This window comes from Hemitrygon akajei, chromosome 23, assembly GCF_048418815.1.
Source record: "Hemitrygon akajei chromosome 23, sHemAka1.3, whole genome shotgun sequence".
Classification (NCBI taxonomy): Eukaryota; Metazoa; Chordata; class Chondrichthyes; order Myliobatiformes; family Dasyatidae; genus Hemitrygon; species Hemitrygon akajei.
Genome location: NC_133146.1, coordinates 57,619,114 through 57,907,471, shown reverse-complemented (window position 1 = coordinate 57,907,471; position 288,358 = coordinate 57,619,114). Strand labels below are relative to the sequence as shown.

Genomic DNA, 288,358 nt, shown 5'->3' with positions numbered 1-288,358 from the left:
CCAATGTCATATGCAACTTCAACATAACATTCTAACTCCCCTACTCAGTACTCTATTTTATCAAGGCCATTGTGCCAAAAACTTTCTTTGTGATCTACCTACCTATTACACCACTTTGCAAGGAATTATGGATCTGTACTCCTACATCCCTTTGTTCCTCAGAGCCCTGCAAGTCCTACCCTTGTTTGTCCCAAAGTGCAACACCTCATACTGACCTGCATTAAATTTAATCTGCCACTTTTCAGCCCATTTTTCCGGTGGCCTTGTAGAATAACTTCGACGAGCCGCAGGTTGCACCATTGCCTATCTAGACACTGTCTAGAATTACCCTACTGCATAGCCCTCTATTTTTCTAAGCTCCATGTACCTATCTAAGAGTCTCTTAAAAGACCCTATTGTATCCGTCTCTACCATCATCGCTGGCAGTGCATTCCACGCACCCACTGCTCTCAGTGTGAGAAACTTATGCCTGATATCCCCTTTGTACCTGCTTCCAAGCACCTTAGAACTATGCCCCCTCATGTTAACTATTTCAGCCCTGGGAGAAAGCCTCTGGTAATCCACATAATCAATGTCTCTCAGCATCTTATACACCTCTATCAGGTCACCTCTCATCCTCCATCACTCCAAGCAGAAAAGGCCAAGTTCACTCAACTATTCTCATAAGGCATGATCTCCAATCCTTGTAAATCTCCTCTACACTCTCTCTATAGTATCCACATCCTTCCTGTAGTGAGGTGACCAGAACTGAACACAGTACTCCAAGTGAGGTCTAACTAAGGTCTTATATAGCTGTAACATTACCTCACGGCTCTTGAATTCAATCCCACGTTTGATGAATGCCAACACACCATACACCTTTTTAACAACACTGTCAACCTGTGCAGCAACTTTGAATGTCTATGGACATGGACCCCAAGATGACTCTGATCCTCCACACTGCCAGGAGTCTTTCCATTAGTACTATATTCTGTCTTCAGGTTTGACTTATGAATGGGAGAAAATCAGAATAGTAGATATGTGGTCTATGAAGCCACTGCCATTACAACTCCTGAGCAATCTCCTGAGCAGGCTGTTTCTGGGACAATCTAACTCCCGAATAAGCATCTACTGCAGCATACGCCGTAGCATGCTGCTTTCTTGGTGAGTAGTGGGGATGTGACATCCAAGGTTTTTCATACAGAGAGTAGTGGAATGCACTACTGGCGGCGGTGGAGGAAGCAGATACAATAGGGTCTTTTAAGAGCCTCTTGGATAGGTACGTGGAGCTTAGAAAAATTGAGGGCTATGCAGTAGGGAAATTCTAGGCCGTTTCTGGAGTAGGCACAACATTGTGGCCGAAGGGCCTGTAATGAGCTGTAAATTTCCATGCTCTTTGTTCTATGAGCTGCCAATTTCGGCTGAATAGCCCCATCTGCCCAAGCAACTGGTTTTAAGGTGCCAGTCACCCACCTTTGCCCCTTCTCCTGTCAATAGAAATGGTTCTGCTGGACTTAGTAGCTAAGCTAAGTGAAGTGAGGCCAGGGGCTGGACTTGGTTATCAGGGGCTATTTGAGATGCACACCTTTGGGAGCATTCACTAGGTAGTGGGGCTTTATCCGCACTGCCTCCCCTGTCTATGACAGTCTTAAGCAACCAGTTTGTCAGGTACTGATTTTGAGATTAATTTGTAGACATTGACGACTCATATGGTGCAGCACAGAAACATAGCGGTTAGCACAACCACTTTACAATGGCCCTGATCACCATTTGGGGTTTTATTGTCTGTTAAGAGTTTGTACGTTCTCTCTGTGACCGCATGCGTTTCCTCAGGGTTCTCCAGTTTTCTCCTACGTTCTGAAGGTGAGTAAATTGTGGGCATTTTATGTTCACACTGGAAGCATGGTGACACGCAGACTGTGTAGGTCATTGACACAAGCAACTGTACGGTCTGATGCACATACGATAAACAATGCTAATCTAATCGAAAAGATCATTGTATTCAGGTACACTCCTGGCATTAGCAACACAGAAAAATTACTTTGACAGTAGCTACAATCGTAGCATTCTCAAACAAATACTGTTGAGCATTTACTTGCATTGTTTTCTGAACATGTGTCTGCAAAGATTTCTGGCCCGAGGAGGTAAAAGGTCACTCATTAATCCTCCTGACATGATCATCACCATCATCATCATTATTATTATGTGCCGTGTTGGATGTTGTGGTTGATCACGGTCTCTGTGACCACGGTTGTTCTTAACAAATTTTTCTACAAAGTGGTTTGCCACTGGGCAGAGGCTTTACAAGACGGGTGACCCCAGCCATTATCAATACTCTTCAGAGATTGCCTGCCTGGCATCAGTGGTGGCAAAACCAGGACTTATGATACATACCAACTGCTCATACAACCATCCACCAACTGCTCCCATGGCTTCTCATGACCCTGATTGAGGGTTAAGCAAGTGCTACACCTTACCCAAGGGTGACCTAGAGAGGTATCTCCACCCACCACCCAGATATGACTCTGTCAAAATATCTAAAGTCTTGGAAGCTCCTATTTCCTACACTGTGCCATCCTATGCTATTTCTCACCCTCTGTCCCATTACAACTCCCATTCGATTTAGATGAGTCTAGCCCAAGGGTTCCCAACTTTGCTTATGCCATGGACCCCTGTCATTAACTGAGGGTTCCATGGACCCCAGGTTGGGAACCCCAGGTCTAGCCCAATTCCAGTTTAAACAGACCACACACACTGGATTGTGCTGTAAAAATACTCTTGGCAGTCCTCTCTTAGCAAATGTCCTCTCCTCCACCAAATAGATGTTGAGATGCAGGAAATACACACAAAATTAATTACACGAGAAATTAAAATAAATCTGGAGCAAGATACAATATAAAGGAACAAACAGGTAATGCTTGAAGCTTTTTAATTTTCTGACACAATTGTTTCGAACATTTATCTTTGATAGTTAATTCACAGTTACAAAGGCACACCTGCAATTTTAATGCTTGACTTGGCATTACAGCTTGTGAGCTGAAAACTTGCAAAGCTCCGAAAATTGAGGAGGTTGCCAATTTCCTGGACCAGGTGACAGCAGGGATTAACAGCTAAGTAATGTACAAATATACTAAAAGAGATGTGTCATCATACAAAAATATCTTTTTGAAAATTAAATGAAGTTTAAGCTCATTATCAAGATAGACTTCCCATTTACTCTTGACTATGTTTATTATTGAGTGATTTCTAGTTCTACCTTTCCTGCTCTATTGCCCCATCACCATCACCTTCAGAATTCCCTCATTGTTTTTCCATACTGAGTTAACACATGGAACATACACACAGTGGCCACTTTATTAGTTACACTACGCTGCTGTAGTCAATTCACTTAAGGTTTGACGTCTTGTGCATTCAGAGATGATCTTCTGCACACCACTGTTGTGATGCCTGTTTACTTGAGTTACTGTTGCCTTCCTGTCAGCTTGAACCATTTGGGTCATTCTCCTCTGACCTCTCTCATTAACAAAGCAGTTTCGCCCACAGAGCTGCCGCTCACTGGATTTCTTTTTTTGTTTTTCACACCATTCTCTGTAAAACTGTAGAGCGGGGATCCATGGTCCCCTTGGTTAATGGTAGGGGTCCATGACATAATAAAGATTGGGAAAGACTGCTGTAGAGACAGTTGTGTGAGAATATTCCAGGAGATCAGCTGTTTCTGAAATACTCAAACCACCCCATCTGGCACCAACAATCATCCCACTTAGATCACTTTTTTCCCATTCTGATACTTGGTCTGAACCTCTTGACCATGTCGGCATGCCTTTATGGATTGGGTTGCTGCCATGTGATTGGCTGAATAGATATTTGTATTAACAAGCTGGTGTAACAGTGCAACAAATAAAATGAATATATTTTCATGCAGGTTTAATTTATTTTTATTTATTTGGAGATCTGGTGCAGGACAGGGTCAACCAGCCCAGCAAGCTGCTCTGCCCAGCAACTCACCAATTTAACTTTAGCCTAATCACGGGACAATTTACAATGACCAATTAGCCTACTAACCAGTACGTCTTCGGACTGTGGGAGGAAACCGGAGCATCTGGAGGAAACCCACACATGCATGAGAAAGAACGTACAAATTCCTTACAAGTGCATCAGAATTGAAGTCCAAACTCCAATGCTCCAAACTGTAACAGGGTCGCGCTATCTGTAACACTACCGTGGCGCCATGAGGTGGCCTAACAATCTGTTCCTGTGATTTGCTGCACCAAAGTAGTTGACCTTGGACAGGCAATCACTCAAAAGACCCAGACATAACATAACATTGGCATGACCGATGCACAATGGCCCAGAATTTGGTGAGGAAGAGAGGAGAGTCAATAAAGTACCATCATTAATGTGCACATTTGCAGTGAGGAGGGGACAGCATGGTTCTGGGTAATTTGTCTCTCACTAGCAGTAACAAGAGCTTATTTCATTCAGATCTCTCGTTAATGTAGATTATTGCAAGATGGTGCTAATGATCATTGGCGACGTTCTGTGCACTGCAGAAAATTGTTCAAAAAATTCTTTTAGGTACACCTCTTCTCCACCTCATGTTCTTGATATTTATTTGAAGTGGTGAATCTGTGGAAGCCGTTGCCACAGGCGACTGTGGAGGCCAAGTGTTTATGTGTACTTAAGACAGAGGTTAGTGGAGTCTTCATTAGTCAGGGCATGAAGTGACACAGGGAAAAGGCAGGAGAATGGGAATGGATCAGCCATGATCAAATAGCAGGACAGACTTGATGGGCCAAATGGCTTAATTCTGCTCCAACATCTTATGGGTTTTTTTATTTATATTATTGTTTCTTCTTTTTGCATTTGCACAGTTTGTTGTCTTCAGACTCTGGTTGAACGTCCTGGTTGGGCGGTCGTTCATTGATTCTGTTCTGGTTACTATTCTATAGATTTGTTGGGTGTGCCCACAGGACAGTGAATCCAGTTTGCATATGGTGAGATACATGTACCTCAATGATAAAGTTTAGCTTTGAACTTTAGATGACCCGGTTCTTCCCAAGTCTCCCCCTGAGCAACTGTATAAAGAGAACTTTCTACATGGGCTGTTCGCGCGCGCGCACGCACGCACGCACACACACACACACCACCCCCCCTACCCCCCACCAAGTGCTGCTTTAAGGATCACTGCCTCAATAAAAGAAGCACTTTGGCCTGTATGAAGGTTCTAGTTTTCCACTACACTGAGACATTCGTAAGGGAACACTGCTGACTGGTACATTGTAGACTGCAGGAGTATATGCCAAGGGATTCACTGAAGCTCGGTAAGGAAGAACTGCAGTCTCAGGTTGTCCTGCCATTGGACATTGAGCCTCTCAGACACTGAAATGTTGATAGGGCCTAAAGGGGGCCACATGAATGCCATTGGGTCTCTGGATACAGAATGTGCTCGCACTATCGATGCATAGAACTGATAACACTATGGATCTGTACTGACCTGGACTATCAGTGTAAAGGAACCCTTGTGCTGCATTTGATTACTTCCTGCATGCAGTTTTTGAATAAAGCTTACTTTGAACTACACGTTAAAAATAACCAAGAGCAGGAACATTCTTCCCAGTTTCCTGATCAATATTAATCTAATCATTATCACATGAATGTTCACGGGATTCTGCCGTGCACAAATGCATAATATTCGCCGTACCAAACAATGACAGGAGACCTCAGCGGGAGAGTATTTAAAGCCATTGCGTTAGGGCTGTTCCACTCTTTCGATCTTGGAGGTCCGGGTCCAGTGGTACAAACAAACAACATGAACTCAGGTCTTCCTTGGTTACGGTGACTTCGTCTGTGCCTTGTCGTTCCCTTCACTCTCCACGGATACCGTCTTCCTGGCCGTTGGATTTCACTGCAGATCTCATCCAGCCAGTCCGCCTGAGCGGACCTCACATGCTAGCTCAGACGTGTCCCTATTTCACTGGGGTACGAGGCCTGCTGGCTTCCCTCACCTAGTTTAGCCTCCATGTCAAAGCAGTATGAGACTGCTGTTGCAAGAAAACAGCTTCTTGGAGCCACTGGTGAAGGTAGTGTGTCCGGTAGGTCCCCAAGGAGAATAAGCTGCTTCAGAATGGATATGACAAGCTCTTTCACCAGAGGTGCTACTCCTTCCTGAACACCCCACACAAGCTGTAAAGTGATTGCACTAACCACGACGAATTGGTGCTGTACTTACGAGTCATCAAGGTTTACAAATTAATATCAAAATCATTGTCCGACCAACTACTTCATTAAGCTTGTCTTAGCCAGGGGAGATAGTGGGGATAAGCTCCCACTACCTATTAATGCTCCCAATGGTGTGTGTCTGAAATAGCCTCTTGACAACCAAGTCCAGTTCCTGGCCTTTACACGTGACTTTGCTGCTAAACCTGGCAGAACTGTTTCTACTGAAAGGAGAAGGGACAAAGGCAGGTTACTGATGCCTTAAAACCAGTTACTTCAGCAGATGGGACTCGTCAGCCATGGAGGAGGAGGAAATGTCTGATGGCAAACTTTGAGGTTATACCCACTCATAGGGGAGGCTTCAGGAGTAAACTCCGACTGAAAATCTGGAGCTGGAGTCCCTAAGGCAGTGCTACATTGAGTTCAATGCTGACTGGCAGCTCCTGTGATGCTGCTGGTGTCAAACTGTATCGGTCTCTGCTGTCCTTTTGGGTTATCAGGTGTGTGCAGAGGCCGAGCCTGCAGCATGGGCAACAGCTTGCTCTCCATATTGTACTGCCCAGCCTTGTGTACCACGCCACATCCATGGTCGACCCCAACCAACGATGTGACTCAATGGAACAAAACCATGTTTCCCTGATGCATCTTTCTATGACTGTGACTATACTTGACTTGTGAAAGTGGCAACACGAAAAATATTTTACTCTTGAACTCTAATCCACCCACTATCTGTTCTTCCTTGTGTATATTGTAGATCTTTAATCTGATTGGTGTAAGAGATGCACTGATTTTTCTTTTGGTCACTAGCATCCCAAAAGACCAGTTGTGCCCTGCTGCAGCTTCTCAACTTGCACCCTCTTCACTCCACCCCCTCCCCCCCACACACTATCTCCCTCAAGCAGCCTTAAGGACAAAGAACCTCTTTATGTATAAACCGAAGCTTGAACCAACACGTTAAACTGCTGGGTCATCAGTAAATCCAACTGCTAAAATGTAAACAATTCATCCATATCATTATCAAGTTGCTGTGTCATCAGAATGAATTGAATGGGTGATTATAGACACCATCCTTCGAATGACGATTAGGGACGTGCCTGTCCTGGCATGCAAAGTTGGCTCTGGTGGACTGGGTGGATGAGATCTATAGTGAGATCCAAAGGCCAGGCAGGCTGTACCACAATACTCCATCGAGAATGAAGAACATGACAAGCCTGAAAAGACTTCGCGATCATCCATTGCAACCAAGGACGACCCCAGTTTGAGACACTTGTTCATACTCTGGACCCAGACTTCTGAGCTTGAGAGAGTGGCACTGCCCCGGTGCAATGTCTTTTCCACTTTAAAAACTCTCCCACACAGGTTTCTGTCTTCGCCAGATATGATGGACAGCCACCACTTCAGCTTTTATAAATTGCTCCAAAACTAAGTGTTGTCTGTCAGTTTGTGTAGTTGAGCAGGAATCATACAGCACAGTAGTTTGCACAACTCTTTATGGTACCTGATGCACCATCAATAACTCACTCTGAGACATAAAAACGAGGTATCGGCTTTTATTGACTGGAAGAAGGAACAAGCAGTGAGTGACCACCATACTACATCCTGGAGACTGAGAGGCCGGGCTCAGACCTCCATCACCTTTATACAGGGGTCTGTGGGAGAAGCCACAGGAGCAGTCAGCAGGGGGCATGTCCAGACAGGTATATGTAGTTCCCATTACTGTCTGTGAGGAGTCTATATGTTCTCCCTGTGACTGTGTGCGTTTCGTCTGAGTCCTCCGGTTCCCTCGCACAGTCCAAAGACATATCAGTTGGTAGGTTAATTGGTCATTCTAAATTATCCTGTGATTAGGCCAGGGTTAGATTGGGTGATTGCTGGGTGGTGTGGCTCAGAGGGCTGGAAAGGCCTATTCCACACTTACTCAATAAATTAATTAATTAATTATGATTAAAAGTTTCCATTGCTGCATCGGTAGATTGTAAGTATCAAGTTTTCACCATTCTAAGAGTCAAGCAATTTTTTGAAGAGTGAACCATTAGATCATTGTGTGATTATAGCTCCATTCTGTAAGTTCAACTTCACTTCATTGTCATTCAACCATACACATGTATACTGCCAAACAAGACCAAAGAACACTGCACGGTACCTATAACTCACACACAAAACTCATGGAATAATACTACCCCAAATAAATTAACAAATAGTAAGGTGCATACACGCTACAAGTTAAAAAGTAAACAGTGTAACACTACTGGTAAGGAAGCTGGTAAGGAAGGCAGGCTCTGTCGTGGGCAAAGTACTGGAGAGTTTAACATGGGTAGCTGAGCGAAGGGCGCTGAGTAGGCTACGGTCAATTATGGATAACTCTGAACATCCTCTACATAGCACCATCCAGAGACAGAGAAGCAGTTTCAGCGACAGGTTACTATCGATACAATGCTCCTCAGACAGGATGAAGAGGTCAATACTCCCCAATGCCATTAGGCTTTACAATTCTACCGCCAGGACTTAAGAACTTTTTAAAAGCTATTATTAATGCTTTTTGAGATAGTGATTTAGATGCATATCATATTTTTTACTGAGTTAAGTATTGTATGTAATTAGTTTTGCTACAACAAGTGTATGGGACATTGGAAAAAAGTTGAATTTCCCCATGGGGATGAATAAAGTATCTATCTATCTATCTATCTATCTACTGGCGCTTCATACGTGACGAGAACGGATGATGAGATTCATACGTGATGGCAGGGGTTCAGTAGTCTCACAGCCTGCGAGAAGAAGCTGTTTCCCTTCCTAACAGTTCTTGTCCTAATGTTACAGTAGCTGCTGCCTGATGGTAGAGGGGTCAAAGAGATTGACCCCCTCCCATTAGATTGACACTTTACCACTTAAGATACCAGTTTAAGTCATTATTCACTGTAGCTTCTATTAGATCAATTTTCCTCCAATATTTCGGCCTCACCCTTAACTTTGGAACTGTTTCTGGTATGTCAAGCAGAGGTTACTATTCTTGCAAGAGCCTCAGAAACATACAGTATTGTGCAAAAGTCTTGGGCATTTATAATCGCAAGGGTGTCTAAGTTTTTGCACAGTAATGTAGTAATTTTATGTATTACACTGTACTGCTGCCACACAAAAAAACAAATTTCATGGCATATGTGAGTGATGATAAACCTGATTCTGATATGAGCATCTATTGTGGACTAAGAGTGGGAAGGGGGTAGAGAGAGGGGAATCATTGTTGGAAAAAGGGGAAAGGGAGAGGGGAGGGAGTAGGAAACACCAGAGAGACATTCTGTAATGATCAATAAGGTAGTTGTATGGAATCAAATGACTTGCCTGGTGTGTCCGGATCTGTGCTAAGCCCTGCCCCTCTGCTCTCCCCTTCTGCCATCTGTGTGGCGAACTACATATACCTGTCTGGACACGCCCCCCTGCTGACAGCTCCTGTGGCTCCTCCCACAGACCCCCTGCTGACTGCTCCTGTGGCCCCTCCCACAGACCCCCTGCTGACTGCTCCTGTGGCCCCTCCCACAGACCCCCTGCTGACTGTTCCTGTGGCTCCTCCCACAGACCCTGCTGACTGCTCCTGTGGCTCCTCCCACAGACCCCTGCTGACTGCTCCTGTGGCCCCTCCCACAGACCCCCTGCTGACTGCTCCTGTGGCTCCTCCCACAGACCCCTGCTGACTGCTCCTGTGGCTCCTCCCACTGACCCCCGCTGACTGCTCCTGTGGCCCCTCCCACAGACCCCCTGCTGACTGCTCCTGTGGCTCCTCCCACAGACCCCCGCTGACTGCTCCTGTGGCTCCTCCCACGGACCCACTGCTCCTGTGGCTCCTCCCACAGACCCCTGCTGACTCCTCCCACAGACCCCCTGCTGACTGCTCCTGTGGCTCCTCCCACAGACCCCTGCTGACTGCTCCTGTGGCTCCTCCCACAGACCCTGCTGACTGCTCCTGTGACTCCTCCCACTGACCCCCTGCTGACTGCTCCTGTGGCTCCTCCCACAGACCCCTGTATAAAGGCGACTGTGGCCTGTTGCCCTGCCTCATTCCCCAGGATGTAGTGTTGTTCATTCTTCCAGTCAATAAAAGCCGATACCTCGCTTCCTACGTCTCAGCGTGAGTTATTGATGGTGCATCAATCTGTCCCACACCCCACCCGTGGCTTTCCATCCTTGCCATTCCCAACATCCTTTGCTCCCACCAGATTTACAAACTGGCTCTCTGCTCCATGGTGGCAAATACAGTGCTGTGCAAATACTTAGGCACCCTAGTCATACACTGTATATGTGCCTAAGACTTTTACACAGTACTGTATATCAATGCCCTGCTTCATCACAGGGGAACTTAACAGTCAAGCATTAACCCCCTCTGTAACCAGCATCCATCACCATACTTACAGCAAGCTTGTTCACTAGAAACAAGAGCAATAATCCTGTTTGCTCCATGGTTAACCATGAGCTCCCACTTCTAAAGCTGGACATCTGAGTACAGACAGCTTTGTACTTCCAACTTTAGCTAGATTTACAAAGGATGATCCTCGGATCAACTGCATTATATAATTTAGAGTTAACTGCACATCACATGTTTAATTGGAAACAAAACGCCCCTGTCATCCCTTCATCCTAATCATAAAATTAAATCCTTCAAAAAGGATGCATATTGAGAAGGTATCTTTGAAGGAGATATCATCTGATGAAGTATGTTGGAGACCAGGGATTCTTAACCATTTTTATGCCATGGACCCCTTTGTCAGTCTGGTGAAGCCTGTGGACCCCTTCTCAGAATAATGTGTTTAAATATATAAAATAAAATGCATAGGATTACAAAGGAAGCCAATTATATTGAAATACAGTTATCAAAATATTTAAAAAACAAATTTGGGATACTATATGTGCTTCTTTATTAATGTATTAAGTAACAACTCTATACATTTAAAATATAAGCAAGTTAAAATTAGATTTTATTTTTAAAGACATATCTGTGTGAAGACTGTTGTTGCTTAGCTTGAATAAGGACATTAAACAGTGGGGTAGTCTTTGACAAAGCAACAAGCATGTCACATTGGACATCCATTCACTAGGCTGCCTGTTCATTGGCCAGCTATGGTGCATGGGCATCTGCAGACAGCAAGACTGCAAACATGGCCGATCTAACAGCAGATCTAATAATTACCATAATTTTGAAGTAGTCATGAGCGTGCTGTAAACGACAGTTTGAGATATTTGTAATAACTGTAAGGTGATATGAAAATATCTTTGATTTCTGTCGGTGACCAAAGTCACAGGTACTGTGGTTTGGTGCCTACATTCATAATTGAAGGAAATGCTTAATTTCAGTTGGAGATCAGTGAAAATAAAAAGTAATTTTTTTCCCATTCAAGTTCACAGGCCCCCTGGAATCTATCCACGGACCCCAGGTTAAGACTTAAAGCAACCACTCATGATAGTTCTCTAGTTGAAAGCCAGTCATAGGAGAGGGGTGCATTAATCTCAGAACATCTTGTGTATTTTGTTTATTAGAACATTGCGCCTCATGAATGATAAATCAGGCAACTGTGACATATAACTCATTTGACATAGATTAATGAAATCTGAGCTCCAATTGCCAATTTATTTACACAAAGCCACTCTACTGTTAAAATGAATGACTTGGAAATGTTTCTGAGGCACATAAGCAAGAGCCAATTTGGATAGTTGTGCTTTTGTATAGTTGTTTTGTCCTGTATTGAGTAAAACAATGCCAAATACCTTTGATAAACATTTCAAGCAAGCCCCACTTAAGTGGCACTTTCAGTGCCAGTGGAAGAGGAGAAAGCAGCTTTTGATGCTGTAGACTCTGCGTGGTTACTTTTCTGCTCCAATACCAACGAGCAGAAGGAAAAAAAAACCTGGCAAAAGTAATAATAAAACAGGAATGAGATCATTTTTCTGGGGTCTGGCTATTTTGAGCAGCCTGTAACAAGAAGTGTATTTATCTAGGTTTCTATGACCCTTTTCAGGCACTCTGTCAGTGAACTTAAATTGAGCAGCCAAGCTGGGAGAAACTTGGAGTCTGCTCCAGGCCTCGAAGGTCCTCAGGGACCAGGAAAATTATTCTTGGCAAGCCTGCCTGGCTCCAGAAGTTGATCCAGTGCCCCCCGCCCCCCGCCCCCCCCCACCACCACCACCACCACCACCTTACTGATGCAGCAGCAGACCAGGCTAAGAACGTCCTTTTAAATTAATTGTGGTCCGTGTTGATTGGCTCCTGAAGGTGGACTTCTTACTAACGCTGGAGAACAAGAGTCACTTATTCAAGGAACAAACTGAGTCTCATACCCAAACTGCAAACAGCCATTTTGGGCCTATAAGGCTCACTCACTTGAAGTTACCACCTGCTGCTCCGCACTGGATAAACAACGAAGGCTGAAGTGGTAGAAAACAAGTTGAGAGCATTATTAGATGCAAAGGAATTGAACCGCAAAAAGTAAACAATAAAAGTAAAACGCATTGGTGAGTAATGGCTAGAACTGTGTTTATTCAATTAAGTAACATATGGGGAGAGGGCCATTACTGTAATTTCAGGTCCACGAGTTAATCTGAAATATTAGCTCCACTTGGGAATGAGACAAGGTCTTGTTCCCAAATGGAGTCAAGTGCAAGAAATCTGAATCCTGATTCACGACTTCTGAATCCTATCCCTGCCTGCCTTGTCCCTATACCACATGTGAGCAGAAGTGCCTGAAGAAAGAATTACAATTTCAACACAGTTCCTCCCTCGAGGCAGCTTTCCCATGGTTCAGACTGGTTACAGATGAAGAACCAAATCCATCCATGAAAACCGTGAACAAGGTTGAGGGAATCTGTAAACTCCTCCTGGATCCTAACCCTCATTCATTGCCACTTTCCTCACTCTTACCTGTTCACTCTTCCGGCCACAGCAGAAATGGTGGCCAGAACAGTCTCCATCAAAGAAAGCCATAGAAAAAGATCTCCTTGATAAATAGTTTGATAACCAAATATTTATTATTTATTGAGATACATCGCAGATTTGGCCCTTCCAGCACAACGAGCCACATCACACAGTAACCTAACAATTTAATCCCAGCCTAATCACAGGACAATTTGCAATGGCTAATTAACCTACCAACCAGTACATCTTTGGACTGTGTGAGGAAACCGGGGCACCCAGAGGAAAACTACGCATTCGTGGAGAGAATGCATGAACTTTCTTGCAGAGATTGCTAGAGTTGAACTCTGTGATGCCCAAGCTGCAACAGCCTCATGATAACCACTACGTCTCCGTGTTCTCCAGTTTCTTCCAGTGAAAGAGAAATTTACTGAGACAGGACTAATTGGTACCTCCTTTCTAATTAAGAATCAGGGTATAACATACGTGGATGAACTCAGCAGGTCGGGCAGCATCCGTTGAAAGAAGCAGTCAACGTTTCGGGTCGAGACCCTTCGTCAGGACTTCGTCTCGACCCAAAACGTTGACTGCTTCTTTCAACGGATGCTGCCCGACCTGCTGAGTTCATCCAGCTTGTTTGTATGTCTTGATCTGAGCACAGCATCTGCAGTGTAGTTTGTGTATAATATACGTGGCTTCTCCGACACTGAGGCCAGAACTTCACAACTGTCAGGTTCATCGACACGAGGGCAGAATTAATGCTATGCATACCTGGCTAGGAATATTGAACCAAGTGCATTGATACCACTTTCTTTCTGTCACCCTGCTTGATCCAGATGTGTGTGTGAGAGCATAGTCTCAATGTTCTGTTTAACACTAAACTGGCCTACAGACAGTTTATATACATCCAGCATCCCTGTTTGCCATCTGTGACAATACCGCACTCATCCAGCAAACTCTCATTCATACCACCGTCAGCCAAACATTTTCCTTGCAAACCACAACTGGTCTGGTGTTCGACAGGCCCCTCCTGTGCCACACTAAGCCCCATTAACTAAAATTGAGGCCAATGCTTCTATACAGTATTGAGGGAGTGCTGACTTTAACGTAAGTTAAATTGGACCTGTCTGGTCTCAGACAAACATAAAGGATCCCATGGACAAGTTTGAAACAAAGATTTTCTTGGTGGCCTCCCTCAATCAAAATTCCTACTAAAAGTTCATTACTACTCATAGAAGCTCGTGTACATTAACAATGCTACAAAGGAAGGGCAGTCCAAGCTTCTGGAATAACCCATTAAAATACAAGTCTCGTTTTTTCACTCCAAAACTCAGATTACACTACTCTGCCGAGAGTTGAGGACTCTGCTCAATACATCACAGGCACATCCCTCCCAACCTCCCCTCAGGGCTGTGTACCAAATCCCCTCCTTTACTCCCTGTATTCCCATGACTGTGTCGCCACCCACAGCTCCAATCTGCTAATTAAAATTGCTGATGACACTACATTGATTGACCAAACAATAAAGAGGTGGCCTACAGAGATGAAGTCATCACCCTGACACAATGGTGTCAAGAGAACAACTTCTCCCTCAATGTTGCAAAAACAAAGGAGTTGGTTGTGGATTACAGGAGGAATGGAGACAGGCTAGACCTTATTGACATCAATGGATCTGGGGTTGAGAGGGTAAACAGCTTCAAGTTCCTCAGCATCCACATCACCAAGGACCTCACGTGGTCTGTACACACCAGCTGTGTGGTGAGAAAGGCACAACAGCACCTCCTTCACCTCAGACGGTTGAGGAAATTTGGTATGGGCTACCAGATCCTAAGAACCTTTTACAGAACACAATTGAGAGCATCCTGTCTGGCTGCATCACTGCCTGATATGTGAACTGTACTCTCTTAATCACAGGACTCTGCAGAGAGTGGTGCGGACAGCCCAGCGCATCTGTGGTTGTGAACTTCCCATGATTCAAGATATTTACAAAGACAGGTGTGTAAAAAGGGCCCATTGGATCACTGGGGACCCAAGTCACCCCAGACACAATCTATTTCAGCTGGTACCATCCAGGAAACAGTACCACAGCATAAAAGCCAGGGCCAGCAGGTTCCGGGACAGCTTCTTCCACCAGGCCATCAGACTGATTAACTCACACAGATTTGAGTGTATTTCTATATTACATTGACTGTTCTATTTATTATACATTATTATACTGTAAATTACTTTGATTGCATGTTGCACATTGAGACAGAGGCGTAACGTAAAGATTTTTACTCCTCATGTATGTGAAGGATATAAGAAATAAAGTCAATTCAATTCAATTTACCATCGGCTGCCTCAAAAGGCAACATTGGACATCAAAGATCTCCACCACCCAAGCCATGCCACCATCTCACAAATATCATTAGGCAGGAGGTGTAGAAGCCTGAACCCTTGCAAGGTTCAAGAACAGCTACTTCCTTTCAATCGTTCAGTTCCTGAAGCAACTGCAGCAACACTAATCACTAGACATCAGCAGCACTGTGACCACTTGTGGGTGGAGTTGTGCCTCTACCAAAGGAGGTGTAAGGCACTCCTTCCCTCAGAAGAAAAATTTGCCAAGTACAATCATGGTCATGGAAAGACCATGATCAGCCACGTCAATCAACATGGCACATAATACTGCTGATATCAGCAGTACAAGTGTCCTGTTATCTCCAGGGTCCAGGATATGTTCAGAAAACAGTAATAATGACGATGGCCACTTTAATCACTGCACTAAAATTGACTTTTTTTATTGTGTGCTTCCTTGATGTTTAGGTCGTTTGTCTTGAGAATACTGCAGTACCATTAAGCAAAGGGTCCATGGACCGCAGGTTAGGAACCCGTGGCTTATACTAATACTATGTTTGTGTGATGCTAGTGCAAGATTTTTATTGCACCCGTACAGACATATGCTTGTGCTACAATAATAAACTCGACTTCGGCCAGAACGATCAACATTCCCTCAGATTTTTTCGTACAACTGCACAAATCAACCATTGCTTTGAGCAAGAAAATTTGACATGGCCTGAAAACCACGTGGCAATTTGTTAAAACAACGATACAAAAGAGCGTCCCAGCTGCATGGCAAGAGAGGCCATGTGTGCGGGACCATTTCAGTTGCCGTGTGGCCACGCGCCCGTGCCGCTTAGAGGGAACAGTGACATCAACAGTACGAGCTGGTTTGCAAACTCGCGTACGTAGTTGCACTATTACTGAGGATGAATCTCAGAGCTGTACTCTTCATACATACTTCGATAATAAATATACTTTGATGGTTCCAGGATCCTAGACTTCCCATCATCTGAGCAGTCCACATAAACCTTTGCATTAATAGCCCGAGGGAAAGTGGGGTGCCTCGTGAATTTCCAATTTCCCTCTTGCCACTTTTGTTTAAAACAACTGACCACAAATGCCTGAAAATCAGCGGGAGCTTATTTAAGCAGACTAAATATTCTCCTGCCTGTGTTTCAGGACCCAGAAGCCTTGTCAAACACTTTACCATTATCTGAGGGTGATGCTAATTCACAGAATCCTCAGCTGCTGTTGAATGGAGATGTGCGAGCTTTGTGCTTTGAAGGTTTTGGTATTATATGTACACATATATTATCTCCTTCTTCCACTTGTAGCCGGCACCAACGCACCTCAGTGGTCTGCTCGATTCCTTGCCTTCAGCAATTCTGATTTACCCTAATGCTGAAATATAAAACTATGCTTCACCAGTGAGAACTGCAGATCCTGAAGGAAAGCCACTCTGCTGTGTAAAAGTTAGCCTTGTCTCTATTGATACTAACAATCAAGGCAACACACAACTCACCAGGCTGATGACACCAAAGACAAAGCACCCCACTCAATCAGTGCTCCTTCCAGCTCCTCAAACATTTCCAATGCACACCAGCTACAAGGTGCATGGGACCCAGCAGATTTCTTCAACAGCACTCCCCCAGCTGACCTCTGGAAGGAGAAGCTGAAAGATTTTACTTATTTATTAAGATACAACGTGGAATAGAACCTCTGAGCTGTGCATCCCCCGATTTAACCCTAACCTATTCACGGAACAATTTATGATGGCCAATTAACCTACCAACCACTACGTCTTTGGACTGTGGGAAGAAACCGGGGGAAACCCACAGGGTCACAGGGAGAATGTACAAACTTCTTACAAACAGCAGCGGGAATTGAACCCAAGTCGCCCATACTGAAAAGCGTTATGCTAACCTCTATGCTATCGGGCTGCCCTTGGCATGGGAACACCTTCAGCCGTGACTTTCCTTCCAAGTCACAAATCACCCACGTGGCCCTACAAAGATCCCCATCACTCAAGGCACAGAGGCAGAATCCCTACCTAAAGAGGGTGACTATGCCATATTGATTACAACAGTACAAGGCAACATTTGTACCTCCGCCAGCCAAGGATGGCAGAGGATGACAATAACTGCTGGTTATTGGCGGCGAAAGCTGTCCATCAACGCTGTGAAATTTAAAAAAAATTATACCCTTCATTTCTTCTCGATAGATAAATGAGAGTTTACGAATGAAACTTCTTAGCATTCAGGTCTTATTTCAGAATGAATTACTGAACCACTGTTTCTGTCACGGGTTATAAAATGCACCATGTGCTGGATCACTGGTAAATTTTGGATTAATGAATAATCTCCTGTTAACTGTTCTGAAGAATATGCTCTGATAAGGTCTGACTGTTACTTGTTTTCTGCTCTTTGGGATCTAGATACGTGGCAGGCATGTGCTGAGAGAGCTCCTTGGGAAAACAAGGACTTCAGAAAGTGATATAATAGATATGACCTGCACACATCTCATTAGAAGGTCAGAAGTGTGTAAACAACCCTATCAGTCCCCAAAGGCCAAGTGCCTGGTGTCTGTTACATTTAATACCAAAATCACACATCATAACATAAGGTTGATATTCTCAAGTTAAATTGAGCTTTACAGTACATTGATTGACATTGTCTACTGAACCTATTATGGACACCCTCTCTTATCAACAGATTCCATCATTCAAACATGAAAAAAAACAACTTTCTTGAAAGAATGCCATTGTCTTCCCACGTCATATCTAATCTGTGAACTGGTACAGTTGACTGGCCTGGGTGCAAGCCTTTACAATCCCTGTCCGAGTGAAATTTTCATTTGTGACTTTTGGCTTTGTAATATTATCAGAATTGGAATCAGGTCTAATATCACCAGCGTATGTCATGAAATTTGTTGTCTTTGTGGTAGCAGTACAATGCAATCCATAATAATAGAAAAAAACTTGTGAATTATGGTAAATATATTGTACTAAATATGTAGTACAAAAATAGAAATAAAAAAAGTAGTGAGGTAGTGTTCATGGTTTCAATGTCCATTCAGAAATTGGAAGGCAGAGGGGAAGAAGCTGTTCCTGAATTATTGAGTGTGCGCCTTCGGGCTCCTGTACCTCCTTGGCAATGGCACCAATAGGAACAAGGCACAACCTGGGATGATGGCAGTCCTTAATGATGGATGCCGCCTTTTTGAGGCAGTGCTCCTTGAAGATGTCCTGGATACTAAGAGGTTCGTGCCCATGATGGAGCTGACTAAGTTTACAACTCTCTGCCACTGATTCCGATCCTGTGCAGTAGATCCCCTCCCACCCCCACATCAAGCGGAGATACAGCCTGCTAGAGTGCTTTCCATGTGACATCTGTTGAAATTTGCGAGTGTCTTTGGTGACATACCAAATCTCCTCAAACTCCTCATGAAATATAGTCACTGGCAGGCCTTCTTTGTAGCTGCATCAGTATGTTGGGTCCAGGATAGATCTTCAGAGATCAGCTGCTGTTTAAACCCAGAGACCAATTTCCTGTTATTAAATGAATAAGGAAGCTGACTGCTTTAATCCTTTGTTATAATTCATTGATTCACATTTTACAAGGTCTAGGATCTACTACGTGCTCAGGATGATATTGAAGAGAGATCGAATTCCCTCTATAATGGTCCCATAGAGCACTTTTGCTCAGGCTCCAGAACCTCCCAGAACCTAACCAAAGCCAAATGTCAACGCGAAGGAAGAGTGAAACTGCTCCCACCAGCTGTATGGAGACTTGCGATAGCCACCTACAGCTCTGATTTTCAGTATGTGGAACTTGAAACCAAGTTTCTACGAGCTTCATGTCTACTTGTAACACTGCAGGGCATTGATCCCATTCCTCTCCCACTAATCTGACAACCCTCTCCCACATGCGTGTACACACACACACACACAGTTTCTATTCAGCTTTCTATCTTCACCAGAGGACACTTGCTCAAGTTCACAGTAAATTTATTATCAAAGTACATTTATGTCACCATATACTACCTTGAGATTAAATTTCTCACAGACATTCACGGGCAAAAAAATGCAATCAAATTTTTTGAAAAGCTATTTTGCCAAAGACTGATAAGCACCAATATGTTAGAAGAAGACAAATTGTGCCAATGAAAATAGTACTGAGAACGAGTTGACAAGCACCCTAAAGATTGTACAATAAGTTCAGAGCAGTGTTGAATGAAGGCATCACTGCTGGTTTGGGAAACTGATGGTTGAAAGGTATTAACTGTTCTTGAACTTGCTGGTGTGAGACCTAAGCAACACACACAAAATGCTGGAGGGACTCAGTAGGCCAGGCAGCATCTATGGGAAAGAGTAAACAATCGACGTTTTGGGCCGAGACCCTTCATCAGGACCGAGTTCCTTAATGAGTCCTGATGAAGGGTCTCAGCCCAAAGTATTGACTGATTGACTCTTTTCCATAGATGCTGCCTATCCCTCTAAGTCCTCCCAGTGTTGTATTTGTGTTGCTTTGGATCTCATCATGGTGTGGAACCTTACAATTCTGTACATCCTGCCCAGCGGTAGTAGTGAGAAGAGAGCATGGCCTTGATGGTGGGGGTCTTTGATGATGGATTCTGTTTTCTTGTGGTGCTCAGTGGTTGGGAGGAGTTTACCTGAGATGGAGTGGACTGCACCAACACATTCTATAGCCATTCCTGGGCATTGGTGTTTCCATACCAGGCTTTGGTACAAGTAGTTAGGATACATTCCCTGTGCATCTGTAGAAGTTTGTTAAAGTTTTTGGTGATGTGCTGAATGCACGCAAACTTTGAAGAAGTAGAGCCACTGTTGTGCCTTCTTTATGATGATACTTTAGGACAGATCCTCTGCTATGTTAATGCTAGAGTATTTAAAACTACTGACCCTTACCATCTCCATTCCCCTAATGAAGCTTGGATCACGGACCTCCTCCTGTAGTCAATAATCAACTCTTTGGATTTGCTGACATTGAGTGAGAGGTTGTAGTCGTGGCACCACCCAACAAGATTTTTAATCTCCCTCCGATACCTGATCGGAACATGGGGGAATGTGAGGCCGTGCAATGCTGTCTGCTTCATTTTCAGCATGCAGACAGACCTACTCCCCATCCCATCACTGCAGCTTTAGTTAATAACGACAACAGTATTGGGCAGGTCAAGGTCACAGTGGCAGGGGACAAAGAGCAGCACTCGAGGTGTGTCCAGCTGGAGCCTGTACAGAGCAAAATAAAGGGTAAACTTCACATAGCTTGTCCAAATGGTGCTGTCACTCGCATACATAATTGCAGCTTTGTGAGAGTTCCATAGTAGTGAAAATATCAATTTTATTCACTAAAATTGGATTTCAATTGAATCAATATATCTCCTTTAGAAAATAACTCTGACTGAAAATGTTGGATTAAAATGCACAAAGTATTTTGATTTAGATCTAGGTTTCATACTTTTCTGTTGAAACCATGAATATTACATTCCCTAAAGAGCCTATTAGGAAGACAAATATTACAGCACTGATTCGGAGATTGATTGTCGCTGGTTGTGCATTCTTTGTCGCAAAGTTCCCATGAATAGCGCAGACCCAGTGACAATCAACCAATCGGAAAGTTTAAGTAAATAATCAGCATAACAAGAAGTCTTTTCAAACAAGTCTCCTCCACGGAAGCCACAATGTGTTTTGTGGAAATAGCTGAAATATAATCTGAGTTTTGCTGTTGACCTTGCAACACTCTGACTAGTTCTTCCCACCCCAGTAAAAGAGAAACCACAAAGAGGCAGGCCGGAGGACTATGAGCACAGTCACAGAACGACTCAGCCATCGTTCCTTTTGCTTGGTCCGTTTTCAAAAAAACAGCAGAGAAGAAAATTATAGACAAGTCAGAAAACTATGCAGCCAGAAGTGGGGAGGAGGAGGAGCCGGGCTAAGTGAGAGAGGAGCACCGAGAGCAAAGACTGCAGCAAAATCAGTTTCTTATTTCCTACAGAGGGCCCCCTGCAGTGAAAACAACCCTACTAAAACAAAGCACTCTTTTACAGCTCAAACAATGTGATGTATGAAGCAATAGTTTCAAGATTTCTTCCTGCCACCCAGTTGCACAAACACACTCTAAAATACCCATTAACTTGTTTTTACGTAGTAATCCTGCAAGGAGATGGACTAATCATAGTAAAGTCGGACCATTGCTTTCAGTGGAAAGTGACCGCAGACTTTCACTTGCCCGTTGATCTTTTACTTGTCTCTCCATTTTTGCATTTTCTGAATTTGGGAAAACTTCTCCTTGCTGTCTTCAACAGTGTAAGCTCTTCTATCACCAGTAGCTGCCCGCAGGCCCACGGACTCCTCTTACTACTGAGAACTCTCTCCATTCCCATGAGGGTTTTGCTCAGCCCAAGCTGGCTATCGTGTTTCCTCTATTGTGACAACCGAATTATCTGCGACTCCCTCTCCCACCTTCCAGTGCTTTGCAGGCATGGAGTTTCCTGCCCAGTTCCATAAACTGTCTGTGGTCACTCGTGACTTTGTATTAAGGAGCTGGAACATCTGCAGAAACCACGGGTTTCCCCAGATTTCCTGCAGCAAAGAATTTTTCTCCTTGTTTTTCAGCCTGAGAGACTCTTCAGACCAACAGGCTGAAGCTTCCAGGGAGCAGTTACCGGAGTCGATCCAGGTGGTGGAGGTTGGGGTACTGAACATAGGTACAAGGATGGAGCTTGACATTCCATGGACTGGATATTACTGAGAAAATGCGGGATATAGATGTCTATGCCCAGGCAAATGATAATTGCTCATTTCTAACAAGAGAAAACCTGAAGATGCTGGAAATCCAGAGCAACACACAGAAAATGCTGGAGGAACTCAGCAGGCCAGGCAGCATCTATGAAAAGGAGCAAACTCAATGTTTCGGGCTGAGACCCTTCATCGGGACTGGAGAAAAAGAGATGAGGAGTCAGAGTTAGAAGGTGGAACAAGAAGAGGAAGGAACACAACGTGATAATGAAACCGGGAGGGCTGGGAGGTCAAGTGAAGTGCTGGGAATTTAATTGGTGAAAGAAATACAGGGCTGGAGAAGGGGCAATCTAAAAGGAGAGGACAGAAGGCCTTGGGCGAAAGAAAAGTAGGAGGAGCACCAGAGGGAGGTGATGGACAGGTAAGAAGATTAGGTGAGAGAGGAAAAGGGAATGGGGAATGGTGAAAGGGGATTTGAGAAATCAATGTTCATGCCATCAGGTTGGAGGCTACCCAGGCAGAATATAACTCCAAACTGAGTGTGGCCTGAGGAAGGAGATCAGTGGGAAGGGACGAATGGACAAGGAAGTTGCATAGGGAGCAATCCCTGCGGAAAGCAGAAAGTGGTGGGGGGTGGGAGAGATATGCTTGGTGGCGGCATTTCACTGGAGATGACAGAAATTGTGGAGAATTATGCCCTAGGTGCAGAGGCTGGTGGGGGTGGTAGATGAGGACAAGAGGAACCCTATCCCTAGTGTGAGGGAGGATGAGGTGAGGGCAGATGTGTGAGATGGAAGAGAAGCATTTGAGGACAGTGTTGATGGTGGAGGAAGGGAAACCCCTTTATTTGAAGGAGGAGGACATCTTCTGAATGCTGTAAGTGTCCCTGCCTCTACTGCTTTCCTTAGCAGCTCACTACGGTGTGTGTGTCAACACCTTGCCCCTCAGGTAACACCATCCAGAGACAGAGAAGCAGTTTCAGCGACAGGTTACTATCGATGCAAAGCTCCTCAGACAGGATGAAGAGGTCAATACTCCCCAATGCCATTAGGCTTTACAATTCAACCGCCAGGACTTAAGAACTTTTTAAAAGCTATTATTAATGCTTTTTGAGATAGTGATTTAGATGCATATCATATTTTTTACTGAGTTAAGTATTGTATGTAATTAGTTTTGCTACAACAAGTGTATGGGACATTGGAAAAAAAGTTGAATTTCCCCATGGGGATGAATAAAGTATCTATCTATCTATCTAAGTCTTTCTTCTCTTAATTTAAGCCCAGACCCTCTAGTTTTGGACTCCTCTACCCAGTGGAACATACTTTACCGATTCATCATATCTAATTTCCCTCAAGATTTTATAAACCTCAGCCTCCTATGCTCCAGGGGAAGACAAATCCAATACTATCCAGCCTCTCCTTTGAAAAGAACCTTTTTACTCCTGTCAACATCCTCGTAGCGTGGGTGATAGGTGATGCTGTGAAGAGGGTGAATGCTTCGGGTGGGGATAGGACGCCAATCAAACAGATTGCGCTGCCTTGCATGGTGCCAAGTTCACGGCCAGCCAGAAGCAGTAGCACACTGTAGTCTGGCCTGCCACTCAACATACATGAAGAGGAAATGCATTTTGCATCAGATCATACATCAGAACTGGCAAAGCCCATTCACAGTCATTGTAATTCTCAACCACCACCAGTCAGTATCTTTTATACAGTTGCAAGGAAAAGTTTCCTTTGCAATTACTTGTTTTTCTGCATAAATTACTCACGAAATGTGTTCTGATCTTCATCTAAGCCACAATAATAAGGATGAGTGTTCTCCTCATGTCTGGCTAGCAGCCAACAATCCTGCTCCTGATCAATCTTTGATATTATAAAATTAATCCACTTGCTTTAACTAATATTAAAACGCATTTGCTAAATGGACAATATTCCAAACATCTGATTTAGTTGCTCAAGTAAATCTTACCAAGTAAATCCAATAGAGCACCACTGTTACCTCCAACCGAGCAGCCGCGCGTTAACTGAAATGCTCCCTCGCACACAGCCTTTGTTACCGCACAGCTGGAGTTTTCTTTTATACAATGTTCATGTCATTTTGAAATTATGCTAATGTAATTTTGAAATCTATATTATCATAATTGTGAAATACTGTACACTGTAATTATGAGGTAATCCATATAATCCATAAATATTCAATATCATAAACATATCACAACCTTTACTTTGAAACATTTTAGAGTTTCAACATATTTACATTATCAATGTATCAAGTCACAACACTGTTATAAATTGTAACAACAAACACAGAATGGAAGTTGGCGGCGAATTGTTAATAAACCACCGGCCTGCTGAACGGCAATGCTGACTAAGTTTAAAAGTTTACAAACATGTAAGATTTTCTTTGTTGTATTTTATTTCATTATACCCTTCAATTAATACATAAAATCAAAAGTATGTGATCTTTCAATATTCATTCTAAATACTCAAGGTATGAATATTACCCAAAAAAAAAGCATTTAAAGTATTGTGCAGTTTTCAGGCTGTGTAAAAATTCCCTGCTCGGAGCAATGGTTGGCCTATGCAACTTTAAAAATATTAGAGGGAACTTTGAGTCCACCACATCCAGACTTCCCTTTATCACAAGGCTCTCTATACTCAGAAGCACAATATAGGTTGTCCATTTCCCTAGAATCTCCTGAGGTCATGAAAGGTGCTATATAAATGCAAGCCCTTTCTTTCTTCCATAATACTTCACATTTTTAAAAGATCAGTCTTCATAATACATGAAACTCTTGTTACATAGCATCAAACAAAGGCCTTTCTCCCACTGCAGCCCATCTATCACACTGGAGACATCCAACACAAACACAAGTGCTAACCACCAGATTTTTTTTTAAGCTGATGGCTTTTCAAGCCATGTATCAACTTGTCTGAATTTTACAAGAAAAATCAGATCTTCCCCCCATCGGCATTGAAAGCTGTCAGTATCAATTAATCAGTTCATTTGGAAGACAGGACTGAAATCTATCATACTCAAGTACATTGGTGAGCAAGACTGCAAAAAAACCCAGCCTAATCAGGCTGACAGGGAGACAATTTAAAATAAGCTTTTAGTTGCTTAGAGTTCCAGTTATTTGTGTTTTCATTTAAAACTAGTCTCCCAAACAGGTTGCGCGTAACAAACAGCTGAAACGCGCAGACAGAACTTCCGGGATTATGGCCGACTCTTGCTATATGTTAAGATCAGAGTTCTTAAGGTTCTTTAAAGTTGTTATAGTCAGGGGTGGTAATGGGGATAAGCTCCCAGTACGTAATAAATGCTCCCAAAGGCATGTGCCTCAAATAGCCTCCGACAATGAAGTCCAGCACCTGGCCTTCACGTATGGCTTCACTACTGAGCCTGGCTGACAGGAGAGGAAGCAAAGACAGGTTACAGGTGCCTTAAAACCAGTTGTCTCGGGCAGATGGGGCTCATCAGCCATGGTTGGCAGCTATACCCACTCACGGGGAAGGCTTTGGAAAAAAATCCATTGCTGGAGTCCCTAAGGCAGTCATACATTGAGTTCAACGCTGACTGGCAACTCCCGCGACGCCGCTGGTGCCAGACTGTGTCGGTCTCTGCCGTTGCTTTGGATTCACCCGCTGTGTGGAGAAGGGGAGCATGCTACATGGGCAAACGCTTGCTGTCCGTATCGCACTGCTCTGGCATGCACACTGGTCTCTGATTCCTGTAAACAGCTGGAACGCAACATCCACAGTCAACCCTGACCAATGGCGGGCCTACGAGCTCTTCAATACTGGTTGCAGCTGGGCCTGCTTTGCAGTGTATCTGGATGCTCTTGCATGGCATGCATTAACTCACTTTGTTTAGCATGTTCTCTCACCACGGTTCCCTCTAAGCTGTGCGGGTGTGCGGCCAGGCGGTAACTGAAATGCTCCCATTCACGTAGCCTTTGTTGCCATGCAGCAGGAATTGGACGCAACTAGAAAAAGTTACGAAACATTGAAGATTTTCTTTGTTGCACTGTATTTCACTAAACCCCATAATTAATAAACAAAATCAAAAGTGCGATTTTTCAGTTTTCATTCTTAATATTCATAGTTTGCATATTACCAAAACAGAACATTTAAAGTGTGCTGTTGTCAGGCCATATAAAAATTTCCTGCTTAGAACAATGGTTGGTCTGCACAGCTGGAAAACAAAATAAAGGGAATGTTGTCTGTCACTCTATCTGTGCAATTGGCAAGGTTTAAAAATAAATCAGGGAATGGGATTTGATTGATGATCTGTTAAGCTTAATTAGAAAGTAGAGATTCACTCAGTGTTACAGAGGAGTTCCAAAATAATCAAGGCCAAAAAGTAACTTCTAGGAGAGGAGGCCCAGAGCCTATGCAGTATCTACTTAAAATTTAACGAGAAAGTTTCACTTTCTCTGTTGGAGGGAAGAGCAGAATAAGAGGACAAGATATTACAATTAGACCTAGGACACTTGCGAGTGAAATCAGGATGTACAGTGAGAAACCAGAACTTGCTTCTTCAAACGGACTCGTCTGCTGCAATGATGGTAAATTTCAACATCTGCCCATATTCAATTGACCTGACTCATTCTACAGAAACAACTCTAAAGACTTTTTCAAATGATAGTTCTTTATGTGTGATAAAATGGCTGCAACACTCATTGGTTGTCTAAAATGAACGACAATTGTTTTAAGGCTTTGATTGTGGTTCTGACTGCCTTTGCCTTGCCTGGTAGAGAGAAAGAAGCATAAACTGTCCTAACTCAGGTTGCTCCGTATTTGTGAAGTGCACATCATGAGCTCAATCTTCCCTCAGCCAGATACGCTTCCCTTTCCTTCTGTACTGACAATCTGGAAAATAATGAGATCAGGGTGAACTCTGCACTTTCAGGAGCAACCAAGACAAGCAGCATGTGCTTCACCTCTCCTCAGTTCACCTAAGATCCACAAATCTAACTGTAAAGGTGCGTTTATAGTTTCTGCCTGCTCTTGCCTCGCTGAACTCGTGTCTGCTTACCTTTACTCCATTCTATCCCCCCAGTTCAGTTCCTTCCCACCTACAGTAATATCAGCAACAATTCACACTCTCTCAATCTCCCTGTCCCTGATCACCTCATTTTCACAGAAGTGTCCAAGTCCCTATACACTTCAATCTCCCATCGAAAAAGGCCTTAAAGCTCTCCACTTCTTTGTTGACAATAAACCTGACCAGTTCCACCACCATTACCTTCTGTCTAAGAGATCTGGTCCTCATCCTGAATAGTTTCTCTTACGGCTCCTCCCACTTTCTTTAGGCTCAGGGGATGGCCATGGGCACCCACACGGACCCCAGCTATGCCCGTCTCTTTGTTGGCAATGTGGAATAGTTCATGTTCCAAGCCTTCTCTGGCAATGCTCCCCAACTCTTTCTGCACCACATTGATGACTGCATTGGTGCTACTTCTCCACCCATGCAGAGCTTGTCAATTTCATCAATTTTGCCTCCAACTTCTACCCTGCCCTTAAAATTACTTGGTCCATTTCTGATACCTCTCTCCTCTTTCTTGTTCTGTCTGTCACCATCACTGGAAGCGTCTGTCTACCAAAACCTTTTATAAACCTACAGATATCTTGACTATACCTCTTCCCCATCCTTTCCCTTGTAAAAAAACGCCACCCTTGTTTCTCAGTTCTTTTGTCTCAGCAGCATCTGTTCCCAGAAATATCCTCCTCTTTCAAAGTACAGGGTTTCCCTCCTCCACCATTGATGCTGGCCTCACATTCATCTCCTCCATTCCCAACATCCACACTCACCCCATCTTCCCACCACATTAACAGGATAGAGTTCCTCTTGTTGTCACCTATTACTCTACGAGCCTCCGCATCCAACACATCATTCACTGCAACTTCTACCATCCTCAATGAGACCCTACCACCAAAGATCTTTACATCCTCCCCTCCCCACTCTCTGCCTTCCACAGGGATTGTTCCTTTTATGATTCCCTTATCTATTCATCCCTTACCACTATTCTCCTTCCTGGCTCTCATACCTTGCATCTAAACCTGGAAGGTGTATTTGGGGCCCTGAATGGAGGTAAGGGTTTAGATGCAAATCTGTTGGGGTTATCTACTGTATCCAGTGCTCTCGGTGCAGCGTCCTCAAAATTGGTGAGACCTGACTGTGGGATTGCTTTGTTAAGTATCTCAGCTCCATCCGCAAAAATAGGAATTTCCTGGTGGCCAAGCATTTCAATTCCAATTCCCATTCCTATTCCAATATGTCGCTCCTTGGCCTCCACTTCTGTCACAATGAAATCAGTCTCAGGTTGGAGGAGCAACACCTCATATTCCATCTAGCTAGCCTCCAACCTGATGACATGAACAGTAATTTCTACCAACTTCCTGTAATTTTTCTTACACTCCCCTTTCCCTTTTTTTATTTCCCCACACTGGCTTTTTACCTCCTCTCCTCACCTGTCCATCAGCTCCCCTCCTACCCCTCCTCCTTCCATTTCTCCAATGATCCACTATCCTCTCCTCTCAGACTCTTTCTTTTCCAGCCCTTTATCTTTTCCACCTATCACTTCCCACCTTCTTACTTCCCCTCCCCCACTCACCTGGCTTGGCCTATCACGTTCTCGCTTGTACTCCTTCCCCTCCCTTACCTTTTCCTGCTTCCCCCTTACTTTGCTGTCCCGATGAAGGATCTCAGCCCGAAACGTCGACTGTTTATTCATACCCATAGCAAATGATGAATAAGCATTTCTGTGTGGAGGTTTCTTCTCTACCAAAATTTCCTCATTTCCCTGATTTGAGGAAAACTAAACTCGATGGATCAAATGGCCTAATTCTGTTCCTATGTATTATGGTCTAAATGCCCATTGCACTGCAGATAGTTGAGGGTGGATCTCAACTTATTTGTTACTTGACACATCCAGTGTTTTTGCATTCCTGTGATAGCCACTGTCTCATCCATAAAATGTAAACCTAAGTGATTAACGATGTACTAATAATAAGTTGCTCCTTATCATAAAGTCATAGAAAAGTACAGCACAGAATCTAGTCCTTCAGCCCATCTAGTCTGTGCCGAACCATTTAACCTGCCTACTCCCATCAACCTGCATCGGGACCAAAGCCCTCCATGCCCCTACCATCTATGTACCTGTCCAAACTTATCTTAAATGTTGAAATCGAGCTCGCATGCATCACTTGTGCTGCCAGTTCATTCCACACTCTCACCACCCCAAGGGAAGAATATTCATTATCTCAGTTGAAAGTTTTGGTCAGGTTTTAGAAGTACCTCTTCCATTGGACTATTTAATTACCATTCAATGATCTTACAGAGCTTCGGTTTTACTCTTTAAGCCTTTCTTTGCACATTGTCTCTAGTCAAGAAAATCTCACAGCTGCAAGTTACTAGTTTTGACATTGTTGTTCAATTTATCACTGACTGCATGCTTTCTCTCATCAACTTGTCTCTCAATCAAAATTTCATTTACCCAGAAAAAAATATTTTCATAGCCACATGTGCAACTTCGATCAATCAAGCTGAAGCACCTCTGTCCTCATTTCCCATTCACTTTATTTTAATGGGTTTCCATATGTCAAGGCTCAAGATTGTTTGATGTCATTTCCTGTACACTAGTGTAAGGAGAACAAAGTAATTGTTACTCTGAATCTGATGCAACACAAAAAAAATCAAAAGATAAACAACACAATAACAAAAAAGAAAGAATAATACACAATAAATATATACTGTAAGATAGCTTACATTTACAGATTGTTTGCGTATTTTTTTCCCGTATTATGGAGAGAGAGAGAGCCTGTGGTATGTCGAATTACCGGGTGAACGAGTAGTCTTTGGGGTACTGCAAGTCTGTGTCTTTATTGATGCTTTGCTACATGCTTGAGTGCTCGGTGAGGGTGGGTGAGTGAGGGATTGTTGCTTTGCCGCTGCTTGTGTGTAGGAGGGGGAAGTTGGGGGGACTTCGGGGTTCTAATGTTTAACTGTCATTCATTCTTTGGGGCACTCCTGTTTTCATGGATGTTTGTGAAGAAAAAGAATTTCAGGATGTATATTGTATACATTTCTCTGACATTAAATGTACCTTTGAAACCTTTGAAGTGATGCTAAGCTGTACTTAAGGTGACTGACATGAAATAATAAAGTAGTGGTGGAGTTAGTGGGTGGAGGCGTTGGTCAGCCTTACTGCTTGGGGAAAGTAACTGGGAGTGATGGGCTTTATGGCCTACACTTGATCCCAGGTTGCATATGTTCATAAAATAATGATCAAATCATGTTCCTACCCCAGAAACTTGAATAACCATTGAAATACTGGAAACTATAAAGCATTGCAGCACAAAGGAATAATTATTGATTGAAATTTGAAAGGGAGGCAAAGGCGCAGAAAAAAGAAAATGGCATGAACGCCAAGAATGGATCAGTCATGAACAATGAACAGTAGGACAGGCTGGAAGGGTTGAATGGCCTGCCCCAGGCTTTATGAAGGTTTATTGTCTCTCACTCTTTCTCCTAAGCAATGCACAGAAGATTTTTAAAATAAAGTCTCTTTTATTTTTTATTTGCTCTCTATTTTCTCCCCTCGATTCATGTTTTACCATTTCTGCATTTGCTGAATCTAATTCACAATTTCCTTCCAAATTCCTGTTTCTTTCTCTGCCCTTCTGTTTAACTGATTAAGTAGAAAAAGCTTGGGTTCAGTTTTTCAGTTCCCAGATGACCCATTGACCATTCCTAAATCACCCTCCCAGCTAGATTCACCTCCAAAAAGAATGGAATTAAATATTTTGGAAGACAATCTAACTTGCCTTTCACTCAAGATGTCGACTCCAATGACACTTACGATCATTGTCACTACAATACTGGGGTGCCTATTACTAAGGCAATTTATGAACAGAGAAATGGTAAAGGGTGGTACAGACATCAGAGACCCACCTGGAGATGCAAAACACCGAAGCATTAAACTTACACATGCTCCTCACAGAGCTCTGAATGATTCAGCTAATATCAAAATGGGATTGGCAGCTAAAATAGGGAACAGAAAGTACAACCTAATGAATCATTACTTATAAATGAAGGAATTACTTGAGGCCACCAACATGCAACAGGAAACAAATGAATCATCTTAATCACTTCAACTTTTGACCCTTATTTGTAATTTATAACCCTGGTTGCATACAGAGGCTTTGTAAATAAGTCTACTTACCTGAAGACATCACAAATGCTCTGACACTCCCTACATATGCTGCCATTCAAATTTCCATGTCACCATGGGCCACTAGAGATAAACTTATTAAACAGAGCACTTCCGATTTGATTCCGCAACCTCCATTTCTAATTAGGGTGCTAAGTCCAAATCTTGCAGAGCCCTTTTGTTGGGAAAACTGCCTCATAAAGTTCCGAAGGTTCAGTCACTTGGCATGCAGGATGAGGCAGCAAATTGGATTTGGCATTGGCTTCTCGGCAGAAGTTAGAAAGTGGTAGTGGTTGGTTGCCCCTCTGACTGGAGGCCTGTGACAAGCTGTGGGTCACATGGATCATTGCTGGGTCTATTGATTTGGATGATAACGTGGATACCTGGATGAGCAAATTTACAAATGACTCCAAGGTTGAGGACGTAGTTGATAGTGAGGAAATCTAACCGTGACTGCAGCAGGATCTGGTCCTGCTGGAAAAATGGGATGAAAAATGGTAGGTGGAATTGAACGTAGGCAAGTGTGAGGTATTGCATATTGGGAGAACATTTTAGGATTAGGGTTGGTCATGCACTTTGGTGGAAGAAATAAACGGGCAGACTATTATATAAATGGGGAGAGAATTCAAGATGCAGAGATGCAAAGGGACTTGGGAGCCCTTGTGTAAGATGCCTGAAAGGTTCACCTCCAGGTTGAGTCGGTGGTGAAGGAGGGAAATGCAATGTTGGCATTTATTTCTAGAGGAATAGAATATAAGAGCAGGGATGTGATGTTGAGGCTCAATAAGGCATTCATGAGACCACACCTGGAGTATTGTGTGCAGTTTTGGGCTCCTTATTTTAGAATGGATATACTGACATTGGAGAGGGTTCAGAGAAGATACACGAGAATGATTCCAGGAATGAAAGGGTTACTGTACGAGGAATGTCTGGCAGCTCTTGGGCTGTATTCCCTGGAGTTCAGGAGAATGAGAATCATAGAAACATTCTGAATGTTAAAAGGCCTGAACAGATTAGTTATGGCAAAGTTATTTCCCATGGTGGGGGATTTTAGGACAAGAGGGCATGACTTCAGGATTGAAGGACGTCCTTTTAGAACTGAGATGCAGAGAAATTACTTTAGTCAGAGGGTGGTAAATCTGTGGAATTTGTTGCCACGAGCAGCTGTGGAGGGCAAGTCATTGGGTGCATTTAAGGCAGAGATAGACAGGTTCTTGATTAGCCAGGGCATCAAAGCAGGGGAGTGGGCATGACTGGAAGAATTGGATCAGCCCATGATTGAATGGTGGAGCAGACTCTATGGGCCAAATGGCCTACTTCTGCTCCTATATCTTATGGTAACTGAGGAGCACTGGACATAATAGGCAACCCTGGCAGATTTGCAGGTGAAGTGTTGCCTCACCTGGTAGGACATTTGTAACCCTGAATGGAGATGAGAGACGAGGTGTATGGGCAGGTGTAGCCCCTAGGCCGCTTTCAGAGATGTGCTTGGAGGGAGATTAGTGGGGAGGGACAAATGGACAAGGGAATTGCAGAGGGAGCAATCCTTGTGGAAAGCAGAGACAGGGGAGGTACAGATACATTTTGTGGCAGGGTCTTTGGAGATGTTGGAATTGGCAGAGGATAATGTGTTGACTGTGGAGGCTGATGTAGTGGTAGGTAATGGCAAGGGGGACTCTATCACTATTAAGGTGACGGGAAGATGGAGTGAGTGCAGATGTACAGGAAGTGGAGGAGATTGGGTGAGGGCAGCATCAATAGGAGAGGGAGGAAAACCCAGTTTTTTTTTTAAAAAGGAGGACAGTGTGCCAGGTACACTACAACAGAGTTCCATCTTTCCATCTACAGACTCTCACAGCTACCTGGACTATTCCTCTTCCCACCCTGTCTCTTGCAAAAAGGCTATCCCCTTCTCACAATTCCTCCATCTCTGCCGCATCTGCTCTCAGGATGAGGCTTTTCATTCCAGGACAAAGGAGATGTCTTCCTTTTTTAAACAAAGGGGCTTTCCTTCGTCCACCATCAACACTGCTCTCAAACGCATCTCTCCCATTTCCCGTACATCTGCCCTCACCCCATCCACCCACCACCCCACTCGGGATAGGGTTCCCCTTGTCCTTACCTACCACCCCACCAGCCTCCAGGTCCAACGTATAATTCTCCGTAACTTCCGCCACCTCCAACGGGATCCCACTACCAAACACATTTTTCCCTCCCCCCCTTTCTGCTTTTCGCAGGGATCGCTCCCTACGCGACTCCCTTGTCTACTCGTACCCCCCCATCCCTTCCCACCGATCTCCCTCCTGGCACTTATCCTTGTAAACGGAACAAGTGCTACACCTGCCCTTACACTTCCTCCCTCACCACCATTCAGGGCCCCAGACAGTCCTTCCAGGTGAGGCGACACTTCACCTGTGAGTCGGCTGGTGTGGTATACTGCGTCCGGTGCTCCCGGTGTGGCCTTTTATATATTGGTGAGACCCGACGCAGACTGGGAGACCGTTTCGCTGAACACCTACGCTCGGTCCGCCAGAAAAAGCAGGGTCTCCCAGTGGCCACACATTTTAATTCCACGTCCCATTCCCATTCTGATATGTCTATCCATGGCCTCCTCTATTGTCAAAATAAATCCAAACTCAGGTTGGAGGAACAACACCTTATAAACCGGCTGGGTAGCCTCCAACCTGATGGCATGAACATTGACTTCTCTAACTTCCGTTAATGCCCCTCCTCCCCTTCTTACCCCATCCCTGACATATTTAGTTGTTTGCCTGTTCTCCATCTCCCTCTGGTGCTTCCCCCCCCCCCCCCTTCATTCTCCCGAGGCCTCCCGTCCCATGATCCTTTCCCTTCTCCAGCTCTGTATCACTTTCGCCAATTGCCTTTCCAGCTCTTAGCTTCATCCCACCCCCTCCGGTCTTCTCCTATCATTTTGCATTTCCCCTCCCCCCACTACTTTCAAATCTCTTACTATCTTTCCTTTCGGTTAGTCCTGATGAAGGGTCTCGGCCCGAAACATCGACAGCGCTTCTCCCTATAGATGCTGCCTGGCCTGCTGTGTTCCACCAGCATTTTGTGTGTGTTGTTGTTGTTTGAATTTCCAGCATCTGCAGATTTCCTCGTGTTTGCTCCATCTTTCCAAGTAGGAGTCCATTTTCAGTTGTAAACTTGCAGTGATATTTTCCATACAGTTCACTTCTTTCAGGGGCTTGGCAAAATGTGGGACTTGAGTTGATTGACTGAGGACTGTGATTTTATTTAAAATTGATGTAAATCTACATTGAGGGGTGATGTGAAGTATGTAGACCATGTGTATGTTTGTATGTAATTACAGGAATGTGCTTTTTATTTCTTCTTTCTCTTGCTCCTACTCTCTTCCACCCCGGTATTGTTAACTTAGTTACAGTGAATTGTGGACTAATAGCCGATGCTTGTTTGTAGCTATGTGTTTGTTTAATGAAGTAAAAAAAATAAAGTTTTTAAAAAGGAGGACATCTCTGATGTAATCCAATTACATTCCAGCGCCATTAACAAAACTATTTACTTCCATCTTCAGCCATCTCCAAACCTGTCTCAGCTCACTTGTGGCTGAAGCTTGAATCCATGTCTTCACTGCCTCTGGATGCAATTATTTACTACACGTGTCCAAACTATAATTTTGAATACATTCAGAATTCCATACTAAATCATAGTTACCCTTGCCTACAATTGTATTGGCCTGAATACCCAACACTATTGCACTAAACAGATATAGAAGGCTCTGAGACACGAGAGACTGCAAATGCAGTCACTTGGCGCCACAAACAAACTGCTGGAGAAACTCAGCATGAGGAGGCAAATGAATGGTGCAGGTGGAGACCTTGCAGCAGGACTGAGAGTGCAGAGCAGGGGTGGCCAGTGTACAGCAGTGAGAGTGGCAGAGGCTGGCAGGGGAGAGGTGGAACTTGGCAAGGACAGGGGTGATGGGGAGATGGAGCCAGGTGGGCGAGAGGGAGAGGTGGAATTGGGAGATGGCAGTTAGTAGATGTGAGCAGAAACAGAGGAGTAGAGAGAATTAAAGGGAAAGATGGAGCTTGGTGCGGATGGGCTGCAGTCATCTCCCTTCTCCACACTGTCCTGGTGTACGATCTTGATCTGAAATGTCAGCTGTCCCTCTGCATCCACAGATGCCCTGAGTTCCGTCAGCAGTTCAGCTTTTTGCTTCAGATGCTCAAGGCTGATTGCATTCATATTCCTCACTTGCTAAAACAGAAAGAAAATATGCTCCACATTGATTTAAAAATTGGATATTGGAAGGCCAAGGTGATTTAAGCCAAACCAACCTCCGGAGAGTTCAAACTGCAATGCACAACTAAGAACATTGGGTTGTGTTGCATGCAGTAATTCCATCTAGACAAAAAACCCTTGCAGATAGACACTTACACCTCTGTGCGGGGATTTGCAATAGGGGCAAATGAGGTAACAAAGTCAATTGTGAAAAAAACGCTCTATTAGATAACACACTCAAAGTGGCAGTACATTCACAAGAACACTAAAATTTGACACCAAGGCACTCCAGAAAATACTCAGTTTCAATATATAAAGGCATCAAATGCTGACAATGTCATTACAGCCTCAAAATCTAGACCTTTTATATCAATGACATGTCAGATGATATCAAACCATAACCTAACCACTATAGCCAGGAGAGAGGCATATGGAACTGAAAATGTCACTGTTTCCAAAACTTCTTAACACTGCAGTTAAGAAGTGAGGAATATGAACACAATAAGTCTTGTGTATCTATTTGGCACAATTGTTTTGAAAACTTAGGCTTTCAAATATGGTTTAATCCCACATGAAATTACAAAATTGGTAGAAAACCAAAAAACGTATTAATCTGTCATAAACAGATTCCAAGAACATTGAACATAAAGTGAAATAGAAGCCAACGTACTTATAGTTGATGTATTAAGGCTTGTTCATTGAATCCTAGGGAACAAGGGGAGCTTCTAGAGCAAGATAAACTCACAAAGCTGTGTGAATCTAAAAACTAGACATCCATTCCAAAAATCACCCCGACACAAACCTAAATTCCAAGCACTCATTCCAGTACAGTAAAAAAAACAAACACAGATGGCTAATCATTCTTCGCAAGTGAATCTGCGACTCATGTAATAAGCTATAATCAAATTGCTCAAAATGCCAGCAAACTAATTCTGTCACATTCCCATGAACTCTTCCCACCACTCTGCCTACTTATGCTACCCGTTGGTCTCGTTTGGGTTTGCTGCCATGCTGTATGTAGTGGCTGGCACTTGACAACAACCTTTATTTCACAACATTGAGTGTTACTAACTCACTGTTCTGTCACGTTCTGTGATCTGTGTCCTTTTGGCTTGCTAGCTTGGCATAACAAAGTATTGTTTCAGATTCTTTGTCGCAATTATATGTCTCAAATATCTCTAAAATGTTACCTTGAGACTTTCCTTTCAGAAACTGGAGAGCTTTGCTCTCATATTTCCACCCTTCGATGAGTGATTTGTGAAATGCAGGGCTGCAGGAATTCATGTCCAACTTCTCTCATCACCTAGAGCACAGGGAGAGGAGGAAGGGAATGAAGACAACTCATTGTCCCTTGTCATTATCCCATTTCATGTCTCCCAAGCCTGTGTAGGTCAGATGTAATGGCAGGAATGAACATTCACTCTTACCACTCAAGTCAATCAGCTCACAACACCTCATCTCTCACCTGAACAATGGCCAGCAGGATGAAGAACTGGTCACTTTTATTAAATACAGTAGCTTGCATCTGCTCCCATGAGAAGATGTCCAAAGATTTTGGAAGCAAACAAAGGAAGATTCTGATAATTATTAGAAGAACTAAACTGTTCCAAATAACGATCACGTTAAAAGTACTTACAAATGGTTATTTTATCTGTTTCAAATAAAATTATTATTAAAGTAAACCAGATACATAAGCATCTCATTCCACAAGTAAAAAACTAATTGAAAATTGAATAAATAACAGAATTTTTTTTACAAATTAAGTCTTAGATTCTTAATATTACTGGACAATTTTTTTTCTCAAATGTGTTACTTCCTCAGAATTTTTTTGCATGATAGGCTGCTTGAAGCTGAACACAAATACAATTTCAACTACTGGTATCACATAGGCATTTGGAGAAGCAAGAAATTAACTTTTATTGAATACAATACATTTAATTGCATAACAGTACTGATGCTTTGCAATAGTTTAACTAAGCTAAAGATATTTTATTGGTGGTCTTCATTTGGATACATTGTTGGAAGCTTCTCGCTTAAGTGTCCAACATTAATCAGCCAGCATTGATTGATTCTAGTTGCCCCGATATCATTTCTCCATGACCGCAGTGTTTTGGTGAAACCTTTCACCATGCTTTTTTCTCTTTGGAGCATAGAAGAATGAGAGGGGACTTGATAGAGGTCTACAAGATTATGAGAGGCATAGATAGGGTGGATAGCCAGTGCCCGTTTCCCAGGGCACCAATAGCCAACACCAGAGGGCATATGTACAAAATTAAGGGAGGGAAGTTTTTTTTTTACACAGAGGGTTGTGAGTGCCTGGAATGACTTGCCAGGGATAGTGGTGGAGGCTAAAACATTAGGGGTATTTAAGAGCCTCTTGGACAGGCACATGGATGAAAGAAAAATAGAGGGCTATGGGGTAGTGTGGGTTTGGTACTTTTTTAAGGATTATAAGGGTCGGCACAACATGGAGGGCTGAAGGGCCTGTACTGTGCTGTAGTGTTCTATGCTCGTCACTAACAGTGGCAACATTTGCAGGGAGGCAAACCAAATGGGAATGCAGAAAATGAATCTTCAGTGACATGTGGTACTTCATGGCTTTGTATAGCAAGAGCAATCAGCAAAAAGGATTCATTAAATGGGCAGTTAGAGTAATTTAATTGTAAGTTGCATGGCCATTCCTTCGAGTGTGTTCGCTCATCAGGCTTGGGTGAGGGAGATCGTCTTGTAAGTTACTCTCTCTCTCTCTGTTCATTCCTCATCTATTAGTGCATTGTATAATGAGAATGGCTCCGGGGAAGTGTTGTGTACTGTGTGTGGGATGTGGGAAGTCCAGAAGACGTCCATTCTCTCAGATAAACACCAGGTGCACCGAGCTGCAGCTTCTGAGAGAATGCATTAAGGAACTGGAGCTGCAGTTTGATGACCTTCGACTCATAAGGGAGAACGAGGAGGTGAAAGATAGGAGCTACAGGGAGGTAGTCACCCCTAGATTGCAGGAGACAGGTAACTGGGTGACTGTCAGGAGAAAGGGAGGAATGCACAGCCGGTGCAGAGTTCACCTGTGACCATTCCCCTCAATAACAAGTACATAACTTCAGATACTATTGAGGGGGGTGACTTGCTGGGGAAAGCCACAGTGACTGAGTCTCTGGCACAGAGTCTGGTGCTGTGGCTCAGAAGACCAGAGAGGTGAAGAGGACTGAGGATTGCAGTGTTGATTGGAGATTAGTCACAGGAACAGAGGTGAGGTTTTGTGGGCACAGAAGAGACACCCAAATGGTATGTTGCCTCCCTGTTGCCAGAATCAGGGATGTCTCTGATTGTGTCCATGGTATTCTCAAGGCTAAGAGTGAGCAGCCATAAATCTTGGTACATACTGGCATGAATGACATGGGTAGACAAGGTGAGGAAGTCCTGAAGAAAGATTTTAGTGAGCTAGGTAGAAAGCTGAGAAATAGGACCACCAATGTAGTCATCTCTGGATTGCTGCCTGTGCCATGTGCCAGTGAGGGTAAGAATAGGATGATTTGGCAGGGGAATATGTGGTTGAGGAGCTGGTGAAGGGGTCAGGGGTTCGGTTCTATGGATTATTGGGGTCTCTTTTGGGGAAGGTATGACCTGTAACAAAAGGGACAGTTTACACCTGAACTTGAGGGGATCCAATATCTTTACAGGCAGGCTGGCTAGAGTTGTTCAGGTGAGTTTAAACTAATTTAGCAGGGAGATGGGAACTGGAGTGATAGTGCTGAAGATAAGGTAGTTAGTTTACAAACAGAGGAAACATGTAGTGAGACTTCTAGCAAGGAAAGGCTGATGATAGTGCAAAATTGCAGTCAACAGGACGAGTGGCAACGTAAAAGGCGGACAAAATCAAAAAGGGTGAATACAGGACTGAAGGTGATATATTTGAATGAGCGCAGTGTACAGAATAAGGTCAATGAACTTGCAGCACAGTTACAGACCGGCAAGGTTTGTAGACATCACAGAATCATGGCTGAAAGAAGAATATAGCTGGGAGCTTAATGTTCATGGATACACACTATATTGAAAGGATAGGCAGGGGAGGCAGAGGGGGTGGTGTGACATTTTTGCTAAAAAATGAAATTGAATCATTAGAAAGAGGTGAGAAAGGGTCGGAAGACATTGAATTGTTGTGCACAGAGCTAAGGAACTGTAAGGATAAAAGGACCCTGATGAGAATTGTATACAGACTCACAGACATTAGTAAGGATGTTGCCTACAAATTACAATGGGATATAGAAAATCCATGCCAAAAGGCCAATGTTACAATAGTCACGGGGGACTTTAATATGCAGGTAGATTAGGAAAATCAGGTTGGTGCTGGATTACAGGAGGGGGAATTTCGAGAGTGCCTATGAGATTGTTTTTTAGAGCAGTTGGTGGTTGAGCCCACTGGGTATCAGCTATTCTGGATTGGGTGCTCTGCAAAGAACCAGAATTGATTATAGAGCTTAAGGTAAAAGAACCCTTAGGGGTAAGTGATCATAATCTGAACAAATTAACCCTGAAATTTGAGAAGGAGAAGCTAAAGTCAGGTGTATCAGTGTTACAGTGGAGTGAAGTGAATTACGGAGGTATGAGAGAGGAGTTGGCCAGAATTGATAGGAAAAGAACACTGGCAGGGATGATGGCAGAGCAGCAATGTCTGGAATTTCTGGAAGCAATTCCGAAGGCACAGGACATATATATCCCAAAGAGGAAGAAGTATTCTAAGGGAAAGATGACACAACCATGGCTATCAAGAGAATTCAAACCCAATATAAAAGCCAATGAGGGCAAATAATAGAGCAAAATTTAGTGGGAAGTTAGAGGATTGGGAAGCTTTTAATTACCAACAGAGGGCAACTAAGAAAGTCATTAAGAACATAAAGATGGAATGAAAAAGTAAGCTAGCCAATAACATTAAAGAGGATACGAAAAGTTTCTTCAGATACATAAAGTGTAAAAGAGTGATGAGAACGGATATCAGACTGCTGAAAAATTATGCTGGAGAGTTAATAATGGGGGACAAGGAAATAGCGGATAAACTGAATAAGTATTTTGCATCAGTCTTCACTGTGGAAGACACTGACAGTATAGATGTAGTTCCAGGTGTCAGCGGTCATGAAGTCTGTGACGTTACCATTACTAGGGAGAATGTTCTTGGGAAGCTGAAAGGTCTGAAGTTAGGTAATTCACCTGGTCCAGATGGTATGCACCCCAGAGTTCTGAAAGAGGTGGCTGAAGAGATTGTGGAGCCATTGGCAATGATCTTCAAGAATCACTAGATTCTGGGATGGTTCCAGGTGACTGGAAATTTGCAAATGCTACTCCACTCTTCAAGAACAGAGAGAGACAGAAAGAAGGAAACTATAGGCCAGTTAGTCTGACCTCAGTGGAAGATGTTGGAATCGATTATTAAAATGTGGTTTGAGGGTACTGAGAGGAACGTGATAAAATAGGCAGTAGTCAGCATGGTTTCCTGAAGGAAAAATCTTGCCTGACAGACCTGTTGGAATTCTCTGAAGAAATAACAAGCAGGATAGACAAATCAGTTGCTGTTGTGTACTTGGATTTTCAGTAGACCTTTGATAAGGTCCCACAGATGAAGCTGCTTAACAAGCTACAAGCCCATGGTATTACAGGAAAGATTCTAGCATGGATAAAGCAGTGGCTGATTGGCAGGGAGCAAAGAGTGGGAGTAAAGGGAGCATTTTCTGGTTGGCTACCGGTGACTAGTGGTGTTCCACAGCGGTCTGTGTTGGGACTGATTCTTTTTACGTTATATGTCAATGATTTGGACGATGTAATTGATGACTTTGCTGCAGTTTGCAGATGATATGAAGATAGGTAGAAGGGAAGGTAGTTTTGAGGCTACAGAAGGATTTAGGCAGATTAGGAGAATGGGTAAAGAAGCAGCAGATAGAATACAGTGTTGGGAAGTGCATGGTCATGCACTTTGGTAGAAGAAATGAAAGGGTTGACTATTTTCTAAATGGAGAGAAAATACACAAAACTGAGGTGCAAAGTGACTTGGGAGTCCTTGTGCAGGATCTCCTAAAGGTTAATTTTCAGGTTGAGTCTGTGGTGAGGAATGAGGGGTGACCTCATTGAAACGTATTGAATATTGAAAGGCCTTGATAGAGTGGATATGGAGAGGATGTTTCCTATGGTGAGATTGTTGAAGACAAGATGACACACCCTCAGAATAGAGGAGTGTCCTTTTGGAATGGAGATGAGGAGAAACTTTTTTAGCCAGAGACTGGTTAATCTGTGGAATTCTTTGCCACAGGCAGCTGTGGGGGCCAAGTCTTTATGTATATTTAGGGCAGACATTGATAGCTTCTTGATTGGTCAGGGCATGAAGGGATACAGGAGGAAGGCAGAAGATTGGGGCTGAGAGGAAAAATGGATCAGCCATGTTGAAATGGTGAAGCAGACTCAATGGGCCAAATGGCCTAATTCTGCTCTAATATCTTACAGTTTTATGGTATGCTTGAAGCACATTGTCAAGCAGCTGCAGGTAGTTTGGTGGTGTGTAGTTCCAAGAAAATTTTCAACAACATCCTTGAATGCCTTCCATGCGATTTTCTCTAGTCCCATTAGAAGTTCTTAGAATTGCCTGTCATTGATGACCTGTTTGTCTTGTGGACCAAAAAAAAATGCCTTCTTTCACCTTGGTATCAGTTATTCTGGATTAAATTATGAATTGATTCAATTATGAAATAAAGGCAATTTTTTTGAAATATGGTGCATGATAGGGAAGTTTCATGGTGAGTTTCACGATCAGCAACCCAAAATCCATAAGATAAACCTAAAAGTATTCAGGAAGCAAAATCTTTGTTGACCAGCGTATCTTATTCATTTTGAGGATCATGTAGCAGACTGAGGGATTTCGATCTCAGGATTGACTTTTGCAATTATGACATTCTCTACAATATCTGTAACACCTTAAGAGCGTGAATTTAACTGCACGACCCATTAACCAATCAAATATCTGTGTCTTGCAGCTTGAACAGAGGTGGAACATCATCTTCAGGCTTCACGTTAAATGGCCACTACCCACAATCTGGATCCAGGTCACTTACAACCTGCATGCTGCCATTCCTGAAGACGCAGTCCCCTCTCTCGCAATATGGAATACGCACTGCTTGGCGCTTCAGTAACCGAGTTCGTAGTTTCATGCCTAACTCAGAGGGGTCAGTCATTGAATAAAGTCATACATGGTGAAGATAGCGACTAGTTTGCATTCTGTATGATGGTGTTAACTTCCCCCTCTTTCACATTTCCACTTTTATCCCTTTCACTTACTGTATACTAATAAACTACTTTTCAAGTTTGTGTTCTGCTATTGTTTGAGATAATACATATATCTGCCAGGCTCACTCATCTTCAGAATGTACACAGTCAGCATTATTGCCTATTTCCTCAACGTTAGTCCAAACCTGCAACTCAGCCTAAGTTTTTCAGTCAGCTGTGAAGTGCCTCACCTTGCCTCTAATCCGATGGGAGACATCTGCACAAAACCAGGCAATCAATGGTACTGTGGACTTCCACATAACCACCCACAACGTTAACTTCAGTTCTGCCTCACCCAAAAGTTTTACAATCCAGCAACAGTGATGTCACCAAGCAGGGCAAACATCCACTCACACTGAAAAATTCTCCTGGACGTTAAACCAGGAAGCAAAAAGCACAATTTTTAAACTTTTTTTTTGTAAATTGCACAATAAATATTGGACTCAGCTTAGATTAGCACCTGAGCAAAATGTCATAAGCGCCAAATTATTTTCCAAGCCATCAAAACATCTATCTTGAGGAAACTAGGTTGTTTTATCTTTCCTGTATTTAGTCATATTTATAGTTTAGGTCACCAAAAAGAATACAGATCACATTCTCCAAGGGTACCACAGTTTTAAAGCTTTACAGGTAAATAGCTGTTTTAGAAGTGATATTCTAATCAGTTCGGCAATCTTAAATGCAGATTTCCATCTTTAAAACCTCAGCCACACATGCTGTGGAGGAGTAAGACACTGCCAGCAGTAATTTCTGAACGTTTCCATTCAACAGTGCGCACACAGACTCCAAAAAACTTGCTGGGAGTTTCCTACCTACAGACAGCAAACACTGACAGTTTTAGTCATATTATCACCTGAAAATCCAGACCTCAGTGTCAAAGAGCAATTACAAGGTATTATGTTACCCACCCACACAACTAGGACAGAGGAATGTCGAACTGTTAAGTTTAATGTTCAAGTTCCAATATGTCCCAGCGAAAAAAAAAATCAACAAAGGCTTTCTGTGTAGATGCCTCCGAGCACTTCCCTATGTCACTTGAACGGCTCCGAAAAAGACACATATATTTTGGTAACTAAAACAGAAAATATTTGAGGATTCCCCGAATCAAGGGGCGAGACTGCTTGCTGTTGGCTTTATTTTTAAATTTTAAGATCAGTGCCACTCATAAGCACAGAGATTTTTCCCAAAACTGACTTTGCTTTCACCAGCCTGAAAAAAACCTTGTTGCTTTGGCTTTTGATTTGATGTTTTGTACTGGGTTTAACCAGTTTTCATTGTCGTGGCTATTTCCAAACTTCTTGCTGGAGTCTTAAAGGCTCCAAAGAGTTGATCAGGAATTGAAAGCTAGTGTGAAAGGCCAGCAAACTCCTCTTCCGTTCATTGTCAGTCACTTACTACACAAGAGCTGGCAAGACGCCACATATATCTGTACAGCTAGACAGAGGGTATTTCTCCTCGTGAAGCTAATGCACACAATAACATGCTAAGGAACAGATCAGATATTGTACAAAACTAGTTGGGCAAAGCAGTCCATTAGTCATCCTTATCTAAAGGGAACAAATATGAATGGCTTCTCCGCGCTGTCTCCAATTACAGTCTCTGTCATTTATTTAAATCCAGAAAGCTTTTTTGTAGCTCAAATAGTACCTTAAACATCCAGCTGTCCACTCCTCAATAGCACCGTGTGTAGCAATGGCCGTGTCAATCTGTCAGTCTCCATTAGTTGAAACCTTCTCCGTGTGCTATTATATTAGGTTAATAAAAAAGACAAAGCACTCAGTGACTGAATAATATTACAATAAATTATCTCATAAATCCCATTAATTGTAGAATCCTAATAGTGCTATTCCTATTAAAATAATTTATCTGAGAAAAGATCTCACAACCAATTTTACTGAAGTGACTTTAAGCTCAGAGAAGCTTGCCAATTTACCTTGGCACGAGAAAGGGACTAAATATTCACATGGTACTGGACAAGATCTTTTTGCAATAAAGGCAAAAACTGTCATAAAAAAGAGATTAACAACATATCAGATGTCATGGTAACACACACAAAATGCTGGGGGAGCTCAGCAAGCCAGACAGCATCTATAGAAAAGAGTACGGTCGACATTCTGGGCTCAGACTCTTCAGCAGGACTGGAGAAAGAAGATGAGGAATTGGAGTAAAAGGGTGGGGAGTGGAGAGGGAGAAACACAAGCTGACAGGTGAAAACAGGAGGAGGGGAGGGCTTCATCTCCTCATCTTTTTTATCCAGTGGAAGAAACACTTAGATGCTGCCTGACCTGCTGAGATCCTCCAGAAATTTGTATGTGTTACCTGGATTTCCAGCACCTACTGATTGTCTCCTGTTTGTGATCAAGGTATCCTGGTTTTCTTTACTTCAGAGCTCAATGTTCATGTTTATATTTCTTAATCACCTGGATTTAAAGTACCTTAACTCCATCCACCAAGAGAGTCACTTCAGACTGGAAAGTTAAGATGGATGAGAAAATTGGGTGCCATGGTAGCGTAGTAGTTAGCACATTGCTATTACAGGTCACGGCATTACAGACCTCGCAGTTCAATTCTGATGCTGTCTGTACATTCCCCCATGAGCTTCCTCCGGGTTCTCTGGTTTTCACCCAAAGTCCAAAGACGTTCTGGTTATTAGGTTAATTACTCATTGTAAATAGTCCTGTGATCAGGCTAGTGTTAAATAGGTCATTTGCTGGGCGCTGTGGCTCGTTGGGATGAAATGGTCTAATCCACACTGTATCTCTAAAATAAAAATTTAAATTAAAAATACATAAATGTCCCACCTCCCCCCCCCCCCCCCCCCATGTTCTGTAGCTGCAGTGTCTGACTGGCAGGAGGCAAATAGAGGGAATGAAGGGAGCCTTTTCTGGTTTGCTGCAGGTGGCTAGTAGTGTTCCACAGGGGTCTGTGTTGAAACTAATTCTTTCTATGTTATATGTCATTGATTTGGATGATGGAATTGATGGCTTCGTTGCAAAGTTTGCAGAGAATATGAAGATAGACTGTTTTGAGGAAGTAGAAAGGCTACAGAAGGACAGACAGATCAGGAGAATGGGCAAAGAAATGGCAGATGTAATATAGTGTTGGGAAGTGCATGGTCATACACTTTGGTAGAAGAAATGAAGGGTTGACTATTTTCCAAATGGGGAGAAACTACAAAAAACTGAGGTATAAAGGGACTTAGGAGTCCTTGTGCAGGATTCCCTAAAGGTTAATTTGAAGGTTGAGTCTGTGCTGAATAAGGCAAATATGATGTTAGCATTTATTTCAAGGGGACTAGCAAATAAAAACAAGGATGTAACATTGAAACTTTATAAACCACTAGTGAGGCCTCACTTAGGAGTATTGTGAGCAGTTTTGGGCCCCTTATCTTAGAAAGGATGTGCTCAAACTGGAGAGGGTGCAAAGGAGGTTCACGAAAATGAGTCCAGGATTGAATAGCTTGTCATATGAAGAATGTTTGATGGCTCTGGGCCTGGATTCACTAGAATTAGGGGTGACCTAATTGAAACGTAACAAATGCTGCAAGGCCTTGATAGAGTGGATGTGGAGAGGATGTTTCCTATGGTGGGAGAGTCTAAACCTACAGGAGACAGCCTCAGAATAGAGGGGTGTCCTTTTAGAAAGGATATGAGGAAGAATTTCTATAGTCACAGAGTGGTGAATCTGTGGAATTCATTGCCACAGACAGTTGTGGAGGCCAAGTCTTAAGTATATTTAAGGCAGAAGTTGATACATTCTTGATTGGTCAGGGCATGAAGGGATACAGAGAGAAGACAAGAGACTGGGTCTGAGAGGAAAATTGGATCAGCCTTGATGAAATGGTGGAGCAGACTTGATAAGCCAAATGGCCTAATTCTGCTCCTATATCTTGTGGTCTTATGGTCTTAATTCACTAGCTGAGGTTATAAACTGACATAATATTGTGTAGAGAGAGTCTACCCATGACTGTGCGGCTAGGCACAGCTCAAATTCCATCTATAAACTTGCTGATGATACAACCATTATTGTCAGAATTTCAAATGGTGACAAGAGGGCACAAGAGCAAGATATACCAGCTAGTTGAGTGGTGTCACAGCAACAAACTTGCACTTCACATCAGTAAGACCAAAGAACTGATTGTGGATTTCAGAAAGGGTAAAATGAAGAAACACACACAGCAATCCTCATACACGGATCAGAAGTGGAAAGAGAGAACAATTTCAAGTTCCTGGGTGTCAATATCTCTGAGGATATAACCTGGACCCAACATATTGATGCAGCTACAAAGAAGGCCTGACACCGTCTATATTTCATTAGGAGTCTGAGGAGATTTAATGTGTCACCTAAAACACTCCCAAATTTCTTCAGATGTAACAGGGAGAGCATTCTAACTGGCTGCATTACCGTCTGGTATGGGTTGAGCTGGGGGGCTACTGCACAGGATCGAAGTAAGCTGTAGAAAGTTGTAAACATAGTTAGATCCATAACTGGTAGTTGTCTCTGTGGTGTCCAAGACATTTTCAAAGAGCACTGCCTCAAAAATGTGGTGTCTATCATTAAAGATCCCCATCACCCAGATCATGCCTTGTTCTCATTGCTACCATTAGGAAGGAGGTACAGGAGCTTGAAGGCACACACTCAACCATTCAGGAACAGCTTCTGCCATCAGATTTCTGAATGGACATTGAACCCACGAACATTACCATACTACTTTTTTTATTTCCATTTTGCTCTCTTTTTGTAATTGAACAATTTTATATATACTTACCACAATTCATGTTTTTGTCTATTATCATGTATTGCATTGTACTGCTGCCACAAAGTTAACAAATTTCACCGCATATGCTGGTGATGTTAAACCTGATTCTGATTCTAAACACAAGTTTTCCTTTTGATGGTAGAATATGCAGAATTATAATAATTAATATTATGGAATAATTGACGCAGTTCAATTAAAAACAAATGGTCAATTCTGCTGTAAACGGTTTACTTGGTGTACACAGAAGCTCTGTGTGGATTCAGCACGTGACTGCGTGCTGGAACTGGTGAAGTGATCCTGCCACCTGGTCAAGAATGGTGGAGAATAATTAACCAGACAACTGAGTGTGAAGTTCCACGCCTATCTCAATCTGCACGGGACCAGAAGTGCCAATTGGGCAATCGATTTCAGCTTCCTCCTCATATCACCACAATCACGGGAAGTTAGATTTATTTGATCCCAGGTGATATCCAGAACTTATTTTATATGGGATACAGCAAAGGCAGTGGGACCAGAACTATTCCCTAACTGTGATATTAAAGGGTTCCAGAACCAGTAGGCTGGGTTCAGTTCCTGCTGCTGTCTATCAGAAATCTGCATGTTTTCCCCTGACCATGGGGGTTTCCTCTGCACGATCCAGTTTCCTCCCACATTCCAAAACGCATGGGCTTGTAGGGTAATTGTTCACACGGGTATAATTGGGTGGTGTGGGCTCTAAGGTTGAAAGGGCCTATTACCATGCTGTATCTTGAAATAATCAATAATAAATTAAGTTTGTCACTTACAGAATAATGGCCTCCAATGACACTGAACCCAGAACCAATGAGGTGTGAGACAAATGCCTTGCCGCTGTGGCACCATTCGACCATTAAAGCAAGCTCTTTTGTTTTAGGAAATATAATTTGGCATTACATTGCTCTGAACTGTGGTTTTCAATGAAGGGAAACACATTTATATCATAAATTCTGTTTACAATTAACATTCACAAAGCAAAGACGATAGGGTTTTGATTCATCTGGAGCAGATTACTTCTCCCTGGCGCTCTGATAAATTACTCTTGGATTCACTCCTGGTGGCCTCTCATGCGCCACATAATCAAACGTCCTGTAACTGGCAGAATTAGCGCAATCTATTTATTTATCATGCCTTGTCTTTCTCTGACTGGAAAGCTGTTTGCCACATCTTCAATCATTCCATGTCTTCCAAATAAACCGATTGGTGCATAGGTCGTCAATGTGCCTGAAAAGGCTATTCACAACCTTGATATATTTTAAAGCCGGGGATTCCAACTGGGGTCCACAGACCCCTTGCTTAATGGTATTAGCTTATGGCATAAAAAAGATTGGGAACCCCTGTCCTAAAGGGTTTTACCATCAGTAATCAATCGCCAGGTGGCATGGTGGCGTAACGCTTTACAGTACTAGTGACCCAGCTTCAATTCCCTCTGCTGTTTGAAAGGACTTTGTATGTTCTCCCCATGACCACATAAGTTTTCTCTGGGGCTCCAGTTTCCTCCCCAATCCAGTAGGTAGGTTAATTGGTCATTGTAAATTGTCCCATGATTAGGCTAGGGTTAACTCAGGGTTGCCAGCAGGTTCGGCTCGAAGGGCCAGAGGGGTCTATTTCATGCTGTGCCTCAATTAATAAATAAATAAAGTCGTCTTTGTTTGGAACAATACTGCCTTCTGGCTTGCAGACCCCCTCCAAACCAATCCTACGTACATACATGACCAGATATTTGTGTGTTTAGGTACACTGGGAGAAATTTCCTGCTATTTTTATATCGTGCAAGAAATTCCTTGCTTAGTCAACTCTTTCAGCATCTATTCACGTGATTGAGGCAACATTATGACCACCTTAGAGGCTGCCCGTCTACATTAATGACAGCAGTAGAGCAGCTAATCAGAAACACAAGAGAGTCTGCAGATGCTGAAAATCTAAAGCAACGCACGAAATCCTGGAGGAACTCAACAGGTCAGGCAGTATCTATGGAGAGGGATAAACAGTCAAGGTTTCGGGCGAGCCTTAACCAGGACTGGAAAGGAACAAGGACGAAGCTAGAATAAGAAAGAGAGGGGAGGGGAAGGAGTACATGCTGGAAGGTGATAGGTGAAACCGAGTGAAGGGAAGGGCAGGGGAGGGGGAGAAGTGAGAAGCTGGGAAGTGACAGATGGAAAAGGTAAGGTGCTGAAAAAGGAGGAATCTGATTGGAGAGCACACCACGGGCGAAAGAGAACGAGGAGAGGCATCAGAGGGAGGTAATGACAGCAATATGAATAGCTGGCTTGTATTTTCACCTTGGGCAGGGACATGCGTAGTGACCGACTTTTCCTGGATACAAGGGTAAGTCATGCCACCAAAAATGAAATCAAGCAACTCGAAACATACACAAAAGATTCTGCCAGTGTTGAAAATCCAAAGCAGCACGCACAAAATGCTGTCAGGCAGGTCTTGTAGCATTGATTCAGTGGAATGAATAGTTGACATTTCAGGCTGAGACCCTTCATCAGAACACTTATACTGTCTGTACATTCACTGCTGACTCACTTTCCTCAGATTTTCAGACCTGATTGATTGATCTCAGTGAGAGTGTGCCCCACCTTAGAATAATTCCCTGTGGTATATTCTCTTACATAGGCAACTCTACCTTAACTTTCCTACCTCCCATCTACACCAGGGATACTATACAGTAGCTAATTAACTGAGACTCCTTAAGATTGTTGTGGTCAGGGGTGGTAGTGGGATTAGACTCCTACTACCTATTAAATGCTCCCAATGGTGTGTGCCTCAAATAGCCTCTGACAACCCTTCATGTGTGGCTTAGCTGCTAAGCCCAGCTGAACCATTTCTATTCACAGGAGAAAGGGCAAAGGTGGGTTACGGGTGTCTTAAAACCAGTTGCTTTGGGCAGATGGGGCCTTTCAGCCCTGGTTGAGAGCTCAGAATCATAGAAAAGTACAGCACTGAAACAGGCCCTTTGGCCCATCTAGTCAATGGTGAACCATTTAAACTGCCTATTCTCATTCACCTACACCAGGTGCATAGCTCTCCATACCCCTACCATTCATGTACCTATCCAAACTTATAGAGTCAAAGAAAAGTACAAAAGTACTCATCTAGAGGGAAAACTCTGATCTGAAACCTCTGCTAACTCGTGGGGAAAGCTTTGGGAGTAAAGCCTGAGGAAAAATCTGGAAGTGGAGTCCCTAAGGAGTTCAATGCTGTCTGGAAACTCCTGCAATATTTCAGATGCCAAAGTGCATCGGTCTCTACTGTCCCTTTGGAGAGGGGGAGCCCACTGTCCATATCATACGTTCTTGGATTCCGTATCACATAGACAGCTGGGGCTCAACATTCATGCTCGACCCTGACCAACCGATGGCCTCAATTAATCTACCAACCCGCAAGTCTTTAGATGGTGAAAGGAAACTCATAGTATCAAGGAGAACTTACAAACTCCACATTAACAAAAACAGAGATCAGGATTAAACCTCAAACACTGGAGGCATGAGGCATCAGTACTAGCTTCCAAGATGAAGCTATCAGAAAATATTTGTGGAGCCAACGCAAGAAATAGAAAGGAGAAAAATATCTATATAAAAAATGAAGATACTTTAAACCTGCAAATCCGAAAACACTAGAAATAATCAGCAGGTCAGACAGCATCTGTGGAGAAGGGAACAGAGTTCATCTTTCAGGCTGGAGACCTTTCATCAGGGCACAAGGAGGATTGGATGAAGTTACTCTTCAAAAGCTGAGATTGGAAGCTTGGGTAAAGCAGCAAGATTAAGAAGTCAAAGGGGGTACTCCGCTGTGCTGAAGCCAACACCTTTCTAGCACACACGACATGCACTGCAAGCGCAGTCAGTCAACAGGCAGAGTATGCGGTGTAAACTTTTTGCAAAGGCAGGGACAGCCATGAGCAGATTTTGAAGACAAAGATGAGGACTTCAAAGTTATAAATGATTTTTGAAACAAATCAAAACAATGTGTGGAAGAAATGATTAGATTCTGAGCTGACCCGTGGTCTGCAAATATTAGGATCCAGAGGAAAAGATAACAATGGCAGAACTTTATAATTATTAGTAATAACAAATAAATTCAATTAAAATTGTACTTGGAAACAACTTCATCAAACTTCTAACAAACTAGCATCCAATGTAACATCCCCACTGCCTGTTGAAACTTTTCTGTGGTTTTATTAGACCTGAAGTCCTGGTTTGCAATCATGCAAAAGCAAATTAACTCACTGTTTCAGGAAATTTAAATAAACCAGCAGAAGGAAGGTTGGTTCACAAAACCATGCAGCTTAATATGTTAGAAAATTCTGACATCCCAAAAAAATTTTATTCAGGGAAAATGTTTGCCGGCAAAATTGTTTGAGTAGGAATTCAGAGCCCTCTCACTTCCCACCGTGACTCTGGCTGACCTGATTTGATTGAAACCATTGGATATGGAGCGAAGGTTACCACAGGAAATAGGTGGATATAATGCTGGACATATTTTATGTGACCACTGGAATCAGCTCCCTCCTAAACAATGTACATGCACTAAAAATTCCTTCCCTTAAACTCCAAGTTTTGTGCAAAGGCTGCCTGCTCTCAAGTCAATTTTATTTCTCAAACACTAAATTTCACTTTTCACATACATATGACTCCAAGTGACCGATAAGAACTTTCAGAATTAATTTGCAAAGGAGCACCATTCTGGCTTGGTATAAGATCCAGACCCAGACACATCAGGATAAATTTCTAACACAAAGTACACTGCAGATGCTGTGGTCAAATCAAGACATACAAAAAAGCTGGATGAACTCAGCTGGTCGGGCAGCATCCATTGAAAGTAGCAGTCAACATTTCGGGCCGAGACCCTTCGTCAGGACTAAAGAAGGAGGGGGCAGGGACCCTATAAAGAAGGCGGGGGGAGGGTGGAAAACCAATCAGAGGAAAGATCAAGGGGTGGGGGAGGAAAAGCAGGGAGGGGATAGGCAGGAGAGGTGAAGAAGGAATCTAAGGGGAAAGCACTATGGGTAGTAGAAGAAGGCAGAGTCATGAGAGGTGATAGGCAGCTAGAAGAGGAGACAGAGTGAAGTTTGGATTGGGGAAGGGAGAGGGAGGGAATTACCGGAAGTTGGAGAATTTGATGTTCATACCAAGGGGCTGGAGACTACCCAGACGGTATATGAGATGTTGTTCCTCCAACCGAAGTTTGGCCTCATCATGGCAGTAGAGGAGGCCATGTATGGACATATCCGAATGGGAATGTGAAGCAGAGTTGAAGTGAGTGGCAACCGGGAGATCCTGTCTGTTGTGGCGGACGGAGCGGAGGTGCTCGATGAAGTGGTCCCCCAATCTGCGTCAGGTCTCGCCAATGTAAATTTCTGTCTTTTGAGCTCCAGTCTTCCAATTGCAGATTGTTAACCAAACATTTGTAATAATGTCCAGCCATCAAAATGACTTGGGTCTCTGGATACTACCAATATGAAGGGTTGCAGCTTCTGTGGGAGGATGGAGGTGAACTCCTACCCTTCCTCCGACCACTGTAGACCAACAGACAGCGATTGTGGACACATTATAACCAAGATATTCCAGTGTTTAATAAAGGCTTCCCCCACAGTCCAGTTTATGATCTTTACAACTGATTCCATTATACTCCTGTGGCTCTGTGCCAAAAGACTAAACATTTCATCTCCAGAATTTACAGGAACCAACCCTGAAGTTGAAATCCATGGATTTGAGGAATTGTCCTTTGTTGGTCTGTCACAGTCTGCAAGTGTCATCACACATTCTGTTGCAAAAACAGCATGACCACAATATTCAGCCGAAGAACAACAATGAAACAAGATAACAATGACAAAGCAAGCCACTTTCCCAAGCTTGCACTCGTACACAGACAGGCTTCCCGTCCTAGGTCTGGCTGCCTTCCGGCCTCCAGTCCTTCACCCTGGACTCGGGGCCTCCAAACTCCTGTCCTTGACCCAGACTTGCAGACCTCTGACCTCTGCACAAGCCAAGGGCTTTGACCCTCAGGCCTGTAACTCCAGACTCACCAGTTTTGGTGTTTGATCGTCAGGGTTCTACCTCCAGACCAGAGAGATATTGGTGAAACGAGGGCAAATGGGTCTAAGCCTAGATGGGAATCTTGGTTGCCATGGGCCAGCTGGGAGACTCTTGGCTTCTCGAGTAAAACACACCAGGTCTGAATTGACAAGTATGACACAGAATCCAGAAACCAATTAAAGGCAAGCACAAGGCACTCAGGATTGAATCAGTCACCCTGCCTCAAAACAAAATAAACACCTCTGCAAGCACCTAAAAGCCAAAGCTTAATATAAAATGCTTGACCTAAAGAACAGATGCCAAGGAGCACTGGAAACACAGCAATCCTTTGAGCCTTGCTGACAAAAGCCCTTCATTTTCTCCTCCTTCAGCCTCACCTAAGCAAAGAGGCCCAAGCCTTCAGGCACTTCTCCTCCTGCTCCTGATCAGACCGCAGGGTCAGTGGGACTAATGCTAAGGCAGACAAACATGCAGCGGAGAAAAGCCAGCCATGAGCTTCACATTCAACACAACTCAAAGACCTCCTACTGTTCTCTGCGGCTTCGATCAATACAGTGAACTCCTTCAAACCAGCAATCAACATTTCTTGGTACAAGAAATGAAAGCATTAATGCTTCCAAGAATAAATATTTTATAAAAGCTCTCTATCCTGTGATAAAATGTTATATATAATCATCTGGTTCTGGAGGCAGTGGCATGGTTCATGATGCCTCTAGTCAAGCTATCCAATTAACTCCCCTCCTGTCCTCTTTGCTTTTAGATTTAAAAAGTCTTTTATTTTCAGGTACATATCCAATTCTCTTGTGATTCCCCTGTTTTGTTCACAGCAAATTAAAGTGAAATCCCTCCTCCTTCGTAATATTATTGGAAATTTCCACAAAATTCTCAAATACTTAGTCACACAGAACTCTCTTGCTTACCCGCCGATCCTCATGGAGAGTGAGCAATTTCCTGGGTGTTAATACCTCTGAGGATCTAACCTGGTCCCAACATATCAATGCAGCTATAAAGGCAGCAAGACAATGGATATATTTCATTAGGAGTTTGAGGAGATTTGGCAAGACACCAGAAACACTTGCAAATTTCTACAGATATACTATGGAAAGCATTCTGACTAGCTGCATCACCGTCTGGTGTGGGGTGGCTACTACACAGGATCGATATTAAGTTGGAGAGGGTTGTAAAATGAGTCAGCTCCATCATGGGTACCAGCCCCCATAACATCCAGGACATCTTCGAGAAGCAGTGTCTCAAAAAGCCCAGTATCTGTCATTAATGGCCCACACCACCCAGGACGAGCCCTCTTCTCATTCTTACCGTCAGGAAGGTGGTACAGGAACTGAAGGCACACATTCAACAATTTGGGAACATCTTCTTTCCCTCTGTCACCCGATTTCTGAATGGACATTGAACCCATGAACACTATCTCACTACTTTTTTATTTCTATTTTTGCACTAATTTAACTTTATTTTATATACACACACTGTAATTCACAGTATTTTGCCTATATTATCATGTATTGCATTGCACTGAAGCCGCAGTTAACCAATTTTATGACATACGTCTGTGACATTGAACCTAATTCTGAATCTAATAATATGTTATCCCATTGGCTGCCCTTTATGTAGCTTGCTTAATTTTGGAGATTATAAACTTGACAGAGAGCATCAGTTCAACACTCAGGTTGTATCTTTACCTCTTCCCCAAAACAAAATTGTAGTTTGATTCAATAAGCAAAATGGAAATCACCAATTTCAATGACAACATCATTCAACTTCTGCTCAAAAAAGTTAGTGATGCAAAAAATTTTTGTCACACAAAAACCATTAGTATTACATTCTCTCTCTGCTTTCTTTTGGTTTACACTCAATTAAGATTGAGGCAAAATGCATAATCAAAGAGGTCCAATTAACAGTGATTGTAGGAAATATCCTATCCTTCTCTACATTTATTCTGGCAATTAGGTTATAGCAACAGAAATTACCTTCCACTTTAAGGTAACAGTCAATTAATCTGGGCTGACAATGTTAATAATCACATAACAACCTGTGAAACACATGGCAAAAGAGTATGGCTGTAGAAAGTTGATCAAAATCTATATTTAACTGAAAAACAAGTCACCGAAGTGGTAAGTTTTGTGTAGTACAGCAAAGCATAAAAACTTTCCAGGCTCGTTAATTGCTTGAAATTAGAGAATCAGGATATCTTTGAGTGCTGCTCGGATTTAAGAATGGTGGTGTAATTAAAATTATAGTTAAAGAAACAAGCCAGACTCTGGCTAAGCTTTTTGATAATTAAGATTGGACAGGTTTTCCTTTCCTTGCTCATTCAACTGTCTTCAGCCAAGAGAGGACAACACAGGAAAATTACTTCAATGGTAAACGAGCCGAGCAGTGGGCAGGAACCATACCTGGTTGCTGGTTAAAAAAAAAAATGGCATCAAATCAGTAGACAGATGTGACATAGGATCAGAAAATGTTGAATCCTTGTGGGTTGAGTTAAGAAACTGCAAGGGTAAAAGGACATTGATGGCATTTATATACAGGCCTCCCAATAGTAGCTGGGAGGTGGACCACAGATTATAACAGGAAATAGAAAAGGTGTGCTCAAAGGGCAATGTTATGATAGTCATGGGAGATTTTAACATGCCGGTCAATTGGGAAAATCAGATTGGAAATGGTTCTCAAGAGAGTGAATTTGTTGAATGCCTATGAAATGGCTTTTTAGAGCAGTTGGTCGTTGAGCCTATTAGGGATCAGCTATACTGGATTGGCTGTTATTTAATGAACCGGAGGTGAGTAGGAGCTTAAGGTAAAAGAACACTTAGGAGGCAGTGATCATAATATGATTGAGTTCAACTTGAAATTTGATTGGGAGAAAGTAAAATCTGATGTAGCAGTATTTCAGTGAAGTAAAGGAAATTACTATGGTATGAGATGCTGGCAGGAATGACAACAGTGCAACAATGGTGAAAGTTTCTGGGAAAAATGAGCAAGTTGCAGGATAGATATATTTCAAAAATGAAGGAATAGTCAAATGGCATAGTACAACCGTGGCTGACAAGGGAAGTCAAAGCTGATGTAAAAGCATAACTATGAAAAATGAAAAAACATAACTATGTAACTATGAAAATGGACAAGGGAGAGCCAGTGGATGTAGTGTACCTAGACTTCCAGAAAGCTTTTGATAAAGTCCCACATAGGAGATTAGTGGGCAAAATTAGGGCACATGGTATTGGGGGCAGAGTACTGACATGGATTGAAAATTGGCTGGCTGACAGGAAACAAAGAGTAGTGATTAACGGGTCCCTTTCGGAATGGCAGGCTGTGACCAGTGGGGTACCGTAAGGTTTGGTGCTGGGACCGCAGCTGTTTACAACATACATTAATGATTTAGATGAAGGGATTAAAAGTAACATAAGCAAATTTGCTGATGACACAAAGCTGGGTGGCAGTGTGAAATGTCAGGAGGATGTTATGAGAATGCAGGGTGACTTGGACAGGTTGGGTGAGTGGGCAAATGTATGGCAGATGCAGTTTAATGTGGATAATTGTGAGGTTATCCACTTTGGTGGCAAGAACAGGAAGGCAGATTACTATCTAAATGGAGTCAAGTTAGGAAAAGGGGAAGTACAACGAGATCTAGGTGTTCTTGTACATCAGTCAATGAAAGCAAACATGCAGGTACAGCAGGCAGTGAAGAAAGCTAATGGCATGCTGGCCTTTATAACAAGAGGAATTGAGTATAGGAGTAAAGAGGTCCTTCTGCAACTGTACAGGGCCCTGGTGAGACCCCACCTGGAGTATTGTGTGCAGATTTAGTCTCCAAATATGAGGAAGGACATTCTTGCTATTGAGGGAGTGCAGCGTAGGTTCACAAGGTTAATTCCCGGAATGGCGGGACTGTCATATGTTGAAAGATTGGAGCAACTGGGCTTATATACACTGGAATTTAGAAGGATGAGAGGGGATCTGATTGAAACATATAAGATTATTAAGGGATTGGACACACTGGAGGCAGGAAGCATGTTCCTGCTGATGAGTGAGTCCAGAACTAAAGACCACAGTTTAAGAATAAGGGGTATATATAGGAGATTGTTTTGAAGGAGGTATATTAATGTCATTCGATCAATTAAAGAATAAATATAAAGTATCAAACAACACTCTTTTTTGTTACTTTCAACTAAGGGCTTATTTAAGAGAAAAGTTAGGTCAAACAATGTTATTACCGAAACCCAATGAAATAGAAACTTTAATTCAAAAAGGAAAGACTAAAAAATTTATCTCTTGTATGTATAATTTGATTCAAAAACAGGCAATTAAACAAGGAGTCCATAAGTCAAGACAAAAATGGGAAAGTGATTTGAATATTAAAATTGAAGAAAAATATTGGTCAAGACTATGTCTTGAGAGTATGACAAATACAATAAACGTCCGATTAAGATTAGTGCAATACAATTTTTTACATCAACTATATATTACACCACAAAAAATAAATAAATTGAACCCAAATTTATCTGATCAGTGTTTCCGATGTAACCAAGAAATAGGTACTTTTTTACATTCTACTTGGTCTTGTTCTAAAATTCTACCTTTTTGGACAAATTTAAGAGTTTTATTGGAACAAATTATTGGAATACAACTTCCACATAATCCAATATTACTTTTACTAGGTGATATTGAAGGGACAAAACCGATATCCAAATTGAATAAATATCAGAAAGAATTTATAAAAATTGCATTGGCAGTAGCCAAAAAAGCTATTGCAGTTACTTGGAAATCGGATACATATTTAAGTATAGATTGTTGGAAGAAAGAAATTTATGGCTGTATTCCACTTGAAAAAATTACTTATAATTTAAGAGATAAATATGAAACATTTTTGAAAATTTGGCGCCCTTATTTACAAAAGACAGGATTAAATATATAGGCGCTCCGAAGATGAAATAATTGGTTACTTGGGGAAAGAAATAAATATATATACTAAAGTTATTACGAACTCCGTGGAGCATGTGGGGATCTTCCAATATCCAGGCATTCCTTCTTTTTCTTTCTTTCTTTCTTTTTTCTTTCAATAGGGATGTTAGGGGGGAAGGGTTAAGGGGAGGGGGGATGGGTAACACATATTTTCTTTTTCACACACTTTTATTCTGTAACTATTTGAAAACACAATAAAAAAAGTTTTTAAAATTTTTTTTTAAAAATGTTAAAAAATTTTAAAAAAAAGAATAAGGGGTAGGCCATTTAGAACAGAGATGCGGAAAAACTTTTTCACCCAGAGAGTGGTGGATATGTGGAATGCTCTGCCCCAGAAGGCAGTGGAGGCCAAGTCTCTGGATGCATTCAAGAGAGAATTAGATAGAGCTCTTATAGATAGCGGGGTCAAGGGATATGGGGAGAGGGCAGGAACGGGGTACTTATTGTGTATGATCAGCCATGATCACAGTGAATGGTGGTGCTGGCTAGAAGGGCCAAATGGCCTACTCCTGCACCTACTGTCTATTGTCATAAGAGATGGCATACAACAAAGTAAAAATTAGTGGGAAGACAGAGGATTGGGAAGCTTTTAAAACCCCACAGAGAGCAACTAAAGGAATTATTAGGAGGGAAAAGATGAAATATGAAAGTAAGCTAACAAACAATAGCAAAGTGGATAGTAAAAGCTTTCTCAAGTATATAAAAAATAAGAGAGATGAGAGTAGATATAGGACCACAAGTAAATGAGGCCACAAAAATAAAAAGGAGACAGGGAGATAGCAGATGAACTAAATGAGTATTTTTCTTCACTGTGGAAGACACTAGCAATATGCCCGGTGTTGAAGGGTGTGAGTGCAGTTACTATTACAAGGGAGAAGGTGCTCAAAAAGCTGATTGACCTGAAGGTACGTAAGTCACCTGGACCAGATGACTGTATCTGTGGGTTCTGAAAAAGGTAGCAGTAGAGATTCTGGAGGCATTAGTAATGATCTTTCAAAAATCATTCATCTCTAGCATTGTGCCGAAGAACTGGAAAATTGTAAATGTCACTCCACTCTTTAGGAAAAGAGGAAGGCAGCGGGAAGGAAATTATAGACCAGTCAGCCTGACCTCAGCGGTTGGGAAGACATTGGAGTCGATTGTTAAGGGTGAGGTTACGGAGTACTTGGTGACATAGGACAAAGTCAGCATGGTTTCCTTCAGGGAAAATCTTACCTGACAAACCTGTTGGAACTCTTTGAGAAGATTACAAGTAGGGTAGATAAAGGGGATTCAGTGGATGTTGTATATCGGGACTTTCAGAAGGCCTTTGACAAGCTGCCACATGAGGCTGCTTACTAAGTCATGAGCCCATGGTATTACAGGAGAGTCACTGGCAAGGCTGATTGATAGAGGCAGTGAGTGGGAATAAAAGGATCCTTTTCTCGTTGACTGCCAGTGACTAGTTGTGCTCCGTAGCAGTCGGTGTTGGGAATGCTTCTTTTTATGCTGTATATCAATAACTTAGAGATGGAATAGATGGCTTTATTGCAGATGATATGAACATTGGTGAAGCGGCAGGGAGTGTTGAGGGAACAGGTTGGTTGTAGGAGGACTTAGATGAGGAGAAAGGGCAAGAGAGTGGCAAATGAAATACAATGTTGGAAAATGCATGACCATGCATTTTGGCAATAGAAATGAATGAGCTATTTTCTAAATGGGGAGAAAATCCAAAAATCTGAGATGCAAATTGTCTTGGGAGTCCTTGTGCAGACACCCTAAAGGTCAACTTGCAGGTAGAGTCAGTGGTGAGGAAGGCAAATGCAGTGTTAGCATTCATTTCAAGAGGTCTAGAATATAAGAGCAGGGATGTGCTGCTTTATAAGGCACCAGTGAGTCCTCACTTTGAGTATTGTGAACAGATTTGGGTTCCTCAGCTAAGGAAAGATGTGCTGGCATTAGAGAGAGTTCAGAGGAGGTTCACAAGGATGATTCTGGGAATGAAAGGGTTATCATACAAGGAACGTTTCATGGCTCAGGGTCTGTACCTGCTGGAATTTAGACGGGTGAGGGGTAATCATATTGCAACCTTTCGAATGTTGAAAGGCCTAGGCAGGTTAGATGTGGAAAAGATGTATCTGGGAATTCAGATACATAATTCCCTGAAAGTGGTGTCACAGGTAGACAGGGTTGTAAAGAAGGCTTTTGGCATCCTGGCACTCATAAATCAAAGTATTGAGAATAGGAGTTGGGATGTTATGGTGAGGTTGTACAAGACATTGGTGAGGCCAAATTTGGAGTATTGTGCACATTTCTGGTCACCTAATTATAGGAAGGATATCAGTAAGATTGAAAGAGTGCAGAGAAGAATTACTAGAATATTGCCGGGTCTTCAGGAGTTGAGTTACGGGGAAAGATTGAACAGGTTAGGATTTTATTCCTTGGAGCATAGAAGAATGAGGGGGGATTTGATAGAGGTTTACAAAATTATGAGGGGTATAGACAGAGTAAATGCGAGTAGGCTCTTTCCACTTAGATTAGGAAAGATAAATATGAGAGGACGTGGCTTTAGGGTGAAAGGGGAAAGGTTTAGGGGGAACTTCACTCAGAGAGTGGTGGGAGTGTGGAACGAGCTGCCACCTGATGAGGTAGATGCAGGCCCACTCTTAAGTTTTAAGAATAAATTGGATAGATACTTGAATGGGAGAGTTACGGACTGGGTGCAGGTCAATGGGACTAGCAGAATAAAGTTTCGGCACAGACCAGAAGGGCTGAATGGCCTGTTTTCTGTGCTGTAGTGTTCAATGGTTCATGGTGGAGGGGTTCAGGACAAGAGGGCACAGCCTCAAGATAGAAGGGCATTAATTTAAAACAGAGATGCGGAGAAATTTCTTTAGCCTGAGGGTGGTGAATTTGTGGAACTTATTACCACGGGCAGATGTGGAGGCCAGGTCGTTGGGTGTATTTAAGGCAGAGATTGATAGGTTCTTGATTGGACATGGCATCAAAGGTTACAGGGAGAAGGCTGGGAACTGGGGCTGAGGAGGGTATAAAAGGATCAGCCACGATTGGTGTAACAGACTTGGTGGACTAAATGGCCTAATTCTGTTCCTATGTCTTATGGTCTTTTACCCTAATTGTATAGAAGTGCACCAGAATTTCACTGAATTATTTGAAAAACTACTGAAGAGTTTACTGTGAGTCAGACTTCATGGACATTAGTTTTATCTCTAAGATGCCTTTAATATTTTAAAATATTAGTCGACATTCTGTATTCCACACCAAACCTCTCAAGTGTTTTTGGTAAAGGCAAAATAATCTTGTTTTAGACAATTATCTGGATCAGAATATATTTTATTGCTGTATTTGCAGATGGATATTTTGCAGTTTTACTACACAGAGCTGGGCAGTGGGGTCAGTAAGGTCGAGATAAAACTGATGGGAAACTCCACACCAACTCGTGCACAACCTTCGGAGATGTAGCAGCCATATTTGCAATTGTGATCTTATAATCTGGAGTTGATATTTCCAAAATACTATCTGACATTTTCAAATGAGTGATGAATTTGTACTAAGAATGGGTCAGTTCTGAAAATAACATTATTTAGTTGGTCCATAATATATTAACTTGGAAAAACATGCCAGTTATAAATCACTTTCTTATCTGCCTGTTACTTCCCCCTGGGTCCCCTCTTCCTTCCCTTTCCCCTATTGGCCACTCTCCTTTCCTATTAGATACCTTCTTTTCCAGCCCTCGACCTTTCCCACCCACCTGGCTTTACCTTCCAGCTAGCCTCTTTCCCTACCACCACCCCCACCTTTTTATTTAGGCATCTTCCTTCCTTCCACTTTTGCCCCGAAAAAAGGTCTTCACTTGAAGTTTACTCTATTCCATAAACGCTGCCTGACCTGCAGCATTTTGTGTGTGTTGTTTAGGCAAGAATTTCTCTTTTACCTCATTGGCCACTGATGTTCCTGAAACCCATTTAGTTGTGTTTTTTTTAAATTGAAATAAATTGAATTGACTTTATTTCTTACATCCTTTGTATATGAAGAGTAAAAATCTTTATGTTATGGCTCTGTCCAAATGTGCAATTTAAAGTAATTTAGAATAAATAGTACATACAAGATAGTCAATTAAACATGTTGTTACTGTTTATTGCTCCAAGTACAACTCAATATGAAATTACTAAGTCTACAGTATAGTCACATAAGTTGAGATAGAAAATAAATGTGGAATGCATTTACACAATGTTTCTATTGGTGGAAACATAAGACATGATTTCCTCACCTAAAATGCATAGTTTGGGGTAGAACACCAATATCGCAAAAACTTACCAGCTCATCAACCTCTTGAACGCGGAGAATAAGGGATACATTTGGGTACTGGTCAGATCTATAAGGTTGTTTTCTTTGGAGCAGCAGAGGCTGAGGGACTTGATAGGGGCATAGATTATAAGAGGTATAGAGAGTAACCAGGGAGTATGTTTCCCAGGGTAGAAATGCCTAATAGCAAAGGGCATGCACTGAAAGTGAGAGCTGGTAGGCGCAAAGGGGATGTGAGGGACAAGTTTTTTACTCAGAGAGTGGTGGATGTCAGGTATGGTGGTAGAGGCAAAAACATTAGAGACTACTCAGAGACATTTAGATAGACACATGAATGTGAGGAAAATGGAGGGATATGGGCCTTGTGTTGGTAGGAGGGATTAGTTTTTCAGAGTTTTTGATTTACTTTTTAGCTGATTCAGCGCAACGTTATGGGCTGAAAGGCTTGTTCCTGTGCTGAGCTGTTCTATGCACATTAAGAACAGTAAATAACAAAATGAGATTCCCAAATAAAATGGAATGACCTTTCGGTCAAACTAAATGTGGTCTGCACTTGCACTGCAGCTATGCTTCTGTTGTGAATCAAAATCATTCTTTACTATTGTGCATGGAGAGCAGCTACTTGTTAATGCTTCGTCCAGAGTCTGTAATCGGCTGAATCTTGGATTCCAATCCAGCCAGAATAAAAGAGTTGTGATTGCAAAGGTCCTATGTCAGTGAAGTTTGCTGCTCCAGAATTTGACAACTTTTGGCTATTGTACTCATTTTACAATACAAAGTAGTGGTTGAACATTACACATCAAGATAATAGTTGAAATATCAATGTACTTATAAAAGTCATCATCTTTTCTAATACTCTCCTGACCAGCTAATTCAGGAATAATCAGGAGTCCAGATTGGAAATAATTGGGGGCTTTGATATTGCTTACTTGGTGGGTGATGGAAACTAATGCTTCCTGACAGAAGTGAGGGGGGGGGGTGGAAGAGGGATAGTCGATGCTTTGCTGCTGCTAGTGCATGGGGGCGGGTGGAAGAGGGATAGTCGATGCTTTGCTGCTGCTAGTGCATGGGGGCGGGTAGAGAGGGCTTTGGGGTTCTAAAGTTTTTCTGTCATTCTTTGGAGCTCTCCTGTTTTTCATGGATGTCTGTGAAGAGTAAGAATTTCCGGTTGTATATTTCCTCTGATATTAAACTGAACCATTAAACCACTGAATTGAGACATTTCATAGACTTGTGGAGCTAACAAAAATGACAAGCTGGACAAGGCCATGGAGACCTTTGAAAGTACGGGTTAGAACTTTACATTTGAGAACTTGCTTAACTAGAGGCCAACTTTGAATTTGTTGAGGCTCTTTTGAGATTTAAAGTACTGTGCAAAAGTGTTAGGCACCCTAGATTTTTTTTAATATGGTTTCAGATGGTATGGCTTCCACTGAGCCCTGATCTCAACATCATTGAGGCTGTTTGGGATTACCTGGAGAGACAGAAGCAAGCAAGATAGCCAAAGTCTGCAGAGGAACTGTGGCAAGTTCTCCAAGATGGTTGGAGCAACCTAACAGCCAATTTTCTTATAAAATTGCACGAGAAGTGATGATGTTCTAAAGGCAAAGGGTGGTCACATGAAATATTTCCTGATTTATGCTCTTTGTAGTTTTTTTTGATATTTAGAAACTTTTCATTTCATTAGTTTGTAAAGTATCTCCACTTTACAGAATTTTTTTTACATGTGCTTTAGCTTCCTGCATGGTACTGTAAAATGACCTCATATTTGCATACAACACAAGCAGAGAAACCAGCCAAGAAGCAGTGGTTTAGTTGTATCAGGTTTCAATACATGGGCTGAGGTGGGGACACAATCGGTGAACTCATAGAGCTGGAAATGAGGGGTTTTAGTGGCACAGTGGATGTGGGATCTGAAATATCTCCTTGCCTCAAAGTTGAGTAATGGTTATGGCTTCATCCATTACAGGAAAAGCGCCCCCCCCCCCATTACCACTGAGCACATCTACATGAAATGCTGCAGCAGGAAAGCAGCATTCATCGTCAGCGATTTCCCCCCCACCCAGGCTATGCTCTCTTCTCACTGCTGCCATTAGGAAGGTGAACAGGACTCACACCACCAGGTTCAGGAATAGTTATTACTCCTCAGCCATCAGGCTCGTGGAACAGAAGGGATAACTTCACTTGCCTCATCACTGAACTGTTCCCACAACTAAGGACTCACTTTCAAGGACTCTTCATCTCATGTTTTCAGTATTTATTGCTTATTTGTTTTTTTTTGTATTTGCACCATCTGTTGTCTTTTGCACACTGGTTGAACACCAAAGTTGGTGCAGTCTTTCATTGAGTCTGTTATGGTTATTATTCTATGCATTTATTGAGTATGGCCACAAGAAAATGAATCTCAGGGTTGTATATGGTGACACATCTGTACTTTGATAATAAAGTTACTTTGAACTTTGAAATAATATCATTGGTAACAATTCAGCTAAATTTCGAACAACGCTTGGGAGGGAAGGGGAGCGGTGCCTACATAATGGCGTCAGCGACTGCCCTGGCATTGGGCTGCTTATGGGATCACGGACCTGCCAATTTCACCAGCACCTATGCTGTGAGCCTGCACACTGGGATCTTGTGCAGGCACTCTGACTACTTCATTTAGACATGAGAAGGCTATTAGCCTTATTTCAGTAAATAGTTTGCTTAGATTCTTCATTTTTCAAATTGAGTCCAGAATTTATTTTCCTTCATCTTTTGGGGGGGTGTTTTTCTCTGCCACAACATTCAGCCACCTTCAAAATCATGAAGCTTCAATGGCAGCCTATGCTGAGGGTGTGGATCTGCCATTGGTTACACTTTGTGTCAGGCGTTTCAGAAGGAGACATTTCTTTGTCTATCAGCAAGGATGTCTAGATCATCGTTCAAGTCTAATATTTAAGGGAATTATTCGTGTTGCCACCTGTCAGATAAAGAAGTAAAGATAAACCGTTTTGCCTGTTCAAGTGGTATGTAAATATTAGAGGCTCCAAAGTACAATTTTATAGAAGTACATCTTGTACCAGGGACCAGTCTCTATTATTTCAAACTTTACCAGGTTGTACAGCTCCCTGTCATTCATGAATCCTACTACATGCTGTATGGCTTCTGCATTTATATAAGGGGAGAAGGCAGAAGAATGGGGCTGAGAGGGTTAATAAATCAGCCGATACTGAATGGTGCAGAATATTCGATGGGCTGAATGGCCTGATTCTGCTCCAATGCCTTAGGTCTTAATAAACAGTGACTGCAATTCCATGTAAGCACAAAGACATTTCAGAGAAAGCATTACATAAAACAAGTTTTTAGCTTGAATATTCATAATATAACATGGATAGTGTTCACGGTTACCCACACCTGAAATGCAGTCATTGTCATAATGAAAGAAATCCTCCAGATCTGTCAAAAATACAATATTTTGACATATTCAGGAGGTGTTTTGGTGTTAGCCCCATATGTCTGAACACAATAAAACAACACAAAAATCACTAACTGTAGAGAAAAGTTTGCCTAAAGCAGGTAATTGAAATAAATGGATATCCCAATGATTTTCACCTGTGTATGAAAACAAGCTGAGGTGGGATCAGAGCAACAGCCGGTCTGAAGCCGGCAGTAACAACGGAAGGATTTACATCTACTTTGCATTTACTTATTTACAATTGATGTCAACCAGATGGGAAATTGCACTCATCAACCAGCCAGGTGCTAGTTAACCAGATCCATTGACCTTCCAACCAAAGAAACTCAACAGCTTGTAAATAATTTTAATTGATTTGTTTCTCCTTTCTTAAGAGCACCTCACAAGCCACAATCACACCATGATATCCTCAACTGAGCTACGAGACCGGATTAACTTCCTCCTGATTGCCTGCACTTAAAACTTAAGATAACTTTGAGAATTTGCAAATCTTACTGGTTCTGCAAACAACTTTTAATTCATGCAACTATGATTTAAAGAGCAGGGAGTTCCATTAATTAGATCTATTAAATTGGAAAGTAATGAGCTGTAGTGCACAATAGTGACCAAATCTCATAAATTTGAGAGATGTCAACAACTAAAATTGCAAGCTCACACAAATATTAACAGGCCAATGAGTCCTTTGCCAGTTTCATAAATACTCAATATAAGACCACAAGACTGTAAGGGAGCAGAATTAGATTATTTGGCCCATCGAGCCTGTTCCACCATTTCATCATGGCTGATCCATTTCCCTTTCAGCCCCAATCTCCTGCCTTCACCAGATTTCCCTTCATGCCTGACCAATCAAGAATCTATCAAACTTTGCCTTAAATATCCATGAAGACTTTGCCTCCTCAGCTGCCTGTGGCAACAAATTCCAGAGTCACCCCTCTCTGGCTAAAGAAATTCCTCATCTCCATTCTAAAAAGACACCCCTCTATTCTGAGACTGTGTCCTCTGGTCCCAGACTCCCCCACCATAGGAAACATTCTCTCCACATCCACTCTATCAAGGGCTTTCAACATTCAGAATCAGGTTTATTATCACTAGCATGTGACATGGAATTTGTTAGCTTAGCAGCAGAGTTCAATGCAATACATAATCTAACAAAGAAAAATAACTATTAAATCAAAATTTTATATTGAATAAATTTTTAAAAACATGCACAAACAGAAATACTATATATTAAAAAAGTGAGGTAGTGTCCAAAGATTCAATGTCCATTTAGGAATCAGATGGCAAAGGGGAAGAAGCTGTTCCTGAATCGCTGAGTGTCTCTCTTCAGGCTTCTGTACCTCCTACCTGATGGTAACAGTGAGAAAAGGGCATGCTCTGGGTGCTTTGCAGACTAGTACCCAAGATGGAGCTGACTAGATTTACAACCTCCTGCAGCTTCTTTTGGTCCTATACAGTAGCCCCTCCATACCAGTGATGCAGCCTGTCAGAATGTTCTCCACGATACAACTACAGTATAGAAGTTTTTGAGTGTATCCGTTGACATGCCAAATCTCTTCAAACTCTTAATGAAGTATAACCACTGCCTTGCCTTATTTATAATTACATCAATATGTTGGGACCAGATTAGATCCTCAGAGATCACGACACCAAGGAACTTGAAACTGCTCTCTCCACTTCTGATCCCTCTATGAGGATTGGTATGTATTCCTTCGTCTTACCCTTCCTGAAGTCCACAATCAGCTCTTTCGCCTGACGTTGAGTGCCAGGTTGTTGCTGCGGCACCATTCCACTAGCTTGCATATCTCACTCCTGTATGCCCTCTCGTCACTACCTGAGATTCTAGCAACAATGGTTGCATCATCAGCAAATTTATAGATGGTATCTGAGCTATGCCTAGCCACACAGCCATGTGTATACAGAGTAGAGCAGTGGGCTAAACACACAGCCGAGGTGCACCAGTGTTGATCGTCAGCGAGGAGGATATGTTATCACCAATCCGCAGATATTGTGGTCTTCCGGTTAGTAAGTCAATAGGTTCCAATGAGATCACCCCTCATTCTTCTGAATTCCAGTGAGTACAGGCCCAGAGCCATCAAATATTTCTCATGACAAGCCTTTCAATCCTGGAATCATTTTCGTGCACCTCCTTTGAACCGTCTCCAATGTTAGCACACCCCTTCTTAGATAAGGGGATATACATTCTCTGCTGCATCCGGATAATTTGCACTGCCAAAGTCCCATTTTGCATTACAATCACCTGGTACATTTTGGTGAAGATGTATTGTAATAGCAGTGTAATGTTGTGATTGATAATTGAATTTCACAATTGAATAAGAACAATTTTAAATCAAATATGTTTGATAAATCGAGCATTTTTTTTTTAGTGCTCTCTTCCAAGAGGCATTCAATATGCAGCAAACCCTCATTTACTGTGGTGAATTAAGGAATTTTTTAAAAAGGTGCAAGCTTTTAAAATAACTTTAATTAGGATTACACTCAAACTCCTGGATTGTAAAATGCACAGAGAGCAGAATTTTACAAGAAATTTCTCAGAATAACTCAAGTTCTGTTTGTACCTTGGGAACAACAAGTCTGATGTTCCTTGCAAGAAAAAGAATTCAAATTTCAAAGAGTGCAAATACATTACCAAAGTTGCAATCCACATTTCTTTGCAGCACAGTTGACAGCAAGTAATTCGCAATCTAAATTGGAGTGTTCTTAAAATTCTCTTATCTAAAGTTATGATCCATGCTTGAGCAATATTTCCCAGATACCCTCCTGTCTCCACACTTAGGATTTGGCTCATACATCTACAGCAAAGTCATTGGTACTTTGCTCTTCAAAGATCAGTGTTAGTCCCTGCGTCTGTCCAATTCAATGGTTATACAGATGCATCGTATGAAGTGGGATTAGACAGAACATTGAAGGAACTACCAGGACCACCATCTTATCAATTAGCAGAGCCACTCGTGTTTTTTTTTATATAGAAGCCATTACTGTAACCTCTGAGCACAAAAAATCTCTCTTCCTGACTGAATGCAAAGTTGCCTTTTAAATCAGATCATGTGTGATGTTGTAAACGGAAGCAAACTCTGGTGATGAGACAACCTATTTCTGGTGTGTGGAAGAAAACGTAGCTGTGTTAAGAGGGAGAAATATCCTGTGTATATATTTTGAAATATTACTTTATTGTCGCCAAACAATTGATACTAGAGTGTACAATCATCACAGTGATATTTGATTCTGCGCTTTGCGCTCCCTGGAGTACAAATTGATAGTAAATATAATAAAAATTTAAATTATAAATCATAAATAGAAAATGGAAAAGGGAAAGTAAGGTAGTGCAAAAAGGAACCGAGAGACAGATCTGGATATTTGGAAGGTACGGCTCAGATCAGGGTCAGGATCAGCAGTTTGATGTGAAGTGAAACTTTTGAAAAAAATAAATAAAATGAGTAACAGGCCCTCAGTGATAGATCTCCATTCATCATGGGCAGCACAGTAGCATAGTGGTTAGCACAACGCTTTGTAGTATCAGGGACACGGGTTCAATTCCTGCCGCTGCCCATAAGGAGTTGGTGCATTCCCATGTACTGGTCGGTAGGTTAATTGGTCATTGTACATTGTCCCACGATTGGTGACAGTGAATAGAGGGTTGCTAGGTGGGGGAGGGGGGCACAGCTTGAAGGTCCGTAAGGACCTGTTCTGTGCTGTACCTCAATAAAATACAATACACTGTTTTAACAGTTTCAAACAACACTGTACTGAAGAGATGTTTTTTTTCTTTAAACAGTCTATAATATCTCAGCAGCACCCAGTGCTGTTCCTGAACAGTTCAGTACTTCCACAAAACTACTCAAGTTATAAATCAAACAAATTTTCTCCGAATTGAAGACAGGTTTGTGAAAACCGGGGAAGTAACACTCCCACGTATTTTTTTTGTTGGCATCAATTTAAAATGTTATTTACGCCCCCACTCCCTCCCTTTTCAGCAATCATTTTCAACAAGGAACCCAAAATCCAATGAGATTAATCCAGCCATCATATTTAGTTTGAAACTGCCAGTATTCCATTCAGTCGGAGATGAGGGTCCCTACTCACCTAGCGATGCACTGAACACACTCATTTTCAAAAAGCAATCTGAAGACTGATGCAGTCAGGTCACTAAAGGAAGTTTGGTAAAAAAAAAAATCTGATCAAACATCTTTGAGGTGACATTTCAGTGTGGGAAAAATTCCTAAGTTTTAGCATATCTTTTTCTCAAAACTGGCAACTAGACTCTGCTGACAAGAAGTTACCTGTCAAGTTTACTGATTATGCAATCAGGCAGTTTTTTTTTTGTTAAGTTAGTATTTACTAAAGTAGAAATATAAAGGAGGTATTTTCAAAACACAAAGATCCAGAGAGCAATGTACTCATCAACCTGTCTGGAAAAATGATAGAAAATTTAGAATTACCAAAAGCATCACTATTATGTCATACGTTATATAGAACAAAGCATGAATGCTGTAGGAAGGTGAGATTTAATAATCAGCAACTGCAAAGATTTAATAATACATAAACAGTTAAGTCAAACTGGTCTGGAACAGGGGCTCCCAACTTTTTTAATGCCATGGACCATTAAGCAAGGGGTCTGCGAACCCCAGGTTGGGAACCCTTGGTCTAGAACATGCTGAAAAATATTACTTCAGCTGAATACATACCAACAATCAGAAAGAAGAATTAAGTGACAGGCTAGGAAGGACACAGATAACTCTATTAATAAAGACAGTCAGACATACATGTGCTGGAAACCTGAAACTAAAGCAGGAAGTGCTGGAAAGACTCAGGTCAGGCAGTAGATCTATGAATACTGTCTGACCTGCTGAGGATTTCCAGCGTTTTGCCTTTGTTTCAGAAAGCTCTTCCATCTCATTTCCAGCTTCAGCAGTGCTACAAAGCACGTGAAGAGGAACAGAAAGGGGCTGCTAAACTGTAAATGGGGGAGGTGTGGGGGGAACAGGGGTGGTACACATGGGCTGAGTGCGTGTTACAGTTTCACTATTAGAACAGGCATGTCCTATCGTCTGCCAAAACTTGATTGCAAGTTCAAGTAAAGTATGACACTGCAATAATTTATCAAATCTAAGTCTGAACAACTAGCAATAAGAAAGGCTTGGAACTGTTTACCATAATTCTACTAAGTCCATTTAAAATGAAGGTAATTTGATTATAAAATATAATTTATTATAATTAACTTGGAGAATAACAGGATCGACATATAGACAATTGGGCAACAGAAGCTGGTGAACAAGAGAAAATGCTCTCATTGTAAACATTTTAACTAAATCCCAAACCTTTATTTTTGAAATTCATAATAAAGGTGTTTTAACACAATATTATCTTCAGGGAACCCAGCACAGAGAGTGCTTTGACAATCTGATTCTTCTGCCTACCAAATGTATGTTTTACAGCATCTCAAAGTAGTGGATTTGTGAATCAGAGGAAACTCAGAATTCAATAGCTAAAGGGTAAAATCAGATACAAAGAAAGTAGGGGCAAAACAGAATCTATAAATGTTCAGCAACAGTGATGTTATCAACCAAGTTTTGGAGCAATTTAGAACACAATTTTAAAAACTCTCACTTTGAACTAATATTTGAAGCACTTGTAAGTTACAGATGAAAATTGGGATAGAATTTTGGCATAACTAGACTAAGATAATTGTAGACACAAGAGATTGAGATAATTGTAGATCCCACTTGTAGAAAATTAGCTTTTCAGAGCCAGACAGGTAATTCAGCAATAATTAACAATGCGTGATTAAAAGCTGTTACAGTTCATTCAAGAAAGTGCAATACTTCAGCGCCACGTGTATAAGTGTTGAAGCTCACAATCAAATTAGTGATGATGCACTGAATACTTCATCAAAAGTGTACCCTTGGGGAGCAGTGCATCACTGACAACAGGTCTGGATTTCAGCGTATACCCACGCCTAAATAGAAATGCCAAAATTTGCACTGTTTCAGAATTAAAATAATAAATACTACCAGCTTCGGCATCTTCATAATCAAATATTTCCAAATTAATGTCTATCTGAAGATGCCCCTTCCTTTTACATTCGAATGGTTCCATTTAATATCAGAGAATGTATACAGTGTAAAACCTGAAATTCTTACTCTTCACAGACATCTACAAAAAACAGAAGGGAACCCCAAAGAAAGAACGAGAAGGAAACATTAGAACCCCATGTCCCCCTCCCAAGCACAAGCAGCAACAAGCATCAACCTCCCCCTTTCCCCCACCCATTTCAGCAGAAAGCGTTGGCGCCCACCACCCACCAAGCAACAGCAAGGCCCCCAAAGAGAGACCATGATTTGCAGTCAACAGAAATTATTGTTGACCTGACAGCTTGACATGCCACAGGCTCGCTCTCACTAACAATGGACTGAGAGGTGTCACCCATTTCATAGCAATATCTGCACACCAAGACTTCAACAGCAAATCATGGGTCTTGCTGGAGTACATCATGCCAAATATCTGAGCTTGGAGGCGGCTAAATTTGCTGTGTAACGTCCCATTCAGGCCGCAGTCTGGTAATCCAGTTTCTTCATGTAGCTTTGACGGAGTGAACACTGACACCACAAGAATTCTCTGCACATACTAAGTTGCTTTTATTAATCCAGAACTGCATGCTACAGATACTGTACAGCATGAACATTGATTCGTTACAAAAAATGGTTTCAGAACAATAAAAATGGAAAGAAAATAAAAAGGAGCAAAAAACAGAACAGGAACATCACAGCTGTTAGGAAACATTGAGAGTATTCACAAAAGGTCATCAGCTTCTTAGTAAAATGGAAAAAAAGACAGCTATACAACTGTTTAATTTCTACTACAATGGTACCAAATGAATGAACCTTTTCATCAGTTGTATACAGCCTTTGCAACATCAACATGCCTATTTTAAAATTTACTAAATACCTACTCATAGTAGTGTACATAAAAAGTGGCAGTTTCAGTTCAGAGTAAATTTCCCCCAACGTACAGAAAATTTGGCCCATGGGTTTCATTAATTTGCACCCTTTAATGCTTTGCTTTATAAGATTTTTTGGATGATTTGCCAATAGCTACCAAACACATTGCGTTATAGCTTAAACTAGTCAGCAACATTAAAACTACATACATACCTATGTTACCTCACAGCTAAAAAGGACCAAAAATACAGCAAAAATGGGGGAGGGAAGATGTATCGACCTTTAAAAGTTTGGCACAGAATAGATACATAGGATATAGGTGAAACAACTCCAGGATCAAGGCTACTGTCCTTATGGGGCCCTATATGAGTGATTAGGTCCTTTTTTAGTATCCAAAAAAAAAATCCCCCCTCCCCCAATTGCCTTCAAGTTTTCTTTTGTACAATGGCTTTTTTCTCAACATTTTGTGCACTTTTGTATTTTTCTTTACAACGCCACTACATTATCCATTTGGTGACAGTCATGTATCACAACAGAGGAAAAAAATGTTAAATCCTTGGTAACAAATGAATCTTTTCATATATAAGATGCTTACACTAAGCAAAAAAAACCTTTATACATTGTTTGAAGAAATGAAAAATATTTAAAAGAGACAACGTACATGATACAACAAGCATTTCTAAAGCAATAAATACTACTGGTCCTATAGCGTTGTAATTTTTTCTTCTCGCAAGTTCCCCCCACCCACCCAAAAAACAACGCCATGGAACAATGCATATTAACACAGTTTTCCCCATTATTTCTGTACATTTAAACAATAACACGTAACATCACAAAAGTTGTTCCACACAATTAACAGGTGGCACTGCATTCACTGTGCCCTTAGAGATAAAATGGAAGTAAATGATTGGTTCGCAAGCTCTTATTTAATACAAATATTACAGCGTAGCCAACTCCTCCCCACAAGGGGCTTCTTTGAATCTGGTAGCAGTCTCTTACTCGTGAAGATTCCACCCAGTAAGAACCACGTGACAGTGATGAACACTACAAGGCTTTGCAATGGTTGACAAGAGGTTGGCAGGATCTCTCAAGGCTTACCCTACATATTCAAAGAGGACCTTGAAATAACAATGGGTCAAATATTGACCAATGCACTCCATAACATCTACTAACGTGTAGCCATATGGCACGAATGAAATAAAAAGAACACCAGCAACTATGCTAAAAAGCTATTCTAAAGACTTGGTTACAAGTGAAAGAGGCTGGGACTGTGTCTCTTGCAAAGCACCGTGGGAATGGACAAGTGACATGGATGAAGTCGAAGGTCGAGTCTGCGATGAAGACGAGGTCGTGGACTGGTGCAGGTTTCGGTGCTCTAATGCCCCATTCTGGCAACTAACAGCTGAAACTGTGCTGGACTTGAGCGCCGAGTTTGTCGACAAGGCAGAGGAAGATGGTGAGGAAAGGTGGGTCAAAGGATCAGGTTTCATTGTAAGTGAAAGAGGTTGCATTTGTTCAGTCTGTGGATCAGAGTCTGCGGTAGAAGGGCTTAACATGGAAGGAGAAGGGGGAGGAGAATCTAATATGCTTCCATCTGAAGAGGGTGGGCTGGCACAGCTGCCTTCACCTTGTATGTAGCGAATGCACTTTTTTTTTCTCCTAGAAACAGGGAAAGATTTATCTGTAAATAAAGGGCAAAAAGACTAATGGAATTGGTTATTTGAAAAAGAAAGTAATCTTATTCAGGCAACAAAGTTGTATCCATGACATTTAAAACTTTAATAGCTAATGCAAGTCTCAATTAAGACAGCAAAATCTACAGGGATTTACAAATTTATTTAAATATAATAAGATTAACTTTCACAAGGTGTGAAACACGCACAAAATTACAATATAATGGCTTTATCTGTTAAGAACCGCACCAAATTGAGGAAGACAGGAGAAAAATATTCAAGGAAAGAATGAAAGGAGGAAAAGGAATAAGAAATTATGGAAATTCAAAAGGGGAAAAAATAAAAATAAAAACAAGAATAACTGGTTCTGTGGCCTGCAGGCTGTGGCTGATTCTTAAATGGTCTGCAATGGAAAACAAAAGTCAACAAAGGGCTGGTTGATACAATTCATTAATAGGTTTCCTTGAATGCATCATTTTCACTCCAGCTATCTGTGAGAGGAAAGAAGGATTTTTTTTTATAGATTGTGCTTCATAACCCTGTGCCACTTTAGTCACGGACTCATTAACATTTGAGTACACTTGATTCATGTCACAAACAAGTTACAGTTCTACCATCAAGCAAAATTTGCAAACAACAACATTTATCAATAGGCCCCAGTGAATTCTCACCACAATTATTGAGGAAAATTAATGTTAGTATTCACAGTTTCAATGATCTTTTTTGTACTTCATTTTGCAAAGGAAAAAGGGGGGGGGGGGCATTAATTGTTCTTGGAAAATATGCCACTACAAACAATATTCAGACCACATTGGAACTTCACACCCATTACAAGCCTGTATCCATATCTGCAGGGCCAGGGTGGGAAGATACACTGAGACAGTTCAAGCCACAGAAGCCTGCTGGGTCAAATCTGTGGTACCACATGGACCACAAACATGCAGTTCAAGTCAAGGTTCGCCAAAACAAAGGGGCAGTGTAACAGACAGGAACATGCGAGTGAAGCGGTACATCATGCCACATTAGAACAAAAGCTGCAGATGAAAGGACCAACTTGGTGGGCTCAAAACAGAGAAAGAAATGCAACTAGGTAATTGCCAAATGAATAGGGGCCTTCGAGACCAACCCTGAACAAAATTATTGCTAGTCACCGGGCCGCAGAGCTTATTTATTTATTGCAATAAAGCTTACAATAGGCCCTTTGAGCCCCGCCGCCCAGCAATCTCCCAATCTAATCCTAGCCTAATCACAGGACAATTTACAATAACCATTTAGTCTACCAATGCTGCATGTCTTTTTGACTGTGCGAGGAAACCGGAGCACCCTGGGGAAACCCACTCGGTCACGGGGAGAACGGACAAACTCCTTAGCGGCAGCAGCGGGCATTGAACCCGGTTCGCTGGTACTGTAAAGCGTTGTGCTACAATGCCGCCCCTGTGAATTAGTCTTCAGTTAGCTCAAGCCCTTAACTGAAGATGGGAGGCTTCTGGGTTGGCGTTACCATTTCTGGAAGGTGTACTTGAAACTGGTAGTTTCATTTCCTGACACTTCACAACAGTTCATAACCTGCAGCTCCCAGTGAGTTTAGGATGTAAATATATTATAAATGGACAGCAAGACAAAGAGCAAACACAAAGGTCTGTGACTGGGCTCAGTTTGCATCAGCACGTTGCAAGCCTATTTGGACTACAAAGTTCAAATTGAAAGCAAATAATTCCTTAACATCCAGCTGTAGAGCTGGGATGGGGACAAGAATAAAGTTTGAAAACTTCAGCAACTGTTAGTCATGTAAGATTAATGTCAAGCAAGATGCCAAAAATCCTGCACAATTTCACTTCCAGTTTATTCCTTAGCCACAAATTCCTACACATCATCATTATGTGCTGTGTCGTATAACATAGGCAGTCATGGTCTTTGACCATGATTGTTCCTGGCAAATTTCTCATTGCCTTCTTCTGGACAGTGCCTTTACCAGATGGCTGACCCCAGCCATTATCAATACTCTTCAGAGATTGTCTGTCTGGTGTCAGTGGTCACATAGCCAGGACTTCTGATCTGCACCGGCTGCTCAAACGACCATCCACCACCTGCTCCCATGGCTTCACGTGACTCCGACTGGGGGACTAAGCTGGTGCTACACCTTGCCCAAGGGTGACCTGCAGGCTCATGGAAGGAAGGAGCACCTTACACCTCCTGTGGTAGAGACGCATCTCCACCCGCCACACAGAGTAGTAAACTCCTACTATGATTTATTTATTGGTTCATACATTTATTGAGGTACGGCGAGGGATAGGCCCTCGAGCCATGTTGCCCAGCAACCCCCGATTTAACCCTAGCCGAGTCACAGGACCATTTACAATGATCAATTAACCTGTCAACCGGTACTACTTTGGACTGTGGGAGGAAACAGAGCTCCTGGAGGAAACTCACGCGGTCATGGGGAGACCATTCAGGCAGCAGTGGGAACTGAACCAGATCGCTGGTACTGTAAAGCGTTGTGCTAACCACTACACTACTGTCAATTACACCAGAAATCCTTTTCACTTTCCAGGTTAAAGCAGGAATACGTGTTCTTTCATGAAAAATAAGTTTAGAAAATACTGTTAAAAAGTTTAGAAACTACTTTTCTTATTTTCGCTCATCATCTATGATTCCTCCTCAGCTAAGACAGCTACAGACCAGCTTCTCGGTCTACTCCAAATCATCCTACTGACAAGGTGCTTTTTTGTTATTTGTAAGACTAAATTCTGGTAATGTGTTCAACTCATCTTCTTTGCCGGTAAATGCACAATCTCCCAGTAAGACTGCATGAGGAATCGCATGAATGAATGTGAAACCATGGCATAAATATCTTGGGTCGGCCTGTACTGCCAGTGGGCAATGGCTCTGAAGGGAAATGCCACACTGAGCTGTACTCAGACTAGTCAGTCACGACTGATGTGGGTCTCTGCAGGTGCTGACAACCGCAATGTGCTGCAGTTCTGCATCATTACACCAATCAAACCCGACGGAGGAACAGAATCCCCATTCACTTGGATGAGAACTCCCAGTCTGTAAATTAACAGAAAATCCTAAGGGTCACTTTAAGCCATATTTTGGAATTATTTCTTAGTGTTTTGCTGCATTTCTATATCTAAAAAAGTTTAATTATTTAGTTTTTGTGGGAAAAAAAACTTCTATAAATATGTCACTAAAAATAAATATTATAGTTTTCACCAATTTTGCATCCTGGCTTAACAGGTCTAGGAGCAACCAGGACTGGAGCTTTAGCTTCCGTCATCTAAGGCCTATAAGACTCAAGAATACCATTAGCTTTCCACAAAGTTACTTCTTAGCAAGTTAGCATTGTTTTAATCCTACATTCCAGTTATAAAAACTGCCCACTGTTCAGCAACATTCGGCAAAGGGTTGGTCTGGCAGTCCGTTGCTAGTCCTTCCGTGCCCTGGCATTTGGAAGCCACTGCATGCACTAGTGTTTTGATCAATTCGTCTCCTCTGTGTGCTCTACAAATGCGGAGTCACTAACACATCCCATGGATCCTTGGCACAGCAAATTGTAATATAAACTATAATCTCTTTTGCACTTCAGTTTTTTTTGTGAAGAAATTTCAAATTAACTATCTGGTCAATCCTTGGCTGGGATATTATGAAAAATATCAAATTAATTGAAATGTTCCTGCCCATTTCCTAGAAGAATGTTGTTGAAATAATCTAAAAACTAAAACTAAAAACTATGTTGTTGAAATAATCTCCGCACTTCCTAAATTAGAGGGAATGTACAGTTAATAGAGGGAAATCTCAGACTGAAGTCTGGGTCTAGGAAGTCGCGTTGACCAGCAATTCCCAGAGCAAATTACTGGAGATGGTGGAAATCTGAAATGGAAGCAGAAAATGCAAGAAACACTCAACAACTTTGATGGGATTTGTGAAGAGTGAAACACAAGTTTCGAGCAGAGAATCTGATGAAGGATTATTGACCCAAAACTTCAGCTAGTTCTCTCTCCAAAGGAACTGGCTATAGAAAAGATTCACAAGAGTGTTGTCTGAACTGCAGGGCTTGAGTTACGAGGAGAGAATGGGAGGCAAAGGTTTAAGGTGAGAGGGGAAAGAGTCAAAGGCTACCTTAGGGCAAGTTTCCCCACACAGAAGGCAGTGGGTATAAGGAAAGAGTTGTCAGAAGAAGGGGTGAAGGCTGGTACAATTTCCACTTTTAAATGCCAATTGGGCAGGTACATGCATAGAAAAGGTCTGGAGGAACATGGGCCAAACACATACAAAGGAGACCAGTTCAAGTCAGATTGGGAAAGTTGGACTTCAAAGCCTATTTCTATACTCACTGGGTAATTTCAAAACTTTGTTTTTTTAAAAAAACAAGATCTGAAGTTTCAATCTGCAGTTTATAATAATTTGGTTAGCTTTACCTAACTGAATTTGCTTAAAAGGGTGTGAATACATTTGACCACCCCTAATTTGAGTTGTCAAATAATACGGTACTGCCTAGTAACCACTGCATTAGGACTGGGTGACAACACAGCTGGATAGAGTAGTGATTGACTATAGTGCTTCCATACAGTATCAGAGCCCACCAATACTTAGTCCCAGGATTCTTCACCCTGTCTGGAACCTCCAGACAAGTGTAGGAAATTAAATCTGGTGCAATAACTCTTTTGGGTTTTAAAAACAATTAGCTAACTGAAATAAACTGGAGTACTCAGCCCTGTAGTATCAAAAGCACAGAACCGAATGGACAATTGGTGATAAAACTGTTTCAGGAAACCCAAAGCTTTATTTAATAGCTATGTAGTCAGCATAATTCCAGGAGCTAGGCCTAAAGAATATCAAGCTAAACATACTCAAAACAATTTTTGAAGAAATTTCCTCTACTAACCCTAGGTCAGGTTGGGCATTTGTAATGAGAAAGAGACAATTTTAATATGAAGCATTCAGCAGTGTTAAAGAAAACAAACATGCATTTAAAATCATTTGAAGAACGCCTAGTATTTATTTGCTTGTTCTCTTACTGATCATGTTTTACGATTTATATTAAATTTAAGCAAATAAGTGATTTTACAATTTGGAAATTAATTTTCCAAAGAACTAACCAATACAAAAATCTGCAGAGTTCATTATAGCTAAAATGATGAAAGTCCTTTAAAGGAAGTGACCAATTTATTATTGTTAATGTACAAATCCTCCCAGTATCAATTGGCAATTGCCTGTAAGTAGCTTACGGATGTTCATCCATCACTTGGCAATTGTCCATGCTGCATCTTGCATAATATTTGCTTTTAATTTGAGCACCATTTACTAGAAACAACACATTCAAACAAAAAAGACGAACATATCAATCTACTAATCATGTAATTTAGTCAGAAGCACAATTATACTTAAATATTAATTACACTTTATGGTCATGATTATAGAATGATGGTAGTTACTCTTAACACACATGCCAACAAAGACGAGTTAAAAAGAGAAACACACAAACACGTGCACAGTCTCTACAAACCTCATTACATCAGCAGACTTTACCCATGTATGTTCAATTATTGACAATTAAATGGGGTGAGAGAGACTGCCCACACATTCTGAAGCAGCGGAAATGATACGAAAAGGAGGAAAACAGCAAGCACCAGGTGCACATGATAAACAAAAAGTTTTAACTTTGAAGAAACAAATACCTACCATGACAACATTCCCACTTCAAAGACTGCATGTGTCAGGACAAAGAAATAAGATTTAACCAAATGCGGTCAACAGGAAAGGTGTATATAAACAGGACAAAACATTCATTCCCTCTACCCAGTCAAGTCCTCAGAATTAGAGAATTGGCAATAGGAAAAGTTCGAGAAAATTCTAGAGTATGCAGATTAGCTGTGGTGGATAAGCCTTTGACCGTTTGATGCCTGAGTTTGTTTAGTTAAACCAAATTGTAAGAAAACTATGAGAGAAAAAAAAACTTAATTGCTGTTATTTAAAAAGATAGTCCAACAGATTTTGCACTCGCCTGAAAATGAAAGTTTCCTCTGAACGAGCTTGTAGCTGGTATGACGCCCAATTACTAAAAATAAATTGGCGATTAATACATAAAAATGTAAAAAGACAGTTACTGGAGTGCACATACACCTTTCTGCTTCTCGGAAACTTGTGTTGTACAATGCTGTGATAATTACTCAGGTGAGGCAACTATTATTACTCTATATTAATAAGGTAACTTCAAAAATAAATTAACTATTAGCTCTGCATGATGAAATTCCACATTTACTTATTATAATGGCCTAGTGCACTTTGTGCACTTAGAACTGCAATGAAATCATGTTCGCCCAAAAGTGGCAGAATTTTCTACATTGTACTTAAACATGTAATAACAGATCTTTAGTGCGTCGAGTGCAGTTAGTAGTTCCAGCCAGTTTACAAGTCTCCTCTTCCCTAGGTTTCACTGCACCAACCTCCGACACAAGGTCACAGGCCCATCGCAACCACCGTTTGGGAAGGGCCAGGAAGAGGGGGAGAGGGGTAAGAATGAAGGTGAACAGTGCTTGCAAGGAGACAGACCAATGCCGCTAATAAAAAGGCAACAGATAAAATAAAAAGGGGAAAAAAAACAAAATCTGCAAAAAAGCTATAGAATATTAGCACATTAGAGCACAGGAACAGTCACATGAATGCACTACAAATCCAATAAAGGGCATATTTAATTCCGGAAGGCCTAATGGGAGTATACCTGCAAGGTTTGCACCATAAATTCTGTTGGTCTAGCCCGAACAATGCCCGACACTTCTTTGGAGTATTTGCATCTGTTAGCATGAAGTAAACAAAAAAAACAGCAAATGGAGGGTTCTGCTAACTGGATGTGACATCTCAGCCAGAGCTAGTGGTTTAGCAGGCCAAGTTGGCATTCTCCCCTCATCGCATTTAAAGAAAGAAATCCAAAAAATTCACACTGCCGAGCACCAACAGGCGCAAGGGCTGGAATCAGCGTCCAATCAAAACACTGAGACAGTGAGAGCATGAAGGGGAAAGTGCCAATTTAAACCAGCAGAAACCAACCATAGCAAACCTGGGAAAATGATACACACCTGCACGGGCCGCACCAGTTATTCTGTTGATCAAGGCCAAAGCGCGCTCGGCATTTCTTAGGAGCGCTCAGATCTGAACAAATTGGAAGAAAGCGAGCAGAGGAGACAGAAAAGGAAGAAGGAGAGACAAGAAAACAAAATGGAATAAATCAATTTATCTGTTACCAGTGATCAGTAATGCCCTCTAATTTCAAACAAATGTATTAAAATAAATCACAGCTGTATTCTTTGCACCCATTTTAAAAAGCACCAACATTGTGCGGCAATACAAATTTGCATTATTTTATAGTTGATTTTAATTGGAATTCACAAAAGAAAATGAGTGGGCTGAGTAAAGAACTGGCAGGTTAGCACCAGTGAAGGATGTTAGGCTTGAATTAGGTGAAGGAGGTTAAAGTGCTTTGCAGAAGAAGCAGGAAGCGTAGGGTCAATATCACATGCATGCCTTCTGAGGGCAAATAGAGTGGGATTAGTCTGGCAGGCAAGGCTAATTATGAGGATGCATCAGAAAACAGGTACAGCCCAAATTAATATCAATACAAGACAATAAGTACAAACTACAATAAGCATTAAAATATCATTACCATAGCTAATGCAATATATATATTTTTAAAGTGTTCCATAAAAACAAGCATTAGAATATCTAAGATACATGCAATGATTACTTTATATGTCTTGTAAAGACAAACCAGCCATAAAATTAAACTATACACATACGATTATAATTAACAATGTTACAAAACAAGATTAGCAGCAGCTAGGGTTTTATGTGATTAAATATCGTTATTCTGAAATGTGAAGGGTGCCTTCTATTATGGGAGATAATTGCTGCCTACTTACCATTAGTCTCCCCTGCCTGCTTTTCCCTTTTCCTCTTCTTCCTCTTGCCCTATTAGGGAGAGAAAGCAAATGGGGAGGGGAAGAAACACAAGCTCAGTTTGTCCTTTAGATTCACAAAACCATGCCCACCAGACTCAAAACGCTACAAAAGAATAAAAAAAAACACAGTTCAATCAGCGCTGAGAAGCAGAAAACAAAATGAAGGACAGCTCTGTGGCATGCAATAGGTCCTCAAGACAGCAGAATGCCGTCAGCTTCTCTCCAGTCATTACTTGTAGCATTAAACTGACATGTATGAAGTGTACGCCACTGGGCCTGTAGAGAGGGGGAATAAAAAGGAACAGGCAAGGGTGGGGAGCGGTGAAAATGCTCAAGACTGGAACTTACGTAGTTATCTCTTGCTGACCAGCCTGGGTAGAGTTGCATGTGAAGCTGCCGTTCCTTCCTGGCTAACTCATAGTATTTTGCTTGTTCTTCTCTAGACAAAGCATGCCACTGCGGACAAACATAGTCAAGGCATGGCAGGGTTAAGGGAGAAACAGAACATAAAAAATTGTATGAATTGATCTTGAGAAATGCTGTGAAATAGGTAAAGAGCTGTATTCCACAATGAAACAGAACGCATCCAGATTAACCCATCTATAAGCATAAACATTTTAATATTAAGGATCATAAACTAGAATTTACAGCAAAACAAATCACAAAGAATTAGTTGCTCTCCACCTATGCTTAAGTTGGACACGGGAGATAAGTTAACAAAAAGAATATTAATTTGAAAATCAGGAAAAAAACTAACTCCAAATCAATTCAGAACAATGGTGAGAAAAGGTTTAGTTGCTTTACAGATCAGGAAGAATTCGTATATGAAAAAGTGATGCTTAACATGCAGAGCATCAGAGCCAGACAGATGTTTACAGTATCTTAATGAGGCTCTTCTAGTCCATTTTAAATGCTGGCATTAAACTGTTCTCTGTTAGTAACACAGATCACACTGCGTGCTGCATCCTTCAATGTTATCAGAACACTTGCTTCCAATGTTTACAGATATGCTGTATCAAACGTGTCCTACACCTTATGCAGACTGCCCCGATCTATCAGATTCTTTCTCCAAACCATTCTCGTAAACTTCTGCTGGTTGAAGATGCTTACCCGTCGGCCAAGAATCTGATTGATTGCCGCACTCTCTTTCAGCGTACACTCCGCTACCACTTTTGCTCTCATTTCCTTCATGTACAACATGAATGCGTTCAGAGGCTTCTTTATGTGTGGCTTTTTCTTTTCCTCTTCTTTTTTGGCGTCCTGATGATGTTTTCTGAGGAAACGTGTACAATTACCAACTACCTCAGTGAACTAAAGTGGTCATTTCTCTTCTGAAAACATTACACTATTAACAACGTTATTAAAATCAACAAAAAAAACCTAAATCAGCAGCGTGCATTTCATAATTTTAAATGGACCCTCGATTTTTTTTTAAGTTTCAACTTAGCTACACGTAAAAATAAAGTGAGCTTTAGACAAGTCAAGATTATTTAACTATATACCATCAATCGAGACAACATTTCCCCGGACCAGGATGTAAAGCAGAGTAGTACACGTAACGCACAATAACTCAGGAAAGTGCAAGAGTTACATCTACACATGAATTATGCATGAATAAAGTGCATTAATTAAATATTGGAGGGATGTAACAAATTAATTGGTAACACATCGAATGTGATGTGACAGAGAATACACACAAAAAAGACTTACGAGTTATTGAGGGATCCGATGTCACTCTGGGAAGACTCTTGTTTAACAGTTGGTGTGACTATAGCCGGATGGGGAATTCCCGTTGTATGTAAACTGTGGTGTGGAGGAACCATGTGTGGGGGGAACCTACCAGAGAGAAAACTGTGTAAATCAACAGAACAGAAATGAATGAACGGAAGGGATGGACACACATTTGATATACAAACAGAATCATATGCAATTATAAGCTGTCACTATCACCTCTATGTCGTTACTGACACTAAAATCACTCATTACAAAACTGGCTAAGTACTCAACATTGAAGGATGTAGAATTTTATAATACAATATTCTTGCAGTATTGCTACCAAGCTCATCAGAAATGAGCTTTATAGGGCTACTTTGTGTTATGTTTTATAACCTCAAAACATTAAATTATTTCAAGGAAACACGAGTCCAAGAAATGTGGGTGTAACTTTGTCTTTCAGCTAGGTGTGCATGTATCATATGGCCACATGATGACGTATGCAATTAATATATATTTTATACATAACCAGTAATAAATTATTTAAATAAACAAGAATTCTTAATTAAACAATATACACACACAAGATTACCCAAATATTATTGAACTAATAAACACACACATTGGAATTATTTTTACATGCAGCCAAACAATTTTTCTTAAATTTGCCCCTTTACGTTTAATCAAATTAGAATCTTGTCTTTATCAGTCTGAATTTGTACTACATCAACTTCATCCTCACCCATCACAAATTACACCAGCATAATGACTTTCCGTTTCTATAATAATGTATTCACTGCTTTGTACTAAAACAGCAAATTGATATTGGAGCAAACGTATTTGTCCGAATGCACACCATGCAAAATGTGATGGTGTTAGCTGGCGGGCACAGATTTCTTATTCCTAGAGTGAAATATTATCAGGGCGAGCAGCAAAAAAAAACACTTACTGATAGCATGCAAACATAAGATAGTACACAGGTGAAGCATTTTATAGGGCACTAGAGCTTTCAAAATCTCAAGCATATTATTCTTCATCTGATGAAGAGGCTCCATTTATTTCATTACCTGAAGAGACTTATGAGGGCTCACAAGTTAATGGACACTATAAAATGTCAATCTATCATAAGGTGATTACTTCCACACTACCTATAAAATAGTTGAAATTTGTTTTAGCTGTTGCATTATTTAATAGGTATATCTGAATGAGGATATGACAAATAACATTTCATGTTTGGTATAAATGAGTTATATAGATACAACTACATAATTCTGAAGGAATATATAAATAACATTTTCCACTGTAAAAACTGAAAATTCTAAACAGTTAATTATGAAAAAATCCTGACTGCTTTTATGGCTTCAAGCCAGAATATAATGATGTGCATAAACTTGCAGGCCATGTTACGAACAAACTCATTTTTGTTCCCCGGTGTCTCTGGGGCTTCTATCACGTTCACTCTCACTTTATTTCACTGTTGACATGTTTCTGTTAACTGCATGTCATCTGCCTGACTTCGTTTTATGTGTGAGCTGTGGGATGCTTTTGCTCCCCCTTGCAAAAAAAAACAGCCTCTTTGAGTTGCAGCCAGTTTGTCATTATTCCCCCTCCTCTCCCTGTGCAGTTGTTATCTCTCATCTTTTCCAAGCTCAATTTTCCCGAGCTTTCTGAACCACCGCAAACCCACATTATGGTTTATACATGATGCTGATCCCTTTGAAGGCGGCACATTTCAGAGCGGGCCCTAGTCAGAAGCACCTTCAGCCAATTTACGAGGCTGAGGGGGCCCGGAGCTCTAACATCTCAATCTAACAAGGTCACAGGGTGGCACAAGTGAGTGTCAGCTTTTGCTGTTTAATTGCCAGTCTATGCCTCTCTGCTGTGTTTAAAGTATAATGACCCATCACTTAATTCCAAGAAATCACTGCCCTGCTGCTGGTTGGAATAAATATCAAAAGGTGTGCTCTGGCAGGGCATGGAGACTACATTTCCTATGGATGTCATACGAATAATACAGACGTGTTCTTCCATCACCCGACTACCGCACAAATGCCTTTTGTTCTTCTCCTTCCCCCTTATATCGGAATAACTAATGTGTAGCCCTATAGGAAAAAAAACTGCTAAGTTGTTTTAACGATTGCCTTCACAAGTGTGAGCATCATGTTCTTTCACTGCTAACCTGACCCCTATTTGTGGGGAGGAGTGACCCCTATTCATGGGGAGGAGTGTTGGGGGGCTATGTGTGCGTGCGCACGCGTGCGTGTGTACACGTATGTACGTGTAAGAACGGAAGAGATACAATCCAACTCAGCATCGTAATTCAAGAAACAAACCCTATGCCTTCCTCTTTTGTTTTTGTGATGTACACCTTTTGCCCTCACTGCTACTGCCTTACCTGACAGGAACATAAATGTAACAATGGAGATTTTTGGACATTTCTAACACATCCTTTTTTCATAATGTAGGTTCCCTGGTGAAGTCTCTCGGCCCAAAACCTTGGCTGTTTATTCATTTCCACAGATGCTGCCTGACCTGCTGAGTTCCTGCAGCATTTTGTGCGTGTTTCCAGCATCTGCAGAATCTCTTGTGTTTATATTCTTTACTCTGCTATTCCACAAAAATGGGGCGACACAGTAGTGCAGTGTTTAACACAACACCTTACAGTACAGATGACTGGGGTTCAAAGTCTGTAAGGGATTTCTCTCCGTGACTGCTAGATTTCCTCCCACAGTCCAAAAACATACATTGTAAATTGTCCTGTGATTAGGCTAGGGTTAAATCCGTGGGTTGTTATGGGGTGTGGCTCGGAGGGCCAGAATGCTCTACTCCATGCTGCATCTCATTAAATAAATAGAAATATTTTTATTTAGCAATACAGTGTGGAGTAGGCACTTGCAGCTCTTCGAGCCATGCTGCCCAGCAGCTCCAACTTTATCTTGACCTGATCACCTAATTTACAATGACCAATTAACCTACCAGATACGTCTCTAGACTGTGGGAGGAAACTGGAAGACCTGGGGGAACCCAGGGAGGACGTACAGAGACTCCCTATGGAACAGTGCTGAAATTCAACTCCAAACTCTGGAACGCCCCGAGCTGTAATAGTGTCGTGCTAACCACTAAGCTACTGTGAAGCCCAGTAGTTATACTGCTGAACAACTACATTTTATATTTTGTTTAAAGGCCTTAATTTGTCCTGCCCCTATTAAATGCTCTGCTTTCACAGATAGATCCACTCGGTCTCCAGAGATGGCAACCCTTGCTAATAATCTATGCTAATTTAATTAACAACTATCATCAAAATGCATTAGCTCTTTCAGCCTATCAGAAAAGTCTAAACCTCCACCAATTAAATTAGCTGAACTCTAAATCAGATGAACAGAAAATAAACCCGTCATTAGGAGCAATTAGTGATTGCTTAAATACTGTGTCATCGAGTAGTTTGTAAATATACTTGTAGCCACTGGGAAATTAGCTGGTACCATATTAATTGGGGCTGTGTGCGCATGCAGTCAGAGCCCCTTATCAAAACAGTAGCTTTCAGAATGCTGAACAGCACCGATGTGTCACTGTTTACCACTTTCTTGTGTTACTGTTGTTTGTGTTTATTGTATGTGCGCAGACATTAACATCGTACAGAGTGATGAGACTCTGTACGCTGCAAACTTCAATATATACAGATTTTATCCACCATGGCAGCTACATCAGCTAGTTAAAATTAGACACAGATTTACAATGCCTCATTACTGTTTTATGTCTCCTTCAGTATTGCTAAATACCTATTTAAATTTTACACAGCTGGCACAATTAATCTTGTTAAAATTATTGCATTTTTCCATTACGATGGCCTCATTATTGCCACAATATAGTTTACCAATTCTATAATTATATCGAAGCTTACAGGCATAATTTGTTGTCGGTATTTAGGCTCCATACACCAGCACTGAATGTTCTCAGCTGCACAGTTTAATGATGCAAGCCTAGAAGTTTTGTGTTGATTTTTTTTGTGTTTAGGATCTAAAGAGCAGCCATGGTAAGCGATAATCAAAAGGGGTAAAGGAAACGACTGCAAGAGGGATAGATTCAATGCGAGTCCAAATACATGTTGTGGATGCTCAGTATAAAAGAAATTCAAGAATACACTGCTGCAATTACAAAGGCCCAAAAGTCCCTTGAATTTACTAATCTTTGAAAATCACACTTGTCATGAGGAAACAGTGAGTGAAAAGTTTACCGATAATGGACAATGTGCACATTCAGTAATGAGATGAGCTAGGTATTGGGTAGAACCATTTTCACTACTGCCCCCTGTATTAAGCCAGCATACTTTTAATTGTTGTTCTTCTTTCTGGCCCGTTGGGCAGCAACCTTGCAGTTTCTTTAGCATTTCTTACGTTTTTATAAGGCCGTGTTGCTAGCTTGACGCTCAACCCAGCACAAATGGAAAGCGTGCAAGGGACCAGCCAGATTCGAACCCGGACCATTCGCCTCGCAGCCTGGCGCTGAAGCCAGTACACCACTGGCCAGCTTAGGTGGTTTCAATATGGGAGTCTAATTAATATGATTTGATTTTAGCCCCAAAAGAAAGCTAAAAATACAACTAGTGAGCTGGCTGAGGGAGAGTACTCTGTACACAATTTACAGAATACTATTGGCTTTGTTGCAACAAAGCTTTGACCTTTAGTTGACGAGACAGCCAATTGATATACAGATTGTGTGAGGAATGTGATTAGAATAAGTATGTGCTTATGTATCGTGATGACAATACACCTTTAAGAGCATGCTGTCTTATTAGATCTGCTTTGAATAATTCTGCCAGTTCCACTTGCTACCTCCTTGGGTAGCTCCAGGTGTATAGGGACACAATGCATAAGGTCAGGACTAGTGTGCTACTAATCAGCTACACAGTACAGACTAATCGAGGACATGAAAAGATGGCCAAATGGATAGTTCCAAACCTAATTTAATTTCTATTCTAATCTTTCAATAATTGAATTGAGTTAGAATGCATTGGTACAGCCACCAAGGACATGCAATAGCTTTTAATAGCCAGCTTCCATTATGGAAAAGCTTCCAAAGGAAGTGAGTTGATTCTGATTAAGCTGGAAACAGCTGTGAAGTCACATGACAGCTCGCTTCCAGAACGAGAAACCAACTACGCACATTCAAAACTCCGTGCAGTTCAAAAGCTGCAATGGGTCTGGTTACATACACGACACATGTAGCCAGACACGGCATGGTGGAACGGTAGCACAGCGCTTTATGGTATCAGTGGGAATTGACCCAGGTTCAATTCCCGCTGCCGCCTGTGAGCAGTCTGGATGTTCTTCCTGCTACTGCGTGGATTTCCTCCAAGTGCTTGGATGTCCTCCCACAGTCCAAAGACCTACCTGGTGGTAGGTTAATTGGTCATTGCAAATTGTCCTGTATTAGTATGTGGGTTGCTGAGCGGCGTGGCTTAAAGGCGGGAAGGACTGTATCTCAATCCTAAATAATATTGTTTGTTCTGTTCCGTTGTGCCTCTGTGTGAAAACCACCTGAGGAGGCGGGGGTAAAACGGCAGGTACCACATCTAAGAAAGCACATCTGCTTCCTTATTTACACACTGCCTGTGCCTTAACATTAGCCAGTAAAAGTGCTTTCACACCAGTAAAAATGGCAGGAGTTAGTTAAACCGAACATACAATTAAGAGCCGACTCATGCCAAAATGAATCGTGTGATAAACTCATTGTGAAAAGTGACATTTTGTACCTGGTAGTAAGTTCATAGCTAGTCTACAATGAATTCCTCAACTCTGGGGACAAAGCAATGGCGCAGCCCAAAAATTAATGCTTTTAGTCTTAAAACTTGCCATCGCAAATCAGAAACACAACAAAACTAGGTCAGTGACTTGACTCGATTCTCAATTAGAAATATTACGTTGTTATTTCACGTTCACTTGTAATATTTTATTTTGCTGCTTTTGCAATCTGGTATGTCCTCTGCCAAAAGTGAACATTTGGGATAACTTTCCCGCTGTGGCTCCTGTCCCTACAAATTTCCTTACTGCAGCAACAGGAAACTTTTCCGGTTCGGGTTAGCTGCACATTTCTCTGAAGTGAAGTGCCATCTTAAATGCGCAAGGCCAATGCAATTGGTTTTCTCGAGACATTTAAAGTAGTCAAGACTGTTGCAGGCAGGAAACTCACTTAAGAATTTGGAAAATATTGTGATTATGAAGAGTAGTTGTGATGGTTATATTCAGTACTGTGCAAAAGCCTTAGACACATACTGTACATATAGCTAGGGTGCCTAAGACTTTTGCACAGTACTGTATGCTATATCTTTCCAGTTACCAAATAACACAATACTGTACTATTGAGCTAATATAAAGCTAAGTGCTCTATTTCTGTTTCACAACCACCTTCCTACATTCAGAACTGTACAAAAGCCTTAGGCATCCTAGTAATACATATGTACTTAAGACTTTTGCACAGTACAGTAATAATTTTATGTATTGCACTATACTGCTGCTGCAAAAAAGCAAACGTCATGACATATGTGAGTGATGATAAACTTGATTGTGATATGGGTTTCTATTGTGGACTGAGAGTGGGAAGGGGGCAGGGAGAGGGGAATCATGGTTGGGAAAAGGGGAAGTGAGGATGGAGGGAGCAGGAAGCTCCAGAGAGACATTCTACATTTATCAATAAACTGATCGTAAGGAATCAAATTACCTTGCCTGGTGTCTCAGGGCTGGGTGTGTCTGAACCCGCATCACCACCCCCCACCCCTGGCACTCCTTTTCTGCCACCTGTCCTACATCCCTCCTGCAATGCTCCATCCTCACCATTCCCAGCATCCTTTGCACCTGCTAGATTTTGAAACTTTCTCCCGCTCCACATTGACAAATACAGTACCGTGCAAAAGTCTTAGGTACCCTAGCCTAATGCATGTCCCTAAGACTTTTACACAGTACTGTATGTGACTGAGCTCACTGTCTTCTATGTCATAATTTAGAGATCAGTCTGGCTCCCTATATTGTGAATACTGCATGTTTCCACATTACTCTGCGCTATGTGTCCGAAGAAGGTATAGGTAACACCAACACTGAACCAGTAGACATTACAATTGGCTGGCTGCTTCAGATAAGCAAATGCTTAGTTTTAAAATTAAAGAGTATCTCAGACACTGGTCTTTGGGTGGCTTTTGAACAAATGGCTTCCAGAGACTAGCAGAAGATAATACTCTGTCTGAAGCCAGTGACTCTGTTGAAAATTAAGATAATAAATTTGTTAACCCCAACTACAACTGAGCAGCTACGTGTTGGTAGGCAAAAATAACTCAATATTTTAAAACTTAATTTTTACTTTCTACATTTTTTTGTGTTAGAACAATTATTTATTGATCCCACCTCTGTGCTGTTGGTAATTTGTATGGGCAAGATTATAGTTTATGAAAAAGCAGGAACAAGATCTCAAGCTGAAGTAAGAGTTTAAGGCCTATCCATTGCTACACTTCGGACTCCTGTTTCCCTGAAAGGATCATTTTAGGTCACGCCACCCAGTCTGGACATGGGAGGATACAAAATGTTGTGGTGGGTAATTGCAGAGAGTAATATTTAACTTGAATTGTGCAATGCGCTAGATAAGGTGCTACCAAGATCCAAAAGCAAATAGGCCTTCAAGGCATCCAAATGTTTACTGAGTGGAACTAATCACTGTAAATTCTATTTCCCTCCCCTCCCCTTACCCAAGTGCCCAAAGGCCAAATAGGTCCTGTTTGGACCACCAGTCTAATGAAGTGTTGGCCAATAGCTGCCGTAAATTGTCGCCTACTTTTGGATATCAAAGTCTGTGGCGTGAATGCACAACGTTAAAGTGCTTTAACATCACTGCCAATTGGCTCCATGGAAAGAGCTGTACGCCTCCAAGTGGAAGAGCAGACTTTTTTCTCAGTAATTCAATGTTAAAGTGGCCTTTAACCTGTGATGCAAGAATGAAGATTATTGCTCTCTGAACTGACTTAGTGTGGCTCTAGTAGCAATAAGTGACTCTGCCCACTGGGTATAATAAATATTAACTGCATTTTGCTGCCTGAAAGTACTAAAACATTGTCCCTCGGGCTCCAACATTGATGTAGAGTGTGTAATAATTGCAGCATGCTCTTGACACTTCCGCCTTCCCTTGGGGACAATATTTTACCACTCACAGTCTTGAAAACCAGTCAATATTTGTGTACATTATAAATGAACTGGTCTCACAATGATGCTGGAGCAAAGGCTCCATTCCAATCGCATCACTTGCAGGTTCATTCATGGCATTTAGTTACGGAATGGCATTCAGCTTGCTCGTTCACGACAAGATCAATGTAAATGCCACACGGCAAACATTCATTCAGAAAAACAGGACACAATGTGTCCTCATTCAATAAAAACAAATGGCCAACACTGATGTAAAACAAAAGAGGCTGTTGAGAAAATGGTTGGAAGGTTATTGGCTTAATAAAAAAAAATTCTGGTTGTCACCAAACCAAGAGTACCCACCTTGACATGGAAGCATTGACAGTGAGTGCAGTAGGGTAAGGGTGTCGAAATCCCCCTGTTGTGATTGGGTAAACAGGTTGACCTTGCCTGAAAAGAAAAAGGGAAAAAAATAACTGGAAACTTCTGCTGTTGTGAGCTCGCTCTCATTTGAACCAGAACAAAAAAAATGTTGTTGATTGCACAGCCAGGATCAAAGGACGTAAATAAAGAACAATTTTAATGTGCTAAATCTGATAGAACCAGCTAATTAAATTTTATAACCTCTGCTAATGTCAACAGAGACCTTCTCCCCAAGCTAAAACTAGGTGTTTTGTTGTGATAATTAAAGAAGAAGCGGCATTTGCTTTAATGGAGCCATCACAATAATTGAGGGCTACAGATCCAAAGGAAAGCAATAATGAATGTAAATTTATACCAAAATAAAATACATCAAATCAAAGAGCCGCTGTTCTGCTTTGGGCCTCTTTTGGTATTTAGAACTCAGTAAGAAAACATTAAATTAACAGTCCTTAATTTGTAGCCTTTTGTCATAGTAACCAGTGTTGACAGGAGTTGCCAAGGGAGAAGCCCAAATAAATATGTGGGTACCCAGTAGCCAATCACAGCTCATTACAATAATTGGACAACACAGTAACATACAAAATTCTACAAGAATTAAAAGGAATAAAAAGAAAAAAGAAATGGAACTGCTTACTGTGGTACTAACCATCCTAGTGGATGGGGGATTTGGCCAACGGTACCAGGTGAGAGTGGGTAGTAGGGAGAAATGTCTGACGGATGCGGGGGTCTAGGAATTCCTAGAAATAAATGCAGAAACAGAAGTTTACACTCAAAAGTGAAGGATACAAAAAAAGTTCCTAGCATAGTTATGTCTAGATATGCCATTGTCCATTTAATTTTCAGTTGCCAACTGTTAAAATTAATGCACGCCAAGCCTTCAACAACCTGGATTTTACACCTTATTGGTAATGGCTCAACATTTAAAAATAATTTTGGCAACTTTTATTAAATATTAAGATCAGAGACTATTTATATTTGTGCCTCAATAACTCAACAATTAGAATACAAAGTAAAATGCATTTACATAATTCCTATACATATTTGATATATAGTGAGTGACCAGCCCTTTTGAGTGAACTCTCACACAAATCTGAATTAAAGAGTTTTCCCATAAAACAGTGTAGTTTCATTTGACCCTTTCCATGGCATTTAGCTCTGTAGGAATTCATTCAGTACTTTTGCAAATTGTATCACAAATTTGTTCTTTTAATACCTCTTGTGTTACAAGTATGGACATGCTAGCCCCATTCTAAATCTGATCACTCTCATAAGAAGTGGCGGGGAGGGGTGGTTTCATCAGCTCCAACTCATCATACAGGATATATGCTGAGTTGGTGACAACCTAGCCAAGAAATTGGATTTCAACTTTTTTGTCATACTGTTAGGTGCTCAATTTGCCATAACATCAAAAACGTGTCAAGAGTTGCTAAATCGGGATATTTATTTATTTTTTGAGATACAGCACAGAGCAGGCTCTTCTCGCCCTTCAATCTGCACCACCCAGCAACCCCCGATTTAATCTCAGCCTAATCATGGGACAGTTTTACATTGACCAATTAACCTACCAACCTGTACATCTTTGGACTGTGGGAGGAAACCAGAGCTCCAGGAGGAAACTCACACAGTCAAAGGAAGAACATAACAATGTCTTACAGGCAGTGGTGGGAAAAAGAAATTGCTTTTGTGGTCTTCTCCCACTAGAAGCCAAATAACACATGGCCACTTAGAGGGGAGGAGGCAGAAGTCATGGATGGCAGTGGGGGGGGGGGGGTGGAGAGCTAAAACAGAGTAGTTTTGGACAGTGCCCATTCTTATTCTGTGCTGTCCAGTCAGAATTAAATTTGTGTCCCATCGGGGACTTCTGTCACAGTTCCTGACCACGTACTCGTGGTTTACAGTACACGGACAACAAAGGCCAGGTTTCTCATCAATCTGATCGCTATTAGGGAGTCTGCAGTAAGTCCTGTGTACATTATTACACACAAGATAGATGACAGGGGAGTTACACTAGGAGAGGATGAACTTCCCAGTTCAATTCCACAGAGCAATTGTTTCATTCCTAATTCACTTTCTCAGCTCCTACTTTTGTTGACTGTCTGTAACATTTGGTTTCAAAATGTGCAGAAGTCCATAACTATCCTCAAATCGGTGGGATCTTTGCTTTTCTCCCCCACAGCCTGGATTGATGCATGTTCCGTCCCCATTCATACTCTAGAAACTTCAAGTCTCACAGCCTCCATATCTTATCTGCTTGGTAGTAGGTCCTACATTCAACACAAACAGCAAGCCTTCTACGGGATTTGGTCAACCTATTCCCTTTTCCCAGTGATCTTTGTCGCTACTTTGAAAGAAAATAAAACACTCTTTCATTAGACCTTTTAATACCCTTAACTTATTAAGAGTCAACTTCTGCCCACCATTAGTACATTTATCGAGGTCATTTAATGTGTGATGCACACAAAAAAAAATACATCAGTACATCACACAATTAGCTGCAAAACTCCGCTGATGACATCTGCCCTGGAGCTGAAGGTTTCACAAACAACTACTGTCCAGGTGACCTCACAACGTGATAATTAGTTCTATTTTATAAAGCACCTCAACGAGACATCAAGAAGCAGCATCTCATCTCACAGCTGGGCACGTTCCAGTTTTCCACTCTCAAACAAATTAAATCAATTCAGATACTAGTTCCACAATTATCAACTAGACATCCTCTGGATCCACCATTCTTCTCCTCGTCTCCTACCGTCGCAAACCATCGTTCAAGTTTAATTTTGCTTACTATTTTCCTTTCCCCTCAATGCCACCTCGTACCTCCACCAGCCCCTCTACCTTATTGAGGAAAGGGCATCACTTTGAAGTGTTCAATCAGTTTCTCCCTCCACAACCCTGCCTGACATGCTATGCATTTTCAGTTTTAATCTCATATTTCTAGACAGCAATATATTGTTTTTCGAAATGCCTGACATTTGCATGGCATATAAAGAGAAAGTACTGGAAACAGACAGCAGATGAAACAGCATCATTGAAAGAGAACCAGAGTTACCACACCAGCTAAAAGACTTTTCCTGTTGATTCTTTCCAGCATCTACCATTTTTAGCTCAGATTTCTACCATCCACAATGTATTTTATTAGCATATACATTAAGTTAATTCTGTCTCTACTAGAGGCACTCCATCCCTCTGCTAGGCTGCAGGTCACCCTTGGGGCAAGGTGTAGAGACCCCTCCTCCCAATCAGGGTCATGTGAAGCCATGGGAGCAGGTGGTGCACATCGCAAGGCCTGGTTATGCGACCACTGATGCCAGGCAATGGCTGGGGTCACCCGTCCTGTAAAGACACTGCCCAGAAGACAGCAGTGGCAAACCACTTCTGTAAAAAAAAAATTTGCCAAGAGTAATCACGGTCAACGACCATGATCACCCATGACATACGACATGGCACAATGAACAATTGAACATAAAGTTGCTTTTCTGACCATTTCTCCAAGTGAAATGACTGGACGATGATAAAGAGGCAGCAGACTAAAGTTCAAAGTAAATTTTATTATCAAAGTACATACATATACAACCCACGTTTCATTTTCTTGCAAGCATACTCAATATATTACAAAAAACACAGGAGAATCAATGCAGCCAGCAGATGGACAAACAAGCTGTGCAAATACAAAAAGAAATAAAAAAATAAGTATTAAACATCAAGAACATGAGAAGAAAAGACCTTGAAAGTGAGTCCATAGGTTGATGTAACAGTTCAGTGAGGGGGAAAGTGAAGTTGTGTGAAGTTATCCGTGCTGGTCCAAGAGCCTGATGGTTGAGGGGTGGTAACTGTTCCTGAACCTGGTGGTGAGAGTCCTGAGGCTCCTGTAACTTCTTCCTGATGGCAGCCATGAGAAGACAGCATAGCCTAATGGAGGTCCTTGACGATGGATGCTGCTTTCCTGTGACAATATTTCGTGTCGATGTGCTCGATGATGAGGAGGGCTTTACCTGTGATGGACTGAGCCGTATCCACTGCAGACAGACATGTGAAATAACTGGGTAATCACACAGAGGCACCAGACTAAATGTCTCACTGTAACAGCCAGGCAATACAACCAAGTCACCAACAATTGATGTCCTGCAGAGTGTCTCACGTCTGGACTATGTAGAACGTTGAACATTAGTGAAAATGCTTCATAGTTCACAATGAAGTACAAAAAGTTGGTCAACAAAAACAACTGATTTAGACCACAAGACATTAGGCCATTCAGCCCATCAAGCCTGCTCTGCTATTCCCAGATCCCATTCAACTCTACACACCTGCCTTCTCGTCATATCCTTTGATGCCCTGACTGATCAAGAAACAATCAACTTTTGCCTTAAGTATATGCATGGACTTGGCCTCCACTGCAGTCTGTGATAGAGCATTCCACAGGTTCAACCACTTAGGCTAAAAAAAATTCCTCCTTACCTCTGCCCTAAAAGGTCACCCCTCAATTCTGAGGCTGTTACCTCTAGTTCTGGATACCCCCACCATAGGAAACATCCTCTCACATCCACCCTATCCAGTCCTTTCACCATTCGATAGATAATGTAGCGACCCAGAAGTCAGGCAAGAAAACAAGAACTACAAATTTAATAGATGAATAGCCCTATTCCAAATACCATACCATGAAGTATTTCCATAGTTAATTGCCACTACTGAATCAATTTTATCACGTTACAAAGTGATTCTCTCAAAGTCCTTCAACTCTGTTGTATTATTGAGGGCCTAAAATACCTTACTACAGTTCTGATACCAATTTCACACATTATGTACCATATAGTACCAATTTTTTAACCTCACATATTGTATGTTGTGCAGACTGCGCATTGTATACTATGAAGCAACTTGATTCACTATGAGGCTGTTTATGCCCCCAAATAAATCGCAGTGCATAAGGAAGGGGTCAACAAGAGACAATAAACCACATTTTCCCCACAAACAATTCAGCATCCTCCTCCTCTTGCCTGGTGTCATTAAGCATCACAGTTTGTAACACAATAATGTTCACCTGGGTGCAGCCAGGGCAGTCAAGGCCGCATGAGGCCAGAATAAATGTTCGAAATTCAATTCGACAGCTCCTGTGTGGTGTTAATTATTGATATGAAAACGGTGAGGGAACTTATTTATCATGCAGGCAGAAAATGGCTTAATTAGTTGCAACAAACGACTGCTTCCTTCTCTAGACTTTTCATTTAAAGGCACAATATACATTTTATAATGCCTCCACAGTAATGGTCCTAAATTTAAGGGATTTTTTTTCCTTTCTGATACCCAGCTTGGAGTTGATTTTTTTTTTAAAAGGCGCAGTAAGAAATTAGATAAGCAGCATGCATGAGCAAGGAAAATGAATGGAGGCAAGGTTGGGGGGGAAAGAAAAGCTAGCAAGCGGGAAAATGCATGGACTGAGCTGCATCATCAACTCAAGTGGCAAGGTTTTAACTCGATTAGAGCAGCTTCCTCCATGGCCCAGGGGAGCTACTGACACTTCCTGTGGTACTGAGTCACAAGCAATCACACTGAAGTTTCTAGTCTAGCCTTTCCTTCAGGGGAAGGATGGACACGTGCTGTAAGTCTGTCTGATTGTTTGTTCGCTAATTTATTGATACAGTACAGAATATGTTCCTTTGGGCCTTTGAGCCGCACTACCCAGCACCCGACAACTCCGATTTAACTCTGGCCTAGTAACAGGACAATTTACAAATGACTAACTATCCTACTAACAGGTATGTCTCCGGACCGTGGGTGGAAACTGTAGCGCCCGGAGAAAACCCACACAGGGAGGATGCACAAAGACCTCTTACAGAGTAAGACTGAACTCCGAACTCTGACTCCCTGTAACAGCGCCGCTCTAATCATGTCCCCAAAGTCCCACTGTGGGGTTGTGCTCATCGGCCACCATCGTGGCTGGTGGTAAAAGTGAAAAACGGGTGGAATGGATCAGCATCAATTGTAACACACTCCTAATTTACCCAACTGCCATCTGCATGTAGAAGGAATGACTGTTTGAGCACAGTATTCTCTGGCTGTGGACACTCATGGAACTAAAAAGGGTAAAGATGAGACAAATACAAATGAACACAAAATGGACAGTGACAGGCCGAGGAAGCCCTTTGCCATATAATGCTCTTGGCTCATATTCTCATCAAAGCTGCGGGCAGAGGTCTTATTTATCCCCTTGTGCACATAATTTAACTCCCAGGGCAGCTGAACTTATGGAGTTGTCACATAGACTTCTAAACTGATATGATTCATAGGGCAGAGAAAGGCAGGGCCCATGGTAGCACAGTGGTTAGCATGATGCTTTTCCAGCTCCGGGTGTCAGAATTTAGAGTTCAATTCTGGTATCTACTGGAAGCAAATCTGTATGTTCCTACCTATGTTCCAGTGGGCTTCCTCCGGGTGCTCTGGTTTCCTCCCAAAGTCCAAAGACGTACTGATTAGTAGGTTAAGTGGTCATTGGAAATTGTCCTGTGATTCGGCTAGGGTTAAATAAGTGGGATGCTAGGCAGCATGACTCAAAGGGCCGGAAAAAAAATTCCCTGATTTCCAAGCCAAAAACAGGGAACTGATTAACATTCCCAAATTCCCTGCTCTATCCTATACTATCATAATAAGTTACTGCACTGCCTGAAGAAGAGTTTGAGCAAGGCACCAAGTAAATTGCCAGTCTCGATTCTCCACTCCACTTGAATTAAACATTCATGTGTCCACGACCCCAATGGTTCAAATTGATTTGCCACAGTTGGTACTGGACACTGACCTTTGGCTTTAAGTCTAACAGGGACTTATTTGCAATCTGTAACTATTATAATTGAAGACCACTGCACTCAAACATGGCTTGACACGGGGCCTAAAATGCTGCACAATGATCTGGATTGGTGTCAAGTGAAGAATACAGGGGAGCTCTTCCATGGCATCTTCTTGGAAAATGGTTCAAACAAAACTAGTAATGACCTTTCTCCTCTCACGAATTAAACAGAACCGAGCAATATACTGCAGATAAGATCGAAGATCAACTTTAACAATGCAAAAATGAACAGCCACCACAAGCCTAAACAGAGGGCAAGTTGTGTGATCGGCTTAATTGTCTGTGACCAGTACAAAATATGGTCTCCTTTTAGCTGTAGGGGATTCAGTGAAAGTGCAGGTCGCTGTTGGATTACAGTATAATGCTTCATGAAGTGAGCAGCTTTGGAGTGGTGCAATTGGAGACTGCCTTAAAACTTCGCCAGTGCAATAAATTGGATTCCCCACCCCAAGAATTTTACATGTATCCCAAAATAATTAAAATCCTTTGAAGGACTTTATTTATTCATTTGAGATACAGCGAAGAATAGGCCCTTCCAGCCCTTCGAGTCATGCTGCCCAGCAATCGCCCGATTTAATACTAGCCTAATCTTAGGACAATTTACAATGACCAATTAACCTACCAACTGGTACATCTTTGGACGGCAGGAGGAAACCAGAGCACCTGGAGGAAACCTATGCGGTCAAGGGGAGAACATACAAACTCCTTACAGGCAGCGGTGGGAATTGAACCCGGTTCACTGGTACTGTAAAGCGTTGTGCTGCCTAACTTGCCTCATAGCAGTGCAAGAATCTGACCAGCTACCAGTCACTTGGCATTTCCCAGGTCATTATTGTGATTTATGTTGTGTAGGGAAAAGGCCTTATGCTAACTGGCAAGGAAATCGATTCAAATTAAGTTCTTAAAAATTAAAGTGTGTAGAAAAAAAGTAAGAGCTGGTCGAGCCTAAATCTTCATATGAAGTGAACGTGGAGTCCATTTGATCATATGGGATATGCAGACCTAATGGCCAAGACACTGAAAAGTAGTTTAACCTCACATATACGGGCTTCTTGCATTAAACTGCAACCTGAAAACAAAGTTAAAATAGCACCAAGGATCAGCAAGTAAGCAAAATGCCAATGTCACAGTACCAGAGACCTCATATGAACAATGGGTGTAATCCAAGGCAGAATGAATACTCGATATGCAGATATTTCACCCATTAAAAGAACTAATTGACACTCTTTTTCTTTCCCGTGTTAACCAAAGAGGAAAAAATGGGCCAATCTGTATCTACCTTGAGCATGAACTAACCTGGTGACCACAAGCTCAAGTTTTATAAATTGGTCACAAATTACCTGCTTAAAACCTGCCATTTCTTTCTCACGGTTCCCCTTGGCTTACGAGCAAAAGCTTGCTGATGCTCGCTTCTTTGATACTCACCTCGCCCTACCACCCATCTTTCAATCATATTCCAATCAGATGAGCACAAAACATCTCCATAAAAAGCAAACACCAAACTATATCCAGTTCTCTTCTTGGCAGCTGTCTTGATACCAAGACAGTTTGACAGCAAATGGAATTTTTTTTTTAAACTGTGCAGATGTTTGAAGTCTGAAGTAAAACCAGAAAATGCTGTGAGAACTCAGGAGGTCAGGCAATATGTGTAGAAAGAGAAAGAATGTTAACGCTTCAGGACCCAAGTCCTTATTGTTAAAAATATATCCAATCACCCAAATTCAGCCTTATCTGCCAATTATGGGCTGGTTCTGCTCGCTGCCTGTGATGTTTACTCAGTTCTGTGTTGAACTGAGGTTGAAGCTGAGGCCTGCTCCAAGTCTCATATCTATGGACTCACTTTCACTCTGAATGCTGTTTGCTTACTTTATTATTTACACAATGATTGTTTTTCTCTCTCTCTCTGTACATTGGGTGCCTGATGGTCTTTTTGTTAATGGGTTCATTGGGTTTCTTTGTTTGGTGGCTGCCTGTAAGGAGACGAATCTCAAGGTTGCATTATATATACATAATCTGAATGTTGAAACCCCCATCAAGCTCAAGTTGACTGCTGCAGTACACTCCACTGTTCTGCTCTCTGTGAACTCAAGACTATGCCTGTGTTCCAACATGCACCACTCACACATCCTCATCATACCCTCTGACCTACAGTGGCTTCCAGCTGAGAATACAAGAGTAGGCCATAAGGCCAGTTAAATTGCTTTCATTTTTGAACAAGATTATACATAATCCCCTTCTTGAAATCTATGTTGTTGATCACCCTCCTAAGCTTGATTCCATCTGTTTGATCTCAGCTTTGAATTCATTATTCTCTTTGTTTTTAGGTTGCTGCCCCCGCTCCCCCCCTATTTGTTTAGCAGAGATTCCTTCACCAATGTTGTGCCAACTGGTCTGTGGAAGCTCTCCATCTTAAATACAGATAGGCAGCAAACTATCTACCAGTCCTCTCACATTTCACCTTTCACTGAATGGACCAACTACTAAATGAATGTTCAGGTAAGGCCTGTGTTATAGCTGCCTGAGTAACAGAAATTCACCTTATAGAATTTATTTTTTAAAAACCCTTTTCTTGACATATGCACAGCTGACAAGGCTTCACATTATGGAAAATTGTGATCCAGGAAGTTTTCGAGAGCAAGGGTCATTTTTATCTGAGTATTCTCTGTTAAAAAGATTTTTTTTTACTGCATGGCTTTAAATTCATACAAAGCTTTAATTTTAGCAACCTTATCTTTATTTCTAAATCTTTCCATGTCTGCATCCCTACCCACCCTTAATCTTCTCTATCTTAGAAGATGTTTATCTTCTGAGACACCTGTAATTTCCAACTAGGTGGTCTTGGGCATCTACAAATCTAACTGTTCTCCTCCGGTTTCCATGGTCCTATGCTCCAGATCAGGGGTTCTCAACCTGGAGTCCATGGACCCTTTGCTTAACGGTATTGGACCATGTCATAAAAACATTAAGAAGAACACCTGCTCTAGATTGTGTGCAGGGGTTACCAAACTGAGGTCCACTGACCCCTTGCTTATTAGTATTGGTCCACGTCATAAAAAAGATTGGGAACCCATGTTCTAGAGCATGGAATCTAGAATTCTAGAGTATAGAGTTTCCTCCCATGAAGCTCTCCATTTCTAATCTCCCCCTTCTCATCAAAAAAAACGTATGATCAAGTTTTTAGTGACATTCATCAAATGTTATTTGAAAGAATTCCTGCAAAGTGCCTTTGATATTTGCCTGGGTTAGTGAAGAGGCATAAATCCTGACAGTCCAGTCCAATCAGGCACCACCTGCAAGAACGCCCAACTGAAGGACATTTGTAAAGCAACTCATAAAAGAAAGCAACAAATCTATACATCTATTCTGCATGTCATGACATTTTCAAGTCTCGTGTTTATAGACCTCGTGTAGGACAAAGTAGATAGATAGATAGATAGATAGATACTTTATTCATCCCCATGGGGAAATTCAACATTTTTTTCCAATGTCCCATACACTTATTGTAGCAAAACTAATTACATACAATACTTAACTCAGTAAAAATATGATATGCATCTAAAATCACCCTCTCAAAAAGCATTAATAATAGCTTTTAAAAAGTTCTTAAGTAGTTTACTTAAATACATTGAGTCCTAACCCCGGCACTTTAACATATCTTACTCCTGGCGGTTGAATTGTAAAGCATTTGTTCAATGAATTTTATATTGAAAACTGAAACTACAGTTCTCACACTTTAAAATTGGCCTTGTTTGTTTCTTTGCATTAACGGAAATATTCGCAAAATTGGCAAATTCTAGCTTCTTTGTGCTCATAACTAAATCTCCTCCATGAGATTTTTATCTCCCTCGGGAATCAGCTACATAGTTGAACAGTGCATCACAGTTTTCTCATTTTGTATTTTCAATAGCTGCCTGGGAGTTCTCCAGCCCAAAGAAGATTGACTCCTGAACATAGATGCCTGTTCAAAAGCTGCATCTTTGTGGGTAGAGCACCGACCATGTGTTCAGCTGAATTTTCATGCACTGACCACATACGACTGTAGAATAACAAATGTGGAGGGGACGTTTCTTACAGTGAGGGAATCTAGGACTAGAGCGCACAGCCTCAGAATCCATTAGAAATGGATGAGGAGGAATTTCTCTAGCCGGAGTGGTGAATCTGTGGAATTTGTTGCCATAGGTGGCTGTGGAGGACAAGTCATTGGGTATATTTAAGGCAGAGCTTGACTGATCAGGGCACAAAGGGATACAGGGAGAAGGCAGGAGATTGGGGCTGAGAGGAAAATGGATCAGCCATGATGAGCAGGCTCCATAGGCCAAATGGCCTAATTCTGCTTCTATATCTTATGATCTTAAATGGAGCAGTACAGATAGATGTGCTGCAAAGAAATGGACACTTCTGTACATTATGTCCAGCCAACATTCAATGCTAATCCCATTAGGTCTATATCCTTCTCTGCCTTGACTATTTCATAGTCTATCTAAAGGTCCATTAAACAAAGAGGTTGTATCTGATTCCACTATCGCCCACAGCAGGACATTCCAGATATCAACCCATCCCTGTGAAATGAAATTTTCCCCTTTAAACCTCCTTTCTTTCACCTTAAACCCAATGTCCTTTACTTTATCACTGGAAAAACAGTTTCTGACTATCTGTGCCCATATACCTTTATCAGGTTGGCCCTCAGCTTCCTGCACCTGGGGAAAACAAGCAAGCTATCCAATCTCTCCCCATGATTGAAATTCTCCAATTACAGAACATGAAGGAGAAGTTCCTCTGCACTCTCCCCGGCACAACCACATCCTTTCCATAGTGTGGTGACCAGAACTGTAACCAACAACCCACAGAGCCTCACCCTCACGCAGACTAACCAGTATTTGCAAAGTTGATAATGTGTCAAATTTTACAGGGCCTTGAAAAAGTATTCAGCTCTCAACTATTTGCATATTTTACACTAATTTTCTAAATTTAAAATGTATCGAAGTAGGATTTTTGAGCCAATCTACAAAACATTGTGCAACATGTCAAATCAAAAGAAAAATTCCAAAATCTGTCAACAATTTACTAAAGATTAAAAAACAAAATTGCGAGGCTGAAAACATATTTATCCCCTTTGTAATCACTAGGCTCGCTTTCCTCAGGTGCAATAGGTGCAATTTATACCAACTCACCAAATTTGTTGATATGGAAAACTGGAGGATCACCTTGTTTTGAATGAATTCATAAGAATAAATACCTCCTCTCTCTGTATGGTCCAACCGTATAGTAGATTTTCAACAGACCAAACCAAAACGAAGACAGAAGAGCATTCAAGGCAAGTCAGGGAAATGACAATAGAGAAGCACAAACCTGGAGAAGGGTGCAAGAACATCTCAAAAGCACAGAATAGATTCCTCAGAGCTCAGTGCAATCCACCATAAAAAAGTGGGAAAAGATGAAACCACTGCCACACTGCCGAGGTCAGGCTGCCCCTCAAAACGTCACTGGAGAAGAGTGGCACTTGTATGAGGGGCTACTGTGATGCCAACAGTCACTCTGGGGGAGTTACAGAACTCAGTGGGTGCAAGTGAAGATGAAGCTCATGGCTCCACAATCTCAAAGGCCTTGCACGAAAAGGGCGTTTATGGATGCGTGGCAAGGAAGCAGCCTGACTCAGAAGAATAACACACAGAAGATATTGTAAAGACACAGAAGGAGGTCTTGTGGTCAGATGAGACTGAAATGGAACTTTTTTTGCCTCTGCACTAAATGTTACGTATAGCGTATATCTAATACCACCACCATACGTAAAGTATGGTGGAGGTAGCATCATGCTATGGGATGCTTTGATAGGAAATCTGGTCAGAATTGATGGGAAGATGAATGCTATTAAATAGAGAGAGATCCTGGATCCTCTCTGCTGTCTTCTGCCAGAGAGCTTAAACTGGGGAGGAAGTTCGTCTTTCAGCAGGACAACAATCCAAAGCACACTGCAAGAACAACTATGGAATGGCTTCCAAGGAAGAAAACGGATGCCCTTGAGTGGTTCAATCAGAGACTTGAACTTAATCCAATCGAACATCTTTGGCAAGACCTCAAGACTGTTGTCCACCATCGCTCCCCAACTAACCTGGCACAGTTTGAGCAATTTTGCAAGGAGGAATGGGCCAATCTTCGTCCATCAAGTTGTGCAAAGCTAATACAGGCGTATCCAAAAAGACTACTGGCTGTAATAACTGTGAGAGGTGCTTCAACAAAGTACTGAGCAAAAGGGGGACAAATACTTCTGAGCAACTGACATTTCAGTTTTTGAATTTTTCCTTTTTCACACTACAATTTTTAAGGCTCCACTGTGAAAAAAGGAGCATGTAATTCACAAATAAAAATTCTCAGATTGATCAAAGTCCCCTCTATTGCCATTTAAGAAGAGAGGCAGGGTCTTCCCGCTGCTGCCTATTGAGTCAATTTATCTATTAACATTTCACAAAGGTGGCAATCCTCCCTTGGCGGAGAACTATTAATGGATGGCACCTGGTCAAGAAATATTCTTAAAGGCAAAAGAACTTTGTGAAATCAATAGCAATTCTGTTATGTTTTAGATAGGAGAGCTATACAATTACGATTTTAAAAAATCTGCATAAGCTAACTATAGTATCAGACAGAACATATTCCTTGCTTACATCCTTTGTGCAAGCATGGAACATTTATGAGGACCATCATCGTTATGTGCCTTGTCATATGATGTGGGTGATCATGGTCTTTCCATGACCACGATTGCTCTTGGCAAATCACTTCTGTAGAAAAATTTCCCATTGCCTTCTTCTAAGCAGTGTCTTTGCAAGACGGGTGACCCCAGCCATTATCAATACACTTCAGAGATTGTCTGCCTGGACTCAGTACTCACATAACCAGCACTTGTGATATGTACCAGCTGCTCATACAACCATACACCACCTGCACTGGGGCTAAGCAGGTGCTACACCTTGCCCAAGGCTGACCTACAGGCTAGCAGAGGGAAGGAATGCCTTACACCTCCTTTGGTGGAGACACATCTCCACCCTACCACCCAGAATCGCCCTGTACATAATACTGCCAAGATAAAAGGAGACAACTGCAGGTTCCAAGAACTCTCTCTCTCTTCTACTGGTACTTTGTGTATTTAATATTTCTGTAATGTTGAGTAATATTGTAAATACATTGTTTAATTAAGCATTCTTTGTTCATTGTTATAGTTTGTAATTCCAGAAAGTAATCAAAAAAGAAACATGGAAAGCCAGGGAAACACGTACCTAGTTTCTTTTCTCTAGTGAGGTGTGCACACATGACATGACGTATGCCATTCATGAACTGCTTACATACAACTCGTAATGAATTATGTAAACAAAGAATGCTTAATCAAACAATATTTTACAGTATTACTCGAATATTAAATACACTACAGGTACTGTTACCCAGCTGAAGATAATTATTGACATTGGGGAGCCAAATCTTCAATGCAGATAAACAGCACTGAACTATTGTGCGTGAATTTGCCAGCAAATCAACTGCAAGATTTAATCAGTCAACTGATGTACAACATTTTCCAATAAACCAACAGCACAATCTGAACTCTATTCAAAACGAGGTGCATGATGGTCAGACACGCGTCCTTTCAGTCTGATCAAGTGTAATAGCTGATTTAAACATACTAATGAAAAATACAAAACACTAACATTGTCCCACTTACAAATGATGGATCATGTACCTAATTAATGTTGTTACTTCAACGATTTGTTTTTAAGATTTTTAATGCTAACTACAAGTTGGTGAAAATTCTCAAAGATGCGTGAATGGAAATTTTAACATGCAACTTACGCTCTCATCTCAATGCTTGCTTCTCTAAATTCTGCCACGAGGAACTTTATCTTACCTGACCAGTGAAAGGGAACACCCTTAAAATGAGAGCAGTCGGTACAGAGACTGGGCAGCAAACTAATAAATGCGCCTGCAATATCAAACATTTCATCAGCCTCTTTTTTTGTGGTATCTGCTCTAAATGGGATTCATAGTTAACAACTGATGAAATATCAGTTACGTAAAACTGATAGAAACCTGTGACTTTGCTACATTCAGCAAGTCTGTCATTTAGGTGATTGATTATCGTGACAAACTTTCAGGGCTTCCCTTACAAAATTCAGACTTAGCTGTTGCTGCAAGCACTGAAAATTCCTTCAGAGCTTGTAAATTTTGTAGATATTTAAGTGTCTAGGGGAAGAAGAGAAAATGATTCTCTTTCTCTCTCCTCATCCTACCACACGCTCCCCCCTTCACCCATCCAACTCTGTTCTACACCTTCCTTTCCCATCAACATTCCGCAGCGAAGTAGCACAAAATCTACAAAAGAAGCATAACCTTGCTTTTGGATTTGAATCCCTGAAGAAAGAGGCATGACTAAATTGACCCCCCCCCCCCCCAAAGGCAAAACTGGAATTAGAAGCAAGAATCAGAGAGGCATCCAACAACAGCACTATTGCATAAATATCCCAGTACAAATGCCATAATGAAGAGCCAAATAAAACCAAATGAAGAAGAATTTTTCCATGCACTAATATATTTTATTATGTCCCAATCAATTTGAGTGATTGCTCAAATTACTGTTTTAAAAAGGCTTTGATGGTGGCATCCGTCGGTCTCGAGAGACCATGGATCTGTGCCTGGAGTTTTTTGTATGGGAGACCGGCAGTTGCCCAAGCTGCAAGCCTTCCCCTCTCCACGCCACCGATGTTGTCCGAGGGAAGGGCACTAGGACCCAAGCAGCTTGGCACCGGTGACGTCACAGAGCAATGTGTTGTTAAGTGCCTTGCTCAAGGACACAAACACGCTGCCTCAGCTGAGGCTCGAACCAGTGACCTTCAGGTTACTAGTCTGATGCCTTGCCCACTAGGCCACGTGCCAACACAAAAGGCTTTACTGTTTTAGAAAGAGTAGGCATACTTCTTAAACCATTAACTTCACCCATAAAATATATTAACAAGTTCTTTACACTTATTGTGAATTTTTCATGCTGCATCAGATAGAGATTATCAATTATTTTGTTCTCCTTTACACTGATGAACGACATTAAACAATCTTGAATCTTGAAGTGTGTATTTAGAAAATGAGCAACAGTGCAGTATGGCCAATGGCACACATTCATTTTTTTATTTTTTTTTAAAAAGACATCTTTTTTACCATTAACAAAAAACTTATGGTAGCATTAAAATCTGGAACAAAATCATATTTAAGGGAAATTTTTTTGTTCTGCTTGCCTTTGAGTAATGTATCCTAAACAAAGGCACAAAAGAAAAATTTTAAGAATGAACACAAGAATGTTTAAATTTAATAAAATTACAGTTGTCCGTTTCTGGAAATGTAGAAGCGTTCAAACAATATTTAACATCAAGTTTGAATGCAGACATAGATTCCTCCAACAGTTTCTGAACAAAGCAAAAATTTGTTTGAAAGAAAACAAAAAATGTTTCCGAAGAAAACAACAATGTCAGTGAAGATTTTTTTCTCTCGCGTGCTTGACCTACCTGTTTTGGGGTCCACATCTGCTGGTAAGTGTGGTGGAGGGTTACCTGGTGTGAAGTGTTCATTGCTGTACGTTATCAGCGGCGTTAGCGGGTGAACATGGTGAGGATGCTGCACAACAGGTACTTTGTTAGACTGTCAAGAGAAAAATAGGAAAGATAGTGTGTTAGACAAGAGTAACCATCCAATGAACCATGACGAGATTAATGGCACCAGGCTGAATCCAGAATGGCGGTGCAGGGAGATAGGGGGAGGGAACAGATATTTAACAGCCTTCTGCTAATCCTTCCACAAAAGTACTTGAACAGATTAGGTGGTGCCAAAAACCAAGAGACCTGTATGAGATGAATGGTTCTGAGTCAGATTTTATTTTAACATGTTATCAGTTAAAAGAATTAGAATAAAGGAATGCAATTTGAATGACGTATAAAGCAACCATGCCTGTTCATACTTATTAATCAGGTTTTGCTTTCTTAGCAAACATATCAGCATCAGGTTTGACATCTCAGGAAAAACGTTGTGAAATGTGTTATTTTTGCGACAGCAGTATAATGCAATACATAATATGAATAGGATGTATTGTACGAAAGTCTGAGGAACATATATATAGCAAGGGTGTCTAAGACTTTTGCGCAGTACTGTATTTGGAGTGGAGAGCGAGTTTGTAAAACTGGCCGGGGCAAAGGATGTTGGGAACGGCAAGGGTGGAGCGTCGCGTGTGCAAGCATACCCAGCCCTGACAAGGTTATTAGATTGAAAACAATTGGTTTACTGATCATTAACGAATGACTCTCTGGTGCTTCTCGCTCCCTCCCCTCTCCCTTCCCCTTTTCCCAACCAGGATTCCCTCTCACTGCCCCTTTCCCACTCTCAGCCCACAATGGAGACCCAGATCAGAATCAGATTTATCATCATTCACATATGTTATGAAATATGTTTTTCCATAAACAGCAGTAGTGCAGTGCAATACAAAAAATTATACAGTACTGTATAATATATAAATTAAATAAGTAGTGCAAGAAGAGGAAAGAAAAATATAGTGAGATAGCAAACATACTTCATTTTACCACATCACAAATAAAATCCATTAAACAGGAACCACTAAGGGAATTAAGAATCTAAAAGGTTATCCAAGGTAGAAAAATGATTAAAATTCCAGCCCTTCTACAATGATATATGACTAATAAAATAGTTGAAAAGCCCAATGTGTTTCCTCATGCCACTTAGCTAGGTTTATGAATTTCCAGGAGAATCAAAATACCCGGTCTTTCGTCTATTTTGTTTAATCCAATTGAACTTGCCTACGATACTCTTACATACTGTTACAGACAGAGTAGGTAATTTTGTACAAGATCCAATTCACCCAAAACATAAATATCACCATAAAATCACAAGAACTGTACTTCATGCAACACTGCATTAGATCAAATTAATTGTAATGAATCGAACTTAGTACAGTGCAAAATTAATTCATACACACACGTGATGATTGGAGACAGACACTATTCAGGAAAAAAAGTTAATGGCTTATAGTATCATCAAGTCTGCTTTATTAGTGGGGTGTAGAGTCTTTACATTACACGCATAATCTAATGACTGTGAGTATGTAATTCAAATTCACCCCTTTTACTACTCGGGGCTGAGAGCTGGACAACATAATTAAAGATTCAGAGTAAAAGTGACAATGTCAACACTTTATACCTTGTTTTACCAGGCCACGTCATCTGCGTATCAATAGCCAGAATATATTACTATTTCTGGGACCCCACCAAAGACACTGAGCAGCATTAACACAATACTGCATTCTATTTGAAAGGCTGAAGGGTATACATTTGAATAAAACTTTTAAGACAATTGTTAACATCAACCATAATGGCATTAAATTATTGGGTCCCGCTTTAGTTACATAGAACACCAAGTGTGCAAAATGTCATTTTCAAAGCTGCTCAGTAAGTTCCGAATGTTTTCAAGACATGACTGATGTATAGGATTTGCAGGACTAATATTGTTACGACTTGATAATGACCAGCAGCCACCACAACCTCCCTTTGCTTGGGAAAAAAGACAGATTAGCTTCCCATTGAAACAAATGACATGCAAACCCTTGAACTTCAGCATGAAGATTTCATCACGATGCCACGAGGCATTTCAGGCAGTGGAATCACAATTGCCTGCTTTTCGGCAGAAGGCTTTGTCCACTGGCATCATCAGCTTCCTGTAAATCTATGCCTTGGAAAGAATTTGATACAAAATTCTGTGAGCAAACAGCAGGAGGCTACAGATAGTTATTTACTGTCTCCAGTCTCTCATGTTTCTAATTGGCGCCTGCAACTGTACTAATGAGTAACAGGACACATGGACAATGCAGGGTAGATGGTGATTCACGTTCCTCCCCTTCATCAACAAACTTAATTTTAATTGCAATGAAACATTTACTGACAAACAAAAGTCAATTAGGGCCCTACACAATCCAACTGCAGCTCATCTCATTTGAGAGATTCTTTTCACTTTTCCCTTCAAAAAATCTACATTTAGGCTCACATTTTAGTCAGACAAGACAGCTTTAATTCATCGAGATTACACACACACAAGAAAACATTTACCTCCTTTGCAAAGATCACAGTTCTAATGTAGGTTAAAGGACTTGGATTATTTCCTAAGGTTGTGGTGAACAGGAGAAGAATTTCAGCCATCCAAGCTTCTACTACGGCACCGGGACCTGATCTGATACAACCTATAAACCAAACCACTCACTGATGAGACAGGAATTGATCCGAGTCCCTTTTGAATACCTTGCCAGAGTTCAAAAGTCAATTAGTCCAAGAGAGAAAAGTGCCTTGAGCCAAGTTCAACACATGCCTGTATTTTTTAAGCTGATAAATAATGACTCAGTTTCTTTGTTTGAGCACAAAATACCTCTCTATAGCCATGTCATTGATTCACTGTTATCATCTTAGAGTTAGATCGTCTTCCTCGGACCACCAGCATTGTTATAAATAAGAAACCTGGCAAAATAATCTACAAATCAAAGCAAGACATTTTTCATATTACTTCCGTGTTGCACCCCAGTACCTTTGCTTCTACATTGGTACCTCACAATCAGAATTTGACTGCCCACTCAACAGCACTAAGTAACCAACTTCATTCAAGACCAAAAGAATAATTGAGAGAAAGTCAGATCTAGATAGATATAGGCAATCTCCTTTTGTTTTGATTAAAAGGTGTAATATTGTGGACTTCCCATTATGGTCAGCTTCTTTTAACAGCACTAAAATTGCTGGTATGGAGGGTTCAAAGAGCATACATTTCAATATCAAGAAAGCTAATGAAGAACATAAAAGTAGAAGATTGAGGGGAGATTTGATAGAGGTGTACAAAATTATGAGGGTGCAGATGGGGTAAATGCAAGCAGGCTTTTTCCACTGAGGTTGGGTGGGACTACAACCAGAGGTCATGGGTTGAGGGTGAAAGATGAAGCGTGTAAGTGGCACATGAGGGGAAACTTCTTCACGATAGTGTGGAACAAGCTGCCAGCACAAATGGTGCATGCGAGCTCGATTTCAACAGTTAAGCGAAGTATGAATAGGTACGTGGATGGCAGGGGTATGGAGGGCTGTGGTCCTGGTGCAGGCGAATGGGAGTGGGCGGTTTAACTGGTTCAGCATGGACTAGATGGGCCAAAGGGCCTGTTTCTGTGCCATATTTTTTCTATTTCTGTAACTTTTCTATAAAAAGTTATTAAGGATTTCAAAATCTACATAAGATAGAGAGCTCCCAAAAACATTCTGAATCTTCCTGATGAGTGAGTTACTACAAAGAGGGGGGGGGGAAATAAGCGAAAAAAGTTGGGAGGAAACCAAAAAGGGAGAAACAAAAAGCAGAGAGAGAGAAAATGCACCAAGAGGAGCTGAACAGTATTGGTATTCACTTAAAGAAAATATATTTAGCACTGTACATTCAGGGGATTCCTTTTCCTGTGGGCATACTTAGCAAATTTATAGAACAGTAACTGTAAACAGGATCAGTGAACAACAAACTGTGCAAAGGCAAATATAAATAAATAGGAATAAATAACAAGCACGAAATAACAAGATAAAGAGTCCTTAAAGAGGCCACTAGTTGTGGGAACATCAAAAATAGAATGACTGTAGTTATCCCCTTTTATTCAAGACTCTGAGGGGTAGTAACGGTTCCTGAACCTGGTTGGTGTAAGTCCTGAGGCTCTTTTACCTTCTGCCAGATGGCAGCAGAAAGAAATGAGCACGGCTTGGGTGGTGGGGATCTCTGATGATGGATGCTGCTTTTCTACAGCCCAGGTCTTGGAGTTTACTGATTAGTTTTGAGGGGATGATGGTATTAAATGCTGAGCTGTAATCGATAAATAGTATGGCCCAAGTGACTTGTGCTCCCAAGTTGATCTCGGGTTTATTTGCACTTTAAAATCCATTTGCTAATAAAGAATCAGGTGTTCCACGCATCTTGTAGAGTAAACAACAACTCAAGGCAGAACAAGCTGTTAACACAAAGCGGCTCTTCAAACCCCATCATCAATCGTGCTAACAAAACAAAGATTGAAAAGTGGGCGGCAGGGTAGCTGAATTTGCTCAAGACCAAACATCCCAATTTGTGTGAGTGAATTAAAGTCCGAGCACACCAGAGATGCACGAGGACTGTGAAACTCTATCTCAAAATAAGTCTATTAATGGGATAAATCAGAGATGGAGATGCTCATCGCTGCCCTAAGCACCAGAAGAATAACAGGCAGTAAGCACGGGATAAATGTCATCGATATAAACAAAACAGAACCTTATGGGGACCATTGGCTCCCCTAAAAAAAATTTAATTTGCAATTTATAAAATGTATTTTATTTGATAATTAGGCATCTTTTTTTGCTATTTCAAAATAATAGAATGGAATGATTAATATTTCTTTACATCTTTCTAGAAATACTTTCAAACATTAATAATTCTTCAGACGAATTCAAAGTCCTCTTTAACATAACTGATTACCTGTGACTTCCAATAACAGAAGAATCAGTAATAGTAAGGAAAGATCTTAAGGCAGTTACAAGTAGAGTTAAAATGACAGGATTCAGTGAATTCTACTAACTTGTTAGTAACTGTATTGATTTTAATTCTGTTCCTTACACCACTTCCCCAAACGGACCATCAGTGCCTAAAGTAACAGCCTGATTTTTAAATAGAAACACTGAGGTGTCACTGACACAAGAGTCTTAAATCACCCATCACCAGCTGAATTCAGTAGCAAGCAATATATCTGAACTGAAAATGACTTGTGTACCTAGCAGTGCCCAAAAAGAAATCCAAAGTAAGAAAGAATTTATTTTGATAATTAATCCTCCCCAATTCCTGGAGGATTTAATTTTGTGCCTTCAAGAACAAAGTGGCAAAGTGCCAGCTAACTTTTGACTGAAACTGTTGATTGTAAAATAGGAAGGAAAATGGCAATAGACACTGAAGATTTAAAAATCATGACTTGTTACGAGACCCACTAGATAAGATAAAGCAGTCACCTCATATCACAGCTTTAAGTGGGCAGGCAATGAGAGACCATGACATTTATTTTTGGAAGAGAGCTGAGAAAGAAAGATAAAGTTATGGCCCCACTTAAATTATGACATGAACTTCAAAAACTTGTAGCTGAACTACTGACAAGACAGTAAAAATTGCAGAAAATATTGATTCTTAATCATTGTCATCATTTCACTAGAGGGATGCATACAAGTTCTTGGACAGATAAGCAGCTTCAATCACATAAACATTCTTGTTTGTACTTACCTTTAAATATTTAGAGGAATGTTTTAGCTTACAACTATTCTCTCCCTTAATGAACTGAAAGTCCAAGGACACTGACCGGTTTGGATTGCAGCATCTGCTGCAGAAAACAGGCGAGTATGGATTTGGATCAAGTGGGCAGAGGACAAGGTATGGGAGTGGCTGAGAAGCAGAATGATTCACAGAGAGGACTGATTGCGAGATTCATTTTTGTGCCTACGACTTCGGGTCAGTACTTTTATAGAGGCCAGAGACGTGGGATCCACAGTGTTGTTGGTGAGGCAGGAACTTAGAAGTAATTTTTATACATTCTCTAATAAATGACAATTCCAACTTGCAGAAACCTCAGGGGGTTGATGCTCCATGTAGACACATGACTTCTGAGGTCTCTGAAAACAGTATCAATATTGAATGGGCAATTTTAAAATTGTAAGTGTTGGCAGGCAAATTTTCGGGTAAAATGTTGATTATAGCGTTCCATCTGACGTTGTCCATTTTCACATGGAAACAACGAACCCTGTGTTACCAGCAGCTCCCTTCTGAAAGATCACAAGTACACATATAAAATTTGAATTGCTCGATACTGATTTCGCAACCTTGGCTTCCGATAGTCACAGTAGCTTTCTTCTTCCACCCCATGTTTCTCCAGGATTTCCCCTCACCCCATCACGTGTCCTTGGAGATCATACCACTTGTCTCCCTGCAGTCATTGTTTTTACTTCTACAAGTATAGCAAACAATTAGCTACATTCAGTGAGAAACCACACAAGATATCCATATCACTATTGCCGATTTAAGACTGTTATTTGGGAAAGAGGATGTTAGAATATTAGGCTGTTGCCAAGGGAGGAAGTGTAGGAAATGCCTGGGGGAAGTGGGTCTGTCCGTCAAACGGTGGTAGTAGGCAGGCTGTGAAGGAAACTCCTCCTCTTGGACCACTTTACCCAGGAAACCTCTGACCTTTCAAGTGTACTTAAGCGTCACATTCCCAATAACGTGCAGTGGGAGATGTTTCACCAGGGTGGAGCATGCATAGCATTCACAATCAGGAATGTGACAGTCAAAGACTGACTGAGCACTCATAATCTTTCCCTGCTTTAAGAAAAAGAAAGATTGGTAACCCAGGAGAAATGAAAGCTTGCCATTCACCTCTGATGTCATTAATCAAGAAGCAGGCAAAACAAACTGGAACTGCTACGACCATCATTCTAGTCTGTCCCCTCTGCTGAATGCACCCTATTGCGTTCACCACACTCCTCTGCAGCTGAAGAAAGGCTGGGTCTGAAAAGTGCATTTGTACTCAAAAGTATAATAAAAACAAAAGCAGCTATACAAGGAGGTTTGTCAGTCTGCCTTCCCTGGGCTCCAGGCTAATTCTGGCAAGTCCTTTGCTTTGCTCAAATTACTCGCCCTGAGCTTGGTATACACTGAGGCATGGCTTACTTTCGAAAAGGTACTAATCTTAATGATCTGCCACACTCGAGTCTCTTATTGCAAAAGTCTGCTCTCTATTAACTCCTTAATTGTTGCGCGGTTGTGTACCAACTGCAATTCTGAAAGGGCAGGGAGATAGTCATTAAAACAAAATCTATTAACAGTTAAATTTTCTTCAGCAACTCTCACTCAATAACTCCTCCACACAAACAAATGTTGAAAGATTTGCTAAATGACAATATTCTAATCCATGCATTCTTTCAACATTTTCTTTACATTGTCCAAACAGCAGGAAAAAAAATCCTTCACACCTGAGTAAGCATTTTCTCCCAAATCTACTTTTCCTATTCTGATTTATACAGTGGTCTGCGCCCTTTCACAGTATTATAGAGCTCATTTCTGGCCAAGGTCTTGCCCTTTGTTAGTGGGCTATTGTTCCCAAGGACAAGGCCTTCATTGACTAGTCAAACTCTCCTGCTCAGGAAGAGGCCTCTCGTCTCCTCCAACAAACGATGACAGGACCACTGACACCACAGCATACCAAGACAATACCGCACGACCAAACAGCACAAATCTGCTCCCGAATGCTCTCACGTATTTCCAAGCTATTTCAGCTGTCAAGAAAGAAAGACCACTTTCTGGCCACCCAATTGCTGCGATTGTATTAGCAAAACCAAACTAAAATCATGCTCTGGGGCCTATTATCCTCTGGAGGCATGTGGTGGAGAACTACTGCTATTAAACACATTTAAAGTTAACCGTTAATTGCTCAATTACACCACTTCCTAGCACATTCTGGTCACTAAACGATCCGAGTTTCAGTAAAACAGCCACCCTTGTGGGTTGCATTCTCAGTTAACACCCTGGCATTTTGCAAAACTTTCCCACCAAATAACTATTCAGTGAAGTCAGCCTTTCAAGGGACAAATTCATAAATCAAAACTCCTCATCCCTAGCTCAGTTCATTCCATCGCTCCCAGAATGAGCGAGAGGGAGAGAGGGAGAGGGGGGGAGAGAGAGGGGGGGAAGAGAGAGGGGGGGGGAGAAGAGAGGGGGGGGGAGAAGAGAGGGGGGGGGGAGAAGAGAGAGGGGGGGAGAAGAGAGAGGGGGGGGAGAAGAGAGAGGGGGGGAGAAGAGAGAGGGGGGGGAGAAGAGAGAGGGGGGGAGAAGAGAGAGGGGGGGAGAAGAGAGAGGGGGGAGAAGAGAGAGGGGGGAGAAGAGAGAGGGGGGAGAAGAGAGGGGGGGAGAAGAGAGGGGGGGGAGAAGGAGAGGGAGAGGGAGAGAGAGAGAGAGAGAGAGAAACTGCAGGCAATTTAACCAGTTGTACTTTAAAAATCATTGTTTGGGTCATTTCCAAATAGCCATCTAATAAACTCCCAACAAATGCAATAATTGGCAAGGAAAATTAAATCTCCATTTTTGGGTTTGAAGAAGAAGGACATGTGGACCTGCAATTAAAGATGTGAATGGGAGTTGTAAAGTGAAATATCTTTGGTTGTTGGCTAAATGACCACAGAGAACAAAAGACCGAAAGAAAATGGGGCAAATGATGAAAAAGGAAACTGACAAAACGATGGATTAACATGTCACGTTATAGTACATTAAATAATGCTTGAGAATATTTGAGTTACGCTCACTGCAGCATATATACCATTGGGCATGCAATGACTTACTGAAAGGAGTCCTTTATCGCCAATTGCTTTAAGTAATTCTACTCATTTTATACATACTATGGTCCTTTATAAATCAAAGTCATACAAAAAATAAGACACATTTTGGAGACCGATGCTTGGCAGTTCCCTCCAATACCATGTCACCCATAAACAAAACTTGCATATAATTAGAAAAAAAATGTTATAATTAGAATCAGGCCACTTGTCCATGTAAGCCCCCTTTTAGAATTTTAAATTTGTTTTTGACCATCCTTATTTATTCTATTAATATTTATCTTGAAAGAATTCCCACATTTAAGCTGCTAAATTACCTACATACTGTATTTTAATACGTGCTATTTGGTACTTAACAAGTCTAGGATAAATCTTAATTTACACATTCATTTATTCTAAGCGGCCGTCTAAAGCGCAGAAAATTTTATTTGTAGTGGATTTATTTTGACTGTTATTGGTTTATTTCCGTTTGATAACACTGAGCTTGGGGGCAGAAAGGTTGCAGCTTCCAAAGCAGTTACTGTTTCTTACAATGCACGTATGCTTATTGAGAGAGAGCCTTGAGCATCAGTCTTTTCAGCACAAGTAGAATCAATTTGCACTTACAGGAGTTCAGTCGAACATTTCACAGAGTAGGTAGCGCAATGACTGAGCCCTGTGTAGGACGTATGAGCCAGACTGGACAAGTATTTAAAGGAAAGTTAACTGACAGGCTATGATCGATTGGTGTTTCAGGTTGACAAATTCCAGCAGAACAAGACATCTGCCAGGCATGTGACCCGGCAAATAGCAGCAGCAAAGCTCAAACCCAAATATTCCTTCAGTATAAACTAAAAAAAAGCATTCGTGTGCGAGCTGGAAAAAAGTGAGCCACAGAAAGAGAGGCCATGAGACAATTTCAGATATTGTCAATAAAGGATTCTTTTTTTATTTGAAAAGGTTTTGAAGACTTATGGAAAATGACGGCAGCACCTTTGTGTCCATCGTTTTGCCTACAGCACTTGGTAACATTAATGTGGCTTCAATCAGCAAAATTACCATATTGAGTGATTAAGCAACAAATATAATTGAGCCCTCTTAATGGGAAGACCGGGACAGAGAACAAAATGTTTCCTATACCCAACTATTACCAAGAAATTTTGAGTGGCAATCAACTGCATATTGGAGGTGTCAGAAACTGAGCCATCAATTGTTCTTTAATACATTTCACCTTACAAGAAGAGATTGAGGAATTTATTTTCTTTCATTTGTCAGAAGCGCATACACTAAAGTCAAGGTGAAGCCTGCTTGGCTGGGATCGGAGGTTAAATTGGTTAAACTGTTACCACTACCATTATCAGTCAGTCAGTCTCTGAGACCTTTCAGCTTTGCAAAACTGAACTAAAATATTCCTTACAAACTACAAATCTTGCAATTAAAATAGATTGGGATTAAAACTGGCCGTCAGGTAAATGTTCCGTCTCAGGTATCAAGATAGTTTCACCATCTGTGGATGCATTTTTCTGGATTTAAAAAAATATACTCAGGTAACAGCATAAACAGCATGGATGAAATGGGAGAGGGAACAAATTGATGCCAAGACACTTTAAAATGTTGCAGGAAAATTAATACTTTACAAGGCAAATTTAGGTTTTGATTATAAACACAGTATTTGAAGTGGTTAAAATATTTTGTTCTTATCCCCACTAAAGGAAATTCATACAATCTCCAATACTGACTTTTCTCTACAATTTTGGACACCAAGTCATCATATATATTTGATGTTTAACCAATTCACATGACTGCTTAACATTTACTGTAAGTCACCCCGAGCGGACTTCACGTCTGTAATTGTTATTCAAATAATAGTCAATGCCATATATGTCGTTAATGCCATTAACCAGAATATACAAGTGCTTTGTGGCTTAATTACATTGCGAGTAGGTGGGTGCGGAAGCTCACTTAACATTTATCAGGGAAAAAATAAAAATTTCTGTCTTAAAGCGCGCTTTTATTTGTTCTGGTGGTATGTTCAAAACATCTGGCATTAATTTTGTTCACTGCCGGAGTAAGAGAGCCCCAGAGCAGTGGAATATGAAAATGAATATAAGTATTATATATACACATATACACACACAAACACAGACACAGATATATAATACATACACACGTACAAATAAATACCTTAACGTATTTACATTTTTAATACATTAGGTTTTTTATAAATCCAAAGAGAACACATTATCAAACCTACGTCAGTGTTTGATTGTGTTCTAAAATATCACTGAATGGAAGATTTTTGTTGCATGACCCCACAGAACAGTAACACATACCAAAACTGCTTAAGTGAGGCTTTCTTACAAACTCATATATACCCATCAATAATTCTCTCCTTTATTAAAATTAAATATTATCCTCTGTCTCTCAAAAATCTAAATGAGAACAGAAATATTGGGAAAACAACTTGCTGTTTCTGATTCTGCGTACACCTATTATGTCCGAGGAGCACCCCGCTTCTAATAATTTATTTAAGCTATTCTTGTTCACTTCAAACCTTCAGTAGCTGTGCAGTTCTGGAGAGGATCACAGACACTACTTTAGTTTAAAAGGGAGGAAATGACTCCATGGTATTTTAGCTACTTTCTTAGACTAGAAAATGTTAAGCACTTAAAAATGAAAATATTGTGTTTCATGATATAACTGATGTCTCTGATTATAAAGAGTTAATTAAGGAAGCCAACCCTCCCCTTCAAAATGCCATTTAGAAAGTAAAAGGAAAAAGCTCTCTGTTGCATTTGGTTTTTCTACATGATTTGCATACGGTTGCATCAAAAACAGCTTTGATAGTTGAGCCACATTAAGAAACACTTTCTGAAACTGAGTACATTTCAAATCAATTTTAAAAGTACAATTTAACTTAATTGGAAGCACGACAGTGGAATGTCAGAATGCATTCGGATCCTTAAAACGTACAATTTGCACTGAAATCTATGTGTGAAATATCTCAAACTAGATAGCCATAGAGAAAGAAAATCAGTATTGAGATGGTTAAAGCAACTTTCCTAATGCGAACCCAATGTTATGTTGCCTAGAATCGCTTTTTTTTATTGTTTCTTCTTCACAGAAGAAATTCTCATGAAAGCGGTGTTACAAAGGTCAGTTTCAAGTGTTGGATAGAAGGTCGCTACCTGAGCTGACCACCTCTTAACCACAGTGACTGGCCTTATCTGAAGCCTATCGGGTGAAATAAAATATAACCGTGCACTGTAGCATACAGTAACTTACCCAGCTGTTTAGATTGAGGTGCCAGCAACCAAACTGATGGAAAAAGGAGAGCCCAGAGGCTAATGTTCCTTCTTTATTGTTCCCTTCTTCCATTCCCAGCAAAATTGCATCCCTCGGGTACATGCTGCTTTGTCTTCTGTTGTCTCTTAACCTCTACAACTTTTTCCCCCCCTTTTCTCTCTTGCCTTGGTGCCGGCTGCGCTTTTGTTTCTTCCTGGTTTTTCTAGCGTTTTTTTTTTAAAGTACTAAAAAAAGATGTCTCAAAAGATCAAGAGCTTCCCAGTTCTGTGGCCTGGTGTTTTTAGAACCAACATCCTCATTCAAGTTTGCCGTTGGTTGCATCTTAGTCCGGGTGCAATCCTATACCTGCTGTACAGCAGGGACCAAAATTTAAGGACACAAACGATAACAGATCACTGCAACAAAATGCTCGCTTAGGAAGGAGCAAGACCGCACACACGGGTATAACCTCTTGCGCACTGTTTATTTTCCTTTCAAAGCCTACAACTCTCCTAGGATTACCAAAATGACAATGCCGCAACTCTATATGGAAAGGTATCAATAAGAGCAGGAGCGAAGAACAGCGGTTAAGGGAGCGTGATCAGCAAACTGTGGCATGCAGTCACATCTGTGGGAATGTCAAATCCCTCACGCTGAAGTTTTGGGGGTAGAGCTGTGAGAAAGCTCCATTTCTTGTCACAGTGACAATATATATATCACACACACACACACACACACACACACACACACACAAACATATAGATATATAAATACATGTAAAAACAAACACCTGTGAGGTCTTGCCATCAATCCCAGCAGTTTTTTTTAATATGGTAGAGGAGAAAAGACAACGCACTAGATCTCACTGCAGCTTCTCTTGGCTGACCTCAGCTACATACAACATACAGGAACAGCTTTTGTACTGCAAGGATTCTTCTTTGCGTTGCTTTGCATACTGCTTCCCATAGCTAATTGCAACGCCAAACAAAACCCTCTCCATCTTTAAAAAAATGTGTGTGTGTGTGTGAGAGTGTGAGGGTTGGGGTTGGGGTCTGGGGGGGGGGGTAGGCAGCTCAAATGTTCCCGTTTCTCCACAATAAAAGCAAAAAGTAATAAATGGTCCTATTAACCCTCAGCCCACCTTCTCCGTATAGGTGGAACTCCGCATTTACACCAGTCTCTGCCCCTCGATCCCATTACAGGATTGTGAAATAACCCCATGAAGTTTATTTTTTTTAAATCAAACTTCACACATACACACAAACACATTTTAAATTCAACTAGGAGGTGCCATGGGACACGATGCACCTTTCCTTGTCTATGCTGGGCAAGGAAAGCAACGAGGTATAAGAACTGGAGAAACTAAACAGGGTGCAGCTCCCCCCTCTATTTCGCGCGCCACACTAATCTGGCCTTCGCGTGCAAAGTGTCGGCCAGAAATCTTTAAGGCCTTAATACCAAAACAAAACCTTTGAATTCTCTTTATATGGTGCAATACAGGCGCTAACAAACGCAGTGAGGCTGCAGTTTGACATGTAAAAAGCCCAACAACGAAGCAGCTAATTGCATTCCCTCCCTCTATTCAGGGTGGCCACCACACTCCGGCAGTTTCCTTTGTTACACGTGCAATTTCTTAAGTAAACTGGGAGTTTGGTTGCTGATGATGGACAGTTACTAATCATTTAGGACAATGAGAATTAAGTGTGGCAGAAAGGATGGACAACTTCAACACAGCTTTCTTTGGGATTGGAGGATGTGAGAAGAAAAAAGAAGCTGGACGAAAGCTCGCCACACAGGCGACGGAAGGTGAACACTTAAAATACCAGACCTTTCCAGCTCACATATTTACCTAGCAATTACTGAGGGGTGGGAGGGGGGTAGAAGGCAGGGTGGAGCAGCCTCCTGAGTGGGGGGGGGGACGTAGAGGGAGAAATCTGTGGGAAAGAGGGGAGGCAAATTCAACCTGCCATATCAGATCAACTTCAATTATGCATCCAGTTTTTTAAAAATTAAATGCTTCCTTCCCTCAATAGTTTCAAAAAGTTTTGTATTTTTTTAAAAAATTGTGATTAAAATGAAACAGGCAGCAAAACAAATCATCGTATTTGTTTGTCCAAAATAGCACTTGTCAAAGCTCAACGGTCAGGCCTCCTTAGATTGTTCTAACTTACCATTTACACCTACTCAAATTACGATGCTTCACACTGCCCGCATTCAAGCATGCTGCCGTTGCTGTGCCGGGTCCGGTGCAAATCAGCCAGCTCTTCATGATGTGGGCAGATCCACTGGAGGGCAGCACCCTACCTGAGCCATATACAGCCAAGATGCTGCTGAGATAGGGGCAACGAAGCGACTGCATCCAACTCCAGCTTGCCAGGGAAAGATGCTCAAGTTGAGGTCTATTCAGTGAATTACCTTGCTTCGCGGGGAAAGAGATAACGAGATGGCAGCGTTCATTTGATCAGAAGAAGCCCCAAACCACCCTCAACAGTTCAGAAAAGAACAAAACATCAACTGTCGCTTGCTTACTTGGCAACATTAAAACCAGTTGCAGCCTCTCATAATGTTAAATTGAGTGGTATTTTGAAGCCACAGACAAAAAGAAAGATTTTCGCCCCTTACTCCTCCCCCACGCTGTATAGAAGCTAACCTACCTTTTATTTTTCCCACCTATCCAGCTCAGCTAAACACGCTCATCGAGAAATGACAAAAACTACACAATAATTTTCACATATTGAATCCAAGTTTACAAAAACAAAAATTAAGGTTGAATTTCTGTACACTTAATGCTTACTACTGCCGAGTGCGGCAAGCGGCTCCATAAAGCTTCTGTGCCCACTTTTGAAGCCTGCGTTACTAACACACGCAGAATGACACCGCTGAGCGCCTTTAAAGAATACTAGGGGAAAATGACTATTGATCTTCAAATGGTGATAATTGAAAAGATCAAAAGATTAAACAAAATCAAAAAATGCGCTGACTTACCATGTTATGCTTTTTTTTGTTACAACTTGGTTGAAATTTCAGTCAAACAAGCTTCATCGGAGGTGTCAAATTTTCGGCAGACTGTGATTGTATTACTTCCGCAGCCTTGCCTCACAATACTTCAGAACTTTTTACCTAGCTTTGGTTTACTTTGAAAGCTGCAGCTCAGCAAAGCAGCACAAATTATCTTGCCACCTTCTACAGCTCTGATGCTTTGGCCGCTAACTTTGGAAGGCCCTTTACGACTGCATCAAAATTAGCATTGTCAAAGCAGTTAATGAATATTAATACTGTATTTGTCATTGGAGCTGGCCTGATGCTGAACTCCGAGCCATCCATCAGGGACAAGATTAAGAACACAATTATTTCTGACTGACAGGGTCCAAATCTGCTAGATTTTTTTTGCAATCTAAAAAAAGAGACAAAAAAAAGTAACATCTTATGGGTTCCCCCTGGGGACTAACAGCCAGATTAATACACTTTTAATGAAGTGAAGGCTATTAAGTATGAAGAAAAAGCAAACAAGATGTACAAGTCGAACTTACAAATGCAGCAAGGTGGATGATAAAAATTAAAAGAATTGCATATTTTTTTCGACAGCTGTCTGAAATTTTTCTTCAGAGCTTTCTGGAATGAAGAAAGAATCTTTCTTCCCAAATCTGCATCATTTAAATAAGGAATGCACTGTTATAACCCACTTGGGATAATTGTCTGTATCCTACATCTTGACAACATCAACTCAAAGACAGGATCCTAAATAATTCCTACACAAATATTATAATCAACACTTCCTTAAAAGCAATGGGCAACCACCATATTCTCTCGCTTACATCTGCATAAACTGTATCAAAAATATTTTGCAAATGATAAAGTACCAAATTAGAATCTTTGCTAGAGTACACCGTAATCTAGTTTACAGAAAAATTACCTTGAACAATCAAAGGACAAAAAGGCATATTTCTTTTCACTGCCCAAACTCCAGGAGCAAATTTGATGCTGCCAATTTTTGTGGAAATTTGGAAGTCATAAAATCAAGAAAAAGGCAACTTGGACCAACTTGTATTTAGAGCGAAAGCACACCAACACTCCTTGCGTTTAAAGACATGGCCTACTTTCTTGTAAATCTACAAACGCACGGTAAATATCATTTGCTATTTACTCGCATTTACTTCAAGGCTTTTCCCCGTGTATTTCAGTGATTTCGCGCACAGTTTACACAATTTTTAAAAATTGCGCAATGTAAAGTGCCCATGCCGCAAATCAGGATTCATAATGGGAAAGAAGAGTTCAGATGCAGTATTAAAGAAGGAAGTCTAGACTATAGTCATTTGAATTGCAAACCTATAATGTTTAATTTTCTCAACCAGCCTTTGAGCATAATCCCGATGCACCAAAAGCAGGCAAGTATAGGACTGGTTTTATCCCTGCTCACAGGGCTCATTTTCCATTCTCTGCAATGTTAAACCTTTTAAAGCTATTTTATTTGAAAGGTGATTTAAGGTTGGGGAGGAGGAGGAGGAGGAGGAGGAGGAGGAAAATAAAAAAACACACACACACAGCAAACTGACAGATGCAATAGCTAATGCCATCTGACCAGTGAAACGATGCTTTCTGGGTCAAGCAACTATGGCTACCGAACTAATCTACTGCTCTCACTGACCACCCTACCGGCAGCCCCTAATACCATTAGCAACTGTTAGATGAGCATTCTAAATTGGAGTTTTGTCCTCTGGTGAGCCAGTCTGACCCCATTGCATCAACCCTGCAGCTCCATATGCAGATGCCAAAATCTCTTGAAAACGTTTCTTTCAGCTTTTCAGATTTTTGCCCCGCGCATGTGTCCTTTTCTCTCAAACTATTCTCTTTCCCCTCCCTGGTCTGAAATAAATTCTGCTAACATGAAGCAGTGTCCACTTCTCTGGCCAGATATGCACCACTCAATTTCAGCCACACGTCCTGAGGCATTTGGAACAATCTGTTGCATTTTTACTTGTCTTGGGGCAAATTACTTTTTTTTTAAAAACACTGAATTGTGGGGGGGGGGGGGGGGAGAACGCTTGGGATGGAGCATTAGTGACAATAGGTAATATTTGGGACAGTGTCAAATTTGAGGCTTTCAAACCAAGTTAGAGGCTGCAGACTCTGTAAGAGTGGGTGCAGAAAGCACTTTCCTGACAGAACATTTACAGCAGACAGCTCCCGCTACCTCTACTTACGCAGCACGATCACATCAGCCCTAGTATCAAATTAACTCACTGACTTTGAAAGTTATTGATCTGCTATTAAGACACTAGTGAACTTGATGAAATCAGTGCTGTAGGTGCAGAGAAGACTTCAAAGTCTCGCACAGACACATAAAACAAGTTGCTTTGATCCTTCTTACGATCCGCAGAGGGTTTAAAGCCCAGTTCTCGATGCGCTGCTTTTCACACTCGTCAGGTCTGATTTTTTATACCAATAGACAGCTTGATAATGTTAATAGTGCATATTTTAGCAAACAACTAATTCTAAACTAATATCTTAATCTGTCCAGACAAACAGCATCATTTAAACATGTCAAACAAAACCAATTTCACCTTTATTAACGCCTGCAGTACAGGAATTGGAATTTTTTTATGCTTGCAGTGCACAGAATTCTGCAGTTCCTTACATTCGCTATTTTGTCATCAAGGCGAGGATTAATTTGCGTACACACACTTAAATTCTTATGCTAAGGGTTGTCTATTAATATTTATAAAATAGTGTCACAAAAGATCACAAGTAAATTGTAGCTTATTTTGTGGATTTATTGAACAAATTAAGTGCAAGAGTCTTGAATTATTATTCAAATTTTTTTTAAATGCTAGTGGATTCTACTAAAATAACAAAACAGATTAAAGAAATATAAAATCTGTAATCACCCAAAGCACTGGTATCAGAACATCAACTATGCAATGATAAAGCACGATATGGGTATGAAAAATAAACAAGATTGAAATGGGAATTTGCTTCACCAGACTAGGGAATTATTTTTGTAATAATAAAATAATTGAAATACATAAGTCTGCATGATTAAATGACTTAGGAATTAGTCCCTAGATCACTCATTAGGAACAACAATTATTTCTTGTACACAGAACAGACCCCATGCCAACTTGAAAAATTAAGATATTGGTAAATACGGAAATTGCAATTTAAAATTTAGCATGTTTGCAAGAGGACAAATTAATTAGTTTTTTAAAAGAATATCTGTTACACTATACAAATTAATTTTTAAGGAAATTGTTAAGAGGGGACACAAATGAGAGCTTTTGTAAGCTACATTTTAAACTTATTCAGCAAAAGTAGTAATTTATTTATCTACAAAGTGCAATAACTGATAATGAGAAATAGCATGTTTCTTTAAACAAATAAAAATGATCTGCAAGGATCCACCACAATTTTGCCATCAAATTCTAGAAACGCCTCATGCAAATTCACCACAAAAAGAGTTGGTTCTCTCCTTTAGACAGTTCTCACCAAAACACTGTTCACTAATGAAATCATCTACAATACAATTCAGGAACAAATTAACTTTTTGTACTAGCTGCTGGGGTCCCACTTACAATTCTAATGAAGTCAACACTCCAATAAGATGTGTTCAGAAAGTTTCCTGGGCCACCAGCTCAGAGATCCTTTTCACCAATTAGTGCAAAGAAAAAGAAGGGGGAAAAAAACAGAGTGCCCTACTCAAAGAGCTAGGCCTTACGGCAATTCTGTCATGTCAACTGAATTGATCAACGGGACTGGTATTTCTAATGGCATCTTGTCAGGAAAAGTCAGCCATAGGGAGCCACCTGCGTTAGTCTTTGCAGACAGCTACAGAACTAGATACCCATCTCAGGCAGCATCTTTTACTAACAATTTAGGAGAACAATCCGATTGCTGCAGCAGTACAACTTGTCATTCTGCAATCATCACCTGGCTTCCTTTCTTCAAGGATGCAAAAAGCTCTTGTATAGACAGGCCAATTTATTAGAAGCATGGGACGCTACTAAACAGTGAAAACTATCCATTTCAACCAAAACCAATTAATTGTGCATATGATTATACTCATGAACTCTTACTCTGTACAGCTAAAAATAATGTAGGATAGTACAGATGTGTAGAGGACATCTTTGGCCAATTTTCCAGGTTCAATCATGCATCAGTAATTTCAGTGATTAGTTTTTGAGACCATAAGGAACCAGCAAAGAGCTCTGTCACACCCTGCTACCCAAAAGCATTTTAAGAACATGAATGGCCAGACCTACAGCAACCCTGATACATTTTCATGGAAAAATTGCTAGATACATATATTAGATCCAGTTTGTTATGCGAGTCAAAAGCACTTGGATTGTAAATCACGTATCGCAACCTTTCTTGCTCTCATCAGTCAATGAGATTCTCAGGACTCTTTCTGCAGCCTGCGGCGGTGGCTTTGCCCAGGGACATGAACCAAGAGAAAAATTTTCATCGTGTTAGCATTTCAAATGGCAGAAGTGAAAGGAAGCCCTAACTGATCACAGCCCGCGGAATTAATTGGCTAGCCTCTGAATAATGTCGGTCTTCGAATATCCTTGAGAGACGAGCACTAACCGAGGCCCCATTTTGTGCAGCGGCTTCAAATAAAAAGCGCTGAGGGGTATAAGGCTTTAGCGCATTTCCCTGAAGACCAAGGAAACAGAACCTGCAAACCTCGCCCAACTAATCCATTTGGTAATTAAATGCACGATTCCAATGAGTATTTCTTCCAACGAATTTCAAAATAGGGAGGACAAAAGACTACAACGGTTCTAAACGTACGCGCAGCATACCACGTATTAGTGCAACGAGTGCGGCTGGAAGACTTCTGCTTTAAGTGAGGAAAATTTAAAATATTCTCGGCTTTTTGCCAATTTTAAAACAAAGGACTCAAGTAGGCGCCATGTTGTTACTTGTTTCATTTTGCAGGATTAAAGTTTGAGTTTTCCTCCCCCCCCCCCCCCACCATTCATCAAAGGGTATGCAATGACCCTGCTTGATATCACTATACCCCTCTTTAAGAAGGATCTTAATCTAACCTTTTTAAGACTCATTGCTTTCAAACTCAAAACACCATTAAAAATAGGCATTGTTGGTCAGCCCTGGGAGGCTTTCGCTGACCAAGGCAGTGGACTTCTGGATAGGCAGCTGCTTACGCAACTAAATAATCAAGGGTTTGGGGGTCGGGGGGTGGGGGAAGAGGAATTGAAAAGATGAGATTAAGAATCTTCGCAAATGTTCCATCTTTCGTTATCGACTGCAGCCTAGCATGAGGCTCTAAAGAGAGGACACAAATTTGCAGCGGTCCCATTATGCGGTCTCTTCGCTCATTGTATATTCCGTCAACGAAGTCAATCTTATTAACTTCCGCTCTGGTTCACACATGACATTTTCTTCAATTTTCTTGCCAACATCAAAAACATCAATTAGCAGCTCGAAAATGGGAAAGAACAAATGACAGGGCCCGATAACGTCAACTATTTGAAACAGAGGGTAAATCTATTCTGCAGTACTGAATGCATTCATTACCAATTCATTTTCAAAGGAGACTTCCAAATAGCAAAGAAAATTAAATTTATCATCTAGAAATGTCCAGAAATTGTTTGTTTTTTAATCCTATATCTACTGTGCCATTTTCAAATACAACATGAAGAAACGTGCCCAGTTTCGGCATCAGCCACGTAACTTGGAGAGAAGTTGAATTAGGTGGGTTATGCAGGATTCAGAATGCATTAGCTTGTACGTAGAAACATGAAATAAATGCCAGCACCCTGATTTATGGCAATATTTCTGCACTTTATTGGCCTAACTTTTCTAAATTTAAGTTACAAAATCATTTCATCCATCAAAATAAGACAGAAATTATAAACTTTTTATGCTTTGTTCAGGAGACTATCACTGGATAATGGAGTTTATCTATAAGAAGAGTAATGTGGAAAACCTTACTTTGCTACAGTTAAATAAAAACTATTTCTGCTGATATCCCTACTTTATGAGAAGGCTTTTATGGTTGTATTACATCTCCTCGGGAGTGAATAAAAGCAAATTTCGTGGCTGCTGAAGACTACTGCTCGGAATTAATGTGAACAGAAAAGAGCAGCTCCACCAAATAAACAGATCACTTTCCTCTGGCCATTGATTTCTTGATCTTTTGACATTATTTACGAGCTTCCTATTCTCTTTCCTGTCTTTTTTTTTCCAATGTCACAAAGGAAAAATGTCTAAACAGCTGATGGCAGGATTATCAATTAGCTGTCAAGATTCTGCTTTCCAGCACTGAACAATACCAGCCATAATGCCGAAGATCGGTAATACTGCAAGACAATTCTAATACAGTGCTCTCCACGCTGACTGGGATAGCTGAGTGGCAAGCCTTGAATGAATTTTGTGACTTGATCATTGCTACAAATATATTGATTTATCTGGCGTAACCAAATACATATTGCAAATTATAATTAAGAATTTATATTTAATATCAGATAACGGTGACTCGCAAATACACATTTTTCAGCTCAAAATGTAGGATGGTAGCAGATAGGGTGCTCAATTCCAACCGCAAAAGCTCTTGTAAACACATTCCATTGGCATTGTATTAATTTCTTTTAGTGCATGCTGGAACCTAGCCCTGGTGTTCCTTGATATTCTCTTTGCCTCGGAGGTGGGGGCATCGCACAGTAACATGAGGAAAGCTGCACTCATTCCTACAACCGTGGTAGACATTTCCACATGAAACATAGCTCTGACTAGCAAGATGTGTAAATGAGTGTCAGGCAGAGCCAATTTATTCAGCGTTTTAAAGGTATCTTCTCCCGTGTTAGTGCTAAATTAATAAATTATTCTAAAAGACCAGTGTAATTTCTTTCAAAAGTTATTGAATTCCAACTACAGTTTAAAAATTCAGTTGTAGGAGTGTCTACAAGAGATAATAAATCAAACAAGTCATTTACTAATTTTGTTAAAAACAACATGGGATGAATCACATCTCAAATGATGTCAAAAAATTGTACCTCAACTTAAAAGTACTTAAATCATTTCAATTTATTTAAAAATTGTGTGCATGTTACTTTCCATTTGCAGAAACTTGCATTAGAATTCATTTTTTATTAACTGACAGAAGAGGCAAGATGTAAAAAAAAACATGCTCCAAGTGGCTCAAATAGATGATATTTGGATATTTTGTCATATTTAAAACCACGAGCATTACTGGATAATTTATTCTCTGCTTTAGAACTGTCTGGATGTTCCATGGTACCAAAAGAAAATTTGCATGCTCCAAATATAGAGGTTAAAGGACTTTAAACATTGCCTCAGAACACCCTGGACATATTTGGGGCAGCAGGAAGAGAGAAGGAATCTTCAAAGATTCTCCAATACTTTAGCATCCAGCAATTTTTGCTTAAAAAAATCCCAAACTGCAGAATCTTGCAGTTTACCCATTGCTGCAGAGAATTTGAAATAATCACAGCCATGCTACACTACTAAACAGTAACATTTAAGTTTCTCTTTTAACTTAAATTATTTTTAAGTTAAAAATCTGAAGATTTCTAAACCCATTTGGGTGAAGTTAAATTCTGTAATTCAACACAAAAGTCAGTACTAATTTTCAGACATTTATACCACGATTTGGAGTAATGTGACCATTTTTTTTTATTGTTGTGTAAACACTAATTCGTTCATTGACCAGAAGCAGCAAGCCGTAACCACAAGCTGCTGATTACCGGTATTTGCGGTTCTGGTTCTGCACCACGTTCTGTCCTTGAAGCTCATGCCGCACACGACTCCATTAAGCGAGAGTGTTGGTGCTCTTGATCTATTATTTACAAAGAAAACCCTCCCCTTGCTTAAGTGGCCCCTATACTTCAGCCTTCATTACAAGATCAATTTTATACTTGTAAAAACCCCAAACACAGTTTAATCAGGCTGATAGCACCTACACCCTGTCCAGTCTTGCTGCATGAGATTTATAAAACAAGCATTTCTGGCATAACACTATCAGTCTTAGCAATGTTATGTTTTTAACATCCAAAATTAAATTTAATCGATCAGCTGAGACCATATGCCACTTGGTTCTTTGATACAAGATTTATCAGTTTCCACCTACTGTACATTAAATCATCTATTTCTTGGGTTACTGCAGATTGTTATTCTACCTCTTAGGTTATGAAACAATATATAATTAAAAAACATCTATGTTGCATTTTTAAGATTTGTACAGTATGAAGATACATTTTAAGGAAATTACCGAAAGGATTCAATGAATCTTTTTTTTAAAGACTAATTTTGAGAAACGTTATTTTGCAAAACACTGTCGAACTTATTTGTGTAATATTTCATGCTTCACTAAAATATTTACATTTCAAACCTGCGAGGCAATTTAAATGCACGTTGAATTCTCGTTTTTAATCACATCGCCTCCCCAGTAAATCATAGTATATTGTAAAGTATAAGACTATGATAAGCTACAGAACCATAATCACTTGTCCCTTCGTCAATCCACTTAAAAAAATATTTCTAAACTGATGTATTATTTGATGTGAAGAGAGAATCGGACAGAAAAATACACGTTATTTGCCCATAAATTAATACCACTATAGTATCAGTTTGCACACTTCTGAAATCCCTTAAGTACACAAGGAGTTCAAGCTGCTTGTCTTAATCATTTTGGCATTTAAAAAGCAATTATTAATTCAATTTGTCTTTATTACAGCTACCAGAGGCTGATGGATAACCATCACTAGATGTGCTAGAGCACTGCATGACTGGAAATTGTACAACAATGCAATATTATAAATAGAGTTGTTAAGCAACTGATAACATTGTACACCTGAGACTCTCGTTCAGGTGTACATCATTACCTTGGGCACAGTCGGTGGAAGCATTAACAGAAAGACTGCATTGCTACTCATTCAGGCAGTAAGTAAATCAAATTCTACAAATATACTGAATGAAGTCCAAATCCAGCTCCCCAAACAAAACAAAGCTTACAAAGTACACTTCGAAAGCAAAATGAAAACTACCTTCAATATTTTTATTTAATCTATTTACTTAGTTATACAACATGCTGTAGCCCTCCCGTCCCTTTGAACCACGCCACCCCAGCAACCCCTGATTAAGCCTAACCTAATCACGTGGCAATTTACAATGATCAATGAGCGGGTGCATCTTTGGACCGTGGGAGGAAACAGAAGCATCAGGAGAAACCCACACATTCCACGGGGTGGACGTACAGAGACTCCTTACAGAACGGCGCCAGAATTGATCTCCGACATCTGGAACTCACGTCGCGCTAACTACTAATGTTACCGTGGTGCCTGACATGGGTGCAACTGGTCAAATGGCTTCCCTCCTGTGGCATTATACTTCCATGATTCCAACCAAGGCCCAACAGCCCTCATAACCTTCAATTATACACTCAGGCCAGAGCAACTGAATATGTAAGGGCGACAGCAACACTAAAATTTGTAACTCTATAACAAAACCTATTTAATAGCCAGCAGCTACTGTGAATTTCCATTCCTATTTATTAATGCCATACTGTCATAAGACATTCTTAAACAAGAAAAAGTCTGCAGATGCTGGAAATCCAAGCAACACACACAAAATGCAGCAGGCCAGGCAGCATCTATGGAAAAGAGTAAACAGTCAACGTTTTGGGCTGAGACCCTTCATCAGGACTGGACTTGACATTCTTTTTGACTTTGTGACCGAATTTCTTCAAACCATCTCTACTTCGTCCAAATATCTGTGGACATTTGAAAGCATTTACGGTTTCTGTTTACATCATTGTTACTGGTAGCTTGTTAGAGGAGCTGAAAGGTCTTTGGGACAAAAAGTAGTTTTCCTTTTCTTTTTGATGGTTTGAAATACTTCTAATTAGGATTTAATGAATGGTGAGTATCATTTTTCAAAACTCTGCATTTTAACCAACACCTCCCGTCCCCTCTTAACTTTCTCTATTCACCTTGAATAGTTCCCATTTTTTATTTAAAAAGTAAAATTGATAATGCTGTTCACCACATCACCCTTCAAATGTCTTCTGCCAATTGTTCCAAGCAAATGTGGAGGAAAGGTGAAGTCTTCAGTGTCTATACCCCATTATAAATACCCCCAATTAAGAACAAACACATCTAAATCAGTCATGAGCTAAGCTCATGGGGAGGCATGGTAGTGTAGTGGTTAGCACGTTTTACAGTACAGAAGACCTGGGTTCAATTCCTGCTACTGCCTATAAGGAGTTTGCACTTTCTCCCATGACTGCGTGGCTTTATTCCCGCGGTCCAAAGGCATACTGCTTGGTAGGTTAATTGGTCATTGTAAATTCTCCCGCGATTAGGTTTGGATTAAATCGGGGGAATGCTCGGCAGTGCAGCTCGAGGGGCCAATCCCACGCTCTATAAATAAATAAACTATTACCATCTACAAAACAACATGACTGAATTCAAAGTTAGAATTAAAGGCACACAGTTTCAACTACCATCTGAAGCAGGTATTGGCATAGGCCTTTCTGGATTCCATCACCCAGAACATTGCTACCATCAGGGACGATGTACAGGAGCCCGAAGACACAAACTCAGCATTTCAGGAATAGCTTCTTCCCCACCACCATCAGATTTCTGAATGGACATTGAACCCATGAACAATACCTCATCTCTTTTTTTGCACTACTTACTTAAATTAACTTAATATACATATATATTAAGTTTACAATTCTTACTGTAATTTACAATTTTTATTACTATGTATTGCAGAACCATAACAACAAAATTTTACAACATATGCCAGTGATATCAAACCTGATTCTGCTGTATGAACAGTGACTTAGGTCATCAAACCCCTGGGGGTGAGGGTAGTGAGGATTAGTCTATTAAATGCTTCCAGCAGCATACGACTCCAATGGCCTCTGACAACCAAGTCCAGCTCCTGGCCTTCACGTGTGGCTTAGCTACGAAGTCTGATGGAACCGTTTATACAGACAGGAGACGGGGCAAAGGTGGGTTACTGGCGCCTTAAAGCCAGTCGCTTGGGACAGAAAGGGCTCATCAACTGTGGTTGGCAGTTCATCTAGAAGGAAATGTCTGATCTCAAAGCTCCGCTGCCTTGCGGCTATCCCCACTCATGGGGAAGCCTTCAGGAGTAAACCCCGAGGAAAAATCCAGAGCTGGAGTCCCCAAGGCAGTCTTACGTCAAGTTCAATGATGAATGACAACTCCTGTGATGCTGCTGGTGCCAGACTGTATCAGTCTCTGCTGTTCCTTTTGTACTTATCAGCTGCATGGAGTGGGGGAAGCCTGCTACATGGAGAACAGCTTGCTCTCTGTATCATACTACGGCTGACTATAGACAGCTAGCACGTAACATCCCACCAACAAGGACCAAGAACCATAACTCAATCTTGTCAAACAACACTGAACGTTCTTAAAAGTGAGACTTCGGGAAGCCGCCAGCAATCAACTAGAAGTGGGCAAATCTTGTTCATTGCGATTGAGCAGCGCGGGGAAGGAACCTGGCTAATTTAGCGAAAGCCCAAAATCACCGTAGGAAAACTTGCAGTTTAACGTACCTCAATGTTATGCAGACACATAACACATACTGATCTATTCAGAAGCTATACCTTTAATATTAATGGTGATTTTTTTTTACTATTATGGTATAAAACCTGTGGTTAAATGTTAAAGAAAGAAGTAGAAAAACTACCAAATGCTTAGTAGGATATGGTGAAAGTGTACCAAATGCTCAGCAGGGCAGGAAATCTTACACGTATAAACACAAGAGATTCTGCAGATGCTGGTAATCCAGAGCAACACACACAAAATGCTGGAGGAACTCAGCAGGTCAGGGAGCATCTGTGGAAATGAATAAACAGCCAATGTTTTGGGCCCAGATCATTCTTCAGGACTGGAAAGGAAGGGGGAACAAGCCAGAATAAAAAGATGGGGGGGGGTGGGTTGAGGTGGAAGGGGAATAGCTAGGGAAAAGGGAATAGTTACAAATGAAACAAGTGAAGGTTATTCAGACCATCCGATAAATTCCAGTTCCCGGGTTCAATCACAATAATCCCATTCCCCGTCCTGTATCTCTGACAATTTGCTTTCAGTCACACATTCGTCAACACCACTTTGATAGATTTTCGCCTGCATTGCAGTGCCCAGCCCAGCAAGGAAACCAGAGCACACATGGTCAAGAAGAGATTGTGCAAACCCTACAGTCGCAATCAAGCCCAAGTCCAGAGGATGGTCAGAATATAGAACGAGCAGCCAGAGGAAGTGGTTGACATACATTAACACATTTAAAAGACACGTGAACAGGTACGTTGATAGGAAAGGTTCGGAAAGATATGGGACAAATACAGACACGAGACTAGCTTAGAGAGGAAACTGGATGCTCGAGTCCCTGGAACTGTGAGGCAGCACAATGAACTGATGTTCCGCTATGCTATCCATGTGGAGAAGTGGATTTAATTCTTACGTTAGAAAACAATCTGGGGCTGAAATGTTAACTTTTGTTTTCTCTGCATAGATGACGCTCAACCACAAAGTATTTTCAGCATTCTCCATTTTATATTAATTTCTTCTTCCAGTAAACAATTTCCACCCACCCCCATCCTCCTCTTCCTCTATTCCATTCTCTGACCTTTTACCTCCTCTCACCTGCCTTTCATATGCCCCACCTTCCCTTTCTCCTATGGTTCACCCTCATCTCCTATCAGATTCGTTCCTCCCCAGCCCTTTAGTTCCTACCCACCTGATCTCACCTATCACCTTTCTAACTAGTCCTCCTTCCCCTCCCCCCATCTTTTTGTTCTGGCATCTTCCCCCTCTCTTCTTGGTCCTGAAAGAGGGGTCTCATTCTGAAACGTCGAATTTCCATAGATGCCGAGTTCCTCCAGCATTTTGAGTGTGTTGCTTTGTTTTCCATTTTATATCAGCTTTCCAGCATCTGCAGTATTTTAGTTTTGATGAAAACGTTGTGTTGAAAAGTTACAGCGATTTGTAGGTGGCAGGGTGGAAGTAAGTCTCTACGAAAAGAGCTATATCCCTCCGCTAGCCTGCAGGTCACCTTTGGGCAAGCTGTAGCCCCCGCTTAGCTCCCCAATCAGGGCCACAAGAAGCTATTGAGAGCAGATGGTGGATGGTTGTATGAGCCGCTGGTGCATATCACAAGCCCTGGTTATGTGCCCACTGACGTCAGACGATCTCAGAGGAGTACTGATTAAGGGTGAGGTCACCCATCTGAAGGCAGCAATGATAAATCATTTCAGTAGAAAAATTTTCCAAGAACAATCATGGTTATGGAAAGACCACAATCGCCCACGTCATACGACACAAAACATAAATGAAGATGACCGTGTGATTTATGGCTTCCATGTAAAAAGTAAGATCAAGTGTGATCAATTAAAATCTCATCTAACTAGGAGCAAAACAATACAGAATACCACCAGAGAATATTTTCAAGTTAATCAGTGAATATACTAATACAGCTAATACTTCTGACAAATAAGTCTTCCTGAACCAAGTAAATGCATTGCGACAAACCACAGCTCATATCACTACCACTACAAAGGGATCATTCAGAAATACAAAGATAAAATGTAGGCCAATATTCCTTTTTCATACTCAAGATTAAAATTAATTTAAGAGACAGACTGAAATTAAAGCGTGTAGAACAAAGGCGTTTTAAGAGTGATGGAAAATTATGAGGGAGAAAGCTTCAGTTCAGAGACAACGAAAAGACGCGGAAAATCTGGATAAAAAAGGAAATACATAACCTTTCACAAGCTGAAAGATCAAAGTTCAAAGTCAATTTTATTATCGAAGTACATACACGTCATCATATAGAATCCTGAGAATCATTCTCGCACATGCATACTCAGCAAATATATAGAACCGTAACAATAACAGGATCAATGTGGTTTCAGTCAAGATGGCACCTTCGTACAACACTCCCTCAGTCGACATCTTCCAGATAGCTCATGAAAATGTCTGTTTTTCCTCTTAAAATATGTGCCTGGGACTGTTGGACCTTGTGATTTATAGATCAATTGAGTGATCTAGCACTTTGCTATCTCCGAGAAAATTCCGGGAAACGAGCACATTCTCAGACAGCCTCGAGGCGAAGAAACTTCACAATGGGATGTGAGCCGGTGTTCGACGCCAGTTCACTGATTAAAGCGTTGAGGAATATTGAGACGTTGAGACAAATGAGGATGGCAAGCAAGAGTTCAGCACTAACTACCTTCCTTTTGATCAATGCCAGGGACAGAATCTGTACAGCAGCCGATCACTGTGTGGCAGGCACGTCAGTCTCTTTGGCCCCTGTGCTGTCCCTCCCTCTCGATGAATGGCGGTGATATCGGAAGGATATGGATTGGACTAGAGCATTTATGGACTATGGACTTCTTCAGATTTATGATTTTTATATTCTTTGCCTTTTTTTTAAATCGCGCGTTCCTTTTTTGTTTTGTTGTGTGAGGGGAAAGGGTTTGGGGGTTGATGTTCTGTTAGTTTTTTTTGTCCGGGGCAGGGGCTGTTTTGGGGGGGGGGGGGTCAATGTTCTTGTTCCATTCTGTGTGAAGGGAGAAGTTCGGGGGGGGGGGGGGGGGGGTTGATGATCAGGATGCCATTCTTTTTTGTGCGGGGGCAGGGGGAGTGTTGATGTTTTTCTTTAATGACTTTCATGCTCTTTGTTTCATGGCTATCTGGAGAAGGTGAATTTCAGAGTTGTATATAGATAAAAAATGAACCTTAGAACAATGAAAGAACTACAGTGCAGAAGACAACAAACTGTACAATTGCAAATATAAATAAATAGTATTAAATAACAAGAACATGTGACAATGAGATAAAGAGCCCTTAAAGTGAGATCATTGGTTGTGGGAACTTCTCAACAGATGGACAAGTGAGTGTAGTTTATGCTCAAGAGCCTGATGCTGGGTTAAAATTGCTAATAAGCAGTTATTGCCAAAATATTATCTTTCCCTTTCAAATGCTGACTGATCCACCACACATTTTGCTCCTTAATTAGCGTATGGACAAACTAGTAATGGAAAATTAGTTTGCGGAGGGTGGCCAGATACGGTTTCTGAAGCAATTTGCGTTTATTTATAACCCAGTTATTATAAATGTTTCTTGCCTCCATTAAGTACATGGATTATCTCTTCAAGGTTTAAATTGCTGATTTAATTCCCTGATAGCATATAGAGTACAGGCACCTTGCCTGCATACCTCCTTTTGCCTTTCACAGTGGAAGTATTTTATGATTTATGAAGGCTAAAGCATTTACAACCAAGGGAAGGATCTGCTCAACAACCATAAAATCTTCACACAGGTGAAGATTTAACAGGTTTTATCATTTACTGCTTAATGTAATCATAGGAGACAAACTGCCATTATCACTGTCCGCTTGGAATTAATCAACTGCTCAGCCTAGTTGGTTCATTCTGTAATATTATATGGAATACAAGCCCATGCACTTAATACCATTCCGCAGTTACATGGCAATTCTCAGCCTGATGAAGCCCAAAGGGTGCAATTACCTTCAATTACTCCAAGTAGTTTTTATTGTGGAATTTCAGTCCATCACACCGCATGAGAAATTCAAAATGCTCACTTCATACAAATAGTGTATAATTTTCTACTTCTTTGGGGGGGGGGGTGCAAATCCCCTATAACGTTTGATTATATACAAATGTAAATGTCTGCAACTAACCACATGATTGCAAAGTGTATGAGAAAATTAAGCACGGAAGGATCAGCAATCCTCACAAAGATTGTATTTTAACAGCACGGCAGTGCACAAAAAAAATAAGGTTACTTTTAATGAATTAGGATAGTGAATAATTTGTTCGGAAAATAGAAAAATCTTTTGGCAAGGTGTCCTTTAATTGCTATTTTTAAGAGCACTGCGCTAATTACTGTTTCAGAAGCAACTGCTTATGTAACATGTGAAAGACAGTGAACACGGGCAAGGATAAGGAAATCAAATTTAAAACTTCTTCATAACAATCTAAATTGCTTTTGTCTTGCTGGCAAGGTCAAGCTTCGCAGCTCAGTGTCAGTTTGCTACCGGGATTTAATAATTACCACTATATCTTCTCTTTGGGTTCAAACATCTCAGGAGATTATTCAAATAAGTCAGCTGCAGCTTCCAGAACTGCATATTGTATTTGGTTTTTTCTCTATGTACAAAGTGATCCAGAATCAACTGGTTTGCATAGAGTTAACTGGCAACCTGTGACAACTGAACAATCCAGATTGAGACAACAGGACCAATACCTTACTCCAGAGGTTCCTGACCTGGGACCACTGGACCCCTTGGTAAATAGTAGGGGTGCATGGCATTAAAAAATGGTTGGGAACCCCTGCTTTGCTCAGTTTTTACTTTGAACGGAAAATCCTACAAACGGTAGTGGATTTGGCCCGGTACATCATGGGTAAAGCCCTCTCAACCATTGAGCACATCTCCCTACATGAAACGCTGTCATAGGAAAGCAGCAGCCATCATCAAGGACCCTCACAAGCAAGGTCATGCTCTCTTCTCGCTGCTGCCATCAGGTAGAAGGTACGAGAGGCTCAGGATTCGCACCACGATGGTTCAAGAGCAGTTACTATCACACAACCATCAGGACCTTGAATAAAAGGGGACAACTACATTCACTTGCCTTGTCATTGAAACAGTCCCAAAACCAATGATCTCACTTTAAGGACTCTATCTCATGTTCTCGTTATTTATTGCCATTTATTTATACTTGCATTTGCACAGTTTGTTGTCTTCTGCACACTGGTTGATCTTTCATTGATCCTGTTATAGTTACTAATCTCTAGATTTAATTAGTATGCCCACAAGGAAGTGGACCTCAGGGTTGCATATGGTGACATACATGGACTTTGATAATAAAATTTACTTTGAACTTTTAAGGAGTCACCAATTCAAGCCTCTACTTTCCTGTGCTTAAGACCTCTGACTGGTGCCAGCTGATAACACTAACATGGCCGCAGACACTCAACATCACAAGCAGAAGTATGTGTCTAACTGACATTCCAACCCACAGCTTAGCTACACTGAAACATGATGAAATGCATGATTCTCATTTGCCCGCCCGAGAGGGATCAATCAGATTTCCAGGCATCAGCCACAGGGTTCCTAAAACTGCACAACTACTGTTTAAAAGTTGCAAATCATGCATGCATTCAAGAAGGCCCGCATTCGAGATAACTGCCAAGTTTTCCCATCAGGTTCATCAGAATATTCAACAGAATTAGAACATCTGAAAGTTTTTGAGAAGAACAGGCCACTCGGCTCAACAAATCTTGCCAAATTCCTATTTACATGGTGTGTTGAAATATCCATCGAGCTTAGATTTGAAAGTTTCTAAGGTACTACTCACAACTACACAACTAAGTAGTTTGCTCAATGTGTCCACAACTCACTGTGTAAAGAAATGCTTCCTGATGTTAGTCTGAAATCTCCTCTTATGGCCTATGGCCCCGTGTCCTTGATGACAGATTAACTTTGAAGTAGCAGGTGGCATCCACTTTACTTGTACCCTTAATGATTTTGAACACTTCTATCATGTCTCCTCTCATTCTACGTCTCCTTAAGACTAAAATGATTTAATTCTTTCAATCTTTCTTCATGGGTCATACCTTGCAGACTTGGTCATTTAGGCCATTTTTCGTGGGAGCTGACACTCAAGCAATTAGGAATGAACTAAGTCAACCATTTGTGCTACCAAAACTCAGCACTGTTATTTATTGAGGTATAGCTCGGAACAGGATCTCATAGCCCTTCGAGCCACACCACCTAGCAATCCCCCAATTTTTAAACAAATCCATAACCGGTAGATGATTAAAGAGAGGTAACCATGAGGCAAGTCTGTATCCTATATCCTGTCGCATTAGGCAGTAATAAGATCAAGCATAATAGTTTTACAAATCATTTTATTATTTTATTAAAACAATGCAGAATAGGCATAGGCAATTCCGGTCTTTCGCGCCCAGCAACCCCCCAATTTTTATTTATTTTATATATAGTCATCCATTAGTCTTGTGAGACCATGGATTTGCGCTTTGGAAGATTTCCAGGGCACAGGCCTAGGCAGGGTTGTATGGAGACCGGCAGTTACCCAAGCTGCAAGCCTCCCCTCTCCACTCCACCGATGTTGTCCAAGGGAAAGGCAAGGGCCGATACAGCTTGGCACCGGTGTCGTCACAGCGCAATGTGTGGTTAAGTGCCCAATTTTTAATCCTTGCCTAATCGTGGAACAATTTACAATGATCAATTAGCCTATCAAACAGCACGTCTTTAGAATGTGGGAGGACACCAGAGCACCCGAAGGAAACCAACACAGTCATGGGGTGAGTGTACAAATTCCTACAGGCAGCAGCAGAAACTGAACTCAGGTTGCCTGTACTATAAAGCGCTGTGCTAGCCACCACACTACCGCGCTGCCCTACTGCCTGTCAGAGGGGCAGCACAATCAAAACAGACCACATCTTAAAAGGTTATGACAAGTTGCAGACACTCAGCTTGTTTCCTAGAGCTAAAATAGCTGAAGTGGGAATTATCGGCAGTCTTTAAAAACAGTCGAAGGATTCAAATACTTGGAAACTATTGGTGACGAGTCCAGAAGGGAAGATAGCTTTAGAATTAGAGCCAAGCAGCTTGAAACTGTAAATTAGGAAGCAAGTTTTTATGTTCATTCAAAGGTTAATGGAAATATGGAACTTGCCATGTGGATTTCAGAGTAGATAAACTTTTCCATTCATTCATTAACAGACAGGATCAGAGAAATACACAGAGATACAACTAATTGGATGGCAGAACCAGTGCAATTTGCTGAGTGGCCTTTGTCCATTTCCGTGATCATCTAAGTACAGTACTGTGCAAAAGCCCTAGGTGTGTGTGTTCATCTATCTACCTAGGTGGCCTAAGACTTCTGTCCAGTACTGTAGTAATTTTATTTATTGCACTGTACAGCTGCTGCAAAAACACAAATTTTACAACGTGTGAGGGATGACAAACCTGATTCTGATATGCGTCTCTATTGTAGACTGAGAGTGGAAAGGGGTGGGGAGAGGGGAATGGAAAAGGGAGGGAGCAGGAAGCACCAGAGAGACATTCTATAATGATCAATAAACCACTTGCTTGAATCAAATGACCTTGTCTGGCGTCTCAGGGCTCGGTTTGTCTGCACCTGCGCCAACCCCTGACCCTGACCCTCCTCCTCTACCACCTGTCCTACACCATTCCTGCAGCACTCCACCCTCACCATTCCCAATATCCCTAGCTGCTGTCAAATTTACATACTCGCTCTCCACTCCACATTGACGAATATGCAAAAGTCTGAGGCACCTATATTACTTGAGGTACTTGACACAGGAGTTGGATTTCTCCCATAAACAGCAGCAGCAATGATGACTACAGGAAAAACAATAATTCTCCATTACAGCAACAAACAATCTGCTGAAGGAACTCAAGTGGGTCGAGTAGCATCTATGGGAGAAAAGAAGTTGTGAACCATTTGGGTGAAATCCCTGCATCAGGCCGGGTCCTTCAGAAGCTTATTTGTTGCTTCAGCTTCCAGATCTACAACAAGGGTTCCCAACCTTCTTTATGCAATGGGCCCCCTACCATTAACCAAGGAGTCTGTGGACCCTAGGTTGGGAACCGCTGACAGTCTCTCCCTCCCTCTCCCTCTCCCCCTCTCTCTTTCCATGACAGAATGGAGGTTGTACGAATGAAGCAAGCTGCCTTGTCTTGTCCATACTTGGTCTGTGCAGCAGCAATCCAGCTAGTCTCATTCCCCTAAAACCTCATGTACATGCGGTGATTTTCTTAGTGGAGAAAAATCTACATTGTTTTAGCTTTTGCCAAGTCTTGATCAGATAATACAAGCTGCTCCAATAAATATCCAAACAGCTGGCATAAGAATTGGTCCAAACACAAAATATGTACCGGGGCCCAATGGTCCTCGGTGCACTGTTAAATGGAAGTACTCAAGTTAGGCAGCACTTGAGAAAATAGAAGCAGATTAAATATCAAGCAGTAGTAAATCAGGGCAACTGGATTTGCTGTGTTGTCTAGAAGACATTCCACCACTCGTCCCAGAGGCTTCCTCAGTTCTGATCCATGGTGGGTAGTTTTCTTGAGTTGTTGAAAGGTATAGCAATCACATGAGGATTATTAAGAGTCATAGAAGTAATGAGAAGGTCTTAACTTTGCATGAATGAAGATATGAACTGTTGTGGAGACACCAGGGTAAAGATGTTAGGACTACATTACATTATAAGTAGCTGAGAAGTGGTGTTGTACCCCACCCCCTCTGTTCAAGGATGGGTTTTACAGTTTGACAAAGGCGGCTTTTTAAACCTCTCTTTCAAGCTATCTGTCCTCCCTGTCCAAAATGTGCACATTGTTATCAAAGGAGTGTCCCTTGTCTTTTAGGTGTAGATATACAGCCAAGTCTTGACCTGAAGTGTTAGCTCTCCTACACTGGGCCATCCATTTGCAAATGGTTGTTTTGTCTCGCCAATATACTGTACAGTTCTCATTGCATTGGATAGCATTTCCAATATTGCTCTGTTCGTGTTTGGGCATAGGACCCTTGGAGTGGACAAGTTTCTCAACTGAAGAAGCCTCTGGGATGAGTGGTGAAATGTCTTCTAGACAACACAGCAAGTCCAGTTGTCTTGATATACAATGACCTGGATGACTGAGAACCTTCAGAGACATAAACAGATTACCGGTAAATGCTTCAAGTCAATGACAAATTGACTTTGAACAAATTGACAAATCCATCTCAAAACTGAATCGGATCCTCTCTCCATAGATGCTGCCTGACTTGCTAACATTTTTTTAAAATCGGATTTCCTGTTTTTATTTTAGATTTTCAGCATCTGAAGTTGCTCTTCAAAGTTGGATCAAGACAAAGAATAAAGTTGCAATGCAAGTAGAACGTTATGGTAATCTTTGAGTACATTTTGATGTTCTATATTAACAAATGTTATTTGCTTGATTTTCAAAGTGCTTGCCACTTCCTACAGATTCCTTATTGTAGAAGGTAAGTTGCAACTTTGTTTACAGTACCACCAACCTGGGTTCAATTCCCGTCAATAGCTGTAAGGAGTTTGTATGTTCTCCACGTGACTGTGTGGATTTCTGCAAGGTGCTCCGGTTTCTTCCCACATTCCGAAGATTTACTAGTTGGTAGTTTTATTGGGCATTGTAAATTGTACCATGATTGGGCTAGGGTTAAATCGGGGGGGGGGGGGGTGTTGTTGGGTGGTGCAGCTCAAAGGGCCAGAAAAGCCTATTCCGCGCTGTATCTTAATAAGTTTTTTAAAAAAATTGTAAAACTATTACGGCCACCTCATATTGTTTGATTTTATGACTGCCTAATACAACAGGATTACGCTTACTGATGGTACACTTAACGGTGCTGATGCTTTGCAATAGTTCAGCTAAGTTAAAAATGTTTTGTTGATGATTTTCATTTGTACTCAGTGTCTGAGCCTTCTCACTTCAGTATCCAAAAATAATCAGCCAGCATTGACGGACTCCAGATTGTCCTGATACAGCTTCTCCAAAACCACAATGTCCTGGTGAAACTTTTCACCGTGCTGATCATTGACAGCGCCAAGATTTGCAGGGAAGAAGTCCAAATGGGAATGCAGAAAATGAATCTTCAGTGACATGCTGCATTTCATGGTTTTGCATGCTTGAAGCATGTTGTCAACCAGCTCTGTAGCTGCCAAGAAAATTTTCAACAACATCCTTGAATGCCTTCCATGTGATTTTCTCCGGTCCCAGTAGGAGTTCAGTGATTGCTTGTCACCGATGACCTGCTTGATTTGTGGACCAACAAAACTGCCTTTCAAAATCTTGGCATCAGTTATTGTGACTTGAATTATGAATTGAAATAACAAATGTTGGCGATTACAAAAAGAAAAAAATGGTGCAATTGGGAAATTTCATGGTAATTTTCACGATCAGCAGCTCGGAATTCATGAGGTACATCCAAATGTATTCTGGAAACAAAATCTTGTTGTCCAGTGTTAGCTCTTCTCACACACCAAAGTACAATGGGGAAAGTTGGTTTATAGATTGGTCAGAACATAGTCTTTGGCATTTTGAAGTGAGGACTGGGTGAGAAAATGGTGCAAACTGATCTCTCCTCTCTGCAAGCTGTCAGCTTTCCAAGTCAAATAGCTTGTTTATTTCCATCCTAGCACCAAATTGGCCAAATCCACATTTTTTTTGTAAACAGCAAAGTTTTTTTTAAATTGCTACTTTTCATTCAACAGAAATAGATGGCTTCAAGGGGGGGGGTGGGGAAGACACGGACGGGAAACAAAGCTACTCAGTAATGATGGAAGTATTATTCTGAAGTAGATGCCAAGGCTATGACCGGGCTAGTACAAAGGCAGCATTGCTTTGTGTGTAATCTGTGCAATACTTAATGTGAGTGTGATTCATGTATAACACTGAGTAGCAAACTTGGGAGAAATTCTACTGTTCTGCACTTTACATTCATATTTAACGCATACCACTTATTTCAACATAAAAGGTCATTGCACCTAAATGAACTTAGTTTAGGCACAAAGCTGCTTTTGTTCCGCCCAGCCCGCATATGGAGCTAGCCGCAACCAGGCAAGTGAAGCATACCTCTGACCTTACAACAGTGATCACTTCCAATGCTTGTGAGTGAAGTTAACAGTTAGTTGGGAATGGGGTTTAACAGCAACAGAGGCACACCAAGAACCAGGGTGGAAATAGAAAACTAATTTTAGATAGATCTGGATGTGTGTAAATGGTAGGAGCCACAGAATTCAGTAGGCATGTGCGTCACACAGTGTAAATATTTTCCGGCTAGGCCAATGACCCTTTCTATGGCCATGTGTTTTTAAAGAAAATCAGGTATTGAAATGGAACATTATATGTAAAATTTTAATTGGACCCATTACTAAACAGAAGAATACAAGGAGGCATGCTTTAACTGTGAAATTCAGCCCCATTTATCAATTATATGCCGGCATGAGATAATAATCAAATATCCTAGTGAAATAATGTCTACAAACCAACATAGGAAAAATCCTTCAAAAACCTTTAAAGATAGACTAAATATTCATGAGAAGTACTTGAACTGAACTCTGCAATGGCATTTGCACAACTGCTCTGGTGCAAGTTGAAGGGTAAAGTTAAAAATTCAATTAATTTTAGGTAATACTTACCCCACTCACTGACACCAACTAAAGGATGAGTACAGAAGCACAGTGACATGGGGAAACCAAATACAAGCAACACAGGAAAGGTTACACCATTCAAAGGCACTATTACTTTATTATGAAAGACCATGACATTCATTGGAGCAACTTTATTTTCATGGAAGTCCATAATCTAGAACAAAACTACATTGGAGAAATCATCTAAACGAGGGGTTACCAGTCATCTTTATGCCATGGACCAATACCACCGTTAAGCAAGTGGTCCACGGACTCCTCATCTAGGCAAGACAAAACTACATTAGAAAAATCATCCTAGGACCTTGTAAGGAGTAATTTTTGTATGAATTATCCTCAAAGAGTAAAGTCAAGAGGCAAAATTTCTATTAAATGATGGGTCATGATTTCTCTAAAATGCAAAAATATCCAAGTCAAAGGAATTTTAAAAATGGAAAGGCTACACCAGAAGCCTGGCTTTTGGAATTTCAGGGTGACTCGCTACAGACCAAAGTATGGAAGAGCCCAACTTTGCTCAATATTCTCTGCACATTGGGTTGTACACCCCCTCAAAACCGTGCCACAACATACCAACAATTTAGGTTTCCCACAGTAACTTAAGACTCCATTCAGTTAATAATTGTAAAAAAAAAAGTAATGTTTGACTCTGAACTTTCATTTCTTTAGTATGTTTGTGCCCAATGTTGTGAAAGGCACTATCAAATGCAAGCCCTCCGATCTATTAATTGGAATTTGTAGACATTTTATATAACCAGACTAGATATCCTACACATATGCTAAAACTGTAGATAAAGCGTTGCTTGAGAGAAATGGCAGAAATCCTTGGGTATCCTCCCCCACATTAGTGGCAGGGGAGAAAAAATAATCTAAGAAATCAGCCTGAATATCATGAGGAAGGATCAGTACAAAGCATCTCACAGTTCAATGCATTATTAATCATTTTCTGTCACTATACAAGAAATGCTTAAGAAGCGAGATATAACAATGCTCCTTCAGGACTTGAGTGTTACCAATCACATCTTTAATCCCACTCCTAAAGTAATTTATGCTGGGTAAACAGAATTCTAAAGCTTTTTTTTTGTTGGTCTTAAGTAGATCTGTGGGATGATTACTTGTCATTGCTGTATTTAAGAATGATAAGCTTATTCCAAATGGGCACGCTATTTCCCAAGAAATATTGACTAGTGAAAATATTTGCATACTGTGACATCGTCATTTGTAGAAATTATCCCCCTGTTTATTACCCCCCCCCCCATTCCTCATTATTATAACCAAGACAATGGAGATTTGCAAAAGTCTGTCCTTTACACTGCGGGGAAGGTGAGGTGCAAAATTTTGGAACGAGTGGTTTTCAAACAATTACATGGAAGAAATTATTAAAATTGAGAATCAGCTATTAACATGCACCAGCTCAAACTGCAACCGATCTTTATACAAAAAATTAAAAAGGCAATCACCTATGCAATGTCTAAGTAATGAACACTGCTCTCTCTCAACAAGTCCAAACTGTAAGCTTGTAATTCAGTGTTGGTGTTTTGTTGTAGAAAGGTACAAATCTTCCCTTGAATACTTTCACAGCAGAAACAGCACAACAGTTAATATCAGAACTAGCTCTCAGAACCTTGAACTTTACAAGGGGTTCAAGAAGTTCATGGACGCTGTGACAGACAGAGATCGTTGTTGTACATCTTCTTGCCCAAAACATTCCTTCCCATCGAGAAGAGCTGCTGAAGGTTAAATCTTCTCCATTAATCAGTGATGGGTTGTCCCGCTGCCAATTAGCTGCAGATACGCAGAACTTCAAGACTTTTTTTTCATTCCAGCCACTTGCTGAGTCAATCCTAGCACAATGTTTGGTTTCTAACAATAAACTGAACTTTGGCATGAGCTGAAACTGAAGCTCCACCTCACAACCACCACTGACCATTTGGAATCTGAACACCACCTCTTCGAATGCACACCTGCTCAATGTTTGAATTTCTTCTGACAGACTTCAGTGACAAAAATATCTCAAAGGTTACAATCTGACATTTTCCATTTGGTTTAAGACCACGACAGGTCCTCAGAGCTTACTTCAACTTTGTAGGTCAGAACATTCTGACCTGATTGCCTGCTGACTTGGGAAGGGCTACTGTATTACATGGATTCTTTGAATTGTCATTTCTCCCTTAGAAGTGAAGGGAGTGAAAGCACAGTTTCAGTGATCAACTCAGGGTTCTTTCCTATCACCAAAACACTTGAGGAACTAGAGTGAGGGCTGAAGGTAGAATTAAGGTTAGGTGCAGTTTTTCAACTAGTAAAGATGTGGACCAAATAGCCTCCTGCATAAGTTTTATAAAATTTTGACAGCTCACTTTGTCTTCCATAGGAACTTTTCTTCCTTGAAGCCCAGAAAACCCCTCCTTTGATAAGATTAGCTCCATGTTAACTGTAAAGAAGATTGTAGGCTCTATCTCCTGAAAGTATTATAAAATGTCTTCTACAGGAATGGATTTGTTATACCTGCACACCCGATTCAACCATTATTAATCAACTTAACTTGCATTTCTTGCAATTCCTTTTCCAGTTACTTGTGATGGTTACAAAGAACCGAAGACCCAAAGTAGTTCCAGAAGCCACAACACTGAGGAATGTGGGCACATGGCCGGTGGAACAAAATAGACAAAATAATACTGCAGAAAAAAATACAGGAAATAAAACAGGTCAATTAAAGCCCAAATCTTTCAACTACAAACCCACCAAATATATAATGTTCCCATTAAGTGTAAGACAGACACATTGCATCACCCAACAGTTTAAAACTCATTGGTTTTCTGCACCTCATATACAAGAAATCTATAAAAGTTTTAACTTGAAATAGGTGAATTTGAGTTCTGAACACAATCACGCTATGAGCACATATTAAGTATATCAAACTGGTTCACAGAATTTACTTTAAACCTATAATCACTTATGCAACACCACAGCATACATTTTAAACACACACTGAACTAACATTGTTTGATCCAATAATTATTCAGGAATATTTGAAAGGAAATAATGCACAAAATGTAAATTAAAATTGCATATAAATTGCTTACTCAAATTAACACACAACACAAAGATTCACCCACACTCAATATGCGATACATACAAAAATGCAACCCAAGTGTTGACCATTCCAGCTAACCCAGGACTATCTATCCTAAGACCCCTAATCAGAAGCCTGAATGCATGAATATTTGCTCAGTCAAGAGAATCAGATGTTCCGACATAAATGCTTACACTGCAGGAATGGAGAAGAGTGTGCAAATCAGTGTATCACTTCTGTTTTCCACAGGAAAGACATGATTGAAATAAAGGTTAAAAAGAGATGAAAGGAAAGAACAATTGGGCTGCAGTGAAAGTTACTTTAGAAAATTATAGTTTATTTCAAAGTGTGGGATGGGTAAATAGATAACTAGAAAAATAAACTAAACAGAATTTCTTCAAATCGCTCTCATATCATCTTGAGATTTAATTAAAGCTGTCTCAAAGATGCCCTGATCTGTAATTCCACTTCACCCTTGCCACCTACGTAGTTGAAACAGAAAAGATTTTGAAAATCTTTTGACGTGAACAATTAGAATTTCTATCTGCAAATTCCAATTATCTACACCCTTCTTCACTTTGAGCTTCCTCTGTCCCCATTTTCCTCACTAGAATTTTAATTTGTGTTTTGTTTACTATCCCTTCTGAATCTTCCACTCCCTGATCCCAAATGATCTGTCCTCAGTTTCAAATGAGCCTCAGCTTCCTTCACCTCAACCTGTCTCAGTAAATTTCAAGCCAAACATAATGCCTGCCATTCCCTTCCTGCCCACTACTCTCTTGATCAGGAGTCCAGACTGCATGCCCCTTTTCTAACTTCAGAATTCCTGACCCACCAGGTTCCCTTCCTCTCGGTCTTTTATACTCATCACTATCAACTTGACATAATTATTACAATTGTTTTCACTTCACTTGCTCTTTGTTTTAGCACTTACCCCTCTGTTCACCAACTCGAGTTGATTCATTAAACCTACTGACCTAGGCAGTGTTAGGTTGCTTCAAGAACAACTCAAACTTAGTAGGCTGAATATCAACTCTTATCAAGCCTTACTTCCACTGGACCACATCCCCACCATTGATCATCAAGCGCATTGTCTCCCAAATCATGTATTCCAAATCATCTCTTTGGAATACCTTGCTCCACACCCTAGTCTCCAACCTCTATACCTTCTTGACAATTTCATCTCAAGAGATGTTTTGCAACTGATATCCACCACAAGCCCATGGACTCCCATTGCTTTTGTGACATCTCCCGCTTTCCTCTTGCTGCAAGAACTCCATTCCACTCTATTTCCAGGTGGCCAAACACTTTAATTCCAATTCCTATTCTGACATCTCAGTCCATGTGCCACGAAGCCACTTCCCAGGGTGGAGGATTGACACCGATGTTCCATCTGGGTAGCCTCCAACCTGATGGCATGAATATCAATTTCTCCTTTCGGTAAGTTTCTCCTCCCCCTCCCCTCTTCTTCTATTTCCCACTCTGGCCTCTTGCCCCTTCTCACCTCCCCGAGGGTCCCCTCCTCCTTCCTTTCTCCTATGGTCCACTCTCCTCTCCTATCAGATTCCTTCTTCTCCAGCCCTTTCCCTTTCCCACCAACCTAGCTTCTTCTATCACCTCCTAGCTATCCTTCTCCCCTCCCCTCCCCACCCCCCCTTTTATTCTGATGTCCTGTCCCATCCTTTCCACTCCTGATGAAGGGCCTATCTGCAGACTTTCTCGTGTTTATGATTTGCTTCTTGCCTTCCACACCAATGTTTCTGGAAATATCCTCTTTTACCGTCACCGCCACCAGAGTTGGCATAACTCTTAATTGGGTATCTTCAACCTCCTACATATTCTCATGTACCTCTTTCTTACAAAACACAAAAAGACTTCTTTCCCCACCGTCCACATCACTTCCCTTCGTGTTCGACCATTTACCCACTCATTTCCATTTTCAATGTGAAGCCACACTAGAACACTCTGAAGTGGGTGGCACTGTCGGCCGTTCTGATTGTTAGATTTGCCCTGCCATTCATTGATAGCATGGCTGATTGAATGCATCAACTTCATTTCTCTTCTACTCCAGTAACTTCCTTCCCCTCGCTTGTAAAGAACAGAGATACAGACCTTAAAAACACTGAAAGTTCTTCTGTTATATTAATTAAATTTCTCGGAATCAGAATCAGGTTTATTATCACCAACATGTGTCGTGACTTTTGTTAACTTAGCAGCAGCAGTTCAATACAATACATAATCTAGCAGAAGAAAAAAAATAAAAATAATAAACAAATAAAGCAATTACGTATATTGAGTAGACTTTTTAAAAACGTGCAAAAAACAGAAATATTGTTTATTTTTAAAAAGCGTCCAAAGATTCAATGTCCATTTAGGAATTGGATGGCAGAGGGGAAGAAACTGTTCCTGAATCACTGAGTGTGCGCCTTCAGGCTTCTGTACATCCTTCCTGATGGTATCAGTGAGAAAAGGGCATGCCCTGGGTCCTGGAGGTCCTTAATAATGGACACTGCCTTTCTGAGACACCGCTCCCTAAAGATGTCCAGGGTACTTTGTAAGCTAGTACCCAGGATGGAGCTGACGTGATTTACAACCTTCTGCAGCTTCTTTCAGTCCTGTGCAGTAGCCTGATGTAATAAATATTTCCAGCAACGCTTTAATTTCTGATCTCCAACACACTGGATTTTGTATCCCAAAACCCTGCGTTATTTCTTCACACCCCAATCTCAACCCTCGGCCTTCCACTTCCATCTCCTCCATGCTGCTCAGTTGCACCAGCCTCACTCGGACCACAAGAACAGGCAATTCCGTCTCTTCTGGTCTCCACCCTTCCAGATTCCTTTTGTTTAAATCCATCCCTCACTCTCTGTAATTTCCCACATGGCCTCGTGTGAGTAGCAAGTCAAACTTAAACAGTAAAGAGATTTTCATCTCCACTGACACTGCATGACCTGCTCAGCATGTCAAGCATTTTATTTTGTATTGAGCAGAAATAAAATCCAGAGATATTGGAAAGCTCCTCTGAACAATGTTTACTTCATATAAATGAATTTGCAATCCTTTATGAATCCATCGTCTACTTAACAAGGCGACTTCTTCAAACAATGGACCTGCAGTGCTTCCAGTGAAATGTAACAGTGCACTGTATATTCAACAGAATGCTTCCCTTCGTAATGGGCATCAGTGAAACACAGCTGAAGGACTATATTAGAGCACTACATTGTTGCCAATGCTCTTTAAATAGCCATAATCTAAAAGAAAAGTTAGCCAATCAAAATAATTTTAAAAGTCCATAGATTCTAAATCTAAGAAACATCTACAATAGCTCATTTATCTATTATATATGAGCACCATTTCAATGGAACTGGCCCTGGAGGCGGGTTTTCAGCATCACGTTATGCAACTCATTAAGTTAGATATTCCTAACCTTACATGACAGGCTGTTTAATGCTCCTTCCACCCACCAAACATCGAGAGGCAGCAATTATATTTCACTTCCAACATCTAGTCCGCAAATGAGCTCCAAAACTCTCCAGACAGGTTAAACATCATCTAATCATCAAATAATTTATCCCAGCTATAATCCCAAAGACTCGCTTTCAGTTGAGGCAGCGTGATGCACCAGAAAAAGCCTTCGGATTCCAGCACTCATTTAAATGACCCAATGCAAAACTCCAACCTTCGATTGTCACATCACTCTGCTGTGTTCCCAATCTCTGCACCAACATTACGAGAAGGAAAATGCTCCTCCAACCAATGATCCCCACACCTCCCATACACACAGGTGGAAATGATGCAACTCCTTCATCATCTTAACTAAGCTAGTTTTGGGGCACATTTCTCAACACTCAACCACGTCGATCAAGCGAAGAAAAAAAGCATTTGTTTTCTCCTCAGTCTTTCCTTTGACCTTCATTGCACTTATCACCTTGCGTTTAATTTACCTTTTTTTCCCTTATTTATTCAGAGGATATGAGCAGAGCTGTTACCTCCCATTGCACACCCTAAATAAGTCATTTCGAAGGGGAATTAAGAGCCAAGCATGACACTGTACATAAATGGTCACATTAAGGCCAAATAAATGTGGTAAATTACATCCCTGAAGGGAAATTAGTGAGTCAGGTGGATCTTTTCTGAAGATTCTCACTTCATTCCCTCCTCCCTATCCACCTCACCTGGCTTCACCTATCACCTGCCAGCTTGTACTCCTTCCCCTCCTCGTGCCTCCTTATCCTGGCTGCTTCTTCTTTCCATTTCCAGTCTTGGCCCAAACCCTTTATTCCTCTCCATAGATGCTGCGGAGTCCCTTCAGAATTTTGTCTGTTTCTGTCAGTGACTTGAGCGATCGTCAGCGGTCAGCTTTTCTTTTGTTGGTCCAAGGAAGGTGATATCAGTATACTTTAATTCAGAGAAATAGAGAACTGAACAATTCAACTAGAGCAGGGGCTCCCAACCTTTTTTATGCCATGGACCCCAACCGTTAAATAAGGAATCTGTGGATCCCAGGTTGGGAGCCCCCGACTAGAGGAATGTCCAGGAAACAGCCATTCAGAACCTTATGTCGATTGCTATGGACAAAGATATAGACCATACAGAACTAATGATAGCCAAATAATAAAGAAAGAGGAATAAGCACAAATCACTGTTAAGCTGAAATCAAAGCTTGTCAGGAAACTGAAAAAGGGGGAGGTGTTTAAAATGAAGATATTTCAGCTACACACTGTTGTACATTCCCACAGAGTGAGAGGGTAGGGAAACTGACGCCAGAATACTGTGGTTGACCAAAATGATGACTGGAGAAAATGAGCTAGGGAAAAAATTGAGAAAATGATAGATGCTGGTTGCTAACATAACGAGAAACAAAGTTCAGGGGGAAGTGGAGGAAATAAAACCAGCAATGAGAGCATGAGAAAATGTTGAAGCAGACGAAAATATCTTCTCGGCATGTGAACAGAAGGCAGGAGGTATGAGGGGAGTGGGTCAATCTGAAACATTTATGTAGGAAGACCATTACAGAAGTACTAAGAACTTTTATGCATCAGTTTCCACAAAGGAAGATGCTGGAGTCTTGGCAAAAGATGTACTGCAATTCTGGATGGGCTCGAAGTTCATAGGAAGTGCCAACATGGTTCACTATCCTTAGTGGATAAACCACCTGGTCTAGATGAGACCAGAAAAAATTCAGAAGGCCTACCCATAAACTTCTAAATAGCTGCAGACTTAGGAAGGGATCTAAGAATTTATAAACTTTCAAGAATTACACCTTCATTCAGAAAAGGATGTGGGAAATCCAATGTCCAATCATCTTAAACTCAGTGGGAAGTTCAACAAAGAATAATCAGGAAAAGGATGCAATCGCTTGGACACGTGCAGTGTCTTGAGAGAGTGCTTAGGTGCATTATTGACAAACTAGGTAACTAAAAACACAGGTGCTTGGATGACGGGGGGTGGGGGGGAGAATCCTAGTAATATGATGTGGCAGAGAAACAAATAAGAACGCAATTGGACGATGTGACTTCCAAAAGGCCCCTAATAAGGTGCCACAAATACAGATACGTGTAAACGCAGCAGGTAGTTAGCGTCGGAAACACTCTGCCAGGGAAATCAATGGAGGGTTAGAAAAGGAAGCTATACAAGTATTGAAAGGATTTAGAAGTTCAAGCATAGCGGCAGGTTGGGGTGGGGGGGGGGGGGGGGGCAGCTAAATTAACCGCACTTACACAGAGCTCCCTGATTGAATAACTAATTATTGGAAATAGAGTTTGAATTTCCCAACTGCCATGGCGGAATTCAGGTGCTGATCTCCGAACTTAGCTAGCAGATCCTTCAGGCGTCAATTAAATGCTGGGTTACCATAGGTTAGATAACTCCACAACCAAGTACACCTCACCACCTTCACCTGTCTGTTTTTATGGCTATGTGAGAGGTTGGGATCAAGGTCTAGTCACAAAGGATCAACGATGAACACAAAATTTACAAGATATACACATGAAACGCTGGAAGAACTCAGCAGGCCAGGCAGCACCTACGGGAATGAACAAACAGTCAATATAAAGGGCGGGGGGGGGGGGGGAGATATCAGAATAGAAAAGGTAGGGGACGGAGAAGAAGGACAAGCTAGAAGGTGTAAGATGAAGCCAAGTGGGTGGTAAAAGTCCACTCTCTGCTCCCATCAGATTCTTTCTCCAGCCTTTCACCTTTCCTGGCTTCACCAATCACCCCAGCTAGTCATCCTTCCCCTCCTCTCACCTGTTTATTCTGGTGTCTTCCCCTTCATTTCCAGTCCTCATGAAAGGCCTTGGCATGAAATGTCAACTGGTTATTCGTTTCCATAGATATTACCTGACCTACTGAGTTCCTCCATGTGTGTGTATAAGAGTGTGTGCACGCATTTTTGTTTGCTCAGGATTTCCAGCATCTGCAAAATCTATTATTGTGTTTATATACAAAGATACTGTCTCTCCCAACAACTAACTTGCTCAACAACTTGAGACTGAGATATTCAGCCAAAATGGTCTGACATCATGCTTGGTTTGACCCCACTGCTATGCAACAGTAGCTGCTGTCCATCCAAGAGGACAGGAAGGAAAGCTGAGCCTCAGCTGTCAATGCCCACTGCCGCAGATTGGCGTCTAGTCAAAGACTGGCTCCTTTACTCTGCTCTCAGTATCCTTAAGCTTACTATCAGCCATGTGAGTGGCCTGTCACTTACCGGTCAGGAGAATCACTGCCAGGATTAAGTAGTCACTACTTTCTAATCAAGACACTACAAAGGGAAGAAAACTTAACTTTATGGCTAATGCAATTGGCAGCTTAAGTTTTAAAATCTATTTATTTATTAATACAGCAATAAAGACACCATTAGCATAAGAAACTTTTTAATGTTTGGATCAATTCATTATCAAACTCTCTGCATAAGCACTGTCAATGCTTTGGTTACCTAACTGGGGTGTTACAATAGTGTAGCAGTTAGCCCAACGCTATCAGAATTCAGAGTTCAATCCCAACATCACCTGGAAGGAGTCTGTATATCCTCCATGTGGAATGTGTGGGTTTTCCCTGCCGGGTGCTCCAGTTTCCTCCCACAGTTGAAAGACGTACCAGTTAGTAAGTTAATTGATCATTGTGAGTTGTCTCGTGATTAGGCTGGGGTTAAATTGGGGGTTGCTGGGTGGTGCAGCTTGAAAGGCCAGTTCCACACTGCATCTCAATAAATATTTTTAAACCCATCTTTGTTTTATTACATTATTCTAAAAGTTCCAGGAGAATCCTTCTGTTAAGTGCGGAGAACTCTCTCAGTTCTGTACTTGTGCATACAGTACCAAAACATTTCCTGAGAACATCTGAAAAATCTATTAACACCTTTGAATAACTACAATTTTCATGAGATTCCACCGTGTGTTGGATGAAATCAACACCATACAAAGCTTAGCAAGCTATTCATCTCAAATCCATGCATATGCTTTAGGCCCGAGTGTCAACTGACAAGTACTTAAGTCAGAATTCTGCATTTGCACAAAAAAAACTTGTAATTACTTTCAGATAGAAGAAAGTCTTTCATAATGCAGAAGCATCTCTGAACAGCTTTCTTGAGTATTAGTCAACTTGTGCCAATTATAGGCTAAATTGCTGGTGTGGACCCATGTAACTCTAGACCACCCCCTTCCCAGTAATATGAATTGACAAAACAAGTCCATTTTTTAAAGGAGGATGCTGTCAATCACCAAAACAATTCTGAAATATAAATGAAGTCGTCAGAGTTCCAGCCATCCTGAGAGCTGTAACAGTCCTCTTCATGTTCTGTGGCAGCAGACTGCTTTGAAACTCCCAAGCCTTGTAAAAGGGCTTCACACAGCACAGGTGATTGCAAAGTGTTGGGCTTTGCACTTGCACTATGAGGAGATCGAAAATCACAATGCAATTTGAAGTGCGCAAAATCCTACCTTTCAATTAAAGTGGTCAGTAGCACTTGTGATAAGCAATTCTTAAGGTCCTTCTTTCGTTTGGGGAGGCATGAAAGCATAAATGCAGAGAAGGAACAAGATATCACATCTGCTAAAGCCTATCCCATTTAAAATGGCTGCATAACACTGAAGTTTTATTTAAGCTAAAATTTGTCCAGGAAAAGATTTTATGAAACCCTCAGCTCTGCTTCCTTCCTGGAGTGCTTCAAAGTTCAAACATAGACACGCATTGGATTACAACACCACCTGCACTATCACTACTCTTCTGAATTAGTTTATACAGATACATTTGAAAAATATGTAAAAGTCATTCAACTGTTACCATCTGACTCATTTCAGTGGCCCAAATCTCCATCCTGATTGTACTATTTCCCAACAGAATTGATGCTGAATATTGGAAGAACTTTAACAGCTCTTTCTTGTTACTTTCAGGCAATATTTGGGAGGCATGCAGATAATGAACAATGTGCTGAACTGTACAGAAATTTGCCCTTTAATTTTGTGTTTTATATTCCGTGATTTTGTTCACTTTTCTTAGCTGCTGTTGCTGAGATTTGTTTTGTGTGGGAGGGGGGGTTTGATGCAGTTTGTTTTGAGCGGGTTGGTTCCATGGTTCTTTTTTGTTTCATGACCGCCTGCGGGGAAGACGAATTTCAGGGCCGTAAATTGCATTCATACTTTGATACAAAATGTATTTAGAACTTTGAAGAATAAATATCTCCTTTTTCAATGTAGCACTGGAACAACAGTAATTAGATATTGTTCCAAATAACTTTGGTGCTATCCAGAAGCTCCTTTTATGTGTACTCTTCTACAGTCTCAACGAATACTTCCTTAAATTCCCATAAAGGAGTCTCTAGTCAACTGTCAATTTAAGCTCTTTTAATGGAGCCTGATCTGACAAGTACTGGTGCTGATGACATATAAATGAATGTTTGCTGAGGACCTTTGTGTTCACCCTTGACCTCTGTTCTGTAGATCACATTAAGCTTCACATTATCTTAGCATCAACTGAGAGAGCTGGATAGCAGGTCAGGACCAGGCTAAGGCAACAACGTGAAATTGGAAAGAGCATGAACTCTACAATCAGCAGGCCAAAAAAACTTTAACAAAACTTCCTGTTTTCCAAAGACAATAAAATCTTAGCAGTAGAAAAGGGATATCCACTGCCAGAATTTTAGGAAAAGTCTTGCTTGCTTGCATATGACATAATATCCAAAAAGGCACATGAGCTGATACATTGGTCAGAGAAGATATCATTCAAATACAGTACTGTGCAAGTCTTCAGCACAGGTGCCTAAAACCTTTCCACAGTACTGTACTTGTCAACATGGACTGGAGAGAGAGTTTGTAAATCTGTTGAGATCGATGAGGATGGAATGCAGTGGCAGGTGGCAAAGGAGTGCCAGGGTGGGACGGCTGCAGACACAGTCAGACTTGATACACAAGACAAGGCCATTGAATTACAAACAATTGGTTTATTGATCATTACAGAATGTCTCTGGTGCTTCCTGCTCCCGCCCTTTTCCTTTTCCTTACCATGATTCCCTCTCCCTATTCCCTTCCCACTCTCAGTCCACAATAGAGACCCATATCAGAATCAGGTTTATCATCACTCACACATGTCATGAGATGTGTTTTGGGGCAGTGTACAGTTCAATACATAAAATTACAATAGTACTTTGCAAAAGTCATGGGCATCCTATATACACACACACATATATATATCAATCCCATATGACATATAATGAGTGTTTTTAAAGAATCAAGGAAGCCAACATCACTGAAAGAGAGTTTGTCTGTGTGCAAGATGCAGAAGGATGGTTTACGTGCAAGTGCTGTGCCACGGTTAGCGCAACACTCATAGCTCCAAGAGTCCGCTGCAAGAAAGTTTGTACATTCCTTTCCATGTGTGTGTGCTTTCCTCCAGGGGCTCCGGTTTCCTCCCACATTCCAAAAACGTACTTTGATTGGTAGGTAAAAGTTAGTTAATTAGACGATGTAAATTGCCTTGTGATTAGGCCAGGGTCAAGCTGGTCGGTTGTTGGGCAGTGTAGCTCGAAGGGCCAGAAGGACCTATTCTGCGCTGTTTGTCTAAATAAAATGAATAAACAAGGGAGCCTGGTGTCTAAATAAAATGAATAAACAAGGGAGCACACAGGCACAAAGACGAGAAAGAATGCATGTGAGTGCATGTTAGAGAAAGGGTACAGGAATGCAGATTAGTATATGTGATAATGGGGGCTGTGGAACTGGTTGAGCAGGAACAGCACATTACACATCTATTATTGCAATCCTAGTTGAAGCTGATATCACTTCCAAATGAAGAATGTTTTGTGACATCAGGTACAATACAAGGCAGGTCCACACACAAGGCTTCATACTGGCAAGGGAAGTCTACACATACAGTGGCATGCAAAAGTTTGGGCATCCCTGGTCAAAATTCCTGTTACTGTGAATAGCTAAGCGAGTAAAAGATGACCTGATTTCCAAAAGGCATAAAGCTAAAGATGACACATTTCTTTAATATTTTAAGCAAGATTACTTTTTATTTCCATCTTTTACAGTTTCAAAATAACAAAAAAGGAAAAGGGCCCAAAGCAAAAGTTTGGGCACCCTGTATGGTCAGTACTTAGTAACACCCCCTTTGGCAAGTATCACAGCTTGTAAATGCTTTCTGTAGCCAGCTAAAAGTCTTCCAATTTTTGTTTGAGGGGTTTTCGCCCATTCTTCCTTGCAAAAGGCTTCCAATTCTGTGAGATTCTTGGGCCGTCTTGCATGCACTGCTCTTTTGAGGTCTATCCACAGATTTTCGATGACGTTTAAGTCAGGGGACTGTGAGGGCCATGGCAAAACCTTCAGCTTGCTCCTCGAGGTAGTCCATTGTGGAGTTTGAGGTGTGTTTAGGATCATTATCCTGTTGAAAAGGGGATGGCTTCTACATCTTCAGCTTTTTTTTTTTACAGGTGGTGTGATGTTTGCTTCCAGAATTTGCTGGTATTCAATTGAATTCATTCTTTCCTCTACCAGTGAAATGTTCCCTGTGCCACTGGCTGCAACACAAGCCCAAAACATGGTCAATCCACCCCTGTGCTTAACAGTTGGAGAGGTGTTCTTTCATTGAAATTCTGCACCCTTTTTTCTCCAAACATACCTTTGCTCATTGCGGTCAAAAAGTTCTATTTTAACTTCATCAGTCCACAGGACTTTTTTCCAAAATGCATCAGGCTTGTTTAGATGTTCCTTTGCAAACTTCTGATACTGGATTTTGTCGTGAGGATACAGGAAAGGTTTTCTTCTGATGACTCTTCCATGAAGGTCATATTTGTGCAGGTGCCGCTGCACAGTAGAACAGTGCGTCACCACTCCAGAGTCTGCTAAATCTTCCTGAAGGTCTTCTGCGGTCAAACGGGGGTTTTGATTTGCCTTTCTAGCAATCCTATGAGCAGTTCCCTCAAAGTTTTCTTGGTCTTCCAGACCTCAACTTGACCTCCACCATTCCTGTTAACTGCCATTTCTTGATTACATTACAAACTGAGGAAATAGCTACCTGAAAACGCTTTGCTATCTTCTTATAGCCTTCTGCTGCATTGTGGGCATCATTTATTTTAATTTTCAGTGTGCTAGGCAGCTGCTGGGACAAGGTTTGAGGAGTCAGGGAAATTTTGACCAGGGGTGCCCAAACTTCTGCATGCCACTGTACTCGCATGGATTCTTCTCTATTCATAACCCTTTACTAATTAAAGATCAGTGCCGCAAGGCCGAAACCTTCTTTACAGTAGCAAATGTGAAGCAGATCAACTGAATATATATATTTCTACTCTCATTTACCATTTAAACTTACTGAAATGCAACTCTACTTAAAAGGAGCATTTTAAATTTTGGAGGACATCAGCGTTTCGATGCTTTCTGCTTTGAAATACAGAAAAATAATCCATTACAAAAGGAGGCCATCAAACTTTTACGATTCTAAAATGAAAAACAAAGGAAACTTGACAAAAATGAATGTGGTGTCAAGTTTAAGTTTTAAACTTCTGAATAAGATTGGAGAAAAAAAACCCACACGTTAGGAGTTTTAGGAGCCTGTGGGAAGAGAAGGAATGAGGAGAGCAGACCAGGTGTAGGACAGGGTTCCCAAACTTTTTCTTATGTCATGGACCAATAACATTAAGCAAGGTGTCAGTGGACACCAGGCTGGGAACCCCTGGTGTAGGAGGACATCTAACAGAGTGTCAGAGAGATAAAGATCACGAGTTCACAACTGACAGGATCTGGCTACACAAGGATCATTAAAACAGATCGCTTGTCACATCTGACACTAGCAGAAGTTGAATATCTGATTTATTTTCCCATCCATTCTTGGGAAGGGTAAAAATCAGCTCCAAGACAGGAAAATCTTCAATGAGCTCAGCTTCTACAGACAGGATGCTCACAGCTCTGCGGGTTTACTCATCTCTGCGCTGAACTGAGGCCTGCTACTGGATCGGCAGCGATAATTGGCTTCACGGCTATGGACTCACTTTTGTGAATTCAGTCGCTTGCTTGCCTCTGTTGTTTGCACGCTTTTTTTTCCCCCTGCACATTAAGTGTTTGACGGCCTTGGTTTAATGGGTTCTATTGGGTTTCTTTGTTTTGTGGTTGCCTGTAAAGAGACAAATCTCAAGGTTGTATATAGCACACGTACTTTGAACTTCAAAAATGAAATGGGACACAAAATGGGATTAGAAACAGATGTAGCAATCTATTTAAGATGGAAGATTTAATTGACGAGGTTAATGGCATCTCCTAAGCCAAAACTCTTGAATGTTTTGATGAAGAGAAAGTCAGTGATCAAGAACTAGCTGCTAAATGAGACTTCTGAGAGAAGTGAAGATCAAAAATAAATCATTAACAAAATGCAAGACACATCCATTCTGCCTAATTACCTCTCAATCATCAGGTGACAGAGGAGCCATCAACAGAGCTATCAAGCTGCACTTGTTCACCAATACCCTGCTCAATGATGTCCAGTCTGGGCTTCACCTGAACCACTCCGCTCCAGAACACATCACAACCTGGATCCAAACCACGAGCTGAATTCTAGAGGCAAATGAGAAGAAATTGATTGCTCTTGACGTCCAATGCTTTTGAATGAGTATGGCAGCAGGGATTCCTGGTGTAACGGAGGTCAAGATGAAGAGGGAAGTACTCCAATAGTTGGAGATATACCTCAGACAAGAAGATATATTTGTTGGTGGTGGAAATCAATCATCCCAACCTCAGGATGTCACTGTAGGATTTCCTCAGGACAAGGCCTTAGACCCAAACATCTTGAGCTACTTCACCAATAAAATCCTTCCATCTTGAGGTCAACGGTGGAAATGATCGCAAAATGCTCAAACCCATTGCAAACTCACAAACTAAGCAGCCCACCCTGTCAACATTCAGCAAACCTAGACATCAATCAGCTGTGAGCTAATAAATGGAAAGTGACCTCTGTGCCACAACCATGTCAAGGCAATGGCCATCTCCGCCCCAAGATGCACCTGCCTTCAACATTCAATGGATTTACTATCACGGAGTTTCTCACTAATAACATCCTGGCAGCCATCACAGATATGAAACTCCTTGGTTCTTTCATCAATACCACGACTAAATCCTGGAACTTACTGTACAACATAGTGGGTTAGTAATGGCACCTGAAAAACTGCAGAAGTTGATGCCAGCAGCTCAGAAACACATTTTTGGGGGTAGTTAGGACTGAGTACATAATATCCTTGTGAGCACTAACCAAGTGTCAAAAATTAATGAATAAATTTAAAACCAAATCATAAAAATTGAACAAACCATTTGCAGTTGAAAATTTGTTCCGCATCTTAGCAATTGCTACAGCTTTCTAACAATGTAATTGAAAGCTGAAGAGGAACAGAGGAAACCAAATAGGGTACAAGCAAGCTCAGAAGAATGCGTTTTGAGGATGCTGGAATGGAAACAATTACAACTTAATGAAACACTTGTACTCCAGAAAATAAAAGAATTGATGATTTCAGGAGGAAGATTTCTCTTTAATCATTGTCACTCAGGGAAAGGTTCCTCACAAAGACTGTGGTGAACAAAACTGGAGAATGACAAACCAGAAAGTTCGCTGTTATCTTCAGAATAAGCTCACGTGTGGCATTAGCACAAATGCAAGATGCAACATAAAAGTCCATAAAAATTTGATGAAGCAATTTTAGTAAGATATCAAGTCTCTAGCACTTTATTGCTTCAATGGAAAAATATTTATGTTTATTTCCAATTAAAACTATGGTAGAGCAATGTGAATTTTTGCTAAAGACAAGAAACATTGCCTGTACAACCCAACGCTCATCCATTATCTGCTTCAAGCATTCTTGAGTCTTTCCATATTTAGTTGACATCATTCTTATTTATTTCATACAGTTAAACCCTCTTGACTCATTTAGCTTGTGAAAAAAGACGCTTTTTTCATAACAGGGTTGTAAAAGTTCCAAGATTGTAAATAATCCACCCATGACACCTTTTTGTTTCTAAATGACCTGCAATCATTTCATGTGACTTCCATCTTGAATTTCTTTGTTCATTACATGTCGTACTGTTCTTGGTATTTCCCCCCCTACAGAAGTGCTTTGCCACTGTCGCCTTCTGGGTATACGACAGATGACCCCAGCCATTATCGATACTCTTCAGAGATTGTCTGCCCAGCATCAGTGGTCGCATACCCAGGACTTGTGGTATGCACCAGCTGCTCCCAGGGCTTCACGTGACCCTGATCGAGGGGGTTAAGCAGGTGCTCCACCTTGTCCAGGAGTGACGTGCAGGCTAGTGGAGGGAAGGAGCACCTTACACCTCCTTTGGTAGAGACGCATCTCCATTCTGCCACCCATCCAACTTGAATAAGTCCTCCAAGAGTGACTACAATTGCATTGGGGAAGAAGAGCATTGGCAAAATGCAAGCTAGTCTGTTATCCAATTTTTTTCTCCTGGTACCAAACCCATGTTCATTATGAGCAGAACTGTTGTCTGGAAATGGTGTTCTAGACATCCAGTCACTTCCAAATACACTTTCACAGCATAGAAGCAGAAAATAATTTACAGTTGATTGCACTGGGCCTTCAATCATTTTACTGTGCTGTGTTTACAAAGTTATCGCGAAGTAAATAAAAAGTCTTTAACAATTAACCTGTAAAAAATGAGGTGCTCTGTTACTAAAAGCAAACAGTTTCAGGGAAAGAGCAAGATATGTTAAGCCTTTTATTAAAAAAAGAGCCTACCATCTCACATGCATCTTAATGAAACAAGCCCCTAATTGAGTCACATGCAATAAAGGCAAAGGCAAGTATTATATACAGGGCCTTGTAAAAGTATTCAGCCCCCAACCCTCTGTTCACATAAATGAGTATAACAACCAGGGCATTTGTTCAATTTAACTGAGATATTTATTTCTGAATCACATGCTCGTTTTTTCATAGTAGAGACCACAAACAAGGAAAACTATGAAGCATGCAAACTAAAAAATCAAAAACTGATACTTTATCAGTTTTAAGTACCTTTTCTCTGTACTTGTTAAACCACATCTCACAGCTATTATGGCCAGTAGTCTTTTTGGATAAGTCTCTATTAACTTTACAGAATGTGATGGAGCAAGATTTGCCCACTTCTTGTAAAATTGCTTAAGCTGTGCCAGGTTAGTTGGGGAATTGTGGCAAACTGCAATCGTGAGGTCTTGCCTGAAGTGTTCAATCAAATTATGGTCAGGACTCTGTCCTGGTCACTTAAAGACATCAACTTTATTCATTTGAAGCCACTCCATGGTTGCTCTGACTGTGCTTTGGGTCGTTGTCCTGCTGAAAGACTAACCTCCTCCCTAGTTTAAACTTTCTGACAGAGGATAGCTGGTTTTTGTCCAGGATTCAGCTTCCTATCAATCCTGACAGGATTTCCAATCCCTGCTGCTGAAAAGCAACCTCATGGTATGATGCTGCTACTTCTGCCATACTTGACAGTAGGAATGGTGTTACCTGACTGATGCGCAGTAGTAGATTTATGCCACATGTACCACTTAGTGTTGAGGCCAAAAAGTTCCACTTTAGTCTCATTCGACCACACTGCTTCCACATCTTTCCAGCATCTTCTAAGCAACGCTTATCGGCAAGAATATGCATTTTTTAAGCCACTCTTTCTTCCTTGCCACTCTTCCATAAATACCCTTTTGTGCAAGGTCTCACAGATTGTGGAGCCATGATCTTCATCTCCAGTTGCAGCCACCGACTTCTGCAGCTCCCCCAGAGCAACTGGTGGTGTCACAGTAGCCCCTCTTACAAGTGCCATTCTTCTCCAGTGAAGAAGTTTTGAGAGGCAGCCTGATCTAGACAGTGTGATAATGGTTTCATTCCCCCCCCCCCCAAGATGGACTGCACTGAGCTACATTCAGTGCCTGTGAGATGTTCTTGCACCCTCCCCCAGATTTGTGCTTCTCATTTATCATTTCCTGACTTGCCTTGAATGCTTTGGTCTTCATTTTGGTTTGGTCTGTTGAAAGCCTATCATACTGTTGGACCATACAGAGAAGGGTATTTATTCTTATGAATTCATTCAAAACAGGTGATCCTTCAATTTTCCCTATCAACAATTTTTGTGAGTTGGGAAGGTAATACTGTATATTGCACCTGAGGAAAATTAGCATTGTAATTATAAAGGGAATTACTACTTCTACAACCTCAATTTTGGTTTTTAATTTTTAGTAAATGTTGACAGATTTTGGAATTTTTCTTTTGATTTGACATGATGCACTATGTTGTGTAGATTTGCTCAAAAATCCTACTTTAATGTTTTAAATTTAGAAAATGAGTGTAAAATGTGAAAATAGTCAAAGTACCAAGTATATTATTAAAGTGTGGATATGCAAAATGGAAACTTCTAGGTTTGCAGTGGTAGGCAAGTCTCTCCCCCCCAAAAAAAAACTGTTGACAAAGCAGGCTCCTGGCACCAGTATAGTTAAACAAAAATTAGTTTGTCTTTACTCTTGTAGGGGGCCAAGCAAAATTTCCAAAGCAGCTTTAAGTTGCACAAATGTGCATGGGGTGGGGGGGGAATGCCCTACAGAGCCAGAGTTACATTAGTACCTAGAAGCAGCTCACCCAAGACTTGCAAGGACAACCGTAACTATAGTGAAAACGTATATTAACACTGACCTTTGGACGGATATTGGAGAAGGGGTTTAATTATGAGTTCTTCCCTGTTTTGTGATGTTTAAAAGAATCAGAGGGTGTTGAGTTAGAGAGAACGGGGAAAGGCATGAAAAATTTGTCAAGTTTAGAATGTCTGTGTGCCAAATCTACTTCATCACTCACCACTGAACTTTCCCAGGCCACTCCTGACAGAACGAAGGCACAGCCTGCTATGGATCATCTTACCAAGTGCCCCTTCACCACATGACCTTCCAAATTACCCACTGGCTTTGGCTTGACACTAATTGGTAGGCCCACTGAACCACGTCGAGCCAAACAAAGAGACACCTGGAGCTCTGTCAAAACATGCCGTCAGTGAAAACTGAACGTTATAAATGGACTCAGACCGACCCTGAAGCAACCTGCAGATTTGCAAAGAAAGGACAAGGAAACCTCCAAGTAAACAAAAGCACCAGAAATGGGAAATTGTAAAATTAGATGCGTTTTCAAATTTTATGGCTTGAAATTAGGTTGAATCCAAAACAAAAAGGAAAGTCAGTTTCTACTTTATGCGCTGACAAGTTCTTCTTTATTCGAGTATCTGTATGATCAACAAACAGCATATGATGAAATGGAAAGTTGTCTATAATATAGTAGCTTTGAATAGCCTTTGGAAACAACAGATCAAATTTCACTTTAGTGGAAGACTGCAGACAAGTAATTCAAAGTAGGGATTCTGGATTTCTGCTATCAGAATTTACAGATTTAAAACAAGTAGTTTAATATGTTTGCTTGTTTGGTAAGGCTTGAGTAACAATCTAAACCATCTTAATGCCACTGCAAAAACTGCACAATAACATAAAGAACAGCATCAGAACTGTAGCCCGTAAGATTATGAACACTACTGACAAGAGCCAAGTCACTGTAAGATGAGGCCTACATCATAAATCAATTTACTTCCTACATGAGCCAATGATTTTTGGGAGGGTTAGTCCAAGGTCCAGAAGGTGCATACCTTCATTAACAACTGAATCACACCGAATGTTAATGATTAACAAGAAGCCACACACACAAAATGCTGGAGGAACTCAGCGGGTCAAGCAGCATCTATGGAAAAGAGTAAACAGTCGAGGTTTCGGGCCGAGACCCTTCTTCAGGACTGGGGGGGGTGGGGGGGGTGGAGGGGGGAGGAATGCCTGAGTAAAAATGTGGGGGTAAGGGAAAGAGGCCAGCTAGTGAAGAGTCAGAGGCAGCAGAGAAGACAGAGAGGGAGCAGTGGGAAAGGGTTTCACTGAACTCTAGAAGGGAAGACCTTGCTAAAAATCCATTCCAAATCGCCACTGATCCTCAACATGAAATTTATTTGGATAGTAAAACTGGAATTGATTTGAAGCCAGCATCTTCAAAAGCATTAAGAATTTAATATGGGGTTCGGCCAACAGCTGACTGAATAATTGCTACAGAGAGCATTAGGCCTTGCCTTCAGTTCCTATCTGCAATGCCTGCCAAATCATTTCCTTGCAAGGTTATCGGAAACCTGAGAGGTTCCTCAGAAAACAAATCATCCTTGTTGGTTCACAGCAGTGGTTCCCAACCTGGGAGTCCACATACCCTTTCCTTCATAGTATTGGTGTATGGCATAAAAAAGGTTGGGAACCCCGGTTCAGAGCTGCAGTCCAGGGTTCCAATCCTTTACTTATGCCGAGTAAGTGAAATCTAGAAGTGGACTAAGAAATAAGCCATAGTCCCCCACAAGCTGAGAAGAAAAAGTTATTGAAAGTGCAGAGATCCCACTTGTGATAACCACCCATTAACCTTGCTTGAAGCGTTTACACACACTGGATGTGGTGTAAAAACATGACAATTCAGTAAAGTCAATTCCTTTCAAATTAAGAGTCAAAGTAAGACAGGCAGCAGAATTTTTCTAAGCCACACAAATACACTCTGAAGCAGACCCAATGCGGGGCAGCACAGTCGCACAGTGGTTAGCACGATGCTTTACAGAACCAGTGACCTGGGTTCAACCCCTGCCACTGCCTGTAAGGAGTTTGTCAGTTCTCCCCGTGATCACGTGGGTTTCCTCTGGGTGCTCTCGTTTCCTCCTACACTGTTAGTAGGTTAATTGTCCTGTGATTAGACTAGGGTTGAACTGGGCGATTGCTGTGTCACAATATACATTAAATAAATAAATAAAATACATCTACTGCTTTTCAACTTGACAAAAGATGATAATTCTCAGTCTGTTAATCCATTAAAAAGTTCCTTCATATGTAGAAAAGTTATGGCACCAAGAACAAAATATGGAAAATTACCAAACCATGTGGCAGAAGCAATGACTGAATACGCCTGAAATTAGGAATGGCATCATACAAGCTCTTGATATGTAACTTTTGCCACAGAATCATTGTCAGACAGGTGGAGACCAACGGACTTGCGTCTATGCTGGTTCTTTCTGGAGACACTTAACCACTGTAATCCCCCCCCCCCCCAAAATGCCATGAGCTTTCTTTTAAATTTTCAAATATTTTCATTTGAAAGCCACTATGAAGTATGAAACCAGCACTCTTTCAGGCAGAATGTAACCACTCATTGGCAACAACAGATTACAGCTGTTCCGACATGGTCTGTGTACTTCCATGCTCAGAAACCGCTTTTATCTAATGTCCTTTCTAAACTTGTCCACCACAAACATCTCCTCCGTTTTTCTTCTTCAGCTTCACTTGTCTATCTTTATTGTAACTAAACTCTCTTCCTCAGAACCTCCACAGTAGATCTTTTCTGCACTCTCCCTGGAAACTTGATGACCAGATGTGGCCACTGGAATTGAATACTGTATTAGTCTCAAACATACCATAGGGTGGGAAGGTGGAAATACGTCTCTACCAAAGGAGCTGTGAGGTGCTCCTTCCCTCCGCTGGCCTGCAGATCACCCTTGAGCAAGGTGCAGCATTTGCTTAGCTCCCTGATCAGGGTCACATGAAGTCATGGGTGCAGCTGGTGCATATCACAAGTCCTGCTTATGTGACCACTGACGCCAGACAGACAATCTCTGAAGAGTATAGAAATGGCTGGGGTCACCCATCTTGCAAAGACACTGCCCAGAAGAAGGCAATGGCAAACCACTTCTGTAGAAAAATTTGTCAAAAACAATCACAGTCATGGAAGGACCAAGATCACACATCACACAACAAGGCACATAACAAATGAACAAACATAACATCGCAGCTTTTGTGTTCAATTGCAGCAGTGAAACCCAGGATCCTGCGTGCTTTATTAGCCACTTTCTCAATCTGTTCTGCCACTTAATTTTTATACCCTGCTCTCTGCGTTCCTGATGTAAAATGACCATTTGGTCTGTGTTGTCTTTGCTCTTCCTGCCAATACGCACCACTTTGCACTTTCCTGCATTAAATTTCATCTGCCACTGTGTGAAATAATTTAGCAGCAAACTAATTATCAGACGTCTAATGTGCGATTGCTTTCTGCCTTGCTGGGCAACTAAGAGCGGCAATAATGAACCCATTTCCCAATGACAAGCCACTCACGCCCAACACATCAGTACAGCAGGCACTAGTCAACAGCTATATAAACGTTAACCCCGCTCCCTCTAAAAGGGACTGAACTGATGGACCTGTCTCCCTTTCCGACAGACGATTAACATTATCCAATTCCAGTTTCACCTAATGGTGAAAAAAATTTCAGGTTGCTTGCAAATTAAAGTTTATTACATTCCATTGAAACTCAAGTGTTTCAGTGGAAATGAACCAACCCAAGATTAATGGACTCGCACCTCTTTACTTGAACAGCATCATTTCAAGGCCAAACTTTCTATTCAAAATTGTTTGCATCAACGTAAGCGTGCAAAGATACTGCACTAAAAGTAATTAACAACCCAACATGCTACTGATTGCCACCAAAGCTTATGCATCTACTTGTATTTTAGACCCTGCTCTGTGCTTTGTATATTTCCCCCCTTCCCCCCCCCCTCTCATTCCTAAGATTTTGGAAGTGAGCTACTCAAATCAAACCTTCACAAACATGAGAAAGTCTGCAGATACAGCAGGTCGAAAGTAACAGAAAATGCTGGAGGATCTCAGCAGGTCAGGAATAAACAATCATCATTTTCGGTCGAGACTCTTCTTCAGGATTGAGAGGGAAGGGGGGAAATGCCTGAATTAAAAGGTGGAGGGGGAGGGGCGGGGGGGGGAGAAGGTTAGCTGGAAGGTGATAGGTGAAGCCAGGTGGATGGGAAAGGTCAAGGGCTGGAGAAGAAAGAATCGGATAGGAGAGGAAAGTGGACAGTAGGAGAAAGGGGAGGAGACCCATAGGGAGGTAATAGGCAGGTGAGGAGTACTAAAATATTAGAGTGGGGAATAGAGGAAGTGGAATCAGGTATTTTATTCATTAGGAGAAATTGATATTCATATCATCAGGTTGGATGTTGCTCCTCCACCATGAGGGTGGCCTCATCTTGGCACCAGAGGAGGTCATGACCAACATGCCAGAATAAGAATAGAAACTAAAATGGTTTCACCCCATCACTGAACTGTTCCCACAACCTATGGCCTCACTTTCAACAGCTCACCATCTCTTGTGCTTGATATTTGTTGCTTATTTATTTTTTTTTTACTATTTGTATTTGCAGATTTTTGTCCTAACACTAGCTGTTTGCTGTCTTTTTACGTGTGGCTTTTCATCAATTGTTGGCCACTGGGAATTAGAGTATACTGTATAAAACAGTTTTGTTGCTAAAATAGTGGCACCTTTGTAAAGCTAATCAACTGCAATCACACAAAAGACCTGCTTTGATTGATTTTGTCATACCTTGAACATTAATAACTCCCCCTCCCTCAAAAAGGGACTGCAGAATTCAAAGCACAAGCATTTGAGATATTTCTACAACTCATGCACCTGTAACTTTGTTAGGCACAAAATGCAATGGGCATGTACCAACTCCCCAGGCCTCGTAAACCCTGGACTACAGTTAGAGGTACAGGAGCACCAGGACTCGGAATACCAGGCTGTGAGACTAATGAACATCCTGCGATTGCTGAGGTCTCGTCGCTAGGACCGCAAGCTGTCTGCTTGTGCTGTGCACTTCACATGCATTTTGAATTATTAACTTATATGTGGTATTATGTCGCTTTATGTGCTGTGTGCGATATATATATATTCCGTGGTCGGGAGGAACGTTGCTTCATTTGACTGTATATGAACATTCTTGACAGTATAAACTTGAACTTAATATTTGGCTGGGTATGCCATTCTGGGTATGCCATTCTGGGTATGCCATTCTGGGTATGCCATTCTAGTGAGCTTGAGCACTGATGTTGAATTCACCACAAAACTTTAGGAATGCACTGCAAGCTCTTTTGGGAGGTAGGTCACTTCTTTGCGACCATTCACTCTGAGTGGCAGAAATAGCTCTGTTAAAGATCAATGCTGCTCTGCAATCAATCGACAGGAGGCAGCCCTTAACGGAGAAAAAATTGTTACAGTCAGCAACTTCCTCATCTCAAGATTCAGCCCTCGCATATTTCAATAATTTCTATCCAAATGTCCCACTGATTGATAAGGAATCACTTCACTGTCTTAAACCATCCAATTATCCTTTTATTTAATTGATTGAATTATGTTTAAAGGGTGAAGGGACCAATTTCTAAGAAGAATGAGGGAATTCCATTGTGCAAGTTCACTCTTAAATAGGTTTGAAATAGAGCCTAGATGGGTCAACAAAGAGGCACTGTCTTGTTGAATAATCATTTATAATTTTTTATTCTTTAAGCTCAGTTACAAATGAACATTCTATGAATGAAAAAGGCTACTTGTTATCATTCAGACAGAATACCAAGGAAGGAAAAAGAAGACATTATTCCTTCCCAGTAGAGCTCAGAGTGGGCTGTTCTAAAACTCCACAGTCTGTGTGACCTCAAATCTATGCTTCCATAGTTTTCTTTTTAAATTTTCCTTCTACCGCTCAAGTGGAACAGTCATTCTCTACTGCTTTTGTTTCAGGGAGGGGAAATTACTGGTGTTTTTTTTCTCCATCCCATTTAACCAAGCTGCAGGGGAAAAGTAATCAGTCCCACTGATGTTGTCAACAACCTGCAGCTTTCCTCTAACTACTCGTGTTGCAACTCTCCACCTTCCATCCCAGAAAAATCTAAACCGCAAATCTGCTTGCTGCCTTTAAAACGCACCAATACAACGGTGGAATTGTCTAGTGAGCCAGCTTCCTGAAGTAATAGCTTTTTTTTTGTTTATGGTCTAGGTTGTCACTTTCAACATTCAGTTGCTAAAACCCAATATGGGTAAATGCAATTCAATCTAATCCAGGAAGGATGTGCTTTAATTTTCAGATAAGAATTCCCCATTCAACTACTTGTACAAATACAGTATATTAGAAATATAACCTTCTCCAACATGCACTTCTGTCAAAATAAAACCGCATGCTTGTAGTGATTCAGACCACTTCATACTTTTTATCCTCTACTACAGTCATCTGTTATGGTACTTGTTGTTTGCAAACTATAGCCTGCAGGGAAAGAACAAGCAACGTTCTTGTTATTGTCAGTAAAAAGAGGTGTGAAGCCATTTCTGCATACAGTACTGTGCCAAAGTCTTAGTCACCCAAGACTTTTTTTAAGCAAAACACAAAATACTGGAGGACTCAGCAGGCCAGTCAACATCCATGGAAATGAATAAACAATTGACGTTCTTCAGGACTGGAAGGGAAGGGGGGGGGAGAGAAGAAATCCAGAATATATATATTTATATAGCTTATATGTTTTAAATATAGTTTATGATTTTATATATGGTTTTTAAAATGTGATTTCAGATGGTAAGACCTCCAGACACCGGATCTCAAAATCATTGAAGCTGTCCGGGATTACCTGGAGAGACTGAAGCAAGTGAGACAGCCAAAGTCTGCAGAAGAACTGTGGCAAGTTATCCAAGATGCTTAGAACAACCATCAGCCGATTTTCTTACAAAATTGCACAGCCGTGTACCCAAGAGAATTGATGTAGTTTCAAATATGGTCACACCAAATATCGATTTGATTTAGTTTTTGTTTTTACTGTTTACTATTCTTTATAGTAATATGTTTCATATTTAGAAACTTTCCATTTCATTTTTTTAAAAGCAACTTTGCTTTTCAGAGACAAGAATATCTTCACTTGGCTTTACAGATTTAAATCTGTTTTACATGTGCCAAAGACTTTTTCACAGTAATGTGACTGCATTTTGTCTGAAATTAAATGAGCCACAAATTGGGATTTTCAACCTCTTCAGTTTCTAGAACTAGGCAAAGACACTGCAGAATCTACTGGGTTCCAGACAAGTCTTTAGAAAACCCAAAAGATGACTGGTCAGAAGGTCCTTCTTCGTAAGTCTGGTGGTAAAAGATGCTGCTACCAAGTTGAATTTTGGGGTGACGTTGCTTTCATTAGCCCAAAAGACAGCCAAATCAATGCATCCCCCAGTTTCTGTCCGGGGCTTCAATGAACAATTCCTTAACCCACAAATGACAACAGATGAAGGTAATCTCTGCAAAGGACAGCAAATAGCTTTTTACAGCATTATGAAACTGGACAGCCAACCTTTACAGAAGTCACCCTCCTTCAGGAAACATCCCACTGGCTGATATCAAAATGATCTCCACTTACACACTTCATATTCAGCAATAATTATTCAAACTAATTCAAAACAATGGTATCTGTTTTTCATTAAATGCAATAAAGCTTAAATATCTGATCTGTGAAGACATTCTTTATATCTGACTGGTGAAATGAGCAAACTACATTGAAATGGAGAAACACAGCTCTCACATGCAAAATTTTATGAAAATTCTCAAAATCAAGGGTGTGTTGGGAGAGATCAGCAAAAATGTTTTATTTACAATATGGGTTGGTAACCGGAAGATACAGACTTAAGCCAATTGCTAAGAAGAAAAATCATTTTCATACATGTAATACAATGTTATAACCTGGAAAGGATGGCATTTCAGAAAATTGTCACTTTAGTTTAAGTAGGAAATTGTAGACATCTAGGATTAATTATATCACTTTTACAAGGACTAGTGTGGTTGAGTAAAGTGATCTCCAGTGCAGCTTCAGTCTTGCACAAGGCTACTGGGAAATACAACAGTGGAGTCAGATCTTTGATAATACTTACAACACTAGTGTAGCATCTGTTCGTTATTCCCCAGAATACTTAATCACAAATAATTAGAAAAATAAAAAAGTGAAACATAATTTTTAAAAAGTCTGCAATACACTATAGAGATAATTAGGCATTTTTCACAAATCAAAACTAGGGAACATATAGCAGTGTGTAACGAAGTTTGATTTTATGCGTATAATTTATAGTCAATTAATCCCTACTTGATACATTGTTCTGGAGTAATTGCTGGGTTTTTTTTGGAGGAATGGAAGAGAAGGAGAAGTTGTTGCAATTTGTTACCTCCATTCTTTGAACAAATTGTTTCTTTTACATTACACTGACTTTTTCCTCTCTCTCTCTCATCTGTACAATAGTCTGTTTGTTGCATGTCAGTTGCTTCTCTCTCTCTCTCTCTCTACACAATTATTTGTGGCAAGTAATTTTAAAATAAAATACCAGACATTCCTGTAGAAGACTCCACACAAACTGAGTTTCCAGGCCAAATACAGCCAGGAATCAGGCCCTTCATCTCACTGTACCATATCCAGTACTCCGTTCAAATGATCATCTGTGCTTCGGATTAGATGAGGTAGCCATAACGGGGCTAGAACTCTCCTCAACGTGTAGGGAAAATCAGTTTAAAAATTAGACTGAAATGCCAGTCACATCTGCCATCAAGTAATTTCTGCTCTAGATGGAAACCAACCATCTTACCTCATGCCAACCGAAGAATACTCTTGCAAACTCAATGCCCATGTTCAGTCATTTGTGATAATATGAGGCACCTAAAACCGTGGGAAGCATGGTCAAACACAAAGTTCTTCAGGTTGTTATACAATGAAATAAAAAGCACTCCATAGAGACAAGCACACAAATTGAGGACGATCTGAATGTTGAGATTTCACTTTTTAAAGGTGTGCTGCTAAATCGAGGCGTTCTCCCCACCAGCCATTACTTTTGAGAGCTGCCAGCTCACTGCAGCTTGACCAGTTTGCTAAAGATACGAGTTATGCTGAGAGGCAAGTTCAGTACAGATTCAGCCAAAACTGCAGATACTGCACGTCTTGCGACAGTAAATACATTTGGAAAAATAACACAACTTTCATAACCAAAAGCTTAAATAAGCATTAAGTGCAATAACAATCATTCTCTTCAAATGGAAATGCATTGAAAGTTACCAGTAAGAGAATCACAAAGATATAGTGTAAAAGTCTTAGGCAAGGCACACAAGACTTTGTGCACAGTACTGTAGTAATTTTATGTATTGCACTGTACTGCTTCCACACAAAAGAAAATTCATGACATTTATGAGTAATGATAAATCTGATTCTGATATGGGTTTCTATTGTGGACTGACAGTGGGAAGGGCCAGGGAGAGGGGAATCATGGTTGGGAAAAGGGGAAGGAAGATGGGAGAGAACAGGAAGCACCAGAGAAACATTCTGTAATGATCGATGCACCAATTGTTTGGAATAAAATTACCTTCACTTGTGTCTCAGGGCTGGGTGTGTCTGTACCTGTACCACCTCACACCCCTCAGCACTCCTTTTCTGCCACCTGTCCCACACCCCTCGCGCGGCACTTCACCCTCACCATTCCCAACATCCTTTGCTCCAGTCAGATTTATAAATTTGCTCTCCACTCCACATTTACAAATATAGTACCAGCTATATACATGTGCCCAAGACCTTTTGTACAGTACTGTAACTCATGTTGAAGAATGTAAAGTTTTTTTCTAAAACTAACACATTTGCTATTTATAAAACAAACAAAATCTTCTGGCCTATAATCAACTATTCTGGAAAAAAAACCACAAAGTAACAAAATTAGATTACCAACCCCGTAAAGAAAATTGCTACAACAGGGTACAGTTAACTGTATGAGCTATCTGGAAAATCCTCTCCATTTGCTGCACAGTTAATTCTGGCAAAATTAAAAGAAAAAGACACTGTCTTACATTAAGCAATGGGTGTAATTTTATTCTATAAGTTCATTGCTGTGGAAAACTGTCGTATTGGCATTCTTAATGCCAGGTATAGAAAACAATTCCAAATATAATGATTTCCCAAAACATTAAGTGAAGTTCAGTTCCCTCAAATATTATAAAATGTTGAAAAAGAGGAGGGGTTGTTAACTATTAAAAGTTAAAACACTATGTATTACAATTATTTCATAACTGAAAACTCAGTTTCTTTCTTCATTCATTCCGTTTGATAACGTGAATCATTTTGTTGTACGGTGAAATCACAGTGGTTGATTGTCTTCGGGTGGATGAGAAAGCTAATGCAATATATGAGACTGTGTGAGGAACAGAAGCCAGGTTTGCCCTACTACAGAGATTACAACTAGAGGGTATCATTTAAGGGCAAGGCACAAGAGCTTTAGAGGGAATCCAAGTTAGAATGACAACACTCCCCCACCCCCAAGAGAGCAGCTGGAAACACTAATAGAGTGTCCTTTATTCCATACCCTCTCATTCCTTTCCCTTCCTGATGCTCACCAGACTATGACAACACAAACATATGCTCACATAGAACTTCTAACGTAGAAGCACATCACAAGAGCACTATCAGTAAAAACTGACACTGAACCAGAAGGCGGCAGAGATTACAAAAATGTGCAAAGTTTAAAATTAAATAAAATCGATACTGTTTGACCTGTTGAGATGTTTTTTGGGGGGGGGGGGGTCTGGACAGTAAAAGGTACCTCTGCTGAGAGTGGAACAAACGTTGAGACACAGAACTCAAAGACAGGGTTCCGAAACTGGTGTCCATGGACTCCTTGCTTAATGTTATTGGCCCGATGCATAAAAATGGTTGGGAACCCCTGCCTAAGAGCACAGTGTTAGTTGAAGGAAAATAGAGATATGGAACATCAAGAAATTGAGTAGACCAAGATTGTTAAATGAGTGTTGGTACTGGACTGATAGTGGAGCAGGACTTCCACACCGGTTTCGTTTACAGTGTTTAGATGAGCTTGAACAGTTAGAGAGAAGAAAATAAACACTGGCCTTGCCAAATTGCTAAAACCCAACACACAGGGAACCTGCCTCAAGTGTTCAGGCTTATTTGGAAATTGGATAAAATGTCGAAATTCTAGGAGTGGCAGTGCACCAAGGGTGTTCTGCATTTACAATGCCAAGCCACCTTAATAGTCTCCATACAAATCCAAGATCTAGCAAAAGGCATGCAAGATTAAAATAGCTTGTTAGCTGTGGGGCGATGGCCTAGGTACTCTCCTGAAATCCCAACCAACAGCCAAATGAGTAATTTCAAGTTTCTGGGTATCAGTATCTCCAAGGATCTATCCTGGGCCCAACATATTGATGCAGCTACAAAGAAGGCACAAAAACAGCTATATTTCATTAGGAGTTTGAGGAGATTTGGTATGTCACCAAAGACACTTGCAGATTTCTTCAGATGTACATTCTAACAGGCTGCACCACCATCTGGTATGGGAAGGCTACTGCACAGGATCAACACGAGGAAATCTGCAGATGCTGGAAATTCAAGCAACACATACAAAATGCTGGTGGAACACAGCAGGTCAGGCAGCATCTATAGGAAGAAGCGCTATCGACGTTTCGGGCCGAGATCAAAATAAGCTGCAGAGACTTGTAAACTCCATGAAAGGCACTCGTCTGCACAGTATCCAAGACATCTTCAAGGAGCGATGCCTCAAAAGGTGGCATCCATCATTAAGTACCCCATCATCCCAGGTCATGCCTTGTTCTCATTGCTGCCATCAGGAAGGAGGTAGAAGGGTACAGAAGCCTGAAGGTACATACTCAACAATTCAGGAATAGCTTCTTCCTTTCTACCATCCAATTTCTGAATAGACATTGAATCCATGAACACTACCTCATGACTTTTTTTAAAAATATATATTTTTGCCCTACTCATTTAACCATTCAATATATATAAAATAAAAATATATAAACAAACATTTTTTCTCTATTATCATGTATTGCATTGTATTGTTGCAAAGAAAACAAAATTTCATAACATATGCCAGTGATATTAAACCTGATTCTCATGTCACTGGACAAAGTCAAGAATATTTCTGCTTCGATTGGAAAAATCTTTAAAGTCCTATCTAAATAAAGTTTTTTTTGCACCAATAAATCATTATATCAACACCATCAACCAAATCAGTCATGACTTTAAAAATGTCACAATCACTTTCAAAAGGCCTCTGAATCTAGAGTAAAGCAGCTCAAATTTGAGATGAACTGGCAAGTAAGAGTGGTGTTGGAGGCGGACAGAAGTAGAGTGAGGGAGGGAGAAAACGTGGCATAATTTTTTTTTTAAAAAAGGTGTACACATTTCTATGAAAGAAAGTAAAGATTTTGTCAGATGCAATTATTTTGGCATCTTTTGATTTGGTTGTGTTTTACTCAAAGTGGGCATTTAACCCACCTAAGCTGAGGTTCTCTTAAGCACTCAGATTTACAAGGACCAAAAACAAACCTGAGAACACATATTGGGACAAAACCATCAGTAACTAAACATCAGGCCCTGTTTACATCAGCAGTACCATCAATGGCAGAACATCAAGAATACGAAACTCATCAGCCAGGGTCAGATCTGTGGCATCATTTTTGCATGACACTCTGCCACAGTGAATTTGCCATTTTAAAAAATGTTTTTAAGAACAACAATGTTCCAAATTTGCAAGGTCTTCTGCTGTAGCTCCATCTTCCTGTACAACTTGTAAGTCTTAATGATAAATGGCATTAGTTGTGCTGATGCTAAAGCAATTTCTTTTCAATTACATCGGGGTCTCCCTTCCACCCAACTGAGATTTATCAGGAGTACTGCATTTGCAAGGTGCTTAGCATTATCAATGATCCCTCCCATCCATCCAACAATCTCTGACTCCTACCATCAGGCAAGAGATACAATAAGATTAGGACAAGAACTGTTAGGATTGGAAACACCTTCTCCCCCCAGGCCACAAGGCTACTGAACTCCCGGCCATCACCCAGGTCTCATCATGTACGAAGTGGTAGTAGCTTTATAACTGCTTACTTCCTAACTTGTGTCATAAATTGTTGTGATCCCTCTTGTGGCTTATCAGGTGGCAACTTTGCCGTTTCTTTAGCATTTTGTCTGGGGGGTTTTTTAAACAAGGCCGAGTTACCGCGTTACTAGCTTGACACTCAACCTAGCAAGAAAAACTTAAAGATTTTAGTAACTTTGTTTTTCCCTGTTTTTATGCTTCTCAATATACGTTAGTCTTCTGATCAATAAAAGACACAGAGCACATTCTTTCTTAATAATGAGAACATGACTAGGTATTAACTGCGTAGCACGGTGCACCTTGACAGGAGTAGGATCCCTGGCACTGGTGTTATGTACTAGTTTTACAGCTTGGCTGAATACAGTTGTGTCCGAGCCATCACAAATAGCAGTGCTTAAATAAAACACCTGAAATACTGCCAGCAAGTACAGTCATGATTAAAAACTCATCAAAACAATAAAACAACAATTCCGATAGCTTGCAATCAATGGAATGCAGGAAAATTATAAACACATTACTGATAGATAGGCTATTTTCACTTTTAAAGCTCTCTCTTGTCACTAGTGAGAGACAGCCTGTGAGATGTCGAAGTGTTGGGATAGACAGTTTTTGATGGGCTCTATAATCATGCTCTCTGCGAGGGGAGAGAGTGTCTTCCTATTGCTTGTGTGGTGGGTGGCAGGGGTTAATGCTTTTGCTGGAGTGGGGGGGGGGAATGCACTGATGCTTTTCTTCCTGCTTGCCATGAGAGGGGGGTTTTGGGGTTCTAACCTTTTCTGTCATTGGAGTTTTTCTTGTTTTGTGGATGTCTGTGATGAGCAAGAATTTCAGGTTGTAAACTGCAAACATTCTCTGAAATTAAATTGAACCATTATCATAAATCCAGTTGAGATGATGCATTGCTCAATAATAGTCATACCATCCAAAAGAAATCACTGATATTTTTATTGTCACTCTTTATGCCAATGCACCAAGCCAAGAAAGTTGCGATTGCATCCCTTCAGCTTGTCTCTTTTAGGATTATGGGGACTATAAAAAGGAGATTAAGTTAGATTTAATATAAATGGGTTAGTCAACAGTGAACAGCAATACATATTCCTACTGACACAGATCAGTGTCTAAGGATGACAAATTAAGGAATGGTTTATGTGTGCACATTTCAACAGCACCATTTCAAAGTTGTATAACTTCCTACCTCTGACTCAGCATATCACTGTGGCAACAATTACAACAGGGTGTTAGAATATTTGAAAGATATGAACAAAGCTGTTCATAATTTCAGTTTTGATTTCCAAGTAAATTGCTTTAGTACTTATCCTCACAGATACTGTATCAAAATCACAACTGTTAGCAGTAACATTTTGTTGGGCCTGAGCCAAGAAATATATGCTAACAGCCAGCATAAATCTCTAATTTTGATATCATTTTATGTGGTGGGAGGGGGGTGATGGGGATGGAACAACAGTAATTAATATTAGCTCCTCTAAATCACAAAGCAATGTTTTGTGAGAAATCCCACACTATGTGGTGAACTCAAGTATTGAAAATATTTCCAACTGCAGTCAACTAACATAACAGTATCTGGCATTCAGACAAGACATCAGTGTTCAGAGAGAGGTATGTTCAGAATTTTAGAGAAAAACATGTTACTAAATTGCAAATGTTGGATGTGAAATAGCTGCATAATTATTGACATCTCACCGTAAAAGCACTCTCTGCTTACTGTCTATAACAAAATTATAAATGCATTTTGATTTAGTTTTAAATCACAGCATTCTAAATATCCATGGAACAAAGCCAGTAGTGTATGTGAAAGGGTTCACCATGAATCTGGATTTGGACTATTTCTACTACAGATGAAGTGAGCATAGAGAGATAAACAAATGCATTTGTCTAGTAAATCATTTCCATTTTATAAGGCAATAATATCAAGTAGCAGAATTAGGCCATTTGGCCCATCAAGTCTGTTCCACCATTCAATCATAGCTGGTTTACTATCTCTCTTGATCCCAACTTCTCCCCATAATCTTTGACACTCTTATTATTCAAGAACTTATCAAACTCTGCATAAAATATACCCAATAATTTGACCTCCGGAGCAATCTGTGGTAATGAATTCCACAGATTCACCACCCTCTGTTTAATGCTCCTCCTCATCTCTATTCTAAAGAGACACTCTTCTTTTCTGAGGCTGTGCCCTCTGGTCCTAAACTCCTCCACTATAGGAAACGTCCTCTCTACATCCACTCATCTGGGCCTTTCATTATTCAATAGATTTCAATGATAATACTTTATAAATGATATATCTTATTTCACTTAAAATAATAGTTTGCATAGGAACAAAAATTTAAACCATCTGCAACATTCAAACACAAAGCTTTAAATACAGAAACACAAAATATTGAGTAACTGATTCCATACAAAACTCCAAATATTCTTGCACTGCAAAGAAAGTGGGTAAAACATCAGCCTCATGTAACAGAAGTCTTTCAATGCCCCATGAAGTCAGTGTGTTTTTATTCAGTTTGGGTTGGAACAATTTTTTTTTTAGTACTATTGGCATGGTCAGAAGTGAATTCAGGAGTTTCTATGTCCTCCCTGTGTCTGCGAGGGTTTCCTCCCACAGTCCAAAGACGTACTGGTTGGTACATGATTAGGCCAGGGTCAGTTCTGGGGTTGCTGGTAGTGCAGCTCAAAGGGCCAGAAGGGCCTATTCCACATGATATTTCTAAATAAAAAAAATCTCCCCTGCACACCAGTCTTTCGCTCAGAAAGTATACCTGCATGTGATACGAAAAGCGTCGAACAAAATTATTTTAATAGAACAAAGTTTTCCTTTCATAATATTTCCTGAAGTTTAGTCAGTCACAAAAATCCCATGTGCAACCCTAACAGAGCAATTATTTAGAACACTTCGGCAATAAGGAACAGTCATCAATTTATTCGGCCCTGTTAGGGAGAGAAGCTTCTTGCTGAATACATAAACTGAAAAAAAATTTAATTTACTTTCACTGAAAATTTACAAGTGAATCTACAATCTAAAGTGAGAGGGGGAGGGCAGAGGAGGAGAGCGAGAAGACAGCAGGATAGATGTGACCAGATAGCTATCACAGAGCTGCCTCCAGGCTTTTAAGATAAATAGCTTATTCCATAACTAAATTATAAATTTATCAACTACACAATCAATCAGGGCTTGATGATAACATAGTGCAATGTAAGTACTGGTTAGTTGTTGTTGTGCTGTGCAAAGTTTTTGGGTGAGTGGAAGAAGAATAGACTGTAGTATCTAGATTGTCACTGAAACAGAGCAAAGAGCATTACTCAGTGTTCTCTCATGCTTATGAATGCAAAGCAGCAAAGCTGCAGGAGAAAACATCCAGGACTTGCACAACTCCACTGCTATATTTGCACCATTATCATTCTAATGCACATCCCAGGAGAGCGATGCCCATGAGCTTGCTCCTGGCAGTTATCCCTGATAAATCTGGCTCCCTTATCACAGCGACAAACTCACAGGCCCCCCAAAATCAGGATCTACAAATCTGTCGCTGGGATAAGAGGCACGCTTGGCAGGATAAATGTCAGGAATCCATGTACGGACCATACTTCCCAATATCACGTTACAAGTGACTAGTATATATAACAGTGCAGCTCCAGCAGCAAAACTTTTACTTTGAAACCTTTGCTGTTTCCAAGCACGGTTGCAGAAGAGAACTTTAAAATCATGGTTCCACGGCAGATTTTTTATTTTGTATGTTATCATGTTGCCAATTTTACACAAGTTGTGTATGAGGAACAGGAGACAGTAAAAAGAAAATCAAGATTTGCCATGGTCAGACCTTGATTTCACCGTGATTGTAAATACCGTCAGCCAATATCACAAAGAGTGGTTGGTAGACTTCTAAGAGGGCAACGAGGTGGTCTACAGGAACAAGGTAGACCTGCTGGTTTAGTGTCATGGCAACAACTTTGCACTGAACATCAGCAAGACCCAAGAAGTAACCATGTACTCCAAGAAGTCGGGAGAACACACATTATTCTTCAATGAGAGGTCAACCGTGGAGTTGGTGAGCAATCAGATTTCTGGATGGTCTATGAATCCGTGGGCTGTACCTTGCTGTTCTTTTTTTGTATTATTCATTTCTGTAATTGATAGATTTGTCTTTGAACTACAATAGAAGTGTGATCACTTGCATCCAATATGACATGCTCCTAAGGGGTTGTCCATTGGTGGCTGTACAGGCCAATCTGGGATTCATATTTCTGCTGTACTGCTTCGCCCAAAACAAATCTCCCATCAGATAGTGGTGATAAGTCAGTTTGATACGAGATGCAAAGGAGAATACAATAGTCAGCAATCTTTCTGAAAGAACAAAGCTTCTTGTAATCAGAAGCATCGTTTTCATATGATCAACTGGTAACCCAAGTTCGACTAATAAATAGAGTTCTTTTTCCACAGAGGATTCGTAAGTTTTTCTGAAAAAAGAGAAACTAGAAAATGGAACTTTAAGTGGAGTTACCAAGAAAAAAAAATGAGAACACCTTTCAAGAAGTTCCACACTGCCCTTCCCAGCAACACCCAAAGGAAGCAGCTCTTGTCTATCACTGGACAACAACTTTTTTCCAAATGTGTTGCTTCCTCGGGTTTTTATTTCTTTATGATAGCCCACTTGAAGGTGAAAACTAATATAATTTCAGACTACTTGTATCACGTAGGAATTTAAACAAAGAAGAAATTAAAATTTATTGAATTGCATAACAGTGCTGACGCTCGGCAATAGTTGTTGTTGATTTTTGTTCGTACTCAGTGTCTGAGGCTTCTCACTTAAGTGTCCAACAATAATCAGCCACCATGGATGGATTCCGGTTGCCTTCATACCATATCTTCATGACTGCAATGTCCTGGTGAAACTTTTCACCATGCCCATCACTGACAGCACAGAGATTTGCAGGGAAAAATCTAAAATGGGAATGCAGAAAATGAATCTTTAGTGACATTTTGCACTTTGTTGTTTTGTATGCTTGAAGCATGTTGTCAACCAGCTGCACACAGCTTGATGTTCTGTAGTTGCCAAGAAAAATTTCAACAACATCCTTGAATGCCTTTCATGCGATTTTCTCCAGTCCCATTAGAAGTTCTTCAACTGGCCGTCATTAATGACCTGTGTGATTTGTGGACCAACAAAAATATGCTTTCCTTAATCTTGGTATCAATTATTGTGACTTGAATTAAGAATTGAAATAACAGGTTAGGTGATTTTAAAACAAAATGCTGTGTGATGGAGAAGCTTCATGGCGATTTTCAGGATCAGCAGTCCAAAATCCATTAAGATACACCCAAAAGTATTCAGGAAGCAGCATTTTTATTGTCCATTGGATTCATTAGTTTCAGGATCATACACCATCATCAAGGTTAAATTCAAAGTTCAAAGTAAATCTATTATCAAAGTATATAAATGTCACCATATACAACCCCGAGATTATTATTCCCCCCATTGTCCTATGAATTCTAGTGTTCAGATTCCATCAGAACAATTTCTGTTAGTGCTAGCACAATGATCAGAGTGAAACAGGAAGTTTGTATGTCCTCTCCATGGAATGCAAGGGTTTCTTCCAGGTATTCAGGATGCTGCCTGATCTGCTCAGTTCTGCCAGTATTTTGTGCACTTTGCTGTGGATTTCCAGCATCTGCAGAAGTTCTTGTTTTTCATTTTCTTGTGGGTATTCACAGTAAATACAAAGAAACAATAGAATCAGTGAAAGACTACAGCCAACAAGATGGACAAACAACCCATCTGCAAAAGACAAAAAACTGTGCAAATACAGAAAGGAATAATAATAATAATAAACAAGCAATAAATATCCAGATGAAGGGTCCTTAAAAGTGAGTCCACAGTTCGTGGAAACTGTTCAGTGATGGGGTGAGTGAAGTTATCCCCTCTGGTTCAAGAGGCTGATGGGTGAGGGGTAATTACTGTTCCTGAGCCTGTCGGTTTGGGTCCTGAGGCTCCTGTACCTCCTTCCTGATGGCAGCAGTGAGAAGAGAGCATGGCCTGGATGGTGCAGTCCTTGATTATGGAAGCTGCTTTCCTGCATCAACGCTCCATACAGATGTGGTAAATGGTGGAGAGAGCTTTACCCGTGACGTACTGAGGTGTATCCATTACTTTTTGTAGACTTTTCCATTCAGGGGCACTAGTGTTTCCATACCAGTCCACGATGCAGCCAGTCAATATACTCTCTACCGCACATCTGTAGAAGTTTGTTAAGGTTTCAGATGACATGCCGAATCTTTGCAGGCTTTTAAGCAGAGGCACTGATGTGTTTTCTCTGTAATGTCACTTACGCGCGGACCCTGGGCTCTGAAATGATAACACCAAAGAATTTAAAGCCACTGACCATCTCCACCTCTGATCCTCCGATGAGAACTGGCTGATAGACCTCTGGTTTCTTCCTCCTATAGTCAATAATCAGCTCCTTGGTCTTGCTGACACTGAGTGAGAGATTATGCACAGTGCTGTTACAATAGCACTTGCTGTTGTCATACAAAACAGCACACAGAGATCAAATGAACTCGGTGGCATGAATTTTGCCTTTTCAGAAGCTGATGGCTACTAGTTCAAAAAAATACCTGGCATTCACCAACAATGATGTCTTTGAAGGCACTTAGCAGCCTTTCACACTTGCAGAGAACAAACGAGGAAATAGAAAACACAATTTTAAATAACTAACCATTTTTCAAAAGTCAAGATATATTCAGAGATTACAGTAAATTGTTACAAATAAGGTATCAAAAGATACATCTTAAAAGGCAGTGAACTCAAAAATGTTCAGCAGAGAGAATTCTACATACACAAAATTAGTTTTTAGGGCCAGAGGAGCTGTTGAACTTGCACACGTTTAGAAATGTAAATACACTTCAAGGGGCAAGACAATATTTTAAAGGATCCTGTTACAACAAAAATCTAATTTTAAATCCCATTGATAGATGTCTGCCTGATCATTGATTTTTTTTTGGAGAAAGCTGCAAAACAATACCCTTTGCAGAGGAGCAGGAGACACCAACTGCATCCACGGTTGTCCCCTTGTTAATCAATTAATCCTCCAAAAATTACAGTCATTTAAACAGAATAATGGTGAAGACAGACCTGAAAAGCAAGGCCACAAGTGTATCACTGAATCCTTGTGCAAAACCCAAGGTATACTTTAACAGTAATAGACCCACTTTACATCTCTTCAACATCACTTTAAATTCTACTTCGTTAAATAATCAATTCAGTTCCAGATGATCCCACTGAAGCAAAGAAAATGGATCTAGCCACTACTTACAACAATGTGAGCTGGAGATGGGGACCTAGCATCCTTCAGTCCTTGCCTACCCTGTAGGCTCCCTGCCTGTACATCAATCAAAGGCCATTTCATCTGCAGGTACTGGAGATGGGAAACAGAATAAAGGAAAATGATTAAAATAAAATAGAACAAAAATCTATAAATACAAATGAACACAAAACTTAAAATGAAAAAATATAATGATGATTTGTCATAAACAAAACGTTTGCCATGATGGAGAATAATGTCCTTAGTATAGATCTATATAATCAATTTTACCTTGGGCTCATTTGGACACTAAACATTTTCAGAATACATTCACAGTGCAACAAAATTGATTTAGCTTGTGAATTTACATCTGCTTTCAAATTAGCGCCATACTCTGTCTTTAATTGTCACATTTTGCCAAACAAGAGTGGAACAATTTCCTTCACTCCCAACAATTCCACCCCATTAGCACGTATTTATAATACGTTGACTTGGCTAAATCATTTCTATGAAAGAGAATTACACATTAGGAATAAACTGGGAAATAACAGCAAAAATAAAAATTTACTGAATTATATGTGCTGGGTTGGAATAAGGATGGAGAATTTGATAACCTGTTAAAAAGACTCGATGAGCTGAAGAGATGATTGAAATTCCAGCCATCTGCATCTGAAGCCACGACAAGCTGTTTCTTACAAATACATAATTAAACTCCATCACAATTTTATCATCAATACTCTGAAGAATAATGCCATATACCAGCACAGTACTATCAGATAATCCTTCCAGTGGATTTCGGAACTCTCTTGCACTATTTATTTTTCGTAACCTATAGTGAATTTGTTGTGTCTTCTACTGCACTGGTGCCACAAAGCAAGAGACAAATCTGATTCTGATTCTCTTTGCAATATTCTAACATTCATGTTCAAAGTTGTACGTAAAGATAACGAGTGGAACATTGTGCTTATGTTATAAGTGCTTACATTTGCCCCTTAGAAACTCGCACGATAACAGAAGAATAATTCCATGCATCCTGTTTTTCCCAAGCATTTACTGGTCGACAATAATCAAAATCGCAGGTATCCAACAGAAAAATTTGACTTTCTTAATATTGCCTCTGGTTATTCAAAACACACACACACACTCGCTCTCGATCAATGAAAGATCTCCAAATCATACAATCCTGACAAGGAACAATGATTTAATCAGCATCACTGTAGTTAAGTAGGTGTTCCAGTAGTAGGCTCATGGAAGAAACACAAATATGCCGTATTGAAACAACATTGTACAAAGGAAATACATTCCTCAGCTACTGTGGCTATTCGTAAAGGGGGCTCACCACAGATCTCAATGAAAACAGGCCTTCAAAAGACTTTAACAAGCTTTGCAGCATCTCCTGTATTCCAATTTGAAGTTCAATCTGGAACCACTTGCAGGAAATCTGTGCCATCCAGAAAGAGTGAAGACACAAAGCAAGCCAAGAAGACTATCAAAGTGAAGAGTTCTTGAAGACAACGATCCAAGCGCACTCAATAATTGCTTTCTGCGCAAAGTTCATTGAAGACTCGTGCACTAAGTTGGCATTAAGGCAAAAAGTGGCAAAAAGGTAAAAGTAGGTAAAATGTAAATCTGAAATAATTTTCAAATCAATGGCAATTTTAAAATGGAATGGAGAAACCGGCTCTCCAAGTTTTTAAAATGAGCTTAAAAGCCAGTACAGTATGTGATTATGGCCAAATGGGCCATGAAAAATCAGGAGCATCCAAGTCATTTTTCAAAAACACTTTTTAGAACAAGTGTGGATAAAAAGTTGAAGGTCATATAAAATTTCCAGCAAGCTCTAAGTTTAAATGCTCTGGTGCAGATACAGGGTTGTTTCTGTGCTGTACTATTACTATAGGGATTTCAACTGCAAAAAAATAACAATAACACTATGGAAAAAGCATATTTTTGCCTGTAACCATACAAATACAGAAAAGGTGTTTGCTCTATGGAAGTAACAAAATGAGTTGAGCTTCATCATACTTAAATTAGTCAAATTTCAAATCAGTCCCTCAACTGATCTTCCTTTGGCGAAGGGCACATTTCTTTCGAAAAATGCACATATTGGGCCGCTCAATGCAAATCAAACATCACTCTTTGAACTATGATTTCATTTACAAGGTGGTGTTCTTAAACTGTTGATAAAAGAAACTTCACATTGTTGCTGTTGTCTGATAACAATGAGTAACATAACAGTATCAAAAACAGAATCAAGTTACAATAGCAAATCTGTTTAAAATATAAACAGTTGCAATTGAGTTGCAATCGAGTTGCAATCCTTAAAAAGTTCACTATAAATACTCACACACAAGTGCATACATAGACATAATTTTAGCAACTGATTGTGTAGCCTTTTACAATCTCTGCTGATATGCTTAAAGAGGAAGTCATATCAGAATCAGCTTTCTTAAAAAATAGCAAAGATTTCAGATAAAATTGTAATGTTGTAGCGATGTACCACGCTGTTGGGCACGTGGCCTGGTAATCTGACCGACGGACGCCACGCTCTCCCTCTTGGCTTTCCACAGCACGTCTGCCCGGGCCACCACCTTCCGGGGGTCGCTGAAATCTGCGTCGGCCAGCAGCAGGTGTATGTCCTCGGGCAGTTGCTCCAGGAACGCTTGCTCGAACATGAGGCAGGGCTTGTGTCCGTCAGCCAGGGCCAGCATCTCGTTCATCAATGCTGACGGCAGCCTGTCTCCCAAACCGTCCAGGTGAAGCAGGCAGGCATCCCGCTCATGCCGTGAGAGGCCAAAGGTCCCAATGAGCAGCACTTTGAATGTTTCATATTTGCCTTCGTCTGGGGGCGACTGTATGAAATCCGCAACCTGGGCGGCCATCTCCTGGTCAAGGGAGCTCACCACGTGGTAGTAACGCGTGGAATCAGAGGATATCTGCCGAATCTGGAACTGGGCTTCTGCTTGGCTAAACCACACGCGTGGTCGCAGCGTCCAGAAAGTCGGCAGTTTTAGCGAAACTGCGTGAACAGATGAAGAGTCGATTATCTTTGGTCTAAATCCCGTTTGGACCGTCGGGGTAACCAATGTAGCGATGTACTACATACAGAGCTAGAGACGACACGCAGTCAGTAAGTCGTTTCGAGACTATTTTATTCAAACTTCGCGGCGCTGGCATTTAATCCCTAGCGCCCGCCCTCTCTGGGCGGAAATTACATCAGAGGTGCATTACCAAAGTCTCACCCCGCACGCTGGCTATTTGTGAGCCGGTTGCCTGCGCAGAAAGTGGGTCACCACAATGTCTTTTTATTGTGTTACAGTCAATACTTGGAGTTTGGTGAATATCTTAGTGAAGTGCTTTAGATAGATAGATAGATAGATAGATACTTTATTCATCCCCATGGGGAAATTCAACTTTTTTTTCCAATGTCCCATACACTTGTTGTAGCAAAACTAATTACATACAATACTTAACTCAGTAAAAAATATGATATGCATCTAAATCACTATCTCAAAAAGCATTAATAATAGCTTTTAAAAAGTTCTTAAGTCCTGGCGGTAGAATTGTAAAGCCTAATGGCATTGGGGAGTATTGACCTCTTCATCCTGTCTGAGGAGCATTGCATTGATAGTAACCTGTCGCTGAAACTGCTTCTCTGTCTCTGGATGGTGCTATGTAGAGGATGTTCAGAGTTATCCATAATTGACCGTAGCCTACTCAGCGCCCTTCGCTCAGCTACCGATGTTAAACCCTCCAGTACTTTGCCCACGACAGAGCCCGCCTTCCTTACCAGCTTATTAAGACGTGAGGCGTCCCTCTTCTTAATGCTTCCTCCCCAACACGCCACCACAAAGAAGAGGGCGCTCTCCACAACTGACCTATAGAACATCTTCAGCATCTCACTACAGACATTGAATGACGCCAACCTTCTTAGGAAGTACAGTCGACTCTGTGCCTTCCTGCACAAGGCATCTGTGTTGGCAGTCCAGTCTAGCTTCTCGTCTAACTGTACTCCCAGATACTTGTAGGTCTTAACCTGCTCCACACATTCTCCATTAATGATCACTGGCTCCATATGAGGCCTAGATCTCCTAAAGTCCACCACCATCTCCTTGGTCTTGGTGATATTGAGACATGAGAGCTACAAGTCGAACAAAGAGGAATGGACAAACCCATCGATACCTTGGCCTCGAATAATCCAAGTTCCATTATCCTTCCCACAATACAATGGGGTTTTCCCATTTCTACACTTGCTACACGGAGATTTAGAGGTACATTAATACAGAAGCAGCCAATAGGAAGGAGGAAGGAGACAAAGGATAGAAAATTACCTCGGTAGTGTTAGCAGAAATTTAAACAAAATTATCATGGGCGCTAGCCTCTGCAGCAAGTGGTGCCTCAGAAAGGTGGGATTCATCATTAAGAACCCTCATCGCCCAGGGCATGCCCTCTTCCCATGGCTACCATCAGGAAGGAGGCACAGGAGCCTGGAGACAACACTCGAGGATTCAGGAACACCTTTTTCTCTTCTGCATCAGATTTCTGATTTGACATTGAACCCATGAACACTAACTTACTACTTTTATTTCTTTTTGTATACTTAATTAACTATATAAAATTAACTACTGTAAATTACAGTAATTACATACTACTGTAATTTACAGTTTTTATTAGATATTGCAATGTACCGCTACTGCATAACAACAAATTTCACAATATATACCAATCTTATTAAACCTGTTTCAGTATCTGGATTCCCATACAACTCAGCCAATAATTTGGTGGTTAGTAAGATTTGGGAAACAAATTGTTCCTTTAAGAACAATATGATTGCCTATTATTTTATCTTCACACAAACTGCCAATATTTGCTATTTTGTTCTCCTCTCAAAGTTTACTACGCAGCCTGACTCTGACCACAGACCTCAAGGACAAAAAGGACAATCCCAACACTGCAGATATTCTGTGCAGATTCATTTCCATTAAGATCACCGACGAACAATTTTGTTTTTAAAATTGAGCACAACAATCCTGATTATCTGCCTCTCTTGGCATTTTTCAAAGTAGAGCTGCTGCCTCACACCCCCAGTGACTCACGTTCAATCCCTAACTCTGACACGGAGGTGTGTCAATTTTGTATGCTCCTCTTGTGACCACATGGGGTGCCACGTTTTCTCCTCAAAGATGTGTTGGTTGTTAAGTTAATTGGTACAGTAAATTACCCCGTGTGTCAGTGGGTGATAGGAGAATTAGAACAGAGTTGGGCACGTGAGACAGAATCTGCTCCAGAAAAACAAATGGGGGAAGTGGGATTTGCTGTGAATTGGCTCAGACCTGATGCCTGAATAGCCTCTCTTTCTGAAAGGAAAATACAAGAAAGCTAGTTTATCCCATTACTTCTTGAATAGAGGCTAAACCAGGTTTCTTTCAGAACTTCTCTAATTTAGATATAATTTTATATGTGATTATACTGCATTTGTCCATGAAGTCTCTTTGCAATTTTGCTTTCAGTACTCTGAATATTATCAGTCTTTGCCATCTTGTATCCAACATTGCCTTTTAACGCTTCAATGTAATTCTCTATTCTCCAGTTAATAGATGCAAGGCCTTTACATCAATAAAAAAATTTCCAGAATTAAAATCTGAATGCAATACCATTCATCACAATGCAACATTATTCCACTGGGATACTCCGTACACAAAGGGAGTGTTATCATTTACTTCAATCATTCATCTTTAACTTCTCAAATTAAAACATCACAGTGTAAAAAGCATCAATTACCACTAACAAAACATTCTAAAGGGAGATGCCTAAATTTAAGGAGAATTCATGTTTTCCTTAACCTACCAAACAGTATGTCTTTGGACCATGGGGTAAACTAAAGAACCCTGGATAAACCCGCGTGTTCACAGGGATAACATACAAACTCCTTACGGGCAGAGGCAGGAATCGAACCTAGGTCACCTGTACTATAAAGCACTGTGCTAACCACTACGCTACTGCGCTAAAATCTTGGGAGGCTCACACATACAGATACTTAAAAATTTTAACCCACGGATTGAAGACTCATCTCTCAAAGGACACAGGGCATTCCCTACAATCCTTTAAATCAGGGGTTCTCAACATTTTTTTATGCCATGGGCCCTAACCATTAACTGAGAACTCCATGAAGCCCAATTGGGAAGCACTGATCTAAATCTACATGGATGCCCTGTGTTTATTCATACCAAGGTAACAATACACAGGAGCTGTGAAACCTGTCACATCTTTACCCTGAACACACCCCCCCCCCCCAATTGTTGGGACACCTCCCTTCTGCCATCAGATTTCTGAACAGACAATGAACCCATGAACACTAGCTCACTATTTTTTGCTCTTTTTGCACTACCCATTTATTTTTCTTATATTTTTATTATAATTTATAGCATATTTTATACATTGCAACATACTGTTGCCGCAAAACAACAAATTTCAGGACGTAATAATAAACCTGATTCTGATCCTATCCCATGGCATTCTATTACAAGTATCAATACAGACCAAACCAACTGACGTGATTGATTTGCTGTCCAAGTGTATTGCTGGTATGCACCCATATAAACTGGCCTTGGATTCCATGAACAGTTTCCCTGTTAACTGGACCACTCTTAAATCTACACATTTGTTCTCTGCCAAGAAACACTTGCTCATCTCCATCATTATTATTCATAAATACTTCAGATATTATCTCTACAGCGCCTTAATGGATACCCATCAGTGTCTCTTGTTGAGTTCATTACTGAGGGATAGTGCAGAGCACACCAGGATACGCCATTGAACTTCACTGATAACGCTGCCTGTACCGTTTGTGAACTCCTCCCGCGTACGAGAGGCATCAGAACGCCACCAATCGCCACAACAGCTCTCATCGCCACAACAGCTCTCATCACCACGGAAGCTCCAAATGCTGCAAAACTCATGCTTTCAGAAGAATGTTAAGCAGCATAAGAAATTACAATCTACAAATGAATTCTAACTACATATTAAATGTAACTCCTAATTTGCAACAAACGCAGTTTGGCCGAGTATAACATCTGTGTTAAAAAGCAGCCAAAGTGTGCAACTTTCAAGGCTCCCATTTAAGACCACTTACTATTTTTCTCTGGAACAGAAGTCACCGTCAGTAAAACTATGAACAACGTCAACAAGAGTACCTGGGCACAATATAGGAAGTACAATGGGCTGGAGTTCATGTATTTTCAGCTTCTAATCTTTTTCTTGGGTTCATTTTCCCCCCCGTTTTGTTGATGTTTGTGAAGAGTAAGAATTTCATGTTGTGCACTGTATATATTCTGATATTAAAGGGAACCGCTGAACCATTTTCTTTCAAAGCAGCTTACATCACACTAACATTGGACTTATGGGCCTTCTATCCCCACAGTCTGCACCATCCCCTCCAATTATGCTACAGCCCGGCCTAAAATACCATAATTGAGAATAATGGTGCAGTTTTGTCAGACAGAAGTAAACTTGTGCATGGCTGTTTTCCTTCTGCATTTAACATCCAAAACACCACCACACCCAACGATGCAGTTCAGATCATCCCAGCCGTTCATCTAAAGCAGGGGTTCCCAACCTGGGGTCCACAAACCTCTCAGGTAATTGTAGGGATCCATAGCATAAAAAAGGTTGGGAACTCTTCATCTAAAGCCCATGCACAAATTGGCACTTTGCACAAATCAGAAATCAACATGTAAAATGTAAATTAATCAACGCTAAGAAATATTTACTGTGCATTGTTGTTGCCATGAGCCAATGCTTCCTTCCTCCAAGAGGACCACAACCTTGTCATAGGGTTACATACCTCAATGACCCAGAGAGCTACTTTGGCTGGAGTCAGGACCCTGTGCTTTGGCTCTTGGTAGGGTCAACCATGCCAAGAAGGTCAAAGCGTACAGGCCAGACTAATAGTGATCCACCAGTCTTTCAGGAGTTCAGCTCAGGGCTAACAACACTGACTGGTCAAAAATACAATTGTTATGGAAACAGCAATGAAGAATCCTTCTAAACAGACTGAGATGGAGGACATTCATCACTGCCCTAAATGCCAGCGGCATAACGGGCAGTAAGTGAGAGCTAAGGCTTCTGTATATTGAACACAAAGAGAGACAGTAAAGCAGGACTTCTTCGTGGTCTACTGGCCATTTAGTAAAATAAATTTTGATGAGAAGCTTTAATTTTAACAACATTCATCCAAGTTATACTGCAGCTGTCAAGCTGTAAATGCATAAAAGATTTCTTTGTTGGAGTGTATTTTTTTTAAATTACACATCTAGGTCCATTTAACAACTGCGAATTGCAGGATTTTCCAGCCACTTATCAAATGAATTTGTGCAGAGGGAAGATATACCCTCAACGTGACACAGATCTGATTTACAATTTTGCATTTCAACCAAATTGTTTAAAAGTAAAACAAAAGCACTGAAGAGAAAGACTTGCAACAGAATTGAACATCCAATTAACATCTCGCAAGTTTCAAACCTGCTGCTCTGCTCTTTTTTTGGGGGGGGGGGGGGGAAAGAGTTTAACTTTATTACCAGTGCAACTTCTATTTCCCTGAGTCTTTACCTGAATCACATAATGTTTTATGTGTCTGCATTTGAGTGCTGCTGGTCTGCACAACATGTAATTTTCAATTATGTTAAGGCATAACAAGATCATTTCTTGTAGTGCCTTGTGAGTGCGAGGAAATGAGACTCAGCCCTACTGCAGAGAGAGAAAACCAGAACCAGATGGGCACAAGCAGTCCTACAGAGTTACATAGTAGTAACCACCCCACAAACAATTCACTCACACAATGGAAACAGACGCCAGATAATTGCTGAGGCCCCATGCTTTCTACACATTGCACACTGCGTTAAATTCTAGACGAGGCAAGTTGAGGAGGAAGCACAGGTCAAGAGGTTTAATGATGAATTGCCAAAAGCAGAAATATTTCTGCACGATTTAAAACTAGGTTTCTTAATAGTGCAGGTAGAAAAAACACTGGAATACAAGTCATCCATTATTCCCTTAATACTCTCCCCAATAAACTTAATAATGGATAGCAATATACAAAAATAATTTTCAAAACTACAAATCTAAAGTCCAGAATCAATAGAATAAAGTATTACATCTATAATGATATTTTTTAATAAAGTGAAAAAACATTTAGTCCAATTTTTGATTTCTTTTGGGTTTAGAATGAAACTAAATTATCCAGCATCCATTTAATCAGTGTCCTTAAACACAAGTCTGCTGGCATCCAGGTCTTAGAACAAACAGCGAGATTCAAGCTGAGCTCTAGTTATTGATGGAATTTCACCATCTTCTAGTCAAACTCTTTTCAAATTGATCTCAGCATTCACCATCAAAACTTGCATCCTCGTTCCAGACTACCTAGTGATCAGAAAGCAGCAACAAGGAGAAAGAATTAATTCCCATTCTAAGTAAAATGTGATGATCTTCAAAATCTCAGTATTACTTGGTAGAGAGTGTGTGTGTGTGCGTGTGCATGTGGGAGAGAACCAGGCAGAGTTTCACATGCAGAATTATTTCTTTAAAAAAACAGTAAGGGTTGCAGAAAATTGAAGTAGGTAAACATTTCAAGGAAACTTCAGCTATTCTTTTCAAAACTTAGCTTTCTCATTAAGAATGGCATCAACATCCAAGTGCCTATCACTGGAGATCAACACACCAAAGGTGAATGATTCTAACTAAATTAAAGAGAAGAACCAACAACACTCACTGGATTGAGAATATTCTTGACAATTTTTAACAAGTTAGTAAGAACATGTATGAACGAGGGAAGGTAAACCCAAATTAGAATTTAAAAGGGCAACTATGGATCATTTCTTTCCAATCACCCTTCGCTACAGATACAAGTGTTTTCATTCCAGGATTTGCAACTTTCTGATTCTAACAGAATGGAAAACCCGTTGGGTAAACTTTTCCAATCCTTAACCAAGCACCATGAAGCCAATAATTAATAATATTTACTGAAAATACCAGACGGCCACTTAAACCACTTCTTTTATCTCTAATCAACAGTAAGAGAAGGCCTATTTTAATAGACATATGAATAACTATCTGTCAGAATGCACATGCACCTGCATGTATACTAACTCAGACTGTAACACTGTAAGATGTGATCACAGTTGATTTTCTATGCCGCTCACTGATCCAATGGGCTTGTCTTTTAATGCTTCCTTTTGTACATTATAATTAAATCTAGACAATTAATGCTTCTTCTACATCAGAAGCACAGTGATACATTCATACTCTCTTTATATTATATCCACATTATGACTTACTGTCCCTTTATATTAGATCCATACTGGCACTTAATACCTTCTTTATACGACCTCCATACCAGTGTGTCACTCTTTGTGCAATGCTCCTTCCAACTGAAATGCTTCTCTCATCTTCAGCTCTGAAATCTGCATCATAGGCACTCTAGCAATTTGTGTAGTTTCAACAGCAACAGACAGGGAGAGCAAAGCATCTTCATGTCGGCCCATGGCCTTCTCTTCTGCCACAATGAGGCCACTCCACTCTCAGGGTGGAGGAGCAACACCTGAGATTTCATCTAGGTAGCCTCCAACCTGATGACATGAACATCGACATCTCCTTCTGGTAATTTTTCCTCTCCTCTTCTATTCCCCCACCTCTTACTTCTTCTCACCTGCATATCACCTCCCACTGGTATCCCTCCTCCTGTGGTCCATTCTCCTCGCCTATCAGATTTCTTTTTCTCCAGCCCTTTAACTTTCCCACCTATCACCTCCCAGCTTCTTACTTTATTCCCCCTCTCCCAACCAGCTGGCTTCACCCATCACAAGTTTATAACATTGAGAGGAAAAGACAAAGATAGGGTCGAAATATCTGATACTAAAGGACGTGCATTTAAGGAGAAAGGGAGCAAGTTCAAAAGAGATGCATTTCTTTTACTACAGGGTGCCTGGAATGGGATGCCAGGAGCGGTAGTAGAAAAAATATGATAGATGCTCTTAAATAGGCACAAGAATCTGTAGGGAATGGAGGGATGTGGACATTGCGTCGACAAAGGGATTCGTTTAGTTTGGCAATTATGAGCTTAATTACACATCTTGGGCCTAAGGGCCTATTCCTCAACCATACCATTACTCCCAGGCAACAACGTGAATGTGACCAGTGGCATTGTGGGACATCGCGCCTACCTTCAGAGATTTGGCTTCCTGTGAAAAGGGTTAACATAGACAAAAAAAAAACTAGAAACTTTACATGACAGAAAATAAATGTTAAATGGACTTGATACTCCAGCTGGAGTGGAAGCCCATTCCAAGGAAAGATTGAGAAGAGAGCTCAAGTGTTTTGTAAATGCTTTCCAGAAAATAGTCCAACCTAAATGTTGCTAGTGACTCATGTTTGTCTGACAACATCCAGTATCAATGCCTCCGAGGCACAGGCATCAGGTTTTTAAAGAGGCAATTCTATAAAGTTAATGGGATATCAATTTAGGAAGCCTGTTCACTGGGTTTATAATGGCACTATTGAGCAATAGAATATCTGATGGACATAAAATGATAGATAGATTATCACTACTGAAACAATTGCAAGCAATTGATTACATATTTTCAACTGCACTTCAAAATGTTACTGTTGCTCTGAAAAGAAAACAAGCTCTTTAGGTTTGCCTTCTAACCAGGCTGATGTTATTTTCCTCCTCTGCAAATGCTTGGGATTATTCTTGAAATGTTTCTGCAGAACAGGTTTCAATTTCAGTCTGTTTACAGGGATAAACACTGAACTTACAACATAATGCTTATGTTAACTAATTACGGAGTTTAACTACTCAAGTCTACACGCACACAGGCATGACTCAATAAACCCTTCAGTAATGGAAAGCTTTGGGAACCACAAGTCCAAACCTAACCACTTACCCAAACATGCTATACCTGCCATGACATTTCGTACTGCCTGGGTGTTGTTGTGCTAACTATTCCCGAAAGAAATTATCCAGTGTTCGTTGAATAAATCACTACAAGTTCATTTCTTCACAGAATACGTCCCAGCAGTATTTGTTCATGGATATATTCTTTCTGTGGACTAGTGTAGAGTTTAGCATTCCCCTTGAAGCTTTCCCACCCACTCCAAAGATTCTGTCCTCCAATTCAATATTCTGCATTAGTAAAGATGGCAAACTAAGATGCACATTACTCACCAGATCCTTCAAATATCTAGTTATAACATCACCATTTCAATCCCCTGTATAACTACATTACCATTCCCACATGCACGATTCAATTCTTGGCTGATCCACAAAGGTTTCTTCTGTGCCATTCCTACCACTATCAATTGTTCAAAACTTTAAATTAATCTCCCTTAAATACTTCTCATGATCTAGCCTTCACAATCCTCTGCAAAGAGTTCTACCTGCTGAAATGTTTCTGGGATACGTCCCAGGCAAGGCACCAGTCTAATCTTGCAACAAACAATCACTGGGTCATATTCTCACCAGCAAACTTACTCATAAAACTATTCCCCGGAGGGCCCGAGGAATCGCATTAAGTATCAGAATCAGATTTAATATCACCAGCATATGTTGTGACATTTGTTGTCTTTACGGCAGCAGTACAATGCAACACATAATAGAAAATAAATATTAAACATATATTTATATATACACACACACACACACACACACACACACACACACACACTTATTTAAATAAGTAGTGCAAAAATAGAAATAAAGTAGTGAAGTAGTGTTCAGGGGCTCAATGTCCATTCAAAAATAATCCAATGGCAGAGGGGAAGAAGCTGTTCCTGAATCGTTGAGTGTGTGCTTTCAGGCTTCTGACCTCCTTCCTGATGGGCACTGCCTTTTTGAGGCATCACTCCTTGAAGATTTCCTGGATACTACAGAGGCTGGTGCTCATAATGGAGCTGACTAAGTTTACAACTCTCTGCAGCTTACTTCGATCCTGTACAATAGCCCCTCCATACCTGACGGTGACCAGTACATCAGCAGGAATTTGCGAGTGTCTTTGGAGCCATGCCAAATCTCCTCAAACTCCTAGTAAAATATAACTACTGTCTTGCCTTATTTGTAGCTGCATCAATATGCTGGGTCCAGGTTAGATCCTCGGAGATACTGACAACCAGGAACTTCAATCTGCCAACCAATTTCAGACATTGAATCCATGAAAACTACCTCACTTCAATCATTCAATTAAGAGTTAAAATGATACTGACCTGCTCTTAAAGAAATATTTTGGCCATGGAGCTCAATGAGAAGCATAAATGAGTGAGGATTTTTCTTTCCCAACTTTGCCCCATAACATATTTCAGCTGCAATTTCAGGATAAGCATATTCTACACAGGATCTTACACACCAATTGGATCATTTATTTGTTTTTAAATTCCCCAGTTGGTGCCAAGATTTCCAAATTGTTGCAAAAACAGGGCCAAATCATTGCCAGCTTATGTTGGACTGGGATCCACTGGGAACGAATGGAGACAGTCCAACTTACTTGACCCAGGACCTTTAACAACAATCATTCTATTTGAGTTTCAGCCCAAGTGGGAAGCAAACATATAATTTTTTTAAAAACAGAGAAAAATTCATCTGATAAACTCTACAGAGAAGTGAAAAAGCAAGTAGTTACAAGTTGGAACAGAGAGGTATAAATAGGTATAATACAAATAAAATGCCAAAACAAGCAAGATATGACACAAATAAGCTGATTGTCACATTTTCAATGAAAAATGCACAATGCTTCAGCCTCTGTTTACCTACTGTAGGCACAATTTAATCACAAGTTTTTAACATCGCTCAACAAATAAGAGTATGCATGATTTATGTTAGCACCCACTACGCAGTGTGTTCACTCAGGCGCTGGGAACTGGCTTTAAGGAATCTAAATCCTCAAACCTACTAGTATTAATTGGGCGCTAACTAATATTAATGGGTGGCACAGTAGCATAGTGATTAGCACAACACTTTATGGTACAGACGACTTGGGTTCAATTCCCACTGCTGCCTGTAAGGAGTCTGTACATTCTCCCCGTGACCGTGTGGGTTTCCTCCGGGAGCTCTGGTTTCCTCCCACAGTCCAAAGATGACACAGACAGACAGACATACTTTATTGATTTCGAGGGAAATTGGGTTGCACCCATCGATAGGTTAATTGGTCATTGTAAATTGTCCTGTGATGAGGCTAGGATTAAATCAAGGGATTGCTGGGCAGCAAAGCTCAGGGCCTATTCCGCGAGGGAGAGAAGTAGATAATTCATCGTGTTATCTACACATTGTGAATGATAGTATGTTAGTTTAATGGTGACGCAAGAAGCTGCAGATGTTGGAAATCTAGATTAACATACAGAGAACACTGGAGGAACGTGGTGGATCAGGCAGCGCATACGCAGGGGAAATGAACAGTCGAAGTTTCAGGCTAGGACCCTTCGTAAGGAATCATTTGCCTCCACAGATTGGGTTGATTAGTTTAATGGCTACAGCTTTCATTTCTATGTGTCTACATTAACTAATGAGCTTAGCATTTCCCATAATGAATGAAGTATGGAGCATAATGACCACGAATGGAAGCACACCAGTTCTGCACCAGAGGTGCGACCCTAATCTTTGCCACTGCCCAGCTCCTCCCACTCATTTGCCTCTCTAACAAACAGTCTGAATGGATCACTTCTTTGTTTCAACACATCTGGTAGCAAGTGGGTGGAAAGAGGGTAGAAGTTTAAATTACACCAGCAGCACTGCAATATGTAACTCGTCGCCCTAAAAAACATCCTGGAAAGGAGAAAGTAATGAAGGACAAAGGAAGGTGCACATGCCTGGTTTAGTTTTGTGCGCAAATTCAGCGTACACACACATTGTTCTGCAGAACTATAAACTAAAATGTGCAACTTGGCATGACCCTGCATCTCACCCTAGTTCAAATTAAATAACAAATCCAGCATCATTCCAAACTGAACAGGACAAGGGGAATAAACACTGCAGTATTTCATAGATAATAATGTTTTTGTTTAGCTTTAATGATGGAAATTTCCCTAAGGTCACATTCAATGGTTACTAACTGCTTTTCCTAGAATTATTCTTGCTTTGAATCACTTGTGCGAGTGATAGTGAAATATAAAGCAGTACGGAGTTTCAATTGTAGTTACTAACTTTTGCCCCTGAATAGGAAGGCTGTTCCTTTTAAGACTCTTCTCGACAAACACAAAAGCACCAACAAACTGGCTCAATGCAGCACCGAGGGAATCCTGTAGGACTATTTTTTGGTGTCACACCAATCCCATTTACTCCCTCAGTTGGGTGCAGAAGGCACCCAATGGTATGACTACTCTGTAGAGGGACAATGTTGCTTTGCAGGTTGCATTGGCGGTGCGGAAGGCAAATGCACTGCTTGTATTCACTAGAATATAAAAGCAAGGACGTAATGTTGAGGCGTTATAAAGCACTGGTGAGGCCTTGGAGTACTGTTGGGCCCTTATCTCTGAAAGGATGTGCAGACATTGGAGGGGGTTCAAAAGAGGTTCGTGAAAAGGATTCCAGGATCGAAAGGCTTATTATATGAGAAGCGACTGATGTACGTGGGACTGTGCTCACTGGAATTCAGAAGAATGGGGGGGGGGGGGGGGGTGGTCTTACTAAAACCTATCGAATGGTGAAAGGCCTTGATAGAGCAGATATGGAAGGGATGTTTCCTATGGTGGGGCAGTCTAAGACCAGAGGGCACAGCCTCAGAATAGAGGGACATCCATTTAGAACAGAAATGAAGAGGAATTTCTTTAATCAGAAAGTGGTGTATCTGTGGAATTCGTTGCCATAAGCAGCTGTGCAGGCCAAGTCATTGAATATATTTAAGCCAGAGAGATTGATAGATTCTTTGATTAGTCAGGGCATGAAGGGATACAGGGAGAAAACGGGAGATTGGGGCTAAGAGGAAAATCGACTAAGACTTGATGGGTCAAATGGCCTAATTCTGCTCCTGTATGTTATGGTCTCACCCCAGTCAATATCTATTCCTCAACACCCGAATACGGGTAACTGAGCTTCCATCACTTGCCTTTGTACAATTCTGGCTGATACAATCCCATGCTGCTGTAGGAACAAGACTCAAGACTGCTGGGCTGTTTGAAACATCCTTAGGCTTGTTTGTTGGGTGGCTCACCGAGCCTGGAGGTTAGATCACAAACGTCTCGTCACCAGTCGAGGTGACATCATCAGTGCGCAGTCGACTGCCGTTTCTGCTGAGTGCTCGCATTTAAATTGGTCTAACTCGTTATTCTGATTGGTTGGCAGGTTTAACTTGTCTCGGCTGGGTCCTGGCCAATCGGGTAGCTGAGTGATCTATATCCCTGGTTATTGGTTGTGTGAGCATTGCTCATTCAGGTATTCTGTTGGCCAGGACCCAGCCGTGACTAGCGGCCAGCATGACAGCCAACCAATCAGAACGAGTCGGACCAATAGAAACACGAGCACTCGGCAGAAACAACACTCAAAATTGCATACTGATGATGTCACCTCGACTGGTGAAGAAACGTTTGCAACCTAACGTCCAGGCTCGGCAAACACTCCTACCAGCAGCCAACCTGAGCTACCAACCTTCGCCTTCATTTCACACGTCTTCATGGTGTTAAATGCTTTACACAATTGCAAGCATTTCCTTTAAATACAAATCTCAAATCATTTGGATCATTTATTTGCTTTAATATAATCTAACAATGAAGTCATAAATCAGAACATTCCAAACTGCAGGCAAAAGAATCATTCTTTTTCAAACTTGCTGCTGGCAATGTAACACGAATATTTTGTGTATGAAGTTACAGCTCAAATTCCACATGGCATTTGGGAGTAACTTTTCAGAACATAGTAACAACAGGATGCTTCCAGGAAATAGATAATCAACTCTCAAATGTTTGAAAGTTCAAAGTTCAAAGTAAACTTATTATCAAAAGTACAGATACTTCACCATCCCAGAGATTCATCTTCTTGCAGGCAATCACAGTAAATACCAAGACACACAATAGAAAATATTAAAGACTGCACCCAACAGACGGATAAAGAACTAATGTGCAAGGCAGCAAGCTTTGCAAAGAGGAAAAGGGGGAAAATAAATAAATAAACGGTCATTAAGTATTGAGAACATGAGATGAAGAGTCTTTGAGAGTGAGTCCACTGATTGTGCAAAAATTTCAGTGATGAGTGAGTGAAGTTATCCACACTGGTTCAAGAGCCTCAAACACAAGAAAGTCTGCAGATGCTGGAAATCCAAAGCAACATGCACAAGATGCTACAGGAACTCAGCAGACTAGGCAGCAAAGTAAACAGATGACATTTCCGGCCGAGACCCTTCATCTGTCCTGGTTGAAGGGTCTTGGCCTGAAACGTTGACTGGTGACTCTTTTCCACAGATGTTGCCTAGCCTGCCGAGTTCCTCCTGCATTTTATGTGTGTTGCTTTGATTCAAGAGCCTGATGCCTTCAGACATTAAATATTGCCCATGCAATACATAAAGCTCAAATTTAATTTGTCTCATCCTGGACGAGCAATCCTGTTATTACAAAGTCAAAATTACCAAAAGCAAATCTGAATTCTTTCTCACCTTTCCAAATAGGTCTCACTTTCCTGACTCGTCAAATTTGGCATGTGAGATTTCATATGTTTTCAAAATGTCACATTTGCAATGTGAAGCCAAACAAAAGTTAAAGATGATCCTGAAATCAGCAGCATACTCACACAAATCTGCAGCTGTGTGGTTGGTAACGAGATTGTGAGACAAATGGCAACTCAAAACACCCTCTACACTCCTGCAACAATCCTATTGAGACCTCTACTTCCCATAAAACAAGCTCAACTATACTAATTCAATTTGCTTCCATTTCCCAGTTTGCCAAATTGTAATCCCAGTGTTTCATAATAGGACATTAAGCCTGCAGATCCAAATCTATTAGCAACAGAAGCAAGACTGCCAAAATTCTATCTGCACTGAGTCGTCACAGGCGCAAGGTGGAAGCACATTGGTTTTTGCACTGTGGTTGTGATGCTGAGGTATTCTATCTCTCTGGATGCAGTATTCAATTCCCTAAAAATAAACTCTCGGATCTGCATTTGAGATTAGACCACATGGTTTCAAATATTGATAAAAGTTAAATAAAAACGCAAAATGCTGGCAGAACTCAGCAGGTCAGACAGCATCTATGGGAGGAGGTAGTGACGAAGTTTCGGGCCGAGACCCTTCATCAGGAGTGAAGTTACATGGGATGGTCGAGGGGGGATAAGAAGTGGGGGGAGGGATGAAGTAGAGAGCTGGGAAGTGATAGGCTGGAGGGAAATGGGCTAGGGGGAAGGTGGAGAATTATGGGAAATAAAAGAGAAAGAAAGGTAGGGCTGGAGGTAGATTATAGTGAGGGGGGGAAGAGAGAGAAAGAGAACCAAACTAAAATTATGAATAGGGATGGGGTAAGGGGGGGCAGGGGTATCAACGGAGGTCTGTGAGTTGATATTGATAAAGGTTCTTGTTTTCTGGGCATCTATTGGAAGATTCATAACCCAAGGCAAAATGGCAAACTACTGTGCCAGTGCATTAACAGATTAATGTACAGTGAAGATACTAAAATAGAAGTCGGTTCATTGAGTTGTATTACAAACCAACTATGATCTTACTCAATGGCAAAAGACATTGAATGCCATGCTTCCTTTTCCATTTTCCAGTTCTCATATCAATTTAATTACAATTCATTTCAAGTCAAGTGAAGTTTATTGTCATTTAACTAGATATATGTATATAACTTATATAACCACACAATATATATGGAAATGAGACAACATTTCTTCAAACCAGGGTGTAAAGCACAGTAGTATACATAACACAATAATTTAATGCAAGGATAAAAATCAAGAGATGAATCACACTTAAATAGCAAACTAAAAAGTGTATTAGTATTAAATATTGTAAGGTACGGAAAAGATTATCCAGTGACACTTTAAATGCGATGCAGCAATGAGTTCAGAAGCCCAATGGCTGGGGGGAAGAAACTGTTTCCTATCCTGACCTTTCTTGTTTTTATGCATCGTAGTCTCCTGCCTGATGGTAGAAAGTCAAAGACAATGCTGGATGGATGGGTGGATCCTTGATAATATTAAGGGCCCTGTGTACACAGCGTTCCTGATAAATGTCCCCAATGGATGGTAGGGAGTCCCCTATGATCCTCTCAGCCATTGTTACAGTCCTGTGTAGGGACGTCCGATCGGATGCTTGGCTGCTCCATGCCAGTTGGAGATGCAACTTGTCAGGACGCTCTCCTATAAAATGCAGTTACGATGGGTGGGGAAGAGTCCCAAATCTTTAAAGCTTTAGACTTCATACACTGATTTACGAATTTCTCAGAAACATTTCAATGAACATCATGCACAATCAATTCATTACTTCATGTAGGCAGATGCTCAAGGTAACCAAAATTAACAAGAGCCAAGCACTGTTATTCATCAGGAGTAGTTTGGGAAAATGTGACAGGGAAAATCTGCTGAGCTGAGGAGAAAGAGCAAGTAAACAGAACGAAGACAGTGGCTCTTTCGAAGAGCAGAAATGAGAATAACACCTTGTGCTGTGTTTGGTCATCCACTCTGGCTCCCGAATTCCTCAAATGGCATTTTAACAATTCTCAATTTCTTTATCAACCACTAAAATGGGCAGCCTGAAGGACAACTCACCTAAACTCTAGCAAAGACTTCCATAGCACTATACTGGGGAGGAGCATAAAGCCTGTTCCAAACCTCAAGTCATAGAAAAGGCTTTTAACCCTGATTATCTGTGCCAAACAAAATGTCAAATTGTTCTGTATATCGTCTGTAATTCCTTCTCTGTTCATGTGGCTCTTGACATCACTGTACGTCGCCTGGCATCTTGCTCCAGATATCTACCACTGTGAAAAATGAGAAGAACTTGCCTGACAAATTTCTTTTCAACTTTCACCCTATCATCTAAAATCTATGCCCTCTGCTTTTGACATTTCAATTCCGGAAAAAAAGACACCAACTATCAAACCCATTTCAGCTTCTCATCAGCACTTTATACCCCTAACAGGTCTCCCCTCAGCACCGTAAGACTCCACAGAAAACAAACAATCCAATACACTCCATCACAAGCCAACATCCTGGTCAACCAACCCTGTGCCCTCTCCAAAGCCTCAGTGCGGCAACCAGAACTCATACTTCTCCCAAATCTGACTGAGACAAATTTTAATACAGCTGCAAGGTAGCTTCCTAATTTTATATGAAATGCCCAGATCAATGAAAAGCATACCAGAACCTTTCTTGACTCCCCTGTTGGATAGCTATGGGCTTGAATCCACATCATTGCTCCCAAGTGTCCCGTCATTTAACGTATACTTGACGCTTGCATTTGATTTCCCAGAATGCAACATGTCACACTTGTCCGGATTAAATTCTATCTGCCATTTTCTACCCAGATTTTGAATTCACTGTTAACTAGCCTTCCTCACTGTTAATAACTACCAGTTTTCAGGTGATTTGCAAACCTACAAAACAAACCACCTGTGCTTCATCCAAACCATTCATATTACAAACATCAGAAGTCTCGGCACCAATCCGTGCAGAAACATCGCTGGTGTCCAGTTAGGGAAATACAGTCTGGATGAACCTACCATGACAGATCTTACTGCATTTTATTAAAGCCCATGTAGACAAAATCCTTCCTCAAACTCAAAAAACCTTCACCAATAATTTCCCTATCGCTGATGCAAGGCTCACCACTCTAATACTTCCTGGTTTACTGGATCGTTATCTTAAGACTTTAAAAATCGCTTTTTAAGACAATTACTTGAACTACCATGAAGGACCATAGAGTCAAAATGCACTGGACGCCTGTGTCATTTATTTTTGAAATATGGGTAATATCCAATGCTCTCCCTCATTGCCTTTTGTCAACAAACAACAGATAGCTTGCATTACTCTACAATGGTTTGATAGTTATCATCTTTTGCCACAATCCTTCAAATAGTATGGTTTCAGAAAAATTCTTCATGGTAATTGCTCTGAAGTGTAATAGAGAAAGTACAGCGTCTTAACAACAGTAACTTTTAAATCTAAAACATGAGAACAGTATCCATGATCCCTGCACAGCAGAAATCCAATATTTAGATACATTAAAATCAAAACTGTTCTTGTGGTTGGACTGTGTTGCAACTCTACGTGTGCAAAGCACCATTTTCCGATTCATTGCAAACACATTATCCAGCACCTGGCCGACTGGAATCATCCCAAAGAAACACGGATAAAATTCCAATGTATTGGTAACAGTCCAGCTCTTGCAGATGTCAACCCTGTTCAATAGATTTAAAGTTAAATACATACTAAAAAAAAACTTTGTTGTAAGATTCAAGAAACATGCTCCAATGAAACAAAGCCTGCCTTGATTGTCCTGTGCAGTGGGCCCCTGAATTGGAAAAGACCAGCCTTTCATTTAAATCGCATCTTTCACAATCTTTGTGCTTGTTAGGTTTGCATTAGTTCTTGGCTCTCAGTGGGGTGGGCATTAGATATGTGGCCTGTAGAGCACAAAAATATCAAAACCAATAGATTATTTTTAAAGCAATAAAAGGGAGAAGTGGCTACCACTTTAGTGCAGTAAAGGTCCCGCAACATGAATAAGTTGGTCTTCATTGGGAATCAATTAATCATAAATATTGGTGAGCCCTCAAGACTTTCTTTTTATTGACAACAGTTGGATTTTTGACAATTTTGGTATCATGAGGTCACAGGAGTCAGCAAGACTGGACTAGTTAGTTTACAGTGGGACAGAGTCACGGTGGAAGAAACCTTCGTATGTCTCTGTCCTTGATAAGCTTGTACAAGATTTTGGCCATCAGTAGGAATGGTTTTGGCTTATTTGTGCTAAAGATGGGTCTGACAGCATTGCAAATTCTGCACGTCATGGTAATCTACAGACTGCTCGGCCTTTTACGTGCTAGATTTTCTGCTGGACCTCACCTTAAGGTAATGCTACAACTATATCATTACCCCTCAAGCTATGGTAGGCCACTAATCCAAAAAAAACACAAATCTGTGGTTAATTAGCTCCGATTCTCCAAGTCCTTCTCAGTAAATCAGATCTCATACTACCTGGTAAAGAAGTCTCTTCACAGACACTACTTACGGCCAACTCCATAATGAGAATCAGGAGGTGCCGACTGAGACACACCCCCTGCATTCAAATTCCTCTGACAATATTTCAGGTGCTGCCATTGTTTTTGAGGGCTGAGGGTTGGAGATAGCAAGGTGGATTATACAGTGGTTGATGGAGCACTTATTACCTGATTGAATGCCGGTAATACAGGCATCCACATGGTCTCGCCCTCAAATGATGAAAGAGTCTAGCAAACACTAATGGCTGAATCTAGGATGCTGCCAGCTGTTCTGTCCCACTGAAAAATTAGTTTGCTGGCTGGAGAATGGCATGCCAAGTGACACCAGGGACACCTTAATTGTGAACAATCTTCAACAAGAAAAGCCCAGCTGCAGATACTATGGACAGATCTTCCTGCAGTGTGCCACAGGGAAAGGCAAACTAGGATCCTCCACAGCTACTACCTCCTAGTGGCAGAAGGCACATTTCTCAAGTCACAGTGAGGGTCCCATCTAATTATAGAGGAACAGCTGACACCGTCTTCAGTGTGTGATAACTCCAAGGAGATGCACTTACTAACATGTACAAGTCACAGCAGCAGAATTAGGCCATTTGGCCTATCATGTCCATTTCACTTGGCTGATTGACATGGACAAAGCCTTTGACTTTGAGCACACTCCTCAAATTTAGCAGCCTACAGAAAAATACCTACATCTTATCGAGGTGTAAATTGCTGTAATTTCTTATTTGTACCTCACGGCAGCTTGCTAACTTTGACCTTAAATCACGGATGTACATTAGAGCCAATTAAAGCAACCATGAGCATCTTTTCGCCGTGGTTAAAACAGATGATTAATTTACCAACACCTTCAGCTTCTGTCATCTAAGAACAGACTTCGAATCTGTCGACTGCACACCTGACACGAGACCCACAAAATAGGTGAACTATTATGAGCCCTGTCTTAGCAGATCACCTGATGTGCAGAGAAAAAGATTCAAATGCTATTTATAAAGCCTTGCACTGCTCTACCAAGCTCCTGGTATTTGGCTTTCTTACGTTTAAATGCCTCCTCAATCTGATCTTCCCAAGGAACTGCCAGTTCTACCATGACCATCTGCTTTGGGATTTCTGACAGAAGATGCATCACCACTACCCATGTGGAAAATTCCCTAGTCTAGGGTATATTCAAGATGGTTTCCAAACACCCAAGTTAGACAATAGCAAAGTGAACTCTACAGTCTGCAATAGAACATCAAGATCAATTCCCTCACTATATCAAGTCACAAGGACTAGTAAAATCGAACACAATAAATTAACCTATGTTTAACAATTAAGTCTTAAGGTGAAAAGACCTTAAAGAAGTTTTGTAAAGTATGCCACGTATATGTAACTAAAAATAACACTAGTAGCAGCAAAATTAAATTCTTTGTATCGACTCATTTCCTGAAGGCACTGATACTTTAACAGAATCATGGTTCACTTAATATCTTTCAAGTTATACAAGTCAGTGATAATAAGTCAGGTTCTGAGAAATCTCCAGGAATCCTGCATAGGTCCTTGACCCCACACTTTACCCTTTTGGTACGTAGCTGAGGGCTACAATGTTTCACAACAATGTTAAAGTCTATGCCCATGTGCAGTAAAACATCACAACATCCAAGGTTTGTTCCAACAGTACACAATGATTGATTTTCAATGTCTTTGCCTTTGTCAAAACCCAAGACCAATGTCCATGGACCTCCTTACATCTATCAAGGGCAGGTTAAGCCGGCTGGGGAGGGGGATTCCAAACCTTTGTACACAATGGACCCCTAGCATCAACCGAGTGGTTGGGAACCCCTGAGGCAAGGTTTCATGAATGCAGTAACAGTTACAAGGAGGAAGTGTCATCAGTAATGAATGATGGGCATCAGATCTGCATCTCCATTCCTAAATGGATTTTTATACAAAAACAAAAAAAATTGCAATGTTGACTTGTTTTCTCTCTTTCCCAGCCCCGACAAAGCATCTTTGGCCCAAACATTAATTTTCTTTCTTGCCAGAAATCCTGAACTGTTGAGCTTGCATCATAACATTTATTGTTTATTGCGACAGGGTACGGACAGATGCTTCCGACCCTTCAAGCCGGGGCACCCAGCAACCCCAAATTTAGAACATAGAATAGTACAGCACAGGACAGGTCCTTCTGCCCACAATGTTGTGCTGACCCTTAAAGCCTGCCTCCCATATAACCCCCCCCCCCACCTTAAATTCCTCCATATACCTGTCTAGTAGTAATCATGGGACAATTTACAATGACCACCTAGCCTACCGACTATACATCTTTGGACTATGGGAGGAAACTGGAACCACCGGAGGAAACCCACATGGTCACAGGGAAAATGCATGAACTCCTTACCGAAAACAGCAGGAATTGAGCCCGGATTGCTGGTACTGTAAAGGGTTGTGCTAACTACTATGTTACCATGCTGCCCTGATGAATTAATCCATAAATCATGCTCACTTCACAGCTCAATAATGCCAATACCCAAGTGTCACTTCAAAAGCAGCCTACACAATCCTTCCTCTTTAGCAATACTGCTACCCTGGGCCAACACAAGAAATAATTGTTGAGAACAAGATCAGCTAGTTTGATAAATCTAACTATTGCCATCCAATAAACTCAGATTAGCATCATAGCATTGAGGAAAAAGATTCACTAAGTGAGGTACTGCTTAACCCGGAATCCTGGAGCTGCCCAAATTCTGGTGCACTAAGTCCACTTGTCCCCTTCCATCAGTTCAGAAAGTCAGTGTAAATGGGTATGCCAATCAATGATTTCACAACGAAAGAACATTGTAAGAAATTACAAGAAACAGCAATGGAAATCAAGCAGTGTGCTTCGAGGATTGGCAATTAGAAATAGCATACCACACCTCCATGTCTGGCGCCAACTAGTTCTGAGGTACTGAATCATTGGACAAAGAGTGAAATGTCATACAAATATTGATACGACAATGTACCTGCCCTATTACAGAACAAAGTCAATTATAGCCCAGTTCCTGAAGAACTCCTGTTTGTCACTGGACTCCTCAAACTACAAGTTCCTTTGCTAAATCCCTCTGCGCTAATACAGATAATACCGATAATACAGATGTTAAGGCAAGGACTGGCAAGGCTAGGGCAGTCTTCATCCAGCTCAAGAACATCTATTGCACCAAAGAGCTATCACAGCACACTAAAATCAGGCTGATCAGCTCCAACATGAAGCTAGTTCTTCTGTACAGGACAGAGACTTGGGAGGACAACAAATACCATTAAGAGAAGAGTACTGTCTGAGAAAATTCCATCTGAATCTGCCGGCCAGAAGTCATCAGCGACACCAATCTATGGACTCACTTTCAAGAACCCTTCATCTCATGTTCTTGATGTTTATTGCTTACTGGTTTTTTTCTCTCTCTTGTATTTGCAGTTTGTTGTCTTTTGCACTCTGGTTCTTTGTCCATCCCGTTGAACGCCATCTTTCATTGATTCCACTGTGCTTCTTGGATTTACTTTGAATGCCCACAAGAAAACTAATCTGCGGGTTGTTTCTGATGACATTTATGTACTTTGATAATAAATTTATTTTGAACATTGAAGTAGTAAGGAAAAGAAAAACGGGGCTGGATAGGACACTAAGTATCAGCATCACCAGGCAACCACTAACAATGATTCTCCAGGGAAAGTGGAAGAATGGCTGGTCAAAGAAATTGAAGCTGATGCCAAGAAGATAGGCTATGCCTGGGGAAAGAGTGACCCAGGACAGAGGACTCTGGTGGGTGGCTGTCAGCCGCCAAAGCCCCAGTAGGGGTGGTGGGCGAACAGTAATAACCACAGCAAATTTATATGGAAAGTGGCGAAAGAAACAGACAACAGTTCATGACCACAATGTCAGTGATAACAACTGCCATAGTCAGTGGGTGTGAGTGGAATCTCAAGTGAACTGATAATCCATCCACACAAGTGTAACCACACCTAAAGTTTAGCTGGTCTACCACTGAGAAACACTAACAAACTTACTTTGAACTTTGAAAACCACAACACACCAAGTGAAATCACAATTTAACGGTTTGGAAATGGAATCAAGTAATCTGCTATGACACAGTCTTTGCAAGGTACAATACTGAAATGTGCTAGGCATCTTGTAAAGTGGGAATGGGAAGAGGGGGATGAAATTAAAATAAATATTTTGCCCATGATTTAAGAAACTATTTTATTAACACAGCCATGTGTTGGCACATGTAATACCAAACCAAAAAAAAAACCCTTTCTATCATGCATCTTGAATGAAAAGCTGGCAAATCAAAATTTTCAATCCTACTCAAGCATCTTTTAAAATTACTGGTTGGTTTCCATTCACTTAAGGGAAGTGAAGCCCAACACCAGCTCTTGATATACTGAATATAAAAATGTAATTAAAATAGTTGGAATTTATAATGTGGTTTTACTAAGTAATCATTGTGATTATCTTACAGCTGGGGTGGAGAAAGTCTTTGGATAAGGATGTGGGCTCAAGACCAGCTCAGGTTTGTGCCCGATAAGGTTTAGATGTTGAACCTTATCCACCGTAGTAATAATCTGCCTGATGCATACAGGTAGAAGTCATTATAGGTGTGGTAGTATTCTGTGAATGAATCATCAGAACAATTGCACTGGCACTGGTGTCCAAAGAGCTAAGAGCAACAGTCAGCACTTTTATGGTAGCTATAGTCATAATTCAATGCTAAACACTCATCTGCAATCTGTAGATACAACGTAGACGGAAATGTCACATCTACAGCAAAGTGCACTTTTGCACACCCTAAATTATAGGTGGGGGCATTTAAACTTCAACATGTGTTGTTCCAGATTTCCATTTCAGTAAAGATCCTCTCAAGAGGTGGGCCCTGTCAGTGACACACACACCATCTTATGCAGCATGTCTTTCGGTTCACAGCTTATCTTTGTACCCATTCCCTGTAACCTCTGATTTGAATCTGGGTAAAAGGTCAATCAAAATTGAAAGAATGACAAAGAATCTCCTCGCCAATTACAAGGAAATCAGCAAAACCTTTGATAATGCAACTTCTTTGGAATCTGTGACCACATCAGAAAATGGCCATAATTCCACATAGAATAGTCTAGAAAATGGACTGATGCAAGCAGAAGCAATCCTTTGCGGTTACAGTGGAGTTCCAAGATCAGACTGAAGCCCATTGTTGGAGCAGTGTACACAGAGTACAGGCTAATATAACAGGTAACCTCAGAGGGCTTCCACCAACAATTGGTGCCAACATTATAAAGCTTTTCCCTCCTCTTTCATCAATCTTAACCTGTCACAAGCAAAGTGCCTAAAAGGACAATACAGAATAAAGCACAATTAAACTGAGAATGAACAACACAGGGAGTCTATTTCAAGGTTATACTCAGAGCCTGGTGTATAGCCAGAGAAGTCACAAACATGGAGGCATGGTATGGGATTTCCAATTTCACTCTCTTCTATTCATTTCACTTTCCTCTTTCAAACGGCCAGATCACGTGAATACAGCTCGAGGTGGCTCCCATCACATCACTTTCTTCATAACCACAAGTTCAGTGAAAGTTTTAATGTCCAAAACAAGGAGAGGGATGTTGACAACCTGATATCAACACAAAAACTAAAACAAAGATCATGATCTTAAATGAAACTAAACAAAGGCTTGCTTTCTTTGAAACCTCTTTCCTAAGGCAGTTCAAGAATGACTTGCTCTCACTCTAGTGAATTGGGTCATGAGATGATTGAGTCTAATGCAGGATCTGCAGGCTCTGTCACTGAAGGGGTAGGAGGTCTTTGACAGGACAAGTGGATTGTTAAGGATGTGGCTTCAAAGTAAATTTATTATCAAAGTACATACATATACAACCCTGAGATTCATCTTCTTGCATGAGTACTCAGTAAAGCCAAGAAAAACAATAGAATCAATGAAAGACCTCACCCAACAGGATGAACAAACAACCCGTGTGCAAAAGACAACAAACTGAAAATATGAAAGAAAAAAAGAAATGAGCAATAAATATCAAGAACATGAGATGAAGAGTCCTTGAAAGTGAGTCCATAGGTTGTGGGAACGGTTCAGTGATAGGGTTTGTGAAACTGAGTGGAGTTGTCCCACTGGTTCAAGAGGGTGATGGTTCAGGGGTAATAACTGTTCCAAAATAGTTAAATGAAGAAGGGCCATTTCCTCCCATTTTTACAAACTTTACCAAACTAGCCAGTTGGAAAAATGGAGTTCTAACACACACTGGGAAATAATTTTGAGTTACCTTGGGAGTATTTAAAAGAGTATTTAAAACTAAATACAGTGTGCATCTTTAGTAACTTTTAACTCAGGGTAATACTTGATATGGGGATTGGGTTCTAATGATCTAAACGTCATGCTGCTCCTTTAAATTCCCCATTGAAACCTGACAAGAATCCAGAATCAGTGTAGACCAGAGGTTTCCAACCTGAGGCCCACAGACCCCTTGGTTAATAGTAGGAGTCCATACTATAAACAAGGTTGGGAAGCCCTGTTGTAGGCAATTGCTGCCATTGCACTGACTGCACAACGGGGGGCTTATAGCAGCATACCAAAGACAATGGAATACTGCACATCATTAAACAGCAACAATGTCCTGTACACTGCAGACTAACATGTAGCATAGTGGTTAGCACAGCACTTTACAGTACCAGTGACCAGGGTTCAATTCCTACCACTGCCCATAAGGAGTTTGCACGTTCTCCCCATAACCATGCGGGTTTCCTCCCACAGTCCAAAGATGTACCGATTGTTAAGTTAATTGGTCATTGTAAATTGTCCCATGATTAGGCTTTACTGGGATTAGGGTCGAAGGTCGGGAAGAACCTATCTAAATAAATAAAATTAAATAAATTACTGTAGAATTTGAAAACTGGCAGATTTATTCTATCATGAAAAGTTGTATGGCACTGGATATGCTATCAGTTAGGTGGGAAGGGTGGGAGAAATGGAGGGAGAGGCAGTGTTAAAAGCAACACATTTTGCTCTGTGATACCAGCCCAGCATTCACCTGGTTACTTATTTGGATGCTGTACAAAAGCATCTGCTGGAAAATGAGCTTTTTAAGAAAAATGTTGAAATCATAATTGCCCACTCCCTACCACAGAAGGCAGTGGAGGTTCTGTGGAGTTATTGGGTATGTTCATAGAGGAACAAGATATATTTCAAGGGGTATGAGATGAAGTGGGAGCAAAGCAATGATATGGATGGTTACCTGTTAAGTTGTTGAATGGTGGAGCAGGCCCAAAGTACGGCCTGACCTTCTCCTGCTTCCTGTTTCTATGACAACGCAGCACAAGCTACTATAGAAACAACAGCAAATCAAGCCATTGTACACAGCACTCAAATTTTATTTGCAAAAATGATAATGTTTTAACTAGTTCTTCACTCAGTTTTCAAAAAAAATCAGATTCTGCTCCCAACCATTTAAGCATTGAGGGCTTCTGCTTCAGTTATAACACAGTGATGGGTATAGAGTCAGAATCAGGTTTCATATCACCAGCATACGTCATGAAATTTGTTGTAATAGGGCAGCAGTACATAATAATGAACCTGTAAATCATAAAAAAGGCTAAATTAAATAAGTAGTGCAAACAGAGGGAAAAAAAGTAGTGAGGTAGGGTCCGTGAGTTCAATGTCCATTCAGAAATCTATAGCTGTGGAAAGTCACACACAGCACCCACACAAAATGCTGCAGGAATTCAGCACATCAGCCCGCATCTACTATGGAGGGGGAACAGTCAACCTCTAGGGCCGAGACCCTTCATCAGAATTTCCAGCATCTGCAGGATCTTGTGTTTACCCATCATCCCATGCCTTTCTGGTCTAATTTACACCTGATTTTTCATGTTGGTGGAAAATCTTGCTGCAGTGTAGAGCTTACCAGAATGATGGTTCTACAGTATGTAGCTCTGTGGTACATTACACTACAATTTTGCATCAGATTGTGGTTTAGAGAAAATCTTATTGTAGAGTACTACCAGAACTATGGATCTTCAGTAATTTTTGTGATATCCTAAAGAAGTCCAGCATCTGCAGATTTTCTCTTGTTTGTGATTGGATTCAGCAGGCTTGTGGTTAGACTGAAACTTTGGGCTGGAGTGAAGCAGTGGCGACCAGGCCATAAGAGTGGAAAACAAACTGATTTAAGTGCCGAGCCACAGTAAAAAGATCAAGGCACCATGGCCGAGACAAACCAGGGTTCAGTTGAAAGTTAAAAGTCTGTCCTGAGCCTTACAGGCTCATCAGGCCAGTGCTTATGCCGGTTTCCGTGGCGTGAAGTGACTGAGAGAACGAGACTATCGCGAAGTTAGCCCTCAGCATTTTGCCGGTACCCATTTTCAACTGGGTGAACTGGAGCAATGTGTGGTTAACGACAGAACACGCTGGGGCTGGGGCTCAAACTCACAGCCTTCAAATCGAGAGTCCAACACCTTAACCACTTGGCCACGAGCCACACAGGGTTCAGTTTACCACTCTACAAACCTTTACTCTTCTCAGCACTGAACTGACTCAGCAGCTGTGGCCTGCAGCCAACAGGCTTCTGACTCCATGGCTGGAGACTCGCTGCCTGACACCCCACAGTTTATGCTCCGTGTGATATTTGTTTATTTTTTTGAATGTTTGCATGATTTGTTTTTTTTATATACACACACACGCACGTACGTGCACGGTTGACTGTCTTTGCTATTTGAGTCACCCACCCCACCCCCCACAGTGGAATCTACTGCATTTCTTTGTTTTATGGCGGCCTGCTAGAAGATGATGAATCTCGAGGCTGCCTATGATATACATACTTGGATAATAAATGTACTTTGAACTATGACCTGGCTGACTTCTCTCTGAGGATGAAACTCTGGGAAAGAAGTTAACCTAATCAAAGATCCATTCATTAGTGATAGGGAATATGCAGAAGCAAACAAGACTGGCACCGTGCCTAAAACAAATATGCATAAAAACAATGCACAATTCTCACCTTCTCCACCTACCATTAACATACCAATAAACCCTAGATGAATAATTTATGCATGTAAGAAAATTAATACAATGAATGAAATGCTGGTTTGTGAACTAATAACAATACACTACTAGAATAAGGTTTTCACTGGCGATATCATGAAATTTGGTTAGTTACAGAAGTGTTAAAATAGTGCAAATTAGCCAGCTGGTGGTGTAGTGGCATCAGCACTGGACTTCGAGGCAAATGGTCCAGTGTTCAAATCCTGCCAGCTCCTTGAACACTTTCATCCGTGCTGAATTGACTATCAAACTAACAACTCAGCCTTGTAAAACAAAAAGACAAAATGCTAAAGAAACTCCAAGGTTGCTGCCCAGTACACTACAAGGTGTGGAGAGGAATAATACAGTAACAAATAGTACAAAAGAAGAATAATGAAGTAGTGTTTATAGACATTGAGAAATCTGTTGACTGTAGGCCTTCGGGCTCCTGTACCTTCTCCCTGATAGCAGTATCGAGAAGATGGCATGTCCCAGATGTTCCTTAATGATGGACGCTGCTTTCCTGAGGCAATGAACATACCCTCGATAGTGGGTAGGGTTGCACCAATTATGGAATTGGCTGAGTCTAGAATATCTGGTGATCAATGGAGCCTCCATAGCATGCAGTACTCCAACCAATCAGAATGTTTTCCTTTGATAGATAGATAGATAGATAGATACTTTATTCATCCCCATGGGGAAATTCAACTTTTTTTCCAATGTCCCATACACTTGTTGTAGCAAAACTAATTACATACAATACTTAACTCAGTAAAAAATATGATATGCATCTAAATCACTATCTCAAAAAGCATTAATAATAGCTTTTAAAAAGTTCTTAAGTCCTGGCGGTAGAATTGTAAAGCCTAATGGCATTGGGGAGTATTGACCTCTTCATCCTGTCTGAGGAGCATTGCATCGATAGTAACCTGTCGCTGAAACTGCTTCTCTGTCTCTGGATGGTGCTATGTAGAGGATGTTCAGAGTTATCCATAATTGACCGTAGCCTACTCAGCGCCCTTCGCTCAGCTACCGATGTTAAACTCTCCAGTACTTTGCCCACGACAGAGCCCGCCTTCCTTACCAGCTTATTAAGACGTGAGGCGTCCCTCTTCTTAATGCTTCCTCCCCAACACGCCACCACAAAGAAGAGGGCGCTCTCCACAACTGACCTATAGAACATCTTCAGCATCTCACTACAGACATTGAATGACGCCAACCTTCTTAGGAAGTACAGTCGACTCTGTGCCTTCCTGCACAAGGCATCTGTGTTGGCAGTCCAGTCTAGCTTCTCGTCTAACTGTACTCCCAGATACTTGTAGGTCTTAACCTGCTCCACACATTCTCCATTAATGATCACTGGCTCCATATGAGGCCTAGATCTCCTAAAGTCCACCACCATCTCCTTGGTAGATATTTACAAGTCTTTGACGACATGCCAAATCTTCTCAAACTATTAATGAAATATAGCCCTTGGCGTACCTTCCTTGTGATTGCATCAATGTGCTGGCCAAGGTTAGATCCTCAGATATATTTACACCCAGGAATTTTCCACAGGTGACCCCTCAATGGGGACTGCTGCCTGTTCTCCCAGCTTCCCCTCAAGTCCACAATCAATTCCTTGGCCTTGATGTTCAGTGTGAGGTTTAATCATAGCACCACTCAATCCATCTCACTGTCCTATATGCTTCCTCATCACCATCTGCCAGCAACAGTGGTGAGTGACAGATATACAGAGAGCGTTTGAGCTGTGCCCAGCCACACCATTACGAGTGTGGAGAGAGTACGGCAATGGGCCACTGCACCCGGTGTTGACTGACAGTGAGGAGAGGTTATCACTGATAACGTCCAATAAGGAAGTCGAGGCTCCAGTTACAACACCCCAGCCAATTCAGGAACATCTTCAATCTCTCATTCTGCATTTGGAGCTTCATCACAAGGGCATCAATCACACTGGTGCCCAAGAACAGCAGGGTGAGCTGTCTCAACAACTGTCGCCCAGTGGCTCTTACATCCCCAATGATGGACAGCTTTAAGAGGCCGGTCAGCACACTACTCTGCCAGATACACCATCAGGGCCTGATGCCTGACAAAAGTACACCCCTCATAAAGGACTCCAAGGCAGAGATCACACGGTGGCCAGATGCTGTGGGTATTCACACTCGTGTAGGGTTAGGGGATTGGACTTGCCAAAGCTCTGGCTGGCGTGGGATGGTAGGGCAAGACAATCTAGTTGAAAAATACAAGATTCTCATGGACCTGGGCACAGTAAATGCTTGCAGAATGTTTTGTCTCAGAGTGTAGGCACGGTCATAAATCGTGTGGGGTGTCCACTTCCATTGAGAGGAGGAAGGCTGCCTTCCCTCAAAGGACTGCCTGTATTTGCAACGTCTTACCCCATAAGGTAGGATGGTTGTTTCCTTGAAATTATTCAAAGCTGAGATTAGATAGATTTTAGTTCCTTTGGGAATTGAGGGTTATGGAGAGTGGACTTGAGGAAAATTCAATCACCGTGATCATACTGAATGGAGTAGACTGGAGAGGATGAATGGCCTACGCCAGTTCCAACTTTCTCCTTGCCTCAGACTTAAGAGCTATTCAACTCTGTAAAACAAGGGGCACAATGTTATCTAACAGAGTAGTAATTACAAGAGAAACAGGGATCAGGACAGAGGCTCTGGGCCACGGAAAAGCAATGACCAACAGAGTGAATAGCAAATGAGACCAAGAATTGGGCAATGGGATGAGATGGTGAAAGACGGGCATTCTGGAAGGAGGTGATTAAAATGGAGGAATAACTATTTATGTTCAAATTTAAATTGTAGTTATTTATTGCGATTTCACCACAAAGCAGTACTTCATTTTGAATATTAATTGATATTCACTGCTTTAAAAAATCCACAAAAACTATTTGGCATGAATGGCCCAGAACATCAGGATGCAGCAACTTTCACAGGAACAAATGTTCAAGTATGCCCCAAGCCATATAAACCTTTTTTTTAAATTATACCCCACAATGTCCTTCCTTTCACTGATTCTATTATGATTATTATTCTATAGATTTATTGAGTATGCCTGCAAGACTATGAATCTCAGGGTTGTATATGGTGACATATATGCAGTTTGAAACTTGTTAAAAAGAAAAGCACTAAGTTTCCTACATGCCCAAATAAATACAACACGAACTTCCCTTTCCACTAACACACAGCCTCAATATGGAAGCCACAATGTTTCCATTGAATAATTTGTAAAGTCAGGAGAAACACTGAACGTCATTAATGAATACCTGATGTGGATCTGAGTCACTTGCCCTTAAAGCAATACACAAGACAACAGCAAAAATAAAAGATCGTGTATACCCAATAAGTATTTAAACTCAGCAAGTTATTGTCCTTTCAATAAAATTGTATGACCTAATGCTTCATACATTTATTTTCGTTATTTTATGCGATTTGGGAATTTTAAATTGTCCAATGCTGTCTGTGACCGTTAATAGGGTACCTTTATGATTTTTTTTAATTAAGAGGTACACAGGCCTGACTTTCATTAAGGTTGATTGAGTGCTGAGTTAGTTCATACAAATATATTATTGGGTTAAAGAAACAATGTCACAATTCCTTCACTTACACAGGGTCTTTTAAAAAGGTTAACATCACCACAGTAAAATGCTTTAAAACAGTTCTGAACCACCCTGAAGCTCGTTATTCCTCAATACTTCATATAACCATCAGTAACGATCTGGCTTTACCAATGACTAGGAATACATGGTTGATTGACACAAGCACAAACAACTATTGCCTTGTGAAAACCTCCAAAAGTAAAAGATTCTGGATTCAGGATTATTTAATGTTATTTCCTGTAAACAAGTGTAAGAGAACAAATTTTTTTTTAATTCTGGATCTGACACAGCACTAAAAAACACACAAAAGATAACAAGCACAATAACACCATAAATACAAATATGCAAGATAGCTTATATACATAGCCTTATATTGTATGTCCATAAAGTGACGCTAGGGCTGTAGATAAGGTGACTGATGGGAAATTATGAAGTAATGATTGTTCGTGGGTGGAGGTGTTGGTCAGCTTTACTGCTTGGGGAAATTCACTATTTTTGTGTCTGGTGGTCCTGGCAGGAAGAGAAAATCAATCTACAAAACAACCCCAAGATACCAATCTTATACAAGGTTAGGATCTCATCTCAACAACTCAATGAAAATGGGTTTACTACATGGTCCCCATGTTATTTTAGATGTAGCTGAACTTTTAATGTTGTTTGCTGCGTCCTTATTAAATTGCCCAATTCGTTGTTAACAATTAATACTGTATCTTTTTTGATTCCCTCCCTAAACAGGAATTTAAGGTTTGCTTTTGTATTAGCCAATATATAGGCAAACAGATTAGTAAGAACAATTTCTACATTAGGGAGAGGCCCACTCTAGTCATCATAACAAGATGGCTTAAACCAGTTGGTTCCATTCATTCCAAGAGGCAACTGAGCCCATTAATTTAAAACATAACTGCTACAACTTCCAGCCTTCGATGTAAAGATCAGGCAAAATAATTTGAGGCTCTATAGGGAGCTCTGCTCAGAAATTATTCTGTTTCCTATTACACAGAATAAGAATGGAACTCCTATAAAGTGAAGTATTATAGTGATATTAGCAAATGTAGAACAACCATGTTCTATGCAGTTAATGAAAAACACACAAAACTTTCATAGTATATTCTAAGGAATCTCAGATGGCAGTTTGCTGTCTCTAGTAATCTATCTTCCACAAGCATAAACCAACAACTTTTAAAGGTGAGTCTTCACCTGTACACCACTGCAGTTGGCCAACGTTACTGAACATTGTCAGCTGTTGGTGGTCAAGCATCTGAAGTTTCAAGTCAAGCCGACCTTCGTTACCTTTTACTCCTCCCCAGATGCTGTGTCTTTCTTCATTCAAGTATCACCTTGCTCTAGTAAATTATATGACAGAGACTTCCATTCCCTCCCAGACAGCTGGGAAATAAATATTCCCTCTCAGGATTTATCACCCAGTCGTTTCTCAATCAGTAATCCCCTAGCTGCCTTTTCCACAGTACAAGCATGCATCAGTACTCCCACCCTCTTCCTTCCACCCGCCCCAATCAAAAACAAGCTGAATGTCTTAATTGTCTATTATGAAGGGCTTTCCTCTCGAATCTTCGCACAATGCAGACTATCCCCACACACTTGTCTGTCAGCAGGCAATGAGAGCTTTAATCCTGGAAATTTGGGAAGACAGAATGTCTCCTAAAGCCACTCATTCCATTTGTCAGATCTCCTTGGGATACCTGTAGCACCTCTCCACTGCTAAATGATGTCAACTGTAGCCATTGGTGCAATTTCTTACAAGGAAAACACACAAAAAATTAAAGCAAATTCTGTTGCTAAAGTCTTCCACTGACAAAGATCATTTAAACAAGCATTAATCCTTTCACAAACACAACATCAAAATGATCAGAGAATAATCATGAGCAAATGTGGCAATCCTGCAGACTTCCTGTGGAAAAAATATACTTGGTGATATGGGCAGTGTACTTGTTGGGAATCCTGAAAAGGGCCTTCACAAATATTTTCACAAGATCTTTTATTGCTACAAAATACTTAATCTGCAACCGTTGTCTTTATTTCCCAACTCTCAAATCTTCTAGAATTTCCTTTTGATTTTTAAAAAATAATCTTTAAATATCCTTTCCAAGGGGGGAGAGGAAAGAAAATCAATAGTGCAAAGGGAGTGCAAGGGGGGAAAAAAGGGGAAAGGTCTTGCCAGAAACTCCATTGTAACCATCACACATAATTTACATACAACAATTGAAGTCAAATGTGCCAATTCTGAGGCACAAATTCTTGGGTAGAGTTCAAACTCTAGGAATTAATTCAATGGGAAACATTTGTTTAATTGGGCAATAAGATATTTGCATGTGTTTGTTGTAAGAAAAACAAGTTCATTTCCTTCATATGCAAGTTTCCCCACTTTCACAAAGTTTGGCTTTAATAAATCAATTGAATTACAACACATTATTTTGCATGAAACCTCTTTGCAGGAGAAAGCAATATTTATTTTTTGAGGTATAGCATAGAATAGACCTTTCTGGCGCTTTGAGCTACACCACTCGGCAACCCCTGACATAACCTTAGGCTAATCGTGGGACAATTTACAATGATCAACTAACCTACTAACCAGCATATCTCTGGACTGTGGGAAGAAACTAACACGTTCCACTGGGTGGATGCATAAACTCCTTACAGTTGATGTTGGAATTGAGCTCTGAACTCTGACACACAGAGCTGTAATAGTGCTATGTTTACCCCCAAGCTACCGTGGTACCCCATAAAGATGAAGAGTTTTTTTTAAACCAGAGCTATAGTACTGTATGCCATATTAAACAAATGCTGTCTGCCTGTGTTGTTGAGATCGGTTAAAAGATTTTAGACATGACTATGGTGTGGGTGTAACTGAAGTGATTGTTATCATCTTCAGCAAGAAGTGTTGAGTAGGATGATCTACCTGGGTAATCGCTCGAGATTCCTACCATCAAAGAAAGCAGGTCTGCAGCCAGTATGATTCACTCTATATAATGAAAAAGAAATGGCTGATAGCCCAGGATGCAACAGGTCCTGACAACTCCCTGGTTTATAGTAGTGAAGGCATGCAATTCCTCTACAACTACAAGACTGGTGTTTAGCTGACAAAATCCCTGGGGAAGAAAGGCAACAGCATCGGTATTTGATGTCATGAATGCTGCTTACCACGTGGCATTGAGCAAAATTGAAAGTAGGGAAAGGATTCGCAACTGAACCACACCAAGCAAAAACACAATAAATCTGTATGTTCGGAGCTTCTGACCACACCTGGGCAACGGTGCTCAAGTTCCTCAGGGCAGCGTCCTGCACTTCTCATCATCATTCATCCACAACTGAGGACATTTCTGACTGATTCAGTGTTCAGTTCCAGTCACAATTCAATGGCTCATGGGACCAGCAGCATTTGCACCAGGCCCTGGCCAATTCCAATAGAAGAAAATCTAATCACCATTTATGAACATCCAATGACAGCAACAGTGTTCAGTCCACCTTGGTCACCCGTGGCCAGATACCAGCCACACAAGTATGACTACAATAGCACGTGATTATTGAGTATTTTACAGCGAGAGACCCACCCCATGACATCAAAGCTTCCTTAACATTTGCAAAGTACAAGCAAATAAAAAGAATATAAATCCTCCAGTTCCTCTAAATGCAGCTTTAACACCCAAGCATGTGAACACCATTCAGGTCAAAGCTCCCTCCTCTAGCAACTCAGCAAGACAGCAATGTCGACCATTCACAAGCAACTTGCCAAGGCGCTTTTTAAAAAAAAATTGTTCTGAGTGCTGTACGTGTTGACAAGTGCCTTACTATTTACTATCACTCACAAGTTTCTCTGCAATTTGCACCCCATTCTGACTGGGATACACACTACTGCATCTTCATGCCTACTGGGCTTAAATCTCAGAATTCCCTGCTCCCAGCAGTGCGGAAATGCCCCGTCAGGAAGAACTGCAGCGTTTAAAAAAGTGGTGCGCCACCATCTTCTGGAGGGCAATGAAGGGCAGGCATTTAAGGCTGGCTTTGTCAGCAAATTCAACATTGGAATAAAAATGCAGCAGCTAATAAATGAGTAATTCAGTAATTAAACCATAAACATCTCAGGGAGGCACCTATCCCAACAATCATGGAGTTAACACGATAGGGCCTGCAGGCAATAAGAACCTACAATACCTAACTTCACCTCCCACAAAAGACACAATCACCAGAGGTGCTTTTGCTTTCATTATTTTTCAGAAGCAATCCAACTGGTTTTAATAACGCGGCCACAACATCCGGGATTTTAGATGCACTAGGTTCTGTCAAAATAGATCATTTCTTAAGTTCTCATCTTTTAAAAGAATGGATGTAAAATAATTCAGTTTGTACTGTAAGCAAGTGGGAAAAAATGAACAGCCAGAATAGCCAGGGGGTGGGGGTGAGGGGGGGGGAAGTAGATGACTGAACGGAAAGCACTACTAGAGACTGGAGGTGGGGGTGGGGGCGAGGGGGGATGTAGATGACTGAACGGAGGGTGGGGGGATGTAGATAACTGAACGGAAAGCACTACTAGAGACTGGAGGTGGGGGTGAGGGGGGATGTAGATGACTGAACGGAAAGCACTACTAGAGACTGGAGGTGGGGGTGGGGGTGGGGGTGAGGGAGGGGATGTAGACTGAACGGAGGGTGGGGGGGGGGATGTAGATAACTGAACGAAAAGCACTACTAGAGACTGGAGGTGGGGGTGGGGGTGAGGGGGGGATGTAGATAACTGAACGAAAAGCACTACTAGAGACTGGAGGTGGGGGTGGGGGTGAGGGAGGGGATGTAGATGACTGAACGGAGGGTGGGGGGGGATGTAGATAACTGAACGGAAAGCACTACTAGAGACTGGAGGTGGGGGTGGGGGTGAGGGAGGGGATGTAGATGACTGAACGGAAAGCACTACTAGAGACTGGAGGTGGGGGTGAGGGGGGATGTAGATGACTGAACGGAAAGCACTACTAGAGACTGGAGGTGGGGGTGGGGGTGAGGGAGGGGATGTAGATGACTGAACGGAGGGTGGGGGGGGATGTAGATGACTGAACGGAAAGCACTACTAGAGACTGGAGGTGGGGGTGGGGGTGAGGGGGGGATGTAGATAACTGAACGGAAAGCACTACTAGAGACTGGAGGTGGGGGTGGGGCAAAGGGCCTCAGGTTTCATGGCCTCAGGGCAGGTCCATGAAGCTCCAACATTCCTGTATTTGTTCAAACAGCTTGGAAAGAAAGCTGAAAGCAGGGCACGATTTCTGCCTCCGAAGTTGTACTTCTCAAAAACACATCAAGAATTGGCCTGGATTTCATTAACCCCATATTCCCCTTGCATCAATATATTGACATGTAGTTCTTCGGCAGCCTTGGATTTCCATGTGCAGAAGGTGCAAGAGCTTGCGAAAAACAAACGCGTTAACAAATGCAACACTAATCCCTGTGTATGGTCTGGAGCGCACAGGCATTTCCTAGATAAGCTAATGGTGCACTGAAAGAAATCTTAGCTATCAAAAGTTGGGTAGATAGACCCACGGCCATCTCTGGGCTGATAATCATTTGCACAACAAGAATTGCTTTTAGGTTTCAGTGGAGTCTTTAAAAATATCTGTTTCGAGAAGATACTCACGTTCCTTCAGGCTCTATTTAACTGTATGCACTCCAATAATCCACAATCTGATTGTTTTGAAATCCCAATAGTTCAGCATCGAGCTCTCCAGGTGCTAATGCTCATGTCCTCCTGAAACTGTTACCCAGATTTTCATGCCCCCTTCGACCCGGTTTCATACGGCACTCATCCAACTCAGGGGATTCTCATCTATCAGCATCCTTCAAGCATAATGGGGTTGCAAGAAAATTTCTGATGTTATTGCATAACATCTTCTAAAAGTTAAGTGCATCAGTGAGTATTAAATATAACAACATCCAAATGGACAGATAATCTACAAGTCCAGCCCCAAAATCTCGAGCAAGCCATTTTATCAAAATTCCTAAATTTATTTATTTAGTGATACAGAGCAGAATAGGCTCTTCGAGCTGCACCAGCAACCCACGATTTAGCCCTAGCCTAATCACAGGACTGACCAACTGGTATGTCTTTGGGCTGTGGGAGGAAACCCACACATTCCACAGGGAGGGCACACACACACACTCCTTCCAATGGATGCTGGTATGCTATGAACCCCAAGGTCCCGAGCCATAAATGCGTCACATGAACCGCTACACTACTGTTCACTACGTGGCAATTGCTGAATCTGTGGTGCTGATCAAGAGTCAAAAGAGATCACCTTTTCTGGAGATAATGATTCCCTTTCTATTCCCAGCACGCATTCAGACTACGTTTCATTGCTTTACCCTATACGCACCTCCAAAATAAATGTTTTATCTAAAAATATTATTTTATGTAATTACATTACACCTGACTCAAATAATGACACAAAAGAGCCCACAACATTAAGCCTCGACTGCAGTGTGTTACTCAACTTTGGAAGAGTACCCTCGTCCAGCTCGAGTGTTCTGGACCTCCTTGTTCACTCCTGAAGACAGTGGTCTATCTACTCTATCCTAGACCCACGGTCCTCCTGCCACTGCACACAAGTCCTTGCAAATTACTGAAAAGAAATCACTGCCTTTTCAGTCCATAATTCAGTTGTATTTTTAAAGCCCACAAAGTCACACACACACAATGCTAGAGGAACTCAGCAGGTGAGAGAGCATCTATGGAAGAGTTGATGTTTCTGGCCGAGACCCTTCATCAAAACCATTCATGGAACCACACATATGGTAAAGCAGTGAAATGTAGTCTGATTGTGGATGAGAGTATTGGGATCAGAAAGGGGATCATCGGCTCCAGAATAGACGATCCCTTTTGTTTGTGTGTTTCGACTCTGATTAAAGGGTACGACCCAAAACATGGACTCGCTATTCCTTTCCATCAATGCTGCCTGACCTACCGAGTTCCTCCAACACTTTATCTGTAACTTTCAACTTCTAGCATCCGCAGAACCTCTGTTTTCTTTAAAAAAAAGCTCACTCAGCATTTCAGGTAGGGCCTTACTTAATAAGCATTTCTATGAAATATTGTGCTCTTAAATCCAAACAAAATCCAAGTTCTGACTCTGACATTTATAGTTGAACAGAAGTAGGAAGACACCTGAAAATTTGTTCAGCAATTCCTGCAATGCCTAGGTGAAATTTAGTTAAAAGAGCATCACAATTCTGTGAAGACGACCTGAAAGCTACAGGTGCAAGCCCAACTGCACTGCCGTGATTGCTCAAACAAGCAACTTAAAAGGACCATTACAACACACTGTATTTCTCTTCTTTTATTAATGGACAATCCTTGCTTTAGTTAAAAGAATTGAGAGAGTTTAAAAATTAACAACCTCAAAACAGGACAGTGAATCTTTAGTGAAGAAGGGGCGAAAACTCAATAGTCTGGCTGTATGCCCCCAACCAAGCCATCAACTTGAACGTTGAACTTCACAGTAGTAGCTGGCTTTCTCAACAATTCCTTTGATGTTACCTCCAAAGCTCGAGATCAAAGCAGCCGAGTGCGGTGTGGGGAAGTCCCAGGCTCTTAGGCTGCCAGCCTGTGATATATGTAAAATCTAAGCCAAAAAGTGAAGGCTGGAAGGTGTTAGTGTTGAAACAGTTCAATCTTATTAAAGATTGAACCAAATCGAATGAGTGGAAACCCAAGTGCTTTTGTCAAACAAATCAACAATAATAATAATTTTTTTTAATACTTTGGCTTGGAATTGGCTCTTATGAATATAAACATGCACTGATTAAGAACGACCTCTCCCTCCAAAAATCTGGACACAGAGGATATTGTGGTGCTGCTCGACAAGTTGCGAAGTATTTTTTCTGCAAAATATGAGTTCTGCAAAAATGTGAATGTTTGCTAAAATCAAACACTGTGTGGCAAGTGTTATGAGGGAATAAAATCAACAACAGCTACAGCATGGCAGGGTAGAAATCCTGGGGTTCCCAGCCTTTTTTAGACCATGGGCCCTTACCCTTAACTGAGGGGCACATGGACCCCAGGTTAGAAGCCACTGATCAATACTAAACTGTTCAGAATATTGGACAAATTCAGGAAAGTTGACCTTGATTGTTTTATTGGTGTTGAGGCACGTTAAACTTTGCTTTGGCCATCATCATCATTCTGTGCCGTGTCTTCTGGGTGGTGTCTTTATTAGATGCGTGACCCCAGCCATCATCAATACTCTTCAGAGGTTGCCTGCCTGGCGTCAGTGGTTGCATAACTACGACTTGTGATACCAGTGAAAAACTTTGAAATGCAAGTACAGGAGGTTTCTGTTTCATATTTGTAACACATGAAGAATTTCTCTCATGCAGATCTCAACCTGAATCATTCTAAGCGTCATGAAATGCCAAATTAGATGAAGAAAATGAAGATCAAAGAGGAAAATATGACCTCCCTGTAAATAACCAATGGCCAAAAAGAGCTAAAACTGCACCAATCCATGACTTGTTTTTAAATTGAAGGCAGCAACCGGTGATTTGAAAATGTGGTAAGATAACTGGCCAAGCCAGCATTTGCTAACCAAGACACAGTGCAGCAATTTAGTTAACTGAACTTTCACATTCATTCTAGTGCATGTAATCCACCATAGTATTGGGGGAGGGGAGTCCCAGGATTTAAAAAGTTAGCAACAATAAATTCAATCAAACAACTGATTGTGGGATTCAGGAAGGGGTAGTTGGGAGAACACACACACACACCAGCCTTCATTGAAGGGGTGACTGATGGAAAGCATGGGCAGTTTCAAGCTCGTGGGCATCAACATCTCAGAGGATCTATCCTGAACCCTACACTTTGAATTGTTGAGAAGACACACGAGTGGCTCTACTTCACTAGGAGGTCATCAATTACTTGCAATTTTTTTTCCAACAGGTGTATGGTGGAGAGCAGGCTGGTTACATCACAGAAACACAAGAGGCTATAAGGAGATGTGGAATACGCCAGCTCCATCACAGGCACAACCCTTCCCACCGTTAAGAAGAGGTGTCTGAAGAAGATGGCAGTCACCATTAAGGACCTTACCCTTGCAGGGCATGCCCTCTTCTCATCACCAGGGAAGGAGATGCTAGAGCCAGAAAACTCTCCTTCGCCAGATACAGAAACAGGTCTTCCTGTCCACCACTGATCCAAGAACACAACTTCATAATTCCTTTTTTCTGCACTATTTATTTGGTAACTTATGATAATTTTTGTCTTTGCGCTGCACTTCTATCGTAAATGAATTTCACAGCATGTAAGATGCTGTACAAATTGAAAGGGAAGCTGCGGCTGATACTGTTCTTCTGAGCCTGCTGCCCTTGGTGACAAGAGTTGAAGTTTAGAGAGTTGCTATTGCAGGGCCGTAGGCCAGTAACCTGTCTACAAAATGTAGGTATAGATTAGAGCAAGAAGGAAAAACAGAGGTAGAAGATTGGGGCTGGGATAGTGCCAATGAGAACTCCCTTACCCTGAGTTAAACAGGCTTGTCAGAGCTCTGACCATCAGGGCAAATGTAGATTATTACACAGTACCACTGACTTGTGCCTTATAGGTGGCATTGGCGTGTCCTGTGCCTATATCATGATCTTTCTGATTGCTCCAATCGTGTTTTTAGTAATTGGAGCATCGATAGAGAAGGTGAAACCACTGAGATTAGACGCTCTCATTGGGCTAGTTACCGCCTGGTACAAATCTTTCCAATTATTAGCTTCTTCCTGAACATGGTCTAGGACTTGATGCTTGCAAGCATGTGTTGCACAATATTCAGTAAGATTCATAACCATCAGCAAACACCTTCACTTCAGGCCTTCTAATGCAGGGTTTTCCTACCTGTGGTCAGACCCCTCACTTAATGGCATTGTTCCATAACATAAATAGTTTGGGACCCCTTGTTCTAATGGAAAGAAAGTTATTCATGGCAACTAAAGATTGCAGAGCGCAAAACCCAACCCTGAGGAACTCCTGAAGCAACACCCAGGGACTGAGATGACTAAACTCCGACAACTCTATCCATCTTCAACCATTCGAGTGTTTTCCCCTCAATGTCCATTGTCTTTGTTCTGCAAGGGCTTTCAAAGTCAAACTTCATCAAATGCTGCCTTTAATATCCATTATCTTGCCATTCTGTAGTTTTGAGGACATTATACTAAATTATTCAATGTGAATGTAAAAATATGCAAATCTTGGAATTACTCCCTTTAGCCAAACTCGGTGAGCTACTCCAGTAAACTCCCAGAACAGAGTTGGTTCTGCACTAAACCTTAAAGAGGGTTGAGGCAACTTACTGCTTCTGGCCAAGACGGTTACAAAACAGTTCCTAGATAACAAGGGTGTGGATCCTGGCTTCTAGGAAAGTTGCACCATAGCAGATTAGAATGGCCATGTATTTTCAACAAATTAAATAGTTTGATCAAAGGGCCAAATCACCTTAAAACATTTTAAATTAAATTCTGATCTCACATCTACTAGAAAGCTAGTACCCTCTGTCAGGGAAGAGCATGTCACCCCCTGGATTGATCCTTCTCAGAATACAACAGGATTCATTCAGGCTGAAGGGTCAGAAAAAGATGCCATCTCTCAACATCACTTCCAAATTTTAATCTGCAATCTTCTCTCTAGGAAATGGGTCAAATTGGTCTCCCTAGGTAACTGGTCAAGGGAAAAAGACCCTGTTTAGATTACTTCTAGAACCAACACTATTCAGATCACAGACATAACTATGAAATGGCCAAAGCTCTTCCAAATAGCCTTTAAAAATGAACTATTTTTGGAGTAGAAAGTACAAGATATTAGAATGGAAAATGATCACTCAGGCAATTGGTATAAAACAAACTGTGCATGTGGTGTAAATAGCATTGCTAAAAATGAGAAATTCAGAGCACTCTGCTTTCTTACCTGGCATAGAGACTTTGACACCATTCAATACTTGTTCCAACAAGGACTATTTAAAACCTCAGGGTTAGCCTCATCCATTTACAATAATCTAGCACAGCACTATTCCTAACAAAACCAACATGATGCAAGCAAACCAAGGAGCTTGAAACAGCATGTAATTTGGGCCTCTGATTTTGGAAAGTCTGGCCGTGCTGGGATTCAAGCCAGGAAAGACCAAAATTAAACTACAGATGCTGGAAGTTGAAACAAAAACAAAAGTTCTGGCAGAACTCAGCATCTGTGGAAAGAGAAATTAGTCAATGTTTCCGGTCAGCAGGTCTTCTTGCAGTGTAGGACAAAGAACATGGAGATGGGTTAAAACTCTCCTCCACACCACCATAAAAAAAATAACCAGATGTAGCAGCAGAAATAGGCCATTTGGTCCATTGAGTCTACACCGCCATTTCATCATGGCTGATCCATTTCACTCTCAGCCCCAATCTCCTGCCTTCTCCCCAAATCCTTTCATGCCCTGACTAATAAAGAATTGAATCAACCTCTGCCTTAAGTATACCCAATGACTTGGCCTCCAAATTCCACAGATTCACCGCTCTCTGTCTAAAGAAAGACCCTCATCTCCGTTCTAAACAGGTGTCCCTCTATTCTGAGGGTGAGCCTTCTGGTCTGAGACACCCTCCCCTCTCCCCACTCCACCACAAGAAATCTCCTTTCTGCATCCACTCTATCTAAGCCTTTCAAAATTCAACAGGTTTCAATAAGATCCAGCTCCTCCACCTTTTGAATTCCAGTGACTACAGGCCCAGAGCTATCAAACAATCATCATTAAATAAGCCTTTCAATCCCAAAATCATTTTCGTGAGCCTCCTTTGAAACCTCTCCAATGTCAACAGAGCCATTCTGAGCTAAGGACCCCAAAGCTGCTCACAATATTCCAACTGAGGTCTCCGTTCTCCCCCTTGCTCAAAGGAAGCATGACTGATGCAAAACATTGACTTTTCTCTTTCCACAGATGCTGCTTATTTCTGCTCTTACTTGAGAGTTGGCTCTTATGTAGTTTACCTTACTCAACAGAAAAGATTGCAAAGAAAGCCCAAGCAACATTCTTTCAGCAACATTATAATGAGGAAGGGAATAAAAAAAGATCAAATCAAACTAAACTGGCTCCATTTTCTTTTCCGTTGCTTTAGAGCAGATGCCTAGTTACATTGTGGTTATAGATTAAAAATTAGGATCTCAATCTTTGCAAGGATCAAAGATACAATCTCAAACTCATTGTCAATGAGTGTAGTAACATTTCCCCCAAAAAAAGTGGCCTTCAAGGAAGTTGCTGTTTATGAGTCAAATTACTGGTAATACACATTTGGGGTAGTATCTTCAATCAGTGAAATTCTAAACATTAAATTGTATTCCCCCGTTAGTATATCACGGACTCGCTGTGGAGTTCAAGCAGCTGCCTGGTAGACAGACTCAATCAGCAATAAAGTATTGTCCGCTGACCAATGGCTCTAGAGGTCAGGTGTATTGGTTGGCTTTAAAAAATGACAACAAAATAACCCATCAAACTAACTGCAAGCCCAGATACTAGTAGGAAAAGCAAAATCTTCAAAAAGGAAAATAGAGCAGTTGTGCTCAAGGAGAGGAAGCAATAAATTTGAGAATCCAGGTGCAATTTATCAGAATCTAATTAATGTGTACAATTTATTATACTTTGGACAACTTGCATATTGTTATGCTTCAACCAATGAACACAGTTGTTATGTTTTCACTGGAATGTCCAGCTCCAATAAATGACAAGCAAAGAGCTGCATTCACACAAAATAAAGAAGAGGGTGAAAATGAAAAGGAATAATAGTCAAAGGGGAATTGTTGCACATTTAATATTTCAGTAATCTTGTGTGTATATAAGCACTCTTTGTTCTAATCATTTATTACAGGTTATATGTATAAATTCTTGAATTGCATGTGTCATCACACCACTATGTGCATACTTCGCCTGAAGTAAGCACGAAGCTAGTCCCACATTCCTGGACTCCTGTTTCTTCCTTTGAATTAGTTTAAAATTTTGATGTTACAAGAATCACACTGATCGCTGCCACACTACAGACAAACAGAACAGCTTCCAGTCCAATTTTACTGGTCTTTTTAAAGCATATTTCACTCCTCCCCATTCTTCCTTAACCCACTGACTTTTTACTTCTCCTCACCTGCTTACCACGTTCCCCCGGGCCCCCCTTCCTTTTCTCTCACAGCCCACTCTCCTCACCATCAGATCCCTTCTTCTCCAGCCCTCGACTTTTCCCACCCACTTGGTTTCACCAATCACTTTTCAGCTAGTCTCTTTCCCCTCTTCCCCAACTTTTTATTCTGGAATCTTCCCCCTTCTTTCTCAGTCCTGAAGAAGGGACTCAGCCCAAAACGTCGACTGCTTATCCTTTTCTGTTGATGCTGCCTGACCTGCTGAGTTTGTCAGTGTTTTGTGCGTGTTACTATGGATTTCCAGCATCAGCAGTCTCTTGAATTTACGTTTAAATCACTGTTTAATTCTAGGACAGGCCCAGAGTTTCTCTGCTTACCCCCATCCCTGGAAGAACATTATGTCCCATCAGCAGAGTTCTGCACTTTCAACCCCAGGGGGTTTTTAATTGCCAGCTGACCACCTGTAGTTTTCCCACTGATGTACAAAACTAATTAACTTTCAAGAAAAATGCCAATCAGAACCAAGATAGATATTTAAATATGGTAGGTGATGATCAAAGATTGGATCACAGGTGGTCAAGTCAATGATTTCAAATTTGAATATTCATGAGCATCTCTGAGAGATTCCCTAACTTCCTACTAGTCCAGTTATCTACATGCACTAAAAATCCCCTCAAATCAGACTAATGCAGCACTTGAATATTCAATTACTGGACCTGAAAGGAAATGTAATGAGAAAATTATGAAAAATTCAAAGCTTTTAAGAATACACACAGAACAAGTTAGGAGGTGCCTGAAGTCTTCACTTGTTCCTGCTTTGTCTGACCAATATTCTGTCCTGACAATTTCTCCAGCACTGGCACAGAATATTGTCTTCTTTTTGCCAGGCATATGGCCCAGCCTTCCTCAAACATATTTAAGTTGCAACCCACATCACTGCAATTGCTGTCAGAAATTATCCCACAGGATTTGTAGCCTGCAATTTGTCTTGTACCAATAACCCAATTACTACAGCTGATTAATTTGAAGGCAAATAGCTTTTCGTCCTCCTTAAGGTCTACTTACCCATTCTCGACTGAAAGAATTCAACTCCCAAATAGAAGGCCCTTCCCACCTACCCACATTACAGGCCCTAACATCATTCTGTGAAAAGTCTACAAAAGAAGATTTTCTACTCTCTCCCACCTTCCACCACATCTTCAAGCAATACACTTGCATCGAACAGTTAAATGAGAAGGGTATTTTTTTGTTTTCGAGCATAGTAAGGCTGAATTGCAAGCTTCAAAGTCAAATAACTATCAGCACAAAACTCTTACATTTCATTTGTTCTCCATGCTGGTCAGGTTTACAGTATTCTCATCAATATTTGTGAAGCAGAAATCCCATTTCGGAATCAGTCCTATCTGAAAGTGCTTGAGTCCGGTCACTAATTAACAGGCGTAACAAGAAAAGGAAATCACATTCAAAATACTGGGATTTGAATTTTTAAATAGCTCTTGATCAAATGAAAAAAAAACATCAGAAATTCTGCAGCACAAGCCTGATAATATAAATTGGCCACTAAAAGTGTGAAGAAATAGGCTTAGGAAAACATTAGTTCTGGAACCAAAGTAGTAACCTAATTTCCTGTTAGTCTGCCTGTCTGACAGCCATTTTCATGAACACAAAGGCAGTAGTTAGTACAGAAGATTTAGGGTTTCTGGTCATTCTGTTCTCGATGTTCGAAGTGAGAGATTAATTTAATCAAATTAGCTTATTTTCAAAATTTTAACGAGACTAATGACATGCAAGGCATCTTAAAACTCTTCTTGGTCTCTTTGAAATGCTATAAATTTAAGAAACTAAATTTAGAACCATGTGAAAACGAGTAAATCGCCTTCTGCACTACACAACTGAAGAACGCTTTGTGGAATTTGTTAATCAGAACAAAATCTCCTGTTTAAGAAAAGAGGCTGTTTTGTTTCTTCAAATCGACATGTTGGACCTCTTCAGCACAGTTTGGTAGTAAGCTCACGCTACTGACATGTTAGGAGGGGGCTCATTGCAGCTTTAATTTGAAAGAGCTTAATTGATCTTTTTGATAGACCTGAAATAAATCAAACTAGACTGATTCACATGAGGACAGAACCTAATCCTACAGTCAGATCCATGTGAAGAAAAACCAAAACAGCTGTTAATTTGGGCTTTATAACATAAAGCACATGGAATCCCAACTGATGTAGAGAAAAGCAGGGCTTCAGGTAATATCTGCAATAATGAATCCACTTGTGAGAATTCTGTACAAACGCACAAGTTAACAAACTCAATGGAAAGAAAAAGGAACAAAATTAAAGGTGGACCCGTTTTTTTCCCAGTAAGGTTAAAACTCAAGGATAGTATAACATCCAACAGCAACATTCCTTCACTGAATTTTAAGAGCTAATATTAAACAACAGACCAGCACCCAGACATTCAGAGGTTAATTTTTATGAATCAGTAATGATTTGACCATCACAATTCAGCCAGGAACCCTCCAACTCAGCAGCTTATCAACAAAAGATCTTTTGAAAGGCACATTGCAAGCAGCAGTTTCTCAACTCTCACTGACCTGGAAACTGTTTTGCCATTGTTACAGCCCCAATCACAGTCAACTGGCTGCACCTTCTGGCTCCCACACATATCAAGTACTGTAAAATGTAGAAATGTGCAACGTGTCGGCCATAACTCACTTCCCCACTAGCACCACAACAGTGTCTTCATTTTCACAAAATCAGAGACTTTCAACCTTCTGGGTGCTGTTACTCTCATTGCAAAAATCCATTGCTTAATGAAACACAAATTGAATTTCTTTTATTGACTACAAGTCATTACTGCTGCAGAACAACCTCTCCGGCTCTGACAAACCAATAGGTGCGAGACGTCAGTCCTTCCATTCCATAATTTTAAAAATCCATACTCCCCCTCCCCTTTTCTTTGGGTTGCTGTTTCGGACACTTTTGATTGGGACGGCTTATCGCTGTGGCCTGCAGGTCGCGGGCACTGCAGCACCGGATTGAACTGAATATGCCTGGCCACTTTCGTTGTCTTTGATTTGGCATCTTGTATTCTGTGCCTTTCTTTTGCTGTTTGTGCAATTTGGGGGGTTTTTTTTGCACATGGGGGGTTTGATGTTTTTTTTAAAATGGGCTCCACGGTTTTTCTGTGTTTCGTGGCTGTCTGTGGGAAGATGAATCTTAGGGTTGTATACTGCACACAAACTTTGAATCTTTGTAAGAATTTATGATACTAGAATAACCCATGTACACACCTGCATTTTCCAAAGCAATTAAAGTCAACTAAATAGACACCCATTTAATGCCTGCAAGAACTGTCAATGGTGACTGGCTGTTTAATGACTTCATTTCTACTAAACTTCACCTCCCTAAATGAGGTGGGGTTGGGATTGTGGGGCAATGCATCTTCAAGAGCCTGTTAAATCTTCACGGATGCCATTCCTGAAGGCCAGTGATGAGCTGACTGCAAACACTGGGTCATTAATTTGAAAGCTAAATCTTGAAATACCAAGTGCTGCACTCAAAAGGTCAATAAAAAGGCTGTCTATGTACAGGGATAATCCCAATGTCTTGCATTATCTATCTGTTAATTAAAATTACTGCATGGCTGATTAGAATGGATTTTAATTTTTTTTATTGAGATACAACGCAGAATAGGCCCTTGTGGCCCTTCGAGCCATGCCACCCAGCAATTCCCCCAATTTAACACTAGCCTAATCACAGAACAATCTACAATAACTAAAAAACATACCAACCAGTATGGCTTTGGAACGTGGGAGGAAACTGGAGCACCTGGAGGAAACCCACACAGTCAAGGGGAGAATGTACAAACTCCCTACAGGCAGTAGCGGGAATTGAACTGGGGTCGCCAGTAGTGTAAAGAGTTGTGGTAAATGCTATGCTGCCGCGTCCCCCACACTTCAAAAGCTACTATTGAATTAAAAAGGGCCAAATTGCATGTAGCGTCTTATTTTGAATAAAAGGATGGGAATTCAGGAATTTTAGGTTGCAGAATTCTCAAGTAAACTAGATTGAGGTGATGCATTCTTGGAAACACTGAGTTGGACATAAATTGTCAGAATGTAAATCTAGCCTGCAGAAAGAGTGGCATTCCTCACAGAGGCCACTCTCAGCCAAATTCATTGAACAGGCTTTCAAACAGAACCAGCAGTATCTTCAGCACTGAGCACTCACTGTTAAACAAACTCGCATTGCCTGGTGTGCGCTTCTAGTGACTAGATGGCAAATACCTCTCGGTTTGAATGCATGCCAGGTAAATCACCATTACTATGGTTCAATTCCTCTCTCTGATGCTATGATAAGAACAGGCAACTGGCAGAAGAGCAAGAGCACCATTAACTCTTTCACTACTATTTAGCTAAAGCAGACAAATAATAAAACAAAACTAGATTGTGCTTCTAAGATTCAGAAAGTGGCTTTTATAAATACACAAAATGAATTTGCTAACTAAATTGGCCTGGAACAAATATAACTACCTACTGGGTTTTAAAATATTTTATGGAGAGTTTAGTTTTTTTCCCAGACCACACAAAAAAAAGCTTTTGTCAAAAATTTCCTACAACAAATCGCTTCCCATCAGCTCCCTGTTATTACTTGAAATAAACCTCTGTACCCTGCAGCAACACAGCTTGGACAAAAGTCAAAATCATGTTTAACAATGAAGAAGGACACGCATTAAATTTTGTAACGATCTTTGCATAAGAGCACTAACAAACACTGCACTGCCGGACACACTCCCGGGGTTTAATCTAGCCCTGTGAATTCCAAAGAGATCGCATACACAACCAGTAAGCTGCGGAGCACCAGTTGCCAACAGCCTCTGTAAACAATTAGGGAAAAGGTTCACAATTTACGAGGCCTCAGGTCCCCAGCAACAATTCATAAATCATAATAAATCATAATCTAGTCCAGATTGCCCCTGCTGTCCTGCCAACAGCTCTGAAGTAAATAAGATCTTCCTGAGCCAGCCCGAAACAGAGCGGGGATGTCGGCAATGAACTGGGACACAACATTAACTCGAGCACAGGACTGGAAAAGCAAATAAGCAAATATAAATGAAATCAGCCGTTACTATTTGCCTAAATAAAACTGCCCCACCCCCACCACAGACCCTGAGCAAGGGCTGACAATGATGGAATTGCAGCCATACACAACACCAATTCAATACTTCTCTTAAAAATCACATGCAGTAACTTTGAAACAAACTAACAGCACATGCTTCAAATAGCAAATGGAAAAATTACCACAAACAAAGCAGTATTTGTCTTTGCAATGATTTCCTAAAAGTCTTACATTAACAGGAATGGATTTAAGTCCAACCCTGCATATTCTGGGAAAAGGTATTTTGTTCAATAAAAGGAATTATGAAATTCTGGAACAACATGTCTTGTATCCTGGGTGGTGTTACCTTTTTAACAACGTTTCTGGCTCCCTCACTTTATTACTATGCTCTCATTAATTTTAAATTAGGTTTCTAAGAGAAGCTAAATATAAAATTCTGTTTCTGCAAGTTTTGTTTATTCCTTTTTTTAAAAAAATTGAGTGGAACAAGCCCTTCCGGCCTTTTGAGTCGCACTGCCCAGCAACTCTCCGATTCAGTCCTAGCCTTATCACGGGACGATTTACAATGACCAATTAACCCGACAACCAGTATGTCTTTGGATGGTGGGAGGAAATCGGAGCACCTGGACGAAATCTACATGGCTATGGGGAGTACGTACAAACTCCTTACAGGTAGCAGCGGGATTTGAACCCAGGTCATTGTACTGTAAAGCATTTGTGCTAACTACTATGCTACCATGCCGCCCATCTACAAGAACAAGTCGTCATCCTTTGGACTTTAAACTTCAAACAAAAAAAAATCAAGAGAATGATTACATAATGATTACATTTTTTTAAAAAAATTTGTGACATGATGGCAACTCACACCTCACTGTAACCCATCGGGAATGTTGCCCATCACTATTGGCAACATAAACACCGTCACACAAGGATTTCAGGATCGTACACAAAGCAGAGATTCATTAAGAAACATTAAAGAGGCAAACTAATGCACGAGGTACACGTCTGTACACGCGCACACACACACACACACACACACACACACACACACACACACACGTACGTACGTTAATGCTTCCTGTAAACATTCCAGTGCTACTGAGACAACACAAATGCCTGGCCAGTTGGAATGTAAAGCTCATTCTAATTTCTCTCTTTTGGTTGCTGAAGACAATCAAGCATGCATCAATTTTTAACCAAAACAGAATCAAAACAAAATGAGACCTTGAAAGCAAACACCCCCTCACAAAAATTCTGTAAAGTCTGAAAACATAGTAAGAACATTTCAAACATAACAAATCGTAAGAGGCTTAAAATCTAGAAATTACATGTCTAGAAAACAGCAGTCAGAGCACCTACACTCAAATTCTCCCCATCACCTACAGTTCAGTTGGAAGTAGTTCAAGGACATTAATTATAAAAAACTAAAAACATAACTCAGTATGTTTTCAATTTAAGCAATGGAGTATAAATATACCTCATGTACAGTTACAGATTATTCAGCTCAACACTTCCACCGGGGGAAAGAAAATCTATTCAACAGAAGTGTCATCATCAACAAATATTTTTAAAAGATTTTAACTTCAAAAGGATGAGATGACTAAACTTCATTCCGTTACTAAAGCACTAGGCAGGTAAATACTAAAATCCAAAAGGTACACTTAAGTTTAGAGAATAAAACGAGACATGATATCAGGGTAACTCAGTAGAAATATCCTGAACTGACGTGGCCTCACTTTATCGATGCACTGACCTCATTATCATGTGGTGACAGTTTAAGTTTGAACTAATCACATCGCATCTTTAAGAAACCGCTGAGTGAAAGCAGCCGATCTAATTAAATTGTAGTAACAAAGCGCAACAACGGAAGGCAATAGTAGAAACCAGCAAGTTTTTGCATAGTCATAATTTATATTAAAAAAAAGAGGAACCGCGTGAATAAGGTCCAAAATGTGCAATCAGGATCAACAGACTGCACTTTACACTTGAAACCACAAACCAAGCTAACCATAGACAGTTCACATGAATTCTAACACTCACATTTAAAGCCATGTACGCTGAGGCAGAGGACAATAATGAGCTAAGCAATTTGAAATCAGAAACCTGCACACTTTATATTTGTGGTTTCAAACTGTGAAACAATTCTCCTTTTACTAAAACCACTTGTGTTCTGGATTTGCATACTGGATTGATCTCCCTCATAGCATATGTATAAATGGGTGCAGGTCTATCCATCACCCACCACCCCCACCCCTAGCCAAAAATTTTTAAAAATCGTGACAATGAGTATCTTGCCTGTCTCAGGAAGGATTGGGATTGCTGAATTAAGACTACATCCTCTTTTTATTTCTTTCCACGGGCCTTGATGGCTGGCAGGAAAAATGTAATGAGCAACTCTAGCAATTGTTGGAGAGAGGGGAACTACTAAGAACTTTCCTATTTATAGATTGCTGAGAGGCAGAAATATATATTACTACACAATATGTTACCATATTAACCTTATATGGTAATAAAAACGCATAAACAGATTAATAGCTTTTTTTAAAAAGCACGTAAATTTGGTACCCCCAACCACTTCCAATTATTTTACGTAAAACAAAAAGCAACTACACCAGATGAAACGTCCTCTTCATTCACAGAAAAATAACTTTTAAAATTACATCTGTTTTTCACACAGAGTGCTAACCTGCTTTCATCGCCTATGTTTGATTTCCAAAATATTGCTTTTTTTAAAAAAAAGTGGGGGAGCAATTATTCAAACACTCAATGGTTACTGGAAAACAGGCTCATTCTCTTGTAGCTGTGTCTACACTTTGCTGCTTCGACAGTATTAGTTAGTGCATCTTTTTGCCATTTGAGCTTCCCAAATCCATTTGTACTAGCAGCTGTAATAGTGCCCCTCTCTGTTGCTGTCCCAGCAAGAAACAGCCAACATCTGCTTCAGCGCATCCAATCACTCTTAACACATCCATCCCTCTTTTGACTGATGTGCACCGACACTCGTATATCACCTGCAAATTGGCCCAAATGAATTAACCAGTGCTCTGCTTAACATTACGAGATTTAAATGGATTTTCTCTCTACAGGTCTCCTCAATAATTGCATTTATCCATCTTGTTGAAATACAGTTTACACTTGCTAACATCATTCCAATTCAAGCTACATTTTCTGCTCCAGTGGCAGGAACACAGGAGATTTGTCATCATATCATAACGGGTAATTCAAACAACAATTAGTTCTATGACTGCCCGTATGTCAACATCTGCTCCAGTAAACGCAGCGTCAGGTCCTCACACGGCTCGCCAAGATGAATTGTGCTTACTGGTCTTCCATTTGGATAGAGGATTAACAAGTCAATGCTCCTAAAGCACAGGGGTCATTACACGTTTCTCTTCAAAAAGTGTGCTGCTAAAGGAGATTTTAAAAAATAAATGGAGAAAGTAATATCTGCTTAACTAAACTGCTACATTACACCAAACCACATTAACAAAAAAAATAAAAATTCTGAATTTTATTCAGTAAGTTGGCTGCAATACTTATCTTTTACTAGTTGTAATCATGGGAACTTCCTAATATTTCCACTCCCCAAAATAAAATATAAAATTCTAATAACTTTGAGACCCGAAGAAGGGTCTCGGCCCAAAGCGTCACCATTTGCCCTGCTCCATGGATGCTGCCTGACCTGCTGAGTTCCTCCAGCATTTTGTGTGTGTTGCCCTGAATTTCCAGCATCTGCAGGCTTTTGCGTGTTTCTAATAACTTTGAAGCAGCTTTCCTTTGCCCTCTCAAATATCCTTGGGGCAGCACAGTAGCATAGTGGTTAGCACAACACTTTACAGTACAGGTGAGCCAGGTTCGCTTCCTGCCCCCGTCTGTGAGGAGTTTGCACATTCTCCCCGTGAGCAAATGAGTCTCCTGTGGGCACTTCCGTTTCCTCCCACCGGTCGGCAGGTTAACCGGTGATTGTAAATTGTCCCATGATTAGGCTGGCACTAAATTGGGGAGTTGCAGGGTGGTGTGGTGTGGGCTAAGAGCTGGAAAGGCCTACTCTGCAGTCTATCTCAATCAATAATAATACCAATAAATCCTAAATAAAACAAGACAGCAAATAAAAGGAAAGAGTTGCAACGGTTAGAAATATTGCATAACAAAGCTTTTCAGTCTCATGCAAATACTTCACTCGGAAACCATTTATAGGATTGTTTTGATGACATTCAAGCCAGTAGTAAACAGTGCGGCCTCCCGTTTTTAAAGCACCTACCCCAGTGTTTCATGCACAGAGTTCCTAAGTAAACAAGACTACAAATGATGAAACCCAATGCGGGGCCAGGCAATGTTACACAGAACAGAAGTGGTAATGAGGACTGCTAGACAGCTGAAGTCTCGTGCAGAATTGCTAGGAGATGAGTTCTTCTGTATTTAAAAAAAAACAGAATGGAACAATGTACCTCCTAGGCAACAGCACCAATTCAGCTGTGTAAACAACTCCTCTCACTACCCTCAACCGCTCCCCCAACCCCCCACCCGTCTAAAACAATCCTCATTATCTGCAAACCTCCAGAAACTCCTCAGCCCCATTACACGCATTTCTACAAGATACGATACCATGTCAGTTGGGCATGGAATACGATTTCAATCACTTTGTTTCCACGTTTTCTGCCTTTAACATCTGAAATATTTACTGAGATTCAGAGGGGAGCTAATTAAAACAGCACACAATCTTTTGACAAATAGACCAACAGTACAAGCATTCAAAGTTCATCGGACAGACAGGAAGAATTTCCAGCTAGTGTTTGCCTCTGGTGCTTAAAGGAGAAAGCTTACTTTTGGTCTCCAACTTGTTAAGCCAATGCAGGTGTAGAAGATGGAGTCTTTCCCAACACCCTTCACCTGACAAACTCATCGAGTCAGTCAGGACATACGAAGGAGGAAGCTGACATGACCCTTCAGGAGTTATTTTGCTGCAGCAAGAGCCAAAAGCATTTGCACAAGTTTATGAGTTTGCACCTTCTCCAAAACTGATATTCACATGGATAATGGAGTCACTTTGAGTAAAGACGGTAATGGGGTGGGGGTGGGGTCACTGCTGGTAACCTCCAACAATCTAAACCCAACAAGGAAAATCACCAAAGACTTAGAAAAGGCTGAAAGATGGACAACGACAGAGGAGCTCGGTTAGAATTCCCTGCAGTCCTACAGAATGCAAGAGACTTAAATTTTGGATAGGCAAGAACTGAGCAGTTGGGTTATACATGCATAACAGTTAATATCACTTGGAATTACACTATAGCATTAAAACTATAGGATCACAGGTTCTATTCCATCTCTGTGCCATCTTAGCTGGCCAGCCACCCCAATTTCTTGTAGGCTACAGTGGCCCAAGACTTCCCTGGGAGGTGATAAATGGACAAAAGTTTTAAAAATTAAAGTGAGAGCTACCTCTCTTGGTTTTCTTTGAAAGCGTCCACTGTAGATACCAGGACTGTACAAAACTGCTAAGTTTCATATTCTTACTGCATGGCAGAGACAATGATGCAAACATTTCTAAATGAGCACAGGCCTGACTAGAACCCCAAATCAACCTGAAAATGCAGCAGTTACAATACCAAATTCACGACATCCCTCTTACAATATATATCATCCTTTACTTTCCTGTGTAAATCACGGCAAAAAAGAAAAAAGGAAATATTTGTATGTTAGGGCATTTCAAAATGTTTTACCTGATAATATCTAAACTGCAATGACAATTGTCATGTGCAAAACTCTGGCGCTGTTAAATCACAAACATAAGTGAAATCCTGGCCCTGCTAAACCATCTGTGGTACTGTGTAACAGAAGAATGCCAGCTGACAGGCAAGAACATCCTGATTTGCTTCAGGAGTTGGGTTCTTCAGCAACTACCTGATCGCCCAGGTTCAATCTCCAGTTAAGCCAAAAGCTGTGGTTCAGTACATTTGACAACGTAAATCTCTTCAATACAAACCCATTACACTCAGCAATAATCTGAAAGCTCAGCTGGCAGATGCAAGAATAGCTAGCAAATTTAATCAACCAAATATGAAATAGGACCAATACATTCATTCTAATTATCTACCATGTTACTTATAAATAGTACGGAGCAAAAGCACAGAGATTCAGCGTAAAAGGGATATGGGGAGAAGACAGGAGAATGGGGATGAAGATGGGTCAACCATGATGAAATAGTGGAACAAACTCTTTGGGCCGATTGGCCTAATTATCAATTATCCTATAGAGAAACTGATTTGTTTTCTTTAAGTAATTAATTTCCACACCTAATAGTTTAAAACAATTAAATTTAACAAAATCTAATCACAAAAAAAGTTAAAAATGTATTCAGGATCTTAAAGGAGATTTTCATGAGAAATATGTGCTGCACAATCATTTTAAATGATTATTCTAAATTTTACCTCAGATTTCTCAGCCTTGGGATTAGCAACAGAGGAGATACATAGAGGAGACAGCATTCTACGGTGGTTCCTTTTTGAAAACTGTACAACCGAAGTAAGTAAAATTCAGTTGACCTCTGTTCTCATCAAGGCATCTTCTAAAGCCCAAGTTTCCATTTACTGCAGTCTACTAGTAATTTATGCACTTTCTGAATGTTCCTGAACTGCTGCAGTCTGTTTTGGGTCATGTTTGGTCCTGTTAGCTGATGTACAGAAGAATGCCTTATATCTTTAACGCTCACTGGCCTTCATATTGACTGTGAAGTTATTCCTGCACAGGTATTGACAATGACAAGGTTATCAGTTTAGTACATTTTGCTGACATTCTCACCACAATCGCTGGATTGGAAGTTCACTCTCCAATCCAGATATTAACAAGCATTGCAGTACCGAAGACAACGTGAAAGTTAAGAATGAGGTGGGACTTTACTCCACTGCCATCCAACGTGCCTGCAACAATTTCTTCCCACACCCACCCCCAGAAAAAAAAGCAGTCACTCCTAGAATTCTAATATTGGGATCTTGCTGTGTGGATGTCAGACCAGTCTACATGACAATAGACAGGTACATCAAAAGGAATTCATCATGGAACATTTTGAACAGACATTTCATGCACCTTCACATTCCACTGATTAGTCAGCTTAAATTTTGCAGTTAGCACTAATTAATACTGCAAAAACATCATTTCATATATATTGTTTTTGTGAATCTCCATATTTCCATTAGGAAGTCTTGAAAGCTGTTAAACTAAGAGCTTGCAATAAGACATGTACATTTTGAATTTTAACATCTGACACATTGACCCAACAAGTCTGCATTTTTCCCCAAACTTCTGATGCTGGTCTGGACAGGGGTAAAGGATGTTAAAGATATCACATTATCAATAAAGAGAAGGTGTAAGAACTTCAGGTCATCAAACTGACAGTAACCATGCTTCAGTACGGAGCCACTTTTGTCAAGAGTAATTACATGAGGAAAGGCGAATCAGCCCAAGGCTTACTCCACAGCCTGGAATTTCAATAATACCCAAATTCATTCCTGCAACGTGCCTAAAGGTGTTATACAAATGCAAGCTGGTGTCGAAGAGAGTGTTATATGTTGGACAATATTGTCAGGATACAGATATTTAAACCTATTATTAAATAAAGGCCAAAAGTGAAAGAATGCCTGCCCTGCCCAACTGCACCAATCCAAGTCTGTCACATTGTTATAATCAATTTCCTGGCCTTATATAAAAAAAACCTACATTCCACATGGTAACAATCAAGTTACAAACCATCAGAGCAACTTCATTTTAGAAATTATGCCTATACATTTGATAATGGTGGTGCATTTTTGAACATTATACACAGAACACTGTTAATCAGTACACAAAGATAATCCATCAATCTACATATTAGATAACTGCTTCAAACTCCCTTTCCAACTTTAGTTGCCAAAGCTTTAGTCTTGTTCTTTTTAAAAGGGGGGAAAATGGACTATTTACTATATGAATATGCAATTGAAATTCCATCTGCTTCAGTGTGTTTGGTTTTGAAATCAGAGGCTTCTATGAAACAATAAAGCAGAAGGCATGAGAAGTTTAAATCCAGTTTGTACAGACATAATCTCACAATTAGCAAACTGAATAGTGCCAATTCCAAAAACGACTTGCAAATGACCATAATTATTTAAAATGACTGAAAATGCTCACGTCCTCTTTCAGCTCAAATATTTAAATTTCAGCTAATGGTATACCATGTGGGTAGGAATGGGTTAATTTAGCTGGAAATTAAGTGACCAGTATTCAATACAAATGATTTATAGCTACAGCCTTTAACCCACTCTTCCGTCCAATGAAGTTCAAAGATTATATTTTTCTACATGTGCAAAACAAAAGCAAATTTATACTATACATGCAGATTGATAAAAGAAAATGTACTGACACATATTGCATTGGACTCTCGTTAACAGCAACTGTGCTCTTAAAAAGCTTTGGATTTTTAAACTCAATGATAAGACCCTGTTCATGTACAAGACATTAACCCCTGCTTAATCTCACAATGTGCAATCAGCGTCCAAACTCCTTGTTGGCCAAACAAACAAACAAATCTTAATAGAGTGAAACCACTGCCCCTCTAGTGAGGAGTAATCTCGTCACACTGACAATAGCAAGATTCCAAGCCTTCTTAAAATATGCATACTGAAAAACAACACACTAAATATGTACCAACACTTCCTAATTTTAGTAGCACAGTTCATTTAGATTAAACCAATGGGTATTAGCAAAAGTAAACATAGACTAGAAACTTACTCTATCTTATGTAATAAAAAGTTAACTGACAGGCCAACACTCAAATCAAATGAACATTTAGAATAAAAGCATGGAAAAAATCTGGTATTATCAGCACAAACCTGTAAAATATGTTGAAGTTTTCACACCAAACAATAAAAATTTTGTCAATCCAGCAAAAGTATACACCATGGAAAACACTTCATCCAAGGAACTGCTGAATTGCAACCATGTCAATTCTGTATGTAACAAGCATCAATTAACAAACAACATCAGAAGGCAATGATGAATCAAGACAAGAATTATACAATTGCATACAATGCAACATTTACAATATACCAAAAAACATTGCTACTCCCTATAGCAGGGCCACGTAGGAAAACTCCCAACTATCCCACTGCTTGAGAATGAGACGGTAAAACCAATGCTGAACCAAATTTAAGGTGGTTTAAAAAAACCACACATTCAGCATTGCCCCATTCCAAACAGCTAATCATCATGTCATCTTCATCCCTGCACCACAGACGTGATCTTTTAAAAAAAAATATAAACCACATATCCAAAACTTCTTGTGAGAGCTGCGGTCTGCAGTGAGAGCTCCAATTTAGGGAAGGAAAATGGGCAACTGATTCAAAAGTATGAACAATCTCATGAAGGCATCTTAACTGGTCACAGATGACTGTACTGTAGTCAATTTTAATGAAAATGATACTGCAGAACAGAAAACAAGTTTGAAATCAATAAAGAATTCACTAAACTACTCACAAATACCGGGAGTGCAAATTAAACATTTCTGTCCTACACAAAAGAAACCAAGCAATTGAGAAAGTCCGGTATCTCGGGACAAGGGACAGGAAATGGAGCAAGAAGTGGCTGTGTTCTGAATGTCTGCAAATTGGCAATGGCTTTCTTCACCCCCAAAATAATTATTTGTGCCAATAATATCTTTTGTGCCTCACCAACTCCAGAATCAAAAAGGCCACACACCTTGACATTCACTGCACTTTACAACCTGCAGGTAACTATTGTGCGAAAAAAAATCCAGGGTATTTATTAATACAATGGAAGGAAGTCACTCTGGACAATTAACATTAACTGTGACTGCCACAGTACAAACAAGGCCTCCAAATGAACCTATTTTCCCCTTCAAATTCCTGTATAGTAATTGAATCCTTGGCTGTTTTCTTAAGGATTGAAGGTTTTTAAGAACAACATCCATTTGTCCTGAAAAACAAGATGGGGCCAAATTTGGGAGAATGGAGAAGAACCACACACATGGATTGCTCAAGACTATAATGAAGCCCAAACCCAAAACCCTTTTCAGAAAAACACCTTTGGGCCCTCCACTCCTTTTCTTTGGCAAGGCTACTCTAATTATCCTAACATTAACAGCAATTCCAAGTACTACTCAAACACCTTTTGTTCCCTGCAATGCTTTTTGCCAGCCTGAAATTCCTGCCCTGGAGACTGCTGAGAAGCTATTTACCGTCAGCCATCCCCATCCACTACCAATCCCACCCCCCCCCCCTCACTCCGGAGTACAAAATTAGCAAATGTAGCTTTCTCTGTCTAGTTTATTCATTTCCCAGTGGTCTAATTGAAATTTTAAGGGTAACATGTCCAGGCTTTCCCTTCTCAAAGCACCAGTACAGCCTGAGGCAATCCCTGTGGAGGCTGGACGACACCAACCCCTCCCCCTTCTGCCAAGGAATCAGATTGTCACGAAACCAGAACCAGCTTCTTCCCCACCCCCACCAACAGGGCCTCAGCAGTAATCCAGGTGTCCATTCAACAGTTTGCACTCAGGTTTAATTTGGAAATTCCAAGCATTTTCTTCATCATAGTGTTTCATTACCATCCTATTTTTGTAAATCCTCTACTTTTCCCCACTCCTGTAATCACTGAAATGACAACAAATTAACGACATTGCTTTATTTTACAGCCAAGCCAAGCAATTTGTTTTTTATCCCTCTGAGCTTATTTTATGGCTCCTTTCCGGCAGTTTAAACCCAGCAGGCCACAACCATATGAAGACCAGGTTGCTGCAGAATTTATTGATAAACATTAATTGCTGCAGCTCATGACCTGCAACCCAATCTGCCCCTTGAAACGGTTCTACATCTGAGCCAGTGTTCCCTGCACATGTATATCAACATGGCCACTGCCTTTAAATCCTTGCAATTCCTTCAGAGGTAGGACACACATAATAAATGGTTGGGCACTGAGGAGTGCAGAGGAACAAAGGGATCTGGGAGTTCAAGTACATAATTCCCTGAAAGTGGTGTCACAGGTAGACAGGGTTGTAAAGAAGGCTTTTGGCATCCTGGCACTCATAAATCAAAGGATTGAGAACAGGATTTGGGATGTTATGGTGAGGTTGTAGAAGACATTGGTGAGGCCAAATTTGGAGTATTGTGCACAGTTCTGGCCACCTAGCAATAGGAAGGATATCAGTAAGATTGAAAGAGTGCAGAGAATATTTACTAGGATGTTGCTGGGTCTTCAGGAGTTGAGTTAAAGGGAAAGATTGAACAGGTTAGGACTTTATTCACTGGAGCATAGAAGAATGAGGGGGGGTTTGATAGAGGTTTACAAAATTATGAGGGGTATAGACAGAGTAAATGCAAATGGCTCTTTCCACTTAGATTAGGAAAGATAAATAAGAGAGGACATGGCTTTAGTTAGGGTGAAAGGGGAAAGGTTTAGGGGGAACATTAGGGGGAACTGCTTCACTGAGAGAGTGGTGGGAATGTGGAATGAGCTGCCATCTGAATGGTAAATGCGGGCTCACCCTTAAGTTTTAAGAATAAATTGGATAGATACATGGATGGGAGAGGTCTGGAGGGTTATGGACTGGACGCAGGTCAATGGGACTAGCAGAATAAAGTTCCGGCACAGACTAGAAGGGCCAAATGGCCCAACTTCTGTGCTGTAGTGTTCTATGGTTCTAGAATCTGCCAATCTACCTCAACTATCTGTTTGCTGGCTTGGCCGTTGGCATCATCGCACCACGATGCCATCATCTCCTCCTTCTTCCCTCATAAAAGTTAACAAATCTTTAAGTCATCATTGTTCCAAGCTCCAAAACACTGTTCCCAAAAGTTCTTTGTCAAACATTGTCCTCTCTGCTTTTTAAGACCAAGGAATTCTATCCTCCACTGTCACCTTTTGAAAGGAATGCTTCAATTTTCCCCCCTTCCTGCCTAAGATCTGCTCTTCCCCCAGTTCGTTCTACAAGACAGAAGGAACAGCAGAAAATTGCAATTGTACGTTGTAAGGTATCAACATAACATTTAATTGAAATTAACCACGTGCTCTACAGCCTTATTATTTAAAACATTTATGGGAAGGTTCCACTATTCAATTCCTAGCTAGTGTGGAATCAAGTTAAGCAACAATCCCAATCAACCTGGCTTAGGAAAGAGTCTGAGCAGGATTCTGCATCAAGTTACTATTGTATTACCAGGAGGGTTGCATTTCAGAGGTACAGAGAATGCCCTTTATGGGAGGGGAAAAAATGTTTTTGCTAGTGTATTATTTCACCCTGCAGAGCTTCCATGATATTCTTGACTGAACAAAACTCTTATCTTGAAGTAAGTCATCAGATGGGTGTAACCTTCAGACTTGACATTGGCTACAAATTTCATTGACAATCCATCAGAACCAGAATTATCACTGATGTGTTGTGAAATGTTTGCAGATTCTCTTATGTTGTGAAATTCGTTTGCCTGTTAACTTGATTGTAGCAGTTAGCATGACACTATTACAGCTTGGAGCGCGTGGGAGTTCAAAGTTCAGGTCCCAGTGTCCTCTGCAAGGAGTTTGTACATTTTCACCGAGACCATGTGGGTTTCCTTCAGGTGCTCCAGTTTCTTCCCACAGTCCAAAGATGTTCCGGTTGGTAGGTTAATTGTCCTGTGATTGGGCTAGGACTAAACCAATGGATTGCTAGGGTAGCATGGCTCGAAGGGACCAGTTCCACGGCGTATCTCCAGATAAATTAATAAAACGTTTGCACAATCTGGCACACGAGCTCCCTACAAAATTCACACAATTGCCTTCTGAAAATGTTTTTCTATAACTGATCATTCTGATGTCCAAAATAAAGAAATTGAAACAAAAACACAAATTCTCTTGAATAAGTGAACAAATGGCTTCATTACAGCTTTTCACTTCAATGTGAGTCTCCCTCAAAGCCTGAGGGTGAACTTGGCAGTTTTGCCCAGAGCCATAATAGAGTTTACCACATACTCTCAAAGCATCAATCTATTAATCTCCCATACTGCAATTGCACTGGACAGGCAGTTCTAAGTGAAATATTTTTTCTTTCCCCACCTTGCACTTTTTCAAACCAACCTGAACAGCAAACTTTCAAAAGTTTTCTGATAAAGTATTATTTTTGACAAAAGAGGCTATTACCCCTTTTGTGTTCAGCAATCTTTATCAAGTTACACTGATGCAGACAAAAAAAATACAAACGAGAAATGAGGCTATACTTCATTAGGAGTTTGAGGAGATTTGGTATGTCACCAAGAAACACTCGCTAAAGTCTACAGATGTAGCATGGAGAGCATTCTTACTGGCTGCAACTCTAACTGGTATGGGGGGGCGGGGACTACAACACAAGATCAAAATAAGCTAGAGTGTAAACTTAGTCAGCTCCATTGTGGGCACACACCTCTGGAGTGTCCAGGACATCTTCAAGGAGCAATGCCTCAAAAAGATGGCATCCATCATTAAGGACCTCTATCACCCAGTCATGCCTTGCTCTCATTGCCACCATCAGGAAAGAGGTACAGAAGCCTGAAAGCACACACTGAACGATTCGGGAATGGCTTCTTCCCTGCTGCCATCCAATTTCTGACTGGACATTGAACCCATGAATACTATCTCACTACTTTTTTTTTAATTTCTATTTTTGCACTACTTATTTAACATATGTATCCACACGCACACAAATACATGCATGCTTTTTAATATACATATTATACATGCACACATATATACCTATTATAATTCACATTTTTTCTGTTATGTATTGCCTTATACTGCTGCCACAAAGAAAAAAAATCACAATATCTGCGGGTGATATTAAAGCTGATTCTGATTTCCATTTTTTGTTAGTACATTAGCAGAATTAGAAAGTGAGTTGATTTTCTCCAAGGTGCAACAATAAGACAAAAGGAGATAGAAAACAGTAACAAAAATATAAGTGAGAGGAGATCAGACCCATTGTTGTGAAAAGGACAGGGGAGGTGAACAGTCAGCGCACTATAAACCAAATCATCTGTCAAAGCAAAAGCTGAATTTTACCTCACTAGCCTAAACATTGTGATTTCTGATTCTGGGAATGCAAATTGTAGTACCAGTGAGGTCAAACTGCATCAGAAAATAAAAAAAGCTCCCTAATAATTGAAAAGTCGGTTGAGCAATAACAGATTCAAAGTACATTTATTATAAAAGTATTGTGTGCAGTATACAACCCTGAGATCCCTCTTCCCACAGACAGGCACGAAACAAAGAAACACACAGGAACCAGTTCAAAGAAAAAGGAAACATGATGCCAGTTTAAAACATGTTGAGTTGATCAATCCCAGCCAATGGACCATTGCAGCCTCAGTACTTCTTGTATATGAAAAGTAATCTGGAAAGAATGTCCGCCCCAGATGCAATCCCCACAAGAAACAGTGGGAAGTCTTCAGATGGGAACAGGATTACACCCTCTCCATCCACTGTCACAGTCATACTGTCTTCATTCACTGAATACAGTAAGATGCATTGGTAAGACAAGAAAGAACAAGTGTGTAGACTTCCACTCCAGGTTTGTGGACTCTGAGGTAGCTAATGAGACCAACTTGGGAACCACAAACACTTCCACAGATGGGATAGGTGGTGGCTGACCAGCTGAAGATGGGTGGGAAATTTATGATGTGGCTTCTGTCTGCTCCCAATGCGTGGCTTCATGGCTCCCAAATGCTCCTTTTCAACGTTGAGCAGTCATGGGCCAGAGTCTACACAGATATTGCCTCTCTTCAAGCAGGTCTTGTGCACATCCTTGAACCTTTTCCTCTGTCTGCCTACTAATCTCATGATGAACACAGAATAGAGTATCCACCATGGCCTGCCCAACAGAGCTGGAGAAGTGCAATCAAGAGTCAATACCATATAGATATGTTGGTCTGTAAGAAAGCAGAGATGCTGGTTTGATTATTCTTCCAGGGAACTTAAAGGATTCTGCAGGGGCAACATTGGTAGTGAATTTTCCACCTTTGAGATTTCTGCTGATGGTCGGCCAAGTCTCTCACAAGCATGGAAGTGGGAAAAGAAAAAGAGTAACAGGAGTTATCAAAGCCAAAGCTCAACTTCATGATGAGATTTTCCACCTGCAGCAAATCAGAAAGCAGATAACTGGAGGGTTTAGCAGAGGAGCCAAGTTCAATGCCTGAGCTAAATATGCCAGCATTTTCCTCAAGAATGTATACTAGAATCCAAACTGGAGGCACACAAGTGTCTGCTAAAGCTAGGCCTAGAAACCAAGGCAACAGTCATATTTTGTCCTTTCATTCTCATCTGTCAAATTCTCCCATTTCAGTTGTTTGCCTGGGGCTTTGGAATGGCTGGTTTTAGTGTTGTTGTCTCATTAGCAGGCAAGTCATAAATCAGAACAAGATCTGCTCGTATCAGCACTCTTGGGAGCACAAATTGAAACAGGCTCCATGGCACGCACCCATGTGGCACACACAAACAGATGCCTATGCACCCTGGGCCACATTGGGACCCGCGTATCCGGGAAGAAGCAGCTAGCAACAACATCACACTATAATTCTATATAGCTCAACCATGCAGTTACATAAACATTTATACAATATACTTTTTAAGTACTAGAGCCTTAAGGGGATTAAAAGAGGGGAAAAGTTTAAGGTGATTATAGGTTTTTCCTTTGCCTCTCAAAGCCCAAACGTGAGAGATCATGGAAATGGGCAAGGCCGGCCAACAGGGCTCTGGTGAAGCTGTATAGACCAATCCCCTGTACAGTGGATGCAATGGATCACAGAAACATTGATGAACTCCAACCATACCATTAACCTCAGATATTGGAGACAGGACGTCATCGATGGCCTAGATAAAGGGCCCCAAGAAGAATAGGTTTTTTAACAGTTCTTCTAGAATAGCACCAATAAAAGAGGTGGAATACAAAATCAACATCTAAAAGGAACTCAGATAGTAGGGTCTAGGCCACGTACATGCAGAGTGCATTAGTTTGAACTGGTAGCACGGTTGGCACAGACATCATGGAACGTTGGCCAGTACATGTTCCTGTACTGGCCAACGTTCTAATATAAACACCCACAGATCGATATGCACCTAATCTATTGAACTGGCATCGTACAACCCATTTTTACTCAGAAATCGTGTTTCACAGCACACCACCATAGCGTTGGACCCATGAAGTAACTTGCATTGATGTAGCAGTTTCTATGCAAAGCTCACTTTTCAAGTAAAACACAAAATGCTGGAGGAACAAAATGCAGCACCTATGAAGGGAAATGAAGAGCCCGCGTTTCAGACTGAAATTTCCAGCATCTGCAGTGTTTCACATCTCTTACTTTTCCAAGCTAGGGTGTAATACTGATTGCCAGTAGCTGAAATACAGCATACAACTCCCTTAACAAACAATAGCTATGTTCTTCCTCCCCACAATCCAGTCCTGCTGCACTGTCCGGAGTAAGCAGAACAGAAACAAATACCCAACTTACTGCACAGCTCCAGACTGCCCACCAGAATCTGCAGCTCACATAACAAACTGCAGAACAAGTTCATTAACTCATCTGCGTGCACTAAATTCCACACAGGACTCAGCCCGGCCAAGTTTAAAACTCTGTCAAAGGAATTGCTTTTTACCCTTGCAAAATGAGCTTCCTTACCCTCCAACCCATTCCCCACCCATAAACAAACATCAGCACCACCCACCGCCGTTCTACTACTGCCAATTAGAGTGACTGATTAGTGATGCCTCTGCCATCAATACTTTGATTTAGTGGATTGAATAGGGGTGGGGGTTTTGCTGGAAAAAGACAGGCTAAGAGCCAATTCATCCACAGCTTTCCTTTACAAATTACACCATCCACCTAGAATAGTTATTATTTCTCTGCTGATGCAAGTGCTATTTCTAAATTAACCAGCCATTTCTAGCTGGCTGATCTGTTTTGGAGTGGTTGGCATCTCCAGTCATTTTAATAAAGTTTTAATGTAAAGCCAGAGTGTGAATTCAACGGAGTGAAACAGAGAAAGGGACATCAGCGACAGTGGAATCTTCACCAGAAAAGGGGAAAACGTACCGTACTTCCTTTTCAATTAAGGAATTGGCCTAAGCACCTCCTACACCAACCCCGTCTAGTACCAGAGGTCATGCATTGAAGGTGAAAGGGGATAGGCTCAAAAGGGATGTGACCTTTTTTCCAAAACTCAAGAGTGGTTACAATGAATGATCAATTAACTTCAGACTGTGGGAGGAAACCGGAGCACCAGGAGGAAAGCCACAGGGAGAACACACTGGCTCCTTACAGGCAGCGGCAGGAATTGAACCTGGGTCACCAGCACCGTAAAACATGCTACCGTGCCGCCCTTTTAAGAGATGTTCTTAGACAGGCCGATGAATACCAGGAAGATGGAGGGCGATGGAGGTAGGAGCCTGGCCTGCGGAGTTCCTCCAGCATTTTGTGTGTGTTGCTCGGATTTCCAGCATCTGCAGATTTTCTCATTTGTAGATAGGGCAGATTTTGGGTTTTTTTTTATAAAATGTACATTTTAGCTAGTGTGACACAACATTGTGGGCTGAAAGGCCTGTTCCTGTGCTGTACTGTTCTACGTAATCCCAACTGAACACAAAGCAAAAAGAAATCCTTGTGCTCAAAATCAATTTGTAAATATTTACTGCGTGAAGTTTTCCATTTGTTGAGAAACCTCGCCACAATCTACATCTGCAATTCATTGATTTAAATTTACCACATGTTGAGATGGGAGCGGTCTCAATTCCATTTGAATCACTGCACAAATATGCAAGTGATTTATTGTTTTTTTTAAAAATCGCGCTGGTTTAGTTGCACTGCCCTACTTGTGCAAATTACTCCAGGTCTGGCAGGCCGTGAACAATCCGGACAGACTAATCAGACTTTGTAAACGTACCCTGCTCTGCTAATGCTTTCACAATCCAAAACCAAAATGCCAAGACATTTGCTAAAACTGCTCAACTACTGACGCATCAGACACACAGCAAAGGGTCTGATGTGGTGTTAAAGAACCCATTCAGTGTCATAAACCCCCTGGAGATAGCAATTAGGGACAATTAACATGTGTAACCATAGTACTAGATGGAAGACACTTACAAAATCTCACACACACCTGGGAGCAAGGCATTAACCAACTCTTTACCACAAACAATTAAAACCCTATGTAAACGCACTTAATCCAGATTACAATTCTGCATGTATTCAGAGGGTTAACTCTGCAAAATGAAAGCAGCCAATGACAAATAAACATTACTGCAAGAAATAATGAATCCTGACTAATCCTCACACACTTCTAATTCCCCAGTTCTCTTTGGCATTAAACCCCACTCCCCCAGATCCTCCTTGGGTCACAGGGTACAAGGCCAGTGTGACATCAGGTAATTCAGCATTCACATATGACACATGCCGTAAATAATCCCAACTGATTTATGACTTGGTTGCAATTGCCGGCCCAGGATTTGGGGGTGGCAAATTTCTTCCTGACGGCTCGTCAAGGTGCAACTTTGGCCGCACAGTAGCTGCAAAGTCAGACCGGGAACTTTTGACTCACTAATTCACCTTTAGGCAGAAAGAAAAACAGCATTTCTCCTACGATCTCCAGCCCTTGAAAGTTCCACTGCCACACATCTCTATATTCTAGAGTTAAATGTAGCTCTCAGAAACTGAAGAACCAGCCGTTAGGGGGAAAAAAACTTCTATAGGACAGCTGGAACATCTCCTCCAACTTTAGTCATGTTCTCACAAATCTCTGCAGCTGTCATTCCCAAGCACGTCATGCTGAACACGAGTTCCCAGCCAGTTTTGCAGTATTTCAATTCATTTCTTTGAGCCACAACCACCATTTTCTTTCAATTACGAGAGCAAGATACAGATGTACAAATTCAAAACAATAAGACAGTGTTTCGATATACACCCGACATAACAATTACAGTTGCCTGCATCAGGAGTGTCTGCAGACTGGCATCACCCACAACACTTTTAAAATAGCTTCCATTAAAATAGGGGTTCTATTTTGAAAGCAGTATTTACAGAACATCTTCACTGTACTAATAATGACTGGCAGAGGTAAAGTGCAACCACATCCTTGTGAAATTAAAGTACATTCTTGTCAAGATAGTGACTGAAAAATGAAAATGCATATGTGAAGCACTTCTACAATTTAACCTTAAAGGCAAAATATTTCTGCACCTGATCAAAAAATTGCTCAATTCAACCTGACTGTGCTGTAATTCAAAAGATATAGCTCATCACAGACCAGCTATTTCCAATTTCAGCAAGTTTATTTTGAAACATTTGTGGTCACTGTGTAAAAACTACTATCCATAATATAGTTTTAAATAACCTTTTGTGAAGCATGCAAAATTGGCACCGTCGACATTTAAAAGGTCACCACAAACAGAGCAAAACAATAAAAGGTTGGTATTTGATTTAACTTACAAACACCAATACAAGTCATGAAAAGGCCTAAGAAATAGTGCGTGACTGAACCCTAGCTGAAAGATTTTTTTTAAATACATCAACTGCTGATAATACGTACGGCACACAAATCTTATTACTAAAAAAGACCAATAACACCTGGTCAATTCAATATGATGAGTATTCTATTGTTCCAGGTAAAACAGGAACTGTGCAATGATAAATAATTCTGCATTGTAATACAGATTACATTGTAAAATAGCCAGATAATTTCCAGGAATGGATATTATTAGCTTGCCCTTCATTTTGAGTCCACAGTCCCATGGTGGAACTATGTATGTAACCTTAATTGAAAATTAGCACAAAACACATTACGACAACACCTGAATTACAAAACTAAATGCACTATAATCATTTCTCATCTGATTGCAGCCATCACCTCCGCCCTCCCCAACCAAAAGAATGTGCTGGAAATTCAGGAACTATTTTTTTTAAAATTTATTACTATTTGCTGACCTAAAGCAGAGTAATTCAAACTAATGGACACTCAAAAGAAACTGAACACAGAAAACCGTGCAATTTAAGTACAAATGGATATTTCAAAGGTCTATAGTACTCCTGTACTTGATCGACGTTATTCTACCAAAAAAAAACTCCCATGTGATTGTGCATGTACTCTCAAAACATTCGACTTCGGTACACAATACCCGGCAAGTTGATGGACCCAAATATATTTATTTCTAAGCAATGAATTTTTAAACCAAAATTACACAAGCTCTGATGTCTTTCTAAAACCGGCCAAACATTTTTTTATTTCTTAAGCTTACTTGCTCTGCTAAGATTCTGCCGAAATCTCTTCATATCTTAAATAGTTATTTTCAACTCAAAGTCGTTAAACTTTAAAAACTGCATTTGAAACGTGAGCGAAAATTATAATTTCAGTTAAAAATCTCATTTTATAGGAACTAGAATATAGAATATAGGAAAAACTACAAGATTCAAACTGCATGGTAAACTGCATCTTGCAAAAATAATTGATCCGTAGCTCAGCAAAGTTGAGACCCTTTTAGCAAAAGTCCAAAAATTTATTAATAAGGCTGTTCAAATTAAGTCTGACTCGACTCATTTTGAAAGTTGCTATTGTGGTCTCAGTATAAAATGAGTCAACAGAAAGAGCACAGATTTCTCCACTGTAGCCAACGTAACCCAGACGCTCATAGCAGATTCAAAAATCACGCTGTAAACATCTTCACCCCTTTCTTGAATCCAACACGTGGAATTAATCTGAGACGTCAGATTAGGAAAGGCGGGGGGGGGGAGAAATGGGAGGAGAGAAAGAAGGGGCCTAAATTGTAAATAAAAATGCCTTGTATCTACGCAACGAGGATTTCGAGTCCAGGAGGGCAGTTTCACTGTTCAGTGCCTCTTGTCAGAAAGTATCAAAGTTTCCCCCTAGTTTATTTCACGTGACTCTGCTGGTATTTCAGGGGAGCTGACAGTTCCGAGAGATCGTAGAGGTGAACAGGGACGAGACATAAAGCCCATCCAGTCTAGCAAATTAGCCCCAATCGCAAAAGAGTAATATCCCGCTGAGCCTCCCATTGTATTGCACGATGACCTGTAAATTTCCAGCACAACTAAGGTTTGACAAAAAGGTCTGACTCCCCTAATCGGAATTCCACGAAAACAAAAGCAAATCGCCGCAACGGAGTCTCCTACACCGGGGGGGGGGGGAATCCGAAATCGCTTTCTACAAATTACTGTAATGACTGTTCACAAAAGCTGCCGTTTTCAAAAACACGCTCTCTTCTCTCCCCCCCCCCCACACACAATCAGTCAGCTTTCAGAAATAAAAACACAGGATATTCCTGTGTGTGAAGAGAAAGGCACACACACAAAATGTGGTGACAGGAAAAATAAGACCCTGAAACAATCGAGCTTGAAAGTGGCAACTGTCAGAGGAAAATCTGAACAACATCCACTTGTTGAACCAAGATTGAGGGGGGAGGGGGACTTATTTTGCACCCAAAAATTCCTGCACTCAAATACCCAGCACGGGCTCTTAAAAGTCACCAGAGCATCAAAAATAAGTTTGCAGCTGTTGTTTTGGGGAGGGGAGGGTTCCTTATTTTTATAGTAAATGTCTTTACCTAAAACATGAGGAGAAACGTGGCAAACGGGGTGGGGAAACAGCACTCTGCTCATTAAAAGGGAAAAATTGTGTAATTTTCTTAAATATTATCCAGGAACACAAAACTTTAAAAACTTTTTTTTTGTTAAAGAAGCTCCTTTATTTTAAATAAATGCACAACCTACCGTCCTGGCGCTGGGAGATAAAGATCCATTGGGGAGGTAAGGACTTGCCAGGTCAGGAATCATAATGAACGGGTAGCCGGGATATGGTGGGCCCTTGAACAGACTTCCTCCATCTTGCCTCTTTGCTACTCGGTCAAGAAACATGGCGGGGAATAAGAAGGCGAGAGAGAGTGACAAACAAAGTTAGGGATCAAAACTTTTTCTTACTTCTTTTTAAAAACAAGAGGAATTTCCCCCCAAAAAAGTAGCCGCTCTCGCTTCAGCGAGAAAAAACAGTTTAAAGTAATTTAGCAAGACAAACAAAAAATAAGTAAAATCATTTTCCTTTTTTTTTCTCCTTCACAAACAACTCACCTTCTTCTAAACTCTCCCTGGACTTGTCCCGAAAAGTTTCTGAATGCCGAGGCGGCGGCCGCCTTTCCGCCTAAAAGGAACATGGTGGATGGGTCAGGGCGAGAAACAAGAATTGCGATTATTTAGCAGAGATCATCAGGTTGTAAGAATGTATTTATTTTAAAAACTGGTGAAATAAAACATAATAAATACGCAATCTCACGCCTGCTAAGTATGAGATGGAGATTTTTTTGTGTGGGTGTTGCAACTAATAATGACCCACACACACACACACATACAGAAACACACTTTCTCTTCCCTCACATATTTTAAAAATACATAAACAAGAGGTTTGCTCCTTACCTCGGAGTCTGATGAACTGTTTTGGTTGGTCTCTGACTCGTTTACTAATGAAGACTTGACGTCTGCTAAATCCCTTTCTGCAGAAGCGTTTTCCGAGATCTTTTCTTCCTGCTCCCCTTCATCTTTAAAAGAGATCATTTCATCATTGGCCCCTAGATCGTCGCCGCCACCGCTGTTCAGCTGCGGCATCTTTAATTTTTTTTTTAAATGCCCCCTTTTCCCCCCTTTTTTTATAAAGTGATCGACTTGCTGCAACTCGTTCGGAGAGAGAGGGGAAAGGAGTGGGGAAAGGAGGAGGGGGTTGTTAATCCGTCGCAAGTATGATTTCTTTTTCTCTCTCTCTCTTTCTTCTTCTTCTCCTCCTTCTTCTTGCCCCCCTCGCTGTCTGGGAGTAAGTAAATAAATTGCAGGAGCGGTAATTGTTAGTGAATGCACGCCGAGGAGCTAGCTCTCCTGCTCGGAGTGAAGTTGTTGCAGACTCGGCGGCGGCTGCTCCACTTCAAAGGCTCGCCGCTGTTTGATTGACACTTTGATTGACAGGAAAAGCTCCACAGACTGTCCCGCTTGCAAACTAATGAGATGCACAAGAGGGCAATGCGTATCGAGTAATGAGGAGGGACTTCCATGACGTCTGCATAAATAAATTAAAAGGGAACACAGAGAGAGGGAGAGGGGCTGGCTGAGGTTTTTTAGTGATAATCAAAAGCCCTTGAACTTGATTTCCTCAAATTTTTTTATGTATTTTTTCTTTGCTCTGCTCTGTTTTGATCATCTTAACTTTTGCTCCAGTTTTTCCATCAACCCGTCAAGGGTTCCTAGATTTTTTTTATTGCAACATGCTGCCTTAGCCTTACAAGCAATCGATCTTTTTTTATACATATGGTGAATCAAGCGGTTGTTTTTAAACTAGCACATCTTCTTATGTGTGTTAAATCCCTGATTTGACCAGATCTCTAACTGCACGTGCTAATCAACACGAAACCATTTCAAATCCGCAATAATAATTAATATGTCATTGAACCGAAATGCGTTGTATTTGTAAATATCGCGGAGTTTTTAAGTGTGCAACAACCTCTTTGACACGAAGTATTGTCATCTATTACCGTTATTACCGCGTAGCTGGCAAAACCACGTAAATACTGCTTTAAACATTTTCGCGAGTATGCGCGATAATAATAGTAATTTTAACAATATTACAGACGAAGCGATAAGGATTTTTTAACGGAAACTTTGGACCGTGCCGTATTTCGAGTTTAACAGAGCCGTATAGATATAATCTTAAATATTAACTGAAATATTCAAGTTCACTAGCGCTAAGGAAGGTCCGATAATATTGCAAGAACACTCTCAGTAGCTTAATATAAGAGATTATTTCAAATTTTGCAGCGTTTTGCATTTTGCAGTTACTGTAAACCGCCTCAAAAATGATTAAAACAACATATTATCCGGGAGTTCGCACACAGTTGGCTAATTTATTTGGAAACAGATTAATACAAAAATACCTCATATTCAATACATTCTACTCATTGCATACCCAATATTTTTACACAATTTTTGTTTCAAATATTTATGTGATGGTCAATTATTTATTTTCTGCCCTTTTATTAGACCAGCTTATGAATGAAATGTGTTGGTGCATCAAATGAGCATGCTGTGTATAAACTGTACGGGGAATTAACATCTCTCCATCTCCTTTGATTCGGGCGATTACTAACGCCTCTGCAGCCCTAATACAAAAGGGATCGCTTTTACTTAGCTATATTAAATCAGCACATGCACATTATAAAGCATTACAAAGACAAAGGCAAGATTTGCATCCTTGTGCAACTGTCTTTCAACTATTATTAAGCCATCATTGATGTGTGAAAAATTGATGTTCTGTAAGAGGACTAATGGTGGAGGAGGGATTCGAGGTGGAGTTGTTGGCACTTTGATCTTTGATCGGCAAATTCCCATTTTTCTTTGTGCGACTATATTTGGTAAATCAGACTTGCACTCCACGTGTTGTGGGGAGTAGAACGGTTATTGCTTACTTCCGGGTTTGAGGGGAGAATAAAATCTCACACGGGTAATGACGTTTGATTATTTCTCTATGCTTGTCAATTGTAGTGGTGTTTTCCTCCTATTGATTATCGCAAACCTCTGCAATTACATTGCAAGGTATTAACAAATGTTAAGGTACGTGAATTGTACAGGCAAAATAACTACTTTCACAATGCGTATGATTTTCATAAGGTCTATATCTTGCTTCGTAAAACTATTGATTGAACTATCTCTACAAAACATCAAAATGTTTTCATTGAAGATGAAAAAATAACATCAATGTCAACACGCACCTTAATTAATTAATACAGTACTAATGTGCATTATTAATGTTGATAGGTCAAAACCATGTCTGATTTAAATATACCACAGAGAAAACCTTATGGTTAACACTGGCAGAGTAAGAGGATTGTTATATTTAATTGGCCCGTTATTTTTTATTTAAGCATAATGTTTTCACAGTTTATTGTGTCCCTGGCGGCAACCAACCAGAAAGGGTCATGACACGAACATTGGAAAGATTGGAAAAATAGAAAAGGACATGGGGCAGATTAAGCGGAATACACCAGGCAGAAGGGACGCTCTTCCTCAGCAGCAAGGAAGCTGTGGACTTGCTGGAGGCAGGAGGATGCATTGGGGCATCTAACAACATCGGGACCACTACTCTCCAAAAGCGCTTGCCAAAAAAAAACAAAATTACATTACACACACAGAGGTGGATTTCCCAAAGATACAATTGCCTTCAGCAAAGAAACACCTTATGCAGCAGCGGAAAAGACTTTAGCGAGGTGGCTTCTACTCTCCCGCCACCTCGAAGTCTGCGCCCCTTCTTTTTCCATAGCAATACCATGAGGAAAAAGTTTTATTGAACGCGAGAATCTTAATTTTCGCTGGTAGAATGTTTTCTTTTCATCTACAAAATCCTAGATTAGACTGACCCATTTCTGCCGGCAGCGCATTTAGACCCAATCGCGTGTTAAGTACCACAACAGACAGAATATACATTAGAAATAATGGAATTGTTACATACACTTGCTTGGCGCATAGATTGTTTACAATCTCACTTTATATCGATCTGTTTATATTGATTTCTGTGATTGTTGTTGCCCAAAGATGCCGCTAAAGTTCTCTCTTTTTCTTTGTCTTGCGATGGTGTGGGAGGATTTGAACAAGTTTGAAGTTTCGACAGTTGTTTCAGATATAAAGACCCCCTCTGTCCCAGGATGTTCAATTAGTAAAAATCAAACCGTATATCGCATTGTATGTAAGTTGTAAAGGTGCATACATTGACACACGTTCGAAGAATAACCATTGACAATACCTTCATCGTATTTCAGAATTAATTGCATTAAGAAAAGGCTACCTTAACGCGGAAACCTCAAATTTACGTAATTCACATTTTTTTGAATCGAAATCGTTTGTAACACAATGAAACAGAGCCTGAAATCAGAATAGCGACGAGAATTTACAATTGAATGAAACAATGGGTATTTATTGAGAACAACTATTAGCCACCAGGTAATTTCGTTAAACAAAGTTTATCTTTTTAAATTCTTCAATACTTGCTGAGGCGTGACTGGAAATGAACCATATTAATTGATCCAAGATGTACTCCGAGTCCTGGAGAGACTTCACTCAAGCATTTGGAACAGTTATTCAGTCTGTTAATCACATATTGCAACAAGGGCTGTGTTTACATTGGACAAACCAAAAAACAATCACTTTTGATTTTAATGGCTTAAAGACTTCACGCTAACCATGTGCTTGGGAGAGAGGACTCTATCGCTGATTCCGAGAATGGTAGAGTTCGAAACCTCTGAAAATTACTAATGTGGAGAAAAGGAAATAAACAAAGAAACTGAAAGAATGAAGAGATGAGGAATTAAGCACGATTTTGTAAAATAAATTGTGTAAACTTGTTGTGCACATTCTTTTAGAAATAGCTTTCACTTTGAATCAAACTTACTATAATTATTTATAAATATGCCCGACACTTATCAGCTATGCAGCCAAGAAAAAATAAAGCTTTCATAAAAAAGGTGACTTCAGAGTGCAAGATTTAAAAAAGTATAGGTCTATTTTGCATAGAATAGATAATTATACTGACATAATCCAAAGAGGGTAATTACAAATTATCTTATTTGTGAAATGCTATTTCTGGGGGAAAGGTTATAAAAGCATATTTTGACTTACCTGGCTACAGTAAAGATGAAATATTATAAATGGCCATGATGGTCAAAAAATTCCAGGTAGTAATTTTATAATTAAGTATAGCCATGATTGCTAATTTAAACCAAAATGTCCCAGCTCTATATATAACATTACAACCTGGCAGGGATCCCTCATACTTGCTGATTTAAACACATTTATCCTCAAATGGATAAATTGATATAAAAATAAAAATAATATTAACCAATGCTTTAAGACATAACTTAGTGATGGACCCTATATATCAAATGCAGATACCCTAAATATTGTGTATGGACATATTCCTACTGTAACTTGCATTGGCTAGCAAAAATAGCTTGCATTATTGTTTGTGAGAATTAGTTGTGTAGAACCATGCTGCCTGTACCTCCCAACTACTTCATTAGCTGCCCTGAGATGATGAAAGACTCCAAATAAATGCAGTTCTTTCAGTTTTGATATCTAATGAAATATCATTCACAGAGACCCATATAATGAGGCACAGCAATATGTTAATTAACTAGTATTTAATTCTATAAACTAATATAGACCGATAACCAGCAATAAACAGAGTTAGATCTATAAAGATGATCTCAAAATACATCCAGATAATTCATAAAATGACATTAAAATCCAACATTTAACACTCAATTATACAATAGCACATTGATATCCTAAAAAAGCTCATCCTTATTCCTAAGCAACAGCATACTATTTTAATAAAGCATTATTTTATCACAACTAACATATTTTGTCCTCAGCAAGAGTGTCAGCAACAATGTCCTACATTGTTTCTCCATCATACGTCCACAGTAGTTTTGCACACTTAATTTTGGATGTATGTCTCTTTTGCCCCCTGCACTGCTGGCATTTAGTGCAGCAATGAAGGTCCATTTCTGGTGGGGGGTCAAGGCTTCCTCTTCATGTCAGCAGCCCTACCTGGTTTTCACCACTGTCAGTCATGCAGGTCCTGGGTTGAGACTCAGGAATACCATCACACTCCGATGTAGAAGAATTCTTCATTGCTGTTTCTATAACAGTTTTGTTTTACCAGTCGGGGTGTTGGTGCTGAGTTGACCCCTGTGCCTGGAGGACCAGCGGACCTCTCTTAGTCTGGCCTCTACCCTTTGACCTTATCAGAAGCCAAGCATAAAGCCCTGACTCCAACCATACGTGGCTCTCCGGGTCCTTGAGGCACGCAAGCCTCCAAACCATGATAAGGTTGTCATCCTCTTTGCATGTACATACAGAGTTTTATAACAGGACTGAACCATTCCATGCCTCACTCTTGTTCACCCATCTAACATCTTCCAAAATCCCTTTAATCACAGACTTGAATACTGACTCACACCACTGTTCTTGGAGAAAGAACAATACCTTATTTTACAAAATCACGGGGAATACAGTTTATTGTCATCTAACGACATCATTATTAGTCTGTTAAGCTCTTGTATCAATGCACTATTTCCCCACTAAGGCCAATACTAGGGTATCAGTCTGAGGGAAAAGGGCCACACCAGAATCAGAATCAGGTCTGATATCACTGGCGTATGTTGTAAAATCTGTTTGTTTTGCAACAACTAAACATAATTCTTCAAATGGCATATGACCAAGCATATCCTCTTTCTCTATCTAATTCAATTCATAGTGCAACAACCTTGCACTCAACGTCAGTAAGACGAAAGAGCTGATGATGGAGTTCAGGAAGGGTGAGACAAAGGAATACATACCAATCCTCATAGAGGGATCAGGAGTGGGGAGTTTCAAGTTCCTGGGCATCAAGATCTCTGAGGATCTAACCTGGTCCCAACATATCGATATAGTTATAAAGGGGGCAAGACAGTGACTATACTTCATTAGGAGTTTGAAAAGATTTGGTATGTCAACAAATACACTAAAAAACTTCTATCTTTCTACTGTGGAGAGCATTCTGACAGACTGCATCACTGTCTGGTGTGGGGTGGGGGGGGGGGGGGCTACTGCACAGGACCGAAAGAAGCTGCAGAGGGTTGTCAATTTAGTCGGCTCCATCTTGGGTACTAACCTATAAAGTACCCAGGACATCTTCAAGGAGCGGTGTCTCAGAAAGGCAGCGTCCATTATTAAGGAACTCCACCACCCTTTTCTCACTGTTACCATGAGGTAGGAGGTACAGAAGGCACACACTCAGCGATTCAGGAACAACATCTTCCCCTCTGCCATCCATTGAACCCGTGAACACTACCTCACTTTTGAATATATATTTTTATGTTTTTGCACAATTTTTAATCTATTCAATATATGTATACTGTAATCGATCTACCTATGTAGTAGTATTATTATTATCATTTTACTTTTTTTCTTCTGTATCATGTATTGCATTGAACTGCTGCTACTAAGTTAACAAATTTCACAACACATGCTGGTGATAATAAACCTGATTCTGATTCTGATTCTCTTGAGAATAAAAACTTTTATTTTCTTAGTCTTTTTGGTTCCTTTTCATATTGCCATTTTAAGGCTTGTATGCCTAGATTCTCAGTTTGTTTTGGCAACTTCATGGTTCCTTGTCTTTTATTGATTGCAAATAATTTCTACATTGTATCATATTGAACTACGCTGATATAAATTCCTTGGATTCAAATTAATTGCTTCACTCATCTCCATAATGAAATAAACAAGTTTTTTCTTCCTTATTTAATAGACCACTTCTTGCTGCCAGTGGTAATGTGCAAATCTTACCTTTAAGGTCTTCCCAATCTTCAATGGCAAGGACATAATGCTTTGATGTGGTTGTGGAAGCAAGATTTGCAGGATGACACTCATCTATAAATTAACAAAAAATTCCTTGAAGCCCACCTAAGTTTGTCAAACTTGCCTAAAAATAGGAATACTCCTCCGAGTCTCTAACATTCATTCCAAATCGATGATGGTTGTTGTCGTATCTGGCGATGACAGGAAACCTGTCCAGGACAGTTTTTAAAGTGGAAAAGTCATTACACCGTATCGCATTGTACTGCTGCTGCAAAGTTACTAAATTTCAAGACATATGCCAGTGATATTAAACCTGATTCTGAAATCTGCAGGCCGTTTGCGCCAAAGCACCTCCATAGCATCAGAATTTATGAAATGGTCACATTATCACCATGTGAGTGATAACCATACTGAGGCCAAAGTGAAGCAGTCCACAATATGATGGGAGACTCTTGCCCCTTACCACAGTGAATCCTGTGTACAGGCAATTACCTTCTATGTATCACATAGGGTGGAGTCAATGGCACTAATAGTAAATAGAAAAATCTGAATAAGGGAGAAGGCAACTAAACTCCTGAAGAATTGAACTGGAAATACCCTTGAAAAAGCAGATTGCAAGAAGTTCTGATATTGTGAAAGGCACCACAAAATATATTCTTTCTTTTTTGACATCGACAAATTAACTAATTGTTTTTGAACAATGTACATAAGATATTAAATATCTCTGGAATGGATTCGGAGGACTGGAAAATTGCAAATGTCATTCCACTCTTTAAGAAGGGAGGGAGGCAGAAGAAAAGAGTTTTTAGGCCAATTAGCCTGACCAGTGTTTGGGGAGATGTTGGAGTCTATTATTAAGGATGAGGTTTTGGGGTGCTTGAAGGCACATGATAAAACAGGTCAAAGTCAACATGGTTTTCTAAAGGGGAAACCTTGCCTGACAGGTCTGTTGGAATTATTTGAGGAAGTAACAGGCAGGATAGACAAAGGAGAGTCAGTGGTTGTTGTTTACTTGGATTTGACAAGGTGCCACACATGATGCTATTTAACAAGATAGGAGTCCATGGCATTACAGGAAAGATACTAACATGAATGGAAGATTGGCTGGCTGGCTGGAGGCAAAGTGTGGGAAAAAGGGGGCGTTTTCTGGTTGGCTGCCAGTGACTAGTGTTATGTCACAGGCGTCAATGTTGGGACTGCTGCGACTGCTGCTGTAGTCACGTTATAGGCATCCGTTAGTCTCGTGAGACCATGGATTGCGCTTTGGAAGGTTTTCAGGGCGCAGGCCTGGGCAGGGTTGTATGGGAGACCGGCAGTTGCCCTCTCCACGTCACCGATGTTGTCCAAGGGAAGGGCACTAGGACTCTAGGCACTGGTGTCGTCGTAGAGCAATGTGTTGTTAAGTGCCTTGCTCAAGGACACAACACGCTGTCTCAGCTGAGGCTCGAACCAGTGACCTTCAGATCACTAGACCGATGCCTTAACCACTAGGCCATGCGCCAACACTTTTCATGTTATATGTCAATGATTTGGATGAAGGAATTAATGGCTTTGTGGCCAAGTTTTGCAGATTATATGTAGGTAGGTGGAGAGGCAAGCAATGTTGAGGAAGCAGAGTGTCGGCAGAAGGAGACACATTGGGAGAATGAGCAAAGAAATGGTAGATGAAATATTGTGCAGGGAAGTGCATGATCATGCATTTTGGCAGAAGGAATAACGGTGTGTACTATTTTCTAAATTCAGAAATCAAAGCTGCAAAGGGATTTGGGAGTCCTCGTGCAAGATTCCCTAAGGGTTAAACTGCAGGTTGATTCAGTGCTGAGGAAGGCAAATGCAATGTTTGCAGTCATTTTGAGAAGACTAGAATATAAAAGCTAAGATGTAAAGCTGAAGCTTTATAAATATTGTGAACAGTTTTGGGCTCCTTATCTAAAATGAGAGAGGTCAGAGGAGAATGGCCAGACTGGTTCAAGCTGACAGTAACTCAAATAACCACATATGATATGCAGAACATCTTTGGCCTATTGAACCTTGAACTGGATGGACTACAGCAGCAGAAGGCCATGAGTATACACTTAGTGGTCACTTTATTAGTTTCAAGAGGTACCTAATAAAGTGGCCAATGGGTGTAGGAAGAGAGCAGTTTTAATTCTTTTCTCCACCCATCATCATATTGACTGCTTTGTTTTTGCCAGATGAACTAAAGTTGTTGATGTGGTAAATTTAGACACAACCCAGAGTGTGGCTTTAAAACATACTTTTCAAAAAATTTTCATTCATTTATTTGATGTAAATGAAATATGAGTTCTGGATCAAGGGAGTTGCCACCTATCAAATAACACACGTCAAAGCGCTGCGTTATCTGCCCTCTCAGATTAAAGAAAAAGATCATATGGTAACATAAGCAGAAAAGTTCACCCAGGTGTGCGTGCCAAATATCATCCATCAACTAATATTAGGCAAAGAGATTAACAAGGTCTTCTCTCCTGGCTTTTTAGAGGACTTGGCTGTGTCCAAATTGGCTGTCAGACAAAATACTTAATTGGCTGCACAATGTCTGAAAGTCACTTTATAAATGACAGTTGTTTCTTTAATAAAATCTTACAGATTAATCCATTAAAGAAGAAGCATTTATTTCAGAAGCTAATGCTTTTATGTTGAAGGGTAACTCCCAACTAGTGCTACTGAAGATTTGGCACTGGGAAACCCTGTAAGCGATCTTACACTGTGCATGCTTAATTTCTTTCCAAATCTACAATTTCATTTCTCTTTATATTACAGACACTTTACTCAGTTTAGAATGCTTGTATTTCTATTAAAACACCAAATGCTGGGATACTCAACATATCAATAAAATGCTCATTAGCCAAAGTCTTCACAGAAACTTTGGGATTATTTGACAAGGCTTTGTGATCAATAACAATATAAACCAACTGAAATCATTGCTCCTTCAAGAAGACCACAATCTCATCATGGTTTGGAGGCTGACATACCTCAATGACCTGGAGAGTTACACTCAGGGCTTTATGCTTTGGGCTCTTGGTAGGGTCACCCATGCCAAACGGGTCAAAGGGTAGAGCCCAAACTAAGAGTGTTCCAACAACCCTCCAGGTTCAGGGATTCAGATCAGGGCTAACCACCCTAACTGGTCAAACAAAACTGTTATGGAAATAGTAATGAAGAGTCCTTCTACATCTGTGTGATGATGGTATTCCTGAGCCTCCACCTAGGACTTGCATGACTGACAGTAAACCAAGAGGAAGCCATGAACGCTGCCAGAGATGGAAGACCTTCATTGCTGGTCAAAACACCAGCAGATTAATGAGCAAAAGAAGAAAAAGAAGAAATGACTGCACAAATCACAAGTCCAAAGATTGAGTGACACGTACATAATTTACAGGATTATTCAGTTTTCAGTGAGTCATTGACCTGTGCCTTATACATTCTTTAACCCACACATCATTAACTTTATACATTTATTGATATTGTTTTATAAACTCTGGTAGAATATTATACTTTATCCTGCAGATATTTCATGTCCTGAACTTCTGCTGCCTAATCTGTTCTATGGGTTTTATGATTCTACAAAGTTCAAAGTATAAGCTTACTAGATGACACCTATCTCTAAACATGATGCATCTTGACAGATCCAGTCTTTTCTAATCTTCAGTTGTCCTTCTTCATAAAGGGTCAGTCACTTGAAGGGCTTGATTTACATTTATCAGACCCTTGTCTATGCTTAGTTCATTGGTTTTTGGGTTAAAGGGAATAGAACATGATACAACAGGCTTTGAACAAGGATTGGGTAAAATAGTTTAATATAAGTAAATCCCAGGCACTAATTGGAATAAAATAGAAGATATTCATACAACTCCTGTACTTAACTTCCTCAAAATCCTGTTTTGATGTCCTCATTCCCTTCAAATCTCTCATTGCCTTCCATTTCTACCAGCTCCATCATGGGCATTAGCCTCCCCAGCATCCAAGACACCTTCAAGGAGCGATGCCTCAAAAAGGCGGCATCCATCACCCAGGATATGGCCTCTTCTCATTGCTACCATCAGGGAGGAGGTACAGAAGCCTGAAGGCACACACTCAATGATTCAGTAACAGCTTCTTCCCCTCTGTCATCTGATTGCTGAATGGACATTGAACCCATGAACACTACCTCTCTACTTCTTTTTCTCTCTTTTTGCACTACTTATTTAATTTCATCATCATCATTATGTGCCATATCGTATGACATGGTGATCCTGGTCTTTCCACGACCATGATTGTTCTTGGCAAATTTTTCTACTGAAGTGGTTTGCCATTGCCTTCTTTTGGGCAGTGTCTTTACAAGACGGGTGACCCCAGCCATGATCAATACTCTTCACAGATAGCCTGCCTGGCGTCAGTGGTCGCATAACCAGGACTTGTGATTTGCACCAGCTGCTCAAACGACCAACCACCACCTACCCCCATGGCTTCACCTGACCCTGATGGGGGGAGGGGGCGACGTGTGGGCTAAGCTGATGCCCAAGGGTAACCTTCAGGATAGTGGGGAGAAGGATTACCTTAAACTTCCTTTGGTAGAGACGTATCTCCACCCCATCACCCATTATTTAATTTAATTTTTAAAATATATATACCGTATTTCTAAGTGTAATTTAGTTTTATTAGGTATTGCAATGCATAACAACAAATTCCACGATATATGTCAGAGATATTGAACCTGATTCTGATTCTTCAGCACTTCCTTTCCACTTTTCCTTGTATTTGTTGACATGAGTGCATACTAGATGTTCGAATGACATTTTGTGCAGTGTGATAATATTTGGTTCAATCAGTGCCATGAAGCCATTTCAGATTTTTCTGTACATCTCCATGCCTCTCCAAAACTATGTAGGAAAGTAAGGTTGAATGTGAATTGATCTTTGAAAGTAATACAAGTTCCCTCTTCCACCTCCCTTTGTAACGTTCAGTTTTTTAACAGCCTAAGGTTGTATCCCTGCTCATCCTCTGCTTCACCTCATCTCAATTTAGCTCCTGCTTCACGTTTTGGAATCCTCCATTTAAACATATTTGCTTTATAACTCCTCACTCCTCCTCAAAACCAGACCATCACTTGCCTTAACACTGAACTGATTCCACAATCTATGGGCTCACTTCCAATCTGCAACCCATGTTCTCAATATTCTTGAGTTACTTATTTATTTATTATTAGGCTTTTTTTTTTGCATCTGCACAGTTTGTCTTCTTTTGCACACAGTTTGCCAGTCTTTGTGTGTAGCTTTTCCTTGATATTATCGTATTTCTTTATTCAGTGAATGCCTGCAAGAAAATGAATCTCAGGGTAGTATACAGTATGGTTGTCATGAGTCCTGTGGGCCTGTGCATCTGCATTAGTCAATTGTTGTCTTATTTATATCTGCATTTGCACAGTTTGTTTACAGTTAACAATTCCTGGTGTTTATAGTTACTATTCTATAGAATTGCTAAGTATGCCTGCAGAAAAAGAATCTCAAGGTTGTATGTGGTGAAATGTTTGTACTCTGATCATAAATATTATTTTGAACTTTGATCTAGAGAAATCTTTGTGCTTCCTGTTTAATCTTGTCAAGTTTATTTGGACTGGCAGGGGTTTTCCACATGCTCTGATTCTTTAAAGTGGACTCCTGATTAGTGCTGTTCACGGCATCCTTATGTTTCAAAAATGATTCGCCTCGCATTGTTGCTCGGTTGAGCCACTAATGGCATTCCTATGAATAAACTCCTGCTTCTGTCTCTCCATGGGAGTCTGGCGTTTCTCCACACCTGGGTTCAGTCATCATTCAGCGCACACTGTGACAATGGTGACACGTAACTACTTTGATAATAAATTTATTTGAACTTTGGTTATCGCCTATGCATAGTTATTTTCATCATCGTAACTGCCTTGCCATGCCACAAAGACAAATTACTAAGGAAACTGTTTCTGTGAGGAACAACCCGCTGAAGTAGGTAAGTATACAAATTGTCAAGTTGCAAGAGCCTTAGAGAGGTCAATTGCCTCTCTACTTTCTAAATAATATGAAGTGGGAATAAACAAGACAAATAGGATGTCAGGAAAAAAAGGTTATGCATTCAAATTCTAAACAGTATGAGGGCATAATCAAGATTACAGTCACTAGGCAAGCCCAATATGCCAATAAGTACATGACCAGAAATGGACTGGAGTTGGTCTTCTATATAGACGTCAATAGAATCTGCTTTGGAAGATAAGGACCCTCGAATCACCCTCTCCCGTTAATTGCTGGTGCTGGAATAGAATCCAAGTGCCAGATACGCCGGATTGCCAGCTCTCAGGCAGGGATAGCTACCCTCTGAACCTGGTGTAAATAAATTGAACTGAATGGGAACAAGTGATCCCTGAGAGAACTATAAACTGGGCTTTACAACATCTAATTTATTTAGTTTTAATGTATTTGTCTTTGAGTGTGCTTATTGCCTGTTAATACTTTTCTTTTTAACACTTTTAGTTGTTTTAATAATCCCTTGTGTCTTTTTGCATAATTACATTCAGTTTAAACAATGGCGTCAACCACCTCTAGCACGTCTTTGAGTCGGACCTCACCCACTGCCGATGACATTATGGGAGTGTAGCTGATCACTTCCTGCCAGAGGGAGATCTTGCTCAGCAGTATGCTCCACTAGCTCTCACCAGTCCCAGCGTGATTTAGAGATAGATCGCTAATAAACTTGGATAACTTGCCCGTCATCAAAAGGTCTGGTTAGAGATTCAAAAAAATTAAATTCATGCCTGGGATGTGGTCATTACAAGCAATGTCTGCACTTGTTATCCACCTGTAATGCAAGTAGCAGACACGCGTATCGGTCCAGAGTCACTGATAAGTCGACTAGGGAAGGAAGGCAAATCTTCTTCCTTGAAGATCAGTGGTGAATTAGAAGAGTTTATACAATGACATCAATAGTAACTTTTAAAATAGGAAAGGGAGACTCTGTACATGAGTGAAATTCAGAGGGATCAAGGAATTCTAGTGCATGAATCACAAATAAATTGGCAGGTACAGTAGGTCCAAGTATTGAAAAAGGAAAACAACATGGTGCCTTTATTGTGGAGGGTTTGGAGGCTAAGAATAGGGAGGTTCTGCTCCAGATGTACAAGAGTGTAGGTGAGGCCACACCTGGGATATTGTGCACATTTGTAGTCCCCTTACCTCCCCCGCCAAACAAAAAACAATATGGTAGCATTGGAAGCAGACTAAAAGAGATTCACTAGGCTAATTGCTGGGATGAAGGAACTGCCTTATCAACGACAACAGTTTAAGTCTATATTCCTTGGAATTTAGAAGAATGAGAGATGAACTTATTCAAACATATAAAGTCCTAAGAGAAATTGACAGGGTAAATGCTGAGATGTTTTCACTTGAGGAAGAATCATGTACAATGGGACTGTGCTATAAAATGAGGGTAAGTGTTTAAAGCTCAGGTGTTTCCAAATATCTTCCCTAGTGAATCTTAGAATTATCTGCTCCTGGAGGTGGTGGAGTCTAAGACATTAGATATATGGAGACTGATAGAGTAATACTGCTTGGAAACAAGCCCTTTGACCCAACAAGGCAACTGCAACATCCTCCCGCTCATCCCAGTTGTTCGCCTTTGGCCCATAACCCTCCAAGTCCTTCACCTCTCAAATGTTGCAATTGTACCTACCTTGACCAATTCCTCAAAGATTCAAAGTACATTTACTATCAAAGTATGTATGCAGTATACCAGGGGTCACCAATCTTCTTTGCACCGCGGACCGGTTTAATGTTGACAATATTCTTGCAGACCGGCTGACCGGTGGGGAAGGGGGTGTGGGTGTTAATCACGATCGGAGTATAGGTGATAAGTCAACTATGAGTCACTTATAAGTGGCGAATGCACTCAATTTTGTTTCTAAAAGGGTTTATCTAATGAATTTAATATTAAACACACAGCATATAATTTCCTCGCTTGAATATAGTGATAAGTCAATTATAACTGATTTATAAATCAATAGCATAATAACATTTTAAGGAACGTTTGGATATTAAACACATAGCGCATATTTTCCTTGTATGAACATATAAAATCATTGCACCAGTGAGAGGACAAGGTAAGGGCCGGAGGTCCCTGTACTGGGGCCGCGGCGGTCGCAGTCCAGAGAGAGCGGCTGACAAAAGTTTGGCTCAAGGGATGACTTTCTGTGGATCGCAGCGAGGTAGCTGCTCTGCTACTTATGAAACCCTGAGCCCGAATTAGGTTGTCTGCGAATATTTTAGCACTGGGTTCTCCACGAACATTTGGTGTGTTAAACAGGTCTAGAGGCGGCACCCACCTGTCTGCGCTCCAGGCCAGTATCTACGACACTTCTTGCCGGCAGCACGAGGCGGCCGACCCGAGGCCAACCAGTGATCCCTGGTGCGAGGGTATCACTACGTTTAGGCGACTGATGTCCTCGTGTGCGTTCAAGTTCAACAGTGGGCGTGACAGGGAATAAGGAAAGGTGCAGCTGACTCATATCGTTTCATATCGCCAAATCATATCATTTCTGCGCGGCCCGGTAGCACATGCTTTGCGGCCCCGTGGTTGGGGACCACTGCAGTACACAACCTTGACATTTGTCTTCCCCATAGACAAATGGGGGAAACAATGAAAAATCATCAAACCTGTTCAAACAAAAAACATCAAACACTCCCCCAACACAAAAAAATCATGCAAACTGTCAAAAAAAGAACAAACAAAAATATAGAATAAAATACAAAATCAAAACAGTCCAGGCATATTCAGTTCAACTCAGTGTTTGCTATCTGCAGGCCTTCACAATTCAAAATCACTCAAAAGAGTAACAAAAATGTAGCAACCAGAAACACAACATAATGTGAACAACAGAATCTGATCCACAAGCCACATTAATTAAACTTTGCCAAGACCCATGGACTCCGGCACCATCCCCTGACACCACTGGAGTTCATTCTGGGTACTCACTACCCTCTGTGTGAAGAATTACGTCTCAGGTCTCTTTTAAAACTCTCCCTTCTTATGTTGTATCTGTGACCTCTTGTTTTGGACTCCCTACCCCTGGGGACTGTCCACCTTATCTGTACCCCTCATGATTTTATAAATTTCTAAGGTCACCCCTCATTCTCTTGCACTTCAGGAACTAGAGATCCAGAGTGACTAGCCTCTGTCTATAACTCAAGGCCTCTTGTGCAGACAGCATCCTGGAAAATCTCTTCTACACCCCCTCCAGCTTGGCAATATCTTTCCTATAACAGGGTGACCAAAACTGTACACAATATTCCAAGTGCAGCTTCATAAACACTTTAGATAACTGTATCATAATGCCCCTAATCCTAAACATAATGCCCGGACTGAAGGTGGTCAGTGTGCTCAATACCCTGTCTACTTTCAGTGAACTGTCCATTTGTACTCCCAGGTTCCTCTCTTCACACCATTTGCCAGTGCTCTGTCATTCCCTGTATAGGACTTACCCTGGTGACACTATCCAGAATGCATCACTTCACACTTATCTAGCTGAAATCTACTTGCAATTTCTTAGCCCATCTCCCAAGATGATTATGATCTCTTTTCAATTCATTGCAACCCATTTGACTATGAACAACACACCCTACTTATCAATAGTAAACTTGCTAATTGTACCATGAATATTCATATCCACATCATTTGCATAAATAATGAACAACCAAGGTTCCAGCACTGACCCATGGGCCACTCTACAGCACAATTCTCTAGTTGGAGAATTGACCATCAATAATCACCCTCTGCTTCCTATCTTATTTACTTACCTACTTGGGCCCTTATCTCCTAAGGGGAGCATAGACCACCAATGACCTCCTGTCTCTATCGTCCTCTGAAGTTGATGGTATAGTTGAAGTTCACCAATACTTCTGCAATCCATTGCATCCACTGTACAGGGGATTGGCCTATACAGCTCTGCTTAATATCATTGAGTCACTTCTAAATCCACCTTGCTACCTCACCCTGAATCCCATGTGACCTAATCTGCCAGGTCAGCCTGCCACTAGGACCTCAAAGAGGCCTTTATTAGCTCCACATAGACAAAATCGACTGCCATACCTTCATCATTTGTTTGTTATGTGCCGTGTCATTTGACATGAGAAATCAGGGTCCCCCTCTTATTCAAGTGCAACCTCTCCCTGTTGTGCAGGTTGCCTCTACCCCAGAAGAGATCCCAGTGATCCAAGAACATGAATCTCTACCTCCTGCTCTGCAGCCTGCACTCATCTGGTCTAGCTTTCTGTTCCTGGACTTGTTAGCATGAGTAATCCAGAGATCACTGCCCTCGAAGTCCTACATTTTAATTTCTTACCTAATTCCCTATGCTCATTCTGCAGTGTCATTTGCACCGATGATTGCAATGAACTAACTGTTCATCCCCTCCCTTGAGAACTTTCTGCAGCTACCAGAGACATTCTTGATCCTGGCACCGAGATTCTGTAGCCACAGACTCTCCGATCTGTCTCCCTCAATATCAAGTCTCCAATCACTATCCACTGCATGTCTACACCCTTTCCCTCTGAGTGTCAGAGCCAATCACAGTGCCAGAAAGGTGACCACTGCTGCTAATCCCTGAAGACTCATTCGCCTTCAAGAGTAATTATTTTATGTTTGCACTGTACTGCACATGCAAAACAACAAATTTCACAACATGTCAATTATAGTACCTGATTCATATTCTGATTATGTACAGAAAATAGGAGCTACAGTTAACCATTAGGTTTCTCAAACATGCACTGCCATTGAATATGATCACAGCTGATCTACACAAAGCTCGTCTCCCCTTCCGTGCCATTTCCCCATAATCCACAATTCCTTGATTTTTCAACTATTGATTGAAGATTCAGTGTAGGCGGGCAGTGGAATGCTCCTCCTGCAAGATGTATGAAGTCAGGGAAGCTCATTGTGTCCCTGATGACGACATCTAACAGAATGGGTCAAGGATCTGGAGGTACTCAGAATCCAGGAAGCTAAGGCTTCATTGATGAGATTTTTACTGAGGAGGTAACACCTAAAGTACAGGTTTAGGATAAATGAGTGACAACTAGGAGAAGCAAGGGCAGTAGGCAGCTAATGGGTTGCCCCCTCTGGCCATTCCCCTCATTAACAGGTATACCAAAAAGATCACCTTTCATTGGTCACCGGCTCCCAATCTCTCATCATAATCACCCTTGAGAAGTTGCCTTTTTCTCTTTGCCATCCTGCTGGAGAAGGTTACTGGAAAGGAAGCTTTGGGAATTAGACCAAGGCAGTGATGAAGAACTGACAATATACTTCCAAGACTGGATGCACGACTTGGAGAGGAAAACTAAGATGGTGATATGCTCAAGCTTCCTCTACCCCTTTTCTTCTCACTGGTAGAGCCCCATTTTTGAACATACTGTCGAAGACATTTGGGTGACTAACTGGAATGCATTTTGTGAGGTGAGGAGAGGCCTCCATCACTCAGGGTCGACCATGGATGTTGCGTCCTAGCTATGTAGATACGCAAGCCTGGGCAGTACAATGTGGACAGTAAGCTGTTGCCCATGTAACAAGCTTCCCCTCTCCACACATCTGATTAATCCAAAGGAACAGCAGAGATCGATACAGTTCGGCACCAGCAGCATCGCAGGAGTTACCAGTCAGCATTGAACTCAATGTAGGACTGTCTTAGGGACTCCAGCTCTGGATATTCCCCTTGGGATTTACTCCTGAAGCCTTCCCCACCAGTAAGTATAGCCACAAGGTAGTGGTGGCTTGAGATGAGAGATCTCCTTCTCCGAGATGAGTTGCCGACAATGGATGACAAGCCCCATCTGCCCGAAGTGACTGGTTTTGAGGTGCCAGTAACCCACTTTTGCCCCTCTCCTGTCAGTAGAAATGGTTCTGCCAGGCTCAGTAGCTAAGCCACATGTGAAGGCTAGGAGCTTTTTGGGATACATGCCAGTGGGAGCTTCTCCCCATGACCAACCCAGCAATACAACCTTAAGGAACCATTTTGTAGATGGTGAAAAGACACCAAGTATGCACCAGGGTGGTTAATAGGGTGCCTGTCAAGTGAACTGTTCACTTCTCACCGATGGACTTGATATTCCTGAGTGCAATTGGAGCTGGAAGGAAGTTGAGTGTATTCCATCGTCCTCTTGACTGTGCCTTCAAGATGGTGGAAGGCTTTAGGATTTCTCTCTATGACTATGACTCAGAAGGTGAATAATTTGCCACAGGACACTTACTCTCTGATCAGTTCCTGCTCCAGTGGTATTCAGGGGCTGCTCAGTTTGGCTTTCTGGTCAACCTCTCTCAGGATGTTGATGGTGGGGATCAGGAAAAGTTATGTGGTTAATGTCTCTTTTGACAGAGATTGTTATGGCATAGCATTTGGGTGCCAGGAATGTTTATTGTTTGCTCACTTCTGTTGTCTGGAAGCTCCTGCACGTACACTCAGTGTAGATACTTCCTGTACCTAATAAAGTGGCCAATAAGTATATCTTCATGGTCTTCTGCTGCTGTGGCCCATCCATTTCAAGGTTCGATGTGTTGTGCATTCAGAGCAGCTCTTCTGCACACCACTGTTGTAAAGCGTGGTTATTTGAGATACTGTCGCCTTCCGGTCAGCTTGAGCCAGTCTGCCCACTCTCCTCTGACCTCTCTCATTAACAAGGTGTTTTTGCCCACAGAACTGATGCTCAACGTATGTTTTCTTTTTTCTTTTCACACATGATCTGTGAACTCTATCGAGGAGATCAGCAGATTCTGAGATACTCAAACCACCCTTTCAGGCTCCGACAATTACTCCACAGTCAAAGTCACTTTCGTCACATTTCTTCCCCATTCTGATGTCTGGTCTGAACAATAACTGAACCTCTTGACCATGTCTACATGCTTTTATGCATTGAGTTGCAGCCACAGGATTGAGTGATGAGATATTTGCAGTAATGAGCAGGTGTACAGGTATATCTCATAAAGTGGCCACTAAGAGTATGCTTCATAATTTTGACGACTTGTGGAATTAAAACATTTTATAAACATCAGCAAAATTCCCACTTCTGTACTTATCATGGAGAGAAGGCCATTGGTGAAGTAGATGAAGATGATTAGACCCAGAGAAATATTCAAAGATTCAAAGTACATTTATCATGAAAGTATGTATACAATTCTGAGATTCACCCTCCTGCAGGCTAAGAAACACCACAGACCTGTTCAAGAAAACATCAAACACAGGAAGAGTGAAAAATAGAACAAATCATGCAAACGTCAAAAAATGAGCGAACAGCACATAGAATATCAAACATCAAAACAGCGGTATTCAGTTTAGTTCAGTTCAGAGCCGTGCTGCTAGCCAATGCAATTTGCAGGGTCATTTTTTGCTAAAGCACCCCAGTCCGCGTTGATTGCCCCAATCCAACTGCTCAAAAACAGCAAAGAAAAAGTAACCAGAATCCAGGAACACAGGCAACATGAACCCCAAAATCCCCCAGAGTGAATCTACAGCCTCGCCAATCAATTCTGGCAACCTGGATCCCAAATCTCTTGCACTTTCCTCTGACAGAAGCTAGCGAGAGAGAGAGGAAGACCAGTCCGACGCAAGCAGACGCAGCCAAACTCTTGGCCTCAGGTCCACTTCAACCTTGCTCGATGCCTCAGTTAGAGAGAAGCAAAGGAGTTGATCATGGACTCTCACCCTTGACGTCTCAAATGGAGAGAAGCAATGGAGTCGATCATGGGCTCTCTCCCTCGACACTTAATCAGCGTGGAGTAATGGTGTTGATCATGGGCTCTAGCCCTATCTTCAAACAGTTTGATAATTTCAAACTGAAAGCTTTCATAATTGTCTTCTGCAGCAATATCCTGTGATTGAGTTGTTGTTGACCATCTTCCTTTCCCATTAGTAAAATATCTTCCTTCCCCTTGACACCCATTAACTCTGCTTTTACCAGGTCTCTTTAATTCTGCAATTGGTCAAATGCTGGAATTTAGTATTTTGTCCTTATTTGTATCTAAGTAGTAATGAGGACCGAAACTGAGTGGTTCTGATAAAATCCAAACTGTGCAATGATGAGTGGCTTATTGGTGAGTAAGAGCCACTTGATAGAACTGTCAATGATACTTCTCATCATTCTGCTGATGAGAGAGCATTGTGATAGGACAATAATTAGCTGGAATGGAATTGCCTTTTTTCTGCCTAAATTTCCACATTGTTCCACAATGTGGAAATTATCCACATCTTCCTTAAAAGTTTGCAAAGATTTGGTGTGACATCTAAAACTTTGACAATCATCTATAGATGTGTGGCTTCTTTCTTCTCTTTCTCACAGGCAGCCTTTACTGCCCATTACGCCGCTGGCGTTTGGGAGAACAATGAAGGTCCAATGAAGGGTGAATAGATATGTGGTGTCGAGTATATTGATAGGTTGCATCACATTTTGGTATGGAAACACCAATGCCCATGAATGGAAAGTCCTATAAAAAGTAGTAGTTATGGCCAGTCCAACACAGGTAAAGCCCTCCCCACTATTGAGCGCATCTACACGGAGTGCTGTCGTAGGAAAGGAGCATCCATCATCAAGAATTCCCACCGTCCGGGACATGCTCTCTTCTCACCAGCTTCAGGAAAAGTTATTACCCCTCAACCATCAAGCTCTTGAATAATAGAAGTGTGGATAACCTCATTCAACTTCACTTGCCCTATCACTGAGCTGTTCCCACATGGTATGGACACTTTCAAGAACTCTTCATCTCATACTCTCAATATTTATTGCTTACACATTTATTATTCTTTTTTCCCTTTTGTACTTGCTCAGGTTGTTGCCTTTTGCATATTGGTTGGGGGTAGCCTTTTACTGACTCTATATTTGCTTTTCATGCCCGCAAGAAAATGAGACTCAGGGTCGTATATGGTGACATATATGTACATTGATAGTAAATTTGAATTTGTTAGGTAGAGGCCAGCATTGTAACGGCAATGGAACAATTTGACTGGAGGTACAGTTAATTCAGCAGCATCAGTGTGAGAGCTGGCATGTCCCCTGGTCCCACAACCATAATTTGTACCATTGCTCTCAGATGTTTCTTAACGTTGTGGGATGAATAAACCAGCTTCTGAGAGTATGGAGGTCTAAGAAAGGGAGTTGATATGTGTCAATCACCCGTCACTTCTGGCTGAGGTGGCTTTTGATGTAATTGGAACTTGATCCTGGTGTCTGTCACTGTTGAATGTGGAGATTTTGCTGAACCTCCTCTTCCCGTGAGATCTTTGCTCATCACCATTCCTGATCAGATGTGCTGAATTATTTCTTAGGTTGTACTGTCACTTAACCCTACCTATTACATGTTTCTTTTGCTATTTAGCATGGACACTTCACCGTCTTCACTCAAAGGGTTATGAGAGTGTGGAACAAGCTGCCAGCGCGAGTGGTGCACGTGAGCTCGATTTCAACTTTCAAGTTTGGAAAAGGACATGTATGGAGGGCTCCAGTCCCAGTGTAGGTCAGTGGGACTCTGCAGTTTAGATGGTTTGGCATAGACTAGATGGGCTGAAAGACCTGTTTCTATGCTGTACTTCTCTATTAATTCTATGACTAAACTGGTGCTTCAGTTCCAGTGTATTAAATATGCTCCTGTATGTTCTTTTATTGAATTAGGCCTGGTGATAGTGGTAGAGTGAGTGATAGGTTGGGTCAGGGTATTGCAGATTCTGCTGCTGTTGACGGTCTACTGTACCTCTTAGACTTGCTCTGAGTCTACTTCATTAAGCCTGGAGCACCAAACATGATGGAGATAGTACTCACCATCAAGATGAAATTTTGCCACCACAAGGGCTAATTACTTCCACCAGTATTGTTCTTAAGCATAAAAGAACATAAGTAGAAGCAGGAGGTTCTTGCCCAGCTCCTGGAGCCTGATCTGCTGAGCGGGTGATCAGCCATTTTCTTACTCTCTTCCCCATTTGATCCCCCATCCTCTTATTCATCCTGGAGACAGGGTGGAGATAACTTTCTACCAAAGGAGGTGTAAGGCACTCCTCTCTCACCGAGCCTGCATGTCACCATTGGCAAGGTGTAGCACCTGCTTAGCCCCCCGATCAGGGTCCTGTGAAGCCATGGGAGCAGGTGGTGGATGGTCATATGAGCAGCTGGTGTATATCACAAGTCCTGACATTGGCACCCGGCAGACAATCTCTGAAGAGTATTGATAATCACTGGGGTCATTGCTCAGAAGAAGGCCATGGCAAAACACTTCTGTAGAAATATTTGCCAAGAACAATCATGGTCATAGAAAGACCATGATGGTACATAAAGATGCTAATCCTCTCATATATTAGTATCCAAAACACAAGCAGTCTCACCCTCAAATGACTTCACAGATTTCTGAAGTGGAGAATCTCCAAGAGCTTGTAATTGGGTTTGGAGGCTTGCGTGGCTCAAGGACCTTGAGAGCTATGTTGGCTGGAAGTGGAGCTTTATGCTCTGGCTCTTGGTAGTGTCATCCATGCCAAACAGGTCAAAGGGTCGAGGCCAGACTGAGAGTGGTCCTCCAGGTTTGGGGATTCAACTTAGGGCTAGTAACCCTGAATGGTAAAACAAAACGGTTATGGAAACTGCAATGAAGACTCTCTCTACATCTGACTGCAACAGTATTCCGGAGCCTTCACCTGAGACTTGCATGACTGACAGCAGTGAAAACCGAGCTACTGACATAATGAAGGAAGCTCTGGATTCCGCTAGAGATGGAAGACCTTCATTGCTGTCCTAGTCACCAGTGAAGTAATGGCAAATAGAAAGTGGAGAAATTCAAGTACTTTCAAACCTTTTGCTTAAAGAAGTTTCTTCTCACTTCAGTCTGAGACAGCTGATCCCTTATCATGAGAGTCTGCCTCTGCCTTTGGACATTCCAGCCAGTGGAAACAGCATCTATATTGTCAATCCCTTTCAGAGACTTCCAAACATTCTTTTTAATACCTGTGGCT

The 288,358-nt window shown here is 40.9% G+C and overlaps 1 protein-coding gene across 44 annotated transcripts; it reads right to left on the bottom strand.

Moving 5' to 3' along the window:
* Positions 1–73,128: 73,128 nt before the first annotated feature.
* On the bottom strand, positions 73,129–264,937 carry tcf7l2 (transcription factor 7 like 2). 44 transcript variants are annotated; one of them, XM_073027733.1, is made up of 15 exons: positions 264,400–264,935; positions 264,058–264,127; positions 263,704–263,828; positions 188,873–188,974; positions 109,756–109,888; positions 94,031–94,121; positions 93,325–93,411; positions 84,797–84,937; positions 84,197–84,359; positions 83,435–83,542; positions 83,048–83,096; positions 82,208–82,280; positions 81,853–81,925; positions 80,814–80,838; positions 73,129–75,136 (listed from the first exon to the last, which is right to left on the bottom strand). In XM_073027733.1, exons 1-15 carry the CDS (start codon positions 264,586–264,588, stop codon positions 74,685–74,687), a joined length of 1,881 nt encoding a protein of 626 aa, XP_072883834.1. In that variant the 5' UTR covers positions 264,589–264,935; the 3' UTR covers positions 73,129–74,684. The 44 variants fall into 44 exon arrangements, 43 of the variants coding, with proteins under 43 accessions (XP_072883834.1, XP_072883836.1, XP_072883833.1 ...); XM_073027735.1 differs by having other exon boundaries at positions 84,797–84,922; positions 264,400–264,934; XM_073027732.1 differs by having other exon boundaries at positions 94,019–94,121; positions 264,400–264,933.
* Between the last annotated feature and the right edge of the window lie 23,421 nt (positions 264,938–288,358).

Coding starts and splice junctions, on each gene's coding strand:
- tcf7l2 (XM_073027732.1), bottom strand. CDS start 264,588: ATGCCGCAGCTGAACAGCGGTGGCGGCGACGATCTAGGGGCCAATGAT. Junction 263,829..264,057: donor CAGGGAGAGTTTAGAAGAAG/GTGAGTTGTTTG, acceptor TTGACCGAGTAG/CAAAGAGGCAAGATGGAGGA. Junction 81,926..82,207: donor AACTGGTGCGGCCCGTGCAG/GTGTGTATCATT, acceptor TCATGCTAACAG/ATGCAAATACTCCAAAGAAG.